At 43.6% G+C, this 288,358-nt stretch overlaps 7 protein-coding genes, 1 non-coding gene and 2 pseudogenes across 33 annotated transcripts; 4 read left to right on the top strand and 6 right to left on the bottom strand.

The window, feature by feature from the left end:
• The first annotated feature begins 951 nt into the window (after positions 1–951).
• Positions 952–2,519, top strand: LOC127236096 (T-complex protein 1 subunit gamma-like; annotated as a pseudogene).
• Positions 2,520–9,704: 7,185 nt separating this feature from the next.
• On the top strand, positions 9,705–20,382 carry Camk1 (calcium/calmodulin dependent protein kinase I). Its single transcript, XM_051203572.1, has 12 exons — positions 9,705–9,828; positions 11,697–11,811; positions 13,734–13,865; positions 14,856–14,930; positions 15,012–15,150; positions 16,428–16,554; positions 16,649–16,724; positions 17,535–17,647; positions 18,126–18,204; positions 18,302–18,389; positions 19,876–19,993; positions 20,107–20,382. Exons 2-12 carry the CDS (start codon positions 11,729–11,731, stop codon positions 20,199–20,201), a joined length of 1,125 nt encoding a protein of 374 aa, XP_051059529.1. The 5' UTR covers positions 9,705–9,828; positions 11,697–11,728; the 3' UTR covers positions 20,202–20,382.
• Ogg1 (8-oxoguanine DNA glycosylase) lies at positions 20,323–26,966 on the bottom strand. The gene is made up of 7 exons (XM_051203574.1): positions 26,765–26,966; positions 26,150–26,397; positions 25,347–25,526; positions 23,034–23,215; positions 21,024–21,174; positions 20,835–20,884; positions 20,323–20,653 (listed from the first exon to the last, which is right to left on the bottom strand). The coding sequence occupies exons 1-7, from the start codon at positions 26,899–26,901 to the stop codon at positions 20,564–20,566; spliced, it is 1,038 nt and encodes a 345-aa protein (XP_051059531.1). The 5' UTR covers positions 26,902–26,966; the 3' UTR covers positions 20,323–20,563.
• A 2,099-nt stretch (positions 26,967–29,065) lies between these two features.
• On the bottom strand, positions 29,066–46,647 carry Brpf1 (bromodomain and PHD finger containing 1). Of its 9 annotated transcripts, none has more exons than XM_051203795.1 (14): positions 46,283–46,643; positions 43,682–44,287; positions 39,076–40,035; positions 37,646–37,808; positions 37,138–37,269; positions 36,660–36,806; positions 35,637–35,946; positions 35,002–35,322; positions 34,403–34,687; positions 33,771–33,918; positions 32,167–32,303; positions 31,946–32,064; positions 31,464–31,618; positions 29,066–29,947 (listed from the first exon to the last, which is right to left on the bottom strand). In XM_051203795.1, exons 2-14 carry the CDS (start codon positions 44,275–44,277, stop codon positions 29,764–29,766), a joined length of 3,657 nt encoding a protein of 1,218 aa, XP_051059752.1. In that variant the 5' UTR covers positions 44,278–44,287; positions 46,283–46,643; the 3' UTR covers positions 29,066–29,763. The 9 variants fall into 9 exon arrangements, with proteins under 9 accessions (XP_051059752.1, XP_051059753.1, XP_051059754.1 ...); XM_051203796.1 differs by having other exon boundaries at positions 36,678–36,806; XM_051203797.1 differs by having other exon boundaries at positions 35,002–35,319; positions 36,678–36,806.
• Positions 46,648–49,746: 3,099 nt separating this feature from the next.
• Cpne9 (copine family member 9) lies at positions 49,747–71,498 on the bottom strand. The gene is made up of 20 exons (XM_051203713.1): positions 71,219–71,498; positions 70,662–70,702; positions 70,507–70,553; positions 70,301–70,404; positions 69,793–69,829; positions 69,301–69,377; positions 64,505–64,568; positions 64,288–64,391; positions 64,051–64,155; positions 62,486–62,527; positions 62,116–62,191; positions 61,979–62,032; positions 61,480–61,541; positions 61,145–61,191; positions 60,087–60,268; positions 59,695–59,822; positions 54,018–54,120; positions 52,998–53,055; positions 52,593–52,666; positions 49,747–49,989 (listed from the first exon to the last, which is right to left on the bottom strand). The coding sequence occupies exons 1-20, from the start codon at positions 71,494–71,496 to the stop codon at positions 49,804–49,806; spliced, it is 1,869 nt and encodes a 622-aa protein (XP_051059670.1). The 5' UTR covers positions 71,497–71,498; the 3' UTR covers positions 49,747–49,803.
• A 1,002-nt stretch (positions 71,499–72,500) lies between these two features.
• Mtmr14 (myotubularin related protein 14) lies at positions 72,501–114,789 on the bottom strand. Of its 4 annotated transcripts, XM_051203865.1 has the most exons (19): positions 114,520–114,787; positions 112,035–112,183; positions 104,198–104,306; positions 100,385–100,460; positions 99,992–100,052; positions 98,288–98,410; positions 97,087–97,160; positions 92,919–92,989; positions 92,252–92,326; positions 87,926–87,992; positions 87,311–87,396; positions 86,984–87,060; positions 86,693–86,729; positions 84,801–84,868; positions 83,951–84,009; positions 83,652–83,790; positions 82,810–82,989; positions 76,188–76,343; positions 72,501–73,089 (listed from the first exon to the last, which is right to left on the bottom strand). In XM_051203865.1, exons 1-19 carry the CDS (start codon positions 114,673–114,675, stop codon positions 72,906–72,908), a joined length of 1,947 nt encoding a protein of 648 aa, XP_051059822.1. In that variant the 5' UTR covers positions 114,676–114,787; the 3' UTR covers positions 72,501–72,905. The 4 variants fall into 4 exon arrangements, with proteins under 4 accessions (XP_051059822.1, XP_051059823.1, XP_051059825.1 ...); XM_051203866.1 differs by lacking the exon at positions 76,188–76,343 and having other exon boundaries at positions 114,520–114,788; XM_051203868.1 differs by lacking the exon at positions 112,035–112,183 and having other exon boundaries at positions 114,520–114,676.
• On the bottom strand, positions 94,884–94,954 carry LOC127236262 (small nucleolar RNA SNORD113/SNORD114 family). Its single transcript, XR_007835762.1, has one exon. It is a non-coding gene; the product is annotated as a small nucleolar RNA SNORD113/SNORD114 family (small nucleolar RNA).
• Positions 114,790–152,650: 37,861 nt separating the features above from the next.
• Positions 152,651–177,474, top strand: Lhfpl4 (LHFPL tetraspan subfamily member 4). Its single transcript, XM_051203732.1, has 4 exons — positions 152,651–152,831; positions 153,739–154,233; positions 173,484–173,720; positions 177,185–177,474. Exons 2-4 carry the CDS (start codon positions 153,828–153,830, stop codon positions 177,283–177,285), a joined length of 744 nt encoding a protein of 247 aa, XP_051059689.1. The 5' UTR covers positions 152,651–152,831; positions 153,739–153,827; the 3' UTR covers positions 177,286–177,474.
• A 24,281-nt stretch (positions 177,475–201,755) lies between these two features.
• Positions 201,756–281,530, bottom strand: Setd5 (SET domain containing 5). 15 transcript variants are annotated; one of them, XM_051203603.1, is made up of 25 exons: positions 249,670–249,814; positions 249,028–249,123; positions 248,649–248,873; positions 245,049–245,241; positions 244,672–244,777; positions 244,137–244,345; positions 243,740–243,798; positions 243,145–243,323; positions 242,181–242,219; positions 239,833–240,075; positions 239,151–239,299; positions 238,646–238,763; positions 237,846–237,955; positions 236,928–237,177; positions 236,235–236,318; positions 234,920–235,177; positions 233,386–233,706; positions 232,793–233,035; positions 226,013–226,142; positions 216,791–217,038; positions 210,793–211,263; positions 206,377–206,675; positions 204,969–205,102; positions 204,464–204,552; positions 201,756–203,875 (listed from the first exon to the last, which is right to left on the bottom strand). In XM_051203603.1, the coding sequence occupies exons 4-25, from the start codon at positions 245,138–245,140 to the stop codon at positions 203,267–203,269; spliced, it is 4,440 nt and encodes a 1,479-aa protein (XP_051059560.1). In that variant the 5' UTR covers positions 245,141–245,241; positions 248,649–248,873; positions 249,028–249,123; positions 249,670–249,814; the 3' UTR covers positions 201,756–203,266. The 15 variants fall into 15 exon arrangements, with proteins under 15 accessions (XP_051059560.1, XP_051059566.1, XP_051059572.1 ...); XM_051203609.1 differs by having other exon boundaries at positions 244,137–244,288; XM_051203615.1 differs by lacking the exon at positions 245,049–245,241 and adding an exon at positions 244,441–244,577.
• On the top strand, positions 257,892–258,414 carry LOC127236143 (60S ribosomal protein L11-like; annotated as a pseudogene).
• Positions 281,531–288,358: the final 6,828 nt, after the last annotated feature.

The following is a 288,358-nucleotide window of genomic DNA, read 5'->3' as shown; positions in this document are numbered from 1 at the left end:
TTTCAATGAAGGGCCCACTGGGAGTGATATACTTTGCACAAACCAGGTCATTTGCCCACTGTCACAAGCCTATACAGGCCAAGTGAAATGGTTCAGTGGGTAAAGGAGATTTTTTCCACTAAATCTGACAGCCCAAGTTTGATCCTTGGGACCCATATGGTGGCAGAAGAGAACGAACTCTCCCAGTTGACCTCCACAGAAGTGGGTTGTAGAGTTTGTGCACACTTGTGCACATACACACAAATAAATACATTTAAATTAGAACTTTAATTTTGCTGCCTCAACTTCACCATATTCCAGCTTCCCCTGCTGCAAGTGGCCAGAATCATTGTTAAAGAATCCAACAACCTAAAATCTGTAAAATATAATAGTAAGGAAGAGATAAAGTGGTTGTAGTTGGATCTAGAAAGACAGCTGATACAGAATTGCTTTCTTCATAAGTAAGGTTTATTGAGAGAAAGCCTTGAGATGGTTTGAATAGGACTGGCCCCCATAGGCTCATATAGTTGAATGCTTGGTCATCAGAGAGTGGCACCATTTGAGAATAATAAGGAGAATTAGGAGGTGTGGCCTTTTTGGAGTGGGTGTAGCCTTGTTGGAAGAAGTGTGTCATTGAGGCTGGCCTTTGAGATTTCAAAAGCCCAGGACAAGCCCGGTATCTCTCTTTGCCTAGGGATGTGGGCGTAGCTCTCAATTACTGCTTCAGTGTCCTCCTGCAAGCCACCATGCTCCCATGATGATGATAATGGACCTCTAAAACTCTAAGAAAGCCCTTTGTCAGAATTGCCCAGGTCATGGCGTCTCTTCTCAGCAATAGAACAGTGACTAAGACATTCCTCAAGGCTATGATTAGGCCCCAAGTTGGGAAAGAGAGAGCATTAGAAAGAAAATGGTATAATGCATCCAAATCTGCTTATCAGAGTCTTAAAAGGAAGAAGAGGTTCCCTCACCATGTTGCACTATCCAGTGCTCGTGCTCAGTCAGAATACAAAGTAGGGAAGAAAAATTCAATCCAGAAATAGCAATGCTGCTAAGACAATTGCAGACATAGCTCAGGCATGTTTGTAACCTAAATCTATGATAAAGATGCTTTTGGATCCAATGGGAGCCATCCAAATGATCTATGAAGGCAATGCCATTCTTCAAGAGATACAATTCTAGCATCCAGCAACCAACCCCATGATTGAAACTATCAGGACCCAGGATGAAGAGGTTAGAGATGGGACAGCATCAGTAATTATTCTTGCAGGAGAAATGCTGTCTGTGGCTTAGCACTTTCCAGAGTGCTCAGATGCACCCCACAGTGCTTAAGTCTCATGGCACTGGATGATATATATGGTCAGCACTCTGAAAATAAGTACCCCTGCTGATGTCAATAACTGTGATATGATACTGAATATCATCAGTAGGTTTGTACTATTACTATATCAGTCAGTGGTCCTCTTTGCCATGCAACATTGTCTTGGATGCTGTGAAGACCGTCCAGTTTGAAGACAATGCCTGAAAGGAAACTGATGTCAAGAAGCATCCAAGGGTGGAAAAGACACCTGGGAGCATCACTGAACACGTATGTGCTTTATGTGGGGTCATATTAACAAGGATATGACCCATCCATGAACACACCACTGTATCAAGGACAATCGAATTGTGCTACTGAATTCTCTGGAGTACAAGAAAGGAGAAAGCCTCTTGTGCGATTACACAAGAGGAGGACTTCACCCAAATCCTGCAAAGGGAAAAGAGTACATCCAGCAGTTGTGTGGGGATATTATCCAGCTGAAGCCCGATACAGTCATCACAGAAAAGGGCATCTCAGATTTAGCTCAGCACTACCTCATGTGGACAATGTCACAGACTTTCGTAAAGTCCAGAAAGCAGGCAATAATCACATTGCTCCAGCCTGTGGGACATGGATAGTCAGTCGACCAGAGGAACTGAGAGATGTTGGTACAGGGGTAGGCCTATTGGAAATCTCAAGAAGTTTGGAGAGGAGCACTTCATATTCATCACTGAGTGAGTGCAAAGACCCAAAGGCCTATACATTCTTCTTAGAGGAACCAACCAGGAGATACTCTCAGAAGTAGAGCCCAACCTACAGGATGCCATGCAAATATGTCACAACATTCTCCTGGATCCTCAGCTGCTGCCTGGTGGTGGAGATGGCTGTGGCCCATGCCTTGATAGAAAATTCTAAGGCCAGGTCTGATGTTGAACAATGGCCATGTAGAGCTGTGGTCCAGGCTTTAGAGGTCATTCCTTGTACCTTGAACCACAACTGAGGTCCAGTACCATTTGTCTACTTAGCTCCCTTCAGGCCATGCCTGCAGAGAGGAACTGTGAGACCTGGGGTGTGATGGTGAGACTGGTATCTCACCATCGGCTGTGAAGTTACAAACGTACGGAACAACAGTGAGACCCCAGTTCCGCTTCTGTGGATTGATGACATTGCCTCTGACCACATGAAGACATGTGATGCCTATAACCAGCAAAGCAGTACTGCAGATGCTGGCCAGCAGTGAGTGGCAAGCACTGACTGCAATGCACAGAACCAGCACTCTCTCCCTTCCAGAGCCAGAGTTCTAGGAATGCTGTAGATGGACAGCTTTGTTTGCAAAGGATCGGGTTGAAGGGCAGACCACAGTCTGTCCCATCTCAGTTTGCAAAAAGCTCTGACATGCATCCATCTCTTCTCTATTGTAAGTTTCCCATTTAGTTTGCTTCCAATGATTAAATCTAAGTCATTAAAGAAAAAAAAAAAGAAAGAAAGAAAAAGAGAAAAGAAAAGGAAAGAAAAGAAAAGAAAAGAAAGGGAAGAAGAAGCTTCCTTTCCAAATAAGTAGAGGGGCTGGAGAGATGACTCTGCAGTTAGGAATGCTTGTTGTTCTTGCAGAGGACCCAGGTTTGGTTCCTAGCACTGATATCAGGAGGCTCACAGCTACCTGTAACTCCAGTTCCAGGGGGCCCAAAACCCTCTTCTGACATCTGTGGGATTCTGTTAACATGTGATGGGAATATGTACATACATACATATGTACATACTTGCACACACACACAAATAAACATGAAAAATAGATAAGTTTTCGACTGGAGAAGAACATCAGGGAGAGTGAGAATAAAGTGGGGTTGCCACCATAAGACAACAGCAACTGTTCCAGCAGGTAAAGGCTCTCCTCTGTCTAAGATGAGGAACCTGGGGTTCAGAAAGGGGAAGGGCCAGATCAGATAGCTGACACCGAGTCAGTTTTGTAAGCTGGGTCCCAACTGTAAAGGCCCATTATGTACATCTGTCTCTGGGTCCTCTTGCAATAGCACATAACAAAATCAGGCATGAGGCTGGAGGGTCAGAAGGCAGGCACATCAGGAGGCCTGTGCTGGTCTTAGGACTGCTGAGGTCTGAGGAGACTGGAAATCTGAAGGGACCGTTGGTTCCCTGGGACAGGCAATTCCTGACACACTGAGACTAGCCACCAAAAAGGTAGCGGGGAACCCCCAAATATGGAGCATGACTAAAACACTGGATTCCAGAAAAGGAGAGATAATTTGAAACTTAGCTCTCTTAGAAAATTTGCTGTCGAGGAAATAAAAATTTGCCCTTCTATTTCATTCTTTTCTGGGGCTAAGGCATTTTGAGTCAGGGTCTTACTATGTAGTCCTGGCTACCAGGAATGCACTATGTAGCTGAGACTGACTTTGAACTTGTGGTGGACCTTCTGCCTCTGCCTCCAAGTGTTGCGATTATAGACATGAGCTACTATGTCCAGTTATTTATAAATTTTAAACAATAATCTAAACAATTTCAATTCAAATGTATATATCACACCTGTAACCCAGTATCCAGGAGGCTGGGTAGGATTATCAGTTCAAGCTAAAGGCTACTCTGTGCTAAACAGTTCTAGACATTCCAGAATAGACTGGGCTAGAGAGTGAAAATCTGTCTCAAAAAATCAAAAGAAAAAATCGTGTGTGTGTGGGGAACTCAGTGGGTAACAGTGCTTGATATGCAAGCCTGATGACATGAACTTGATCCCCAGATCCCATGGAAAGCCTCCACACTCAGGCTGTACACTTCCAACCACACAAACACACAACATAAATAATAATAATAACAATAATAATAATAATAATGCCAGACAGTGGTGGCACATGCCTTTAATCCTAGCACTTGGGAAGCAGAGGCAGATGGATCTCTGTGAGTTTGAGGCCAGTCTGGTCTACAGGATGACTTCCAGGACAGCCAGGGCTACACAAGGAAACCCTATCTTAAAAAAAACTAAAAAATAAAATAAAATAATAATAGAAATGAAAATATAATTGAACACTAGACTGGTATACTACACAGCCACAACTGTTTTGAGAAAAGGTTTGTATAGGCCGGCCTCAAATTCCTGACCCAGGGTGTAGAGACGGTCAGCAGTTAAGAGAGGGTACTGCTATGGAGGAATACTCTCAGCCTAGATACAGGGGGCAGGGCCTCAGTCCTGCCCCAAATGATGTGACAGACTTCAATGATGGCCCCATGGGAGGCCTCACCCTCTCTGAGGAGTAGATGGGGGTTAGGATGCGGAGATGAGGGGAGTAGATTGGAAGAGAGATAGGGAACTGGGATTGGTATGTAAAATAAGATTATTTTTAATCTAAATTAAAGAATTAATTTAAATATTAAAAAAGAAGGTACTGCTCTGTCACAAGATTCAAAACCAGTTCCCAGTGCCCATGTTGTGGCTCACCACTGTCCACCACTACAGCTCCAGGGTACCTGATGATCTGACCTCCACAGGCACCTACACTCATGTACACAGATGCATACACATATACATATTTTTTTCAGTTTTTTTTTTTTTTTTTTTTTGAGACATGGTTTCTCTGTGTAGTTTTGGCTGTCCTGGAACTCACTCTGTAGACCAGGCTGACCTCGGACTCACAGAGATCTGTCTGCCTCTGCCTCTCGAGTGCTGGGATTAAAGGTGTGCGCCACCTTCACCCAGCATACACATATACATAATTTACAAGTAATAAAAATAAATCTTTCTTAAAAACAAAACAAAACATCCTGACCCTCCTGCTTTGGCCTCCTGGGCGATGAGATTGTAAGCTGGTGGTACTACACCTAGTTTGGCATTGAGGGTTGAATCTAGGGCCCCACAGATACCAGGCAAGTACTCTACTACCGAGCCGTACCCCCGACCTCTGCTTACTTTTTATTTTGTGACAGGGTCTCACCAAGTTGCTCCAGTTAACTTTGAATTCACTTGCTACCCCAAGCTGTGATTTTCTATAGCCTCAGCTTCCCCAAGTAGCTGGAATTACAAAATTGTGCCACCAGACATGGATTAGCATAATTTTAAAAAATTATTTATTTTTTATTTCATGTGCCTGCATGTATGAGAGTGTTGGATACCCTGGAACTGGAGTTACAGACAGTTGTGACCTGCTGTGTGTGGGTGCTGGGAATTGAACTTGGGTCCTCTGGAGAAGCAGCCAGTGCTCTTAGCCACTGAGCATCTCTCCAGCCCATGGCTTAGCATTTTTTAGAAGAGATTTTTTTTAATTATAAAGTTAGTGTTACTCAGCAACAACAAAAAAGGCTGGGGAATACAGACACATAAACAAATGAAGAGAACTTTTTAAAGCTATCTTTAACATTTGTGGTGTTCTTTTCTACTCCACTGTGAATAAATTTGTGGTTTGCATGTTACTTTGAAGTTACCATACAACATGCCTGCTTAACCTCAAAAGGACGTATTCTTCTATAAATAGGTTATAGCGCCACCAATTACAAGCTGTGAATATTCCACCCAGAAACCATACCTAATAATTTTGCTGCCATAAAATATTTCTTGGGACTGAGGGATGGCTCAGTTAGTAAAGTGCCTGCTGCATAAGCATGAGGACCTTAGTTTGAATCTCTTTTGGGGGGCAGGGAGGGTGTTTCAAGACAGGGTTTTTCTGCAGCTTTGGATCCTGTCCTGGGACTCTCTCTGTAGATCAGGCTGGCCTGGAACTCAAAGAGATCCACCTGCCTTTGCCTCCCAAATGCTGGGATTAAAAGTGTCTGCCACCACTGCCCTGCTGAGTTTGGATCCCTAATACCTATGTAAAAGCTGGGCTCAGTAGTGTATGGCTGCTGAAGTTTGCTGGCCAGTCAGTTTAGGCAATTTGTGAGCTTTGGGCTCAGTGAGAGGGCCAGTCTCTCACTGACAGAAAACACCCATGGTTGATCTCCAGCCTCCACAGGTGTACACACACACACACACACACACACACACACACACACACACACACACCCTGAATAAATGATATTTAAAGTCCAGCTGTGAACAGCTATTAAGTAGCCTTTCATTTTTGCTGTATCCTTTTCTTACTAGTGAGACAGAAAATGCCCTGGGCATGCTCTACCTCATATATGTCCTTGATGACTTGTTAGGTTCTTGGTATGAGTTTTAGGTATTGTTTATATAATGAAAATATTAAACCATTGCTTTGTTTTTCTTTTGAGACTAGGTCTCATTTTGTAGCACAGGCTAGCCTTCAACTTGTGGCAATTCTCTCGTTTTAGCCCCCCAAATGCAAGGATTACAAGTGTGAACCACTATGTGTGGAGAGGCATTTTTTCTAGTCTGAAATCTGTTTTTCACTGTTAGTCATGATTTGGAGTGGAGTAAATTGCACTTTCCCCTCAACAACAAGAGTGAAAGAAGTTTCTCTATTTATTTATTTGTTTATTTACTTTTGCTTTTTTTGAGGCAGGGTTTCCCTGTATAGGCCCGTGTTCCTGGAACTCACAGAAAGCCATCTGCCTCTTCCTCCTGAGTGCTGGGATTAAAGGCATGCACCACCACTGCCCAGCCAAAAAGTTGTAAAAATTTCTCATAAATAAGCTGCTTGTCTATCTTTTCTTTGTGGTTTCTCCTATTTTCTCTAGTGTTAGAGAACCATTCATCCTTCTAATAAATTATTCTCCATTGGGTTAAAGAATTGACGGGAGAACTAGGTCGAGTCTGGGTGGTACACCATTCGTCTAATATGCACATGGCTCTGAATTCCAATGCCAGGAAAGGAGCAGGGTGGTGGGGAAGGAGAAGAAGAAAGGGAAGAAAATAATTGAAAGAAAAGAAAAAAGGACTCATCTTTCCCCCCAGGTTTTAGAACGGTGTCCCCTTTTTCCCTGCATATATTTGATTGTCCTTGGTGCTCACTGGAAGTAGCTGAGGCAGGAGTTAAGCTTATTCATGTGTATCCAAAACACTGGAAGAATAGGTACCAAAAACGTTACCCCAGTTATCTGTGGCTAACAGGAGCGAGACTGAAGTGGATTCCCTGTTCCTGCCTGCCCAGCACTCAGATTTCTTTTGGGCCCGTTATTTCTCTCCTGTGTATGGCTGAGTACCCACCATAGAATATTTGTCCAGTATGGTGTCTTATTCCCCTGGCAACATTCTGGAGGCGGAGGGTAGCTACATCACACAATTACACAGAGATATTCAGGGACTCAAGAGCCCTTCTCTGCTAGGTCCTGGAAATGGGGTCAGCATGGGAAGAGAAATCAAACAGGAGAGGAGAGACAGCAGCTCCATGAACTTAGCATCTCTAGTTCCAGTCTCAGATGCCCTGGAACTTGGTGGCTGTGCTTTGATCTGTGCTAGCTGTGATACATCAAGGTTTAAGGCTGTGACTGTAACATTAAGCAGGTAGAAGCAGAAGGTCAGTAGGTCAAGGTCATCTTTAGACTGCATAGCAAATCTGAGGTCAACCTGAGCTACACAAAACTCTGTTATCAACAAAATAAAAGCAGAGCTGGAGACATGGCTATGGTTAAGAGCACTTGCTACTCCTCTTGCAGAGGACTCAGGTTCAGTTCCCAGCACTGATGCAGAGAATAATGATCATATGTAACTAAAGTTCCAAGGTATATGATGCCCTCTTCTGGTTTCCAAGAGCTCTTGCATGAGCATGGTGCACATACACACTGGCAAACCCACACACATAGACATAAAAGAAAATAAATCTTAAAAAAAAAAAAGTTGTGCTAGACCTCTGTGGGACACCTTGTCACCCAGTGTGTTGTCACAGAGATAAACACAACTGTATTAACACTACATTCTAGCTCACTAGCATGTTGTTTGGGTGCTCAGAATAGAGGTTTGGGCCTGGGTCAGAAGTGGGTTAGGAATCTGAGATACTAAGACATGAGGGAAGAAAATACCCCTTAGCCTCTGACCCTGGTCAAATCAGGTCTTTCCTTTGAGCCCTGGTTTATACTGAATCTTGTTCTCATGTTTTACTTTGTTTTGTGTGTATGAGTGTGCAAGTCCGTGGAAATCAGGAGGATTCCTGCCTCACTCCCTTGAGACATTGTTGCTCCTGAAGCTAGCCTGGTAGCATGCTCTAGCATGCTTCCACACAGTTCTGGGATAACAGGAGCACACAGCCACCTCCAGCTTTTTACATGGGTTCTGGGGATTTGAACTCAGGCCGTGTGCTTGAGCAGCTTACCCACTGAGCCATCTCCACATCTTTGTTTTGTCCTTCCTCCATCCCTGTCCTTGAAGGAGACTCTCAGCAGCAGCTTGCTTAGAACATGTGACAACACACTTATCTCCGCCTCTGATGCACTACGGTTGTGTGAGCCACCATACCCAGCTTGTTCTGAACTACAGTATTCTAAGTACCACATACCCATTACACAGAGCTCTCAGGAAAATTTTGAGTCAGTTGTCAATAATTCCATATATCAGAGAAGAAACTGAGGCTCCAAAAGGTAGAGAATGGTAAGGGTGGTCAGACTCTGAAATCCTTCTAGCAGTCTTCCCTGGCCTGACTACTCCAGGACAAGGGATGGCCAAACGGGGAGAAGTAAAGGTCAAATCCAGGAGAGCCATTCCAGGTAGGTCAGGTTGGGAGCCAGTGCCTCCTTTGCCCTGCTCCAGGGCAGACCACCTTTAATCACTGCCAGTTGCTTCCCCCTCTAGCTTGAGCTCAATTTATTCCCAAAGAGCCTTGCTTAAACCAAGCCGGGTCAGGTCCCTTGGCTTGGAGCCTTGCAGCCTCAGGAGCAGATTTACTCCACCCTCTACAACCTGGCTCCCAGCCATGGGTCTGTCACATGGCACTGTGGTCCTCTTTGGCCTGCTTCCCTAAGGATCCAGATTTAACTCCACCTCCCCCTTCCCACCTCTCTTTCCTAGTCCCTTTGAGCAGAGTGCCTGCAAGTGTAAGGGATCAGAGCGGCTGTTTCTGCTGACTTGGGACTTCAGTTTACCTGGCTATCAAATGGGATAATGCAGCTCTTTCTCTCCCCAGCCTCTTACTTAGTCTTATGAACCTTCCATGGGCTTAGCTCCCTTTAACCACTAGAGGGTGGGGACAGAAAGGATAGAAGCCTAAGGACCCTAAGGGAGGTACCAGAACTGTTCTGAAAGCAACTCCATGCTCAAACTGGCCAGCCTCTGGCATTTCATAAATGGCGGTTCGAATACCGTTTGCCTCTGACCAACTGCTGATTTCAAGACATCTCTGAACCTCACTTGTCTCCGCTGACAAGAGTCCTGCTGAAGACCAAGGGGCAAGGAAACATGTTGCAGGAGCTGTAGTAGAACCATTTGGGGACCTTCTCCAGTCTGAGAGTGCGCGTCCCCTCAACTCCCAATCCCCAGGTCCTGTCCCTCAGGCTCCTCCTCCATTGACATCAGAGCCGCAGGCGGGCCGAGCCCCAGTCAAGCGCCAGCGACCGAGCAGGCAGGCTGACCAGGCACAGACGCGGTGGTGGGAGCTCTTCACCAGCCACCTCGGCCCTCGCAGCCAGCCAGCCCTGACGCGGGGCAGCCACAGGTACAGCTGGGGTCCGCCTTGCTCTGTGCCTCTCTGGGAGCCCCAGCCACAGCGTACTGAAGCCCAAGGGTGGGAGGGGCATCTGGCCCCTGGCCTGAATAGGGCTGGGCCTTTCTCACCTCTGTGCCAGGCCCATCAGGTGCTAGGTGACCTCCAGGGATGCTGCCTGGGTGTCAGAGCAGGGTGGGTTGGAGCGCTGCCTGTGCGCGTGTTTGTCGGAGCACGCTAGGCCGGATTGGAAGGGCGTGGGCATTTGGAAGTGTAGGTGGGGGAGGGTATGTGAGGGGTTCTCTGAAGCAGGCATGTGCTTCAGTTGAGTAAGGGTGTCTGGGAATTCATTTTTTGTTGCATATGGTGTTCAAGGATGGATACACACACACACACACACACACACACACACACACTGGTGTCTGACTTGCAGGGTGTCAGAGTTGGGGGAGATTTGGTTCTGTTCTGAGGGCATTTTAGAGTTAGGTAGAGGGTTATGGCTTGGTTTGCTGTGTAGGGCACTGGGCAGAGGAGCTGGAGTGTGTACATAGGACTGAAGTTGCTGAGTCTGATGCCACCTTGTTCATGTGTGCATGGAATCAGTATTGGAGGTAAGGGGTCTGAGTGAGGGGTGTTTGGATGAACTGGTAAGTGTGAGAGCAAGGGAGACTGTATATATGAACATGTATGTTGATGTCTGGGTAAATGCATATAATCAGGAACCGTGGTAAGTAGTGTGCTGGGTCTAGAAGGCAGGTATTTGGGCTCAAGATTCCTATAACTCCTGATGTGTCATTAGTGCTGGCCCTCAGGTGAGTTTGACTTTACTTCTTTAACTCACTGTTGGCTTTTCTTAGAAACCTTTGGTCCTGGGATGGATGGATGGCCAATGCTTGGGGAACAAGGTTCCATTCAACGAGTGGACAGTTCTGGTTAGGGTGCCTTCCTTTCATCTTTCCCAGAGGAAACCGAAGGAGGGCAGCTTCCCAGAGCTATGTGGCATGAGGGGCTCTATTTGGACTTACCCACTGTGATTCCTGGATGTGGAGAGATTGTTTTCTGAATGATCCCCAACAGAAGACAGCTTTTGACCTTAGCAAGCTTAGCTGGGACCATGGCTGGTGTCTCTTGGGCAATTCTGGACTCACCCTATCCATCTCCAACCTCAGTTTCCTACTTTTCACATGATACATGGGGAGAGACCCCATTCTCTCTTGTTGGATGAGACAGAAGTCTAGGGAAAGGTCCAGGATACATAAGGTCAGACCAGGAGGGGATGGGTGGGACCAGCTTTCAGGCTGCTGGGACAGACAGGAGTCAGGAGGGCTAGGCCTGGGGAGTTCCAGCTGTGGCTGATGTTGCCTTGGCAACAGTGAGAAAGAGCTATTTAAAAACGTGGCTGAGATATTGCTGGAAGCCCAGGCTGCCGGAAACCTGATTTGTGAGAGGCTAGGGTGGTGAGGAGGAGGGAAAGGAGACACCCAGACCTTCCCAGGATGAGACTGGGGCATCACTGCTTCTGGGCAGAGGGTTCCTCTGGGTGCTACTTCTAGCTGTGGTCTTATCAGCTGTCTCTCTCAAGGGGGAGGGTTTACTTGGGTGTTAAGGCAAAATGGAGAATGAAGAAGTGAAGGAATGCATGAATACTGAGAATTTTGCTGCTACGAGGAATGGTTTTTCTCTAGGCGTAAGAATTCTCAAAAAAAAAGAATTCTCAAACAAATTTGTTGAATGAACAAATGACTAGCGAAGACTAAACGGCTGTGTCAATGAGCACATCAAAGAATGAATGAACTCCTGTAGGCTGAACAGTCATGGGACATGCAATAGAGTCTCAGAGATGCTGGACCCTCTCAATCTCTCCCCCATTTCCCTTCCAGGAGCCCTGGCTGTGGCTGGAGGGCAGTGGGCCATGCCAGGGGCAGTGGAAGGCCCCAGGTGGAAACAGGCAGAAGACATTAGGGATATTTATGACTTCCGAGATGTTCTGGGCACGTGAGTCTCAGGATGGGGGTGGGGTGGTGGAGCTATGTCTGAGCTGGGGACAGAATTGGGAAGGGCTTCACTTTGGGGCCTGAGGGCTGGAGAGGCTGAGTCTGGGGTGCTGTTCCTCTGGTCAGTTGACCAGCAAGCACTTCCCTTTTCCAACAGTCTAGCTGTGACATGGTACAGACTAGTCCAGCGTTTTGTTTTTGGCTGACAGTGGGTAAGATGGGGCCTCTCCTATACAACCATAGACTCCTTAAGAAGAGAAAGAATTACAGATGAATCAAAGAGCCATTTGTCCAGCTTGCTGCCAAGAGTGGGTGTCTGGCTAACTGAGGCTGGGCATGGCTGTTTTTGATGATGGGAATCCAAATTTAGCTCAAACCAGGTTTCTTTCCTTTACAAGTTGGTCCCGGAGAGACAGACAGACACACAAAAGGGCAGGTATATGTATATTATCCCTTACTGGGTTTGTAGAGGCCGAGTAGTTTCTTCTGGATAGAGAACACTCCCTGAAGGAGACATGAGATCTGGGGGCTGACAAATAAGATGGGACAGGCTTGTGCTTGTCAGAAAGAATGGTAATTCAAGGCAGGGGAACAGTATGTGCAAAGGCTCAGAGGCCAGGTTACTGAACAGAGGCAGTCTGCTGGAGCTCAGAGGAGTTGAAGAAGCAAGAGATGGAAAGGGGCAGAGAATGCACAACTTTGACAACAGGCTAAGGAGGAAGAGACCATTTCACAGGACAGAGGAAGGCATTTAAGACTGCCCATAGGTGCTGGAGAGATGGCTCAGCAGTTAAGAGCACTAGCCACTCTTGCAGAGTACTAGGTTCAGTTCTCAGCACTGATGCTCACAAGCATCTGTAACTCCAGATCCATCCAGGGGCTCTGATGAGCTCTTCTGACCCTTGTGGGGCACCAGGTATACATGTGGTACAGACATACATGTAGGCAAAACTGTAACATAGAAATCTGTTTTTTTTGTTTTGTTTTGTTTTTTGAGACAGGGTTTCTCTATATTGCTTTGAAGTCTGTCCTGGAACTAGCTCTGTAGACCAGGCTGGCCTCGAACTCACAGAGACCCGTCTGCCTCTGCCTCCCGAGTGCTGGGATTAAAGGCATGTGCCACCACCACCCAGCTAATAAATCTGGGAAAAAAAATAAATAAAAAGACTAACTATAGTTTGGGGGCAAATTGGAGAGCCAAGAATGGAAAGCAGTTTGTGATCAGTCTCTAGTTGTTCTCAGTGACTGGAATGCTACAATGAGGGTTGATTTTGACTTAGAACTTTTTATTCTTCCAGGGAAAGCAAATAGATACAGAAACAATACCCTAGCAAATCCCCCTTGATCAGTGAGTGCCAGTATGAATAGATTTACTTGTTGCTATGAGTCTTGGATAAATCCCTGGCTCCTAAACTCACTGAGCATACAAATCACCCATGAACTTAGTTAAAATGCAGCATTTGACTTATGAAGTCTGTGGTGGATAAGACCTGAAATTCTTCATTTCAAAATATTTTCAGGTAACATAATTCTGAAGTTCTAAAGGGCATTGCATTACCCACAATTCAAACTGACTTTAACAGAAAAAAAGAATCAATCAATCACACACACAATCAAATGTCACAGGGGTAGAGTTCAGGCCCATTTGGCTCACCTGTTATCAGAAAAATTGTCAGCCTGGCTTCATTTTGAAACAGACTCTCCCAAAGATCCCTGCCATCCACTCCAGGGCTAGGAAACTGGCATGTATGTGACCAGCTATTGAGCCAAGGGACAGACAACTAAGTCTGGCTTATGTGACCACCTCTGGAGCCAGGGGGTAGATGAGTGCAGAAAGACACATAGGTGGTCCTGTAGGCTACAGGGGATGGAGGAGAGAGCAAGGGATTCTAGCTCCTCAACTTGCAAACCTCTATTTCACAGGGGTGCCTTCTCAGAGGTAATCCTGGCAGAGGACAAGAGGACACAGAAGCTGGTGGCCATCAAATGCATTGCCAAGAAGGCCCTGGAGGGCAAAGAGGGCAGCATGGAGAATGAGATCGCCGTCTTGCACAAGTGTGTGGGTCCTGCACTGACACACCCACCCTTGTTCCCCTGCTTTAGAAATCCTTTGACTTCTGGGCTTCACAGGATAAGAACTTATATTTGGCAGGGAGTGCTAACCTCCTAAATGAGACTGAAATGCCAGAGCTTGTTTATAGAGGATGAATCTGTTCATGGGGCCACAAGGTCAACCACCCACATAGCTCCCTACCTACCCAACCTTCCCCCATGCAGTAAAACAGACTATTTTGCTGACCCACTGACTAAATTAGCAACCAACTGTTATGTTCATGCTGACAGGTAACCTGTCATGCTGCAAAGTTTATAGCAAGCATTTGCTTCCAGTGCCTCCTATTTCCTAACTATCTGGACAGAGGAGATGGTTATTTCATTTCCTCTATTTGGGTGGGTGGGATAATGAGGCCAGCAAGGGCAAGAGACTTGCCCAAGTCTGCAGGAGAGTCAGGTTTTCCTTACCACCAAGGTCAAATGTCATTGGTTCATCTCTGGGGCACTGACTGTATGCAGATGCTGTCATACACATGTCATAACGTGCCTTGTTTGCCTTATGTCATGCGATTTTCACGTGACTTTTATAGATGAAGACATTCAGACTCAGAGAGGTGACATTCCATTCAACAAATATTGCAAGCAATTACTTTACATCTGGTGCTAGAATAGAGCTGAATTAGACATTCCCTATGCTTGAGTAAGTGACCTCTGGGTGAGAGAGGCTGGCAAAGGTGTAAACATGGGAAACTTAGAAGTCACATTCCCATCAGTTGCAAAAGTAAAATACTAGGTCCCTAAGTAGCATGTGGCAGAGGCAGGATCTGGGCCCAGGTCTGTCTGACATCAGACCCAGTGCTTATTTTTCTGTTAGTATTTTCTAGCATCAGCTTTTCCCCAGTGGGCTCCACAATCTTGGGTGTTCTGCCCCGGGTGCAAGTGCTGGGGAGTGTGCAAGCCATTCTGAGCTCTGAACCATCTCATTTCTCCTAGGATTAAGCACCCCAACATTGTAGCCCTGGATGACATCTATGAGAGTGGGGGCCACCTCTACCTCATCATGCAGCTGTGAGTGGCATGTCTGCCCATCCTTACTCCTCTCCCTGCTGCCCTACTCTCTTGGCCAGACTTTGCTGTTCCTTGCTGCAGGGTTTCAGGAGGGGAGCTCTTTGACCGCATCGTGGAGAAAGGATTCTACACAGAACGGGATGCCAGCCGCCTCATTTTCCAGGTGTTGGACGCTGTCAAGTACCTGCATGACCTGGGCATCGTGCATCGGGATCTCAAGGTGAGCTCCGAGGGGCTCACTAGAGAACTGCCAATCCTGCCTTGTCTGTCCTTGGGCATCTCTTGGCCCCTACTGGAGCCTCAGTTTCACATTTGCAAAATGAACTTCTTGTGACCCACTAAACCAACTCCCCTTATTTCAGATCAGAGAGGGACAAGAAATGTGGGCTGGGCTGTTATTTTACCTTAACAACACACATGTCCTTTTCTAATACTGGAACATCCTATTTGCTCTTTGTAGAGAAGGAGAGGAACAGTAAAGCTTCAGAGGAATGGATAGGGGCTTACACTGAAATACACTTCAGTCCAAGCCAAGTGGAGTGGTGCGAACACCTTTAATCCCAGCACTAGGGAGGCAGAAGCAGGCAGATCTGAGTTTGAGGCCAGCCTGTCTACACAGTGAATTCCAGGACTGCTAGGGCTACACAGAGAAACCCTGTCTCAAAAAACTGAAAACAAAACAAAAAACCCAACTGGATGAAAGAAAGGAAGGAAGAAGAGAAGAAAGAAAGAGAGAAAAGGAAGAAAAGAAAAACCCTCCAGTTCAGGATGGACGGGCTCTGGGTTATAACAGACTTTGGTCTGAAGACTAGCGATGCCCTAACTGGCTGCTGGGTCAAGCACTGCCTCTAAAGGCATTAATTTCCTCATCTGTAAAGTGGGCTTGTTCAGACTGGCCAGGCTGGTTATGTGGTATGGTTAAAATCAGTCAGGTACTTAATCAAGATCCATGTAGGAGATAAAAAAAAGTAAAATTTTTTGTGGTACTGGGAATTTCTGTAAGGCTTCTGAGGTCTATGAAAATCCTTCCCACAATCCCTTGGTCCTGTCCTTTTAAAAACTTGTGGCCTTCTAGAGAGAGAGAGATTGATAGTGTGTGTGTGTGTGTGTGTGTGTGTGTGTGTGTGTGTGTGTGTGTGATACCGCTTATTTACCTAGGGCCATACATATGGTACTAGGCAAGTGTTCTACCTATATATGCAACTGTACTCCACCCCCTAAAAGCCTCTTTTGTCTATCCCATTGCTTTTCCTAGCTAGGACTCAGGCTTCTGGTACTTGTTCTTGAGACAGGGTTTTGTGTGTATCAGGCTGGACTTTGCACTCAATATTAGCCAAGAACACACTGAACTCCTGATCCTCCTGCTTTTACCTCCCAAGTGTTGGGGCAGCAGGCACGCAAAACTGTGCCCACTAGCTAGCTTCTAATGGATTTAGCAGAAGCTGCGAGCCTCTGGCTACCCCTGACTTCCCCTTCTCTTCTTTCCTACCCTCCAAGCCAGAGAACCTGCTGTACTACAGCCTGGATGAAGACTCCAAAATCATGATCTCCGACTTTGGCCTCTCTAAGATGGAGGACCCAGGCAGTGTGCTCTCCACAGCCTGTGGGACTCCAGGATACGTGGGTGCGGAGAACCCTAGGTTGGGGCTGGGCATGAGGAAGGAGCCAGGAGATGCAGGATAGACATTTGTCACCACCATGTCCCCTTCCCTCCACAGCCCCCGAGGTCCTGGCCCAGAAGCCCTACAGCAAGGCGGTGGACTGCTGGTCCATAGGGGTCATTGCCTATATCCTGTAAGTGGGGGCATGGGCAGAGTGGCTTGTGATGAATTGTGTTCCCTGCTTTGTCCTCTCCTTCTATACAAATATGTACCAGCTAAATACTAACAGGCAGGGGTATGAAAAGATGGCTTAGTGGTTAAGAGTGCTCACTGCTTTTCCAGAGGACTCAGGTTCAATTCCCAGCACCCACTCGGTAGCTCACACCTGTCCATAACTCCAGTTCCAGGGGATCTAGTGCTTTGTTTGTCTCTGTAGGTACATACACATGGTGCATAGACTTACACGAAGGCAAAACACCTATATACAAACACACACACACACACACACACACACACACACACACACACAGACAAAATAACAACAACCTAACAGGCTTCATTCAAGAGATGCCATGTTTCCAGTACACTGTGGGAAGCACCGAGGATTTAGCAGAAAACAAACCAAACCATGTGACTGCCCTTAAGAGGTGACAGAGAGAATCTATAAAGTAGCATCACCTGGTAAAAATCAGTGAAGAAAAGTCAAACAGTAGGAGATGGAGAGAGATGTCATTTCAGATAGGCAAGGGCTCTTTGGGGAGGGGACATCTGAGTGGCTCTGAGTGAAGCAAAGTATCCAGACAATTTATGTGTGGGTAGAATGTCAAACACAAAGGTGCTTAGGATAGTAGGTTCAAAGGACAGGAGGCTAGACTGGCAGACGGAAGTGAGCAAGGCAAGGAAGAGAACTTCCTGTGGGTCCTGTCTGGTTCTTGGCACTGCTCCATCTCTAAGCCTACTGAAGTACATTTGAAGCTGACATGATAAATTTTTCTCTGCCCAGGCTCTGTGGCTACCCACCCTTCTATGATGAAAATGATGCCAAACTATTTGAACAGATTTTGAAGGCCGAGTATGAGTTTGACTCTCCTTACTGGGATGACATCTCTGACTCTGGTATCTGGGTCTTTTGCCTTCTTTGTCTGGGCTCCGCGCTAGGGTCTCCCCACTGTCTTTCTTCTGTCATATCTCCGAGCTCCAGGCTAGAAGCTGAGGTCATGTTTCACCTTGGGTCCCTTCTGCTTGATCCTTGATCTGACAGATCTATATGCATTCATTCAGTCTTCAAACATAGTAGTTACAAAAATACCTCCCCTAAGGCTGACTTCCCTGAGGCTTAAACAGCATAAATATTTCCATCTTCCATTTCATGCCACAGTTAGGAACTAGCTTGTGATGGCTGCAAATGGTTTACACACTAGTGTGAAGTGTACTGAGTGGATTCTTCTGTAAATATGTTCTCAAGAAAGGAGGGAACTAGAAGGCCTCATTGTCTTGCCTTGTTGCCTGCTGAGATCCGAGGGAGTGAGTGCTGCTTTGGGGGTATCCACAGGCACGGTCATGCTGTATCTTTGCTTTTGTCTTGGGGCTTCAGCCAAAGACTTCATACGGCACTTGATGGAGAAAGACCCAGAGAAGAGGTTCACCTGTGAGCAGGCCTTGCAGCACCCATGGTGAGAGCTCCCTCCAAATGGTGTGTGAGGGTGGGTTCTGGAGGCCCCAGGCTTGCCTTCAGCCTTACAAGCAAACCTCCATATACCCCCATCCTAGGATTGCAGGAGATACAGCTCTGGATAAGAATATCCACCAGTCAGTGAGCGAGCAGATCAAGAAGAACTTTGCCAAGAGCAAGTGGAAGGTCAGCATACACCTCTAACCCTGGTCCTCCCCACACTCAACTTGCACAGCACCCAGTACCAAGTGCATGCAGGACCTGCCCAGGGAGGTATTCCAAAGAATCTCTTTTTGTTCACTCAACAAAGGTCTTTTGACCTCTAAAGTCCAAAGAGGGTCCCTGAGTTCCATCTCTACAGAGACAGTCTACTCTCCAGAACTCATATGATACAGCCCATGGGACCCAAGAAGGGTCAGAAAGGTCTGTTGGTTGACCAGTAATTAACCAGACACAGAGAATTCCCTGACAGGGATGCAAAGAGGCCAGGGTAAGAGGGTGTGGCTAGTGCTAAGCCCTCTGGACTAACCTGGAGGAACTAAGGGAACTAATTGTTAAGAGCCCAGGCTGCAGAAGCTGGTAAAGGCTACTGGGATCCTTGAATGTTAAAGTGGGGCACCCAACTGTCGTAGAGGATGATCCCAGAAAGACAGAAAGCAGGAACTCATCCCGAAGAAAGATCTGCTTTCAGGATGCAGAGAAAGCAGGGATGAAGCCTGGGAGGCCCAATAGGGTGTGTCAGAGACGCAGCAGATAGTGGGGCTTGATTCAGAAGCTGCAAGAACAACACAGGATGACCGAAAGGAGGAGGCACATTCACAAGAAAACAAAGATGAGAGGCATACTAAGGGAGTGAGATGCTAAGGGCTGGCCCAACCTTCTGGCTGTGGACAATGTAGACAGTGGTACCATAACCATGATAATAATCCTAGGAGCAGAAACATGTCTTGAGGGGGTTTAGTTTTGGATATGGTCAACTTGAGAGACACATAGGACATCTAGGTGAACAAATTGAATATAAAATGAAAGAAACAAGTATGCAAATTACCTAACCTTTCTGCACTTCATACACCTTTAATCTCAGCACTTGTCAGTCAGAAGCAGGCAGACCTCTGTGAGTTCCAGGACAGCCAATGCCACATAGTCAGACCCTGTCTCAATCAAATGACCAGTGCTCACCGGCCTGGTGTGTAACATACATATGCCTGTAATCCCAACACTTTGGAGGCTGAGGCTGAGGCAAGGATATAGAGTAAGACTGTCTTTTTGTTTGTTTGTTTGTTTTTCGAGACAGGGTTTCTCTGTATTGTCCTAGAACTAGCTCTGTAGACCAGGCTGGCCTACAAGACTGTCTTTTTAAAAAGAGAAACAACGCAAAAGCACTGCCTCACAGAATTTTGTGAGGATTAAACGAATAACCATGAAACCTGCTCAGAGCTGGGCTTGACACCCAAGTGTCTGTTATAGGAATATGAATTCCTTTGTGCACATTTTACACACGTGCTTGCACGTAAGACTGAATATAATTTAGTGGCTTTACAGTTTTCTCAGGAGGACTTGGGAGTCACTACGGAAAGCGGGACTGGCAATGGCAGAATCGCTGCGGGGCTCCCCCTGCCGACCCTGAGCCCTTAGGCGCCTTCTCAGCAGTCCCCTTCCTCTCTTCCCACAGCAAGCTTTCAATGCCACAGCTGTGGTCCGGCACATGAGGAAGCTTCAGCTGGGCACCAGCCAGGAGGGGCAAGGACAGCCAGCCAGCCATGGGGAGCTGCTGACACCGACAGCTGGGGGTAAGAACCAGGGCCACGTGGAAGGGGTCAGGTGGTCCATGGAGACGCACAAGGCTGGGGTCCGAGCTGGAGCCTGATGCACAGCCGCAACCTTTGCTCTTTTCCCCACACAGGGCCAGCAGCTGGCTGTTGCTGCCGAGACTGCTGTGTGGAGCCAGGCTCGGAACTGCCCCCTGCACCACCCCGGAGCTCCAGGGCCATGGACTGAACACGGAAGTCAGAGTTTCTTTCATGGGAGGGGTTGGGGGCAGCCTGCCTCCTCCTCACCCCAGAACTGGGGAGTTTCTTACCCCAAACCTCCTCACCCTTCCCTCTCACTCTTCACTGCATTTTCCATACAAATGTTTCTATTTTATTGTTCTTCTTGTAATAAAGGGAAGATAAAACAAGAGCACTCCGTTTTCTCAAACAGCCCCCTTGCTCCTGCTATAAATCTGACTGCTTGATTTTGGGGTGCTGGCCATCTGAGGTGGGAGTGGTGAGTCTTCTTGACATGAAACTGGGTGGGGATAGAGAAGTGGAGAACAATGGGAAAGATACCAATGACATCATTTGTCCCCTGGGTCCTACCTAACCTTCTGGCCTCTTAGAGCCCTTCCTGCGCTTTGCTGGTGGCTCCCGAGCCTGGTTTGGTTGACGCAGATCAGCGCTGAACAGCACCTATGGGAAGAGGAATATGGAGTCTATGGGAGGAGCAGATGCTGAGGTCAGGGCTGGGGTCAATAGAGAATATTTGGGGGGAGGGTGGGAGTGGGAGTCATGAGAACAGGTGACTGAAGAGTCCAGGGGTCAAGCAGGGCTGAGGGAGAAGTCCTTTATGGTCTGAGCTAGGTATACTTACTGCTTGGGCCCAGCCAGCATAAGGTCCCCACAGATTCCGGAAAAATTTTCCTAAGTTAGAAGTGAGGAGGCTCCATTAATTGATCCTCATACCCTCCATCCTCAGATGGGAAGTGTGGGAGAGATGATTAAGACTGCAGAGATTTTTCCAACCTCAGCCCAACACCCCAGCACCACACATTCTCCTCACCCAGTTCTTTGTTGGCCAGGGGGCTCGGGCCCTTAGCCTGGGATGTGTTAGGATGCCAGCCGTAGTCACGCTGGGCGATCTGCCATACATGTACATCCACAGGCACAGCCTGGGGTTTGTCAAGGGCCATTAAGCAGATGCAGTCAGCCACCTTTGACAAAGAGAGAACTATTGTGAAGGAATGGCAGGATCTGGCCAGCATCCAAAGCCATCTGCTTCCTCCTTCCACTAAGGGAACACTGTTCTGCATTTTCAGTCAATATGCAGTAATTACCATTACTTCTAAAAATAGCTTCAGGAAGACGTGTTCCTGGGTGAACACCTGTGTAGGCCATACTATCATATAACCTGGGGAGAAGGTATGACCATACTCTTTTTAGAGACAAGAATACTCAACCAGGTGGTGGTGGTGCACACCTTTAATCCTAGCCCTTGGGAGGCAGAGGCAGGCAGCCTGGTCTATAGAGTGAGTTCTAGGACAGCCAGGGCTACACAGAAAAACACTGCCCCAAAAAAATAAAAAAAAAGAGGAAGAAAACTGGGGATTTGAAGGGTGTCTTGGCCAAAACCACAGAGCAGAAATTAGGCAGTGCCAAGGCTTAATGCCAGTCCATTAATTTCTTTTTTGTTGTTATTGAGACAGGGTTTCTCTGTGTAGCCCTAGCTGTCCTGGAACTTACTCTGTAGACTAGGCTGACCTTGAACTCAGAAATCTACCTGCCTCTGTCTTCCAAGTGCTGGGATTAAAAGTGTGTGACACCACTGCCTGGCTCCATTAAAAATTCTTTAAGTTTATGGAGCTAGAGGGATGGCTCAGCAGTTAAGAACACTGGTTGCCCTTCCATAAGACCCAGGTTCAATTCTTTATACCCACACGGTGGCTTACAACCATCTGTCCAAAAGATCTGACACTCTCTTCTGGTCTCCTCTAGCAAGTGGTAAACAAACATACATACAGGCAAAATACACATATACAGAATTTTTTTTTTTAATTTCAAAATTAAGTGAAAATCAATTTTAAAAATTGCACATATTTATCTATTCATGGGGCTGGGGTCAGAGGGAGTTCAGAGGCCAATTTGGGTGTTAGTGTTCTCCTTCTACCATGTGGGTCTCAGGGATTGAACTTAGGGTATCAGGCTTGGTGGCCAGAACCAAAATTTATTTTAGTTTTTAAAGACTTGTCTTTGTGTGTGTGTGTGTGTGTGTGTGTGATGTGTGTTCGGGTGCCCATGGGGACTAACAGAGGGCATCAGATCCCCTGGGACTGGAGTGGGAGATAGTGATTATACATCACCTGACATGGATGCCAGAAGTCAAACTTGGGTCCTCTGGAAGAGCAGCAAGTGCTCTTAATCTCTGGGCCATTTATCCAGCTCCTGAAAAATTCATTTTAAGCCACAGAGGAGTATAAAGAATAAATTCAGGATGGAGAGATGGCTCAAAGGTTAAGAGCACTGACTACTCTTCCAGAGGTCCTGAGTTCAATTCCCAGAAACCTATGGTGGCTCACAACCATCTGTAATGAGATCTGATTCCCTCTTCTGGTGGGCAGACAAACATGCAGACAGAACACAGTATACTGTAAATAAATCTTTAAAAAAAAGAATAAAGACAAATTATAAATTCCAATTGTCTGCTAGATAAATCTATTGGCATCAACAAAACATTCTGCAAGCACAGATAATTTCAAGAAAAAAAAAAAAAAAGAAAAGAAAATGAGAAACAGAAACATCTTTCCATTTGTATTCCTAAAAGTAAACAGTATTAACTTTCCTGTTCTTCCTCTGGAAATTTCTGCATCTATACAGTAGTGCACATAAATGCACTGACAATAAGGACCTTTCTAAGAATTTATCCAAAGGGCAGCCTCTTTTATACTCACTGCTTTTGTCTCTGATACAATGTATGCTAGTCCTTTGTCCCCAGGGTACTCAGGTCTGCCTTGTTTCCACCTCTCCTACTCCCAGTGTGGAGAAGAGGGAATGGCCTACATCTCCACAGCCTCACCTTGGTACCCACCCCTGGCAGGGTGCACAGGGCCTTGTGGGCCTCTTCATATGGGGCTTCTCGAAGTTGCTGCAGCCAAGCCAGCCCGCCTTGCTCTTCCAGGATGGTTTTGGCACTGGCACATACATAGCGGGCCCGGTACCCCAGGCCCAACTTTCTGAGGTGAGCCTCTACCTCCGGACCTGTAGGGGTAGAGAGGAAAGGAGGGGTCAGGTATCCTTGCTTTGTTCCTGTTCTCAGGCTAGTGTATAATATCCCCCACCCCAATGCTTTTCTAGGCACCTCTTCCTTATTTATTGTCCTCTAGGACAGTTGGATGTAAAAAGCATTAAGACCTGAGTTCTGGCCCCATAAATGCTTTCTTAGTACCTCCTCTGTGTTGGACTCTGAAGAAGGGGCTGAGGATTCCTGCTCTGGAGGAATCCCCAATTGAGCTCTTTAGTTTTATTCAAGAAGTGCTCACATTCATGGCCTAAAAACCCGATGCAGAAGTTTGAGGTGGCTCAGCAGGTAAATGCACTTGTGCATAAGCCTGATGACTTGAGTCTGATCCTCAGAGTCCACATAAAAATCCAGATGGAAAGGGTTACATCTGTAATCCCAGCTCTCCTAAGGTAAGCGGGGAGGCAGAGATAGGAGACTCTGCTGGATGCTCACAGGCCAGGCAGTGTGAATGTGCAGCTCAGTGGCAGAAACAAGAGACTGGCCTAGAAAGAACTGACTTCTGAAAAGTTGTTTCCTGATTTTCATGTGTGTACCTGCACTTGTACACATGTGCACTCACAAGTAAATTTATAAATAATGATAATGACAGCAAGGACTGTGTGTGTGTGTGTGTGTGTGTGTGTGTGTGTCATGCACTGACTGGCAAAGAACGCTGTGCTTGCTTAAGCGTCCCAGTGACAGTACCACTGTGCTGCCCATTTTACAGAGAGGTGCGAAGTAAGGGCTCAGAAGGGGTTAAGTGGGCTGGAGAGATGGCTCAGCAGTTAAGAGCACTTTTGCCCTTGCAGAACACCAGGCTTCAGTTCTTAGCATCCACATGCTGCCTGACACCCATCAGTAACTCTAGTTCTAGGGGAATCTGACACCTTTTACTGCCCTTTGTGGGCACCAGGCATGTGCACCATGTACATGTGAAGACATGCAGGGAAAACACTCATAAAATACATATTTAAAAAAATAAAAACAAAACAAAAAACTAAGAGAGATTGAGGAAAATACCTGACACTGATCTCTGACTTCCACAAACACAGGCATTCATGCACATGCACACATACATGTAAGCACTACTTACCTACTAACCCATCAACCCCCATCCCTCCAACACAAAGAAAAGGCATGGTGGAGATAGGATCTCTCACTCAGGTAGAGACGGGAGTGCCCATATTTTTAAAATGTAGTCCTTTTCAACACCTCACCTTCGATTTATTCTATAAATTTCATTCTATAAATAAGTTAAGCCAAGCTTAGATAGGTGAACAAATTCCTTGAAGACTTATGATTATTATTTTCTGAGACAGGGTTTCCCTATGTAGCCCTCACTGTTCTGGAACTCACTCTGTAGACCAGGCTGGTCTCGAACTCACAGAGATACCCACCTGCCTCTGCCGGGACTAAAGAAGGCATGTGCCACCACTGCCCAGTTGACTTACAATTCTTAAGCCTAGAGCAGAAACTTAAGACCCTTCTTAGCACCAAAAAATACCCCCGTTTGAGAATGTACCCAAGGCAGGCTCCTTGCTATTTAGTCCCTAAGCACTTCACCTAGCTTAGTCCTTCTATCTGTTAACCAATATACTTGCCTTAAAGGAAAAATAAGTAGGGTTCACTATAGTGACAGCAGCTTAAAATTTCTACTTATTTACTATGTGCCAACTACTGCTAAATGCAGGATGTATCTCCCTTTATTCAATCCTCATGATTCTGAAAGAATATGTAATATTGTTTTCCATTTTACAGATTCAGAACTGAAGCACACACATGATAAATAACATAAGTGTGAGAGCTAGGATTCAGATCTAGGCAGTATGTCTCATATCATATGCCTGTAACCCTAAGCTATTGAACACTGTACAGATGTTTCTCTAATGAGGTGTGAATATACTGGTCAATATCCAACTAGGGATGTGCTGATGTTTCTGGGATAAAATCTGAAGAATAGTTGTAACTGGAATTGATCAGACCAAGTATGGTGGTTCTGGATGGAGACAGTGTTTTGGATGGTGGGGACCTCTGAGACAGGAGCTGGTAGCTTGCGGAGAACAGAACAGGTCTTCCTATCCAAATGCTGAAGGGGGCCCACCTACTCACCAGCCAGGGCCTGAAGGCTGGGGAAGCCATGGTAAATGACATCATCAAGCTGAATGAGTCGAGGTCCAAAGGCCTGGCACAGCCGTTCTACCATGCCAGTGATTCGAGCGATGTTGTTATTGGAGGAACAGATGAAGGAGAAAAGGCATTCTGTGGGGTCTTGTCTTAGCAGCCTCACACCTAGAAATCAGAAATGCAAGGGGTAGGACACACACCTGTTTTAGGATTAGCTTCCTTGAATCCCTCCACATCAGACACTATATTTAGAGGCTCCAGGGAGACCCAGGAGAATGAGGGAGAGAAGTCATGCTAGGCCTCTCAGTCTTGTGGCATTTTGTGAGGTCTGAGTGACCATCCAATTCCACTGAGGAAAAAAAAGGCCACAATGCAGTCACAAAAGCAGGGCTCTGTGTCCATTTTCTTCCTACAGCCCCAAAGAACAAACGCTTTTTTTGTATATAATGACAGAATGATGTCATCTGCTCCAGGACACATAGCCAGGATTAGGCCCCATATCTTATCATTCACTGTGGTGATCAACATCATTATTATGACAATAGCAGCAATGTACTAAGTACTAGTCTAATTACTTAAAAAGTACATTTTATTTTTTATTATCATGTGTACATGAACGTGAGCATAATGAGTGCCATGGCTCCTGAGTGGAGGCTAGAGGATAACCTTTGGTAGTTGGTTCTCCATTAAACACAAGGTCATCAGGCTTGCATGACAAGCGTCTTTATCTGCCGAGCCATGGCAAACTAAGCTGTAACTTAACCACCATTCCTACCCCTTGCACTCACCTTGGAATTTCTGAGCCACTTTTTGGAAGTGGGAGTCCACGGAAGCCCAACGGCTATACAGCTGAGCCAGGCTGACATCCAGCTGAAAGTACTTGTGCAAGGCTTCCAGCTCCTCTAGCGTGGGCCTGCCGACCTGGCTCTTGTCTCCTCGGTACACAGTGCAATACAGCTGCTCCTCGGTCTGGGTCAGTGTCCATACTTGATCTGCCAGCACACCACTCCAGTGTGCAGGGCTCTGCTCCCTCCACCTGAGCATCCCGGTAGACAGCTCTAACACTCTTTCGCTCTTTAAGGTCCCTCCTGTCTTACAAATGTCCCACCCAAAAACTGACTTATAAGTTACAAAGTTTAAAAAAAAAAAAAAGGGACAGGGGATTGAACCTAGAGCACGCTTACTTTCCCTAGGCTTTCCCACTGAGTTTTACATGGTCCTCACAATTCTGCACACTCACTACACCTACTTCATAAAGGAGGTAGCAGGCTCACCACCGGTGCTTACACACCTCTCATCCATCATTCCCAACGTTCTTACTCCCATCATTCTTTGCATTCCTGGTGGGCATGCAGTGAGGGGTCAGCGTCCCAGCAAGGGTCCTTCCAAGCGCGGTCACTCACCGGAAAGACTGTCCAGAAGCTAAAACCAGGTCCAGGCGCAGCTCAGAGCGTGGGCACGGGATAGAAGCCCAGAGGGCCGGGTTGGAGGTTAGGGTGCGATGCTTCATGCTGCCAGGCAGATGAGAGCCGAATACCATTCGGATGGCTGTCTCCGGCACATCACGGTCGCGTCCACAAAGAACCCGACTTTCCGGAGCTCTAAGGCCTCCCTCGCGAGTGACCCTCCCCCTCAGGGTGTAGCACCTGGGATCCTAGACTCTGGGTCTGGTGACAGGGCGGTCCCAGTTTGATTTGAGTCTCCCTCTCTCCTGCAAGTCCTATTCTGCCCACTTTTTGTGGAGCAGGCCCCTCCTTTTCCTTCTGACATGACCCCGCCCCCAGAGCCTCAGGCGCATGCCTTCTCCTCCTGCGCGGCCGTCGAGAGTTTTGGAAAGTCGCGCCAGGGAGGTTCTTCCGGGTCTTAGCTCACTGTCACCGGAAGTAGATGTCAGCCCCGGCTTATGTGATCCTAGGGGTAGCCAATCCGAGGAGAAAGTGAGAGGCGCCAATGAGAACTCGGGTGTGGTGGAATGGGCGGGTCTGCCTGAGGAGTCTTAGCGGTTGGCTTGCGGGCCTCGCAGCTGGTGATTGGTCGCCCGCGGCCGGACTCTGCCATCTCATTGCCTTCGGTGTGATCTCAGGGTTTGCGACTTCTCGGTCTTGCCCGCTCTGGAGCCACTTCCTTGCAGGGCATGGTGGCACATTCACATCGTCCCGACACTCGGTAGGCAGAGGCGGGAGGATGGTCGCACGTTTGAAGCTGAAGTAGGCTGGGCTCATCTCAAGAAACAAACCCAAAGAACCTCATCCTCCCCTGCTCAAGCTTTCTCCACTGAGCCTCTTGAGGCAGTGAGTGAATCCCATAGAATTCTCTTTTCAGCGCTGACTCCCTCCACCTCCTGCCATGAGGCTCCGAATGCGCCATCTCGGCCTTCCTTCCAGACTTTAGAGGCCCAGCCAGCGGTCGCAGCTACCCTCTTCAATCTGGGCACGTTCCTTCAGTATACCCAATCTTCTGCCCACACGTCACGTAGAATAGGGTCTGTGTGTGGGCTTTCTTGGGGTTCACTGAATCCAAGTACCAATATGTGGCCCCCAGGCAGCCTAACGGACCTGAAAATTCAGTGGCCAGCATCCTATTGGTGGCTACCTTGACCCTAAACTGACTATATTACTTAGAACTTTATCAAAGATACTAAAAAATGCTGGGGGCTAGGACACATGAACTGGAGACATTAGTCTGACACACTAGGACATTCCCCACATAACAGATTTTTGGGGTTGTACCTAAATCATTGGACTACAGATTTGAGAGCAAGGTCTGCTGCTGGTTTATCTTTGTGTCTATGTATGGCAAGCCACAGCACACCTGCTAGTGCACATTAAACATCAACCTCATTTTTTTTTTTTTTTTTTTTTTTTTTGTCGTCTCAGTTCACTCTAAGTAGCTGCAAGGCCTCAGACAGCCATGTATTACTTTGGTTACCTCATCTATAGGCATGTCACCTTACAAGGAGGTGCCAGGCACTTAGAAGACATTCCCTTCAACAAGTGTTGAAAAAAATGCCGAGGCTGGATGTGTATGAACAGTCTTGTACAACTCTGTTTCCAATTAAGGTCTCAACTGTAGTGTTTGTAAGCTACAGTCCTAACAAAGGAGTTGAAACATGTGGAATCCACAAAGGAAGTCAGCAGTGAACTCATCTGTTAGCATGCTGGCCGAAGAGCCAGCTTTCCAGACAAATGGGCCTGAGTTTAAATCCTAGCTCTACAACTTGTTAATAGTAGGAACTTTGGCAAGTTAGTTCATTTTCCTAAATCTCAGTATCTGAGATAACCAACCTGTTATTAACCCACCCCATAATTACTGTGAAGATTACACAACAGTGAACCTAAGGTACTTCTTAATATGGGCCTGTCACTGTAGAGGTAACCGGTCTGTTATTAATTAGACCACTACATAGTTACTGAAGGGATTAGAAACAACTATGTATTTGTAGGTACTTAGGGCAGTGCCTGACACTCAGTGCATGGGAAATGGGAGCTTTCAGCTTTGTTGTTGAAACTTTTAAAAGACAGGTTTTTGTTATGTTACTCTGCCTGGCCTTGATCTCATGGCCAGGGATTATAAGACAGTGCCACCATACCCAGCTTGCTGATGTGCTGTCTTATGCCTAGCATGCACTGCATAGCAGTCAGCAAACCCTTGGGCACAAGTATGTCCCTTTGAATCCTTCTGCCCTGGTAGAAGGCAAGAAAAAAGAACTCTAAGTAGACTTTATTTTCTAAGAATCAATATATTTTCTTCCTTTGAAATAAATACAAACCAGTTTGAAAGGTAGGGGGATTCTATGGGAAAAGAAAGGAAATAGAGACAAGCTCCATTCTTTTTTTTTTTTTTTTCCTTTTTCTTTTTTTTAGTACCAAATGACTCTGGCGCGACCCGGAAACGCAGTTACAAATGAGAATAATTTAAATTCTCCAATAATTACAGTATTTACAACAGCAGGGGAGGGGTCACCTAGTGCCCCTCTTCCAGGCTAGACAGACATCAATTCCACTGCTAGGCTGGGATAATGCCGGCTTACCTTACCACCTGCAAGGGCCTCAGGCCTCTAGGCAGTTATTCCCCTGGCATAAGCAGGTAGGGGTGGTGGTATGGCCTGTTTTATGTAGTATTCTCACCATGGCCCACCATCCTGCCCTACAACACCATGAGGTCTTGAGCTCTTTTTGACCTGTGGGACCTCTCCTCTCCTTGCACTGAGTGGCCATGGGCCCTTGGAGTGTTTTGTACAGTCCAGCTGCACTCAGGGCAGGAGGGACCTCCCCTACCCAACTTCCCCTGAGACTGGCCCCAAGACCAGGAATTAATCAGTGCAGAGGGCGGCACCACTCCAGGACAGTGATCAAAGGGAAGGAGAGCGGTCACAGAGCACTGCAGTTGGGCTCTGACAATATCAGTCACTATCGCTGGTCTCGCTGCTCTGCTCACCCTGCACCTTGCTGCGGTGTTGCAGAGCTCTGTGATAGGCAATCTGCACTGACTTTCGAATGTTGGACTTGCGGCCCTCCAGCATCTTCTCTTTGTCTAGATCCTGGTTCACACCCAGAGGAACGAGTTTAGTTCTGGGAAGCCACTGCCTGTCAGACAAGGTAAAGAGATGACACATGGATTTCAGGGGGAACAAGTAGTAGCCCATCCACACTCCATGCATTTAGAAATGCCGGATTCTCAGTATCCTTGCTTTCAAGGAACCATGTAGTATATTGAGAATAGCCCAGTCAACAGTTATAGTAGGGGAAATAACTATCAGTTATACTAGGAGGAATAACTGATAATAGAAGCCTCAAGTAATAAAATTGATGCTATAAAAGGCTAACTAAAAGACTTACTTAGGAAATATTAAGTTATACTAGTAGAAGTTAGGTAAAGAGTTCTGCCCTAGATATGACTGGAAGGTGAATAGTGGACTAACCACGGGTGTTAGAAACTGTAGCAAAGAAACTTTTGTACCATTATGGCAGTCTAGGGTTGTTGAGAAAATGTTTCTGCTAATCACCAAGATTGACCTCCAATTAATCTGCACTCCCAGAACAAAAGGAGGCAATACTGATGTAAAACCAGCCATTAGGCCCATTCCCATGTCAAACAACATTCCTCTAAGGGTCATCTCAAGGTGGCAGTGCAAATGACAGCCATCATTAATGGCTAGTCTGCCATTAAATGAACCTCTTATCAGGGAAAGCATAATCCTGCCAAGTGGGCAAGATGACCCTGGGTTACAACTATTCAGAAAAGAACAACACTGGTGCACTTAATTATGACAATTTCTTTGCTGTATAAATCTCGCATCTGCCCAAGTGGCCAGACTTGCAGGCTCCTATCTTACAACCTGGGACCATTGAGATTTAAGATGACAGTGTATGTGGAATATATAGCCTAAGACCAATATAAGCTGGTTAAATGTTCTGTTTGAGGCTGGTTCCCTTTTGTGCATTAGCCAGAACCAGTTGCATGGTACTATTAAAGAGACATTCCTTTATTAATTTCTTAAGTATGAGGATTTCTCACCAGGAAGACAATTCTATAGCATAACCACAGGGTATTTTATAGGTACAAAAAGCCTTAAATAGGTACCCTGTCCCAGCTGTTTCAGGGAGACTATACACATTATCATTAACAAAAAAAATGGCTTTAAATCCCTGTTTCTCCTTTTTGTTTTTTTTTTTTGAGACATGTTTTCTCAGTGTAGTCCTGGCTGGCCCCAAACTCAGGGATCCACCTGCCTCTGCCTCATGAGTATAAAGCTGAAATGTTTATGCTTGCTTTTCCCCCCTGGTTACTATAGATGAAAAGGTGGGAAAAATAAAGTCTAGAAGACATCTGAGTGTGGGCAGGGAGCCACCCTAAATTTGCCAGTCACTGATGATCTTTTGTTTGTAGTTACAGCTGTTTGCCAGCTACTGCCCACTCAGCCCATCATACTCAAGATAAAATACCCTTTTTGCTTAGAGCTATTCTAAGTCTGTCCCCTCAACACCTTGTAATAACTTAATCTGTTGTGTCTCTTGGCAGCTTGCCCCACATCATCACAGTTGGCTGTGTTTATATCTATGGCTTTAGGTCACACCAAATCACCCCCCCCCCTTTCCTTACCAGGTTCGTTTGTTGTCAAAAAAGAGAACGAGGTAGAGGTGCTCTCGGGCTTCCTGTGTCATCTGTTCCCCAAGTTTTAGAACCTCCAGTGGTGGTACAGGGATGGGAACCCCATGGTGGAACATACCTTCTCGGGGCATCTTTGGATCAATGATCTGAGGGTATAATACAAGCCCATTTTGGTTTAGGTCAGTCTGTCCCCAAAGCTACCACTATCTAAGAATGTGAAGACTATAACTGAAGAATATGCTACTGAGACTGTAGTGTTGACCTTGTCATATTATTTCAGAGTCTAAAGGGCAAGAGAAGAGATAGGGAGAGGTGGGAAACTGACTGGGATCTCTCTGGGGTACTCAAGCTACATTTGTCTATCAGTCTACCTGCTAAGGAGCCCCGTGCTCTGTAGCTTGGCAGGGCTATGCTTATGAATACCAGTCCTAAGTTTGGAAAGTAAGGGGTAAGGAGAGAAACCATAGGCCTACCAGAGCTGGATATGATGGATAACCTCGGCATTTGGCCCACACAAGGTCCAGAGCATCCAATGGGGAGTCCTCATCCTCTGACAGCCAGCCAGCTCCTCGACCCAGACTCTTTCTTACCACTTCACAGGAATGGGAGAGAGGGGGCGGATCATCAGCTGGGGAGCTGGCAAGGCCTTGAAACTGGGTCCCCAGCACCCCTGACTTTGGGTGAGGGTACTTACTGCCGTGGCCCACGCCGCGGCCAGTGCCCACGGAGTAGGCCTCATTCTCAGTGCCTGAGGTATCTTCACTGCTGTCCTCTGGGAATGTGCCCCGAGAGAAGGAGGGCTTGCCCCGGCCTTGTTTTGAGGGTGTTGTGCTGTGGAAAAACAATTAGAATGAAATTCAGAGGGGGAAATGGGGAACTGCATGGCAGGGGTCCTCCTCCTTGTTACACACGCAAAATCTAGACTTTTGAGAAGTAGAGACTGTATGAAGTTTGCAACTCATACTTAGGGGTTAGGCTAGTAATCCAACTAATGTAGAGCTCCCATCAGTCACTGAGTAGAAAGCCTGCCTGTCCATAAACAATACCGACCAGAGCTGTCCAATCCTCTAGGAGAATAATTTATTGTTCTGAAGTACTTGAGATTGATCTTAGGGCCTCACACGAGCTAGACAAGTGTTCCACCAAGGAGCTACATCCCCAGTCCTTGAGACAGGGTACATATGTAGCCATGGCTAGACTGGAACTTACTCTATAGCCCAGGCTGACCTTGAGCTTGCAGCAATCCTACTTCAACCTCCCAAGTGCTGGAGTTACAGGTATGCACCACCATACCCAGCTGATCCTCTGATTTTTGTTTGTTTTTTGAGACAGGGTTTCTTTGTGTAGCCCTCACTGTCTTGGAACTTACTCTGTAGACTAGGTTGTCCCTAAACTCACAGAGATCCCCCTGCTTCTGCGTCCTGAGTGTTGGGATTAAAGGTGTAAGCTACTGCTGCCTGGCTTGACCCTCTGATTTTTTAAAATAATTTATTTATTTCATGTACATTGGTGTTTTGCCTACATGTATGTCTATGTGAGGGTGTCTAGTCCCCTGGAACTGATTTTTTAAAAAGAACTAAAAATTTTATTTTACTTTTAAATAAATTTAATCCTACTTCTCCTGGGCATTTTTTTTTTTTTTTTTTTTTTTTTAGTGTGAATTGTTATTTTGTCTCCATGTAAGTCTGTATAAGGATGCCAAATGCCCTGGAACTGGAGTTACAGACTATTGTGAGCTGTCATGTGGGTGCTGAGACTTGAACTCAGGTCCTCTGGAAGAGCAACCAGTTCTCTTAACCACTGAGCTGTCTCTCTGGCACACCCTACCCTCACCTCCATTTTTCATTTATTTTATCTGCAGGGGCATTTTGCCTGCATGTATGTCTATGTGCCATGTGTTTGCAGTGCCTGTGGAAACCAGAAGAAGGTATCAGAATCTCCTGGAACTGGAGCTACACTATGTGGGTGCTGGGAATTGGACCAGGGACCTACAGAAGAGTACCAGTACTCTTAACTGCTGAGCCATCTCTCCAGCATCTGTATTCAGCTATTAGAAACATCTTAGTGCCCAAAATAAAGTATGTCTGAAGGTCAAGGCACCAGTTTGCATTGCTCTATAAAGCATCAGCTTAACCTAATAGAATCCCTGTTCTGTCAGGGTAACTGATTATCTCATGTATTTTGTAGGGACACTGGATTTGAACTCCTTCCTTTGAACGAAAATGGCTGCCACTCAGCTTCCATGGGAGAACCTGGAAAGGCATCCTGAAGGTTGCATCCCATACTCAGGGCTAATACCTGGTCCGGTCTGAGGCGGCACTGCTGCTGCTGCTGCTGCTGGACTCAGAGTCTGAGCTGCTCCGGGGAAGGTTGCAGTCATTACGGTATACCAAGAAACTCTTCTTCACTGGCTGGTTCCCACTGCTGAAGCCATTGGCTGGTAAGTCTTGGAGGGAAGAGGAGGAGGGAAGAAACCAATTGGTCAGAAAGCTGTAGATCAAAGCTAGCATGGAGGCAAGGTGGAGTGAGTCTAGGTTCTCTTTCTGGGCTGAAAAAATCCTGCAACTTTGGCCAGCAAAGATAGCTCTGAGCAGTTCTACCATAGCGAGCCAAACCTCTGCACTGACCTTCACCTTTCCTTGGCCTAAAGACACAAAGGACTTAAAGGGCAAGAAGTTCCCCAAGGAAGGAGAGAAGAGAAAAGGTAAAGTGATACGGGGAGACGGGCTTGGATGGGAACCTGGCTGGGTCAGTATCTTTGGGCCTCAGTTTTCACAAGTGAAGGCTGAGGGGAGGGAATTTAAGGACTCCTAAGGGCCCTTCTAGCTGTCTTTTATAGGGAAATGAAGGGAGAGCTCAAAGTATGCTGGGAAGAATGGCTGCTCTGCTCACTCTCTTGGGGGCAGGGGCTGGGTGATGATGAGGCTCACCCATTGGGGGGTCTTCTGTGGACTTATCACTGTCGCTGTCTGAACTCGAACTGGGCCGGGGGCTCCTACCCCTCTTGCGCTGACGAAGGGAGCCCATGATGGGGAGCTGGGGGGGCCCCACAGGACTGCCTCCATGGCTGGGGGTCATCTGGCTCTCCCGGTTTTTGGGGGGCCGGCCCGGCCTCTTGGGCGGTCCAGCTGTCTTCGGGTTCTTTTTGGAGAACAGAACTGAGGTTCTCCTGCCCACCTCATGTGCGGGGGTTGAGGACATGTTGGGACCCAGGCCTGGAGCAGAGAAAGAGAGAAGGAGAGTTGGTGAGGGGCCTGACATGAAAAGGTAGATGTCCAGGATCACATTCTGGGAATATAGGATCATTACTCTGTCTACAATTGGGGAGATGATTTTGGGGTTAAGGATTTAGAACAACTCATACTAACAGCCAGAAAGGCAGCTATGAGGTTCCTGACTGGGAAATGAAGAAGAAAGTGCAGCTAGTTATGCAGGAAGGACCTCTACTTAGAGGACAGCAGGGCTGAGTATGTACTGCACAGCCAAAATCTAACTTGTTTTGGGGTCTTCCTTGCTATGGGGTTCAGACCTTTGCTTGTCTCCTGGCTGCTGCTCTCTTCTGCGGCACTGTCTGTCTGTCCATCCTTGTCACAGACTGCTGGGTGGGGTGTCAGATTGCCCCGGCTAGAGGGGCCATGACGCTCAGGCCCATCCCGGCCAGTCTCCCGCTGGTGAGCAAGCTTCCGCCGCAATGCCGTCATCTCTTTCTTGATCATTTTTGCACGCCGGGAACGGCCCACACTCTGCTTGCTGGCGTTGACTTCATCTAGCCGCTCCAGCAACAATTTCAGCTGCTCTTCCACTGGCAGGTGTTTCTGGTTTTCCATCAGGACAAGCCGTTCTTCCTCTGCTGCCAGGGAGAGTTGGGGGAGAAAGGTCAGGCTCAGGGCAGCCCATTGGGCCCCTTGAACCTGGGCAGGCAGCAGGAACCCATTCTTCCCATTGGCTTCTCCCAGGAAGCACTGCAAAATGGCAGCACTAGTATGTAGAATGGTGGCCCAGCTATCCATTCACCCTGTCTGGCTTCTTAGGGAGCATTCCTGGGGATAGCCTGCTGCTGCTCAGCTGCTTTCTGCCTGTACTGCCTGCTCCCAGGAAGGGACTTTTGGAAAGCTGTCCATCTCTGGCATTGGCCTCTATGCATGCAGATGACTCATCACCCACCATCTTCAGTGTGGTGTGGGGCCTCATCTCCAGCCAGGTTGTGAGGGATATGCATGCCCGTCTCAAAGTCAATGCCCATTTTTTCTGCCTGGCGCCGGGCTTGCCGGAGCACAGCACCACCCTGCTCACGGAGTCGCACCGCTGCCCTGTAGAAGATGGTGTCCTTGGCATTATACTTTAGGCAGTTGCTGACAATGAGGTTGAAGTCCTCCTCAAAATCATCAAAGTTCAAGTAGCGATAAGCCTCCAAGTTCTGCTTCATGGTGAAAAAATCCATGGGCTTTTTGATGTGATCTAGGTAGTCAGGTACCTGGGAGGGCAGGGTAAGTGTCTAAGTGGAGATTTGTTCTTATTCTCCCAAACCCTACTCTTTAACAGTCCTCCCACCCCTAAAATGCATCTAGCAACCTCCTCCCACCACAGTTAAGAGTCAGGCATATAGTACAAGGGAAGTTCTAATCCTGACTTTACTAGTCACAAGATGTGTAACCATAGTAGTCTCTCAACCTCTCCGGGCCTTATTTTCCTCTCCTGGAAAATGGTGATGAAAATGCAGGTAAATCTATTTCCTAGAACCATAGGCAGCTTTAAAATAAGGGAAAAAAAAAGTCATGAGAATTCTTTACAAATTGTACTGCCTTGTGTTCTTACTGATCATAAGGTTTGTGGCAAGGCTGCTGCCTTACATGTCTCATTTTATAGCTTTCAGAAAGAAAAGTGGCCCTGGGCTTCAGAGCTGGCTCTTTAGATTTTGAACCTTCTAAAGCTTCCACTGTAATCTTCCTGCCTGGGATTATTCATCTGGCAGACTCTGGGGAAGGAGTAAGGACAGCCTCCTATCCTGAGTTCTTGGGGTGCAATAAGGACAAGAATCCAGGTGATAGATGAGGCTCTAGTTCATCCTGCCCCAGAGTCACCAAACCCTTTATGTTTAGGTCCCCACCTAGTCCCTGGGCCAGACCTGCAGCAGGGGTCCAACTGGGAGAAGAGAAAGAAGTTGGAGTGAGGGGAAGGGATTCTTACTTCGTCCAATTCGGTTACCTCAGACAGAGGGACCGGCTCGCTGAAGATGTTGCCTGTGTCCTTCTCTTGGAGCTGCTCCAAGGTTTTTCGGAGGAGGATGAGGAAAGGGGTCAGCTGCATTTCCATAGCAATCTGCTGGATCTTGATCTGGCACATAAAAAGGCTGGATCAGCCAGGCCCTAGCCAGTCCCTCAGCAAAGGTCAAAGGAGATGGTCCCTGCTGGCTTAGGAACATGCTTTTTTCATCTAGCCCCATTGAAAGAAAGCTGTCTCTATCTACTTTGGTCCCCCTTCCTTGAACTCCTGGCCTGAGCTGCCTGGGTCAGAGGTTAGGATTCTGTGCAGTCTCCTTTGGTACTCAGCTTCCCACAGTCTTAAAAGCATACAGTGCTAGGACACTCGATGGTATTATGGGCTGGGAAGCCAGGGATACACACACACACACTACCTCCTCCAGGGCTGGCCCAGGAGCACTCACCGTCTCCCTTTTGAGTTTCTCTCGCTTTCGGATCAATTCCACCAGAAGTCTAGCTCGCTCCAGGTCATGCCGGAGCCGCTGCCAGGACTTGAGCTGTTCTTTGAGGGCCCAGTTCTTATCTTCAGAATCTCTCTGTAGAGATAAAAGGGGCATCAGATGGTGAGAGAGCCAGAGAAGAGTCTAGAAGAGGAGTGCAGGAAACCTAGGACAAGGGCAGGGCAAGTCAAGGAGGAAGCCCAGGAATTTATCAGTAGTACCTCCATCTACATGTTACCAGTGTCTAACACCAAGATAATGTTCAGTATATTTGTTGAATTAATGAGCACACAGGAACACTGCCTTCCCACCAACCTGGTAATATATAGATTTCATGTTGACCCTGCTTTGGGGGTTAATTTAAAGGTGAAAAAAACTTAAGCTCTTTGATGTTGGAGGCTATCACTACAAATTTTGGTCCTTGCCCTTTTGGTACTAGTTTCCACAGTCCACAGGGATTTGGACACAGTACCCCGACTTGATCACAGTTCCTCTGAGACTGAAGGTGTGTCTGCAGACGCCGGAGCAGTGGGACCCCATTCCGTGACTGTCGTTTCAGAGTCCAGTAGCTGTGTAGCCTCTGCATGAATTGGCTCTTCCTCTGGATGGTCAGGCGGTTGGTGATCTTACTGAGTCTGGAAATCAGGGAACAAAGTAAAAACCTGCTAGGTTCTGTGTGACTGCCAGGAAGAGTTCCTGAATCAGGACAAGTGGGGGCTATGATGCTCACCAGAAAGGTCTGGAAAACCAAACATAGTAAGTAGTTCACACCTATAATCCAAGCACTCAGGAGGTGGAGGCAAAAGGATCCAGAAGCTCAAGATAATCTTTGGCTCTATATGGAGTTCAAGCCCAGCCTACTACAAGAAATTCTATCTCAAAAAGAAGAGGAAGAGAAGTAGCTTGGAATTCTGGGTTTGAGACATAATTAACAGTGCCTTCAATGGCACAACACAGCAGAGAGAAAACCAAGCTTATATCACTAAGCAGAACAGCATCAGTCTGCCCCTAAGTCTGCTTAGTCACACAGCAGCCCAGGGCACAGTTAGACTCTGACCTCTCAGACTGAGCCTGTGGGGAAGATAATGTACCCCACCACCTGTTGGCCTCTTTGCTAAGATCAAGTGAAGATAAACTACAGGGACAGAAACTTATAGTGAAGTCAACCAGACAACACAAGACAGCTAAAAACAACTGACAATCAATTACAGCCTGACTGAGCAGCACTCCACAGGGCAGTCGCCAACAAGGGAAGGTGGCCCTCAGGGTCACAGACAACACTGCAGCATTTCTGTGCATAATCAAGTTGCACATATTATGTACTTATTTCTGTGCTGGGGACTGAACCCAGATCTCAATAGATGCTAAGCACATCTGACAACTGAGCTGTATCCTATCACCTTCACAACTTTCTGAGCCTTCTCCTCCCCACTTTTCACTGATTCTTTCATGGGAAGATCACTTTTCCTCAGTGGGTGTTTCATCTTAACAAACCACACCGTGAAAAAGAAGGGCAGCTTAAATACGTACTCCATCTTCTAGATAAAGGTTCAGAGTTTCTGGCACCTAATGCAAAAGTCAGGTGGTGACTTAAGATCACGCCCCAACCCCCCCCCCTACTCCCACCCCCAGAGAAAGGGTTTATCTCTGTAACAGTCCTAGCTGTCCTAGAACTCAATTTGTAGACCAGGCTGGCCTCAAACTCACTGAGATCTGTCCGCCTCTGCCTCCCAAATGCTGGGATTAAAGGCACGTGCCACCACCATCAGGTTTAGATGACCACTTTTTGACTTTCACTTCCAAGCAGCTCTGATATGAAGGCTTGCAGGCCACTCTAATTAGGCCCCACAGTCCCTCTGAGGGCTTCTCCTCTCCCCTTCCTGCCTACTGCTGCCCATGTACCTGTGTGGAGGAATGCAGGGCACAGACACCACAGGTGCTGCTGCCCGCTTCTCGGCCAAGATCTTCCGAGCTTTCTTCATCTTGATCCGGGACTTGGCCTTGGCCTTCTTAACCTTCTCTGAGCTCCAGCTCTTACCCTCATCTTCTTCTTCATCCTCTTCCTCCTCACCCTCACTGTGGGATAAGGCAGGCAGGCGGCGAGCAGAACCTGGGGGTGTGTGGATGTCACAGTAGGCTGTCTTACGGACACTAAAGGAGGTGCCATTGGCACCCGTCTCCCGCACAGGTTCCATCTTCATGTAAAGGCCAGCCTGCTGGGCACATGTCACATGGAAGGCTGTGTAGCAGTTGGCCTTGTGGCACTGGATGCAGGCTCCAGAGCCCCGCTGTTTACAAATGTAGCAGGTGAGCTTCCAGCGGGCTGGTGGGATGTGTTCAATGCTGTCAATAGGTTCTAGGAAGACTGTGTTGGCAAAGCAGACCTCAGGTATCCACAACGCACACACCACGTGGGCCCAGCGGCCATCATCCGTCTGCTTAAAGGCACCACCCTTATTGGGGCACAGAGCACAATCAACTGCACGGGAAGGTGATTGCAGGCAACGGCGGCACAGCCACTGGCCCTCAGGGATATAGGGGACACCGTAGCACTCCTGGTGCACAGCCAAGTTGCACATGTCACAGAAGAGGATGACATTGCTGTTCTGGCACTCTCCATCATTGCAGATACAGCATACAGCATCTTCATCCACTAGTGCATTGGGGTCACCTTTATTGTGACTCTCAAAGTAGGATTCCTTCTCCAACCGGTCCATTAGGTACTCAAAGATCTCTTGTGGGATAGGACTCACACCCTCAGTCTTCCGTCGCTCATTCATGATATCCAGCCAGATGTAGTCCTCCTCATCCATGTCATATTCCACTTCCTCATCCAGTTCCTCTGCAGACTTTTCGATGTACCTGAAGTACACACAGGTAGTTTGGCATCACATTGCTGCTATCTTTTCCCCTCAGACAAAGCATTGTGCTTGCCTCCAAGCACTCAGCCTCTGTCCATGTATGCATGTCTCATTCTAGCCTTACCTTAACCCCACAGTCATAGTTACTAGAATCATTTCTGTCTTGCAGAAAAGGAAACCTAAAGTGGGGGAAGTTAACTTCCTTAGCTTACTTGTAAGAAAGTGCCTAAAGCTTGATCATAAACACAGGCCTACCTCTCTAGTACTCATGTTGTAGGTATAGAGGCTTAGCTATACCTTCTAAAAGGCAAAATGTTGGAACAATGAGGGCTCATCATGGGAATATGGGGGATTGTACAGTCAGAGGAAGGCAGTTCTTTGGACAATATTGGCAAATGAATACAAGCTTGCTTTAGCAAAGCTGACAAGTACCAAAGACACCATGGACCTTCTTTCAGAAGGTGCTAGGGGTCTTTCAAGAGCTACATACTGCTTGTTTTCTGGACAGCCTTGAAAGACAATAATAGCCATGACTGACTGGGCATTTACTATGGGCAAGGCACCAGGCCAAATTACATCTATTCTCTATTACAGCTAGCAGATCAGTGTTCTTATCATGTTTATTTGTAGATGAAGAAAGTGAAGCTTTGAAAAAAAATTGTTAATAACCTATGACAGATAGGTTCAATCACTAGGGAGTGACAGAGCTGGCATCTAATCTCTGGCCCCAGCCTTTTCACAACCACTTTGGCACTTTCCAAGCTAGCAGGCCTAGAGCAGGGGCTGCTCCAGGTTGCTACAAAAAACACCCACCTGGCCCTGCCTTAGTCCACCTAGACTCCAGCATTACCAACTATAGAGTACAAGACAAGAACAGGACTTTGGCTCTTAACAGGACATCACCACTCTGCCCTGTATTAAAGCTTTACTGATAAAAGGATGAGGGCTATATTCAGTAAATGATAACTTTAAATGACATTGCAGTTGACAGAATGTTTGCCTACCTTGTACAAAGCCCTGGTTCAATCCCTGGCACCCCATAAAACCAGGTGTGATGGCATAACTGTAAATCCTAGCACTCAAGAAGTAGAAGAATCAAAAGCTCAATGCTACTACACAGTGAGTTGGATATATGAGGCCCTGTATTTAAGGGGGAGGGGGGACTAAGCAGCTAAATCATGTGGTACACCTCATGTTACAGCAGAATGTTAATTCCTCTCTCCACATGAAAAATGAATACAAGCAGGCCAGATGCACAGAAGCTCTGGGGCCATTTGCCTGTCTCTGTATGACAGTACGTAACCTTAAGCCTTAAGCTCTCTGAGCCTTAGTTTCCTTATCTATAGAGTGGCAATGCTAATATGACCCACCTGACATTGCTGTTGTAAACATGAAACGAGTTAATAAAAGGAAATGTTTAGAACAGTCCTTTGAATGGAGCAACTATTCAATAAATGTCAACTTTATTATTAGCTTTTGTATAGCCCTAACCCACTTTGCCTTGAATTATAGCTGTGTGTGCCTAACTCCTTCTCTAGACAGGCAGGGATCATGATTCACTATACAGAAATAGATCCTCAGTGTTGTTCAATTGAAAGGCATTTTGGGGGTAGCAAGGAGGAGAGAGACTAAAATGTGTGTAGGAGGCAGCTTTTTCCTTAGCCCTTTTCCTCTTACCCAAGGTGAGTTCAAACCATGCTCCTGGAATAAGGGTATGATCAGAGCCGGTGTGCCGTACCTGGATGGTCCTCGGGGTTGCACTAGCTCATTTATACTTCAGGTCTTGCCTGTTCCTCTGCCTTGACACATGACAGTATGTGATGGTACATAACACATTCCCACAGGCTTCCAGAGTACAGACTGTGGCACAGATAGGTGGGCTGTGTGTCATGTGTAATTCTTAGCACAACAGCTGACACACCACCCTCCCCCTCCCCCTCATGAAGTACACTGGAATTTGAGCAAGGGAAAATGATGTTATTTGAGTGACGATCTCAGACCTTCTCAAGTTTTTACAAAAGTTATTACCAAAATATGGGGAATTTTGCTAACTATGATACTTACAATAACATAACCCCCAACGGACTGCAATGCATTAGCTGAAAACTGCTCCTCTAGAGAAAAGAGCTGATCCCAGGAGAAAAGTGACTGTGTGGGGGGTGGAAGAGAAGGAGCTGAGTAAGTTGGGCTGGAATGCCTATGAGAACATATTATGCATGCCAAGAGCCACCAGCGGAGAGGAAGGCCCAAAGAGGGGCCTGTTGGGGAGAGGGGGGAAGAAGCATGGTAGTAAATTCTAAGAGAAAAGAGCAAAAAAACCAGAAAGGGGGGAGCTGAACAGATAAAAGGAGAGAAAGTAGTAAAACTTGGACAAGTGGGAGAAAAGATATCTATATCTATATGTATAGATATAGATATATAGTGTCACTGTATTCCCAGGTAGTTACTGCAATATCAAGTGGACTGCATCTTTAGGCAAAAGCCACTTTTTACATAAGAGCCTTTACAATAATGACAAATGAATAAACTGTTTCCTGGCTTTGGTAGCCAGGACTCCAAGGGAGTTTTACACTTGGTTTTGATAACATACTGAGTTCACTACCCCACATGCTGTACATTTTTTTCTCATGTTAACGAAATTAACTTTATTATGTCTGTGGCTTCAGGGCCAGCAAGACAGTTAAATGGGTAAAGGTACTTGCTACCAAATCCGATGACCTAAATCCTATCCGGGGACCTGGGACCTACATGGTAGAAGAGAACTGACTGCCACACGTAGTTGCTTCCACAGGTGCTATGATACAAGTGTATGTGCAGAAACACAAATAAATGTAAAAAGATGTGTGTGTGTGTGTTTTGTTAAACGATGTCTGCACCTTCAACAGGACCACTATGACTAGAAGGAATGGAATACAAAGAAAAAAAAAAAAATGAAATAAATAAAAGAACCATTGGAGAGATACTATGTCAACAATGGAAATGTCAATTACAAAGCTGTTAAAGAACAGGTAACACTAACAGAACAGTAGGGAAATTACGCCACAGATTTATCATCTGCATTTAGGGCCTTCTGAAGTCAATGTCTTCTGCCCTAGGGAAGAACACTGCACCTGTTGTGCAGATGAGGTTTCTAGAGCACCAGGCCATAGCCATGCAGTGAAAAGGTAAAGATTCAGAAATCAGAGCTGAAATGGTGAGTGCAGGGCTTTGAGCTGAGGGAACTTGGGTCTCAAGCTCAGTTCAGAGATGCCTAGCAAGTGACTTCAGACAGGCCTGGCACTCTGAAACGAGAACAATGACTGTTTGAGAGAGTTCTGAGAATAAAGAGGTGGCTATAGCTGGGTGCAATGTCAGAGAACATTCAGAAGGCAAGAGGTAGGTGTCAGTTCAAGGCCAGTCTGGGCTACATAATTAAGTTCCAGAACAGCCAGGACTGTTAAACAGATAAACCCTGTTTCAAAAAAACAAAAAACCCAAATAACTCCCCAGCAAAAACTAAAACCCCCTAACCAAGCCTTATTTAAATTAAAAAGGAAAGGAAAGATGGCTATAAAGCACTGAATGCAAGACCTAGCATGGACCTATGAGGCTAAAGCACAGTTCACACTCTCCTTGGCAGGGCTAGAGGTAGGAGGTGGTGGCCTTACCGGTAGTAGGAAGTGGGCCGGGGTGGTGCATCAGGGGTGTCTTGCTCCAGCTCACGATACACCACCTCTGGCAGTTTGGGAGCAGCACTGGCGGGTGCACTGTGGTGGTGGTGGTTGGAGTCCTTGCGCTTCTCCTTGTTCTTATGTTTGCCTGACTTAGGTGTAGCCGCGGGTGTCTCCGTGTTCTCCTTATTGCTGCCATTCTCTGGAGCCTCCTCAGGGGCCTCCTCATCCTCTGACACCACATCTAAGTTGTCAAAGATGCTGATTCGGTGGACACGGCCGTGCAGGTCCACCTCTACCATGCGCTGGGCCTGAGCATAACTCATCACCTCTCGGCCTGGTGACTGTGAGACTTCAGAGGGGCTGGGTGACTGCTTATTGGCTGGTCGTGACTGGCGCCCTTTCTTTTTGTGCTTGCGCAGTGGGGTCTGCTGTGGGGGTGGTGGGCTGTCGTGGTCATAGTGGTACAGGTGGTACTCAATACCACTGTAACTCTTGTAAACCTTGCGGCAGGTCTCCACAGGGCATTCATATGGTGGTTTAGTTGCCCGCAAGTTGTGGCAGAAGGTCTTCACATCAAAGTCCACCCCCATGCTGTCACATCTAGAATATACCAATCAGTTAGCAAATGCCTGACAAGAGCTTCCAGTCCCTTCACCATACAGCCTACTTTCTCCAGTCTTCCTTCTCACAAGGTCACCATGTCCTGGCCAGCCTCTCTTTAGAGCATCTGTAAGTGCCAGCTCCTTTACCAAGGTCTTGGCACAGGTCCTCTAAACTTATTGGCTATCCTGCCTACAACTTGATTTTTTTTTTTTTTTTTTTTTTTTTTTTAAGACAGGGTTTCTCTGTAGCTTTTGGAGCCTGTCCTGGAACTAGCTTTGTAGACCAGGCTGGCTTCAAACTCACAGAGATCCACCTGCCTCTCTGCCTCTGCCTCCCAAGTGCTGGGATTAAAGGCATGCTAAAATCTCACAAAGTAGAAGTGATCATACCAATGATATGACTGAAAGACTCCCACTCCTCCCCCAGCTTCTTAGGATAATATTCAAACTATCTAGGATAACATTCACGGGATTCCTTTCACTCTCTGGCCCTAGTCTTCCTTTCTAGATTCTTCTTAGTAGCTACAGTTGTCCACACACAGCAGCCTACTATTCCTTGAATGTTACAATCTCTCTAGGTACAAGGGCTCTCTATTAGGAGTGCTGATTGGTGGGCTCCTACAAATTCTTTAAAACCTAATTCAAATGACACCTTTACTATGACTTCTTTTCTCCCATGGAAAAACTGTTTCCACAGCATTCTCTTCTCACCTCCAGAGTGGCATTTTCCAGTTCTGTCTTCTCCCAATCTACTTAGAGATCTTCAGTAGAACCAGACCTATCTATTTCTAAACCCCCAGTTCCTAGCAAGCACTAGACTCTCAAGCCGTGGCAAATAAACGAAAAGCCTGTTGAATGAATAACTGACTGAGCAGACCACCAGATTGGAAGTTGAGGAAGATCAGACTAAGGATAAAAGTTTCGTATGTGTAAGCCTGAGTGGCCACTGGTTCAGTCCTAGATTCCAACAGAAACCACTGGACTGCTTGCATAGTCAGTGTATTGCTGAGGTCTTTATTGGGATCCTCACCCTGACCCATGTGAAAATCATCATCTACCCAGAGAAAACAGCATAGACTACCCTTATTTCCTCATTTACAGATTCATGCAACATTAATCCAGGGCCTACCAAGTGCCAGGCCCTAAGGGCACAAACAGGAACATGAAAATCTAGGCACTGAGTTCCAGAGTTCTCAAGGGCTAACCCCTCCCCCACCCCAATGTTTCTGGGTGAGTAGAGACAGCAGATGGCACCAAACCCCAGAGAGCCCAGCTTAGTCAGTCACTGCCCCAATTTCTCTCAGGATGAGTTTAACTAGAGTGCTTGGGTCCACCAATGCACACTGACTCTCAGTCTCTCCTCCTGAGGCTCAAACAAGATAGTGGGCGGCTCTAGTCCCTCTGTCGACAGCCTCTGACTTCCAAGCTACACGTTCAACTCCAACTCACTTCTATTTCCTACCTGCTGCTGCTGTGTGTGCCCTTTCAACACGAAACCAATTATAGTCACAAACAAGCTCAACTCTTTCCAAGCCGGGTCCCTGGTGAACGCTACCTCTCCGGCTTTGTTGGCCTGGTTCCCGAACTGGCACAGTGCCCCCAGGGACCTGGTGTCGGAGGCACAAAGGTGTGACCAGAACTTAGCTCTGAGAGCCCTGGGGCCCAGAGGTATGGAGGAAGCATCTACTCCCAGGAACTCTAGGAGCTGAAGGAAGTACGGGACAAGGGGGTGGGACCAGGGCCGCGGTGCCCGAGCACGGTCTCCCGGATGCTGCGCCGCTTCCTTTTTGTCAAAGTATAACAAGTCAAACAAGGGTTCCCTCCTGCCACTGGCCCAGGCAGCACCAAAGGACACACACTATTGCCGCGGACGCTCGCCGCGAACGAATGGTCTGTCAATTCTCCCCGCTCGAGGGGCCAGGAGGCGCCTAGAGCGCCTCGCCTGGGTGGCTCCTTCTCCACTGTACTGTCGCCGGACCCGGCCCGTACTCACCGGCCACCTCCAGTCCGGGCTCATCGCCGGGGGCGCCCGCCGGGGCTCCGACCCCGCGTGGGGAGGCCAGCGGGGAAAGACGGGCCGGGAGGGGGAAACCCGAACTCCGGGGCGGGGAGCTGGCCACCCCGGCTCCTGCCCCGCACGCTCTGGCCCGGCTTCCCGCGCTGACCCCTGCCGCTCCCGGTCCCGCCGGCGCCCCAGTGTCGCAATTCCGCAAGCACCCTCGCGTTTCCCGAGCTTTGGGGTCTTCTGGCCTGGCAACCCGATGACGCCGGGACAATAAGGGGGCTCCCGGAGGCGGCACAGGGACAGCGGCAGCGAGACCGTGGCGGCAAAGGCTGTGGCAGCGGCGGCAGCAGCAGCAGCGACGGCGACGGCGTCCGCCAGAGTAAACGCGGCCCCGTGGCGCTGCCTAGACGCACTTTCGCCACTGTTCCCCGCCGGTCCGCTGAGACGCGAGCGACCATCCTTTGGGACTGGAAAAGACGTCTGGACGCCGGATAGGTCCAGAGGAGTGCCTCCATGTTCTCGGGGAGTTTCTGGAGACTGCAGTCGCAGCGTGGAAAGCCGGGGGGTCCTCAGGCCGTTTGTGGCGAATCTGCGAACACGGACGGGCAGCGCGAGGCTGGGCTTGAGGAGCCCGCCCTTCTCCCCTCCCCCTCTGCCGCCGCCTCCTGCTCCCTCCCTCTCGCTGGTGCGGCTGCTGCGATAGGGACCTAGCCTTGGTCTCTGAGGAAGGCGACAGGGCGGGACGGGGCGGGAGCGCAGGGCGAGGCGGAGCTGGGGGCAGGGCTCGGAGTCCGAGGGACGCCACCGAAGCCGCAGGGGCCCGCAGTTATGGGCAGGGGCGGGGCGACGGGGGAAGAATAGGCCGGTTGGGCGGGGCTTGTGGCTAGGAGGCGGAGCCTCCGGAAAGCGGCGCCTTGATGCTACCCGGCGGCCGGAAGAGTGGGCCTGAGGGTCCCGAGAAAGAAAGGGAGGAGCTTTGGATAAACTTGGAAGGTGGAGCTGAATCAGGGATAAAGATACAACTAGGAAGGACCCTACAAAGCTGCTGGGAGAGGGCGGGACTTAGGGAAGCAAGGGGCGGGGCTGTAGACGTAATGTGGGACGGAAAAGCGACGGGGCGGAGGGAAGGCGGGGCTCAACGAGGGAACTGAGCTTGGGGAGGTTCCCAGTACATTACGGTAAAGCGGAGGGATTTAGATTGGCAGCGCTAGACAACTTGGTAACGGGTTGCTGATTGGAAGACCGTGTCAAAACATACAGCCCATTGACTATGACTGACACTTTCAGTATGAACGTGAGAAAGTTGCTGAATTCTTTGGGTTCCTTATTTGTAAACCCAGAGCTCGAAAATTCTGTCAGTTCGTAAGGGTTTCAGATAACTTGTACGTCAGGGTCATCATTGTTAAGCAGTGTTTGCAGTTTCGTCATTGAAGAGTATGAAAAAGTCTTTCAAGGTGTTAGACTTCCTGAAAACTAGTGCTATCTTCATGTAGACTTGGTATTCAGCACCCTAAAACTCACATCTTCATACATCATGCCCTTCCATCAACAAATGCCAATAAAACCGGCACTCCAGGAACTTGTTTCTTGTTTAAATCATGGGGTCTGGAGTAAAACCGGGATTTCTCTTAAAGAAATGGCTTAGTATATAGCTGAGTCTCATTTCCTTGCTGTCAAGTGGTAATGTATAGTATCTTTGCCCCGGGGTTATGTTAAGACTTAAAACAGATGAGATCTGCAAATCGTCTAACACAGACTAATGTAAAAGACTCATTCGCAAAGAAAATACTAGCTATTATACTCATCTAGAAAATTCAAAATCAGCTAGTAATCCCAGTATTCAAGAGGACTGTGGTCGGATTCCCTGGGCTGCCTATCAGTTCCAGATGAGGCTGAGCTGCACAGCAAGACTCTATTTAAACAACCAGAATAAATGAATAATAGAGTTACATAGATACCCCTAGACACCCCCCCCCATGTAACTAAGGGCTTTCCACACACAAGGCCAGGGATCAATCACTGGTCTCTGTCTTTTTTTAAGCTAAGGTTTCTTTGTGTAGAGTAGGCTGGCCTCAGTGTAAGCATTTTGGTGGCTTGGATGGGATGGGGATGGATTCTTGGCACTTGGGAATCACAGAATACTAAATATTACAGCTCACTGGGAGCCAAGGAATACCACAGGTCACAGTAAGCGTAGCAACTTACAGCCCTGCTGTAGGGAAAGGCTTCTCTGGTGTATCAGCTCTGCTTGAGCAGGGGAGGATTTCCCAGGCAAAGTTGTTACAGTTCAGCTCCAGTTCCCTGGAGAGTGGAGTGTAACAACTTCACTTTGCCAGCTCTGCTCAGGGTCGACTCTGCATCTCTGCTCCGGCAAAAGGTGGTCTCTCCCAAACCTCATTCAGTGGATTTATTGGGAGGGAAGAATCCAAGAGAATGGTTGCCTTCTGCCAGGGTGGCAGAGGACAGCTGGGTAGTCATAACAGTCACAAGCTCAATAGACACAGGGTTTATATAGGAGTTCTTAGCGGGCAGAGTTTTTCCAGGGTGAGGGATTGGTCAGATTTCAATCCCTGAGCTCAGAATTGCTAGATCTCTGCTCAGGAGTTGGTTGGTTTTCTGCACAGGTTTAGGGTCAGATTTGGCTCTGGTTTCAGGGCCAAAGTGTGTTTCTTTCACTGGTCCTGTTTAGCATTTTAGCTCTAATTTAGGACCAGGGTGTATTTCTGTCACTGGCTCTGATTCCAGGGACAAAGTGTGTTTCTTTGGCACTGGTTTCAGGGTCTGGGTGCATCTCTTTGGTTCTTGTTGCAGGGCTAAAGTGTGTTTCTTTGGCTCTGCTCAGGGTGTGCTTCTTTAATTGGTCCTTTCCCCTTACCCTCAGACTTAGAGATCTGCTTGCCTCAGCCTCCTGAGTGCTGGGACTAAAGATGTACACCACCACTTTTTCTTAAAATTTATTTTTGTTGTTGTTAAAGACAAGGTCTGAATAAACTGCCTACACTGGCCTTGGACTTGTGATTTCAGGCTTGTTACCACTAGGACTGCACAGTTGTCTTAAGGCCAGCTATTTTGGGGGCAAGGAACCCCTTTAAGAAACTGATGAATGCTATGGGTCTCTCCTGAGGAAAAAATATACAAGGACACACACACACACACACATTTTTTTTTTAACTATTTGAAATTTTATATAGAAGTGACTGGATCAGTGTGTTAGGATGGATGCTAACCTAGCTGAAGCTATCCTCCCTTTAGGTGAGGTCCAGGCTCTGGGTACCCTAGAGCTCTCTCTCCAACACCAATGAGACAGAGATAGAGTAAGATCTGATTTGTTATTGGCATGAGGCAGGTAGGTGGTGGTCATGCCAGGCCTTTCTGTAGTCAGGGGGGCAAAAAGCTTGTCAGCCAGCATGAATCAACTGAGATGGCTCTTCTGATGAGGTCCAGAACGCCTTTAGCTTCCAGTGGGTGGGCAGGTAAGCAGACCGCTAAGCACTGGATATGTGGAGTCCTCAGGGCTGTTCTGGGGCTGAGGTTGTGCTGGGGTTGGCAGGAGGTGGAGGCCGAGGCTGGATGTCTCTGGTCCGCATGTAGGACAACAGTTGCTCAGGGATCTCAGCTAGCACATCCTTGGCCAGTCGTGCCATGCTCAGCACCTGGTTCCCCGATCGGTCAACATAATCTCGGAATGGGACAAACTGGGACAGACAAGGAAGGACCTGTGGGCTCTGGCCAAGGCAGAGGTCAGCACTCAGGTTTCGCCTTTGATCCCTAACATCCTCTTCCAAGCACCACTCTTCTCCCTTGACATCCAACTGTTTTCTACATCTGTTTTCCTCATCCACTCCCTACCTTGGACCCCACTTTCTGTTCACCCTCAACTAATTTTAATTTGGCTTCACCCAGCACTGCTAATGCCATCAATAGCCTTATAATACTAAATCAGTGCAGTGGGTAGTAATTTTCATCTTCATCTTTGAGTCTCTTTAGCTTCATTACACTTGAATGCCATCTTTCTGGATACACCCCCACTTCTTCGTGTGGGGTGCTGGGGATTGAACCCAGGATCTTGTTTAGCAAAGGTCTCTACCATTGAACCACATCTTCAGCCCAAATCCCACTCCTGACACGACATTCCTTTCTTCTATTTTCTGGAAGCTGTAGTCTATCTCAACTCCCAGGTCTTCCTGTGCTGTGAACCCATTCATTCCCCTCCAGGATTTCTCTATGTAGCCCTGGCTATCATAAAGTAGTCCTAGCTACTCATTATGTAAACCAGGCTGGCCTTCAGAGAGATCTACCTGCCTTAGCCTCGAGAGTGCTGGGAAGGAGTGAGTGGGAAAGTGGGAGAGAGAATAAGTTGTTGGGATTGAAAGGGGAGGAGCAGTTTGTTTGGGAAAGGATGTTAATTAAAGGGGGGAGATGTGAAAAGGAGGAAGAAAAAGTACCCCCTGGAGCCCCATATTTACCTCTATCCTTGGTTTCTTATTTTGTTGTTTTGTTTCAAGATGGGATCTTACTGTGTATAACCCTCCTGCCTCAGACTCCTAACTAGCTAGGGCTGTAGCCACTGCCTAACTCTGACCCAGAACCACATATTTAGTTGCTAATACTACTTCTTTATTTGGTTATCACAGATACTCCAAGCCCAGTGTTACTAGATGAATATCAGATTTTCTTGCTCTACCTTTCCCCAACCTAGCCAGTGGGGCATCTCTCACTAGGAAACTATGACTCATTCTTGAAGTTGCCACTCAATTCCTTACCACTGTCTTAACAAGTCATCAAGTCTTATAACATGTTAAGTATCTTGTTTTGTTATTTTTTTTTTTTTTTGAGATAGCCTAGGCTGGCCTAGAACTCTCAGTCCTCCTGCCTTAGACTCTGAATACAGGTTGTGTGTGTGTGTGTGTGTGTGTGTGTGTGTGTGTGTGTGTGTGTGTGTGTGCGTGCACACACCCCCCTCTATGAACAGCTCTTAAACAATTTTTCTTTTTTTTTTTTCAGACAGGGTCTCATATAGGTCCCACACTGGCCTTGAACTCACTGTATAGCAAAATGGCCTTGAACTTTGAAAAATGATTTATTACTGTCATTATTATTGTGTGTATTCAATATGCATGTGTGAATACAGTCATGAGTGTGCACACTGCACATGTGGAGGGCAGAGGACAACTTTTAGAGTGGGTTCTCTCCTAACATGGGATCTCAGGAATCTAACTCACATCATCAGGCTTGCTCAGCAGGTACTTTTAATCCCCACCTCACTGGCCTGACCTTGAACTTCTTATCCTCCTGCCTCCACCCCGAATGCTGGAATTGCAGGCACATACTTGGTTTATGCAGTGCTGGAGATCAAACCCAAACCTCATGCTCAGTAGACAAGTACTCTATCAACTGCCTCCCAGCCTTTAAACATTGTTTGAATTGGCTACTTCTGACCATGACCACTGTTGTGTCTCCATGCATCCCCAGTCATCCTTGCTGCTTGCTAATGGATTCTTGACTTTTCCCTGGCCCTGCCACAGCACACCACAGGGCAGCAGCCAGAGAAATTCTTTTATAATGTAGTTTGAGCTGAGCATGGTGGCATACATCTATAATCTTAGCACTTAGGAGGCTGAAGCAGCAGGATTACCATGAATTCTAGGCTAACCAGGGCTACATGGAAAGTTCCATAGTGAGGTTCTGTTAAGAAATGAATAAATACTACACAGATGGAGACATAATTAAGAATGCATTCAGACCACAAACCTCAGATATTCACCATGTCGGACAATCCTGCCAGTCTGGTCTGAGCCTCTTGCAGGTCTTACATGCTCTTTGTCTGTGAAGCTGATACCTTCCCTGGGTTTCAACTCAGTGTCAACATCACAGCCTAACAGAAGCCTTCCCTGACAACTGTGGGCTTGTTGGGCTATCTGTGTAATACTGGTCATCTCCGCTAGAGGGCAAGAACTTGGCCCTTCTATACTGAACAACCTTCAGAATAGCTGCAACCTGCTTTATCTACCCAAAAGAACTGTTCAGAACCTGGTATAGTGTTGCAGTACTGTAAATCCAGCACTCTGGAGGCTGAGGAAGGAGGATCAGGAGCTCCAATCCAGCCTGTGCTACCTAACAATATCTTGTCTCACAAGTAAAACAACAACAACCAAACAAAAAAGGAACTTGCTCCGTGAATAAGGTTTGAAAGAGTGAAGGGAAAAAGGTAGTAACTGGGAAGGAGTAAGGGGAGTGGATTCTAAAAACACCTTTCCTTCTCCTTGTTTCTCTTTGCTTTCATTACTCTCAGGGCTACCTGAACGATGTCCCGCTCTGCATATCGTCCCCTGGAGGATACGCGTACGTCATCACCGTCCAGTTCTTCCATTGCTGTAGAATAGACAGGCAGGCATCCTTGGATGGGTCTCTCCAACTCCAGTTCATTCTGCCCTTCCCCATTAGAGCCCTTCAGAGTCCTCATGAGGAGACCTGATGCTTGCATTCCACAGTAGTGTGGAACTGTTACTATCCTTACTATACCTTCCTTCCTGCATGTCCCATGGGAAGGCAGAGGAAAGTGTTACACCATCAGCCATGGCTATGGAGAGGAAATATGTTTGACTTCATCAAGGTGCCAATCTGTGAGAAGGACCTGAGTGCCTAGATCCCTCCTGCTCTCCAGTTCCTAGTCCTACCCATGGACATACATCATCCTACTTACCCTCAAACATGGCAGGTCCGACGCCGACAATGATGATAGACATGGGCAGTGAGGAGGCCTGTGGGGAGAGGAATGGCTGAGTAAGCGGCTGTAATGGCAGTGGCTAGGGTGTCTCTGTGTGTCATAGCTCTGTAAGCACAGACACTGCTACTTATCTTGTTTGTTTATTTGAGACAAAAGCCTCACTTTTTACCCCCAGGCTAACCTTTAACATTTCCAGTATTATTTAAAAAAAAGGTTTTCTTGCCAGACATGGTGACATTCACCTATAATCTTAACATTCATGGGACTGAGGCAGGGGGGTTGCCACCACAAGTTCCAGACCACCATGGGTTAAATAATGAATAAATAATGAATTCTAGGCCAGTCTGAACTACAGTGTGAGACCCCATCTTAAAACAAAACAAAGAAACATTAATGACAGCAAAACAGCCATATTAGGCATGGTATATCATGCTTATTTTCCAAGACTCAGGAGGCAGAGGCAGGAGAATCAAGGTGATTTCAAGGGCTGGTCCTTTGCTACTTCCAGACCGGCTAAAGCTACATAGTCAGACCTTGACTCAAAAACAAACCCCAAAACAAAATCCCCTGTAAATCCAACAAACCAACAAACAAAAGTAGCAAGACATGGTGGCTCATACTTATAATTCTAGTACTTGGGAAGCTGAGGCAGAAAGATTGCCACTATTCAGGCCAGTCTAGGCTACATAGATGCTGTCACAAGACAATAAAATTAAAAGCAAATAAAAAATAAAGGCACCCCCTCACCCCAACAAAGGGCAGGCATACTTCCTGCTGATTATAAAAGACAATTTCTTAAGCTCAGGTTTCCTTGGTGGGTTCATCTGGCATCATGCTGGGACCTAGAGAGTCAAAGGCAAGTGTTTGTACCCCAACCAATAGGCATCTCTGAAACTGGCAGGTGAAGTAGTTAGGATACACATGGAATAAACATTTCAGCCCCTTCACTGTATGGACAGTGACCCCTCCCTGTCAGGCCTTCCTCTTCAGACTCACACTGACAATGGCCTCTTTGGTCTGTGTCATGTCGGAGATGACGCCATCAGTGATAATGAGCAGAACGTAGTACTGGGAACCATCCGAGATCTTGGCTGCAGCCCTACATGAAAGACCAAGGTCTATATGCAGTGGCCAGCCAGAGAGTTTCAAATGGTGGTCATTTACCTTTCTGACCCTGCTTCTACAGCCACCATCATATGAATAGTGGGCAAGACCCAGGGCTTCTGGATCCCACACTCTTTGGCAGACCTGACTGCTGCCCTTGCCTGCCATCTGTCCATTCTGTATATAATTTTAAGACAGAGACTCACTCTTGTAGCTGAAGCAGACACTGATCCTCCTGCCTGCTTCCATCCCTCAGGTGCTGGGTCACAGTAGTGGCCCACCACATGGATCAGCACCCCTTTCTTATCATCATCAGTGCTTGAACCCAGGACTTTTCATTCTGAAAAGGACTGCAGGTTATCTCCCATCTACCCACTTACTTTACCTGGCCTCCCATCTCAGTCTTATGTCCCAGGTGGACTGGATCGATCTGTGCTGCCCAATGCATTGGCCCTAGCCACATGTGACTATGAAGATTTAAATCAACTAAGTTAAACTAAACGTAACATTCCATTCTTCAGTCATTCTCGTTACCTTTAAGGGCTCCCTGTCCATATGTGGCTGGTGAAAACCATATTAGCAAGCATAGGTGTAGGCCATTTCTGTCACTGTAGGACATTTTCTTAGACAGTGCTGCTAGCTTACCCTGGTCTCAGAAGATTGAGAAAGGCATGGTGACAGTGCAAAGTTAGATGGTGTGCTGAGGTCCAGAGTGGGTGTGAGTCAGGCAGCCCCTGTGCATCCTGCATTCTGGCCTGTTCTCATCAGAGGTCTGGCCTAGTGCTATCTTTTAACACTTGTTCATTTCACAGATAGCCACTGTAAACTGCTTTGTGTGGCCACAGAGCTTGGTGCTGAGCATACACCCAGGAAGGGTTGCTGGATATGTATGTATGTATGGATGCATTTATGGATGGATGGATTGCTGTTTGAGGCAAGGTCTCACCATGTAGTCCCAGCTGGCCTAAAACTCTTATTTGTAGACCAGACTGTCTTTGAACTCACAAAGATCCACCTGCCTCTAAAGGCTCAGACCCACCCACCTTGCTATGTACTTAATAAACTCTCTCAAGTTTCAAATCAAAAGCCTGGCTACCATAGATCATTCTTAGGACTCCACAGAACAGTAACACTGTCTGGCTTAGAACAACCGAATGGCCCAGGCTGGTTCCTAAATTCTCAGCAATCCTACTGCCTTGGCCTCTTGGTTACTGGGATTACAAGTGTACACTACCTCACACCTACCTCACCCAGTTTATCCTTTTTTCTTTCTTTCTTTCTTTCTTTTTTTTTTTTTCTTCAAGACAGGGTTTCCTCTCTATAGCTTTGGCTGTCCTGGAACTCATTTGTAGAGCAAGGTGGCCTCAAACTCACAGAGGTCTGTCTGCCTTTGCCTCTTGAGTTCTGGGATTAAAGGTGTGCACCCCACCACCACCACCCAGATTATCCTATTTTTAAAACAAGGAAACTAAAGTTCAGAAACATTAAGAAGCAGTCCCCGGGGGCAAAGGAGCTGGTGTCTGCCTGCCTGCCCTTATCTGTCCTGGCCCTGCTCCTGTGCCCTGCTCCATGTGCCTCACCACCCAGCATCTCCCAAACTGTCACTCACCGGCTCTGGGCTTTCACATGCTGTGCATCAGCACTGCTGGGCTTGCCAGCCCCTCTCCTGATGAAGGCCAACTCACCCTGTAGACCCAGCTGAGCAGCCCTTCTGCTGTAACCCGTACTCCTAACCTCTAGGATGCAGCCCCATCCATTAAGAAGGGTATTCTGCTTTTCCAAGAGGTCCCTTGTACCCTGAGGATACCGAGGGGGGAACCCAAGGATGAATTGTCCTGTGTGTGTATGAAGCCAGGGGATTAAGTGCACTCAGCTCCTTTTTCAAAAACATAATTAGAGCAAACACAGACACAATGGGAGAAGAAGAGAAAGTTTGCGTGTGTTTGTAAGATGAAACACCAGACTTCAAAGCCCCTCCCGGTCTGAGTGCTTTCAGCGGTACCCTCCATCTCCCCCCAACACCCCTAGGGAATGCAATGTCTTACTTTTGCCACCAGGCAACTCGCTAGAAATTTCTGGGGAGCTTTGGCCTACAGAAGTGATGATTTATTTATATTTCTGTCTCCTGCACCAAGGCAGGAGCTCCCGAGGGCAAGGACTAAATCCGATTCATCTGTGAGTCCCCAGTGCCCCAGCAGAGAACTGAGCACACAGCGGCTGCCCTTTGAATAGTGGTAATGATAATAATAGGAACAGTAATAACTACTGTTACAGCACTTACCAAGGGCTAGCACTCTTGTGAGTGCTTAACGTATGCTAAGGAGTCCTCATAACATCCCTGCAATGTAAATATTCTTAGCATTCTCATTCTCGTTTTTACAGAGTGGTAAGGGAATTGGTTAAAGCCACAAAGCCAGTGTATGACTCTGTATGACAAATGTACTGGGCTAATAGCTCAATTGGTAGCTTGCCTAGCACACACTGGGCTGGGAGTTTGATCCCCAGAACCACATAAATTGAGTATAGTGGGGCACAACTATAATCCCAACACTGGGAAGGTCGGGAAGCAGAGGCAGGGGGATCAGAAGGTCTATGTTATCCTTGACTACATCACATTGAAGGCCAGTCTGGGATACATGAGACCCTGTCTCAGAGAGAGAGAGAGAGAGGGAGGGAGGGAGGGAGACAGAGAGGGAGAGACAGGAAGAAAAAGAGAGGGAGAGAGAGGGAGGGAGAGGGATGGAGAGAGAGAGGAGAAAGAGAACCCTGATGTATTAACTCTACTTCAGAATCTACATTTTTGATAGAATTACCCTTAAATGTTTACTAAATAAATCACTGACCAAATCAGTGTAGTTGCCCAAGATAACGTCTAAGAAGTCTGTTTCGTAACAATAACAAAAATTATCAGACTCCAAAATTAGTGATAAAAATTGATTGTGAAAATATTATATGTGATCTGGTTGTAACACATTCTGTCTTTTATTTCTCCTTTTTTTGTTTAAGAGGTTTTACTATGTAGTCCTAGCTAGCCCGGAATTCACTACGTAGATCAGATTGACTTCAAACTCGGAGATCTTCCTGCCTCTGCCTCCCAAGTGCTGGGATTAAAGGTGTGCACCACTATACCTTGCTTTTATTTAAAACGTTAATTTCCCTGTCCTTAAGATTTTCTATGGGAATATTGTTAGTTTTACAATTAAAGTAACTAATATCTTCATTATGTATCAGAAAGTAAACCAATCTTCTACAGGAAATGGGAAGTTTATGGACCTAAAAAATCTCTCAGAAAACCTTTCCTATGTATTTTTATTATTGTTTTGTTTTTGTTTTTGAGGTGGCGTCACCTGTAGCCCAGGTCATCCTTGAACTCATTTTGTAGCTTTGGAAGAACTGGAGCTTCTAGTTCTCCAGACTCTACTTCCCAAATGCTAGGATTACAGACATGTACCACCACACCTGCTTTATGGCGTGCTGAGGACTGAACCCAGGGCCTCATGCAAGCTAGGTAAGCCCTCTACAAACTAAGTACACCCACATCTTTCATTTAATGTCTTTACTACCATTCTTTGACTTTCAAGCTTCCTGAGACACTTTGTCTCTTTAAAGATTTATTTATTTTATTTATACGAGTGCTCTGTGTGCATGTATGCCTTTATGACAGAAGAGGGCATCAGATCTCATTATAGATGGTTGTGAGCGTGGTTGCTGGGAATTAAACTCAGCACCTTTGTAAGAGTAGCCAGTGATCTTAACTGCTGAGCCATCTCTCCAGCCCCCGTATCTAGATCTTTTATTCATCATGCAATGGTTAATTTGTTTTGTTTTTGAGACAGGATGGCCTTGAATTTGAGACCATGTTGCCTCAGCTCACAAGTATGGGAACTATAAGTGTGTGCCACCATTTCTGCCTTTACTTTTTGTTTGTTTTTCGAGACAGGGTTTCTCTGTATAACAGTCCTGGCTGTCCTAGAACCTGTTTTACAGATCAGGCTGGCCTTGAATTCACAGAGATCTGCCTGCTTCTGGCTTCTGCCTCCCGAGTGCTGGAATTATAGGTGTGTAACACCACCAGCTGTCGAATCTGAGTTTTCATTGCTTGTGTTTATTCTGAAATTTTAAACCTAGCACGTATTTTGTACTCTGTAGGTCAGATACGCTATTACCTCTTACATATAGCTAATTTTGGAGAGATGGCTCAGTAGTGGTTAAGAGCACTGGTTGCTCTCGCAGAGGTCCTGAGTTCAATTCCCAACAACCACATGGTGGCTCACAACCATCTGTAATGAGATCTTGTGCCCTCCTCTGGCCTGCAGGCATACACACAGGCAGAGCACTGTATACATAATAAATAAATAAATAAATAAATAAATAAATAAATAAGTTGTTTTAAAAAAATATTTTTTTTGCTACCTAACCTGGCAGCACTTGGAAGGCTGAAGTAGGTGATCACTTGGATATGGTGCTAGAGATCAGCCTTGGCTACATAGTGAGACCTTGTCTCAAACATAGACAAAAAGAAGGAAGATATCCAGGCGGTGGTGGCACATGCCTTTAATCCTAGCATTCAGAAGGCAGAGGCAGGTGGATCTGAGGCCAGCCTGGTCTATATAGTGAGTTTCAGGACAACCAGGAATCCTGTCTCAAAACAAAACAAAACAAAAACAAACTCAAAAAACAAAAAACAAACAAAAAGAGTCTGTGGTGTTTTGACTAGGACTGGCCCCCCTAGGCTCATATATTTGAATGTTTAGTCATCAGGGAGTAGCTCTATTTGAGAAGGATTTGAAGGATTAAAGGGTGTGGCCTTGTCAGAGGAAGCACGTTACTGGGGGTGGGCTTAGAGGCTTCAGAAGCCCATACCAGGGCAAGCATGTTTCTGTGTGTCTATGGATTGGGATGTAGAAGTCTCAGATACTTCTCCAGTACTATGTCCACCTGTGTGCTGCCATGATAAAAATGGACAGCCTCTAAAACTGTAAGCAAGTCCCCAGTTAAATGCTGTCTTTTTTAAAAGAACTTCCTTGGTAATGGTGTCTCTTCACAGCAGTGGAACAATGACTAAGACAGAGGCTAAGCCAGATGGCTTGGTAGTGTCACACCTGTAATCTCAAGCGTTTAGGAGGTAGAGGCAGGAAGATCGGGAATTCAAGGGCAGCCTTGCCAACATAGCAAGTTCCAGGACAGCCTGGCCTATGTGTGACCCTTTTTCAGAAATGAAAAGAAAAAGAAAACAAGCTGTTTAAGGTCACCTGGTTAGTGCCAGGCACACACCCATGTCTAGTGCAAAGCTGGTGCCATCATCGTTGTCCCATGTATTCTTCTCTCTCTTAGGCAAAGTCAAGGCCATCAAGGCCATCTTGTGGCCTGGGATGTGGTTCCCAGGCAGCAGCTGAAAGTGTTTCTTGACACTCTTTGTAAGAACAGGCAGAGTACTGTCTTGGTACCTGATCCTGGATCACTATACCCTGAACACTTCCCATTCCTCCTAAAACCCAAGTTTATTCAGAGTGGGTCTGCTTGTGTCTGAGTCCAGTCATTTCCCCCCTCACTGCCACCAGTCCCCTACCTGGCCACCTGGTTGATGACAGGAGCAAAGTATGTGGGGCCATAGAGCTGCACTGTGCGCAGACTCTGGAAGTAACTCTCCAGCACGCCTTCAATGCCTGCACAGTTGGGGTCCTCATCATTGTTGTTCTGCCAAAAAAAAAAAAAAAAAAAAAAAGAAAGAAAAAAAAGGAGGTTCAGCCAAGCTAAGGCCACACAGAGGACACGCAGGCGTCATGCTCTGATCCCAGCTCACTCCCACCCCTGGACCTTTCATGCTCTTCTCCACACTGCCCACCTTCCTGCCCTGTCACTGTCTCACAGCGCCTCCTTGGCTGTGCCTTTCACAAAACGTTAACAGAAGTGATCCATCAACTGAGGGGCACCGAGTGTAGGCTCTGGCCCATACTGTACCAGGGGGAACTGGTGAGAGATCCGCCCCTCTGGGGGCAGCTTGGCCCCAAAGCCATAGGCTGGGAAGAGCTTGTCACTGTCGTAGTCCTGAATGATCTCTCCCACTGCCTTGAGGGCCATGGCATAGGCGCTGAGCTGGTAGGGACTCATGTAGTGCAGCGAGGTAGGCTGCAGGGGATTCCCTGTAGAGATACAGGAGCTTAAACCTCACAGTCACCTGCTCATCCTTGTATGCATCCACCCACCAATCCATTTCTCTACCCCTACCCATGGGCTCCCTCATTCTATGTGTGACTCCATCATCCATCTGTTCAAACACCCCCTTCTTGAAACTCTCACTTGCTTCTGAGTGTCTTATACACTGCATTTCATGGTCACCTGTCTACCCACACATCCTCCATTGCATCTGCCAGGTGGCAAATTCAGTTTTCAACCCATTTATTCATTTCTATCCATCTACTTTTGTATCGTCTTGTCTATCAGCCAGCCTCCTGGGTACCTGTCATTTCTCTTCCTTTCCAACTTTATAATATTCCATCTAGTCAGCCATCCCTGTCCATTCCATTCTTTTTTTCATATGGATCCATTCCCCTGCCTGATTCTTCTAGCTAATGTACCAACTTAAAACAGCTGTTTGCCTGTACAGTCATGCACATACTTACATGCCCCTTAGTGCACTCATTCACCAGTCCTCCCCATCATTTATTCATCTATTTGTCCATTGTTTAATTATTCACGATGTATTAATTTATCCTTGTAAGTACCCACCCACCAATCCATTTATCCTTTCCTGATAAGCACATTTTCTCCCACCCCATCCATTTGCTCACTGACCAACTGAGCAATCTTTAACCTTATCTGACTAGATACCCATCATAGTCCCCCATTGCACCCAGTACTTTCCCTTCATCACTCCTGTACAAGTGCCATCCTGGCTTGAGTTTACATAAAGATAGACTTCTTGGGTAGTTAAAGTCTTATCCCAGGTAGGAATTTAGGCCAATCTTTAAAGAATCCCTTAGACTCTGCCCATCCCCACGACCTCACCCATGTCTCACCATTGGAAGCAGTGAAGTCAATAGCTACTGTGAAGTTCAACTGTGTCCTAGTGGAGAAGTAGATGGGCTGATTAGTGAGGGACCAATACCTATGACATCAGTGTTTCCCAAACACAGACTCACGTTAAACTGCAGACTGTCATCTAGGCCATCTGGGTGGAATGAACTAAGTACCAAGTACTGCAGCTGCTGCTGGTGCATGGATCACACTTTGGCAGCAGAATTAAATGGTTATTCTCATGATTAAGGTTTTGTATGTAGCTTAATGTAACATTCACTGGGCCCTGACCATTCCCAAGTGAGAAAGCTCACTGCTGGCTTGGCCCATGACTCACCCTCCCTTGATGTAATCCACAAAAGTGAACTCTGAGTCCACAGAGAAGGAAAGGAGCGTCACCTGCGGACACAAGAGCGGCTCTGCCACTTTTGCAAGCACAGCTGAGGTGGCAGAAGGGGGAACCTAGTAGAGCTTTGGAGAGAAGTGCATGATGGGACATGCATGCTTCCACTCCTGCTCACTTTCTCCCACCCCACCCAGACTCTGAAAGAATAAGGGAGAAGCTGTCAGGTGCATCCTGGGATTTCCAAAAGCATTTCAAATTTGGAAATGCAACTTAGGGTATTTTTTTTTTAATTCTGCAAAAGTGTAACAACAGGAAATTTTCCTGGATGAGAAAGAACAGGAGCAAAGAAAAAGTTCAATGGTATGACCTTGTCCTCAACATTACTGTCCTAGGTAACCTGTGCCCACCGCCTCATCCTACCCCCATCATCTGTCTTGCATGTCACCACTCATAGAAGATTTGGGGAGGAAAGAGTCTAGGGAATACTTACAGTCCCTGAGTTGGTATATTTCTTTTTCTTACATTTCTTCCGAGGGTTAAGTACCTAAGTAGAGGATGGTCACATTGACAATTATACCCAGCTGCCTAGGACGGAGCACCTGCAAAACATCAGGACCATGCCCTCACCTCATACACTGTAAACTGATTCTGGGCCTTGCTCAGCTCCCGGTAGCTGGTCGTGAACTCGCCGATGAAGTCATGGCTGCAATGAGGCCATGGGTGGGTAAGCAGCAGCTGCTGGTATCGAGCCAGAGCAGAATCCTAGAGCTTTTATTGCCTAAGCTCCTAATTTGGGCTACAGGGCAATAGGGTTGGGGCCAGATGGGGAAGAAAAAGATGGAAGACAGTGTACTAGAGAACTATCTAGCAAATCGGCTGTGTCTGTCTTCAGCCTTCTGGCTCCCAGAGCTGCTTTGAGGTTCCTAGTGAATGTACCACACGGTCTAGGAACTGCTCCAGTGAACACAGGAGAAAGCACATCAACTCATTCATCTACCTTCCATCTCGGTCCCAGTCATATACGTCGATCTTCACTGTTCTGAAACACACATGATAAATCCAGACATGGACTATGTGTACATGCCAAACCCTAGGGACACCCCAGCCACCTACCCATATTCTAGTCATCCCCCATCCATCTGTCTGTCCTTCTATCAGCTGCTCATTTTCAACCTTCCACCTTTTACTCAGCACACACACACACACACACACATACACACACACACACACACACACACACACACACACCTCACCACTCACCTTTGTTGCTATTATTGTTGTGGGAAACACACACACACACACACACACACACACACACACACACACACACACCATTTGAATCTCACTTTATTCCAGACAATGTTAGCACTTTCAGATTGTCTCATTTAATGTAACAGATATTCCCTATAAATACTGTTGTTCATGTTTTTGTATAAGAAAGTTACCATATACCCTCCCCCTACCCTTCACCCTGATTTAAGTAACTTGGCTAATAAGTGACTGAGCTGATATTTAAACCCAGATATCCTGTTTACAAAGACCTCAGCCTACCCTCCCTTTCTTTTTTCCTCTCCACCCCCCCATTTTTGGGAATGTTCTTCTTTCCTCCAACAGTCTTGATATATATATATATATCCTAGGCTGGTCTTAAACTCAAGATCTTTTGGCTTCAACCTCTTGAGTTCTGAGATTACAAACATGCATCACCACGCCTGAATCCAAAGACTTTGTCCCCTATCTCATATATCTGTTAAGTTCAGTCCATCAAACTATTGATGCAGCTATCTATTTACTCATATATATGCAATACAATTACCTATTAAGATATCTCTTTATTCACCCATCAAACTATACAGCCCACCATTTACCAACTCTGATACATACAAGCACAAATCTGTCTATTCATCTACTTAATTAAATATCCAACCATATTAACTGCTGTTATACATTTGCATAACCATCTATTCAGGTGCCCTTCAGGCCTTCCACCCACCAATCTTTGTCCCACCCACTCAGTAGTTCCTTTGGGTCAGCCACCTATTTTACACACATCCATCAACTGATTCATCCATTAATCACCTATTCATCCATTTAGGATTCATCTGTCTGGCCATCAATCCACTTGTCATTCTACCTGTCCTTTTCTATTCTACTTGATTTTTCATTCTGTATCTGTCTCTCTCCAGTCACTCATTAACTCTTACATACTCACATACTCACCTATCACATCTCCATTTATTAATTATCCATCTGCTGATATACCTACCAGTCTAATATTCTATTCATTTCTATGCTTTCATCAGTTCCTTCTCTACACACCCACCACCCCTTTATACACCCATTCACATACACATCCAGCCATTCAGTTTCCCCATAGTATCCAACCATTCCCAGTTCATCTGCCCATCTGACTATGTATTCTTATGTCTGTGCACTCATTTGTTCACCTGCTGTTTCATCTACTATTCCTCATTCTGGGGCCCAGGAACCTCATTCTTTTTTTCAGAGAGAGCCTCACTCATGTCCTGGCTCCCTGAAAGAGCAACTGATGTTGAACCAGACCTGTCATAGTCTCCATTGCACAGTGCCCGCACAGGGATGCTGAAAGGCTGCCAAACTGGGTTCAGAGTGTTTTTCACAACCTCTGTCTTGTGGCAGATGGTGAACCTGGAGGGAGGCAGGAGACTGGAAAATGCCTTGAAGTGGCACTGAGACCACTACTTATAAAGATCCCCAAGATTCTCCACTCATTAAGCATGGGCCACATTCCTAGCCTCGGTGTTGTATGGGGCGACTCACGTGCCATCCTCATTGCTCCTGTAGAACACAAGGAAAGGGTCTGACTTTCCAAAGAAGTCCTTTTTGTCCAGCTTGTTTGCGCACAGCTGCATGGTGGCAATATCCTGTGGATCAAAAGAGTGGCTGTTGAGACAACTAGCCCAGAGCCTTCAGAGGGTCCAGTGAAGGAGGCTGGGAATGAAGGAGTTTGTGGTCTTAGCACGTGGCCTTTACTGACCCTGCAGTTGCTGAGCTCTTCGGCGGTCAGCAGTATGGTCCCACACTTCTTGCCTGGCACACCCCTGGAAGCAGAAAAGGCCCTTTAGAGAGGAGGGAGGGTGGACAGCAAAGTTGAGGTGCTCAGTCTGGGCTTCTGTGGGCCAGGGTATTCAGTTTTCCGTTTGCTGACAATCCCCGAAGTGTGGCCCACTTCTATACTGAGTGGTCCTGGTGGGAAAAGGCTGCTTTGACTTGGGTGGTGTCTAAAGTGTGGAAGGAAGGTGCAAACTAGCCTGGGGGAGGCGGTATCACACTAACAGCAGTGTGACAAAGGCATGCAGTACATACACTCAGGGTGGATTTGGATTTTATTGTTTTCAGATTGCTTGACCCTGGCAAGTTACTCCTCCTTTAGGGCATTATTTCTCTCTATGAAATGGGAATGGTAAGCAGGCGTGAAGAGATCTGAACGAGCGAGTGCTGGGAGGCAAGTGATTTGTAAGTCTTGTACATGTGAAAGGTGCATTCTTCAAACAGCCTTGCCTGCCTATGCCAGGCCAGGCACTGTGCTAGATTGGGAGGGGTCAACGGGTACTCTGCAGATCTGCCAGATTCTGCCTTCAGGGAGCTTCTAGGGCAGCAGCCTGCTAGACGCTACAGACAAGTGCAGTGTGATGGACGGTTTCTGAATGAGGAGAGGAATTTCTGTTTACACCAAGAGGCAAAATCTTGCTGTTCCTTTTGAAGATGGGAGGGAAGATTCAGAAGGCCAAAGAAGGGGGATCAAAACATTGAGGCTAGTCCAGGCTGCCCAAGTGAGTCTCTGTCTCAATAAACAAAACATAGCTGGGCATGGAGGCCATGCCTGTAATTCCAGCACATGTGAAGTTGAGGCAGGAGGATTGCTGTGAGCCTATTGCCAGCCTGGGATACACAGTGAGTTCCAGATTAGCACAGGCTACATAGCAAGGCCATGCCTCAAAGCAAAAGACCAAAATGCAAGCAGTAACAACGGCGCCTCCACCCCCCAAACAACAAAGGACTTAAACAAAAATGAAAAAGACAAAGGAAGCTTCATTCTCTCCTGGCCCCAGAAGGGACATTTCCCTGTGCTGGTAGGGTGTAGCCAGGAATCCCCATTCCTGATTTGCCTTGGGTCTCTAGGCATTAACCTTGTTGATAGAGGTCTGTGATCATGAGTCCCAAAGGGCCTCAAAGTGTACAGGGGAAGCTAGTCCAGGTGGCCCCAGGGCTGGCAAGATGGGTTAGCGGGTAAAGGGATGAAGGTACTTGCTACCCAGCCTGGAAACCTGAATTTGTTTCCCAGGACATACCTGGTAGAAGGAGGGAATCAACCCTCTGACTTCTACATGTGTGCCTGCCTCCTAAGAATAAAAAAGGGAAGTCCTGGCTCTGACTTGATGTGTGACTTTCCTCCTCTTTAAAGTGAGAGCTTAGCTGGGCAGTCCCCACCTATAACACCAGTGCTCAGGAGGATAGGCCATCCAGAGCTACATAAAAACCTCATCTCAGAGGCTGGAGAGATGACTCAACAGTTAAGAGCACTGGATGCTCTCCCAGAGGACCTGGGTTCAATTCTCAGCACCCACAGCTCACATGGTAGCTCATAACTGTCTATGACTCTAGTTCCAGGGGATCTCACACACTCACATCAATGCACCTGAAATAAAATGAAAAATAAACAAACTTGTCTCATTAAAATAAATAAAAAGGCCAGCCTAGTCTACGGGTTGCAGGAAGACAGCCAGGGCTACACATAGAAACCTTGTCTCAAACAACAACAACAAAACTAAAATAATAAGTAAATAAAAAGAACTGCTTTTTGTTTGTTTGTTTGTTTGTTTTTCCAGACAGAGTTTCTCTGTATTGCTTTGGAGCCTGTCCTGGAACTTGATCTGTAGACCAGGCTTGCCTTTGCCTCCCGAGTACTGGGGTTAAAGGCATGAACCACCAATGTCTGGCTCAAAGAACTGCTTTTTTTAGTTAGTTTGTTTTTAAAGACAGGGTTTCTCTGTGTAGCCTTGGAAATCCTGGGAACTGCTCTGTAGATCAGGCTGGCCTTGAACTCAGTGATCCACCTGACTCTGCCTCCTGAATGCTGGGATTAAAGGTGTATGCTACTGCTACCACCTCCCAGCTAGCCTTTTTAGTTCCTTCAAATCCTGACCCTACAAGCTTTAACAGGAGGGTGTCCACTGCGGATGGTGCCATTGCCAAGCACAGTGAACCATCCGGCTGCTGACCCCATTGCCTTACATTCTCTCCACGCTCTCCTTGCCATCTTCACCCAGGGTGAACTGCAGTCTCCTTTCCTGACTCCTTTTCAGTTCCACTCTCACTTTAATATACTAATTTGCAGAACAGCAGCCCTGTTCAAACCCAACTTGGTCTGACCCTTACTGCACACACAGTAGAGCACAGCCACACAATCTAGCAAACCAACCTGCATTTCAAATACTTGGCCACAAACCACAGGTCCCTACCACTGCCTGGTAACTCATAGCCCCTCATGCCCCCTCTCTCTCCAGTTCTGCTACACATAACAGTCACTCCTCTCTCCTCAAAGCATCAGAGCCTCCAACCATCCCCTCAGCCAGTGACCTGGTTTCCCACTTGCTGACAAAACCAAAGCAACCAGAAGAGATGGTCCACCCACCGCCACGCTACCCTGCCACCAGCATCTTCACCCACATGGCTGAGCCTTCCTACAGCTGCTATAAATGAACTGTCATGTGACTCTTTACCCCTCTGCTAGCTACTACCCGCTCTCGGTCTTGTCTGCACATGGACACCACACCAGCTATGTTCCCTCTTCTTTTTCCTTGAGATTCTTTATGGCTAAGGATTTCTTGGAACTCACCTCAAAGTCATGGCAGTCCTCGTGTTCTCAAGTGCTAGGATTATAAGCATGAGCTACCACACCTGCCTGGTTTCCCCTTCTGTGTATTCATTCCATCAGCATCTCAGTGTCTACTGGCTCAGTCACATCAATTATAAACCTACATATTGATACAAGGCTGCTACAATGAAACCCATTACTATGCTAATTTAAAAACATAATTTAAAAAATTATAAATCTCCTTTTTTGTGAAAGGTTCTCAAGATGTAGCCCAGGCTGACCTTGAACTCCAAAACCTATCTATTTCTGACCCTAGGTCTGCCACATACTTTTCTCCCTTTGCAGGAAAAACTTCTTGAAATTTCTCTGGCTGCTATTTCCTTTCCCACCCTCTCCTCCACCTCTCTAGCCTCAACCTCCTTTTGTCAGAGCCAGCAGTGATATGAAGGTCATTTCTAATTCTCATTTTATTTGAGCTGCAGCAGCAGTATTAGGTGTGATTGGTCCCCTCTCCTCTACTTCCTCCTCTTCCTTCCTTTTATGGTGTTGGGATCAAACCCAGGGCCAGATATATACTAAGGATACAGTCTACCATCCAGTACCTTTCTTTTAAAAAAATGACTTTTTCTTGCAATGTGAGCAATGTGAGGGTAGGGAATCTGATCTTAGAACTTAGAATCTAATAGAACACATGAATTCATGCTGAATCACTCCCTCCAAACTGGCTATATTTTCTCCCTGTCTCTGACAAGGTTTTACTCTGTAGCAGAGGCTGGCCTGCAGCTCATTATGTTACCTAGGCAGGTCTCCAACTTGTAGCAACCTGCCTGCCTCAGCACCCTGAGTGCTGGGATTACAAGGGTGGGTCACCATGCATGGCAATATGTTCACTTTAAAACAAAAAAACAAAACCAAATAATTTCAATTGGTGGCACAATTTCCTCTTTCCTGCTGTTCAAGCAGAATGAAGGTCCTGGCCTCTTTTCAGTTGCCTCTCTCCTTTCCCATCTGTATTTAATAGGTTTTGGATCTGTTGGCTTCCCCTTCAGAGTACATCCATAATCTGACTAGTTCCCCATCAATTGATACTTCCTCCCTGGATCACAATGACAGCTTTCTGATTGGCCAGCTTTCTGATTGCCATCTGCTTCTGTCTTTGTCCACACAAGGTTCATTCTTAACCCACTGGTCAGCATAGTCAGATCATGGCACTACTCATGCTCAGAACTATACATAGATTCCCATCACAGAGTGAAAGCCACAAGGCCCTGACTGGGAACTCTCTAATCTACTGCCTCCTGCCCTGTCCCTCTCTTGGCTCCCCCGTCACTGGCCAGTTTGCCATGATGTGGGTTGATTAGGATTGTTTCCTCTATGTTTGCAAGGCTCACTCTTCACCTTCAGGCACTGCTCCAGGGTTACTAGCCTTCCAGTTGACCAAATGATTGCACATGGTACCTCTCTCTCCCACCCGATTTTCTACATTCCTTCTCTTGGACTCCTCCCTCCATATATCATTTACTATTTCTACTGTCTGTTTTGCACTGATTTCCACCTCCTCTCTCCAACTAGCTTGGCTCACTCTTACGTTAGCCCATTAAACAATGGGTGGCAGAGGCATGTCCAGAGGCATCTAGGGTGCTCAACCAGGGCAAGGCACTGGGCTGTGGCTAATGCATCGTCTAGTGAGTGGGTATGGTGACAAGACCTGAGCATTTGATCTTATTTTCCAGGAAGCTTCCTGGTGGAGTGGGGCTTGGAAGAAAGCTTTAAAGATTCAATCAGACTTTGAGATTGATTTGAGTGAGACTGGACTTTCTATAGCAGTAAAGGGAGCTAGGCAAAGCTCTGTTGGGATAGTCTCTGCAGCCCCTACAAACATTGCTAGCAGTCTTGCTGGGAGGCAGAACTCAAAGAGACCCTCCCTCCCCTGAACCCCTTTCCATCCAGCTCACGTAAGAGGTCGCTCCACACGGCTGCCCTGGCCTCCAATCACTTCTCCTAGGGCCAGGAACGCTTGTCCCAGGAAATCCTGTGCCAAGATAAGGAGTCAGCTAGTCGAGGAGGGGCAATGAGCCCCAAGAGCCCCAAGCCCACCCAGTGATGCTGCTGCTCTTGACCAAGAGAACTTTGAAATGCAGGTAGCAGAAGACCATTGCTAGAGCCACAGCCCAACACGTGTTCTGCTTCTTGATGATTTCCCAACCAAGTCTTCCAGGTGCAGCCCACTGCATCCTCACCTTCTGCAGGTCCCAGGAAGCAGGCAGGGAAGGAAGAATGGCAGTGAATAAGGCTGGGGCAGAACAGGGGAGGAGCTAGAGTTGGGGATTGGTGGGAGGCCAGGACCTAAGAAGGTCTGGTGGACAGGTGAGGGAGGCAGTTCAGGGGAAGTCCTTTGACAGGTTAGCCTAAGTATCCAGGCAACCTGCCAGCTGCTGTTGGCTTACCGGTTTGGAGATGTTGGCTTTGGAGTCGACGTTGTACCTGGGAAGAGAGTGGGACCGGTGTGGGGTGGGGCTGGGTGGAAGAAAGTCTGGAAGATGTTAGGTTCAGTCTTGGTTTAAAATTCAGTTCAATCAAATTCAGTCTGGGTCGTTTGGGACATGTGTGTCAGGGTCGAGAGGGTCATGCCTGGGGTAAGCCAAGGTGGAAGCTTGGTGGAATGGAGTCGCATGGGAGGGGGCTGGAAGCCAAGGCGGAGCTAAATTAAATGACAGGGTTGTAGGCAGGGCCAGGCTTGGGGAGGAACGGGATGGATCCTGCTTAAGGCGGAGCCGACCTGGGCCTGGGGGCGGGGTTAAGACCAGAGTGAAGCCCTTTGGAAAGGGTCCTGGGCCAGGGGGAGGAGTCAGGTAGGGAAGGTGAGGCTAGGGGGCGGGGCCAGGCAGAATTCCCGGCTGCTCCAGGTTGGGGGAGGAGGGGCAGTAGACCAAGACAGGATTCTAGGAGCCTCACACATCGAAGCGGAGATTTTGCTTTTCTTCAAAGAAATAGTCGAGGACGAATTTGCGCACGAAGTCTGGGTTCAGTGTGTTATCAATCACCTCCGTTCGTCCGAACTGGGCGGGGGGGGGGGGAGACGGACGGAGGATGAGCGCGGGCAGCCGGGCTGGAGGTTCCCGGGAGCGGCCCTGAGCTGGGCTGGGGGCGCTGGGACTCACCTCCCGCCACTCCTGGCTGGCCCGGCTCTGCGTGTGAAGCACCACCACTGCGGGTGGGGGCAGGGGAGGGGAGCTCGTCAGGTCAGCCCGCACCCCTCACCGCCCCACCCGTTTCTACACCCTGGGTTCCTTTTCCAGGCCCTGGAGCCGCTTACTGGGGTCCGACTTGGAGAAGGTGTCCAGGTCTAGCAGATTCCTAGAGAAAAGCAACAAACAGATGGACAGAGGGCTAAATCATTCTGCAGCCCACCGCCTTGACATAGCCCTAAACTGGGCACCCGGAAGATACATGGGGTTCAAATCGTAGTCCCTCCCTACTACTATCCCCAGTGAGTATTGGGGTCCACACTGTCAGCATTCGGGACAGCACCAGAAATCTCTGCCAATTGGCTCCATATGTTCTCATATTGTCTCCAAGGGCCCAAGAAGGCGGCTCGCCCCAGAACTTTGGCCTCTTGTGGCCCAGCTCTTAGGAATCCATGCAGCCCACCTTTCGAGCCAGTAGGCTTGAGCCCGCTTTTATAGGGTGGGGCTGCCCAGAGAGACCCCCCCCTTCATCCTGCCAGTGACTCCCGCCTTCAGCCTTGGTTCTCTGTTACCCGCTTCTGGTGGTCCCCTCTGTGATCTGGCCCCCCTACCCACACCGAGCCCGCAGCTGCACGGGGCTGGGGCATTGCCAGTAGTTAAGCCCTCCCTAGCGCGGCCCGCTCACCGGCACGACACAGTAATTTCAATCTTGGTGGCCGGGACGCTGCGCTCCGAGGCTCCGCCGAGAGACATGGCTGGTCCAGGGGCCAAAGCCGAGGGGGGTAAGGGGTGGGGCTGCAAGACCCCGGCCGCCTGAGTTAGGGGCCACCCATGTGCCAAGGCAGCGGTGCTCTCCAGCCCTGTGTGCGCTCCGCAGCTCGCGCCCTGACAGTGGCCACTGGCAGCAGCAGCTCCAGATGGCAGCACAGCCCCGCCCGGCCCTGCGGGCGGCCCCCGCCCCATTGGAGCAGTCTGGAGCTAGCTGGTTGACAACCTCACCCAGACCCCAACTCTGACCTACAATTCCTTTGGAGCCACCGCTGACTGGCTGAAATCCTCAGCACTATCCATGGTTCTGAAACATTTGGGGTGGCAGGTGGGAGTTGGTGGCCTCCAAATCTGGGGGGCCCTCAACTTCTTTCCCTCTTTCCAGCCCACCTTCGTCTCTGGATATGAAGCTACATTTTCCCCTTAATACTTGTGTGACCTTGAACAAGTTACTCAAATAGTGGTTAAGGCTCTAATAGCTACTGTGGTATTTTAAATAGATTTAGTGACCTCTGGGTATTTACACCAATGGCCTGTTAAATCAGGGCTCTGGGGACACAGTTCATTCAGCACTTGTCTCTTATCTACTGAATGCAAAGCCCTGGTTTCCATGCCCAGAACAAGTGTGAGGAGCAGCGAGTGGTGGAGAACTCTGAAACCCTTAGCTTGATGCCTTTGAAAGTTGACACTTATAAAACAGACCCCTCCCCCGCTGTGTCTTCTGCTGCCTCTGCTGCCCAGAAGCCTGTCTCTTTACTATTAATTAGCTCAGAGCTTCCATCCCAGGACCCTGCTGCTTCAGAACCCACTAAAGATGAAAGTCCACACCCTGAGCCAGGGAGGAGCCCCAGAACCTGCAGGGATGAGTAGTGGCTATCACCAAGCCCACTCAGGCCTGTTGACCCACCTCCCACACCTCAGTCTTATGAATCCATAAGCTTTATGGCTTTAGTTGACTCATGGGGCCTGGGAAATTGGCTTAGTGGTAGAGCATTTGGCATTGTCATACACAAGTTCTTGGTTTCTTTCCCCAGCACAGGGGAAAAAAAAAAAAAAAAAAAAAAAAAAAACAAACCCAGGTTTAGCTTTTCCTTCATCACAACTCCCAGTCTTACCCTTCATTCAGCACAAGAAAGGACAGTAAGGTTCTGAGCAGCTCCACAACAGTCACAACCAGATGAAATGCAAGACAAGAGCCATTCAAAAAGACCTTGATTTTATTTTGTGATTGGTGTGAAACTGCCTCATTTTCAGTGTGGGTGACTCTTCTTCCCAGGAAACAAAAATTGCAGAATGGGGTCTTTTATAACATTATGACCTCCATGAGGACCCAGGAAAATCCCACAGAGTTCTGAAAGTTGATAGGAATCCAAAGACCAGGGCTGGTGGGAGGCAGTGACGAGAGTGGTCACCAGCCAGAAGGCTGGGAGCTTTTTAGAAATCCCATCCTCAGGCCTGCTCAGGTTTGGGGCTGCCATGTGCTGACAGAGATGGAGGGTGTGGGATTTCCCCCTGCTCTCCAAGTGCCCCTTTGCTAGGGCATGGCTTGATTCCACCGAGGGCTCAACTGAAACAGCAGCAGGAAATGGCTGTGTGCGTCAACTTCACAAGGCGCTGGTGCTTGTGCCCCGGAGCCCAACACCACGGGCAAACTGTTCTAGCAGGCCCCCAATGGCACCAGAGGGACTGGGGGCTACTGCTCGAAGCCCTACTGTGCTGCTGTATGCAGCCAAGAAGGCAGAGCGCACCTCCTGTAGCCGTGTCTCCCGGTCACTCAGGGCTGTAAGTCTGTAGAGAAAGAGGTGGGAGGGAGGGAGTGGGAGGGAAGGATATATACATAATTTACATATATAAATGTATATATATATATAAATAAATACACACACATCTATATATGAATATATTACTGTAGGGCAGGATCTAATAACCTCATTCCACATGGCCTAGCCTTAAACTTCTAACTGCACAAAGTCAGCATGTGGCTTGTGGCCCAGACTCAACATATATTCTCTTACACAGTAATTAAATTTCAGCTCTCAGTCTACTCTCCACTGCAAAGCAACTTTTATTGGAGTACTGACTTTACTACTTTGTGCTTGGCAAACAGTCATCCTGGCGATGATAGGGAACGGGGAGCTGAGAAGTGGCATATTTGCTCCAACATCTGTTGGCTCCCACTCCCTCTACGAACAAAGCTGAGGCACAGGCCATGTGCCTGCCTGTAAGGAGATTCCCAAGATATAGCATTGGGCCTCAGCTGCTAGCAGGCTACAGCTTTCTTGTGGCTAGGGCTAGATACCCACTGGAAGGAGCTTTGGCCATGGGAAACCCAGTTGCTCTGAAGAGGCTAGGACCTCCCAGTGGAAAGCCTGGGCTCCAGCTGCACCTCAGTCCTGGAGCCTCCCCGGTAAACACCTGGAAAGGTGTTGCTGATTCTTTCCCCTTCCCTGTTAGGGTACTGATCACAGCAGACCAAAAGCCTCACCTCACTGTCTGGAATTAGAGGTCAAAAGGGGAACTAAATGCACACAACTCAGGCTTATCCATGTGTGAACTCCACATGGGGTTGTCTGACATCCTAGAGTCTGTAACAGAAGAGACTTGAGGGTATCATCTGGCATCACCCATCCTCTGGACTCATGGTCAGGTATATGCAGAGGGTTGGCTGAGGAATCTCTTCAAGGGCCACAGGCCCAGATGAATCCCCACAGCCCATCCACCATGGCATGAGGCTAACAGGGACCACTAACTCATCCCAACTTTATGCCCTCTAAAAGTCATCCTTGGAGAATCCTTCCCCTGGATTTTGTCAGAGGCAACAGCAATGTGCCCCCTTCCTAGTAAGCCCAGGTCCTAGGGAAACAGAAGTCTGGGAACAGAGGACAATCTTGAGGCCAATAGGGGTAAGACAGACAAGTCCTGGGGAAACAGGCTGGTGGGAGTTGTCTATGAGCAGCAGAGTGAAGCAGCAGGGGGCAAAGCAAAGTCAAAGCAATCCCACAGCAGCACAAGGAAAATGAGATGATGCCAATCCCTGCAACCCAGGAGCAACCCTGAGGTCTCTGGGGCACTGCGGGGAGACACATGTCCTTGAATCTTTCTAATAGGCTTTTCTCAGGCTGGAGGCCATGTGTGCCTCTCAGCTTGTTTTGCTTCACTGGAGAAAAGGATGTCTCTATCCATACAAGGAATAAGGGCTTTCTAGGGGTCTACATGTGTATTCACATGGCCCTCTACCTTCAGGCAGCAGAAGGGACAAAGACTAATCTGTTTAGAGACAAGAAAACCAACTGAGACAGGCTACTGGTGTATGTAAGATACACACAGGCAAGGTTTGTTTGTATGTGGGACAGCAACAGTCTCTCAACAGTAAGCTAACGGGCTTGGGAAAGACTTCAAGACTTGGAGAGCAAAGCAGCTAGGATGTAGACTGCTTCCTCCTAACAAAGTCCAAGTGTGTCTTTACAAGGAACAGATAGAGACTCCGGCTCAATCTTGGAGGCTCTGAGATCACAGAACCTGTTGTCCTTTGAGAACTTCCCAGACCTAGGGATAGGGGAGGGGAACTGGCTACCAGCTCAGAAACAGCATGAGGCTGTTTTTGGGTTTTAGGCTAGATGATCTGGGGCTGTGACTGCCTATTTCTGGGAGGTGAGGGATGCTGACAACAGGGTAGGGGGTGGTCCACGCTCTCTCTGGAGGAAGAACACTTCTTTACAAAAACATCTAAGGAATTTTTACTTTATCCTCCAAAAATGGGTTGGGGATGTGGCTTATTCGGTACAGTGCTTGCTTAGCATGGATGAATCGGAGTTCCATCCCCAGAACCACCACATAAATCAGGCTGGGGGCACACGTGTGTAATCTCAATATTTAGGAGGTAAATAAAGGCTAGATGATCTGAAGTACAGGTGACCTTTGGCTACTACTACAATTCTAGGCCAACCCGAGCTAGAGATCCTATCTCAAAAAACAATAATCTAAGATCCAGATTTGTATGTATTGAGGTCTAGTGGCCAGGGAGGCTGGACTAAGCAATGGCTTAGGAAGCCCTATGGTAAATCTGGCAGTCTGTCTAGTCCCTGTCTGATTCCAGGTGGACCCTTGTCCTTCCCTATTTCCAGAGTAACTTGACTCCATTCAGACAGCAAAGGGTTGAGTGTTGTAAACTGGATTCCAGTAGTGGTGACAGGCAGGGTTCCTAGCATTTCAAAGCCACCCCAACATGGTTGGTGGTGAAAAGTAAGGCTTACTGAAGGGCCTGTTGTATAGCTACGTCTGAGGAGCAGGCCTTACTACTCAGGACTTCGGAGTTCTCTCCTACTTGGCATCTACCAGCCACTAAAGCTGGCAAGGGGACATGTGGCTTCCCCAAAGAAGACATGTGATCTAGCTATCTAGTCCTTATTTTTGTGCTGAGGCAAAAGTGTAAGAGTGGGAGTACAAAGTAACTCTTGGTTCTGCTTAGATTACAGACCCAGGCTAACCCGGTGCCGTTTTGCTCTGGCCTTCTACACACACTTAGCTTCCTACCCTACTGTTCAGTTTTCAAAGGATTCTCATATCAGGCAAAGCCTCACACATAAATAGAATCCTCTACAGTTACAGTCCAGCTAGTTTTCCCTCAGGGTACACCTGACACATCTGTGGATGGGTTTTTGGAAGCCAAGAAGAGTGAACATGAAGTCTAATGCACTTCCTGAGCTGCCACAGGCATCCTTGACACCCTGGGGATCCAGAGGCTGCAGACAAATGGGGGAGGGGCAGAGACCCCAAGCTGCTCCCTCTGGCCAGTCTCTGCTTCACTCATGACCAGCACTCCTGACTGCTCTCCAGCTTTTCACATGGGCAGGGGAGTATCCTGCCTTCTCAAGCAAGACACTTACAGACAACTGTTAGGGAGCTCATCCGGGAAGCTGAAAGGGAGAGAGGAGTCTGTGTGCAGGACAGCCCGTTCCTGAATACTGCCACAGCCCGTTACCATCTGCCAGCTGCCAAAGTCTGTGGAGAGAGAGGATCCGGGCAGGGGATGGTCCACTGATCTGGGGCAGAAAGGAGAGAGAGGGGAGATGATGCAGTCAGTCACAAGCCTGACAGGGATGCCCTGAGGAAGGGTGGGCAACACAATGGCCCTGTGGCACGGCTGTAGGATTCTGACAGAGCAGTTGAAAGCCAACTATTTTCTCCAAAAGAGCCAAAAAGCGGTAACGAGTAACTGAGAAAAGGACTATGAGATATGCTGGGCTGTGAGGACAGTGCTTTGTGTAGATGCTGAAGCCAAAGATCAAAAGCTAAGCAGGGTCCTGGTGGCTGATGCAGGTAAGTACTACCACCTCAGCAGCAGCTGACAGATTAGGCTGAAGCCAGCCCCAAGGGCAATCACCCTCTCTTAGTGACATGCATCTGTGCAGCATGAAACCCAGGGCCATCGAGATCATATCAGAAGGGAGGGAGGGAGGCCAAGCCTTTTGGAAACTGGGGGGGGGGGTGACCTAGATGGAAGAGTGAACGATGGAGCCCAGAGGTTCCCTTCCAGGAGCCAGAGTTTGTATTTAAGAGCACCACAGAGAAAACTCATGGCTATGCCCAGAGGGGAGGGATGAATCAAGTCAGGCTGCAAATTGACAGCTTCATCACATCTCTTCTGACAAGGAGATTCGGGCATGGGGGAGAGAAGCTGTGCTGCTACCTCCTCCCTACTCAACAACTAAGCTCCCTCCTCTGTCCGGGACAGCAGCTGACCTGTGGGCGTCAGAGAGGCTGCAAGTCAGTCTCTGGCATCAAGCCTGGAACTCACTACATAGCCCAGGCTGGTCTCAAACTTGAGCAGTACACAACTGCCTTAGCCTCCCAAGTACTAGGATTGACTTTTTATTAAACTCAAGAATAATAGAAAGGCTCCCACAAGGATGCAGAAACAGGGCCAGAGTACAAACAGTGGTGGAGCCAGGAAGCAGGGGAAAATTCTCTACCCTAACCCACTTAGCTGCTGCCATCAGTGGATCCCGAGGCGACACCACCACCCACCACCAGTTGTTTGGCCAATCTGTAAGCACTGTGACCTACGTCCTACATAGAGCCAAGTTGGCCTTGAATTCATAGCCTCAGCTTCCCAAGTGCTAGGATAACAGTCATGAGCTACCATACCCAGACACAGGAGTCTTATTTTTAAATTACATTTATGTGTGTTTGTGTATGCATGCATACATGCTGTGAATTTCAGAAGACAACTTGTAGGCACTGGTTCTCTCCTACATGTGGGTCCTTGGGATTGAACTCAGATCATTAGGCATGACACCAAGTGCCTTTACTGGGTGAGCCCTATAAGAAGTTTTTAAAACTCAGATTTGACTACAGATTCATCCTGAGCTAGAAGCATACGTCCTGAGCTAGAAGCATACATCCTGAGCTAGAAGCATAGCACCTTGAGAGAAAGAAAAACAGATGGCTTTCCACATTAAAGCTGCTGTGAACTGGAATGCCTGCCAACACTGGGCCTTGTCATATTCATCACTTGGTGACCCTGGGCAAAGTGTGAGGTCTTCAGGGATGAAAACAGGACATGGTCTACTACCTGATAGAAGCCCCAATGGTGCATGAAGCCAGGCTTCCTCGTTTCTAGATAGAAAAATGTCAAGTCTGTGAATCACCAGCCTCCCAAGAGAAGCCTGCCCTGGGTGTTCTCCTGGCTGTGCTGGGCCTTCAGCCAGTGCAAACCCTCCAGAGACTCAGCCTGGCTCCTCAGTCTCCACAGCCCATCTGAAGAGTAGACTCTTGTCCATTTTTAGCAGCTTATGGGGAAACAGCTTCTAAGACTCAGAGAAGACATGGAGTAGGGGGAGAGCACCTGAGCAGAGGGAAGTGGGAAGGAGGAGGCATTTCTGGACCATGGAATGTCATCAAGTTTCTCAAGCCCCAAACCCGTTCCCAGGACGCTAGTCTAGGGAATCATAGCCAGTAGTTGGGTTTCAGCCTAGTTCCTCTTAAGCACTCTGGTCCCCTGGGGTAGTCAGTTCCCTTTGCTTCCCAGAGGCAACACCAGGCTAGAGTAGCTGTCAGGTGGATGAGGCAGCAGGGCTGGCAAGAGGGCATCCCCTCCTATGGAACAGAAAACAGTTTTTATTGAGCAACCACTCTTGAGAGACACTGAAATTTTTCAAGAATGAACATATGAGATCTTCCTACTCAAGGTTTAAGTCAAATAACAGGTTATATAAAATGACCATTTAGCTCTTACCTTTGAGAGACACTTAAAAATACTTGGATTAAAACAGGCTAGAGGGACAGCTAGAGACAACAGGTAAGTGTTCTCCTAGAGGGACCTATGCCTGCATATGAGAAGGAAGGAGAGCCCTCACCAGCTTTAGTGAGCTGCAGTCCAGTGTCCAGGACTCCCTACATAAGGGTCAACAAAGCTGCCAAAAAAGAAGTCTGAGTTCTGCCTCCTCTGTTCTCTTGCTCAAGCATCAGAAAGAACATGGCCGAGCAGTCCTCAGACTGGAGCTGTGGAGCTTGTCCTAGGCCTGGGGCCAAGAAGACATAAGCCTCTATACAGGATGGTGGCCTCCAGCTTACACTTTACTCCCTTAGCTGGCCCCAGCCCAGGCCCTGCTTCAATGGTTCCCAGTCTCCTATCTCCTGGAAGACATGTGCTTGAGGGCAGCTACAGCCATGGAGCTTCTAGCTACTACTTTCTGTACTAAGACACAAACAGCTACAAGGAGTTCTGGCTGAATCCAGGCAAGAATGGGTCTGAGTGAGGCACCAGGCCTGGCCTTTTACCAGCTGCCCAGTGCTCTGACATGGCTGGCAGATAAATGATTGGTAAGAGTAGTTCCTTAAAAACAGCTGCAGTTTCTGAACATTTGTAGGAAGAACAGATACCTATCATGGTAGCTATGATGGCTACCTTACTTCATTTCACCATTTCTCCCTTATTTACAGGGCTCAGGATCACTGTTCCTACTTAAGAGTAGGCTGAAAACTGAGCTCAGAGAGAGGGAAGTGATCTGCACCCCCCACCCCCCACCCCGGCCCCAAGTTGCATACCTGGGAAGGCCAAAGCTGTGACTGAAATCAGGTCTGGCCCAAGCCCATTCTAGCCAATTTTCCTTAAAAAACAAAAAGATTCCAGGTAGTGGTGGTGTACACCTTTAATCTCAGTGCTTAGGAGGCAGAGGTAGGAAGGATCTCTGTGAGTTCCAGGACAGCTAAAGCTGTTACACAGAAAAAAAACCAAATTCTGTCTGGGAGTGTAGGGCAGAGGACGGGGCTCAGCATGTAGCCCTGGCTAACCTGGAGTTAACTATTTACACTAGAGCTGACTTTAGACACAAGAGTTCTAGCTGCCTCTGCTTCCCAAGTACTGGGATTAAAGGTGTGTGCCACCACCACTTGCTGATTTTCCTTCTCATTATGAGTAGGGGAGAGCTCATGACTGGGCATATAACTTTCATTAGAGCAAAGCACAGACTCTTAAAAAGTGTGACTGGAAGAAGAGGCCTTCATGAGAACTTTCCATGTGAGAAATGAAAGCAAGGGTGAGTCTCAGGAGCTGCCAACAGCCACTTTGGCAAGATGATGAAAGGTGGCCCGAGGAGCAAGGCAGCTAGAAGGAAGCACAGGGATATAGGTTTGGGGCCCTGTAAGACTATACCTGAAGGCCGCCTGATGTTCTTCCTGTTACTTACATTTTAAAAGCATCTCAATCATGCTGCCATACAATTTTTGAAAGTACAGTTACCTGTCTGAAGTATCTGGATACAGATTAGAAAAATGAAAGCCATCAGCTGATAAGTGACTTTTTACATATGTGCATGTCACCCAGCAAGGTCTCCTGCATTCCTACATCAGCCCAAAGAGAAAGTCTTGGGGCTCCAAGTTTTCTCCTCCAGGTCTCAAGCTAGGACTAGCTATATCAGCACTCACATCAAGTCTGGAGCAGGACAGGAATCTATGTCCTGCAGAGAGCAGCCAGGCTTCTCTGCTATATAAAGAGCCTGGAACACAGCTCACAGCTTTATAATGAGCAGGTGGCAGTGCCTGGGGGAGCAGATAACTGGGCAGCAGAGGTTAGTTCCTGTATTGCTACTTAGCTATTCAACCAGGCTGCTGGGTATCTCTCAGGCAAGTTCATCTGCTCTGCAGGCAGCCTGGGATCAAGCTGGGCTCAGTGGGGTCACTATCCTTCTCAGTCATACACTATGCCAGAACCCCACCCCTCATTCCTAAAGGGACATGAGAACAAAGACTAAGGTCATGCTATGGTGGAACAGGTGACTTCCTAGTTAAGGCAGAAGTAGATGTGTACACTTAAGAATCAGTCCTGTGGCTGATTATATGGTAGCAGGGAAAAAAAAGCCAAAGTCACTGTCTTCCTAATGAGAAATGTGGACGCACAGCCTGGTAACATTAACACTCCACAGAACAACACTCCCCACTTACAGCCAAGCATCAGATTCTTCTTCTCACAGGGGTCTTGCTTTAAGAGAGGCAGGGTTAGAGAATGTGGAGCACGGGAAACCCAGCACACATCAGCAGTGACTTTGGCAGTCACAGATAACTTTCCTAAAGGGCTGCTTTCTACACAGATCTGCCTGTAGCACTGAAGACCTGATTGGCTACTGTTACCTAAGAGGCAGAGCAGCTAATGACAGGATCCCTCAGGCACTTTAAGATAAAAGAGACTAAATTAATTTTAATGTTAATGGAAATACATAATTAGAATGCTCCAAATCCGAATAGTGTAGTCTCTCAAAACCTCTGGCAGCAGACATCTGATTCAGAACTGTGTTGCCTGGCTAGCTGGGCCTGGCTCTGGGCAGGTGCTTTCAGAAGATACTGTTCACAGCAGCTGCCCCACACACTGTCTACCCAATCCCCACTTAGGTCCATGCTAGCCTTAGGCTGGCCTCAGGGTGGCCTCAGAGCTTTGAGGTTAAGAGGTGGATCCCCCAACAGTCCTCATCTCTCAGAGAAAGGACCTTTATTGGCCACCCTGGACCATTCAAGAAGTCCAAGTCACTCAAAAGTAAAAAGACAAAACAATAATGACAACAGACAACATCCGTAAGACTGAAGGAAACTATGACTGTGGCTGGGGAAGCAGAAGGGGATGATAAAAAGTGAGTGTGAGAAAAAGTGACAGGTCAGCATGGGAGTTGTTTACAATTGGGGCAAGGCTTAGATAGTAAATAGAACCAACCTTCTGGTTTCCTTCCCAGCTAACCAGCAGTACTACACAGAAAAGGGGGCAGGATCATGAATAAGAACCTTGGCCCAGACAGCAAGAGTTTCACAGTGCCTCTACAACACCAGAGTAGCCCTGAGGACAGCCAAGTGCGGATGAGGGGGGTCACAGCAACAGGCATACATGCCAGTCCCATATGCAGGATGTGAACAGGCATAGGCAATGTGGGCTTTCTGTCTGGCCCTGGCTCTGTTTAGTCACAGCCACTAAGTCTCCTACAGGCTACAGTCTTGGCTTAACAGAATCATCAGGATTTGCAGATGACACTGAGGTGGACCGCTCTCCTGTAGGTGTAGTGCACATGGGGGTCCTCTGCCCAGAGCAGATGACCATGCTTGTCAACCGCTCATTTGCTCTGTCTCCCAGAGGAGGATGCTTTTGCTCCTCTTACTCCACTGTCTCCTCTTGTCCAGAGTGTGAAGGAGGATACCACAAGTTTTAGCAAGTTTGCCTTTTAACTGACCTGACACCAAGGACATTACACAGCAAAGCTGGGCTCAGTCTAAGTGGGACTGCAGAGCTCATGATCATTCTGCTAATCTTTTAGGGATCTTTAGGCCCCACACTGTTCTGTTGTCTTCAGAAGGCCTAGGATTTAGACAGGAAAGCAATCAATGCACATGGTTTTTCCTTGGAATGTGAGATGGAAAAAACACCATCAGCTGGCAAGTGCTTTTCCTAAACATCAGACCATCTCTCCGTCAGAAGCCCTGTGAATACTCAGTTCTAACTTTACCCAGGAGGTACAGTGTGCTGGCCTCACCATGGGCACACATGTCCTAGCTGAGCTTATGCTTTTTCAGGTGTGATATAGAGTTGCTGTGGTTTTCCAGCCACACATCTGGGCTGGCTCCTTATCTATTTTAGCTTCTCTATCAACATGGACATGGAATGTAAGAGACATTATAAATCCAAAGTATCCAGACCCCATGGAGGCAGTCCTGACTCTGTCAGTCACATAACCACCATTCCATCTTCTGTTTAGCTATGTACTATACAGAGCTCCAGGAAGAGATTCCACAAGTTTTTACAAACCAGTGAAGGTTCTGTGCCCCAAAAACAACCAATCCTTCAAAGAGTGGGTCTGCTAAGCTATCCATTTCTTCCAGTTCCTATGGAGCTACTCATCAAGCACATGCCAAGGAATACCAGCCTAAAGATACCAGCTTAAATGTTAGACCCCCACTTCCAACCTTGCTATAATAGAGGAAGGCCAGCCACCTTCTCCAGCAGGCTCCTTATACCTTGGGGTTCCTCACCTGGGTTTGGGAACCTCAAGAGGACTGCTGCCCATCCTGAAAAAGTTGTCAGAATGGTTTGAGGATGAAGAGCTGGAAGACTTGGCTTCAGCCAGCCCATGGTGGGAAGGTAGGCGGTCCTCAGAGGGCTGTGGTCGGCTCCAGAGCATACTCTGTGGGGAGGATGAGTGACTCTTCCTCCTGTGGCAGAAGAGCAAGGCTGTCAGCTGAGCTCTGGAGCCACTCTGTCTATGGGGGAAATGTCATATACAGAAGGAACAAACACTTGGTCCTCTCCCAGGCTCAAGGCCACAGGCAGCAAAGGCTGGGATTTTAACAGAGAGGCTAAGGCATTCAAAATGCACCGGCCCATTAGTCTCAGAGGACATGCCAGGAAATTATTCTTAGTGTACGTTAACTGTTCCATTCCCTCACTTGCAAGTGCTATACAAACTCTGCCATGTGTCTAAGAGGGAAGACATTAAGGCCTTAGATCCTGTCATACTCTCAATGGGAGGACCCTCAAAACAGGTCCCTTAACCCTGTATGTAGCCACCACTTTTTGTTTCCTTCCTCTAAGCTAGTCCCCACTTCCTGGTACATTGTACTGGGTACTCTTCCTCATCTCACTGCTGCTTCTTGGTCCCGCTGGAGAACCAGCCCTTGATGCTCCTGGGCCACCATGCAGTGCCCCTCACCAACCAGATGGCTGGGCTCTGAGGCCCAGTACAGACAGCAGGGGATGAAGCTATGCTCTCAAAAGCCTTCTGTCAGAGCCCCCTTTGTTCCTAGGGCCTGGCTCCCTAGGGACTGGTGGCCTTGGGCCACAGCTGTGATTTTACTCTCTCAGTCTGGCCCCTCACCAAGCTGCCTGAGTTGGTGCTCCTGCCGGGGCAAGTTCCACAGACTCATAGGTGAAGCTCCCCACAGCTCCTGGTGAGTTCTCCAAGACCAGGGAGAAGTCGCTGCCTAGGCTGGTGGTGCTGCCTCGGTCTCTGCGTCCTGAAAGCAGCCAAAAGTCAGGGTGTTACCTTCCTCACTGCCAGTCTCCCACCTTTTCCACACACCACATGGCTGGGTGAATAAGCTTCTAGAACAGGTCCCCATGTGGTCTACACTTAAATAGCTATGGTGATGAAGCCTGTTAGGGGCCAGGACTCACTCAACATGCAGATATCTTCCAGAGTGATGCCTGCATCCCGAGTTGGCAAACTCTTCCTCCTAGAATGACAACCCCAAGCAGGAAATTTGAGCTGTAGCTGGAGTTTTCTGTCACCTCCTCTTGACTGCCCAGCCTGCAGAACTGTTACAACTCCTGGCACCTCATGGAACAGGTCCCACATACAGAGTCTGCCAAGTATCAAGCCCACTTCCGGGATCCATCAGCTTGGCTCTGCCTGTCACATGCACTAGACTTAGGTTAACAGGGTCTGCTTTTCCTTATTGTGGCCTAACAAGTGCCAAGTTTGGGCAGAAGACACGTCAATTCACAGGACCCAAGTTCTCACTGGAGTCACAGAGCAACTGCCAGACATACAAGACTCAGGCTGGAAGCAGGTATCTGCTTCACTATGCTGATGGATGACCAGGCTGGCTTTGAACCCAGATCTGCCTGCTAGATGCTGGGAGTAAATGGGTATAACATGCTGCCCAGCTGGGTATGATTCAATTTCTATGGGGTCATATTCTGAGTTTTTTCTTTATGATGCCAAAGATTGAATGGAGGGCCTGGAGCATGGTAGGCAGGCACTCTACTACTGAGGTATACATCCCCAGCACACTTGGCCTTCTACAGTGCCCAAGGACAATGAACATCAGCTCAAGGCAGTGAGGAGTGCAGAGTCCTGTCCATAGCCTTGTTACTTTCTACAGTATCACCAGCTTTTCATTAGAGACCATTCATTCCCTGTTCACTTAGTTCCCTCAGCATGCACATCTGCTCTAGTGGACAGGGCTGGGATAAATGTCCTACTGCAGAGGGGTGTCCATTGAGTGCCTTGTCCTCCACTTACCTCTGGGTCTTCAGACAGAACTCTTCGGAGGTGATATGCTTCAAAAAATTGAAGCAGAAGAAGAAAATCTGAAGGAAATGAGAAAAAGCACCATACAGTGAGAAGCTAGCCTTCCCCAGTGGAAAGATGGACACAGCAGAACATCCAGAAGCTGCTGCTGGCAGCTTTGGTTAATCCCTTTTTGGAGAATGGCCTGCTTTGGGGATCCCTGCTGGATCTTTGGGGGCTCAGCAGGGTTGGGCAGGTACTCCTGGGTCTGAGCTGGGGAAGGAAAGAATGTGCTTCTTGAGGGCACAGAGGTCCAATGTAGAGCTTTCAAATCTTCAGTTCAACACACATGTTCTTAGTCTTTACTAAGATGAGGTAACACCAGCTTCCTACTTCCACCTAAGAGCCCAAGGAGAGCTGTTGACAGGGAGGGACAGCTGAGAGGGAGAGTATCCTGGGCAAGGGGATTAATGGATAAGGCAGGACAGAAGAGGAATGCTATTCCATGGGGAGGGGGTAACACGATCTGATACAGGATCAGAACTTACATAGGGCAGCCATGGTCTGGATCAGAGCCTGCTGTGCTCAGGTGCTGGCTGTGAGGCCCTGGTCTTCCCAGCCAGTGCCCTAGTCCAAAGGCTTTAGTCTATTTAGCTTACACAACACACCAGGCCATACATCACACCAGTGATCCCCAAAGGTATAACCCATGTGACACTCAGGGAAACACCCACACATTCCCACAGGGCCCTGCAAGATTCCCTCAAAAGAAGGCAGAGGGTTGCTGAGATCTGGTCATTATGAAAACACTGAATTACATAAAATGACAGAGGTGTTCCATCAGACTCTTCAACCTTTAATGTGCTAATATATCCTGGGAACCTCAAAGACAGGGTCAAGAGGCATGTCACAGCTGTTTTTAGCTTGTTGCTTTACAGAGGTGTCTGTAGTTTGGGGAGGTAAAGCTCAGTCCTCCAGTCCCTCATATGCTGAGGGACTGAAGGTAGAACTGAACCCAGGCAGCTCAGCCTCATCTTTGACCTGATTCTCTGACAGGAGCATCTGGCCTGCTCTGGGGGAGGAGGGAGATGGAGTAGAGGACAGAATGTCCTAAAGCACTCCAAAATCTACAAAGAGGTCTTGCACAGATTTCAATGCCAAAGGCTATGCCTCTGGCAGAGTTCACAGGGCCTCCAAGGAATGGGTTTATAAACTCTGCAGCCCAGCATAAGTGCTCAGAAGAGATTTGGGGGATGAGTAGCTGGGGAAAAGAGCAACAAAAGAAAGCTGGAGATAAGATACCCAAGAAGGAAGCAAGCTCAGGAGCAGGAGGGAGAAAAGGATGCTTCTGGATGTTAGGGATGAGGGGACAGAGCCAACAATGTCCTGATAGGCATCTGGATCTCTGAATGAGGCACCAGGACACTCAAGGTTAAGCATGTACTCAAGGTCACCTAGGCAATAAAGCAGAACAAGTAGAGACATACTTACTCAAGCCCAACTTAAGATCTGATGCTGGGGAAACCATGACAAGCAGGCAAAGATTTGGAAAGGGCAGAGAGAACGGAGAAGGCAAATCAAAGGAGGCAGAGAAATCTGAGTACACAGAAGAGAGAAGGACAAAATGGACCTGGAGGCAACCTACAAAGGAGAAGCAGACAGGACCCTGGGCGTACAGAACACCTTGGGAAAAAGGGGATTCTGGGTGTGGCAGGATTGAAGATAGCAGCACTCCATGTTTCAGCCCTGAATATGGGGTCATAGAAGCACCCTGTATATTGGTTCCAGAGCCAAGTACAGAAAGAGTATTTAAAAAAAAAAAAAAAATCACATGTACAGCATGGCCATCAGAATGAGTGTCAGTCTGTCTTAAGGTGTGGTATAGGTCTATGAAGGGTACGTACCTCCTCTCCTTTGCTGAGCCGATCTACCAACATGTGCCTGAAAAAGAAGAGTGAGGAGTCAAAGTGTATAACACAGGGCTAAGGAAGGCTTGTGCACCAGACGCAGACCAAGTCTTTGGCACTAATGCATCAGATGAAGCCTGCCAACGTTTTTGATCTTTTCCAAAAGGAGCCATAGTTTTCTTATCTCTACACCCACCCCCCCCAAAAAAAAAAAAAAAAAAAAAAAAAAAGCCAAACCCACCCACCATGGACATATACCCCAAAGGCTTGTGTTCCTTGAAAACTCACCCAAAGAGGAACCAGTCATAGGCCACAGTCAGGTAGAGGATCTCAGCAGGCTTCAGGGATGTATGGATTAGCCCATCCTGGAGAGATCAAGTGTGGCAAGATCAGAAAGCTGCCTTCCTAGTACAGATCTCCTTGCCCCAGGAGCAGACACCACCATAGACTGGGTGACCACTTCTGCTGACCAAGAACATGGTTAAACATGACATCTGCTAAGTGTGCCCTCATTCCACAGTTTCTCTGCATCTTGGAGACAGTAATTAAGACACCAAAGGGTAGACTCCAATATGGTCTCTACATGTTCCCTGACCGTAGGACATTCATACTCACAGCCCATAAGGAAAGGCGTAGAAGGGAGATGAAGAGAGGGGTCCGATCCCAGCCTGAGATACAGTGTACCAGCAGCCCGCTGTCATCTATTGCAGAATAGAACACCAGATGAGAGAATCAGGGGTTGATGAAAGAGCCTTTAGCTCTGGTGCAGATGAGGCCTCCAGGCCAGCTTAGTGTCTCTTCCCCAGGGATCTATCTGAGGTTATTTCCTAATCTCATCCTAGATGCGGGGGGTGGGGGGGTGGGGGAGACACGACACGGGGGGACACCTTCTTGGTTTCAAACATCTCTTCTAGTTGAAGTTCTGTTTTTAACTGTATTTCTTATAATTGTGTTTGTGTGCACATGAGAGTGCATAGGCCAAGTTAAGAGAACAACTTATGGGAGTTGGTTCTATTCTCCCACTGTGGTCCTGGGCATCATGCCCAATTTATCAAGCTTGAACAGCAAAGTGCTTTTTCCCCACACAGACATCTCACTAGCCTTGACTAAAGTTCTCAGCAGACCCCTGGGAAGGAATCCAGCCTGAAAAGTCTCACTGATTCAGAGGATTCTCAGAGAGCTAATGCCACACTGACCAGTGTTTCACAGGCTTGGGACCCTGAAACTCACCATCACTGTTAACAATGGAAAGCAGCAGTTTCAGGTAGTTTTGTGTTTGTTGCACCAGGTCCCAACTCTGTTGGGCAAACAGAAAGATTGAGAAATAAATATTAACTAGGACTAGAAGGCAAGAGGAACATTGAGTTTGAGGACAATCTTGGCCACATACTGTAGTTTCACAAATCCCAAAACAAATACAAATGCCAGCTAGGGTGTCAGCACACACACTTCATTTAAGAAATGCCAGGTTCCATCCTAGCACCAAAAATCTAACAAAAACACTGCTAGGTATGACAATACACCCTTGTAATTCCAGCTTTAGGAGGCCTAGGCAGGGAGATCAGGCCAACCTCAAGGCTAACCTCAGCTAGGCCAGCCTGGTATATGAGACCCTATTGCAAACTAACAAATGGTGCCAAGCATGATCTTTGGCAGCAAGTATATAAGGTTCTTGGTCTTAAGCTAAAAGCCTCAAACCCCAAATAACCTGAGCACCAAGAGCTCACCCTGCATCCCTTATTCAGTGTGTTGGAGAGTAAGGAAGAAAGTCTCCAGCAGGTTCTCTTAAGCAACCACATGCTAGTGGCTTCTAAGTCCAGGGAGCCCAGGATGGATACTTTTTCCAAACAGTAAGAGTAATTTTTCAACTGCCACCACACCATGGAAACCGACACAAACACTATCTTCTCAATCACCGCTTCATTCACCTTTACTACTACTCACGGCATGCTCTTTTTAGGCATTATTTAACAGTGTGTGTGTGTGTGTGTGTGTGTGTGTGTGTGTGTGTGTGTGTGTGAGAGAGAGAGAGAGAGAGAGAGAGAGAGAGAGAGAGAGAGAGAGAGAGACACTTCTGGGGTAGAAGAGACAGCCCAGTGGTTAAGAGCACACTGCCTGCTCTTACAGAGGATCAGGGTTCAATTTCCTATACCCACATCTGTAACTGCAGTCCTGAAAGGGTTCCAGGGGGATCTGATATCTTCTTCTGGCCTCCATGGGTACTGCACATAAATGTCGCACAGACATGCATGCAGGCAAAACACCCACACACATTAAAAAACAAGAACAAGATGCATTCCTGCTATGGCTAATGTGTAAAAGGTCAGAGAACTTTGGGGGGCCAGTTTTCTTCCCCTTTGTATGGGTTTAGGGGATCAAACTCAGGTTGTCAAGCTTGGCAGCAACCACCTTTACCTACTAAGTCACATGGCTGCCCCCCCTTTACCATTCTAGTGATTGTCTTCCTATATTAGCCTAAGTTGGGCTGAAACTCACTATCTTTCTGCTTCTGTCTCTGAGCAGTGGGATAATACATATGTATCACCATCTCCTGGCCTCAATGTTTTTTGATAGATAATATAAACAGTATTTAGCAGATACTGGCTCATTAGGTGGGAGTCAGGAAATAAATGCTGCCAAGAATCTGTTCTAGCCAAATGAGAGGGTTAGACTAGGCACTTTGGAGCAGCCCACTCCCAACCTGAATTCCATGGAGGTGTCTGACCCAGTTCTGCAGAGCCTTTTTCCCTGGCTAGGGACAGCTTTTGCTCTCGTAGGACACAACTGCCTATCAGCGTTCTGGGCTGTGCAGAAAGGGTGGTGCATGCCAACGAGAGAGCACTTCCCGAGGGGGAGGGGAACACGGCACCTGTAATTGCAATGGTTTTCCCAGGATTTAAAGCACACTCATTTACCTGACCCTCCCATGCCCCCAGAGAGTTCTGACCCACTTTTAGCAGCTCCAGAGACCTGCTGCAGCATTGTGCTAATAAAGCCATTAGCAGCAGGAGCATGAGGGTCTCTTTACACAGTTGGCTCAAAGTGTCAGGAACCCTATTGCCAAGAGATTTCCTCTAAGCTGAGATTCTGCAGAGTGAGGAAAGGAGCCATCAGGAAACCTCAGGTTAGACTTGCTAATGAAGACAGCAGCAGCAAGGGGAGGGAGGGACCAAGGCCTGGGGCTCTGCAGAGCACCAAGCAGTGCAGATCTAAAGGAGACTTTGATCAGGAAGAGACAGTATGTTCCCAGGGCTGGGCCTGGTTATCCAAGGGGAGGACTGCACTGGGAAGGCCCAAAACCACACAGCTGAGCTGAGGGATGGGTCTAGCGCCACCAGACTCTAAGGTTTACAGGAGAATAACAAAAAATGTGAGACTACTGAATGTGAGTGGGCCAGGCAGTATACTAAAAACTTAGGTCCACCCCATGATCATCCCACATAGCAAAGTAAGTGAACAACAGTTGATAATCCAATGAAAACAATTAAAAGGGAATCTGGGACTCCAAAGTTAACATGCAGAGAGGGCAAAGTGCACCCCTGGCTGAGATGAGGAGTCTCAGTGAGACAAACTGGCTTGATTGATTCATTCAAGGAAGTGTTCCTTTGACATGTCTACCCTGCCATCAGCATGCTTGGAATCACACCAGTGTTGGTGCTCTGAAGTCAGCTAACCAGCAGTCTGCTTCCCACTGCCATAAACCCAGGGATCCTAATAAGGCCCAGAATAGGGCTGCCAACCCCACTTTCAGGGAAAGGAAAGGTCTACTCAAAGCAAAGGAGCCAAATTGCAGCATCTCCAACTACTCAGCAGAGCCCTTCCTCCCTTCCAGACATAGCCATAGCAAGACCAGCACACAGCCCCTCCTGTCATCCCTATTTGATGAGTAGTTCATATACAATTGGCACTTGCATAAGGAAAACAAGCGGCTCCAGAGAGAAGAGAAAAAGGGACACTTGGGGTAGAGGCCACTTGAGAGCTCTGTACACAAACTGAGAGTGTGCAGGCTCCCCTTAGCTATTTAACCTGTGAAACCATAGCCCAGGACATAGGACCTCATAAATCTACTCCAGCTCACAATCAAGAGCACTGACCACTTTCCCTCTCTAATGATCCTCTTATGGAAACATCTGACATTTCCCTCTTGCTTGTACCCAGAGAGTTGCAGGAGCATCTAAACTGTAATTAAGGCTATTCAGAGAGAAGCTAAATCCATACTGGCAGAATAAGTAGAGGCATTTGCCACCAAGCCTGATGATCTGAGTTCAATTCCTTGGGATCCACATGGCAGGAACTGGGATAAGACAAATCCAGTCCTTGCCTTTATAAACTTCCCTGGTATCACATAAGAGAACGGGGCCTCCAGTTGTCTATGAGGCAGGTCAAGTCTGAGAAAAGGAAACCTTAAGGCTGTGTGGGAGTTGTTCAATCCAGGACACAAGCAAAAATGGTAGGGAGGCAGAATGTTTTGATAATCACTGGCTTAGCTGTTCCCACATCTTTTTTCCCCACTGGGGTATGGGGTAGGTGGGTTTTGAGACAGGAACTAACACTAGTCCAGGCTAGCCTCAAACTTGCAATGATCCTTCCAAGTAAGGGATGACAGGCATGTACCTTAACACCTGGCTTTCTGTGCAGGAGGTGCGGAGGAGATACACAAGCCATGTGGGTCCTCTGCTTTGTCCTCATGGAGTTCACAGAAGCATATCTCTAAAACCAGTAACTACAGCTCAGTGGAAAATTCCATGATAGATACACCCAGGGGGTTAATGGGTAGGCAGATACAGGATTCCAATCATCAGGGATGGGGAGAGGAGGCAAGTCAGGAAAGCCTGAAGTGGACACAGAGCCAAATCCTGAAGGACAAGGTGTCAGCCAGGCAGGAGGAAGCTGAGAAGAGGGAAGGCAGGCAGGCAGGCAAAGAACAGGATGTGGGGAAGGTGGCAGCAGAGCTACTTGTCCTGTTTGAGGCAAGCGGCAAAGGAGACTCCCAGCAGCTGTCAGCTTGTGAGGGTTCAACAGTGTGGAAAGCCAGCTCTATCTTTAAGGTTTCTGCAGTCAAATGAGGTCAGGCAGCTCTGCACTTCCTCTAACAGAGCCCATTAAAAAGAAAAATGAAAAGCTGCTAAGCCCAGATGTGGAAGAGCAGGCTTCATGAGGTCCCCTGGAAACAGATCCCCCTGGTGGACACAAATCACTGAGTTACATTTGGAAGACTTTGACTCTCTGGGTCTAGAGCAAATAAGGAAAGCCATACATGAAAGTGTACACCTTTAATCCCAGCACTCAGGAGGTTCTCTGTGAGTTCAAGGCTGGCCTGATGGTCTACACAGTGAGTTCTAGATCAACTAGATCAACTTGGGCTATACAGTGAGACCTTGTCTAAAAAAAAAAAAAAAAAAAAAAATAGAGAGTTCAACAGACAAGCAATCAATTTCTTTGTCTGAGCTGTGGGATGTCAGAATACTACAACATTTGTACAAAGTCTCAAAGATTGGGCAACAGGGCCCCTTGGTTACACCATCCCTCATCCTGCCTGCATAATCAGGCCCTCACCTGATACTGGCTCCAGTCAATGTTCAGAGAGTGAGTCAGGAAGCCAGGGATGTTCAATGGGGCATCAACGTAGTCCTGAGAATAGAATGACACTGAGATGTAATTGGCCAGCAGATGTAGTTATGGTAACAATAGGTTCCAGCCATGAAGCTGTATCCACCACAGGTAGGCCAGCCCTCCACGGCACTTGTCTTCTCTGGGTCAGATGCCTAGGGTACTCTGGAACAGATAGCTTAAAAAGCAAAGTGACCAGGTCACTATAGCTGAATGGACTTTATCTGTCAGACACTGAAGTTTTTGAAGCTTCAAGAATCAAGGGCAAGCAATACTCAGCCTCTGGAAGCTCCCTGTGCATGATCTGCTGCTGGAAGAAACACTGCTTCCAGTCTTTACACAGAGTGGAAGAAAAGTAAGGTCCTTTCCTGACTTGGCTTTGAAGACTTTCCTTAATGGCCAGGCAGCCATGAAAAGGACAGAGGAAAGGGTGTGCGGTGAGACATTAACACATACATGCAAGCAGCAGAGGAAGTGGAAGAAAGTGAGACAAATGTAGGCAAGAATAAAACAGAAAAGCATAGCATTTTCCCAAAAAAAAAAAAAAAAAAAAAAAAAGACTAGCTCTTTGTGGCCTCGTGTTAGAAACACAGTTGAATATTGTTACTCATACCTGCTTCCAGTTAAATATGAGCCCTTCAGCCATGTAATCCCGATCCTTATATTCCTTGAAGAATTCACAGCCTGGAAAAGAAGACAAAGTTATGGTTGTCTTCAACACCCTGGCCACCTTTGAACCTAGGTGTTGAGAACTCGGGAGTCACAAGGTCACCAAGCTTTCCACACTGGTGGCTCTGGACAGTCTGGGGCTGACTGATATGGTGAGATCCAGAGCCAGAGCAAGCTCCAGGCATCACTCTACTTCCAGCTATACAAGGTCACAACTGTCTTTACACTATCTGTGTCCTGAACACTAGAGACACCTCTCTCACCACAAGTCCCTTTATCCTCAAGTTTCTTGTACCAATTCTGGCAGATAAAGGCAGTGCTCATACCAGGAGTCAGCTTTCTTGTAAAATTAAGGCATCTTCTTAGCAAATAAGGGTAGCAAATACAGGTTTCAGAGAGGGCTACATGTCCTTACTCCAGAGAGACATGACAGTGCCTGCAAGCTGACAAGCGTTCAATGGACACCACTACTGTCAACCCAGCAAGTTAAGGGTACTTTCTCCATCAAACTTCCTCAGAAACGACCAGCTTGAGGCCTCGGCAACATAGGGAGGAACTATGCAAGGAAGAAGCTTTAGAAGCAGTCTCAACTTCTAAGTACAGTTTTTACCCACACCAGTTGACACAGAATAAGTTGTGGGATGGCTATTTAGGCTGAAATGCAGTAATACATGTAAGACAGTTAGTTGCATAGCTGCTCAGGTACCTGTGACATTCAAGTGAAATACATTAACTGACTCCATACTACTCTTGTGACAGGAACTCTTAGTGCCAACCTCTTGACTAAGAAGTCAACCAGCTTTTTTTTTTTTTTTTTTTTTTTTTTTTAAAGCAGGTGTTTATGTAGCCCTGGATGTCCTGGAACTGGCTATACAGACCATCCTAGCCTTGAATTCACAGAGATCCATACCTGCCTCTACCTCCTAAGTACACCACCATGCCAGACTTGGTCAAACTCTTGTTCTGCAGTAGCATCCAGCTGCCTTGGTCAGAGATGAGGCTTGCCCTTGGGTTATGTATGACCTGCCTTTGTGGGGTGACTATATCCATTTTGCTGAGTGGGCTCCTGTGGCATCAAGTCACATGGGGGGTGGGGTGGGAGAATAGCTTCTTAAAGTTACTGAGTTCATCAGCTAATGAGTGTGCAGATTTTCACAGGCATGTGGCTTTGGTACACCAAGTCCAATGAGGGCCCTTAATTCTGTGAGAAACCAGAGGTGGAATACTCAGAACTCTATAGTATCTAGGCTTGCCTCAGGGCAAAAAAAGATGATCTTTGTGGAGAGAAAAATGGGGACCTACCTCATGTGCCCAACTTTGCTTTCATTTCATAATAATCCCCCAGCCTCAACACTGAGAAGTCAGGAGATAATCTTCAGCCATAATACTTCAGCCCATTTTAGGGTGCCTCACCAGGAGAAACAACAGTTGTAACTATCAGGCAGGGGCCTTGAGCTTATTAGCCTGTACTAAGAGGAGACATCAATTATCTCTTAGGGCACCGTGCTCTGCTTTCCCAAATCCAGACTTGCTAGATCAACTCCCAGGCTGAGTTATGATGAAGCCTATGACACATACACTATTTTTGTCAGAACTGACAAAACAGAGTTGGTACCGAGGGCCATGCCTGATGTCATTATTACAACAGGCTTCTGGACCTACTAGCAGGCAACATAGTTAAAGACAAAAGCAGGAGATAATGACCACTCACTCCAAAAGAAACAAATTAGTTTTGTGTGGGTGGAGTTTGGCCCCATTTTCATGCTCTGAAGAAGAGTTGGGAGCACTGCCCATCTCCAGTATATGTTAAAGTGATACAATCAATCCTTAGTGCCTGTATGAGCCTTGAAGTCCTCACAGCACCCAAGTGACAGTCCTTAAAGGTCAAAGGTATGGCCTTTTTTTTGGTGTGAAGTTCAGACTCCCAGACCTGTAGTCATGCTCCATGGATCATATATCACCTGTGTCATCACTGATCTAACACCACCTTTTTCTTTCTATAAAAGGTATGATTTTCAATAACTGATTTTGTTAAATGACACAGGCATGACAAAAAAACTCAACACAAGCATGTTAACTAAAAAGTGTTTCTCTCCTGTCTTACCTCCTTAATGGCTGTGTCTGGCTATTTTTTATTTTGGATTGTCCCTTGCACCCTCCTCCCAACTCATAAAACCATCAGATGAAGTACATAAAAATTTGGGGGAGAAATTCAGACCAATCTATTTTATGCCATCTTTCCTACTCAAATCTCTAAGTACCATTCCTTAACACAATTGGGAATATCAACTAAATTATTTCTCCTCACCTTCTATTAAGACAGGGTCTCACTATGTAGCTCTGGCTGGCCTGGAGTGGACAACACAGAAAAGGCTTGACCTTGAATGTATGGTGACCCTCTGCCTCCGCCTCCCACATGCTAGGATTCTAGCTGTTTGTACTGTGTGCTCCTGTTCACTGTACTGAGCACCATTCTATTATGAACTATACTGCTCTATGGATGGAAGTACAATCATTTACTTAATTCCCATTCTGTTTAATGAGACTATGCCCTTTATTTTGCTATTACAGGAAGATGTCACATCAAGTATTTTCAGCCCTAAGCCAGATGGACTGTGGCCCAATGAGACAGGTTAACAAAGGAGGTTAACATCTGAGGAATCAGTGGTAACTTGCCAAACTACATACAAAGAATCCCTGCACTACTGCTATTGCAATGACTCAATGGTACTAACACTTGTAGCATAACTACTTTCCCTAACTATGCCCTTTTTGGAACTTAGATAACAAGCATATGGATGCCTGATCCTCAGGAACCACATCGCATGACATGGAGTAGCTGAGGCTATAGCTCCCTAGTAGCCTCTCCTGGGAGGAGGATACTAGATCTGAAGGAGCTGCAGAGCCACAGATGGCTCTAGCACAGAACACAAGGGCATCGAGTGAGGAATGGATTTTTCTGGAACAAGAGACCTTTGCCAGTGTGTGGATCCAGAACTGTCAAGCCCAGTGGCATCTTCGTAACCTATATCAACCCAGAGTTGCTCTTAAGCAACAGAAGGTTTAAAGAGCCTTTCTGCCCACAAATTCCTTATTAGGACTGTAATTTACAGAGTCTATTAGGGATGGGTCTCTCACTTTATTCTGAAACAAGTGTCATTATTCTCATGTTATGAAGGATGAAAATGATGCTCAAAAAGGTTGAGGGGCTGGCTCAAGGGCACCTAGTGCCAAGGGCAAGGCACCAAACACAAAGCTGGCAGAAAAGAGTCATAGACTGTATGGAGGACACTGAGTATACCCGATCAAGAGTGGATCTGAAGACCACACAAGAAGTAAGCTGAACTTGCAATTCTATGAAAGGCTATTTCAGCCTTCTCTTTCTATTGGCTATGTGGATCTGAGACTAGGAAGTAAAGCCCAAGCCCAAACTGAAGGAAGAGGTCAATGAGAAGTGGGAGAGGTTAGGGAGGACAGTCCTTGATATGACTGACAAAGCCTGGCACTGTTGTTCAGTGACTAGGTAGGGGTGGTAGGGAACTAGAGTACCACATAGCTTCAGTTTCCAGTGTGAGAATACAGCCTGGCCACAGAGGATTGTGTGACAGAGATGCAAAGTGGCTCTATGGATACCAAAGTGCCCTGCAATATTGGGAGGTTCCTATACAATTACTGATGATACTTTTTGGTTTTCTGCCCCACAAACGACATTGTCTGGGGTAATACCCACCAGTAGTTCTCTGGACATACATGAGTCGATACACAGTATATGGGCCAAAGCAGCATGAATGATGGCTGTGTATGAACATGTCATTTCCTCTTACATGAATAGGCTATATGGATATGCAAGTTCTAGTCTTTTCTGAGTCCTGACATATGTGAGGGAAACTGAAGTTCAGAGAAGTAACTTTCTCAAGGCTCATGAATACCAAGACCAGGTTCCACCCCTGTAAACTACTCCCTGTACAAACATACAAGTCTTCAGGATCCTGCCTGACCCTCAAGCGTGGCTGCTGTGACCAGGGGCCCAAATGTCCATCCTGCCTGATACAGAATCTCCCAAACAGCTTCCAGGACACCCAAGCACAGCAAGCTTGACCCTGGTCTCCTACCTGGATATGGGATAGAGAGGAGAGTGAAGTCTGCATAGCGCTGGGCTTTGTCCACTTTCTCAGAGGAGGTTACACTATAAGACAGGGACATAATGTGTTATTGCATCCCAATATACACAAAAACAGACTGTTTTCCAAATGAATGTTACAGTTTCTTACAATTTTTTGCTAAAAAGCTGTCCTTCAGATTTAGGAATGACACCCTCAGCAGCAAACAATTAAGAACTCTTCCCTATCCCCACTTTAATAACTCAAATAAGAGATCTTTTTCACTCTAACAAAGCAGCAGGCCTCAGCCAGTACCCAGGATTTGAGGATAAACTTCCATATCATCAGCTCCATGGAGGCATGAGGCACATCCACTCTTGGTCCTGAGGGTGGGACAGAGCCGGACAGTAGGAAGGACTTCTCTACCTCCAAAGGCCACTCCTAAACATGGGAACATGTAGCTGAGAGTAGTTGCACACTTGTCATCCCAGGATTTGGGAGGCAGAGCCAGAAGGATCCTCACAAATTCAGGGCCAGTGTGGGCTACATAGCGAGTTCAAGGCCAGCCTGAGCCATATTTCAAGACCCTATCTCAAAAATACAAAGAGCAAAACAAAATAAAAACAAATAAAAAGCAAAATAAACCATATAAAATCCCCCACCAAACAAATAAAAAACAAAACAAAACAAAAAAACAAAAAACAAAACAAAACAAAACAAAAAACCAAACCAAACCAAAACAAACAAACAAACAAAAAAAACCCACCAGGCCAGGAAGATGGCTCAGCTGGTAAAGTACTTGCTATATCTGCATGAGGACTGGAGTTCAGATTCCCAGCACCTATGTAAAAAGCCAGAAGTGGCTGTAAACACCTGTAATCACAGTGATGTGAAAGAGACAGGATCTGTTGACTTTCTAGCCAACCAGGCCAGCTGATGGTGAGCTCCATACTTATTGAAAGACTGTCTTGAAAAAAATCAGGTGAAGAATGACTGGGGAACATATCCGATGTCAATCTTTGGCCTCCATGTGTACCAGCACATACGTGTGTATGAAGACACTGTTTCAGGACTGTTTCAAAATGCAGTGAGAGAGGCTGCACAGACAGCCTTCACACAAGCCCCCCATGCCAGAATGGCCATGAATAGGCCAGTCTTGCAAATTGTGAACACACGGTCTGAGCCTACTTCATGCCAGATGCCCTGTACTCACTTCATGCCAAACTTCACCTTCTTGTTCTCCACCATCAGGTCACAGATGTACTTGACTGACAGGTATCGAAGCAACCTGATATCATAGCCTCTCACCTTATCAAAAAGGTGTGTGTCACCACTTCTGAAATAAATAGCCAGAGAAAGCAGTTGAGATCCATGTTGACTCAGCAGTATGGGGTAAGGAGATATTTTAGGAAGTATGGACATAAACCTGTGTTCAATTCTCCAGAAGTCAAAAGGAGAGAGTAGAAAAGGTGACTTTCCAAGAGATTATCCCTATCTTGGGACATGTTTCAAAGAAGAACAATTTGCAGCCAGAGTGGGAAAGGGCTTTCTGCACTGCTTGACATTAAGCCAGAAGACTCAAGATAATCTCAGTTCTAAAAAGCATCGGGCTGTGGCTCAGACTCTTTAAGCTTCCATTAGAGTTCATCTCCACCTCCCTCTTTTCCTTCAATTTAGAACCATTTTTAGCCATATGCCTTTCAAAATTAACAGACTGAAATTCTTCAACAGATAAAGACTTTTTAGGGTGATTTGACCAATTGATTGTGAAATACTAGGTAAGTGAATTCCTTCTACTTACCAAGCCTTTGAAGCAAGGAGGAAAAAATATTCTCAGGCTACTTTCTGTTTAGCCATGCAGATATGGTAGCAGTAGAAATAGTAAACAGTCACTGAAATGTGTTTTTTAATGTCTGCTTCTTGGTCACTGTGAATAGTCAGCTGCCTCCCTGAGAAGTATGCTGTAGATGATCTGGCCAAGGCAGAAGTCACCTGACCTCAACCAAAGCCAAACATTCTTGAGCACAAGCCAGAGCTACTGCTTTCAAAGCCAACTGAAGAACTTGGGCATAGCTAAGTACCAGAGCCACAATTTGGGCAGCTGATCTTACTAGGGTGCTCATGTACATTCCAGCGATGCTGGATACCAGCTAAAGACTTTCCATGTGGTAGCAACCACACAAAGAAGATTTGTAGGCTTGTTCAGTTAAAAAAACATTTGAAAGGAGTAGAGTGTGAAGCAGCCCATTTTTTCTCTTTAAAGGAAATTCAGTGCTGCATGTTTGTAAGTCCTGGAGCTTGGGAAATGGTGACAGAACCAAGAGTTCAAGGTCACCCTTGGCTACAAAGGAAATTCAAAGCCAAATTGGACCTTGTCTCAAAATGCCAAAAAACAGCCAGACATTATGGTTTTATGAAACTATATCAAATGTTGCCCCCACCCCCAAACACACACACACAAAGGAGGAAAAAAGAAGGGTGTGTGTGATTCAAAATGCAACTGTGGGCTACTATGGCTACATGAGGTCTTTACCCCAGCCCCGTAATTCAGTGCTGGTGTGCTGTGTGACAACTGGCAGGTTACACTTAGCAGAACAGCTGCATACTGCCACTCTGAAGGGCTCTAAACAAAGATGGACATCTCTAGGGCTGACTTCAGACCAGCAGCACAGAAAGCCTGAGGTCATCATGTGCTATAATCCTGGCTGTAGACTGCTCATGTGCCCATTAGTGTTTTGATGAAGCTACTAGGAGGACTTCGACAGTGCTATTTTGAGGATATGGAGTTGGAAGACAGGGGCAAAGAGCCAATTCACTTATCCAGATTAGAGATGAATACCCACTGCCAGAAGAGCATGGCTGTCAACCAGAAACCCATCCCAACCCAAGCTCCTACCCACAGTGACCCCGCACTAACCGAAGAGCACAGTCGTCCTCTGTGACATCATCCACATCTGCCCAGGTATCATCTGTTCCCCCTGCCAGAGAAACCAGTCTGTCAGCACTAAGGCTGGTAGCAAAGACTCCACCCAGAGGTGTTTTTTTTACCAGCTTCCTTCCTTGCAGGGCCAAGTGCAGATAGCACCAAGCTGCCACTACCCCAAGTTCAGCCCTCATGTCTCTATCAGAACCACATGCCCATCTGTGTAGCAGTCTGCTTTTATGTTTGAAGTGAATCCCTGGTTTCTGCTGAGTGAAGTGCCCTGTTCTTGACCCTGCTTCATCACACCTTCTCATACTGCTGTGGCAGGAATAATCCCTTTCACTAGTTTTCCACTCTTATACCCACAAAAGGCTGTTCAATATTCACCTGAGAAAAAATAGTTGTATCCAGAGCGTCCATACAGCTCTCCCCATCCAGCCAGTGTGGCTGACCTGCAAATGTGCTGGAGACAAATAGCATTTTTGGGTCAGATGATTTCTGAAGCATGCAGAGCTTAAGGAATGCCTAGGGCTCCATACCAGCATTCAGACCACCAGTCAGTCTGAAGAATGCCTAGAATTTATTAGCCTACAGACTCTACAACAAAGGGTTCTCTCTCTCCCAGATTCCAGGTACCAGTGTTACTTTCAATGATAAGTAAAACTTGGAAGAGTATGTATGTGTGTGTGTGTGTGTGTGTGTGTGTATGTATGTATGTATGTATGTATGTATGTATGTAATCTATCTATCTGGTACTGGGCACAGTACTGACAAGTGACCATCTTCTCACTGAACTCTCATAAGGTAAGCATGGCCACTATTTCATGGATGAAGAAAGAAACTGGCCCAGTGAGGTTAAGGGATGTTAACAGTCATATAGCAAGGGTCAGGTTAGAACTGGTCCAGGATCACATACTTCCAAGGGCTTGTTACTTACTAATTTGGAACTTTTTAGCATAGAGGGCAACTTTTATACTGACAGAAGCAATTAAAAGAAATAATCTGGGATCTTAATTTTTAAAAAGAAATTATTGAAACAGTTTTGATGATATGTCGCTATAATCTCAGCACCATAAAGCAGAGGCAAGGACATCAGTCAGAAGTTCAAGGCCAGCCACAGTTACATAGTGGGACTGAGACCAGCCTGGGGTTCATGAGAGTATCAAATAAATAAATAAATAAACAATCCAAGGAAGTTCAATGTGGTGGCGCATGCCTTTAATACCAACACTTGGGAGGCAGAGGCAGGCAGATCTCTAGTTCAAAGTCAGTCTGGTCTATATACCAAGTTCTAGGACAGCCAGGGCTACAGAGAGATCCTGTCTCAAAAGTAACAAATCTCCAAACTATCAAGGAAATACAATAGCTATTAAAAGGGCTATGAGAGATGGAAGCCAGGACCTTGTACATGCTAGGATAGTGCTCTACTACTAACTAAATCTCTACCCCCTTACTTAAATATTTTTACTTTCTTTATCATGGAAGGATTCATTTTAGAGTTGGAATTCTAAAAACCAACCAACAGTGTTCTTCTTTAAAAAGACTATATTTGTACATTTGCACGAAGTGTTTGTGTGTGGGCACTCATGCCACAGTATGTATCAGAAGACAATTTGGTTTAGTAAGTTCTCTCCACCCACCTTTATGTGAGTTCTGAAGATCAAAACTCAGGTTGCCAGGCTTGTATAGTGGGCACCTTTACCCATTGAGCCATCTTGCTGGCCTATAAACTTCATTATTTAATTTTAAGACTATGTCTTTAAGTAGTGTGTTGAAATCCAGTAGTATTGGGGGGGGGGGGAATGGGAGCTGTTTAGAGACATAGAAGCAAGCCAACCTAGGAATGAAGGCTGGGAGAACTGCCTTACTGCATTAAGAGAAAAGAGAAGATGTAAGACGACAGAGCAAGTAAAGTTCATTTCTGAATGTGTGACACTATTTGACAGTATAAAGTGGGCTTCTGAAAGATTACAAAATACCGTCTAGTGTAGGGTCCTCATCTTCCCATGAGGTAACAGAAGTAAACAACTGGCTGCTGCAAGAAATAGGTGCAGGTAGGAGCCACTGGGTCAACTGTTTGGCTCTTGCTGGGGTTTAGAGCAGGCAAAACATAAAGCAGCTGTGTATCACCTGGGGCAAGCTGGGTGTGTGTGTTCCTAGAGATGTGGCTTCTTTTCATTTTCTGCTTTCCCCTGTACTTGCGCTCCAAGCCATCACCTTACTGTTTCCCAGGACCCTGCCAGTGGATCACTACTGCTTTTAGGGTAGCATCTTTCTTTATGCCAATTCTTATAGACTGCTTGTAGACTCTGTTACAGAAGCCCATGGAGAGGGCTGAATTTCCTGCTGGTCTAAGCAAAACGACTACAGTGAGGGCTACCTAATGCTTCCTGGGTCTAACAGCATCCAAAAAGCAGATTAAACTGTCAACTGTTAGGTGTAGTAGCATAGGCTTGAAATCTTTGATATAAAACTCCAAAGGTGAAGATTCCCAGAGGATGGCGGTTTAAGGCCAGTCTGGGCTACAAAGTGAGATTCTGTCTCAAAGTAAAATTACTTGGTAAAGTGCTTGTTGTGCAACCATGAGAACTTGAGTTTGGGTCCCGCAACATCCACATAAAGAGCCAGGTGTAGCAGTACACATCTATATAATCCTAGAGCTAGGAGGTAGAGACAACACATGGCTAGAGCTGACTGGCCAGGAAGCACCACTGAATGGGGCCACTCTAAGTTCATGAGAGATATTGGATCAAAAAAATAAGGTGGAAAGGGATTGAGAGAATGGCACCCAATTGTGTGCACACACAGGCCACACCTTCATAGATATTAAATGCCAAACTTGGTGGCTCAGGCATGTAGTCTGAGCACTTAGGAGGCTGAGGTAGGAGGACTGCTTTTAGTTTTCTTTTTGCTTTGTAGACCTCACAAGTGAGGGAATTTACTTCCTAGTATTTCACAATCCATTAACAGAATAGTCTTACTTGTTGAACAATTTCAACCTACCACATTCATAAGTCATGAGGCTAAGAATGGTCCTGGGGAAGAAGCAGGGGATGAGCTCTGATGGAAGAGTATCCCAGAACTCAGGAAGGATAAGGCAGAAGGAATGCTATCAAATTGAGAAGAGCCTGGGCTACTGAGCAATACACAATCTTAAAAAAAAAAAAAAATCAAGCCTGGCGTTGGTGGTGATGCACACCTTTAATCCCGGTGCTTGGGAGGCAGAGGCAGGCAGATCTTTTTGAGTTTGAGGCCAGCCTGCTCTACAAGAGTTAGTTCCAGATAGGCTCCAAAGCCACAGAGAAACTCTGCTTTGAAAAAACCAAAAAAAAAAAAAAAAAAAAAAAAAAACAGAATCAGGTATTTTTGTTATTCTGCTTGGTATTTCACAAGTGACAAAGCTAGCTAGCTCTTTGCTTCAGAGTTCAGAGCTGAAATTATGTCAATGCCCCCACACTGATGCATTCACAATCCACATCACAGGGCAGGATAAATGCATTTCTCATTCTTCTGTGTAAGACAAGGCTTATGGAGCCTGGCTGACTCTCAACTTGACTTCCTGACTCTACCTTCCAAGTATTAGGATTATAAGGGTGTACTGCCATGCCCGACTCCCTAGTTCTCTTACTGTATAAATTTGATCAAGTTACTAGCCACTCTGATCCAAAAGATAATAAGACAGGTAAATGAGTACACATTATGGAGCTACCTTGACAGTTCTGCTGAGCACATGAACTACAAGGTTCGGGATTTTTGTCAGCATTTCAGGAGATTATTCAAGTTCTGAGATAGTGCCTGGCCAAAGTATACATTCAATAAATACCTGGCTAATCACATGACTGAAAGAAGGAACAGACAGAATGTTATCGGATTTAATGTACTCTGTGAACAAATGGTACAGGCTTATAGAATAAACTGAGGCCACATGCAGGCAGTAAGTGCCAGGATCTGACACAGACAGTCTAGCTCTGTAGCATGGAGTAGGGAGGCTCTGGTGTTACATCCGTTCCCTACCAGAAAACCTTCCTTCAGTCAGAAATGATCTATTTGTCTGACCTGTTTCTCACAGTGCCAGGTGTCCAACAACAAACTATCATGACTTTGCCCGTTATAGAGAATAAAAAGGCTCTACAATTTTACTTGAAGTCAGTGAGTGACCCAAGACAGAGGACAGCAATTGAGTCTGTGGGTAGGCCTTACCTTGCCTTTGAACAGGATCACTGGGCAGACAAACCGTCCTCTGCATCTGGCCATCTTGCTTCGGTGGATGAGGTCTTGCAGCTTGCTCACCTGCACAGTGCTCTGGAACCTAACACACAGGCAGAAGAGGCAGATCAGCAGGGCTTCTGGATGGGCATTCATGCAGGAATATCTCTATTCACAAAGATGCAAAGGATGCCTACACATGTGGTAAGAGTCTCTGGAATTGTGTTTTTTGAGACAAGTTCTTACTACATAACTGAGGCAGACCTTGAATTCACTGTGTAGCTCAGGCTAGCCTTACACTATATAGCCTAAGCTAGCCTTGATTGTATAGCAAGCCCTTTAGCTCACTTTCCCAAGTGCTGTGATTACAAACATGCTCTACCATGCTAAGTTTTAGTTATTGAAAAAATTCAGCAAATACCATTATTTCTAAATGTCATATCATTGATATATTGAGTTTTTCAAAAGAAAAACTTAATTTTAACTATTAAAATCCAAGTCACTCTGATTTCAGAGCCTTTCCAGTAGAAAAAAGGCATGCAAAGGGCTGAGGCAAGAGGACTGGTATACGTTCAAAGCTGCTTGGGCTACATAGTGAGTTCAGGCCAGCCAGAGTCACATAAGATGTTGCTTCAAAACACAAACCCCTTCCCCAGCAAAAGCACACACAAAAAGTCCCCAATCAAAACCAAACAAATGGGGCTGGATATGGCTCAGCAGTTAAGAGTACTGGGTGCTCTACCAAAGGACCTGGGCTTAATTCCCAGCACCCACACAGCATGTCACAACTGTCTGTAACTCCAGTTTCAGGGGATGTGACATCCTCAAACAGACATATGCAGGCAAACCACCCATACACATAAATAAAATTGGTTAATTTAAAAACCCCCAAACAAATGAAACCACCCTAAAGGAAATTGGATCCAGCAAGCTACACCAGCACTAAATAACAATCCCCCCACCAAAACAAAGCAAAACAAAACAAAAAAAAAAAAAAAAAAAAAAAAAAAAACAGCACTGGCATGTGAGTACACAAGAGGATCTAGTCAGGCTACCTGGTGAGTGCCAGGCTAAGTTGAGAGACCCTGCCTCAAAATATAAGGTAGTATGTGAAATGGAAAGGCCTCTGTTCCACAGACACTTCCATGCACGCATAAACATTCACATATATACACCACACATGGAGAGAAACAAGAGGCAGAACAGAGCTATAGAGTAACCTCTCAGAAAGAAGGCAAGGGTCTTCCTTTTTTGGGGTCAGTCTTACCCGAGTCCAACCCAAAGACCCCATATACACAGGGAATGAGATAACTGGCTCCATACAGTTTGCCTGTGATCTGTATATACAGGTCACATCATATAAAAACATACAGTAGTAAATAAAATGTAAAAATATAGCTTTTGTGGTATGGCTTTTGCCTACCACATGTGAGGCCCTAGGTTCAATCCCCATAACCTAAAAATAAGGTAGGGCAGGAGAATGTGTAGCTAGTTTAATGATCATGAAAAACAAAAAGAGGATGGAGTGGAGCACTCCTATGGAACCCCTCTCAGTCTTGCTGGTTTTCTTACTTCCATTTAAATCAACATTTGCTCTACAAAAAAAGAACCAGAGAGGTTTAAGAAGACTAATATCTTTTTGGGAGGTCAAGTTTGCAGTATAATTATTGTTTCTTTAGTGAAGGAGGAACAATGGCAAGCTTTGGGAGGTTACGGTGCCTTTTTCAATCAAGTTCCCACAGACAGGTTGGCACTGACTCACCAGCAAATCCTGCAGCTGAGAAGTGGATGCTGCTGCTCTCCCTGACTCAGTTTCTCTGATGTGTAAAGACACTTAGTCCAAGACAAAGTGCATCACTAAATTCTAGGAATTATCAAGCAGAACACACAGCTCGGTTGCCAGAGCCCAGCTTCCCACCTACCTGGTCACCATATCTCCTCTCTGCCTAGTCAGTACTCTCTGCTGCACTGACCTCTCAGCTAGTTCAGAGCCCCCTCTGCACCTAATCCCACCATGTGGGAAGCAGAGGCAGGAGTTCAAAGTCAGCCTTAACTACCCTGAGTTACAGCCAGCCTGGGCTAAATTATGAGAGCCTATCTCAAAAAGAAACAGAAAAGCAGGGTGGTGAGAGATTGTTAGTGGTTAAAAATACTTACTGCACAGCTCGAGGGCTTAAGCTTGGATACTAACACTCTAACAAGCTGGGCATGATCTCATGTGCCACTAACACCAGTATCATTGGAAGCAGGATTGGAAAATGAGAACTTTTTCAGGGAAGAGACCTTTCTTCAAACAAATAAGACAGAGTACAACAGATGAACACATAACATTCTCTGGCCTTCACACTTGGGCACAGGTAATGCACCCCACCATCACACCCATATACTACACTCACAATTTTTTTTTTTTTTTTTTTTTTTTTTTTAGGTTAGAAAATCAGAACTGGACTTGGTAATGTATACTTGTAAACCTAGTACTTAGGAGGTAAAGGCAGGAGGGTCAGGAATTAAAAGTGATCTTGACTCTATGTATAATTCAAGTCCAGCCTAGCCTAGTCTATGTGGTATTCTGTCTTTTTGTATATCCAAACATACAAAAACCTTCATCTGATTCTCCCAGGTTAAGTTCTTGCATTCAGTAAATTCTCCCAAAAGCCAACACAGAAAACTGAAGCAAGAGTTCTGGGCCAGCCTTTGATACAATGTGTGAGACTCATAAAAGCATCCCACCAACACACATGCATCACAAACACAGAGACAGCACCAGCATTTACCTCTAAATTGATTGCTTTGTTGCTGCTATCAAGACAGAGTGTTACCATGTACCACAGGCTGTCCTCAGGCTCAAAATTCTGCCCCAGCCTCCCAGGGACTGGGATTATGCCTGAGTTCTTTATAGTGTAAGGACATTCAATTCCTGTTAGGCTAGATCATGGCCTGTCTGCCTGGCCACTAGTCAACCGGTTCCATTTCTGCTTTCTCACTAGTTCCTCTTTTTATCTCACTATCACTTGCCAGTGAATTTTAACTGTCTGGCATATGACCATACCTGAATGAACATTGTATGCTGACACATTCATGTCTACAATCAGGTGAAGTTTCCTTTGCTATTTGTTGCTGGAGACTGAACCCAAGGCCTGTCTCTGAGCTAAATCTCTAGTCCTCTCCTTTGGTATTACTTAATTGGTTTTTGTTTAACTTTTTTTTTTCTTCATGAATATCATTTGCTCACAAAACTATTTTCAAAGCATGGTTTGGTAATACATGCCTTGAGCCCAAGGCATGAAGACTGGGTGTATATGGGAACAACCAACCTACTTTAGGAATGTTGTACAGGTTTAGGAATACTTGTCAGAACTGATGTGGCAATGGTATTTTTTTTTTAATTGCTTTTGTGTGTTGCGTTTTTAAGCCCTTTTAAAAGATTATTTATGGGGGGGGGTTAGAGGGATGGAAAGAGTGACGATAAAGAATATGAACATGCAAGCATTCATCATGGTGTGTGGAGGTCAGAGGACAATTTTGAGGAGGTGGTTTGTGGTGATACTTTGTTTGAGATATATGATATATATATATATATCATATAACACACACACACACACACACACACACACACACACACACACAAAGTAAAGCTTGCTTGAAGATCAGAGTGCAAAGCTAGCCACAGCCATAGAGGCCAGGCAGTGGTGGTACACACCTTTAATCCCAGCACTAGGGAGGTGGAGACAGGAGGGATATGGCTGGGCAGAGAGAGGAATGTAAGGCAGGAAGAGACAAGAACTCATTGCAATCTGAGCAGTCTGCAATTCGGTGGATCGTCCCTTTGGTCTGAGCATTGGGAGAGGTGAAAACTCTCAAGTGGCTGGCTGCTTCGCTTCTCTGATCTTCAGCTTTAACCTCATATCTGTCTCTGGGTTTTTATATTTGTGCTACAGTCGTTCTCCAATACCTTGTTTTTGAAGGAGGTTCTTGTTATTTCTGCTTCTATGCTGTGTAACAGTTGCTGCTCAATTCTGTCTTCACTTCCTATCTTGCTATAGGAGCTCTAGGATTATAGACACTGAGTGCCCACATCTGGCTTTTTAACACAGGTTCAAAGGATGGAATTCAGGTTGTCAGGAGTGTAAAAGAAGTGCTTTTTTATCTGCTCAGGCCATCTTACACTATGCCCTAAACTGGTCTGAAACCCAAACAATCCTATCTCAACCTTCACAGTGATCCCAGCTAAATCCACAGTTTCATCCACTATTCCCTTCTACCTCACCTGTACTTTCCCCAAGAGCTCAGGTTCTTTGTAGACTGCCACTGCTTATTACACCCACCAAGCTTAAGGATGAGGATTTCATGAACGAGGCTTCATCTCTTGGATTCTTAGGGTCCACCATACAGAGGCAGCTCAGCAAACATTCAGAGGAAACCCTCTGGCCTTCCTGGACAGAGGATGGGCAGAACTGGGGAGGTTAACTAGACCAAGCCACTTCCTGAATCTAGTTATACCATGCTTAACTCAGTTTCATTAGTGTCACATTAATACTTAGGAAGCATGTAGTCCTATTTCTTGCTATCTAATTATATTCAAACTCTCTTCCCTTCAACAAATAGTCACTGCTAACTAAAAGTCACTTCAAGATAATGTAATGACCATGCAAAAAGTAAAAGCAACTACAAACTCTATACAGGGCACTCACACATTTGCTTGCAACCCCAGCTATGTAAGACAAGAGGATTCTGAGGTCAAGATCAGCCTGAACAACTTAGCCAAGATAGCATCTCAAAAGAAAAGGGGGGACTGGAGAGATGGATCAATGATTAAAAGCAAGTATGGCTCTTTCAGAGGACCCAAGTTCAGTTCTCAGCATCCACTCTAGGAAGTTCACAACCACTGGAAGCCCCAGCCCCAGCAGGGAACTGAATGTCTCTGGCCTTCATTGGCACCTGCACATCAGTGCATATACCGCCGCCCCCCCCCCAGACACAATTTAAAAAATTGTTCAAGGCCCTAGGTTTGAGCTGCACCACACACACACACAGTATGTACCACAACTAAATTCAATTAACTCTTCTAGGTATTCTTTTCCTGGAAAGTGAGACACACCCCCCACCCCCTGTGGACAAGGTGGCAGTAAAGAAAGGAAGGGCTCCTGGCTAAAGGGAAATTGCTTCTTTGGGCTCCAACTTTTTCCTAAGTAGAATGGGGGTGATACTATATTTTTCATAGGTGACTATAGGACTTAAATAAGCTGGTATGTGAAATCCTAACATATGACAGCCAGTAGGCAATCAAGAAATATCATCTCTCTTATCCTCTCAAGACAGGACTCATAGTCCAGACATCTTTCACACTTACCTTTTAGCCAAGATTGATGGGAGTCAGTTTTCTCCTACTACCATGTAGGTCCAGGGAATAAGACTCAGGTCCTCAGGCATAGCAGCAAGAGCTTTACCTAATGAACCATCTCACCAACCCTGACCCCTGACCTTGAACAGAATCTGATGCCCTTGCCTCCACCTCCACAGCCCTGGGATTACAAGCATGCACCACAATGGCCAGTTTATAGTGCTAGGGATTGAGCCCAGGGGCTTCATCTTTACTAAAAACAAGTACTCTAATAACTGAGCTATATCACCCCCCCCCCAAGAGTCTTCTCTGAGGCTAGAATGAATAAGCACTGAGCATGTTTCTTTCAGGACAACCAACCAATCATACCTGAGAGTTTATTAGAGAATGCTGAAATCTTGGTCCCACCTCTGTGGACGTGAACCAGATTGTGCAGTAAAAAGACCCCTTGGTGGTTCACTTAAAAAGTTGAGGTGTTTGAGCTAAGCTTAATATCTGAATGGTATCAGAGGACAGAGGTTAATTGCCAAATAGCACTGATAAGAGTAGGAAAGAGCAGAAGAAAAGTAAATAAATAAAAGAGCTGTTCAGAAACAGTAATTTGGGCAAGGCATGGTTGTAGATACTGCTAAGTCCACCACTTGGGTGATTTAAGCAGAAGGTTCATGAGTACAAAGCTAGTCTGGGTTATATAGATGACAATGTTGATAGGGAAGGATTCAGAGAAGGCATGTGTGAGAGACAGATACAGGCTTACTGATCAGCTTAAAAGACTATACAAGATAAATTTCCCTACCCCTGGAGGGGATGTTAGGAAGAGAAGAATTAAGGAAGGTAACAAAGCACAGCTAGAGATGCCCAGTGAGGGTGTGATGCCTGTTCTGGGCTCTTCACAGAAGAGTAGTATACTAATTTTTCAAGGGCATCAAGAGATGGGCGTTCTTCTAGATAGCCTTTCACATGTGAGGAAAACAAAGGCTTCACTCTTAAACTCTTGCTTGTAAACAATCTCTCCCCACATCTGGCTACAGAATATAAGGCATCCAGGGAGCTCTGAGAATGCAGAATGTGGAAACTCTGGTGTAGAAGGCCATCCTATAATCTGTACTCTTCATTTGTGGGCAGTTGTCACTGATGAAAAGTCCACAGTCCTTGGTAATGATCAAGATGCCACAATGAGTTAAGCATGGAAGCTCACACCTGTAATCTCAGCACTTGGGAGGCTGAGGCAGAGAAGTGAGATAAGCACCAGCTAGGACTACAACATGAAACCTGTCTCAAAGCAAACAAAGGCAATGGTGAGAAAAGGAGGAAGGGGCACAGGGAAAGAAGGATAAGGAGAGAGGAAGGGAAAGGCAGGGGAAAAGAAAGGAAAGAAAAAGCCCATTCAAAAGTTGTTCCTAAGAACTTTGGGGAAACATCACTCATCCTCCCAAATCCTGCTGCACAGGCTTTCTATCATGAAGTCATCTCAAACACACACAGGGAGGATTAACCACCCTCCAGTTTGTCTACAGCAGCACTTCTCAACACTTATCACACATAGGGATTATTTAGGCTTCTAGTATGCTGTGATTTTTGACCCACTGTGGCTCTAGAGCCCCAATGTCCATGCTTCTCCCAATGTCTTGGACAAATGGTCTTGCTTTGAACAACAGGAGTCAACCCATCACCCTTCACTAACAGAGCCAAGATAAACAGCAATCAGGGAACTTAGGTGAAGAAACTGGGAGCAAATATGGAGTCTCAGTGTTGTGCTAAAGAACTACTTCCTTTCCTGACTACCTAATGAGAGACTCCTGAAGCCGTTGCCTCAAATCTCTTCTGCTGTGAACTGTTAATCTTTGTAAAGCACTCAAGTCTGTAAGACCTTAGTGGACATGGTAGCTCTTATTTTTTAATTCTTACAACAAATACATCAGGCTTGTATTAGCACCATTTATTATCAAGGACTGTGCTAGCCACTTTTCTAGAATTTTCATTAGTCCTTGCAAGCCTTAATTATAAGACCAGGAATTACCAATGAAAAACTAAGGACAAAGAGGGTGAATAACCTGCTAGCAGTTAGGTGGTGGAGGCAAGAGAATCAGAAGTTAAAGATCATTCCTTTGACTACATAATTAGCTCATGACCAACTCAGGTTACATGATACTCTACTTCAATAAAATACAATCTTGATATGTCATCATTCCTTCTAACTACACCTTCTAAAAAGAAACAAAGATGGCACTGAGGTTGTCTCAAACAAGTGAAGTATTATGTCCATTGTCTTAGGTCAGTAAAGTCAAACAGGAGTGAAAGAAATCCAGGGTTATGACTCTACTTCTCGTGATATGTATGCTGCAGTACCCTGCCAATCAAACAAAAACTAATAAAGATGCCAGTAACTCAACACCACCTGGGAAAGTGAGCATGCTCTGCCCAGTTTCCTGACCCTGGTGATGAGCTAAGGCCTACCAGACATGCACACTATGGTCACAGGATGCTCACGTGTCTTTCTCTTTCTCAGAACTCTCATACTCCAGGTATACGATGTGGCGGGGGTAGTGGCCGCAGATATCACCATTCACATTTGGAATCACGCTGAAACAGTAGTCTCGGCCAAATAGCTCCAGACATCTCTTCTCAATGCGTTCAACCTGCATAGAGACGGAGACTTGAGCATGAAGAAGATTCTTGGGTTGTGAGGACAAGAGAATTAAATGGCCCATGACACAAAGAAGCCACTGAAAGTAACAAGTGTTATCATTCAGTGTTGGCAAGAATGATGCTAGGCCACAGGCCCTTCTATGTTCACTCACATTCCATGCTTCAGAAAGGTACCTAAACCCATCATTCACATTTCATAGACTGTGTGTAGTTGGCCCAGGTGGTGATGCATGTCTTTAGTCCCAGCACTTGGGAAGCAGAGGCAGGTGCATCTCTGAGTTCAAGGCCAACTGGTCTCCGAAGTGAGTTCAGGATAGCTAGAGCTACACAAAGAAACCTTGTCTTGAAAACAAAAACACAAGGACTATATGTAGTCAATACTGGAGAGAGTCTACCATTCATAAAATTAAGAATTCTTTCTAGATGTAGTGGCACAGCACTTGGAAGGCTGAAGCAGGAGGGTTGAGAGTTGAAGGCCAAGCTGGGCTACATAGTGAGACTTTGTCTCAAAAAACAAAGCAACAGTAACTCTTGCTTCAGGTTACTATAATAGCATTAATGCATGCTGTTTCTTTGACACCAAATCACATCCCCAAGTTAATATTTAAAGCTCTTGTCAGCCAGGAATGGTGAGTCACACATGGGATGCTGAGGCAGGAGGATGCCAAGTACAAAACCAGTCTCAACAACAACTACAAAATAAAGCAGCTCTAGTCATCAAAATAAAAGCTGCAAACAGCTGCCTCCTTCCATAGCATCTGCTTATAAAACTGAAGCCAAGGCTCCCCCTAAAATTACTTTTGTTCACAGTTCAGAGAAAAGCCAACTAGAAGGAAAGCTTACAACCTGTAACACATCAACTTTGCAAGACACCATGAGGCCCAGAATAGTATTAGAATCAGCTGTGTGAAAGTTAAGGTTCAGCTTGTAAAATTCTAATCTTTGGAGACATTAACAGGGAGGTGGGGTCTGTCAAAAATCACACACCTCCTGTAACCACTCAAAAGATTCTCCTTGAAGTCAGGTGTGATGACTCACACCTGTAAGCAGTACTTGGGCGGCCACGGCAGGAGAGTTGTTAATTCCAAGCCATCCAGGGATACATAATGTGAGGCCAAGCCAGGGAGGGCCACAGAGAAAGACCACATCTCAAAATAGACAAGGTTGGTGATGCATCTCAGCTGGTAGAGTGTTGTTCGGCATTCATAAAAACCTGTGTTCAATCTCCAGCATCACATAAACCAAGCATGAAGGTGTACACCTGTTAACTCCAGCTTTTGGGAAGTGGAGACCGGAGGATCAGAGTGCACAACTTGGTTTTCGATACATAGTGAATTTAAGACCTGTTTGAACAAACACACATTACAAATTCTAGGGTCTGACCACCTGAAATTGTGATTCAAGAGTATCTAAGACCAAGAAATCTTTGCGTTTAAGTAGTACACCAAATGATGCCAATTATAATCTGAAAGGTACTTGGCTATGTGGAGTGATCCCGGTCTTTCCTAGGTTACCTCCAAGACTAATAGAAGATGCCACCTACAGCATGTATCAGCCCCTAGGTAACCTCTGGAAGCCAAACCAGTTTATGGCCTAGGATAGACGAACTCCAATGAGTAAAAGTAATGCTAAAGCTGCCACACAGCAATGAGAAGGGGTAGGGTCTACCAGTGCTGATTTAAGTTTGCCTCAATCAGACCAGAAGCTTTCAAAGCCTGGTCATTAGAACAGAGGGAAGTTCCAGGGGTGGGGGACGACAGAGACTTCTTTCTGATAAAAGGAACAGAAAGGGAGTGTGGGTTGTCTTCTTGCTCTACAGGAAAGGGAAAGGAAGGGCCTATGTCACGCTGGCACCTTATAAGGAGGCGACACACTCGGCTGCTCTCCAGGCTCCATAAAGCCCCACTACTCCAGGCTTTTACTCTGATCTCTGGTCTAGGGGAATCTCTTCCCCATTTTTACTTCGATTTTAGAGTTTTTTAACTGTTGGCAACCCCTCCTAGGCTCATGAAGGGTAGCAATCTTCTCTATTTCCTACTAACCTTTGCACCTGGTCCGCAGTCCCGACCCTTGACCTCCAAAATCCCATGTCTAAAGCACCCCCCCCCAAAAAAAAAAAAAAAAAAAAAAACAAAAGAGCCTTGGTCCTCCCTCTTTGGTGTTAAGCCAGACCCTTACTCTCCGAGTCCATATCCTGGATAAGTTCCTCTCCCATGATTCCCCAGGGAGGTCCCCTTCCCGCTCTCCTCCCATCCCCAGCCGCAGTCTTCCCTGAGTTAACTCGGGCTCCGGACCAGTTCCAGGTCGCTGCACCTCTGGGGCTCACCTTAGAGCCGCTCGCCCCGCCGCCGTCCTTGGCCCGGTACTGAGTCCGAGAGAACTCCTCCAGCAGCTCCGCAAGCCCCGATTCCTGAGGCGGCGGGTTGCCCGAAGAGGCAGTGGACCCCGCCGAGGCGGAGGCGGCGTCCCGAGCGCCTGCCATGCCCAGCCTCGCGTCTCCTCAGGGCTCCTTCACCGGGCCCATGGCACCTGAGGCTCGGACTCCAGCTCTAAAAGCCTCCTGAACCGCCTCAGCCGCCGCCTTCTTCTTCCACTTCCGGCCCCGCCCCACCTCTCCGGATGTTTACTCCTGCCACGGCCAATCAGAGCCCAGGTTCGTGCCCGGCCCACAGGTTCCCCGGCCCACCCCTGACGCGGAGGGATCCAAGTGGTCTCACGGCGGGGGCCGCGCTCCGCCCAAGGGGTTTCCCCGGGGGAAGCCGGGCTAAACCATTGCGGCTGCCGGAGGGGGGACGGCGGGAACCACTGAAAGGAAGCGGGGGACACAGAAAAGAACCGGCAGAGGTCCGGCTTTGTGCTGGCAGCCAGAATAACAAAAGCTGCAAATAGATAAACAGTTTCAAACGACACTTGTCTTCCACTACTCTTCTAGACGTCCCTGAGAATATAGCGCGGTCTGTCATCATCCTATTTATTGAGGAAGGTATCTGAAAATTGTCTTACTCTTTTTTTTTTTTTTTCTTTAAAAAGATTGTCCAGCTCTTGCCAGTAGGTAAACGCCAGATGATGAGGCAGAAGGATCACGAGTTTGAGACCAGCCTGGACTACACCGTAAAAATATAAAGATATTTCAAATGTTTGCATAATAGAATTAGCCCCCTTCATAATAATAATAATAATAATAATAATAATAATAATAATAATAATAATAATAAGCCGGGAGTTGGTGGCGTAGTTCTTTAATCCCAGCACTCAGGAGGCAGTGGCAGGTTGATCTCTGAGTTTGATGCTGGCTTGGTCTACAGAGCGAGATCCAGGATAGGCTCCAAAGCAATACGGAGAAACCCTGTCTCGAAAAACAAAACAAAACAAACAAAAAAAGTAATAAAATCCTCATTTTCTTAGATTTGTAAGCAATCTAAGAGAAAGACAAATCACAACTCGGGCTGATTCCATTCGATTGAGACAGACCTATGGGCATATCTATGAGGCATTTTCTTGATTGCTAGTTGGTGGAGAAGGGCATAGCCTACTGTGGGAGGTGCCAGCCTTGTGCAGATAGTGCTCAGTTGTATAAGAAAGCAGGCTGAGTGAGGGGGGAGGGAGTTGGGAGAAAAAGAAGGGGAGAAGAGGAGGGGAGAGGTGGGCATGAGGGAGCAGGAAGATTGAGATAGGGAAAGAATAGAAGCGAACAAGAAAAGAGATGATAGAGGGAGCCATTATAGTATGATTTAAGAAGAAATCTGGCACTAGGGAAATGCCCAGAGATCTACAAGGATGAACCCAACTAACAATCTAAGCAATAGTGGAGAGGCTACCTTAAATCCCTTCCCCGATAATTGAGATTGACGACTACCTTATATGCCATCCTAGAGCCTTCATCTAGTAGCTGAAGGAAACAGAAGCAGACACCCACAGCTAAACACTAGCCAAACTCCTGGAATCCAGTTACAGAGAAGTAGGAGTGATGAGCAAAGGGGTCAAAACCAGGCTGGAGAAACTCACAGAGCTGGCCTGAACAAGGGGGAGCTCATGCACCCCAGTCTGATAGCTGGGAAACCAGCATAGGACCGACCCAGATTCCCTGAATGTGAGTGTCAGTTAGGAGGCCTGGGCAGCCTATGTGGCCTCTAGTAATGGATCAGTGTTTATCCCTAGTATACGAAAGGACTTTAGGAGCCCACCCCACATAGAGGGATACTCTCTCAGCCTAGACACATGGGGGAGGGTCTGAGCCCTGCCAAATGATATGGCAGATTTTGAAGACTCCCCATGGAAGGCTTTACCCTCCCTGGGGAGCAGAAAGGCTGGGGTTTGATTGGGATAGAGGAAGATGGGAGAGTGAGGGAACCGGGATTGACATGTAAAACAACCTTGTTTCAAATTTAAAGAAAAAAGAAAAAAGAAAGCAGGCAGAGCAAACCACAGGATATAAGGAGGTAAGCTGCATTCCTCCATGGCCTTTGGTTCAGTTCCTGCCTCCAGGTTCTTGCTTGAGTTCCTGTCCTAATGTCCCTTAATGGTGGACTGTGACATGGAAGTGTAAGCCTAATAAGTTTCCTTCTCAAGTTGTTTTTGATGAGAATTTTTTTTATCATAGACACTGAAAAACTAATTAGAACAATGTCTTTAAGATTTGTCTAGCTAGTCACAATGGCATACAACTGTGATTGCAGCCTTCAGACAGCTGAGGCAAAGGATAAATGAAAGTTCAAGACCAGATGAGCCACAGTGTAAGACTCAAAAAACCCTGTTGCTATGAGTTATTGTAGATATATTTGGTAAAAACATACTTATGTTAGGTATATTTTTGGTAGGCATAATATATATGCCATCTCATCAGCCCTACTTTTAGCAATTCTGATGAAAATGTAGTGATATCTTATTGGGCTTTAAAGAAAATCCATTCTCCCTCCCTCCTTCCCTCCCTTCTTCCATTTCATGGGGTCTCGTGTAGCTCAAGATGGTCTCAAACTCCATGCTAGCTGAGGATTACCTTAAACTCTCTGCTTCTACCTCTTGAGTAGATACCCACATGTACTCTATCTGGAACCTTTCATGGATCAAACCTGAGGCTTGGGATAATAGGCAAACATTCTCCTGACTGAGCTCCATCCAGTTTCTCTTTTCTTTTCATTTTGGAGACAGAATCTCACTATATTACCCAGACTGACCATAGTCTCTGGGGCTCTAGGAATCTCCCTATCTCAGTCCCTAGATAAGGACTGAATCTGACCCAAAATTAAGTTTATTCATTAAAATATAGAATACATAACCATGAATACACCCAGTTTAGTTGTACCTGTTAAGGACTGATGACAACATAAAATCCCCCCAAGATAATAAGCATTTACATCACCCCAGAAGACTCTCCCAATCATCTGCCAGTCTGTCTCACTCATCTCCACCCCCAGAGGGCCACTGATTTGCTTTCTGTCACTAGAAGTTCCTATAAATGGAATCAGACAACGTGTCCTCTCCTGCATCTGGCTTCTTGGGCAGAGTTAATTTTGGTTTTAATTTGCATATCCCTGATTAATGAAGCTGATCACCTTTTCCACATTTATTGCTGATTTGAATATTCTCTCTTGGGTGCTTGTAAACATCTTTGCCCATTTTTATTTCTTTCTCCTCCTCTTTCTCCCCACACCCCTCATTTTGTTTTGCTTCTTTGGGGATCCTGGGCATAGGCTCACTGTGCATCCCAGACTGGCCTGGAATTCACTATGTGGTTGAGGCTAGCATATTCCTATCACCCCAGCATTTAGGAGAGGCTGAGGCAAAAGGATTTAGAGTTACTGCCTGTCTGGAATACCCAGTGAGTTCTGGGCTAACATTCAGGGGCTTCTATGTCTAGTTCACCCACTGTTTTCTAAAATTGACTTTAAAATATTTTTGAAATAGAGGTCCCATGTATATCAGACTGGCATCAAACTCACTGTGTAACTGAGGATAACCTTGAACTCCTAGTCCTCTGGCCTCCACCACTACAGCTGTTATGCAATATTGGGGCTGGAACCCAGGACTTCCTGCAAGGTAGGAAAGCATTGTGCCAATGCACCTACATCCAGCCCCTGAAGTTTTGTACTTAATGCAAACTAGAAATAATTTCTTTTTTCCTTTTTGGACAAGTTGCTCCGCCATTCCTGTCCTCCTTTGGGCCTGGCCCAAAGCACTGGAGAAGCAGTGACCTTCAAGGCCTACAAGAGGGGAAACTCCAGGCATCTATTGAGTGCTAAATCCTGGGGCTGACAAGAAAGCCTAGGTCCTTTAGAGGTATGTCTGGCATGAACATGACTTAACACTAAAGTTAGAGAGGATGGTTTTGTGCTTAATAAACCTGTATCCAGAAAAGTCTTTATTGTTTTCTGTTATTGATTGAGAAGCCTGGTTTTATTCTGTAGCTCAGGTTGGCCTAAGCCTTGAGCTGATTCTACTGCCTTAGCCTCCTAAGACCAGGAATTACAGGTGTGAGACACCAATGTTTTTTCCTCTCAAAAAAAGGTTTTCAGCAGAAAGCTTAAACAAATGGAACAATAAAAACCCACAGGTGAGTATGATGGTATGCACCTGTAATCCCAGCATCCAAGAGGCTGAGGCAGAAAGATGGAGAGTTTCAGGGCACCTTGGCTACATGGCAAGCTACTATCTGGAAAACTAAAGGAAAAGGAAAGAAAAAAAATCCAAACAAGGTTCAAACTTGCATCCGATGCATCTCCAAAATTTCTAACTCTATTTCCAAAGTTTTCCTTGTCTTTCAGTTTTAGGTGTTTTTGTTTGGTTTGCCTCATTGTTTGTTTTGAGACAGAGTCTCCTGTTCTTCAGGTTAGACAGAACTCCCAAAGTAGCCAACAATGACCTTGAACTTCTGACCTGCCTGCCTCTGCCTCCTGAGTGTGCAATTGTAGGCATGACCATTATGTTTTTATGTGTTCTGGGGATCAAGCCCAGGATTCTGTGCATGCTAGGCAATCGCTTACTAAATGAGCTACATCCCTAACCTCTCCTCCCTTCCTTTCTCCCTCCCTTCCTTCCCTCCTTCCTTCCCTCCTTCCTTTCTTCCTTTCTTGCCTTCCTCCCTTCCTCTTTCTCTTCCCTCCCTTCCCTCCTTCCTTCCTTTTTTTTTTTTAAATTTCTGTGTGTATGTGACATTTGCATTGTGTGATGTTATTCTGTGTGTTTCTCTATCCTTTGCAGAGTCCATAAAGCAAATGTTTTCTCTAGAGAGGCAGCACAAGGGATGCTGACCTGGGCCAGGATTTTCCAAGTGTGAAGTATCTGCCCACTGTCTTACACTCCATTTCTGATGTTACTCACAAGACTCAGGTGCTCTTAGTTTGATTCAGCCCTTTTAAAGTTCTCTGTTATTAACTCGCTACTGCTAATACAAAAATCAAAATGGGACTGGCAGAATGTCTCGCCGTGTAACGTAGCTTGCTACCAAGCCTGATGATCTGAGTTTGATCCCCAGGACCCACATAGTAGGAGAGAACCCATTTCAACAAGTTGTCCTCTGATCTCCACATGCACCAGGGCACACACACTTAAATAAATTAACGGAAAATGTACTTTTTTTTTGAGACACTCTCACGGTGTCACTCCGGCTGTCCTTAAACTCACTATGTAGAACAGGATGGCCTCGAAGATCTGCCACAGAGATACACCTGTCTGTTTTCCCAGTGCTCAGATGAAAAGTTTGCACAACCATGCCTGAAAAAAAAATGTATTTTAAAAAGTCAAAATGGTTGCAGACTGGTGAACATAGTCTTGGAGACTTTCCTGGCAGGAGTAAACTGTCACAGAGACATCATCTGCAGAACTGAATTCACCGGAGAGAAGAATTTTCTAGAATCTTAAACTATTTTGCAAGAGTTGAGAAGAACTAGATTTTCCAGTTTGCCTCTTGACTTCATAATTCCAGTGAATTTATAAAATTTACAGCCACCTTGGTGGTCTCAGGGAAGAGGATCTCTGCAAACAACATGGCTAGTAAAGTAATGATCTGCATGAGACAAAAAGAAGTCTGGTTAACGTGACTAATAACTAGTGTTGGTTCAGACTTCAATAGCCTGACACTGTACAGTTTCTTTTAGGCATATTAAAGCACAGTACAATTTTGGAAAAGAGTTTCTTGGTGATAACTAATTCAATCCCGTGTTTGTACAGCAAAGCTTAAGGCATGACTACATTGAAACTCTTTGTAAAATACATGTGACCTCTTCCATAAAGATGGGTTCTATTGGCTGAGAAGCAAAGCTCAATGGTCTAGAGGGGATGACTGAGACAAACATAAGTATGTAGGAGTCGTGTGGGCCTGGCCATACAGATAGCCCAGAGATCACCAGGATATTATGCACATCCATCTTCAGCCACATCTATTTCCAAGAAACAGGTTATACATCTTTTGAAGAGACAACCCTGCGTGCTTATCTATAAGCATATGGATCTTGAGCCCTGTACACCTGGTGTGGGTCAGGTGCAGGATACTCTACATCTGGTGTGGGTCAGGTGAAGAATATGGGATTTGCCTCAGTTTACCCAACTGCCTCCAAAATGCAAGATGAAGCAGCTATTTCTTGTTATAAGACCCAAGATCACCTTCCTTTGGTGGGATTGCTGGTTCTGTGTGACCAAGCCTGCATTTTGCAAGATGCCAGATTTTCTGTACCTGTGTAAAACTATCTGCTTTTATCTGACCCTGTTTATGTTGTTTCACATGTTTATCAACTTCCCTCCCAACAGTTATTTTTTTTGCCAGGTTTTTGAGCTATACATTTTTCTCCACTCTGCCTCCCTCATCTCTTCCCTTCTACCCTCCTCTCATCACCCATGCTCCCAATTTACTCAGGAGATCTTGTTTTTTTTTTTTTTTTTTTTTCACTTCCTAGGTGGATTCATGTATGTCTCTCTTAGGCTGTTCTTGGTTACCTAGGTTCACTGCAATTGTGGCCTGTAGTCTGGTTGTCCTTTGCTTTATGTATAATATCCACTTATAAGTAAGTACATATTATATTTCTCTTTCTGTGTCTGGATTACTTCACTCAGGATGGCTTTTTCTAGTTCATCCATTGGCCTACAAATTTCAAGATGTCATTGTTTTTTACTGCTGAGTAGTACTCCATGTGTAAATGTACCATGTTTTCCTTATCCATTCTTCAGTTGAGGGACATCTAGGTTGATTCCAGGTTCTGGCTATTACAAATAATGCTGTTACAAACATGTCCTTGTGGTGTGAGTATGATCCTTTGGTTATATGCCCAAAGTAGTATTGCTGGGTCTTGAGGTAGATTGCTTTGCAATTTTCTGAGGAACTGCTGTACTGATTTCCAAAGCAGCTATATAAGTTTTCATGCCCACCAACAATGGAGGAGTGTTCCCCTTACTCCACATCCTCTTCAGCATAAACTGTCATCGGAGTTTTGATCTTGGTCATTCTGACAGGTGTAAGATGGTATCTCAGAGTTGTTTTGATTTGAATTTCTGTGATGACTAAGGATGTTGAGCATTTTTTAAAGTTTCTTTGGCAGTTTGACATTCCTCTGTTGAGTTTTTTTGCTTAGATCTGTACCCCATTTTTAAAATTGGATTATCTGGTCTTTTGATGTCTAGTTTCTTGAGTTCTTTGTACATTTTGGAGATCAGTCCTCTGCCAGATGTGGGGTTGACAAAGATCTTTTCCCATTCTGTAGACTGCATTTTATCTTGTTGACCATGTCCTTTGCTTTACAGAAGCTTTAAATTTCAGGAGGTCCCATTTATTCAAGTTACTGTCAGTGTCTGTACTACTGATGTTATATTTAGGAAGTGGTCTCCAGTACTAATATGTTCAAGGCTACTTCCCGCTTTCTCTTCTATAAGGTTCAGTGTGGCTGGATTTATGTTGAGGTCTTTGACCCGTTTGAACTTGAGTTTTGTGCCCAGTGATGGAGATGGATCTATTTCTATTCTTCTACATGTTGGCATCCAGTTATGCCTGCACCATTTGTTGAAGATGTGTTCTTTTTTCCATTTTATAATTTTAGCTTCTTTGTCAAAAATCAGGTGTTTATAGGTGTATGGACTGGTATCAGGGTCTTTTATACAATTCATTTGGTTCACCTGTCTGTTTTTATGCTGTTTTCATTACAGTAGCTCTATAATTTGAAGTCAGGTATGGTGATGACTTCAGAAGTTGTTTTTGGCTATCCTGAGTTTTATGTTTTTCCATATGAAGTTGAGTATTGTTCTTTCAAGATCTGTGAAGAATTTTGTTGGGTATTTCATTGAATCTGTAGATTGATTTGGAAAGATTGACGTTTTTACTATGTTAATCCTACCTATCCAAGAGCATGGGAGATCTTGATGTCTTCTTCAACTTCTTTCTTCGAAAACTTAAAGTTCTTGTCATACAGGTCTTTCACTTGTTTGGTTAGAGTTACCCCCAAGATATTTTATGTTATTTGTTGATATTGTAAAGGATGTTGTTTCTATGATTTCTTTCTCAGCCCATTTATCATCTATTTAAAGGAGGGCTACTGATTCTTTTTAGTTAATCTTTTATCTTTCTTACATTACTGAAGGTGTTACTTATGTATACTGTCATATCATTAACAAATAGTGAATTTGACTTCTTTTCCAATTTATATTCTCTTGATCTCCTTTTGTTGTCTTATTGCTCTAGCTAGAACTTTGAGTACTATAATGAATAGATATAGAAGAAGTGGACAGCCTGTGTTGTTCCTGATTTCAGTGGAATCACTTGAGATTTTCTCCATTTAGTTTGGTGTTGGCTGTTAGCTTGCTGTATATTGCCTTTATTATGTTTAGGTATATTCCTTGTATCCTCGCTCTTTTCAAGACCTTTATCATGCAGGGGAGTTGAATTTTGTTTTAAGGTTTTTTTTTTCAGTTTGTTTATATGGTGGATTACATTGATGAATTTTTGTATGTTGAACCACCCCTGCATCCCTGGGATGAAGCCTCTACTTGGTCTTGGTGGAAGATTTTTCTAATGTGTTCTTGGATTTGATTTGCCAGTATTTTATTGAGTTTTTTTTTCATCAATGTTCTTAGTTGTGTCTTTGTGTAGTTTTGTATCAGGGTAACTGGAGCCTCGTAAAAAGAGATTGACAATGCTTTTTCTATTGTTATCACGTGGAACAATTTGAGGTGTATTGGTATTAGCTCTTCTTTGAAATTTTGGTAGGATTCTGCATTGAAATCATCTGGCCCTGGGCTTTTTTAGGTTGGAGACTTTTAATGACTGTTTATATTTCCACAGGGATTATAGGTATATTTAATTTGTTTATCTGGTTTTGATTTAATTTTAGTAGTGGTACTTATCCAGAAAATTGTCCATTTCCTTTAGATTTTGTGGAGTACAGGTTTTCAAAGTATGACCTGAAGATTCTATGGATTTCCTCAGTGTCTATTGTTATGTTCCCCTTTTCATTTCTGGTTTTGTTAATTTGGATATATTCTCTCTACCTTTTGGTTAGTTTGGATAGCGGTTTGTCTATTTTGTTGATTTTTCTTGAAGAATGAACTCTTTATTTCATTGATTCTTTGTATTGTTTTCTTTGTTTCTATTTTATTGATTTCAGCTTCCAATTTGATTATTTCCAGCCATCCACTCCCACTGGGTGAGTTTACTTCTTTTTGTTCTAGATCTTTCAGTTGTTCTGTTAATTCGATAGTGTGGGATTTCTCTAGTTTCTTTATGTAGGCATTAGTGCTATGAACTTTCCTCTTATCACTGCTTTAATTGTGCCCCACCAATTTGGGTATGTTGTGCTGTTATTCTCATTGGATTTAGGTAGTCTTTAATTTCTTTCTTTATTTCTTCCTTGACCCAGTGGTGATTCAGTTGAGCATTGTTCAATTTCCATGAGTTTATGCAATTAGTGTTGTTATTGAATTCTAATTTTAAGCCATGGTGAACCAATAAGATACAGGGGGTTATTTTAAATTTTTTTTTATCTGTTGAGGTTTGCTTTGTTACTGAGTATGTGGTCAGTTTTAGAGAAGGTTCCATGGGGTGCTGAGAAGAAGATATAATATTTTGTGTTTGGGTGGAATATTCTATAGATGTCTGTTAGGCCCATTTGATTCATTACAGTCTGTTAGTTCCTTCATTTCTCTAAGTTTCTGTCTGGCAGACCTGTCCAGTGATGAGAGTGGAGTGTTGAAGTCTCCTACTATTAGTGTGTGAGGCTTGATGAGTGATTTAAGCTTTAGTAATGTTTCTTTTACAAATAAGGGTGCCCTTGTATTTGAGGCATAGATGTTCAGAATTGAGACTTCATCGTGATGGATTTTTCCTGTGATGAATATTAAATGACCTTCTTCATCTCTTTTGACTAGTTCTAGCTTGAAATCTATTTTGGTAGGTATGAGGGTAGCTACACTAGCTTGTTTATTAGATCTATTTGACTGGAAAATCTTTTCCCAATCCGCCAAGAGTTATTTTCAATTACGTATCTGTGTATGTCTCTGTGTGTACATGTGCACTTGAGTGCAGTGCACTTGAAGGCTGAAGAGGGTACTGGGTCCCCTGGAGCTGTCTTACAGATGGTTGGGAGGCCCTGATAGGGTGCTGGGAACCAAACTTAGGTCCTCTGCAAGAGCAATAAGTGCTATTAACTGCTAAGCCATCTCTCTAGTCCAATAACTGTCACTAATGCAATCTACCTCTGTATTAATGACTTTTTGAGAGATCTCAAAATTGTGACATTCTAATTATATCATGTTTGTACATTTACTAACAGGATTCAACTTTAAAGAAACACTTTGGGGCAGGGGTGGGAGGAGGCAATGAGATGGGTCGGTGGTAAAAGTGCTTGCAGGAAAGCCCGACTACCTGCATTTAATCATGAATCAGGGTACAGGCATGTATACACACACACACACTTAAAAACCCAACTCTTTATCAACTATTTGACCACCCTGAAATATTAGGATCATTAAGTCATGATTAAAAGTTTGACTTCTCTCCTCTTTATTTGCTAATTTTTGCAGTATAGCTGTCTTAGTTATTGCTCTTTTGCTGTGAAGAGACACTGTGATCAATGCAACTCTTATAAAAGAAGGCATTTAGTTGGGAGCTTGCTTACAGTTTCAGAGGGTGAATCCACTGACATGGCAGGCCTCAGACAGGCATGTCACCGGAGCGGTGACTGAGAGTTTTCATCTGAATATACAGGTAGCAGGCAGAGAGGGGGTGGGGAAGGGAGAGAAAGATGGCTCCTGGCTTTTGAAACTTCAAAGCCTACTTTCTCCTCAAGATCTACCCTCCTGATCCTTCCCAACTGTCCACCAACTGGGAACCAAGCATTAAATATTTGAGCCTTTGAGGCCCATTCTCATTCAAACCACCACAATAACCAAGGGAGGTTTGTTTTGTTTTGTTAAGACAGGATCTCAGTCTGTAGCCCAGACTGTCCTGGAACCTACTATGTAACTTAAAGTGGCTTTACTCCTACAGTGATCCCCCTGCTTTAGCTTTCTGAGTGCTGGGATTAAAGCCATGAGCCTCAACACCTGGTTAAGACGTTATTTATTTATTTATTTATTTATTTATTTATTTATTATTTCAGCGTCATGATAAATTGACAAATTTATCATGTCCTATTTAGTTCCAGCTGTAAACTTGACATGGCCTGGAGTCACCTGAGGATGTATCAACTGGGTGAATTCCCAGATTTGATTGGCATTTAGCAGTGTCTGGTGAGAGATGGACTTGACCGATGACTGATATGGCATGGCCTAGCCCAGTGTGGGGAGCTATGGAAACCTACTACTATAGGAAGAGTACATAGTTTAAATGGAGTCAACCTATAACAGGTGGATAATGCCTCCCTCAGACACAATTGGATATCAAATAAAATGTCCAGTGCCAAGTATGGGTTTCAAGTTATTGGTCTGTGGTGTCCCTTTGATTCTCCTCCAAGCATTATTGGCTATCAACATTGTTCTTAGTTGCTCTCCAGAATCTGATAACAAGACCTTGTTGTTGAAGACATCACACATCTGAGTCATAGGACATGGAAAAATAAGTCTAGCACCAACCTGGGAGCTTCATTGCTACTAACTAGCTTTCCTAGTTATGCTGGTTTGAATGATAGGGATTGGCACTATAAGGAGGTGTGGCATTGTTGGGACAGGTGTGGCCTTATTGGAGGAACTGTATCACTGGGGGGTGGGCTTTTGTTCAAGTCAGACTCAGTGTCACTCTCTTCCTGCTGCCTGCCAATCCAGATGTAGAACTCTAAGCTCCTTCTCCAGCACCACATCCTCCTGTGCACTGTCATGCTTTCTGACATGATGATATTGGATTAAACCTCTGAACAGGTAAGCCAGCTACAATGAAATGTTTTCTCTTATAAGAGTTGTCAGAGTCATGGTGCCTTCACATCAATGGAATTCCTAACTATGACAATAGTGCTGGCAAGTTCTACAGGGAGAGAAAAGTATTACCAGCTGCGAGTCCTGAAAGCTACAATGACTGGCCTGGCAAGATGTACCCACTGGTACAATAGTGGCAGGAATGTTATGGGAGTAACCAACCATGTTCTAATTGGAATTAAAGCTCACTGCGGAAGATGGGCCTCATGCATGGAACTGTTAATTGGACCAAAACCTCATGGCTGATTAGGTCATAGGCCTTATGGAAGAACTAGCACTATTATTTTGATAAATAAACAGTTATAAACTGCCCCCTATGTTCTTCCTATCTTTATACCCACAGATCAGTGTATCCCTTGCCCCTTCATCATAGAAGCCTATTTAAAAGAGTACCACAACCAGTCAATATTTAGAGCACTGAGGAGCACTCAGATCTAAATGTGGCACCTGTATCACATTTCCTCTTCCTGAGGTTCAGGGATCATGTAGGATTGGAAAGATTGTAAGAACCAGAGTGAATGGGATGTCTATAGTAAAACAGTATTTGCTGGACATGACAGCGTAGTTGTACACAAACTCATAATGACGGGGACTCTATACACAAGAGTTGCACAATATCAAGTCAGCCAAAATCCCAGCACAGATAGGAGAGGGGATCATGAAGTCTTATCCCTATCTGATGGTTACTGGGAGAGGGAGAGTCATTTTTCTTCAGGCATGTGGGCCTGAGAAGCATGATCCAGTAGATGGTTCCATATCCACGCACATACTGGTGTTATTATATTTTCTTTGTGTTCTGACAAAAAAAGCTTGCCTGAAGATCAGAGGGTGGAGCTAGCCACTAGTTGACCATAGAGGACTGGAGGTCTGTGCAGACAGGAGACAGGCAATGATATGGCTGGATGGAGAGAGGAAGTGACAAGGCTGGGTGTAGACAGGAGCTTGGCCCTTTTCTGTCTGAGTAGTGAGAGAGGTTAAGAGGTGACTGTGGCTGGTCCTTTACTTCTCTATCTTTCAGCTTTTACCCTGATATCTGACTCTGGGTTTTTATTATTAAGACTAATTAGGATCACGCTTCATACTGGCACCCTATATGAAGTTTGGAGGGAAAAGTGTAGGATAGGTGAGAAATTGGAAGGGCAGGAATGAGGACAAATTTAATCTGAACAATTTATGTGCATATATGAATATTAAATAAAGCAGTTCTTTATAAAAGAAACTAAAACAAACAGGAAAGTTTTGTTGGGTTCACAAATTCAGAACTCTCATCCTTGGTTGGTTGGCCCATTGCTTCTGGTCCTGTGGTAAGGCAATACGCCATGGTGGGAACACATAGCAGGAACCACCAACTCTGAACAGAAGCAGAGAAGAGAAAGACCAGTGGCCAATGGGCTCCTTTAAGAATGCACCATCAATGATGTAAGATATAGAGCTAGTTTCGCCTCTCTAAACTTTCTAGTAGCTTCTACTCCTGTAAGCTGAAGAACAATCTTGGGGCAGCCCTTGGGGGAAATGTACCCAAACCACAGCAAATAGAGATGTTCAGCTCCCCAAGGAGAGGGGTCAGAGCCAGCTGTTTTCTCCCCTTCCCTCCTCCTCACTCAAGCCAACACTACTCTTATTCTATGTTCCTGTCTTGTTGTTTCCCAAGTTCTTTAGTTTTTTTGTGTGTTTGTATTTTGATCTTGAGACAGGGTGTCAATGTGTAGTCCTGTCTGGCCTGAAACTTGCCATGTAGAGTAGGCTGGAATTCACAGAGAGCCACTAGCCTCTTCTCCCCCAATGCTAACATTTAATGGCCTGTGGCATCATGCTTAGCCTCTTTTGTTTGTTTTTTGAGACAAAGTCTCATACAGTAGCCCAGGCTGGCCTTCAACTTGAAACAGTCTTCCTTCCTCAGTCAAATGTGTGAAGCATATAGGTATGTCCCACAACATCTGGCATTAAAAAAAAAAGCTTTATACTTTTTAGATAAATAAACAAGTTTATTTATAGACAGTGTCACATGTATTCCAGGTGACTTCAACACATTATACTGCCAAGGATGGCCTTGAGCTTCTGATTCTTCTGTCTCCACCTTTGAAATGCTTGCTTATAGAAGTATGCCGCTATGCTGGGTTTTCCAACTGTTTGTTGTTTGACAGGGTCTTACTATACAGGTCATGCTAGCCTCGAACCTGTGATCTTTCTGCCACAGCCTCCGACAGCAGGGATTGCTAGTATGCTATCCTTCCACTGTTCTGGTTAATCTCAACTCTCAACTGGCTCAGGTTGAGAGGCTCCCAGATTAGGGAAGCACATCTCTGGGTGTGTCTCTTCTGGAGGAAGACTGCCCCGAGTGTAGGCTACACTGTGGACTGCTCTGGAACCCAGATGAACCAAAATGGGAATCGGAGTGAGGAAGCACAGGGCAGTGGACATTCAGAAAGCTGACCACCGTGAGACACCAGCTCCAGGAAGCAATGGGCTGAAACGTGCCTGTGGACCGAAATCTCTGAAAGTCAAAGTAAATCTTCCACTTTAAGTTGTTTTCTTGGGGCATTTTTGTCCCAGAGACAAAAGTCTGACAGTCACTAAAGTTAAGACCTTTACAATGTTGGTAGCAATGCCAGAGGCCTGGCAGCCAGTGTAAAGAACTTAGCTCACCTCTGAACAAACACATATGCAAAGCTAAGAGAAATAAGGATATCACAAAAGGGCCAAGATGGCTTGGCAGATAAAGGTACTTGCCACCAAGCCTGATGACTTGAATTTATCCCCAGGGACAATATGGTGGAAGGAGAGCTCTGATTCCTTAAAGTTGCCCTCTGGCCTCCCCACATGCTCAGTCACATACACAATCTACAATCATGTGCTCATACATCCATCAATAAACATTATGTTACAATAGCAAAATGATCTTGCAGAGAGTTACATGTACACTCTATTTATTTTTTCTCTGTGTAACCCTGGCTGTTCTGGATCTCACTCTGTAGACCAGGCTGGCCTCAACCTCATAGCTCTGGCTGTCTCTGCCTCCTGAGTACAGGAATCAAAGTCCTGTGCCACCGCTGCCCTGTGATGTGTCCAGCCCTTAGGAGTACAAATGGATAATGTGGGCCTGACCAGAGCCACTAGTGCTCCGCTCTTCCACTGCTGGGGACAAGATCTCATTGTGCAAGGGCCCATCACATTCCTGCTATCTAAGGGAAAGGATTTGGCAAGTTTATGTTAGAAATGCTGGTCTTGGATATAAACAGAGACACAACCCATGGAAACCCACTGTGAATGTTCCTGTCTTGAGGGCAGGAGAGATGGCTCAGTGGTGAATGGAGAGCACAGATCTCTCTTACAGAGATCCAGGTTTGGTTCCCAGAACCACCTGGTAGCTCACAAACACCTGTAACTCCCAGGCCAGGGGATCCAATGCCCTCTTCTGATCTCCCCTGACACTGGGCATGTACATAGTGCACATATTACATGTAGGTAAATACTCATACACATAAAAAAGTTAAAAACTGTGACTGTCCTCATTATTTAAATAGTTATTATATTTAAAAATTTTATTTTATGTGCATTGGTGTTTCAACAATGTGGGCCTGTATAGGGTATCTGATCCCCTGGAGTTACAGACAATTGTGAGCTGCTATGTGGGTGCGGGGATTGAACCCTGGTCCTCTGGAAGAGCAGCCAGTGCTCTTAACTTCTGAGCCTGCTCTCCAGCCCTTCTTTCTTACATTTTTATTTTTTTACTTTGTGTATGCATATATATATATATATATGTATATATGTCAGAAGATATTTGTTTTTCCACATATGGGTCCCAGGATGTCACTCCGTGTCATCAGGCTTGGTGTCAAGCACCTTTACCTGATGAGCTGTTTGCCCACACTAAGTATTTCCTTTTCTTTTTTTTTGAGACAGGGTCTCATGAAGCCAAAGATCGCCTTGATCTTCTGATCTCCCTTCCTCTACCTCCCAGGTGCTATTATTGGCTCATCCCACCACACCTAGCTTATGTGATCAAATGCATGGATTTGTATATGCCAGGCAAGCACTCCACTGACTGAGTTACATCTTCAGTTCATGGTTGTCTTTGGAGGTATAGATAAATATTTCTCTGGCATTAGCCATGAGAATGGACAGTTAAAGCTGGATGGTACATATCTGTAATCCCAGGAAGCAGGAGGATTGCTGAAATTTCAAGGCCAGCCTGGGTTACATACAGAGCTGGAGCCATATTGGGCTACATGGTGAGACCCTATCTTTAAAGAAAGAATGATCCTGTGTATTGGCGGAGGTCTGTAATGCCAGCACTTAGGAGGTGAAAGCAATGACAATCAGAAGTTCAAGTCCAACTTCAGCTACTGAGAGAGTTCTAGAAGTCAGTATGGTCTACTTCAGACCCTATCTCAAAAAATAACCCAACAGGCCGGGCAGTGGGGGCACACCTTTAATCCCAGTACTCAAGAGGCAGAGGCTGGTGGATCTCTGTGAGTTTGAGGCTAGCCTTGTCTACAAAGCTAGTTCCAGGACAGGCTCCAAAGCTACAACAGAGAAATCCTGTCTTGAAAAAACAAACAAACACCAAAAAGGTGGCTCTACAACGGGGAAAGCAGGCTCCATTGTCATCTCTGACTTTTTCATGTTGCCCTGCCTTCCTCCTCCTTCTCTTAACTTCCTTCTTCCTTCCTTCTTTCCCTCCTTACTCCTTCCCTCCCTTCTCCTTTCTTTTAAAACACTTTTAATCACATTACTTATTGTATGTGTATGTGCACATGTGTATGGATACAGTACAGTACATACAACCTATCACAGCACATGTGCAGAGGTCAAAGGGCAGCTTTGTGAAGCCAGTTCTCTCCTTCCACCTTTGTGTGGGCTCCAGGTTGCAGGGGTTGCAGGGATTGGGAGATGAGGACTTTCCTGGACGAGCCATCTCAACAGTTTCCTTCCTCCCCAGGTCGATTCTGTCAGATAGCGTGCCTGGTACCCACAGAGGCCCAAAGAGAGTGTTGGATATCCTGGATGGTTGTGAGCTTGCCATGCAGGTGCTGGGTCCTCTGAATGAACAGCCAGTGCTCTTAACTTCTGAGCCGTTTATCTAGCCTCTTCTCTTCCTATTCATTTTTGGTACATGGTTTCACTCTAAACTACATAAAACTCAATATGATGGCCTCAAATTCATAGCAATCCTCCTGACTCAGCCTCTCAAGTGCTAGGATTACAAGCATGGATCATCATGCCTGGCTACCACTTTGTCTACCAAGCATCTAGGTGTAAGTATTTTGTGCCAGCAACAGAAAACAGACTAACACATTTTCTCATTGGCTTTAAGCAGTCTGAGCACAGTTCAGCAAAGGCTGGCATTGCTGACAGTTTGTTAATGAGCTGCCTAATTAATAATAAACTATAGGTGGAAGGCTAATACACTTCAGGCATTCTGCAGGGACCAGAAGCCTGAACTATCCAGGGTTCAAGGTCCTCTGGGTTTTCAGCTCCAGGCTTAGAGGCTGGGCAATAAGTCTGAGGGAAAGGGATTCAGATGTGGGAATGCACGGGGCTTCTGGAATCTCCTCCACAGAAAATGTGACACAGAAGACTGAGCTCCCCAGGGGACATCTCTCTCAGGACAGTTGCCTCAACCAGAGAGGGAATTGAGTCTAGCCAGACTGGTTTATGTCTTCAATTTAATGTTGCTTAATGACATCCCCAATAGAGTGCAGTGCAGTTTCACTTGCACGGATAATAAGGACTCTGCTGGAGTACTTAACACTAAGCCCCACTCGGGTTATTCCTGACTTCAAGATGACTGTTTTAGACCCAAGTAAAGTCCAAGCAATTAGTTTCCTTACCTCTATAGATAACAGGGACAATCAAGTCATGGTAGCACACGCCTGAGATCCCAGTACTTGGGAGAGAGAAGCACAAACATCAAGGAGTTCAAGGTCATCCTTAACTACACAGTGGCTGCATGAGAAACTGTCTCAACAAAACCAACCAACAATAGGAGAAAGCTGAGACAGGGAGAAGAGGAAAGGGCATGGACCAGAGTCAGGCCTACCCTGGCTATGCTCGGCTTCCAGACAGTGGCCTTGAGCCTCCACCCACTCATTGGGAAAATGATGTTTTCACATCCCATCCAGCTGGGTCTTTGAAAGGATCAGTGGTGATAACGTATCACAAAGGCCCATACAAGCCTGGTGAGGAAAAGCATTTCCTTTGTTCTTTCCTTATGACACAAAATGATCATAAATAAGTTAGACTTTCTATATAGGTTTGCCTTCTCTCTAGACACATGATTGGAATGTTAATGAAGATGGCTGGGTAATTAGCTGTGTTTATTCTAAGAATAAAAGCCAAGCTGGGTGTAGGAGGCACACCTGTAAACTCAGCACTTGGGAGGCCAAGGCAGGAGGATTGCTGATGGCTAGAGGCTAGCCTGTCTATAGAGTCTGTGCCATTTGGTCAGCACAATAGATGATTCGTGATTTAACAGTTTTTCTCCTGGTTCACATTCACAGAAATGTTTGAAAATGTCTCTCAAATGCTGGGTTTTTTTTTTCCCCTGCCCCCAAACACAAGGTTTTAAGTAGCCCTGAACTGATCATCCTGCCTTCACCTGCCAAGGGCTAATGTTATAGGTATGTGCTACCACACTCAGCTTATTGCTGTTGTTTGGGGGGTGTCCTTTTTGAAACAGGTCCTCTCTGTGTAGTTCAGGCATTCCTAGAACTCCTATGTAGCCCAGGCTGGCACCCACCTCAAGGCAGCCCTCTTGCTGTACTTCCTGAGGGAAGGGATTACAAGTGTGAGCTACAACACATGGTTCTAAACGCTCAGTTCCGAGTCTCACCTGCCCTTTCTGTACCATTGAGAGAGTTCATCTCTTCAAGTAGAGACTGGGAAACACCCAGTCTCCTTCCTGGTGACTCTTGTAAATTTTAAAAAGGAAGGGCGTGGCTGCTCCTAGGTATGGTGGAGGAGAAAGTTTATTGTAGATAAAAGGGAGAGTATAGCCAAAGGCAGGGACATCTGGGAAACTCCAGAGTGGATGTGATCACTTGATCAGACTGAGCTGGGCCATGTGGGAAGAGGGGAGAAGGGAAGGAGAGGGAATAGAGGGAATACAGGTGCAGCTACCTAGAGGGCAAAGGTTAAAAAGGCGGGGCGGGGGGGTTACGGCGTTAACCAAATGGCTGGATTTTTTAGGGAAGAGCTTCTTAGTGGAGGGCAACCCAACCCCTGGCCTAGAGAGTTCAGGGTAGAGGGTGGGGTATGCTAGCTATACACTGTAACAGGAGGGGACTGAGGAATGCTGGGAGAACCTGGCAACCAGGTCCACTTTGATATGTTAAATAGGCACTTTAGACATTTGTCCCAGGGTTTGAGATTTAATGTCTTGAAGACTGGATATAACCAACCCTCAAGTCTGCAAAGAGACTTCTAGAAAAGGTTTCCTCCTTGGTAACAGAGCTCTGTGAGATCAAGCTCACCGTCCCCCCTCAGCCATCCCTTGACCACAATGATAAACTACACACATGGGGACTGAGGGGCAGGATGGGAGCTCTAGGGCAACTGGATTACAGTGTGAGAAACCAAATCCCCGCACCTTTGATGTCATTGTTGGCCCAGGCAGAGGTAAAGAGGGTCAGAATGCATCACATCCCAAAAGGATAAACATCCAACAAAGAAATAATATAAACCACTGTTCTAGGGCTAGGTGTGATGGTGCATGTCGGAAACCCGAAATGATCAGAAGTTCATGGTCAGCCAGAATGACATGAGACTTTGTCTTGAGAGACAAAACAAAAATTGTTCTAGACCTTATACCTGTAACCTCTGTTAGAGAAAACACACATGTTTCTGTAGACTACTTCTGTGATCTGAGGTGGGAAAGAGATCCAACTGAAGTTCATGAACAAAAATATTGGGTGCACATGGACAGACCTAACATATTAAAAGTAAGTGAATTTTTATTGAAAGAAGGAAAAAATTTCAAACCTGAAAGTATTTCTTTTTCTTTTGGGACCAGTTCTTGCTTTGTAGGCTAAGCTGCCTTCAAACTTCCTATCTTATTGCCTCTAGCAAAATGTCATGTGACCTCCACATTCATACTCTGGTATATTCGGCTATATATGCACACAAACACAAATAAATTTGAAAGTATATAAGCACATATATAACATATAATACACACACACATATATAAAACACAACGAATTGATGAATTCCAAGATCTGATCGAAGCATCTAGGATGCATCACAGCATGTGGAGTGAGAGGTTAGGAGGACACAAAGGGCTGAATGTGAATGTCCAGCAAACGTATAGGAGGAGTTCTAGGAAGGGAATCAATCAAAGGCCTGGGCACTGCAGTTGCATCTTGGATGCCCCCAGAGACCACGCTTTGAAAGCTTGGCCCCCAGCCTGTGTTGCTATTGGAGAGTAGTGGCACTTTAAGGCAATGGGACCTGAATATTCGTTACTTTGCTGTTGCTGTGATAAAAGGTCATGACCAAAAGCAACTATTGGAAGAAAGGATTTATTTTAGCATAAGTTTCCAGAGAGATGGAGTCCATCAGGGCAGGGAAGGCATGTATGCTTGGGACAGGAAGCTGGTTCACCTCATTCTCATCCACACACTGTGGGGTGGGAGAGCTGGAGGGGATGGACAGACAGACACACAGATACACAAAACACAGAGAGAGAGACAGAAATAGACAGAGTCAGAGCAGGACAGAAGTAGGATGAGTCAGTAAAGCCCACCCCACCCCAGTGACACTTCCTCCAACAAGGCTGCCCCACCTAAGGTTTCATAACCTCCCCTAGACAGCACCACCAGCTGAGGACGACATCTTCAAATATCTGAGTGTAGGGGGGGGCATTTCTCCTTCAAACTAGGAAAAGGAAGGTAGGTCATAGGTAGAATGCCCTTGACGGGGTATGGGAACAGAGTAATCATTGTCTCTAACTTTGTGGTCAGCAAGAAGTGATCTGCTCCCCCTGCCCACGCACACCATGATATTCCGTGCCACTAGGGGCCCAAAGCAGCAGGGCTAATGATCATGGCTTGTGAAATGAGCCAAAATAACCTCTTTTTTAAGAAAAAAAAAACAAAAAAACTTCCTCATCTCAGGAAGTTATAGTATTTTGTTATAGTAATGGAGAGAGCTAACAGCAGGAGAAAGAAAAGTCAAGAGAATCAACCATTTAAAGATCTCTGCTGAGGGCCAGCGCTTGGCACCAAACCTGGTGACTTGAGTTCCATCTGAGGAGCCCATGTACAGGTAAAAGGGGAGAACTGAAAGCTGGCCTGACTTTCACACATGTGCGCACGCACACGCGCACACACACACACACACACACACACACAAATGTAATAAAAAGTTTTAAATTGCCAACATCAAGTTTAGAGCAGGGAGCTGGGCATGTGACTCAGTTGATAGTACGAATCTAGGACAGATGAAGCAGTGAGTTGGTTTCCAGGACCTCAGAAGAAATGATGGACAGGAAAATCAGCCATCTGGATGAAAGCATCAGTGGCATGGAAGAATCAAGAAAATTGAGATTCTGAAAATAAACTGTATGACCACTTCAAGACACCCAAGAACAAAACACGTGTTCAAAGTCCAACATCACTTATAAAACTCTCAGGGCATTAGGAACACAAGAACATTCACAACAATATACTTGTCATTAAGAAAACACAACAAACAAAAATCCTGCCCAGTGGCTCAGGAGGCAGATATCTGAGTTCAAGGCCAGTCTGGTTTACAAAGTGAGTTCCAGGACAGCCAGAGCTACACAGAGGAACCCTGTCTCAAAAAGAAGAAGGAGGAGAAGGAGAAGGAGGAGGAGAAGGAAGAAAAGAGAGAGAATGAATGAAAGAAAGACGGAATAAAAATGAAACCTTACATCTAACTGACTTTTATGTGGTGTTAGGCATGTACATGCTAGGCATCTGTTCTACCAGTTCCATTACACATAATGGCAAAATACTGAAAAATTGAGCCAGATGTGATGTAATTCTAGCATTTGAGAGGCCAAGGCCAGAGGAAATAAGTTTGAGGCAAAGCTAAGCTATATAACCTGATCCTGTCTCAAAAACAAAATACCCTGGAAATTGCAGACATCTACTTTTTATCACTCTTATTCAACATTATAATGGAACATTTAAATATCTCTTCCAGGGCCAGCAAGATGGCTCATTAGGTAAAGAAGCTTGCTATATAATCCTGAGGACTTGAATTCAATTCCCAGAAGTCACATAAAGATGGAAGGCCAGAGCAGACTTTACAAGGTTGTCCTCTGACCTCCACATATGTGCTATGATATGCAAACCTATCTATATGCACACACACACACACACACACACACACACACACACACACACACACACACTTCTAATCCTTAACACTTGAGAGGCTGAGGTAAGAGGATATTGAGTATGAGGACTACCTGACAAATCCTTACCACAAATGAACAAAATAAAACAAATATTAGTAACAATAATTAAAAGACCCTACAACCTCTCCAAAATAAAAAGAAAGACCTCAAACTTGAAATAATATACCAAAAACCCTACTAGGTTTAATGAGTAATTTTATAAGGTCATAGCCAATTTAAGACAATTTACTTAATTACAATCAATGCACAACTGGAAATCACAATGCAAAATGCAGTACCACTTGCAATACTACAAAACAAAACCATGAAACTGATGTGAATCTAACATACACCAGCAAGACTGGTGTCCTTGTTGGGGTTTCTATTGCTGTAATGAAACACGATGACCAAAAAAGCAAGTTGGGGAGGAAAGGGTTTATTTTGCTTACACTTCCACATTGCTGTTCATCACTGAAGGAAGTCCGGACAGGCACATAAACTGGAAAGGAACCTGGAGGCAGGAGCTGGTGCAGAATCCATGGAGGATGCTGCTTACTGACTTGTTCCTCATGACTTAGCCTACTCTCTCATAGAACCTAGGACCACCAGCCCAGGGCTGGCATCACCCACCACAGGCTGGGCCCTCCCTCATTGATCACTAATTAAGAAAATGCCTTATAGCTGGACCACATGGAGGCATTTTCTCAACTGAGGCTCCTCCCTCTCTGATGACTCTGGCTTGTGTCAAGTTGACACAAAACCAGCCAGTACAGTCAGTGTCTGAAAGAAGAAGACACTGATGAACAATTATCAAAACAGAATAAGACAGACAGCAAACTGCACCATGCTTATGGGTTAGAAGACTATTGTCTTCAAACAATAAGGTATTGTTAAGGTAGGCAACCCCCACCCCAAGTTTGATCTATAGAGTCTGACAGGAGATTGGGGAGAAATTAATGAGTTGATTTCTAAGAATTATGAAGAAAAAGGAACTAGAGGGATCAAAATGGCTTTAAAAGTTTTCACATAAAAAAGTGTGTGTGTGTGTGTGAGTGAGAGAGAGAGAGTGTGTGTGTGTGTGTGAGAGAGAGAGAGAGATTTCTCTATAGCATCCATGGAGAAGTCAGAGGACACCTTTTGGGAGTTAGGTCTCTACATATGGCCCCTGGGGATTAATCTCAGGTTGGCAGGCTTAGCAGCACGAACCTTTACCCAGGCTCGAAAATTGAGTTTTAAAGGAAACAGATGTGGAGGAGTCAGGCTTCCTGATATCAAGTTTTACTGCAAAACCACACTGGTCAGAGAAGCATGACAAGGGATGGATAGAGGTAAACTAGTCGATCAGCACAAGTAAGGTGAGGCAGCACGTGGCTGTACTCCCAACACAGCACAAGCAGACCCAAAGAGGTCACGCCACCTTTGAGGCCAGCCTGGTCCACACACTGAGGCCACCCAGAGAGGACTACATTGTGAGAGTCTGTCACAAGCAAGCAAACAAACAAATTGATTAATGGAACAAAATAAGCTCCAGAGAAAGATTCAAAACACCAGACAAATTTGTTTCATTTGTTTAGTTTTGTTGCTTGTTTGTTTGTTGGTTGAGACATGGTCTCATTGTATAGTTCACACTGGCCTGGAACTCACTGCAGCCCCCAGGTTATTACAGTTGTATCTGAAGGTAATCCTCCTGCCTTAGCATCTTGAGATAATAGGTGTGAGCCAACATGCTCCACTACAGATTTATTTGTTTTTTCTATTTTGGGTATTTTTGAAACAGGATCTCATATAGCCCAGGCTGGACTCTAAATGTAGCTGAGAGTTACTGAATTCCTGGTCCTCCTTTTTCTTTTTCTTTCTTTCCTTTTTTTTTTTTTTTTTTTTTTTTTTGCTTCTTAAGTGCTGGGATTACAGGTATGAATCTTTTTATTTTGATCTAATTAATATATAACAAACGTTATGGAAGTAAAGTATACAATTTAATGGTTTTATGTTCACATAGTTGGGCAACCATCCCCAAATCTGAGGTTAGGATACTTCCAGCACTCCCAAAATAAGCTTTGTAGCCATTAGCAGTCTACTCCTCTGTCTGCGACTCCATTCCTGGGCAATGACTCATCCACTTTCTGTCCCTGTAGATTTTCTCATCTTGACACATCATTGATGCAGGATTATAGACTGCTGTCTTTTTGTGACTGGCTTCTATCACTTAGCTCATTGTTTTCTCAATCCATTCCCATCATAAGCATGCATTCACATTTTATTCCTTTTTATTCTGAATAATGTTCCCTTGAGTGTCTGTGTACACTGTATTTTATGGCTCTGATTACCAGTTGGTGACTATTTATTTCTTTTTTTCCACCTTGAATATATGATGAATTGTGCTGTATAAATTATTATACAAGTTTGGGGTTAACATTTTTTACTCAGTTGGCTGAGTGCTCGCTTCCCATTCCTGAGCCCTGGGTTTAATCTCCAGCACCAAATAAACTGGGCAGGGTGCTGCACTGTAATTCTAGCACACTGGGAGCTGGAGACAGGAAGGTCAGAATTCAAAATCTTCTTGAACTTCATCATAAGCGAAAATTGACTCAGTGTGTACTATAGAAGAAAGTATAGAAGAAAATTTTTTAACGTGGATCAGACAAAGTTTTCTTAAATATTGAGTCAGAATAGAACAAGTAAGGGGACACGAGAGGGAAAGAAGCCCTTCTCAGTGGGATTGAGTTTGCCTCCTGCTGACAGAGAATCAAGAAACTAAAACACAATTGAAAATTACAGAGGTTAAGGTCTGTTTTCCTGAAGACATCTCCAACAAGAACATTCAGAGCAGCGATTGAATTGTGCTTGCTTAGGGCCAGGATGCTGTGCCCTTGAGCTTTCCTGTGTTAGCCTTTTTCTCATCCCTAACAGTGTACCTGGTAAAACCACACACAACCTCACTACAGAGGGAAAGTCCCTCAATAGAAACATGTGAGCATTTGATTTTTACTTACTTTAAAATGACTTATAGGTTAATTTGTTTAATATTTAAACCTTGTTGAACAGTACACTCTCTTATCAATGTAAAGCCACAAAATCATAAATATGTACGTGTATATATGTTGTTCATTGTCAAGAAACCTTTGTGCAACTCTGTCTTGAGAAGGCCACACTCATGTCTTGGATTGGTATACTGTAATTTTCCTAAACATCTTTATCTCCATCTCTGTCTCTGTCTGTCTCTCTGCTTAGACCTAAAGCCTTCATTCTCCCTTATCTTAATGAACTCACTGACTGCTTCACTCTCATTCTTCCTAAAATTATTTTCAACGGCGTTGTCAAGGGTCTGGGCTTACCTGAATGAAGAGGCCCCTGAGAAGAAAGAGGACTCCGAGGCTGTTTGTGGCAAAGCTCGCAGCCATCACCGACAGATATCATACACTTTAAAAGGTATTCAGTAAAAGAAAAATATGTCAAATGGGACTTCATCCAAATCAAGAATGTTTGTTTTTCAAAAGACACTGTTAAGCAATAGAGTGGTTCATGATTTCATACTGCCTGTAATCTTCACACTCAGGAGACTGAGGCAGGAGGATCACAACTTTCAAGCCAGCCTGGGCTGTTTTGTGAAGCCCAGTCTCAAATGACAAATAGGGCCAGTAAGATGGCTCCTTGGGTGAAGGCATTTGCCACATAAATCTGATGATCTGGCTTCAACCTCAGGATTCCACATGGGAAAGAGAGACCTGAAAGTTATCCTCTGACCTTCATGAGTGTACCACAGCCCACACAGACCCTGATGATGATGATGACAGTCACTTAAAACAAAAACAACCAAAAAGGAAGATAAAAAGATTAGTCACAAATTGGAAGTGAGATTTTAAAAAGGTCTAATAAAGGGTATACACACATAAAACACAGAGCACCCCAATATTTCACAAGAAGGGATGCTGGTAAAGTAGAGCCCCGAGTTTGAGTACTGGCATCCATGTGTAAGAAACCCGGCATAGCTCCAACTAGGCTCCCTTAATATAGGTGACAATGGTGAGACTGGGACAACATATGAGGCCCCTGGCAGTGGAACCAAAATCTAACACTAATGCACAAACTGACTTAGTGGAGCCCATTCTATATGGAGAGATACCTTGCTCAGCCTAGGCATGGGGGAGTGTTGTGGGGGGTGGAGAGATGCCTTGGTCCTGTCTCAATGAGGTGATAGCGATGGAACAGAATTAGTAGACTTCCTAGGGGAGGATTTACACTCTCCAAGGAGCAGGTAGGAGATGGGAGAGGGGGTGAGAATGGGAGGAGAGGAGGGAGGGAGAACTGAGATTGGAATGTAAAAAATAAATTAATAAAAATATAAGCACACACACACACACACACACACACACACACACACACACACACACACAAAGAAGCCAGGCATGGCAGTGGCATGAACCCAGCTTGAGGGAGGGAGGCAGAGATAGATCCTTGGGGCTCCTTGGCTGTCCAGCCTAGACTCCCTCATGAGCCTCAGTTCCAGTGTCTCCATAAAAAAGGCATACAGCTCATAAGGGATGACACTGAAGTTTGGCTTCTCTCCTCTACATATACACAGAAAAGTGGGGTGGGGGGGAGAATTAGGCTAGGCATGGTAGTGTGGCTTTATCCAAGCACTTTGGAGGCAGAGGCAGGTGGATCTTTGTGATTTTGGGGCCTGCCTGTTCTACAAGGTAAGTTCCAGTTCAACAGTGAGATTTTTGTATCAAAAACAAACAAACAAACAAACAAATAAACAAAACAAAACAAAAGGGATCCCATCTCTAAGTTAAAACCATGGTGGGATAACCACTCAAAACCAAAAAGAAAAAATAAAAATAAACACTTTCTATTATATCCTGTAGTTCCAGCATTTGGGGAAGTGGAGGCTAGAGGATCAGGAGTTCAAGGTCATCCTCAGCTAAATAGAATGCTCAAAACTAGCCTGGGCTACATGAAACCTTGTCTTAAAACCCTTCATAAACCAACCAACTAACCAACCAATCAAACACTTCTCCCCATGGCTCACTGGTGTGCACACACACTGCACACACACACATACATACACCACACACATACACACACCACACACACCTACACACCACACACACATACACACCACACACACATACACACCACACACACACACCACACACACATACACACCACACAAACATACACCACACACACACATACACCACCACCACACACACACCACACACACATACACACACCACACACACCTACACACCACACACACATACACACACCACACATATTCACACACCACACACACATACACACCACACACACACACACCACACACACACACACATACATACACCACACATATTCACACACCACACACACATACACACCACACACACATACACACCACACACACATACACACCACACACACATACACACACCACACACACATACACACCACACACACACATACATGCACACAAAGAACCAGTGAAGATGAGGGGCAACTAGAATGTTGTTTCTGGTGGGGATACTGAATTGTGTATCAACTGACTGATAGACTGATTGATCAAGACAGGGTCATGTTATTAGCCAAGGTTCACCTCAAACTCACGATGTAGCCCAGGCTGGCCTCAAATCTGGCAGTCCTCCTACAGTGATATTTACAATAGCTTTATTGTCAAACTGGAGGCACTCCAAATGCCCCAAATGGCACAGGGAGAAAACGGATTCATCCATACTGTATACCACTTATCTGCTGTCAAAATGGACCAACCACTGAGATGATCAATAGTGTTGAATTGCAAACAGCTATTCCCAGTGACTCTAAAGAGTACATACTGGAATTTGCTAAGCATGTGACATTGTATAAAAGGGAAAATTGGGGCTGGAAGGATGTCTAGAGGTTAAGAGCACTTGCTGCTCTTCCGGAGGAGCCAGGTTCAATTCCCAGAACCCATGTGATGGCTCACAACTGTTGGCAACTGCAGTCTTAGGGGATGTGGCACCCACTTCTGACCTCTGTAGGCTCATGCACACATGTGATGCCTCCCCACAAGCACATATGTATACATATACATATTAAAAATAATAAATAGGGCTATAGAGATGGCTCAGCACTTGCCACCCAGTCTGGTGACCCGAATCCAACCTTAAGTCTCCACATGGTAAAGAGGACAGCACAGACTCCTGGGAGTTGTCTTCTGGCCCTCCACATGTGCCGCATGTTACATGCCCCTCCTACAAATAAATAAATGTAATAAAAAACAGAAGACAAGACACACCAGAGGGAGGAGGGACAAAAATGGCTGCATGGGCCTTGAAGTGGGGTAAAGATTCAATATGGAAAGGATAGCAAGGAATTCTGGGAGCAGTGGAGATGTTCTGTGTCTATGGTAGTGGTTACACAACTGTGTGTTTTTGTCAATACTGAACAACGTGTATTTTAGGTACCTAACTCTCAATAAACCTGACTTTATAATGCTTGGAGGACTTTAGATAGAAATGCAACTAAAAATACACAAGTGACCATAACAATGAAATGGAATAGTATGGTTCTAAACTAAACACTCCCCACTCCGTTTCTGTGTAGGTGGAGTACAGACAGCCTAGTTTATTTTAGCCATTCTGTTAGTGGTGCATGTTTAAAAATTAAGGATAAACAATCAAGGGTAGAGATAAAATACAGGCATCTTTTTCTTACCACCACAATCTGCTGTAGAGCTCAAAAACAGAAGGAGGCCAGGTTCTCATTGTCTCTGTTTTTGAGACAGGGTTTCATGTAGCCCAGGCTGGCCACAAATCCACTATATAGCAGAGGCTGGCCTTGAACTTCTGATCATCTTCCCAACAGTAGTGATTACAGTTGTGTTTGACCGTGTTGATTCCCATCTGTTTTGTTGGAGACAGATTCTTGCTTTATAGCCCAGGCTGTCTTGAGCCACCATGACAATTTCCTGGCTGGGTGTTGGTGGTGTACACCTTTAGTCCCAGCATTTGGGAGGCAGATGCAGGCAGATCTCTGAGTTCGAGGCCAGCCTGGTCTACAGAGTGAGTTCCAGGACAGGCTCCAAAGCAATACAGAGAAACCCCATCTTGAAAAACAAAAACAAACAAAAAAGCCCAGATAACCAATTTTCTAAAACACGAACAAAGTATAATTTGATATCAGTATATATACATGACAATTTTCGAGTGTTAAGATTGATTAACTTATTGACTAATTGATGTTTTGCAGACAAGATCTCCCATAGCCCAGGCTGTTGTAAAACTCACCATTTGTAGCTAAGGATGGTCCTGAACTCCAGATCTTCCCACCTCCACATCCCAAGTGATACTCATATTAAGATTTAAAAGGGTAAATTTATTTCTTAACTCAAAACAGTTTTGTAATGGCATAGGACAGACATTGAGATCAAAGAATATATGCCTTGAAGTTGGGATCCAGGGCCATACTAAGTGTTGTATAACCGGTTCCTCCTAGGGTTGAAACAGTCCATCATGCAGGAAGCTCTTTAAGCAGGAAGGTAGACAACACAAAATGGTTTCAGGAAGTACCTGAAACTGAACAGGTTTACTAGGCCCCTCCTTGCCAGAGTAAGCAATAAAAACTGGGAGTCCTCAAATAAAAGGATACTGCAAAGAAGACTCTCAGACAGGACAAGCTGCCAAGACAGCTCAGCCAGGCTGAGGTACAAAGAATACACTGAAACCCTAAGAGCTGCCTGGAGGAAGAGGTTTAGACCAACTGAGGTCTCTGGAAAGGACACTCTCCAGCATGTTGAGCTGCCTGCAGTGTGCTAAGGTTCCCAGCTTTGTGAGCTGTCTGTCACCCACTCTGGGGTGGACTTTGGTGATGCAGCTGTCTTTGCATTATTTCTGCTCCTGTAAGAAACCCCTTACCCGTATTCTTCTAAGTAACTCCTATTAAATTCATTGGTTCTCCATGTTGAACTTTGGTATACCTGTACTTTGTCTGTAGTGGCTTCCCTATTGGGGTGAGTAGATGTGTGCCTTGTGTCTCCTCAGGAAATGTTTTATCACACAACAAAATGCTAATTAATTACTCTACCTCCAAGTTACAACCCCATTCCTTTATAAGCTCTGTTTGTTTGTTTTTGAGGCAGGAGCTCACCATGCAGCCTTGGCTGGCCTGGAATTCACAATGTTTGCCAAGCCAACTTAACTCACAGAGATCCACCTGCCTCTGCCTACTGAGTGCTGGGATTAAAAGTGTGTGCTGCCACCACCACCTGGCTATTGCTTTTTTTTTTTTTAATGGAGGTTTTAAATTTAATCCAAGCACTTGGGAAACAGAGGCAGGTGAACCTCTGTGAGTTTGAGGCCAGCCTGGTCTTCAGAGGACAGCCAGGGCTAAGCGAAGAAGTCCTGTCTCTAAAAACCAAAAATAAATAAATAAATAAAAGTTTTTTTTTTTTATTTTCTTAGACTGTGTTGTTTTATCTAATCATCTTGAAATGGTATTTTTTTTGGCAGCACATATCCCAAGGCCTCACAAATGCTTAGCAGAGGTTCTGTCCCTGCGCTACTGTATCCCTGGCCTACTACTATACTTAATTTCCTCACTTCCTTTATTCCTCAGTGCTCTCAACTTCAGTAACTTTAGTTTTTATTGTGTGTGTGTGACTTCACAGGCCAGAAGATACCCTGGAGCTGGAAGTACAGCTAAGCTGCCCTATATGTGTGCTGGGAACTGAACTTTGATCGTCTGTGTTTTTACCTATGATGAAAAACAGTGACTAAAAAGCAGCTTGGGTAGGAAAGAGTTTATTGGCTTACATTGCCACATTACTGTTCATCAATGTGGTGGTTTGAATACGAATGGTCCCCATAAGCATATATATATATATATATTTGAATGCTTAGTTTCCATGGAGTGGCACCATTTCAAAGGATTAAAAGGGTTAGGTCTTGTTGGGGAAAGTGTGTCACTGAGGGTGGGTTTTAAGGTTTCAAAAGCCCATGACAGCTTCTCTCTCTCTCTCTCTCTCTCTCTCTCTCTCTCTCTCTCTCTCTCTCTCTCTGGATCAGCATGTAGTTCTCAGCCACTTCCAGTGCTTGTCTGCCTGCCATAATGCTCCCCACCATGATGATAATGACTAACCTCTGAAACTGTAAGCCAGCCCCAATTAAATGTTTTCTTTTATAAGAGTTGCCTTGGCTGTGGTGTCTCTTTACAGCAATAAATCATTGAAGGAAGTCAGGACAGGAACTCAAACAGGGCAGGAATCTGGAGGCAGGAGCTGATGTAGAGGCTGTCCAGGGGTGCCACTTACTGGCTTGCTTCCCATGGCATTCTCGGGCTGCTCTCTTACAGAACCCAGAACCACCAGCCCATGGATGACAACATCCACAATGGGCCAAGCCCTCCCACACCGATCACTAATTCCGAAAATGCCTTACAGGCTTTCCTATAGCCAGATCTCACAGAGGCATTTAATCTATTGAGACTCTCTCCTATCCAATGACTCTAGTGTGTGTCAAGTTGACCTAAACCCAGCCAGCACACTCTGCTACAGCAGCACATACTCTTAACCACAGATCCATCTTTCCTGCCTCTTGCTTATATATTTGATTTTGTAGATGTATGTAGTGGTTTAAATAATAATGACCCCCATAGGCTCATATGTTTGAATGCTTGGTCCCCAGTTAGTGGAACTGTTTGGGAAGGATTAGGAGGTGTGGCCTTGTTGGAGGAGGTGTGTCAGTGGAGGTATACTTTGAGGTTTCAAAAGCCCGTGCCAGGCCCAGTCTCTCTCTCTCTCTCTCTCTCTCTCTCTCTCTCTCTCTATATATCTATCTATCTATCTATATATATATATATATATGCCTGTTGTCTGAAGATCAGGATGTAAAGCTCTCAGTTACCATGCCTGTTTGCTTCCTGCCATGGTGATTATTGAACCCTCTAAACTGTAAGCAAGCCCACAATTAAATGTTCTTCACAGCAATAGAACAGTAACTAAGACAATGTATTAGGGTTCTTCAGAGGAACAGAGCTGATAGAATGAATCTATATTGAAGGGGGATTTATTAGATTGGCTTACTGTTTGGGTAGTTCATCAATGGCTGCCTTCACTAGAGAGACTGATGTTACAGTAGTTGTTCAGTCCATGAGGTTGGATGCTTTAGCAGTCCCAATCTGGTGTTGATGCTGGGGAGCCCCTGGTCTTCAGTTCACATCGGAAGGCTGAAGAAGCTGGGTTCTGATGTCACTGAAAGATGAAAGTGATGGTAGTAATGGTAACTCCGTAGCAATGAAAAAGCAAGTAGGCAAAAAGCAAACTCTTTTCTTCCTTTGACCTCATTGTATAAAGTTGGCACCAGAAGGTGCTGTCCATGTAGTATAGGTCCTGATCAAGCAAAGGCCTTTCCGGTTCCAATAACCAAGGCTAACAACCATAAGGGATGATCAAGCAGTCCCTCACCTCCTTTTATTCTCCCTCTCTTCTTTTTGTTTGTTTTGAGACAAATTATCACTCTGGCTCAGGCTGGCTTCAAACATAGCTATTCTCCTATCTCATTCTCACAAGTGCTGGGATCATTGGTCTGCATCACCATCCGAGGCAAGAAATTTTCAAGAATAATTTATAACATAGACTTTGCCAGTCACTTTCTGGGACTTTTTATTTGCCTGTGCATATTTATTTATTTCTGAGACAGGGTCTCACCATGTTCCAGAACTCAATGTAGACCTTAAACTGACATTAATGAATGTTGGGCAATGGTGGCACACACCTTTAATCCAGTGCTTAGGGGGCAGAGGCAGATGGGTCTCATGAGTTTGAGGCCAGCCTGGTCTACCAAGCAAGTTCCACAACAGCCTGAGCTGTTATACAGAAAAACCAAACTAAACAAACAAACAAACAAACAAAACCTCACAGAAAATCTACCTGCCTCTGCCTCCTGACTACTGGGATTAAAGGCATGCACCACCACATCCAGCTAGATTGAGTATCTTAAGCAGAAATCAACTTTCTTGCAGTTGTTTTTTTCCCTTGAGGTCTCTTTGCTTAGCCTGTTGATGGCTGCCATCTTATTGTGTCCTCATATGCTGCCTCATGGTCTAAGATGGTGATCTCAACCTGTGGGTTGTGACCTTTGCGGGGTCAAACTTCCCAGGGGTTGCCCAAGGTTACCAGAAAACACAATTATTTACATTATGATATGAAGCAAAATTACAATTATGAAGTAGCAGTGAGAATAATTATATGGTGTGGGGGGGGGTCACTGAAACCTTAGGGACTGTATTAAAGGGTCACAGCATTAGGAATGTTGAGAACCACTGGTCTGAGTACTGTGTGTGTCCTGACCTCTGGTAAGGACTCTAGTCATCCCACGGCAGCTCTCTTTACCTTGTCTCTTTAAGCCCTCTGTCTCCAAATGCAGTTGAATTGCGTGGGGTTGGGGTTCTAGTATAGGGATTGTAGTTTTTTGTTGTTGTCGTTTGTTCTTTTGTTTTGTCTTGTTTTTACTCTTTGGTGGTCCACCACTCAGCTCCCAAATAAATACTCGGAGACTCATTCTTTCTTATGAATGCCCAGCCTCTGCTTGACTTGTTTCTAGCCAGTTTTTCTTAACTTAAATTATCCCATGTACCTTTTGTCTCTGGGCTTTTATCTTTCTCTATTCTATGTCTTTCTTTGCATCTTACTCTGTTGCTGGCTGTGTGGCTGGATGACTAACTCATAGCATCCTCTCCTCCTTTTCTTGCTCCTTTCTTTCCTCTCTTTCTATTTCTATTTATTCTCGCTGCCTGACAGCTCACCTATTTCCCTCTCCTGCCTAGCTATTGGCCGTTCAGTCCTTTTATTAGACCAATCAGGTGTTTTAGACAGGCAAAGTAACACAATTTTACAGAGTTAAATAAATGCAACATAAAAGAATGCAGCAATCTTTGCATCATTAAACAAATGTTCTACAGCATAAATGAATGTAACACATTTTAAACTATATTCCACAACAAAGGACAGTGTAACCAACACAATTCAGCTCACCACAATATGTCAAGGGGTTATTGTAGAGATTAAATGGTACGGTACGTGCATAGCATCAGGGCATGTAGATGGTAACACAAGTCTAACTGCACTTAGGCAGGTTATAAATGTAACCTGGGGACCTTCTGTTTTAGGTACTCCATCAGCGCTGTCCTTTCTTTATGGTCTCTTGACTTGACTTGGGTTTTTCTAACCTCATTTCCTCTGTCTGTCTGTCTGTCTGTCTTGTGTGTGTGTGTGTGTGTGTGTGTGTGTGTGTGTGCACACTAGTGTACACATGACCATGAGCAGGCACAAGCATGTGGTGGTCAGAATTTTCTGTGGACTGTCTTCAGACTTTGCTGTTGACCTCACTAATTCTGCTTGACGGGTTGACCATCAAGCCCTAGGAACCCTCCAGGCCCCGCCACCTCCATCCAGCCCAGTGCATACACCAATAAGACTGGGGCTGTTGTTGTTGTTGCTTGTCTGTTTTTGTTTTTCAAACCATGGGTGCTGATCGCGGGTCCTCACACCTACTTGGCAAGCCCTTGACCAACTGAGCCATCCCTCCAATCTCCTCCTTTTATTTTTTATTTTTAATTTTTTGAATGTTTTATGTAGTCCAGCTTGGGGCTTCTTATGTAGCTCTGGATAAACTTGACCTCCTGATCCTCTGCCTTCATCTTCCAGTGCTGGGATTAAACACATGTACTCCACACTTAGTATGCACTTCTCTGCTGGAGGTGGAACCCGGGATCTCACGAACACCAGGAAAACATGACATTGAGCTACACCCTCAGCCTTATAAATAGTGAGGCTCTTGTCATGCTGCTCATGAACTTGTCATCCTCCTACCTCAGCCTCTGGAGCTGGAATGACAAGTGTGCATCACCATGTTCGGCATTTTGGTTCCCATTATTATTCCTTGTCTGGCCCCTTCCTAGTCCCAACAAGATGTTTTCCCTGTGAACGGATCTCACATTCCCCTTATGCAAGTGCTCTAAATTCTTTAAAATGGGGCCAAAACCTGTCTCCACTCCCGACAGAGCAGCAAGTGCATCTCCAAGGCTCCTGCTGTATCTCTTCTTTGGAGATGTCATTTATTATTAAACTTTAATGATAATCACTTATATTTATAGCTCTTTTTCCATTTACAAAGCTCTTTTCTATCCATTATCTCTTTTAATCCTCCCAGCATCTGTGAGGAGGAAGTATGTTTTTCTCAACTTCATAAATGAAGAAAATAAGACTCTCAAGAGTAGTATCAGAACTGGAGGAGCCGAGGCAGGAGAATTGCTACAATTGGAGGCCAGCCTGGGCTGCAGAGTAAAACCCTGACTAAAAACAACACCAACAACAAAAAGCCTGGGGAGGGGAGCACTGTAATCCTAGCATCTGTGAGGCGAGGCGGGAGGATCCAGATGAGTTCAACACAAACCTGAGCTACTTGTCTCAATCTTCCTCTCACGCCTCTCCTCCCCTGAAAATGAGCTGTTCGTCTCCTGAGCTGCACACATCATAGGTGGCAGAATTTAGCCTCAAATTCTGCACTTTTAGTTCTGATGTGTCAGAGTGGCTCATGTATTCGGACATCCTTCTGTTAAAAACAGACAACAAACGAAAGATGCTGAAGCTGGTCAACGCATGCCCACAGTGCCAGTGGAGGCAGAAGAATCAGAAGTTTGAAGTCATCCTCCTTACTCTGTGAGTCTGGGGCCAAGCTGGGTTACAGGAGACCCAGTTTCAGCACATAACCAGATCAATATATAAGCTCCTTGTATCTCTTTTGCAGGAATGTAGATGAATTATTTAAGACTATTTAGATCAGAAACAACAACAGAGAAATCGGCTTAAGCAGACACTGGCTTGATCACCCCAGGATCAAGCAAGAGCTGAGTGAGGAGGGCTCTATGGGGCCAATAGGGTCACAGGAGTCAGAAGGGGTGTGAACAGAACTTCACAGAGAGCTTCTGCTCTACAGAGGAAAACCAGTGGACCTTTTGATGTCCTTTTGTCCTAGACCACCTAACTTGGCTCAGCAGGCTAGGAAAAGAGCAGTTTATGACAAAGTGCTGACTGGAGTAAGGAAATTGTTTGGGAAACATCCAAATGGAAGCTGGAAGCATGCACAGCAAGATACCTGGAGATGCTATGAGACCAACCCTCCTGTCCTGCCCTTCCTACACCTCCCCTCTCCCTAGAGAACCTGGGAACACCGCCTGTCTATTTCATGTGTGCGATTGTCTCCCATGCCCCGAGCTGGAGTGCCACACTTCGGGGACCTCATCCCTGCTTATTAGATGGATGAGTAAGTTCATGAGTCAGGTTGACAAAGTATGTCAACTTTCTTCCTCAGCTCCTGTCCCCATCTGTAGAGTAAGATGTAAGGGAAGGAGATTTCTTGCCCTGTGCCTCCTGCTCATGATTCTGGGACCTCAGGATATTTGGCAGGTGGAAAGGAAGCCTTCTTCAAAGAGAGAGTAGAAACAAGTCAAATTCATGGCCCATACTCTGGCCCTGGGGAAGGTGAATTCACATGGACCTGAGGTCTCAAATTGTAAAATTTCATAGCACGTTCTCCCTTTACAATTTCCTGTTTCTTAAAGAGATGTTAAAAAGAAAAATAACCCCTCCCTGTCTATTACCACCATTTCTTAAAAGTTAGAATTTTAATCTGGGATGAAACTCTGTTGGTAGAATGCTCTCCTAGCATGTATGAAGCCCCAAGTTTGATCCACAGCACTGCACAAACCAAGTATGTTGGTGCATGCCTATAATCTCAGCACTTGGAGACGGAAGCAGGAGGATTATTGCAAGCTCACTCTAAGATACTGAGTTACACACACACACACACACACACACATATATATATACACACACACACACACACTGTCTCTCTCTCACACACATATCTTTAAAGTGGACATAATTTGTTCACTTTACAGATGGGGAAACAGGTTCAAAGAGCTCAAATTCAAGGTCACAATCAATGTTAGTTTGTCTGGGTTCCAAAGGCCCAACATCAGTGTCCTTGGAGGCTTTCTTTGCCCTAATCACCAGGCTTGACTTTGAGGATTTTTTGTTTAGTTCTTCATGATGTGCAAACATCATGGCATGCATGGTTTGGGCACTGGGGAGGGTGTAGAGAGGAAAAACCAAACTTCCCCATCCCGTTTCTCTCTTGTTTTTGGTACTCAGCCTGAGTCCTGCTCCCTGGCCAGACCTCCTTGTGTTGTGGGCCAAGGAATCCCCAAGGCTGGCTGGTATGGGGTGTTAACAGTTTAGGAGTTTCCCTCTCCCAGGGGGGTGTTGACAGTTTCCTAGGAAACTCTGGAAACCTTCACCGCCTCCAAGACGCAAAAGCGTGGAAGCAGAATGGAGAGACTAGAGATATTGTCATAGGTGGTAGGTGGTAAGCTGGAATCAAGAGATTGAGTTCAACGCCTATCAAATAATCCTCGTTCAGGGCCCTTCCCCCATTCCCCATTCCCACAAGCTTTGTGGGGAGCCAGAGCCCCTCAACTCAGGCTCGCAGAAGGGAGTCCCGGCAGTCGGGTCTGTGGTCGGGGTGGGAGTGGGGTGTGTGGTTCTGGCTGAGGGACTTTAGGGTCATCGTGCCTGACTTTCCCTCTGGCTGCCAAGACCTGGGGCGTCCCTCCCCCCTCTCTCGTTCCACTCTGCTCAGTTTTTTACGCCCGCGCGGGAGCGCGCCCCGGCTGCGCCGCGCCAGTGCACGGGAGCGCGCTCCTTGGCGCGGGAGCGCGCCCCGGGGAGAGCCCGAGCAAGATGGAGGCCGCGCAGAGGACGCCGCCTGGGCCGAGGCATCCACTGCCTGGAGCACCGAGCCCCGGCGCTTGAGCCCTGCCGGTCCCGGATCAGCGGCCCTGACCCGGCCCAGGTTGGTCCTCCCGCTTCCCTTCTCCGCAGCTGCAGCCTCTGCGCGCGTCCGGCCTGGGCGCAGGGTAGCCACCCCCCAAGCTTCGGCCCTACCGGGGCCCTGCCTCTCCCCCGCACCCCGGCACGGCCCCTGCCCGCTGCCCACCCCTCCAGGCCCAGACTGCTACCTGGCCTCGGGTCCCTTGTCCCCTTGGCCTGGAAAGCCACTGGCCCTGGCCCTGGCCCGCCAATCCTGGACTGCCCCCCCCCCCGCAGCCGACATTCAGCCCCGGGTTCTAAGGAGCACCCCCCACTCTCCAGTACGAGAGCAGACCCAGCACTGTCAGTCCCTGATTCCACACTAGCCTTATCCCGATTCCAGCACTTAGCCCTGGTTACAAATTTTTGTCCCCTAGCTGGCCCTAGTGTAACCTTCCTCATGCCCTCAGTACCAGCCCCTGACAACCTCTTCTCCCCTTCCTTATAGAGCTCTATCAGCATCCAGATCCCCTTGAGACACCCAGTCCCAAACCCGCTACCCCAATAACAGCTCCAATATGCCCTTCGCAGATCCCTCCATCAGGTGCCTGTTAATGCTCCGGTATTGATCTCCATCTTTCATTACATCTCCCCATGGCCCCCTCCTATCCAAGCACCAGTTCCCAAGCTCCCTCTCCAACTCCCCCACCAGCACTTTCTGGTATCTCCCTACTTCCAGCTCCCATATCCTCATCTCAGCCCCCCAACTTTCCCATGGCCCCTTTCCTAGGCCCCCAATAAGAAACCTTGGCTAGTATTTCAAGTCGCCGCCCCAACACTGTCATGACCCCCTCCTAGCTCCCCTGTCAGCCCCCAGGTCCCCAGCTCCGCCCCAGGCCCCGCCCTTGCGAGTTCCTTGACTCAGGGCTGCTTCTCGCGTGCGTCCCCAGCTCCCGCCCCGCAGCCCGGTGGTCCGGTGGTCCGTCCTGGGCCGGCGGCCCCCCACCAGCAGCTGCCGCCGGCCCCGCCCCCGGGCACCATGCTGCCCTCGCAGGAGGCCTCCAAGCTCTACCATGAGCACTACATGCGGAACTCGCGGGCCATCGGCGTGCTGTGGGCCATCTTCACCATCTGCTTCGCCATCATCAACGTGGTGGTCTTCATTCAGCCCTACTGGGTAGGAGACAGCGTGAGCACTCCCAAGCCTGGCTACTTCGGCCTCTTCCACTACTGCGTGGGCAGCGGGCTAGCGGGCCGCGAGCTCACCTGCCGGGGCTCTTTCACCGACTTCAGCACCATCCCGTCCAGCGCCTTCAAGGCGGCCGCCTTCTTCGTGTTGCTTTCCATGGTGCTGATTCTCGGCTGCATCACCTGCTTCGCTCTTTTCTTCTTCTGCAACACCGCCACTGTCTACAAGATCTGCGCCTGGATGCAGCTCTTGGCAGGTAGGGGAGGAGTGGGTGCGGGACCCTCGGCAAAGATGCTGGAGTCGGGAGCTCTTTCTTGGAAGAGTCAGAGCTAGATTCTTCTCTGTGTTGAGACACTCAGTGGTCAACCCTCAGCAGCTATTAGGGAGAACATTCAACAACCTTAGGGCAGGGACAAATCCTTGGAAATGGTATTTGAGTCTGTCTGCTTGAAAGCATAGGGGCTTGGTCAGCTGATGGGTTAGCGTTATGTTCGTGTTTCGGGGGTCTCTGTTAGCTGTCTTTTAGGAAAAAGATTCCTCCCCCCTGAATGAGAGCTTACTGTAAGTGTTGTCAATCTCTGTTATGATGGGGCAGGGCCGGGGGCATGAATTGGGGACTCAAGAACTGTGGCTTGAACCTTTAACTGGCTGGCATTATTGACTTTTTTGAGGTTTGGTTTCCTCATCTGTGAAATGGTGCAGAGAAGAAATGAGGGGGGCTTTGGTACATTTTAAAGTCCTGCCCTGAGAGGTGGGAGGCTATCTGTGGAAAGTTTGCAACATGAGCCTCTGGAGAAAAAGAATGTCCCCTTCACTATGACAGAAGGGTTCTGCGTTGAATTCAGTTTTGACGAGTTCCTTGAAGTCTCTGAACTGTTTGACTGGCACAGCCATCTTTCCCTAAGGAAAGGCCTTTTGGGAGAAAGATATGCTGAGACAGTTTCCCCTGATCCATTAGAGTCCTGTGTCCCCGCCCACTCTTCGATCTCAGTCACATTTTGAAAACTCAGCAACCTGGGCATTTGCCTAATTGCAGGAAAGGAGAAGAAAGTTGGGAGGGCAAAGAGGAGCCTAGGGATGGCAGGGTGGGGAAAGAAAATGGATGGAAGCCAGGGAAAGGTTTAGAGCCTCTCAGGGATGGGGAAGAAGAGGAGATTTGGTAACCGTGCATTAGAGATGGTACTTCACAGTAAGCTCTTTGGAATATTCAACAAGTGTTCAGCCCTTCAAAAGAGGCCCCCAAAGGAAAGGTGATAGCAACTTGCTGGCAATGCCACCTCAGGAAGCATAGTAGGGATTTGGCTCTGCAGTGTGGTGTGTATTCACTTGAGCCTTCCCATTGGAAAGAAATAACCATCTTTTCAAGGAGGAGTGTGAGTTTTCAAAACAGTTTGAAGTCACTCAAGGTCAAGTGTTAAAGTGACCAAATTAAGACTTGTCACTTGGGTGGAAGGCCAGGGTGAGGTCAAGGTCATGAAGCTAGTTTTACAAATGTAGAGAGGAATTCCTGCTCCTACTGGGAGATGTCTAATATCTGAAAAGGACTGGTTAGGGGAAGGTACTATGTACTCAGATATGGACATTCTTTTTTTTTTAAAGATGTGTTTTTGTTTTTACTTATGTGTATGTGTGTATATGGTAGAGATCATGGTGTGCACTCAAAGGCAGTTGACTGTGGAAGCCAGAAGATGGCATTGGATCCTCTGGAGTTGGTGTTACAGGTAGTTGTGAACTGTGAAGACTGGGAACTGAACTCTGTCCCTCTGTAGAAGCAGATAGCATCCTTAACCACTGAGTGGTCTTTCCAGTGCTCAGATGTAGAGACCCATCTTAATGTGACTCTTTAAGAACCTTGGAAAAGAACAGAGAAAGCAAAATGAAGGAAATGGGGATGCTGTTCCACCTTTTCCAATAGGGCCCAGAGATGACATGAGCATTTTCATTGCATTTTCCCTTGAAGGCAAGCTGGAAAGACTATGTGCTCAGCTTGAACCCCAATTCATCAACTTTAATTTGGAGTCTGCAGATGGGTTCCTGACCTCTTGACCCTCAAATTCTCTGTGATCCATATGGGATTTCATCTTGGGATTTGATGGACAATTCAACAGTGCAATCACTGAAATTTGGCAATCTTAGAGATCACCACCTTGAAATGTCCCCTTCATTTCTCTCTGTTTCAGAGAGGCAACTGACCACTGACATGTGAGAGACTTACTCAAAGTCACATCACTGACATGGGAGTAAACTCAGTCTATGGCCACTTTTTTTTTTTTTAATGACTCCTGGTTCAGCACATTTTTCTTTCCCTGAGAGCCAAGGGGGCAGTTGGCAGAGTTGATTGCATTTTGCTCAGAGATTTCTGAGTTCTCTAGATAAGTGACTGATTCTTATTGCTTAATAAAGGAGCACTAGGAAATGGGCCAATCATCAGTTAAACATGTCTCAGCCTACAGTCTTTTTACTTTTTAAAGACAGTAATTTGTTTGTTTGTGTGTGTGTGTGTGTGTGTGTGTGTGTGTATTCATGCATGTGCTTTCCACACACATTCATGTGTGTAATTATGCATGCATAGGGTTCTTTCCATCTCATGGAGCTTCAGATGGGAGCTGCATTTGTTAGGTTTGGTGGCAAGTGCTTTTATCCATTGAGCCACCTTTTCAGTTTTAATCTCAGTTTTCCCATCTGGGACTGAGGACTGTCACTTGGTTGGTTTGGAGTGTACTTTTCAGCCATAGAGCTCCTGTAGACAACTCTTTTGGAGACCACCCCACTCAAAAAGTGAGCTGTCAGTCATGCCCAGAGTGACAGTGCAGAAACAAAGCCTTGTTTGTCATATAGGAATTAGAGCACTTGTCACTTGATTCTTCTCTCTTTGGACAACACCCCCCTCCCAGAATTTTGAAGAACACCTTCTTATTGACAAAATACAGAGATATGAGATGTCTCTTCCTTCCTTTCTTCCTCTTTTTTTTTTTTTTCCCTGAGACAGGGTCTTACTTCTTAACCTAGACTATCCTGGAACTCACTATGTAAAACAGGCTGGCCTCAAACTCTCAGAGACCTGTCTGTCTTGACTTCCAAGTGCTTGGATTAAAGACATGAGTCACGATGGCCAGCTATATTTTGTTTTTATTTCTCACCTGTTATGTGATCATTCTGTGCTCAATGCTACAATGCTGGGGGTCACAGTCACTGTGAGACACCATGATTGAGGCAACTTATAAAAGAAAACACTTAACTGAGGGCTGGCTTACAGTTTCAGAGGTTAGTTCATTTTCATCATGGTGGCAGGCATGGTGCTGGAGAAGGAGTGAAAGCTACACCCTGATCCGTAGGCAGAGAGACAGAGACGGAGCCTGGCATGGGCTTTTGAAACTTCAAAGCCCATCCCCAATGACACTCTTCCCCCAACAAAGGCCTCACCTCCTAATTCTTCTAATCCTTTGAAACAGTGTCACTCTCTGGACTAAACATTCAAATGTATGAGCCTGTGGGGGTCATTCTTATTCAGACCACTAGAATGGGGTACACAGGCCATCCTTGACTGTATTAGTGTTGCATTGACAAATCAAAACTCAGACTTCCTCTTGGATTAGCTTGACTAAGATTAAGTCAAAATTAGAATTCTCCATGTCTTCTACCTGTGGTTACTGACCAGTCTATTGTCAGTTGTGTGTGTCTGATCTGTCTGTTCCTGTTGTTATTGCCTGTATCTGTCCTGTGTCTCAGTGTGTGCCTGAATCTGTGCCTGTGTGTGTCTTTCCCAAAGGACTTTGCACAGAAAACATGGTATGGGGAAGAAATGAGAAATTCTTTACAGAAATCTTAACAGGATTTTAGAAGGGAAGAAATTGCTTTACTGACCCTAGCTCATTCAACAGTGTAAGTAGCTGCTCAAGAATAGCATTCAACAGTGCAAGCACATCTAGTCAACCTGTATCCACAGGTGGCTTCCAATTATCATATAAGGTTGCCATCTACCTGTTGGCTGCTATCAGCAAATGATACATATATGCATGCATGCATGCATACATACATACAGTATTGTGGGTCAGGAGCACATAAACATACACAGTTTAAGATTAAAGTGATGTATTAGCTTAGGTTATAAAAGGTATTTGCACAGGAAATCCAAGACATAGTAAGGTTAGTTACATTGTTCTCTTAAAGGCAGTTTAACCATAAACCTAAGAACACAGTAGGACAGCAGGTTAAGTAGATAGTCTTAAATAATCTCAAGGAATATTATTAACTCAACTGCAAGGTCCGGAAAAATATTCAGCCCCATTGGAATCCAGAGATATTTTCCGAAAAATGTGTTACCATGTCTGACCCCAAGGATCTTAAGCCTATGGAATCAATCCCTGCTCTCAGGAAGCTTGCTGTCTACTTGGGTCATGATATTGGTCAGCAGCCTTGGAGCAATGGACAATATAAACTCAGCTCACACAATCATAAATAAAATGCAATAAAGAGCATGATTTGAAAATTGAGAATTTCTGGCTTCAGGGTGGACCTGGATGCTTAGGTGATGTCTGAGGCACCCACCTCTATCTCTTGGTTCTTCTGTGCTGGTTCATTTTAAGCCTACTCCTTCTTAAAGGTAAGAAACAATGCTACCAGCAGCTCTGACTTTACCTAGCTCAAGCTTAGCAATGACTGTGGAAAGTGAATGCCAACAGCCAGGCATGGTAGTACACATCTTTAATCCCAACACTTAAGAGGCAGAAGCAAAGGTAGTAGGATCTCTGTGCGTTCAAGGCCAGCCTGGCTACACAGTGAGTTCTAGGACAGCCAGGACTATATAGAGAAACCCTGTCTCAGAAAAGCAAAAACTAAACAAAAACAAAAAGAATTATGCCAGTAAAATTTCCAGAGCTGAATCCTATCAGCCCAACTTCTGCCAGGTTGATGCTTCCTCATGAATCATGGTGACTTTGTCTAAGACTCATATCTGTGCATCCTGCAACCAACACCACAATGACCAGTAATGAGAAAGGTGAGTCCCCGCAGAGACTGTAAAAGAGGGACCATGAGTAAGATGACCAAAGACATTATTCCCAACCCCTGGGGATTCTGGTGTGTGCTGAGCTGTAAATGGTATAGATACCAGGGCTGCAGTCAAGGCTGGTTGTGGCTTAGCCGGAAATCCAGGCTGGAGATGGATAGTGTTGGCAGGTGCGAGGTGTGGGCGAGTGCATTCTGAACAGAGAAGGCCGTGGATAGAGAGGCACATCTGACTTGAGTGTGAGCAAGAGGAGATTCAGGATGGACTGTGGAGACCCCAGAATGCTGGGCCGGGGACTTGGGACTTTAATCAGTGGACAACTAGAAGTTTTTGTGACTGTTAGAACTACTTTAAAAAATATGTTAGCTTTGAGTGGTGGCCCAGGACTGTAATCTCTGATCAAGGTCAGCCTGGTCTTCATTGTGAGTGGGAAGCCAATGTGGGCTATGTGAGATCATGTTTCAGAACAAAAAATATTAGCATATCCTGAGACATTACCCTACACTAGAGCATGTGCTAAAAAGCCATTTGTCCCAGGTCATAGACGTGCTGGGTCATGGAGCTGTTATTGTGACTCAGTCCTTCTACCTGAAGTCAGAGGACAACTTCATGGAGATGATTCTTCTTCTACCCTTGCATGGCTTCTGGAGACTGAATTCTGTTCAGGAGTTGGGAAAAGTGCTCTTCCCTACAGAGCAGTTTCACCGGCCCAGGTCTATACTAGATATTTTCATCCTGTTTGTGTTGTTCCACCCATTTTCTGTCACAATGACTTGTCCAATTTCATACTTTTGTACAGAGGGGGAGCTGAGTCTTGGTATGAGTCCAAGTGAATCCAGAACCTTCAGTTGCTGAACTGGAGCAAGGAAAATGAATCCGCAGGTGATGAGTTAGAGCTCCTTGTAGTACAGTGTTAGAAGTGGGGCTGAGAATAGTCACAGGAAAGAGGAGACCCAAGCCCAGGCCTGGCTGAGTAGGAGGGGAGCTACTGTGAGGTCTTAGTCCGGTGGGTGGCACATCCTAGTACCTGAGAGGCTCAGGCAAGAGGGTGATGAGTTGGAGGGCAGTTTGGGATACAATAGTGAAACCCTATCTAAACAAAAACAGAAGAATCAGAACTCTGTGACTGTCTGCCTGTCATGCACAAGGCCTTGAGTTCAACACCCCAGTGCCTCAGATTTAACAGAATAAAGGACTTAGGGGATACTTCCCATCTGGGTGGTCTTGGATAAGTGGATTTGTCTCCGAATCTGGTTCCTCATCTGCAAAACAGTTATGATTGTACCTGATTCCAAGGATGATAGAAATGTGTGAAATGATGACTCTCCCCCCCTTTCTCTTTTCTTCCTTCCTTCTTTCTTTCTTTCCTTCCTTCCTTCTTTTTTTTTCCAAGGCAGGGTTTCTCTGTATGGCTCTGGCTGTCCTGGAACTCGCTCTGTATACCAGGCTGGCCTCACACACATAGAGACCCACTTGCCTCTGCCTCCCAAGTGCTGGGATTAAAGACATGTGTCACCACTGCCCAGCCTTCTAAATTTTTTTTACTTTTTTGTTGGGGTGGGGGACTGTAGGGAGCAATGGTTTTTAATGTGGCTCCCAGTGTGCAGCAGGCACTTTTGACAGTCTGGGGAAAGCCATGTGTGGAGACTCTGATGCTGAGTTTGACCTCGCTGCAATGACCATGAGACCGACAGTAGAAGTGGATGAGATCGGCTTGCCTAACTCCCTCATTTTATGAATGAAGAAAGAGGCCCAGAGAGAACCAATAGATGAATGGTCACAGACATGGGAAACTAGGCCTCCCTTCCATCCCCAGAAAGAAGATGAGCCTGGGCCTGGTTCTGGTTCACCCAGTCATGAATGTGTGCACATGCCAAGCTTCACATGGTGTGCAGAGACGGCAGGGGAGGTGGAAGCAGAGTGCCAGCTAGTACCATGCGAGGGTAGCAGCTTCTAGCCATGTCTATCACTGGCGTCTCAGGCTTGTGATCGGAGGTCATAGGAGTTGCATAACAGAAACTCAAGGCATGCACTCATGTCCCTTATGGAATCCTTGGACTTTGGTTCAGGTTGTCTTTGGGAATGAATGATTTAATTATTTAGATAGGATCTTACTATGTTTGTATTTAACTTGTAGTGATCCTCCCGTCTCAGCCTCTCTAGTGGTGGGAATCCAGGCCCAATGTGACCAGATCTGGATAGGTTTTTAGTTTTCTCTATACAGTAAGATTTAGTTGTCTAGTTACATTGAATCTGTATTGATACATTAACATTTAGCAGTGTCTGGTTACATTGCTAGGACATCTAGTACATGGAAGGCATTCTCTCCTCTCTCTTTCTCCTCTCTCCCTTCCACTCTCTTCCCTGGCTTCCTTCATGTTTGTCTCCCTCCTATTCCCCCTCACTCTTTCACATTGACTGACCCTTTACTGAAGACTTCTTGTGTGCGTCACTGTGCTGGGCTCTGGGAATGCTGGGTAACAGATCTTGCTCAGCATCTAAGAGCCCGAAACAGGAAAGGGGTCTTGGAGCCTATCACACACACACATACACAAAGTGACTGGATCACAGAAGTGCCCTAAGGTGTCCAAAGAGAGTGTCCCACAGCTAAGGCAGAATACTCCTCATACACATAATGTACTAAATAAAGAGATAAAAACAATTATTTCATTCTAGAAAAGTTGGGTGATCATCACCCAGTGTTCCACACCACATGACCAGCCCCTTAGGAGCCTGCAGTCAGAGCTTGAGCTATTGTGGTTGCTCTGTCCCCCAACACGGGGGAGCTGTACCCCCATTCTATAAACCAAAATGAAATTTCCACCACAAATTATGCCCCCCCAGGACTTTCATCGACTGTTTGGAAAACTTAACACACTCACTTAGTGGAGAACCTGTACAGTAAGGTGGACACAAGGTCACATGCCCCTTCTTCTCACAATTTGTTTTTTCTGCCAGAGGCAACCATTTGTTGAGTGCCTTTTCTGGAGAATTCCATAAATGTACAAGCAAAGGCAAACTTAAAAAAAAAAAAGTATGTCTAGCAGGTATTAATTGCTGCTTAACAAATTACTCCACAAGACAGAAACAGAATTGGGGCCAGGTTAGGTGCCTCTGTGGGTAGTGGCTCTTGCTGCCACCAAGCTTGGGGACCTGAGTTCAAACCCAGGAAACCACAGAGAGGAAGGAGAGAAAGGATTCCCTCAAGTCATCCTCTGGTCCCATAACTTCCATGTGTATGGTGGCATGCACATCCCCTCTACCCCACTCCCAGTTAAATACATTTCTGGTCTCTGGGTCCCAGAAATCAGAGCAGAGTAGCTGGAGTGGGGTAGTTAGGGTAGTTGTACCTGAGCATCCTTTGTGATGTTATAAATACACAGTGAAATGAGAGAACCAATTCTTCAAGTTGTCCTCTGACTTCCACACATGTACTGTGTTGTAAGCACTACACACACATACACACACACACACACACACACACACACACACACACACACACACACTTGAAAAAACAACTAAACTATAGTCAACCCTTTATAGGCAGGGCGTAGTGGAGAACAACTTTACTTACAACACTCAAGAGACAAAGGCAAGTGGATCTCTGTAAATCAGGGGCTAGCCTGATTTACAGAATATGTAATATATAGTAAGACTCTCTTAAAATAAGTAAATAAGCCATCCTAGAGCCTTCACCCAGTAGCTGATGGAAGCAGAAGCAGTGATCTATATCTCAGCACTGAGCTGAACTCCTGGAACCCAGTTGTAGAGAAGATGGAGTGATGAACAAAGGGGTCAAAACCATGCTGGAGAAACCCACAGAAACAGCTGACTTGAGTAAGTAGGAGCTCATGGACCCCAGTCTGACAGCTGGGAACCAGCATTGGACAGAACCGGACCCTCTGAACGTGGGTGTCAGTTGGGAGACCAGGAAAGTCTATGAGACCTCTGGCAGTGGAACCAGTATTTATCCCTAGTGCACAAATGGACTTTGGGAACCCATTCCTTATGGAGGGATACTCTCTCAGACTAGATACATGGGGGAGGTCCTAGGTTCTGGCCCAAATGATGTGACAGACTTTGATGATCCCTCATGGGAAGCCTTATCCTCCCTGGGGAGTGAATAGGGGGTGAGATGGGGGATGGTGGGGGGTATGGGAGGGCAATAGGGAGATGGAACTGGGATCAGTATGTAAAATAAGATTCTTTTTAATTTAAATAAAAAGTAAGTAAGTAAATGCTAGCTCATTTTGATCAGAGTTACAGATTTTGTTCTGTCTTTATCTTTTGGCTTTGTCTGTAGATTCCTCCCAAGGTGAGATTTTTTTTTTGTTGTTGTTAACATAAGTGAAATGTTGATGCCTCCTTTCAGCTTCCAGGTTTAGTGTTATTATTAGAGAGGCCCTGAAGTATTTAAATTGCTCTGGGATTAAAGCAGTTGATAATGATAAATCACATGGAATAGGAAGAAAGGGACAAAGATGAAAGCAAAAAGCTTTCAGAAAATAATAACCCAGCCATGTAGTGGTGGTACACACTCTTAATCCCACCACTTGGGAGGCAGAGACAGGAGACCTGAGTTCGTGGCCAGCCTGCTCTACGGAATGAGTTCCAGGGCAGCCAAGGCTACACAGAGAAACCCTGTCTCAAAAATAAAAAAGGAAGGGAGGGAGAGAGGGAGGGAGGGAAGGAGGGAGGAAGGGAGGGAGGGAGGGAGAAAGAGAGGGAGGGGGGAAAAGAAGGAAGGAAGGAAGGAAACAGCACAGCCTTTGTCCACTGCTACCCCCATTCCATCCCAGCTCACATCTGATAGCTTCTCCTGTGCTTAAGTGACATAGTTTAAGTCTCGGGCCAGGAGGCTGTGCTCAACATATAGTAGGTGCCTAATAAGTACCTACTGCTTTGTTGTTGTTTTGTTTTTAGTTCTTTTCTTTCTTTCTTCCTTCCTTCCTTTCTTTCTTTCTTTCTTTCTTCCTTTCTTTCTTCCTTCCTTTCTTTCTTCCTTCCTTCCTTCCTTCCTTCCTTCCTTTCTTTCTTTCTTTCTGAAACAGCATCTTGCTATGACTGGACTGAAACTTGTGGCAATCCTCCTGTCTTAGCCTTTCAAGTGCTGGGAGTATAGGCATGAGCCACCACACACCCACAAGTGTCCTGTTGAGTGGATGAGTGAATGATGACATCTAAGTCCTCACTCTGCCACCCACTCCTTGAGGGAGCAGATACCTGGTCTGAATTCTGATTATATATCAATTACGAGTCCTTAGGGATCTCACATCATTTCTGAGCTTTCGTTCATATAAAATGGGCAGATTCATAGCATCTTAGTTGGCTTAGCACTGCAGAAACAGGATATTACATGGGTAAATTTGTAATGAACAGAAGTTTATTCATTTTGGCGTGTTAAGACAGACTTTTGCTATGTTGTCCAGTCTGGCCACAAATTCCTGGGCATCCTCCTGAGTTCTTGGATCATGAAGCATGAACTAAAATACCTAGTTATGTTTGTATATTTTTATTTGTTCATTTGTTTATTTATAGACAATCTCACGTAGCCTGGGCTGTCTTCAGACTCATTGTGTAGCTGAGGGTAGCTTTGGACTCATGCTTTTCCTGCTAGTGAAATTCCCTTCAAGTTCTAGGATTACAGGTCTGTGCTACCATGCCTGATTAACAAGAATTTCCCTCCTTCTGTTTTCCTGGAGATCATGGCTGTATCTCATAAGAAACCATTTTTGAAAAGATTTATTATAAATTCAGTATTCTGCCTGCATGTATGTCTGCATACCAGAAAGGGCACCAGATCTCATTATAGATGGTTGTGAGCTACCATGAGGTTGCTGGAAATTTAACTCAGGACCTTTAGAAGAGCATCCTGTGTTCTTAACCTCTGAGCAATCTCTCCAGCCCAAGAAACCATTTTTAAAATTGTGTATGTGGGGAAAAATGTGTATGGTGCTAGGGATTGATCCCAGAGTCTCACACATGTTAGGCAAGCATGCTCTACCACTGAGCTATGTGCCCAGCTGGTTAAGGATTCTTGAGGCTTAGAAGTACAAGGCTAAGGGGCTGGCATCTGGTAAGGGCTTGCTTGCTGCTCTATAACATGCAGAAGGCATTTCAGGGCTGGGAGCAGAAGGGAGTGAATTCCTCTATGGGGATCAACACCTGTGGTAAAGGCCTGAACACCTTTGAAAGGTCCCCCTGTCAACATTGCAGATCAATTTTGTAATCCATGGATCCTGGGGAAACATGTTTAAACTGTAACAAATAGTCAAGCACTCTGTGGAGCCATTGGAAGGTTGTTGTGGACACAGTGTGCTCACTGGCTAGGTAAATGCTGGTGATATTTTAATGATTGTTGTGTGACCATGGCAAGTCATTTTTGCCCCAAAAGCTCTGTCTGTGCTAGAAGAGGGAAGGGGAAGTGAAAGTTAGAAGGGGTTTGAAGGAGGAGCTTTGCAAGAACCTTAGGCATTCAGCCTTGGAGGTTGGGTCTTACTACAGGCCATGGCAATCACTTTTGGAAGTGGGAGTAAGCAGGGCCAGGCATAGGCTTAGGAGGATGGCTGCAGCATCGCAGGCATCCGTGGTTGGGAAGGTGCATTGTGTGGAGGCTTCCTGGGAGGCAGAGAGCTGAGGTGAATGTGAAAGTGGTTGTCCTGGCAAGATGCCAGGCTGCAGAAGCGGGAGGAGCCCATTTGGGAGACCACTGGGTTTGTTTGTGGGCGGAGGGTAAAGCAGGTGCCTCCTTGTGGGTGGCTGAGTCTCTGAAGTAGCATTCAGAGAGATGCAGCAGGAGGGCCATGTTTGTGGCGGAGGAGGATGAGCTCCTCTGGGGGGGAGGGTGTGCAAGAGGGAGAGCCCAATGATGGCTGGATGTTTAGGTCTGGAGTCACGGGAAAGGTCCGTTGTGGAGCCGAAGGTCTGTGCGAACAAAATTGCCCTGGGACAAGGAGAGGAAGAAGAAGAGGGACCATCTTGGGACACCATCCATCAAAGGACAGGCAGCAGAGAAGCCTGTAAAGGAGGCTAAGAGGAATTTGAGCAATAGAGGACAAGTAGCAAGTGAGAAGCTGAGGAAGATGCATAGAGGAAGACTGTGCCTGAAGGGAGGCGCCAGCATCACCTGGAATGTGGTGAGCACGGCCCAGGCTTTTCTGTCTCAGTGCTGGTGACTGAACCCTGGGCCAGTGGATGGACGGCAAGTATATCTTCCATCCTGGAGGCTTGTACTGCATGAACTCATCCTTCAAAACAAAGAAGAAAAGAAGCACAGTGGGCACAGTGACATTTGCCTGTCATCTCTGCTACTCCGAGGACTGAAATGGGAATATCATGACTTCAAAACAAGGAAAAACTGAGGAACTTTCTTTGTAGTAGCCCTGTCTTACAAAGAGCTGCGTGTGTGTGTGTGTGCGTGTGTGCGTGCGTGCGTGTGTGTGTGTGTGGTGTAAAAACTAAAGATAACTTTAAGCGTCATTTCTCAGGAGCTATCCATGTATTTTTTTTTGAGACCAGTTATCTCACTGGGACTAGGGGGGGATCTCCAATTAGCCTAGGCTAGCTCACCAGAGAGCCCCAGGAATCTGCCTATCTCCAGTTCTCCTGGAGCTTGGATTGCAAATACAACACTACCAGGCTTTGTTTGTTTTTTTGAGATAGGACTTCTCTGTGTATCCCTGCTTGTTCTGGAACTTGCTTTTGTAGACCAGGCTGGCCTTGAACTCAGAGATTAACGTTCCTCTGCCTCCTAAGTGCTGGGATTAAAGGCATGTGCCACCACTGCCTGGCTTAGGCTTTAAAAAAAAAGATTCATTTTTATTATTTTATTTATAAAATAAAAATAAGTGAACCTTTTGAAAAGAATCAGCGACAAGGGCAACACATGGGAAAGAATGGTAAACACAGTAGGGATGAGTCTAACAACATTGGCAATCATGCTGGGTGTCAATTAAAACCATCATTAGAATGGGTGAAAAACACATGACCACCTGTGTGGATTGTCTATGGAGAAACCCACTTCAACTATAAAGAAAGAATTATCAGTAAGTAGATGAAATGGGCTTGGTCTTGCATGTCTGTATTAACAACAGTTAGGAAGTAGAAGCAATGGAGTTAGGAGTTCAAGGCTACACTTGGCTACATAGTGAGTCTGAGGCTAGCCTGGGCTATATGTGACCCTGTTTTAAAACACAACAATGATGAAAAGAGAAGAAGTCCAACTGCCAGAAATCACTCAGAACATGACTGACTCAGCAATATCATTGGTCAGTTGATCCAGTAGCTGGCTGGAGGCTAGTGCAGTCAACAGCCACAGGATCCCGTTTTTCTCAAGCTCCCTGGAACACTAACCAGTGCTAGAGGTTGAACCTGGGGACTTGCACTTGTTAAGAAATTCTACCACTGAGCTATATGCTTAGTCTAAGAAAAAAAAATTTAAGCCAGTAATTTAAGCCTCTATGCCAAGAAACTAGAAACAGATTAGTAAATTGAATTAGTAATATATAGTGTCAAGGACACACTATAATTCATATAACAAGTTCCTTTGTAATAGATGTGTGCATACCTGTGTTAAAAATGACAGTGTGGTCAACCCATTGTATGCACCTTTTTCTGTACATTTCCAGGGGAGAGGTATGTATAGAAGTGGGAGGAAGAGAAAGGGTCAAAGAGAAAAAATTTCTAGCCTCTCTTGCAGCTAGATGTGGCTTCAAGAAAACAACTATATTGATTTAGGAGTAAGCACATTTGAAGGAGTGAACACTATATAAACAATGGGATGTCTCTACATTGCAGTTGATGTTGGTAACCACTCAGTCTATGTTGTGGCCTTGGGAAGTAGATGCCACCATTCTATGATTACAAAACTGAGGTTCAGAGAGGTGAAGGGACTTCTCCAGTGACATATAATTAAAAGTTTCCCTCTTACTATGTAAAAATGATAGTAAGTTAGAAAGATCATTGTTATATATGCCAGAACTAGTGTGTGTGTGTGTGTGTGTGTGTGTGTGTGTGTGTGTGTGCATGTGTGCACACGTGCCCACAGAGGCTAGAGGAAGGCATTCAATTCAGAGCTGGAGTTATAGACAGTTGTAAACATCCAATGTGGGCTCTGGGAACCAAACTCAGGTCCTCTGAAAAGGCAGCAAGCACTCTTAACTGCTGAGCCATCTCTCCAGCCCTCATTCTAGACTCTCAGGTAAAACAAATGTCCAAGAGTTAGGCAGCCCAGAACCAGCCCAGCAGCATCTGGAGTTGCTAGTGACCTTCACTGTCTGCTCCACCACTCCTAGAATGTGACCCTTATCTGAATGATTGCAACATCCCTTCCCCTTATGTTTCTATTCCATGCTTCAGGGTGGAGGAAAGCATGAAGAAAAAGGAACAAGAAGTATAGCCAAGGGGCTGGAGAGGAAGCTCAATGGCTAAGAGCACTGGCTGCTCTTGCAGAGGACCTGGGTTCAGTTCCCAGCACCCACATGGCAGCTCACAACCATCTGTAATTCCAGTTCCAGGGAATCTAATGGCCTCTTCTGACCTCTAAGGATATTGCATAGAATGGTGCACATACATACATGTAGGCAAAACATACATTTACATTAAAATAATTAATTAAAAGATTAAAGTGCACTTGGGAGGCAGAGGCAGGTGGATCTCTATGAGTTCGAGACCAGCCTGGACTACATAGCAAGCTCCAGGACAGCCAGTGCTACACAGAGAAAAAACAAATAAACAAAAATAATAATTTTAAATGAGTCTGTCCAAAGATAAGCATGAAGTCCCTATCTGGGCCTGAATGCAGGCTTCCCAGCTGTGTGTCATTCAAGAAGAGACTGAGTTCCTCCCAGCCTTAGTTCCCTTACCTCTAAGTGAGGGTGATGTTTTTGTTGACCTCATAGATTAAAAAAAAAAAAAAAACTATTATCGTGTGCACCCACGATGTGTACATGTGGACACACATGTCACAGACTTTGCAGGTCAGAGAGCAACTTTGTGGAGTCAGTTTCTTCTTCTTTTCTTCTCCTTCTCCACCTCCTTCTTCTTTTCTTCGTTGTTGTTTTGTTTTATGAGACAGGGTTCCTCTGTAGCGTTAGAGCCTGTCCTGGAGCTCACTCTGTAGGCCAGGATGATCTTGAACTTATAGAGATCCACCTGCCTCTGCCTCCCGAGTGCTGAGACTAAAGGCGTGCGCCACCACCGAGCTTCCTCTTCTGTCTTGGGTTCTGGGGATCAATCTTAGGTCATCAGGCACGCACAGTAAGTGCCTTTACCTGTGGAACCATCTCGAAGCCCCTTCATTTTTTTTTATAGGATTAAATGAGAGGTTGGAAAATATAGGAGTTTAGCAACTTTAGCATATAGTTAAATGCTCACTGCTATTTATTTACCTTTGGACACAGGTCTTGCTATGTCATCTAGGCTAGCCTCATATTCATAACCCTCCCTCATTGTCCCCAGTACTGGGATTATAAGTGTGGGCCCTCATACCAATATTCAATTGCTACTGTTAAAAACAGCTCATTATTACTATTTATTACTGTTGTTGTTATTGTTGTTACAGTACTGAGCACTGAACTCAGGGCCTTTTGCAAGCACTTTACCATTGAGCTATCCTCCATGCAGATATTCTCAATCTTAATTTGTCATAATGCCTCCTGGCTGCCTGCAGCACAAGATTCCAGTAGACTGTAGGGTCAATGAATGGGAGTACTGTATCCCAGGACCCCCATCTCTACACCAGTGGTTTTCAGTAAGCAATCATTGCTCTCGGGATGCTGGCCAATGTTTGGAGGGATTTTTAAAACAACAGTATGTATTTTTCCCTAAGGTCTGGTGGGTGGAAGCCAGGGATGAAGCTAAGCATCCAGGGTGGACAGGGCAGTCCCTGCCATGAAGTTTCTAGGCTGAAGGTAGAGAACTCTTGCGGTACACTCTGCCCTGCCCCTGGGGACAAGCCCAGGTCGAGAACTCTTATAGCATGCTGTATCCTGCACTTGGTTATCAGACTCTGAGGAGCTGGCATTTCAGCCAGCTCCTGACTTCCAGAAGAGACCACGGTCTCACCTTCATCCCACAGGTGGGTACGCCTGCATTGTCTCTGCCATGCCATCCCCAGAAGGTTGAGAGCCTTGGGTGAGGCTAACCTATTCCAGTCACTTCTCTTCCTCCAGACTCAAGAAAACCCATCTCAGCCTGGCCTCTCTCTCTCTCTCTCTCTCTCTCTCTCTCTCTCTCTCTCTCTCTCTCTCTCTCTCTCTCTCTCAAAAGATTTATTTATTATGTATACAATGTTCTGCCTGCATGTATGCCTGCAATCAGATCTCATTATAAATGGTTGTGAACCACCATATGGTTGCTGGGAATTGAACTCAGAACCTCTGGAAGAGCAGCCAGTGCTCTTAACTTCTGAGCCATCTCTCCAGCCCCTCAGCCTGGGCTTTTTCAAGTGGTTTAACTTCTTGTTCTCTCCCATTTCTTGAGAAGCCTCTGAGGCCTCAAAGCCACCATCTGATGCTCTCCCGAGCCAAGGAGGCAGGGAGGTTGTCTCAGCATCCTCCTGTTGCTCCTGATGCTCTGACCTCTGCTCCCAGTCTGTTTCCTTTGAGACAGCCCTTCACATATATGACAATCAGTGAGATGAGCTGATGTTATACTTCCCTTCATGATGAAGACAGACATCATGCCTGCCAGTGTCTATGACCTAGTGCTGCTGTGGGCCTGGTGTGTGGTCAAGGATCTCAGAAATGTATTTGTGAAGTATTCAAAAGGAGAGAAAGGACAGAGAGAGGTAGAGGGAGAGAGAGAAGGGTGAGGGAATGAGATAGAAGAAAAAAGAAGAAATAGAAAGGTCAAATGTTAACTAAAAGAAGGAAAGGAGAGTTGAAGCTCAGACTTGAGCACAATAGGGAGGAATGGGGGAGAAAGGGAAGGAAAAGATGGAGACAAAGGCAGAAGAAAAGAGGGAATTAGAGGGACTGGCTGAGAGAAATGAGAGAGAAGTGTGTGTGAGACAGAGACAGAGAGGGAGAGAGGGAGAGAAACAGAGAGAGGGGGAAGGGAGAGAGAGAGAGAGAGAGAGAGAGAGAGAGAGAGAGAGGAACTGGAAAGCATAGGGAAGAAAATCTCAGTGAGGTCTCAGTGCCCGCGTTGGGAAGGGGGAGGAAGCTGGAGCCCTGGGATACAGGAGCGGTTTCCATGGAGACGAGGATGCACCAGGAGCAAGCAAAAACAGACTACAGTGAGGCCAGCCACTCTGGCACCTAGGGAGAGGAGGGCTGGGAAGCAGCTGAAGGGATGGTGTGTACGTTTGTCCCCTGCCAGTTTCTAACCGCACCCCTGCCTTTTGCTGGAGTGGCTGAGCCCAAGGATGGAGAGACAAATCAAGGGCATGTAGGAAGACAGACATTAAAGTCTCCTCCCCTTCTTCCTTCTCTTTTTCCTCCTCTTATCCTCCTCCCTCCATATCAATGATAGAGCACCCAAGGGCTTAGTCCCATGCCTACGTTTTGGTTTCGACAATATCTAACACTAGAATTTGAATGCCATGGGGGGGGGGCTGAAGCCTTCATGGTTAAGCTCCAGCTCCCATTGCCTGCCCCACCCCCAACCCCAGTCTGTACTTGAGTCTCTATCTGTGTGCCAAACTGTATCTTCAGACTGTTTGATTCTCTAGCTTTCCTGGCTTGGTTCTGTCACAGAGCAGGACATTTCTCTTATGTCCATAGAGGTGGGAGGAGGGGTTACTGTCTTGGAGAGTGAAGGCAGCTCTAGTACAATGAGAGATTGATGACCATGTTGTTGGGGACATTACCTCAGACATGGAGATGGCTGTGGGATGGAATCCAAGTTACAGAACTCTGGGGAGGGAGGGGCCTGGAGCTTAGGAGGCGCTCCCTTGTAATGGGAAGGACTCTCAAAGCTCTTGTCCCTCCCACTGTGGGGACTGGATGGACCACATATTGTGACAGAACTGAGAACAGCCATACCTTGTCATCTAATATTGGGCCTGGAGGAGTCAAGGGTCACACAAGCTCTGTGCAAGCTGCAGACCCCTGGTGGAAATGAGCAGACCAAGTCTTCCCAGTTGCCCACTGAGCTTGAAGCCTCTGATTGGCCTGCTATGGGGCCTGTGCCACTCTCATAGTCAACCTAAGGAATTCCAAAGGAATTCAGGGAGATGATTGGTTCGACTTGCCCCACCCCTCCCAGACTAGGCTGGTGATTGGAGAGAGCTTGGTAGATTAACCCAAGTGGGTGGATTGGAGAGCTATTTAACAGGACCATCTTGACCCACCCTTTCTGCTTTTATCTGTCTCACCTCACCTGAAACCTATTACATTATTTCCTTATTTGTGTATTTATTTTTTTGCAGTGACTAGGGTTTGTGTTTTGTTTTGTTTTTGAGATGGTGTCATGTTGGCCAAACTGATTTTGTAACTGTGTAGCTAACGATGGCCCTGAGTTATTTTATTTTATGTGTATGAATGTTTTGCCTGCACGTATATTATGTGCACCACATGTGTGCAGTTCCTACAGAGGCCAGAAGAGGGTGTCAGATCTCCTGGAATCCATGTAATAGACTTGCTAACTGCCAAGTCGGTGCTGGGAGATGAACCCAGATGCTCTGCAAGAGCAGCCAGTGTTTGTTATGACTAATTTTGATATCAACTGCTAACATTCTATGGGAGTTACTTTGCAGAGCACTTTGAAGCTCCCTGCCATCTTTACAGTCATTTGATGATACTCTTAACCACCCCCCATTTTACAGATTTGGAAATAAGCACAAGATAAAGGAATTGGTGCTCACAAATCTTGCAGAGTTGGGCCAGCATTTGAGTTCTTAACACTGTACTGCAGCCCTCTTCTCTCCTACCCAAGCTCCAAGAGACACAGATCCAAGTGCCTCCCTGAGCTCTGCTCTAGTTCCCAGCACACAGTAGGCCCTCCGCAATGAATGGCCTGGTTGGCATCTCGCTAAATGTCTCGAAAGCACCATGGTCCTCATTCTACAGAAGGAACTAGCCAGGTACCTCACACCTCCCAGTCACAGCTGGAGGGAGAGAAACTATGGAAGACTCACTGTCACTCTTTGCTGTGTGCCTAGCATCTTTGAACGAATGCAAAGTGATTGTCAATGAACCACTGTTGAAGAAATAACAAAAAAAAAAAAAAAAAAAAAAAAAAAAGCCAAACCAAAGCCAAAATCTTAAAAACTAAAGTGATGAGGTTGGGTGACAATAAAAGGAACCAGAGGATGTCAGTGGTTGTAGTAAGGCTGGGTAAGGCAGGAGGGGTCGAGGGCCGCAGTTTCTGTTTCTTCAGGTCAATGTCTATCTCCCAATGATTAAAAAGTAGTTACCAAGGGTTCAGATTGCTAGATGGGGCTGGGGGAATTCTCAGGACTCAGCCCCACCCCCCTCCTCCATTCTAGGGAGTAATAATGCCTTCCTTCTCTTTCTTCCTGACCCGACTTCGGTGTGGGCCCGCTCCATGCCCAGCCCTGTGCCTCGTCTTGGGCTGCATGATCTTCCCTGATGGCTGGGATGCCGAGACTATCCGGGACATGTGCGGGGCCAAGACGGGGAAGTACTCCCTGGGGGACTGTTCAGTGCGCTGGGCGTACATTCTGGCCATCATCGGAATCCTCAATGCGCTCATCCTGTCTTTCCTTGCCTTCGTGCTGGGCAACCGGCAGACCGACCTGCTGCAGGAGGAGCTCAAACAGGAGAACAAAGGTAAGCGCCTATGCCTGAGGACAAGGAAGGCCTGGTTGGTGTAGTGGCAGGTCAATGTACACAGAATTCTAAAAGCGAAGCAAAAATTACACCCAGGGAGCTGGAGAGACGGCTTGGCTGTTAAGAGCATTGGCTGCTCTTCCAGAGGAGCTGGGCTGATTCCCACCCACATGAGGCCACATAATCGTCTTTAACTCCAGTTCCAGGGCATCCAATGCCCTCTTCTGGCCTCCTCTGGCACTGCACACATGGTGCACATACTCAAGCAAAAACACTAATACACTTAAAAAAAATTGAAACGATTTAAAAGGGTACACAGAGGAGCCATTAAGATGGCTCAACAGGCACTTGCTACCAAGCTTAATGACCTGAGTTTGATCCCCAGGAAGAGAACCCACATGGGGGGAGGAGAATCTGGAAAATTGTCCTCTAGCTTATACATACCCCCCACACACTCACAGCTGTGGAGTCAGGGAATAGAGGTGGCTGAAAACACAGAGGGAAAAAGCTCAGAAGTGACAGAGCATGGTGTTTATTAAGCCCTAAACCAAGCAAAACTAAGGAATGTATAGCTTAAACGAAATTTAAAAATGGAGATAGGGTCTAACTCTATACCAGGCTGACTTGAAACTAACAGCTCCTCCTGCCTCAGTCTCCTAAGTACTTGGATTGCAGGTGTGGGCCACCATTCCCAACGTGGTTTTTGTTGTTGTTTAGATAGAGACAGCATCACACATAGTTCAAGCTGGCCTTCCACTCAGTATATAACTAAGATAACTTTATTATTCCTGACTGTAATCTTCAAGTGTTCAGGTTACAGGCTTGTACCAACACACCAGGTTTAATATATATTTAAGTTATTATTTAGTATTAAAATATATTATTTAAAATAATGTATTATTAAACAAATGAAATATTAAGTATTGTATACAATATTTAATAATTCATTAACATTTAATATTTATGATATATTTTATATTTGTATAATACAATGCATTTGTGATATATTTAATAATGTATAAAACAATATATTCAGATTATAATAAATTTATTTATTAAAAACAAAGGAAGTGGTTAAAAGCCCTTGAAGTTCTTACAGAGCTCTTGAGTTTGTTTCCCAGCAGCCATGTTGGGCAGCTTATAACTGCTTGTGACTCCATCCCCTGAGGAGCCAAAGCTCCCTTCTGGCTGACGTGGTTATTTGTTTGAACACATGTGGCTTACACTAACACATGCATGCACATAAATACAAAACTAACAATAACCTTTAAAAAGGAATGATAAATACATAATGTAGGGGTGGTTATTGGATTGGGTCTGAAGGGGAGGAATCTGGACATGAGATCAGAGCTTGTAATATATGCAAATTACAACAGCTACAGTTTTGACATGAACTAGTGTTCATTCACAAATTATTACACTATGCTGCATAATTGGTATATTCCATATTGTCTATATCAATGACAGTAAACTACAATAAAGAAACAATTTAGGGCCATTGAGATGGACTGCTTTGAAGACTCATGACCTAAGTTTGATGTCCAGAACTGCACTCTGACCTCCACACGCCCTCACTTTCACACACAAACATAAATAATAAAATTCATTCAATTAAAAAAAGAAAAAAGAAAAAAGAAAAAAGAAAAAAGAAAAAAGAAATGGGCTGGAGAGATGGCTCAGTGGTTAAGATGGCTCAGTGGCTGGCTGTTCTTCCAAAGGACCCAGGTTCAATTCCCGGCACTCACATGATAGTTCACAACTGTCTGTAACTCCAGGGCATCTGGCATGTTCACACAGCTGTACATACAAGCAAAACTCAATGGTTCTCTTGAGGCTGGAGTAGGAGGATCATGAGTTCAAGGCCATCCTGAGCCACACACACAGGTGTAAGTGTCTTCTTGGGGTTTCCAGACGTGAAATATAATGACAGTGCCAGATAATCAAGGGCTGAAGCCAAGCAGGGTCTTCTGACCTGGTGTTTGCCTATCCCTAGTGCTAGAGAGATGTGACAGTGTGTGTGTGTGTGTGTGTGTGTGTGTGTGTGTGTATGGGCACACAGTCCTTAGACTGAGATCCACAGTAGTAGTTTCCACAGTCAGACCTATGTTGAGGTTTTCCACTCATTAGTGTTTTCTTGGAGTTTTGGCTCACCATACAATGGGATTAAATGAGGCAATGCATATAACCGTGTATCGACTCATCTGGCAGGAACCCATTGTTGTGCTTGGATTCTTGGCTGGTAAACACAGATTGTAATGGGAGCAGGCTAAGCCTAGAAATTACCTCGAGTTTCAGTTTCCCACACTTCATGCACAGGGTGATAAGAACAGATCCGACTCCCAGAACTGTCATGTGAGGGGAAAGTTTGTGCCTGCAAAGTGGCCAGCAGGAGCTGGCACTTGGCTCAAAGTCATCAGCTCTCACAGGCCTCTGCAGGCAGGCATTACCACCACTGTTTTACAGATGAGAATACAAGTCCCGTGGATGGGCGCAGAGAGCTGGGGAGCGTACCCAAAGCCCTCTAAATGCAGTCAGGACCTGAATGAAGGTTCAAGTCCAGAGCCAAAGCTCTTCCCCCACACTTACACGACCTGTCTCAGCCCAGCCAGGCCAGGACTTTCCTGTCCCCTTTTCATTACCGTAGGACACTCTGCTAATCTGACCTTTAAAACTCCAACAGATCCCTCCCAATGGGTCGGTTCTTCAGTCTTGGTTTGAGGTCAGAACCTGCCCCCCTGGTGGCCATTTCCAAAAGGGCAAGAACAAGCCTGTTTGTTGCCTCTCTGAAGCTCCCTGGGTATGGATGGATATAACCAGCAGTGAATGGTCCACCCAGTGTCTCTCTCCTGACTCCAGATGATTCTCTCACAAGTTCATTTACTTTAAAGACATGGCCTTGCAGGGTAGACTAGAATACCCTAGAACTCACTGTCCCCAAACCTGTGGCAAGCCACTACAACTCATCTTAAACATGGGAAGCCAATCATGGTGGTGTACACCTGTAATCTCCATAATCTGGAGGCAGAGGCAGGAGAATCAGGAAGTCAAGGCTAGCCTCTGCTACCTTGTAAGCTCAAAGGCAGTGTGAGCTATAAAAGACCCTGTCTTTAAAACTCCCCCCCCCCCAATGTTATGGAAAGTAATATGCTTCCTTCAATGTCAAACAATCTCCATCCTTCACTTGTGGGTAAAGGTGAACTTTATAGTTCAATTCTGAGCCAAAGTAAAAACAAAACGAAGCCACTACCATTTGCTATGTGCCAAGTGCTTGCATCTCCTTTGACCCTTCAAAGTGACCCTGTGAATTAGAAGGCTGAATGGTGTGTTCAAGGCTGGCCTGCCAGCCAACAACTTGGTTGTAGTCATTTCCTGCCCACTACTGTCTTGGGGGGTGGCTGAGGGGGCAGCTGTGACAGTCTCTAACATTCTCTCTCTCTCTCTCCCTCCCTCCCTCTCTTCCTTAGATTTTGTGGGTACTACAGTAAGTTCTGTGTTGCGGCCAGGAGGAGATGTCTCAGGATGGGGAGTCCTGCCATGCCCTGTTGCTCATACACAGGGACCTTGAAAGCCAGGATTGTAGCCCAGGAGTTGGCCCGACCTCAGCATATTCTGTCTGCTGCCCTCTCCTTCTTGTGGTCAAGCTCCAGACCCCAATCTCTGACAGACTGCACACAACTCCAGGCTTTGAAGAGAGGCGGGAGCTGGGTGGCAGCCTGGCAGAAGGCAGGGGCCCTGAGATCCCTCGAGAGCTTGTTTGTGGCCCTGCCTCCATTTGACCTAAGGGGGCCTGGGTCTCCCTCTCTGGTCCTTCAGTTTCCTTCTCTCCTGTGTAGACTAGCTGGAGGTCCCTGAGGGTCCCCAGGGGAAGGAGCTTTGCAGTGCAGGCTCCTCAGACCCCTTCAGTCTAGAAGGCTGCCTGCTGTGTTCTTGCCTCCCAGTCCTGGTCTCCTAAAGAGACCCTGCCCCAGGAGGGCCAGACTTTTTCCTACTTTCTTTTTATTTGCTGATGATGGTCCCACCACATCTGCCACAAAGCTCCAGGTGCCACCAGCCCCACCCACGGGGCCTCTTCTGACTCCCTCATTCAAGCCTGCACCCAGTTCTCAAAGGAATCTGAGCCGCGCTGAGGGGGAAAGGACAGGGTCTTCCTCCCCACTGCTGGTAGTCCCTCATCAGCACCGAGTCTGAGGGGAAGACACAGGCTCTGGAGGCTGTGGGAGGAGGCAGCTGACTGCAGCAGCCAGAGTTTGCCAGCTTCTCAGCCTGGGGCTGGCCCGGCCTCTTCTCTACCGGGATAACGCACCAGTGACTGGACCCTTGACTCTGGCCTGTTTTGTACAGCATAGACTTCTTGGGCCCATTGTCAGGGTTGGTGACTGTGGAGAAGGGGCTCAGAGGTGGAGTTAGGGGATGCCTATCTCCTTCTCCACTTCCCACACCTCGGACATCTGCCAAGGGCAGAGACTGTCTTGCGTCTTTGATACTTTTCTGCCTAACTTGAACTTGCAGGCCACCTCTGAACAGGGTACCCCTGTCCCCACCCCAGGCCCTGTTACCCTGTCCCTGACTCTTTCTTCTCCTCGCCCACTTCTCGCCTTGCGATACGCCCAAGGTCTGCAACCTTATGGGCAGTGCTTGGAGCTGAGGTGTGTGTGTGTGCGTGTGTGTGTGTGCGCGTGCGTGCGCGTGCGCATGTGTGTGCGTGTGTGTGCATGTGCGTGTGTGTGCGCGTGTTAGGGAGGGGCAGATGAGAAGATCTCTCTTCTTCTCCCAGCAGGGGGTTACTCCCTCCCCCTTAGCAGAGAGAAAATGAGGGAGATCCCAGGTGGTTTTTTTTTTTTTTTTTTTTTTTTTTTTTGACCAACCTTGGTTACCTTATACCTTATCTGGTGGCAGAGCCTTCTAGTCATGGACAAGCCTTCTGTCCCCAGTGGAGGGATGGCAGACTAGCTTCATCTAGTACAATGTTTCCTAGGATATGGCCTGCTGCCTGGTCCCTGTGTTGAGGAGTGTGTGCCCCTTTTAGGCTTCACAGGAGGCATATCAGTTCTGTGTGTCCCCTGTGGGCCTCAGCCAGAGTTGGAAGGGTGACTAGTCCACAGATTTGCTGTCCTTGTGTTCATTTTCATAGGCCTTGGAGCTGAGAGGATCCCTGAGCAAGACCCATGCCCAAGGCTGCCCCATCAGGACCTTAATTGGAGTCTGATGCTGGTTCCAGGAAGGATTCCTGCAATTTTCCAGACCCCATCTCTGCCTTTCCCCTCTTTCCTCCAGGACAGATACCCCCTCCCAAGATTTGGTCACTGCCCTTGTGTCCCCACACTAGTCCCTTCCTGGAGCCACAGCATTGGAGCTGTCTTCCTTGGCAGGCGGCCAAGGTACTGGGAATGGACTGGGGTGGAGGGTGGGGGCTTGTGTGAAGGAGGAGGGAGCAGGAGGCGGTTCCTCAGAGTCAAACCAGAGGGGAGAGGGGAGAGAGACATGGTGGGGGGTGGGGTGGGGGGGAGGAGCAGGGCCAGGAAGTAAAGATGAGAAGGGAGGCAGGCGTGATGAGGGAGGGACAGTGTTGCAGAGAGGAAGAGAGTTCAAGTGATGGAGTGAGGGGGAGCGAGAAAGGAAGGATTGGAGTGGGGCTGCCATGGTGTAGGGGGCAGTGGATGAAGAGGTACAGGAAGTGGGCAGTGGAGTTGTAATTTGCACTGAACAACGAGATGGAGAGAAGAGCGTGGGCAGGGGGAGAGGGAAGGAGAAATGCTGGGGAGGGGAGCTCAGAGTCTGTTCCCCTAAGGACAGCCCTGCCCAAGGGGACCCCTGTGCTTTGGTGAGCAGACTAGAATTGGAGGCCAAGTGCCTGGAGGTCTGTGGTCCAAGCTGCACGGTTCCTTTGTGGAGGGGATTGTGCGTGTGAGTGTGTGTGTGTGTGTGTGTGTGTGTGTGTGTGTGTAAGAGAGAGAGAGAGAGAGAGAGAGAGAGAGCAGGCCAGGGTGTGTTAGCAGCAGGGTAATACAGATGATGAGGAAGAAGGAAACTAATTCCTTTGGGAGTAGTCTAACATTGTTCCCATCCCCCCTCCAGCCAACCAGCTACTGCCCAGCATTTTGAGGTACATCATGGAGTTTCAGGTTGGTGGGATGAAGTCTGCAGGAGCCCAGGGTAGCATGGGGGAAGAAGAGGTAGTAGTGGAGACCAAATGGTGGTCTTGAAGATTTAGAAGAAGTACGGACAGGGAGAATGGATGCTTCATCCGAGAATGCAGGTGGGGTGCTGGCAGATCTGCTGGCGTTGACATGGTGCAGTTAGGGCAGGTGGGCAGGTGCAAGCCTTCGGAAGGGGATAGGCTAAGAAGATCAACATTTCTGTATCTGATCACCAACCAAGAGCTTCCTGGCTTTAGGTCTCTGAAAGCTCTCAGCCAGTTGTGACTGGAAGGTGGTGCTGGTGTTTTTTCATATCACTGACTTCCTTGCTCCTGGCAGAGAGTGGAGAAAGCAGCCATAACCTTGAGATGGCCCAATCTCTGGCCTAAAGCTTTGGTTAGGCCGGTCCTTGGGGCTGTGACAAGTAGAGCTCTCCCCTCAGGACCGAAGCATGGAGGAAAGCCTTTCCAAGGGCGTGAGGATGTGCGGGAAGATTGACACCGTTCTGGGGCCTGCAAGAGCCAAGATGAGAGCTTGCAGGTGGAGCTCTAGGGAAAGAGCCCAGGACTTTTAAAGTGTCCCACTTGAGCACAGAGGGGACTAGCCTTCTCCAGCCTCTGGTGTGTAAAGGGGAAACCCTCTTTTTGGAGGGGCGGGGCTCCTTCTGGTGTAAGAGGCTTCTGTGGGTTCTTGCCTGGCTCAGAGCTAGCTTTTGGGTGGGACTGGAGTTTTCCTGACAAGTGAGCAGGAAGAGCCAGCCCTCCCCCAGGACTCTGACAGCCCTCCAAGGACCTGTGCTGTGTGGTAGGATAGCTTGGTGTTGTCTACACCCCATTAGTAAGTTCTGTCTGAATGTGTCCTTGATGTTCATTGTCCGATTTGGTACCATTTCTTTTGGTCCTGACCCCTTCTGCTGCTGCTGGATTTGAGCTTCAGTGCAGGTGGAATGATGTTCAAATAAAGACACAGTTTATATCACCCATGCTGGCTGCTGCTCCTGAATCATGACCTGGGACGGGTGGGATATAACCCAAAGCTCACCATGACAGTTTCTGTTACCACAGCATTAAAAAAAAAAAAAAAAAAAAAAAAAAAAAAATGGGCCTGATGGTGCATGCCTATAATCTCAGCACTTGGAAGACTAAGGCAGGAGGATTGTAAAATCACAGTCACACAAGGTTACATAGAGAGATCTAGTCTCAAGAAAGAAAGAAGTCTGGGTATTTCCAGAGCATGGCCCATGGTGCTGGCAGAAGCCCAAGTCTTGTCTGCACTGTCACTTTCAGCCCTGGAGTCCTTCCTCAAGAGCCCATGAGGTCAGGCTGGGGGTGAAGGAATGGCTCAGCAGGGGTAGGCACAGGCTTCTCTTGTAGAAGACCTGGGTTCAGTTCCCAAGATCCATGTGCATTTACAACTTTTGTTCCAGGAGAGCTGATGCCCTCTTCTGGTCTCAGTGGATAATGCATGCATGTGATACTAGCACATATATACACAGAGGCAAAACACCCTTGCACATAAAATTAGAATAAAAAAGTTAAAAGCCAGACATGGTGTCATGAGCCTTTAATCCCAGCACTCAGGAGGAAGAGCCAGGGGAGTCTCTGTGGGTTTGGCACTAGCTTCGTCTATATAGCAAGTCCTAGACCAGCCAGGGCTATGTAGTGAGAACATGTCCAAAGAAAGAAAGGAAGGGAGGGAAGGAGAGGGGGAGGGAGGGAGGGAAAATGAAAGAAAGAAAGAGAAAGGAATGAAGAGAAAGAGAGGAGGGGAGGAAGGGAAAGGGAAAGGAGGGAGGAAGGGAATTAAAAAAAAAAAAAACGGAAAACCCAATAAATTAATTAAATACCTCTTTGTCCAAGGTGGCGTCTGATGCTCTAGTCATTTGGTCTATAAGCCATTTGAAGCTGCCTGGAAATGCCACAGAACTGAGTCACCTGGTACATATGGAGAGGCTGGAAAAATTAACTGAGCATGTTGCCAACCCAAATAAAACTGGGCTTCTGTGACAAGGGAAAGGAGACGGTGGCTGTGGCAACCTGTGCACACCCCTGGTAGCACAGCCTTCATTCTGCACTCAGGACTCCAACTACAGCAACTAAGGCTCTACCTTGGTTGTGTGCTTGTGGGGACTTAGAGAAGTCAGATTATCTTTCTAGAAAAACCCTTAGACAAAGGGGGCAAACAAACACCCACACTGAAGAGATGAAAAATACCAATGTTAACCACGCTGCAGGAAGTGGTAAGGTGAGGGGGAATGTGTGTAAGCTGTTAAGCACAGTGGATCACACATTCCAACAAGCACACATAACAAAATACAGTGGGATCTGCTAAATGCCAGGTATTTGTGGGTGTTCTTAGGGAAGGCACCTTGTATGGCTCCCGGTGGAATGAGTGGATTAGAGTGTTAACACGGGTCTGAAAAAGCTCAGACTTAAGGAGCAATTAATGCTTAATTATGGGGAGGCAGGTAGACCAGGATCTACTTGAGTAGGCCTGGTTGGCCTGGAACTCACTATGTGGACCAACCATGCTGGCCTAGAACTCAGAGATCTGCTTGCCCTTGCCTCTGCCTCTCAAGTACAGAAATTAAAGGTGTGCGCTACCACCCCTGGCAGGAGTTGTTTGTTTTTGAGATAAGGTCCTGGTGTGTAGCCAAGGCTAGATTGAGCTCAAAGCAACCTTCCTACCTCAGCTCCTAAGTGCTAGGATTATAGGTGCAGGCCAAGGTATTACTTACTTTGCCATTGCTGTGATAGCACAGTGGGATCCAGGTAACTTATAGAAGAAAGCGTGTGTCTCGGGCTTATGGTTCCAGAGGGTAGCGTTGGTGATGATGGGGCAGAAGTAGCAGGGGGCGGGAGTCCAGAGCAGTGTCTAGGGACTTAGATCTTGAGTTGCAAGCTGGACACAGAACACAGACATAATGGCATGGAGTTTTTTGAAGCTTTCATCGACCCCCTATATCTTCTCCAAACTGCCACCAACTGGGGATCACGTACTCAATCAAATACCTGAGACTAATAAGGGACATGTCACCCAAGCCACCACAGCTACCATGTCTTACTAACTTACTTACTAAGAAGTATCTTAAGCAGAGCTCACATTTCCAGGAGATTATTTTGGTTGTAATCATGACTGTATCAAAAAGAAATAGCTTGGGAGGCTAGAGAGAGGGCTCAGTGGTTAAGAGAACCGGCTGCCCTTTCAGAGGACCCAGGTTCAATTCCCAGTACACACACACACACACACACACACACACACACACACACACACACACACAGCTGCTCACAACCAGCCATCTGTAACTCCAGTTCTAGGGGATAGGACGCCCTCTGCTGGCCTCCAAGAGCATCAGACACATACATGCAGGCAAAACATACCCACAAAATAATAAATTAAAAAGTAAATTTAAAAATATTTTTAAAATAAAAAAATAGGGGTCAGAGAGTGGATCAACAGTTAAGAACAGTGGTTGCTCTTCCAGAGGACCTGGGTTCAATTCCTAGCACCCACAAGACATCTTACAACTGTCTGTAGGGGTCTGACAACCTCACCCAGACATACACAAAATACAAATGCACATAAAAATAAATGTTTTTGAAAAAAATGATAAGAAGTAAATTTTAAAAAAGAAAACAGGTTTTGACTTGAGAGATGGCTCTGTGGGAGAGGTACTTGTAGTCAAGTCTGGGGACCTGAGTTGGCTCCCTAGAACCGGCACAGTAGAAGGAGAGAGCCAAGTCCCCAAAGCTGTCATGCGACCTCCATGTGTGCACTGTGGCACATCCCCAATACACAAACAAACAGATAAATCGTTTGGAAATATAATTTCTGTATTGAATCTTTGGGATTTCACCCTAATTTGGATGCACCCTAATTCTGCTCACCCCCCCCCCCAGTCCCTCCATATAATCCCATCACCCCTGTGGAGCCCTCAAGAGAAAATTTTAAAGAATCAAACCAAAATAAGCAAGCAAACAAACAACAGATCAAACAAATAAAAGAACCTCTTTGATTCTCCATCTTTCCACTTTCCCAGCACCTCTTCTTTCATCCTGGTGGCCTTGGGAGCCACAGTGGGTCACGAGGTACACCCTTTCATCCAATCAGCTTTACCTGAAAATGTTCATTGCACTGAGTCACTGGTCGGATTCAAGGATGGAATACTTTACAACTTCACAACAGGGGCCGTGCTCATCTCTGCATTGCCTTAAGTGTAGTGCATGGGCTGCCAAAGCTACCATTTGAAACACAGTTTAAAGAGGAGACAGTCTGGACAAGAGGGAACTGCAAATACGGCCCAAATTGAGGACAGGGTGGTAGAGGAGAGGGAGGGCAGTCAATGCTTGGGACACTTGGTAACTGGTTTGGGGGTAAAAGATAGAGTGGCACTAAGAAATGTCAAGAGAATTTTATGATGAGCTCGTATGTGGGAGATTGAAAGATGTGGGTCATGGACAGCAGCACATAGGTTATAGTTGCAATCAGAAGTGTAGATGGGCCTGCCCAGTGTGACTACACCGTGTGAAGAGAGCGGCACCAGGGGAGGCTGGAAGACATTTGCTATAAAGGCCAGCCAGAGGCGAGAGGACAGAAGTCTGCCAGCTCTTGAGAGAACTTCAAGTGTGGCGCTATGGAAGTCAAGGATGAGGACAGAAGTCCAGCGTTAAGGGGTCGGAAAAAATGTGTTGTCTTGGTTTGGGAATGAGGAGGCCGCCGGTGAAGTTGGGGGGGAGTACTGGGAAACAGCCAAAGTGGGGTTTGTTCTGAGAAAGAGATGTTGGTGATGGAGAGGTTATCTATCTTCTGGCAGAGAGGGAGAATGAAGGGCTAGGGTTCCTTCAGGGCCTGCTGAGGAGACCCATGACCGGAAGAGGATGAGAACCTGTGTGTTACCCAGAGGAGGCAATGGAGTCTCAAAATGCATGCATTTCTCCAAGGCTCACAGCTGTGGCCAAGAGGAGAGTGTGGGAGAGAGGATTGCTCTGTAGGGGTAGGAGTCAGCCCAAAGTGCAGACGTGGGGGTAGAAAGGTGTCATTTGGGGCTAGGGTTGGCGCTCTGGCCTGTTGGAGTTCATTTTCTCAGTGAACCAAGAGGCTGAGGTGACAAGGAAGTTTGAAACGGATTCTGAAGGGGCTAAGCTTGAAAACAAGGCCTGACAGGTGGCCATGACTCCGCCACAGTCCTAATAGGAGGGGAGGTCAAGAAGGGAATATGCTTGTCCTGAAATCTAGGGTGGGTGTTGCAAAAGGAGAGCCTGGAAGGCCCACGGGTGGGGAAAATGGAAGGACCAAGGAACTGACATTCTGGGTAACGGGAGGGGGGCAGGAGATTGTGAGGATGGAACCCAGACTTTTACTTGAATATCCCCAGGAAGGCTTCGAGAGGAACCCTGGGTACATTGTTCCCTCAAATTTCGGGGAAACATGGCGTAAGTTGGAGTGGGAGGGCAAGGTCCATAAAGCAGTCCAACATGGTTGAGGCTGGTCAGAGAGTGAAATGGTGATGGCAGCGAAAAGCCCCCGAGCGGTGGTTCTCAATCCCCGCCCCCCAGTGCTGCAACCCTTCAATATAGTTCGCCATGGTGTGGCGACCCCAACCATAAAATTATTTTTGTTGCTACTTCATAACTGTAATTTTGCTACCGTTATGAATTGTAATATAAGTGCGTGTCTTCCGATGGTCTCAGGTGACCCCTGTGAAAGGGTTGAATGGCCCCCAAAAGGGTCTCAGCCCACAGGTTGAGAACCACTGGTTTAGGGGATATAGCAAAAGACCCAGAGCCTCTAGAGGGTGGAGATTTTAATCTGGACAAGATGCAATTGTCCAGAAGATTTTAGTGAGAACATTGACACACAAGATGAGAGGGAATAAGCAGTTATTTAAACAGCCTGCAAGAATGAGGCAGTGTGTGCCTGCAACCCCATCTCCACCTCCAAGGGAGGTAGAGGCAGCAGAGTCATGAGTTCAGGGTCATGATTGGCTAGTGAGGAAGAAGCCAGCCTCAGCTACATGAGACCCTGGAACACGAATAATAAAAACCCAGAGACAGATGTTGGGTTCAAACTGAAGATGAGAAAAGCAAAGCAGCCAGCCTCTGGCTCTTACCTCTACCTCAGGCTGAAATGGCAATCCTGGCTCCATGAATCCTCAGAGTACAATACAGACTGCACTGCTCTCCAGCAAGCCTCAGACTGCAATACCCTGAGTTGCTGTCTCCTCCTGCCTTATATTCCTCTCTCCATCCAGCTATATCACTCCTGTCTCTACCAACCTAGTGCTGGGATTAAAGGAGTGTGGTCCCAAGTGCCAAGATCTCCTTTGTGTGTGAGCTGTTTCAATTTCGTGTAGCTCAGTGTGGCCTTGAACTAACAGATCTGTCTGCCATGACTGCCTGGTTTTATGGCTGTGCCTAGCTTTGCATTTTGATCTCCAGTGGCTTTATTAAATCATAAATAATATACCCCCACAAGGCCCTGTCATTTTACACACACGCACACACACACACACACACACACACACACACACACACACACCATCTTTAATGGGAATGAGGTCCTAAAAAAGTCTTTCATTTGGTAATGGCCAATGGGTGAGATGAGGGATGAGGGAGTTTTGTCTGTAAAGGAAAAGGCTGTTCTGTGAGAAGGGGTGTGGGAGAAGTACCTGTGGATCAAGACTAGTGTTGGGAGCCGGGATGCCACAACACTCATTCATGCATTCTGGGAAGTCACTCCTTCGGTGAGACAGGTGAAGTAGGGCAGGATGATGCTGGCTGCTACACCTGGAGGAGCCTAGATGCACTTTTAGCTGGAGGCAGCCCAGATGCTGATTCAACCTGGGTGAGTTGGAATGTCTTCAAACTCATTTACTCACTCAACAAAGCACTCAGCGAATGTCTGCCCTGGCCAGGCACCCAGGCCCTAGGTGCACAGAAACACACTACTTGTGGATTTACCAACCATCTCCGGCCTGTTTCTAATGGTCTGTTTTTGTTTAAGCATTATAGAAACATAGCATGAAACAAACCCACAAGTTAATGAGTTATGAAACAGCCTTCAAAACATCATCACAGAGAGTCCTGCTAGATACCCCAGAAATCCTTCATGTGCTGAAGAGTAGCCTCCATTTTCTTCAGAGTAACTGCAGCTTGACATTCACTGTAGTTGCTTCCTAAATGTTTATGTTTTCTGTTTATGTTGCAAGTGAACCTCTCAAAAATATAGCCTTGCCCTTTTAAAAACGAACTATCTTCCTCTACATCTTTGGGATTAAGTAGCATTCACAGTGGAATTTGGCTGGCTTCCCTCTTGCAGGGTAATTTTTATGTTTTAAAAATATTTATGATGTGTGTATATATCTGTGAGTTTATGTGCACAAACGGTGTGCAAGAGTCCCAGGAGGCTGGAAGAGGGCATCAGATCCCCTGGGACTGTGAGCCACGATGTGGGTTCTGGGAACTGATCTTGGGTCCTTAGTAAGTGCTCTGAGTTGCTGAGCCATCTCTCTAGGGCTGGTTTATAGTTTTTGTTTGTTCGTTTGTTGTTTTTCACCAGGTATCATTATGTTGCTCTGGTGGCCTGGAGGTCTTTGTGCAGATCCAGTGTGAACTGGTTACCAGCCTCCTAATTGATGACAGGTGTTCAATACAGTGTGAGGATTCTCTTGGTGGGGGGTTGGATGTTGTCTTTTTTCTTTTTGGTTATTTCAAGCATATTTGTAGTCCAACCTGGATGCTTTGTCAGTCTCCGATATGTGTGTTTTATTTTTTAAAAAAATTTGTGTGTTTTGGTGTTTGGCTGCATGCATGTTTGTGTACAATGCGCATGCCTGGTGTCAGATCCCCTGGAACAGGAGTTATAGATGCTTGTGGACTGTCTATGGTTGCTGGGTCCTCTGGAAGAGCAGCCAGTGCTCTTAACTGCTGAGCCATCTCTCCAGCCTATTATTCACATTTTAATTACTTCTTCATAAATTTTTTTTTGGTCAAACCATTATATAAATTGTGTTGCCAGTATCTGTTGATGCTCATTGCTTAGATCTTTAGTTCATCAGAGGCTGCAAAGCAGTGAAGTTCCAATTCTGTCCTTCTAATTTATTTTGGGGAATATTTCCATAAAGGGAAGCTTACACATACTTCTAAGTGTTGAAATCTTCTTAAAAGCCCAGAAGATGACTATAGAAATTGCTCAGTGGTTAACTGCTCTTTCACTCCTCTTCCACAGGGGGTGATTTCAGTTCCCAGCTCCCACATGCCACCTCACAACGGTCTGGAACTACAGTTCCAGGGGATCGGATAGCCTCTTCTGGCCTCTGTGGCCTTCTGCATACACATGGTGCATATGCATAACTCAGGCTCACATGCATAAATAAAAAAATAAGTAAATTCTAAGAAATAAGGTGTGGTCTTTCTAGCATCTTCCAAAGTGAACAATTGCTTTGGTGTCATTATGAACACCTGGATTTAAACATGGTTAAGTGTTTATTTGGTTGTATATAAAACCCTAGTCATTGCTCGGGGCACCCCATCTTTGATGAGCAGACAGGCTCCTCTCTATGTTGGTGACTCTAATCTTTGATGTCCCTGGATTATTGGTGTGTTCCAGGGTAACCCCGCACATTTGTAATTGGCCATTTCTCTAAAATAACTGAAAACTGTTTCTGCACTGTGCCACTCATGAGGGTCAAGGAAATACTTGCTCTGTAGACAGACATGGGATTTCTCCCCAAAACAAGATTACTCAGTTAGTGCTGACACAAGCTCTGCCTAAATCCCTACATTATCATGCACATCTCCCTTTGCCCTATACCAAGAATCCTCCTTTCAATGACACTATTCTGTTTAGCTGCAGCTCATATGGTATTTACTTAATACTGCAGGTGAAAAACTTTCCTGCTATATCCATACTTAGTCTGCTGATTATTAGCAGTCCTGTGTGGCTGCAGTAATCACAGCAAATGAGATTTGAGTTACTATCTGCCAGACTCGACTTTGATGTCTCTCAGGAGTTTGGTCAGCAAATGCTCAAATAGGAATTGTTCATAGCAATAGAGTTCCTCAAGTTTTTCACAACTCCACTCTTCACTTTTTTTTTTTTTTTTTTTTTTTTTTGATACAGGGTCTCTCTATGTGGCCTACAATTCCCTATGTAGCCCAGGATGACTTGGGACTCATCATCCTCCTGCATTAGATTCCTAAGCACACCACCACACCCTGCCTAACTGGCACAAATTGATTATACTAGATGGAAAGTTTGGTTGGTATAAGTTATGTCATCAAACTGTGGCAATATTCCTGCTTTTGCTTCCCGAGGACTGGCCTTACAGGGATGGGTCATCATGTCCAGCTTTTCTTTTCCCTACGCCTTAAGTATTCTTGTCAAAAAGGCTGAAGGACCAGCAGAGGGTGTAGCTCAGTGAGTGGTAGAGGTTTGCCTAGCACACACATGCCTGGGTTTTGTTCCCAGCACCAAAAGAAAGAAACAACCAAACCCAAAGATATCCTACATCTTGGTGGGGGGGCTCAAAAAGTTGATATGGTCTAACTTTTATTCCATTGTAAAATGTGACAAGTATCTATAAACACACAGACACACACACACACACACACACACACACACACACACACACACACACACACACGCTGGCTACCTTTTCCCGTTTCTTTAAAATCCAATAATTTGGACCAATTAGATGGCACAGTGGGTAAATTTACCTGGGGCCAAGCCTGGTGACCTGAGTTTGATACCCAGGACCTACACTATGGAAGGAGAAAATCGATCCCACAAGTTGTTCTCAGACTTCCATACTGGGGCATGGCACACATGCACACTAAATAAAATATAACACAAAATAAATCCAACATCTTAATTAGAATATCTTTTTTGTGGTTTATTTTTGAGATACAAACTCAGTCTATCATTGTTAGGGGCTGCGAGAAGACCCACAAAAAGACCACTAGTCACGTATGCAATCATTTCCATGCATGCACGGGGTCAACCATTCAGCAAATGAGCTGACAGAAAGCTCACAGGCTCCTTTTAAGTAAGATTAGGGGAGTTCCAGGGAGGGGAAGTTAGTCTGGGGACTGATTGGTGGGTTTAGACATAAAGTTTATGGGTTACTATAGGATTGGTTGGTGGTTTAGTAGTTAAGGACTTCCCAGCAGCAGGGTGGAAGAAGCTATCTTTTGCAAGCTCAAGCTTGAATAAGGCTCACTGATTGGATCCCCCTAAGTTGTGGTCTTTCCAAGAACTGCTTGTTCAGTTCCAATAAAATGAAACAGGCCTGATCCCTGGCAGGGCTATTAGGAGCCTGTCATGGCACTGGTATGGTTCCTTGGCTCTTTCATAGTCTAGACTGATCTCACATTCACAGGGATCCTTCTGCACCAGACTTTGTAAGTGCTGGTGTAAGGCACTATATCTACCCCAGGATGTCTTGACATTGGTTATCTGGGGTTAAACTTATCATGTATGTGTTCTAGTTTGCTTTCTATTGCTGTGATAAACACCGTGACCAAAGGCAACTCAGGAAGAAAGGGTTTATTTCAGCTTACATTTTACAGCTCATCATCTGGAGAAGCCAGGGCAGGAATTGAAGCAGGAACCTGAAGGCAGGAACTCAAGCACAGACCATGGAGGAAAACTGCTTACTGGCTTAGCTTTCTTAAACATCTTAGGCCCAAGGGACCCTTAATCCTAGGACTCAGAGGCATATGGATCTCTGTGAGTTCAAGGCCACCCAGAGCCACCTGAAGGTAGATCAGTCTAAAAGAGAAACAGAGCTCATGCCTTTAATCCCAGCACTAGAGAAGTATGTAAAATAGGAGGCCAGTCAGTCTTGGGTAATTAGTCTTCAGCCGAATTGAGGACAGGAAGAGATTCAGTTTCCAGTCACAGGGAAGACAGGATCCCCATTTCAGCCTTGGTAGAGTAAGAGCTAGTGCCCAGCTGCTTTGCTTCTCTGATCTTCAATTTGAACCCCAATATATCTCTCTGGGTTTTTATTATTCATGCTAGAAACACAGTCTTCACATTCCTCCCCAATGCAAAGCCATTTCCAACAAACAGCATCCTACACAGAATACCCACTCTGACATTTCACTATTACATGGAGTTTACATTAGGACTCCATGTTGCACATACCATGAATTTTGAGAAGTATATAACACATACCTACTTGTGCACTCATCATACAGGATCATTGCACTTCCCTCAGACTCCCATCTGAGACTCCTGTCTCTCAGTTCCTCATCTTTTTATGTCCCATAGCCTTGCCTTTCCCAGAACATCATAGGCAGTATTGTACACTGTTCCTTTCAGATTAGCTTCTTTCACACGGTGAAATGTCTTTACGTGGCTTCTAACAGGTCATGTCTCCTCTCTTAACCTTGAGTTATGGTTGAGAAAATACATATTCAAAACATACAGTATTCTACACACATACATTTTAAGAATTAACACATACATTTTCATATTTTATTTTCTTTGTGGTGAAATCATTCCAGAATTACTCTCTAGAACAACTTCCAAGTCACCATTTGTACACTGGGTCTGGAGAACTTTCTAAGCTTTCACTTTCATACTCTCTGCTGAACATCAACACGTCATATTTTCTGATCCTGTGATCCTTCTATGACTTTTTTGTTTTTGTTTGTTTGTTTGTTTTTTCAACACAGGGTTTCTCTGTATTGCTTTGGAGCCTGTCCTGGAACTCACTCTTTGTTTCCTCTTGGCCATCTCACTTCCTGTCTGTCTGTATAGACCTCCTGACCTCTATGGGCAGCTAAGCTCCATCCTCTGGTCTTCAGACAAGCTTTATTTGTACAAGCAAGATATTGCCGCCACAGATGCTTTTCCATTGTTTGGTTTTAAGTTTATTTTGGATCGACAGTCCTTGATTAGATGCCCTCTGCAAATCTATTCTCCTACCCTGTGACTTGACAGTGTCTTTGGCAGAAAACATTTTAATTTTCATGAAGTCCATCTTGACAGTTGCTTTTTGTGGATCATGTCATTTTTGGATTTAAAAAGTCACTTTTGGACTTGTGAGATGGCTCAGTGGGTAGAGCACTTCCTGCCAGCTCCGATTGTCTGAGTTTGGTCCTAGGGAACATGGTGGATCTTCTGATCACACATGCACAGTGAAGATACATCTATCTTCATCTTCACAGTGCCAGCATCACAGGTGTGTGCCATTAGACCTAGCTGTCCTTCCTTTTGCAGATGAATGTCCAGTTTCTCTAGCACCATTTGTTGAAGAGATTGTCTCTTCTTCGGTGCTTTGTGTAACACAATGAATAAAAGACCCAGAGACTAATATTGGAATTTAAGCTTCAAGCTGAAGATCAGAAAAGCAAAGCTGCTGGTCAGTATCCAACCTCAGAATGAAAGGTGATCCTGGCTCCACCAAACCTCAGACTGTAACCTCTCCTCAGCATGGCTGGAAAATCCTGAGACTTCAATGTCTTCCTCTCCTCAGTGTGACTGGAAAATGAATGTCAATTCGGAGTCCTTGCTCCTGTCTTAAGTACCTCCCTAATGCTGGGATTAAAGGTGTGTGATCCCAAGTGCTGGGATCAAAGGCATGAGCTCTGTTACTCTTCACTCTTTTGTAGGCCATGGAGGCCTTGAACTAACAAAGACCAGTCTACCTCTTAATCCTGAGTGCTTGGATTAAAGGTGTGTGCCTGTGGGAAGCCACAGCCCCAAGGTGGTGACTGGCTGGATGCCAGGTAGTCCGAGTTTAGTTGTAAACAAGCCTTATTTGGAAGTGCTTGATGGATCTGGTGTGCTTCCTCCTTCTGTGACCTATCCGGGATCACCAGGTGGCATGAGCTGATTGGGCAGTGAGCACATCTTTAAGGGCTTGCTGGGGCTGGGAGGAGCAGAAGAAGATTGTTCAAGTTTCCTGAATAAACTGCTTAAAGAAGAGTCCGAGCTTTGCGTCTTCCTTGCTGGTCGAGGTGGTCGCGACATGTGCCACCATTGCTTGACCTCTATGGCTTGTGGCTGACGACTTTGCTTTCTGAATCCTCAGGCAAGCTTTAATAAATTGTGAATAATATATAACCACAGTTTTGCATCTTTTTGAAGGTAGGATGACCACACCCATGTAACTACCAGCCTGTGTTCTGTTCCAGTCATCAGTTTGCCAACAATGACAGCATCATCATGATTACTGACTGTAGCCTTCTTTCCAGGTGGTGAGATCAAGTTGTAGATGTCCAAAAATCACCTATTTCAAATTTAGATTGCATCAACTCTATAGATTAGAGAAACTGACATCTCCACAACACCCTGTTGTCCCACCACCTTACATGGAACATCTCATCTCTCCGCTTAGTTCTTTGATTTCTTGCTAGTACTTTATAATTCCCAATGGGCCATCTCCCCATTGGATTTCCACCTGCGTATTTTATTTTAGAAAAGAATGTAATTTAAATGCATGGGTAATATGCTCCAAGACTTTCAGTGAGTTCTTGAAACTGCAGATGACACTGGACACTACCCAGATGCATCTTCACTTAGGACAGCTTAACTTACTACTATAACTTCATAACATTATAAAAAAAAAAAACACCCATACAATTTTCCATTACTCAATTTCATGCAGCATTAAATTATACAAAGCATCCAACACTTTAGTTCCCTAACTCAGGGCCAACATAAATGTTCTGAGAAAGAAGGTAGTTTAGGGTAGTCTATGATGATCAGTTGGTTAAGGGTATTAAAAATATTTGACTTACACAATTTTCAACTTACATGAGTTTATGGGTCTGTAATCCCATTGTAAGTCACAGACTTACATATTTTGTTCCATTCATACCTATCTCTAATGTTTTGTTTTTATAATAGGCACAGAAAGAGAAGGACAAGGCCACAGGGTCTCTTAGCCATGTATACAATGCCTTTGTCATTTAGAATAATTTGTCATGCAGACGCCTAACAGGAAGTAAAATGGGACTCCCAAATTTCAATTTTAATTCTTACCATGCTGGCGAAGTCCCTCTGACTCCTGTTTCCTCAGGATTTCTCTAGTTCTATCTGTATCTCTACTATGTCACTGTGTTGTATTTTGTCTCCTGATTGCATAACATGTGACTTTGAACATTTCTTGTTATTTTGTCCTTCACCTTTATTTTATATGTATGGGTACTTTCCCTGAATCTATGTCTGTGTACCTCATGCTTGAGATACCTAAGGAGGCCAGAAGAGGATGTCAGAACCTCTGGGACTGGAGTTACAAAAAGTTGTATGCAGCATACTTTTTCTTTTAGGTCACCAACCAGCTCATGACACAGAGACTTACTAGTTCTTACTAGTTCTGAATGCTTGGCCTAGCTTAGGCTTGTTTCTGGCTAGCTCTTTTAACTTAAAATCAACCCGTTTCTCTTCATCTACTTTTTGTCTCAAGGGTTTACTTTTCTTTCCTTCTGTATATCTTACTTTCACTACTTCTTGTGTTTGGCTGGTGGCGGCCTAGCTTCTCGCTCTAGGTGTGTCTTCCTCTTTCTCCCTCATTCTCTTCAGCCTTTCTTCTCCTCTTGAGCTTGGATTTCTCCTCCTTATTCCCTCTGCCTGCCAGCCCTGATTATCTCTCTTCTGCCTAGCTATTGGCCAGTGCCTTAGGCAGGCAAGATGAAACAAATACAACACATCTTTTCATAATTGCACAAATACAGCACAAACAGATGTAACATATCTTTACATCATTAACCAAGGCAACAAAAACAATGTAACACATCTTTACACAGTCAAAGTAATAATCTACAGCATAAACAAATGTATCACATCTTTGCCCACTTAAAATGATATTCCATAACAGGTGTGTACCACGCTATAGGTACTGAGAATTGAACTGGGGACCCCTGGAGGAGAACCTTTCCAGGTCCTCCTTTGTATGGACATTAAGTTTATTTACACTTGGAGAAAGGAGGCATTATATCACAAGTCTTCCTCTCAAGTTTGAGGGTACTCTTTCTTGGTTTGTGTGTAAATTATTATTATTTTGTTGTTGTTGTTGTTTTGATACAGTATTTGTCTGTGTAACAGCCCTAGATGTCCTGGAACTTGCTTTGTAGACCAGGTTGGCCTGGAACTTACAAAGTGAGTTACTGCCCAGCTGTAAATTATTAAAAATATAGGCTGAAGCTGGGTGGTGGTGGTGCACACCTCTAATTCCAGCATTCAGGAAGTAGAGGCAGGGGATTTCTGTGAGGTCGAAGCCACCTTGGTCTATAAAGTGAGTTCCAGACAGCCAAAGCTGTTACACATAGAAACCCTGTCTCTGGATGGAGAGATGGCTCAGAGGTTAAGAGCACTGATGGCTCTTCCAGAGGTCCTGAGTTCAATTCCTAGCAACCATATGGTGGCTCACAACCATCTATCATGAGATTTGGTGTCCTCTTCTGGTCTGCAGGCAGACATGCAGACAGAACATTATATATGTAATAAAAAATAAATTTTAAAAATATAAAAAAAAAGAAACCCTGTCTCAAAAAGCCAAATTCCACCCCCCCCACACACACTGAAAATCAGAGTTGTTTAAATTTGGCATAGAAATTTCACATCAGATTGTTTCTCTCCTTAGGAAAAGATATCTCCTTAGATAAAACATTCTGGATTTTATGAGGCAATCCTAGTTGCACTAGTTTCTAAAATCCTTTATTTGATGGAGTTTCTGCCATCCACATCTCTACTTAACTTTTTCTTGGCTGGTTTGCAGAGCACTTTATCTCTACTCCTGTCTGCTTTAGTGGTAACTAGAAATGTCTAAGTTTGCTGTAAATTTGTCAAGTGTTCAGTTTTGCTGCAATAAATGCTATTAGGAGACAAAGTGGTCACAAATGTCATTTCAGATCTGCTACAAAGTAGCGCGAATGTAGGGGCAGGTAAAAACACAGGAACTACCTTTCTTTAGATGACCACTCCTCTCCTCCAAGTCTTCATTTCTTACTATGAGTTATGGAGGTTGTTGTCAGGGCTGTTTTGAGGCAAATGGTCACTCCATTAGGACAACTTTAAACTCTTCTATAGTTCAGTAGGGCAGAACTAATAGGAAAAGCAACAGTCAGGTGGTTTCTGTTAACAGTTTGGATTCATGGTATTTCTAATGGTTTCTACATTTTCCTGTGTAAGCAGTAAAATTGGGGTATTTCTAATTTTAATTTAAAAAATTGAGAAATGGGAATTCTCCTTACATGTTGCTAAATATAAATGATAACTGACGACACAGAAAAGAAGCCAGGCAAGTGTTAGGAATCTGTATAACTCCACCATGATGCTAGTTTATACTCTTAATACTGCTCAGCTTTGTGGCTGGAAAGTTGATGGCCCAGCAATCCCGCAAATGCTGGCTGCTCTTGAAGAAGACCTGGGTTCAATTCCCAGTACCCACATGGCACTTCACAGCTGTCTGTTGTGATATCTTGTTTGTACAAATAAAGCCTGTCTGAAGGTCAGAGAGAAGGAGCAAGCCATAGCCATACCTTACCTCCTTAGCATCTCAGCAGACAAAAGAGCGAGTTCCTGTTTCTGTCTGCTTATATCCTCTCTTTGCCCAGCTACCTCACTTCCTGTCTGTCTGTACAGACCTCCAGACCTCTGTGGTTAGCTAGTGGCAAGCTCCATTCTCTGACCTTTAGACAGGCTTTATTTATACAAGCAAGATATCAGCACAGTCTGTGACTCTAGTTCCAAGTGGTCTGGTGTCCTCTTTTGGTTTGCAGACATACACATGGTACACAGACCTGCAGACACACACACACACACACACACACACACACACACACGAGCACACACAACACTGAACTTCAACTCCCACAAGAAAATCAAAACATTCAGTAACATAGCCGGCACTTGATAACAGCAAGTACACTAATTCCTATTTTTCATACAGGAAGTGAGCTGTGAATCACAAAGACCATCCTTTATACCTGGCAGGAAACAGGTTTATTCACTATCAGAAGCCATGGAATGCACCTCAATACTTTGTCTCAGTTCTCATTTTCACCTTCCAGTGTCTGGCCTGACACTGTCAAAGTTACAATGAACACAAAACCATTTTGTGGTTTGTTGGGTCCCCCCCCCTTTTTTTTTGAGACAGGGTTTCTCTGTGTAACAGCTCTGGCTTTGTAGACCATTCAGGCAGGCCTTGAATTCAGAGTTCTGCCTGCCTTTGCCTCAAAATACTGGGATTAAAGGCATGCACCACCACACCCGCTAACAAACTTGTTTCTTCTTACCGGATGCAGAATTAGGTAGTAGATGGTGACAGGTTTTCTTTTTTAGATATTCCTAGGATATCCTCTCCAAAATACAGTAGGAATCATTACTGTCTTAGGGTTTCTATTGCTGTGAAGAGACACCACGACCATGGCAACACTTATAAAGGAAAACATTTAATTGGGGTTCAGTCCATTATCATCATGATGGGGCATGGTGGCAAGCAGGTAGACAGCCCACCTCCACAATGACACACTTCCTTCAACTAGACCACAAGTATTCCAGCAAGGCCACACCTCCTAAGCAGCCCTCCCTTTTGCTGCCTGGGGTACCAGTCTCAAAGGGAAATCCAGGAGGCCAGTTTATTGTGACTTTTTTATCTGAGGGGGTAAGGGGAAAGACACTCTTAACGATTTCCTTGTTTATTCTTCTGTATTCTCTATTATCTTGTCTTATCTCTATTCAGAAATGTCCTTCTTGTCTCTCTTGATCTTTTCCTTCTAACTCTTATCTTCATTCTTTCCCTTACAGCCTATATATCCCAGCAGAATCTTTCAGGCAATATAAAAATTACAATGTGGTTACATTCTCCTCAAATATTTTTTCTTGCTCATCTTGCTCCTTTTCATTATAAATCCTCATTAGTGTTAACATTATTATACATACTAGGCTGTTTGAGAGTTCCTCTGCCAAGACAATCCAAAACACTTCATTTTAGCCTCTTGGACAAGGGCAGAAAGCAGCCACATTCTTCATCAAAAATATCACAGGAACAATTTCTAGGCAACATACTAAAATTCTACTCTGAAACATCTTGAGCCAGTCCCCTAGAGTTCAAATCACACTTAGACCACTGTCTTCCATGCTCCTACTGGTATGGCCCATTAAGCAATGCTTAAAGCATTCCACTGCTTTCCTATCCCTGAAAGGGTTAAAAACCAAATAACTTCCCCCACCCCCCCAGAGTAGAGCAACTCCACCAGTTACCCAGTTCCACACCGTTCCAAGGAATTCACTTTTGGGAAAAGCAGAAAGGTCACAGTGCAACCCTGCCACCATAGAACGCTCCCTCCCCATGACAACCAATGAAAATATGTAAAGTAACAGGTTGCACTGCCAAAAAATACAAATTCCCCTAGCCCCCACGTCAATGAATCCAAAGGTCACCTACTCTTACCCAATCCTGAACAGCCAAGGCATGTACCACCCTGCTCTCCACTTTTTCCTTTCAAACCCCCTTGCAATTGAGGTCAGGAACCCCTTTCATGCAGCTGCTGTGCCAGTTTGCAAGACAGGCTTGTAACTTAATATTAAACCTTATTCATTTGCATCAGTGATTCGGCTCCTTGGTGGTCCTTTTGGGGTCTCACAAATTTGGCGTAACAGCCCAAATTCCTCTCAATAAAAGTTCAGACCTTTCACAGCAATATTCCAGGTCCAGTTACTAACTTTGTCTTAGGATTTCTATTGCTGTGAAGAGGCACCATGACCATGCCAACTCGAGACAGGGTTTCTCTGTGTAGCTTTGGGGCCTATGCTCTATAGACTAGGTTGGCCTCAGACTCAAGAGATTCACCTGCTGCCTCCTGAGTGTTGGGATTAAAGGTGTGTGCCACCATGCCTGGTTGACCATGGTAACTGTTATAAAGGAAAACATTAAATTGGGGTGGCTGGCTTACAGTTCAGAGGCTCAGTTCACTATCATGGTGGGGCAGGGTGGTGTGCAGGCAGACATAGTGCTGGAGAAGTAACTGAGAGACCTCCATGTTGTAGGCAACAAAAGTGGTCTGAGACACTAGGCATGGCTTGAGCATACAAGATCTCAAAGCCCACCTCCACACTGATATATTTCCTCCAAGACCACATCTACTCCAATAAACCACATTTCCTAATAGTGACACTCCCTTTGGGGGCCATTTTCTTTCAAACCACCACTTACCTTCTGAGTGCTTTACTTTAACAATATGATTACAATGTGTATTAGTTGGGGTTTCATTGCTGCAACAAAACACCATGACCAAAAAGCAAGTTGGGGAGGAAAGAGTTTATTTGACTCACATTTCCACATTGCTGCTTATCACTGAAGGAAGTCAGGAAGAACACAAACAGGACAGAATCCTGGAGGGAGGAGCTGATGCAGAGGCCATGGGAGGGATGCTGCTTACTGGCTTGTTCAACCTGCTCTTATAGAACCCAGGACCATTAGCCTAGGGATGGCATCACCCACCATGGGCTGGGTGATTGATCACTGAGGAAATGCCTTACAGCTGGATCTCATGGAGGCGTTTCCTCAACTGAGGCTCCTTCCTCTGATTATTCTAGGTTGTGTCAAATTGACACAAAACCAGCCAGTACACTGTGTTTGATACTTTATGCACTCAGCAAAACAGAGATACTGAGTAAACTTCTGCCAATCAAATCCATTGCCAAATTCTGCTGTGTAACTGCAAAACATTTGCTTTCAGCTACTTTTCGTCTCTAGCATTGCCATTTTAATTCAAGACTGCTGTATTAGTCAGGGTTCTCTAGAGTAACAACTTACATCATGAATCTCTTTATATAAAGGGAATTTATTAGAGTGACTTACAGGCTGCTGTCCAGCTAATCCAACAAAGGCTGGGTGTGAATAGAAGAAGCTCTAAGAATCCAGTAGTTGCTCAATTCACAAAACTGGATCTCAGTAGACACTGGAATCTTGAAGACGTAAGCTCTAATGCCAATGAAGGAATGGACTTGCTAGCAAGGCAAAGGCAAGCAGGCAAAGAACAGAAGCTTCCTTCTTCCATGTCGTTATATAAGCTCCCAGCAGAATGTGTGGCCCAAACAAAAGGTTTCCCAGCTCAAAAGATCAGGATTAAAGGAATGTCTTTCTACTTCAAAGATCTAGATTAAGTGGATCTTCCTACTTCAAATTAAGAAAACCCCTCACAGATATGCCTTCCATTTTCACATTTTAGTTAATCCCAGATGTAGTCAAATTGACAATCAAGAACAGCCATCACAACTGCCACTGCATTGTTTGCCTGAACAATTGTTAATGGCTGGAAACTGTTTTCTCAGTTTCCTTCAACAAGGTCAAGACCATCTTAAGAGTAATTTTAGGAAAACAGCAGCAGCTGGAAGTCTTGCAGATTTTCCACATTTCTTAGCATGTTCCAGGATGGCTAGGGATGTTACACAGAGAAACCCTGTCTCGAAAAACAAAAACACAAATCAAACCCTCCAAAAGACCTTTACATTTCAGGATCAAACTACTGCCCTCAGGCCAAATCTAACCTTCTTCCACCTATTTCTGCAGGTGCCTTTCCTGGAGTTGGGTCACATACTGTCTATAGCTGCTTTTATACAGTTCCAAAAAGCCGAGTAAGATAACAGATGGCATAGCTCACCCCATCTCCTCCATTTTATCACTAGATCTTCAGCTAACCCTTTTCCAGCTCCAGCTCAACCAAGCACTTTCAGCTTTGTCTATCAGGGCCTAAGCAGGGTACTGCCCTCAGGCAGATCTGGGCCATAGATTGGCTTTAGTCAGTCTCGCCTGGTGTTTACCGGCCTTGATACTTAGCATCTATGACAGTGCTGCCTCTTCTTCAGGCAGGCTCATTGGCAGGGGAGCATGGACTGCTTGTTTTCCTGAAGTGCCTGCCCTTCTAAGGCTATTTGGGGTGCTTCTGGAGTCAGTATCTTGGGGTGCTGAAATGCAGGTGAAAAGTGATGTGTCTGTTTGGGTCTCCAAAGCTGTTGCTGGGGTTTGGAAAGGGCAGGAATTTCCATTTTGGTGAAAACAGTACAACATAGTATTGAATACTAAAATTACACACCGGCTTATATCTCTCCTAGAACATAAGCTCTAGGAGACAAGAGACCCTGCTTTCTTCAGAATCATTTCCATTTGAATCAGTGCAATACACTTAGCACCACAAATGTCTGGTATTGCCTTTAGAGACACCAATGTCTAACTGCCAAGTAAATGACAGACACCAGGACACTGTTCCAAGTCAGCTTCCAAAGATGTGTTCCAATACCATAGATTTGCATTAACACTGGCCTGATATCAATCACTGATGGTCAGAGGAAGATGAATCAGGATTTCTGGCCTCACTATAGGCTAAAATCCACAAGGAGCAACTCTTCTGGACATGGGTCCATTTTGCACTTGGTCAGGTAAGGGAAAGTGAGCTTCCAGAACTGAACAAACACATTCTCAACATTGTGATGATTATGGTTAAGAATTTTATTATCAAAATTATTACATCTCTTGTGAAAGTTCAAATGTTACAGCAAGGTGTAAACACTCCACTTGAGGAAGAAGCAATGCTCCTTCCCTTCCAAGAGTCCCCCCTCCCCCCACCCTCCCCCCCAGAGGTCTGGTCTTGACAGCACCCTGCCCACACAGAGTGGCTGGGGTCTCTGCACGTGCCAGGCAGGGTGAGGGCCGCCTGCCCGCTGGCCTCTCCCCTTGGCAAAAAGTCAAGGGGAGAATGCAAACCCCAGCCCAAATGGAGAGACATTTACATACGTTTTATATAATATACAAAGAAACCGGCATCCCAGGCAACATGATTTCCACTCCCAATGCTCTCCCAGACTGATGGGTTTGTGGGGAAAACAACAAAAAGAAAAGTACTATGCTGAGCGTTCAGCATAAAAAACAAAAATCTAAAACCATAACAGAAAAATCTCCCCTCATTTGAGCAAACACCTGATTTCAATTTTGAGAAGTGAAATTTTGTAACAGTCACACACAAAGAGAGAAGACTGTGCATATGATAGTTGTAGGTCAGGGTAGAAAAGAAGGAGATGAAAGAGGCTGGGGATGGGAAGGAAAACAGATTAGAGGTAAGGAGGGAGACTCACAGTATATCTTGTCCAAAAGAAGTACGGTCCACTGCAGCACCAGGGATCACACTGTCACACTCACTACCCTACCATGGTTATAGCGGAATACAAAATTAGATAAATAAAAACACGCCAGGTATTACAGTAAACAAGTGAAAGAAATAAGCTGGCAACCATATGGAATTTAAAAAGATTGTGTACCCCACCTGGGCTGGCTCCAGGGCTCCTCCAGGGGTGTACAACAGGCACAATGCACTGATGGGGAGAAGCCAGTCTGCTCTTGTCTCTCAACCAGAACAGTGTTAGGGGTATGGGTGACTTGTTAACTCTCTGATCTGCCCACTCTCATATAAGCATCCCCCAAGGAAACGTGGGGCAGACCCCACACACAATCACAGCCCTGTCGGTGCCACTCTACAACCCTATCTGCCCCATTCTTACCCTGCAGTCATGAGTGCATGTTTCTCAGTCATGGAGGCAGTCCTACTCTTAGGACAGCAACTCCCGATTAACTGGGAATAGGAAAATTAAAATCGAAAGGTTCCCCAGACCACTGGATCCTTCCTAAAATGGCCCACTTCCTTCTCTACTCCACTCTTAGTGAGCCATGAAATGTGGTGGCAGTGGGATGCTAACAGCTGAGGCCCAATCCATCCCAAACCTGCCCCAATAACTACTACTAGATCCTTAGATAGCCAGGCAAGCCTCAGTCAGAGTAGGCGGCAAACATTCCTCTCTGCTCATCTCCTGGTGGCTTTAAGACAAAGGTAGGGAGCACTCCTGGTGGAAACATCTGCTTTTGGAATGGTTGTCTCACAGCAAACATTTACATACCTACCTTTTTTTTTTTTTTTTTTTTTTTTTTTAATTTTTTTAAATTAAGTGCATAAAACCCTAACAACTACTCAGATGGCTTGGGGCTTTGAGATTGGCTCTTTCCACTTTTTTCTTTTGAAAAGATTTTTTTTTTTTTTTTATTGAAAAAGATGTCCTTACTGCACAAGTGACTACAGGCTACAGGCAAGGATGGGAGACATAGGCTTCAACACAAGTCATTGCACTTAGAACCGTTACTAACCGAAACACCATTTGCTTGTTAACAATGTACCCTTAACAGCAGGGAGAAACTTCTTTATAGTCTCTGCTTCAGACAAGATTTACATCTTTCTCCAAGGCTGGAGGCCAGTCACGACCACAAGTCTTATTTCTTGCTGACCAGACCCATTCCTCTGGCACCTTGTACCCCTCTTCCCCAGCAATATGCTCGGCCTTGGTTCCAGAGGCAGCTGGAAGGAAGCAGCTATGGGCTCATCAAGTTCAGTTTGCCCATATCCAGAAGCCCTAGGAAAGTCCTGTCTGAGTCTTGACTCCTGACCCTTGCAGTGGCTGGAGTCTGTACTGGTGTACACCCCCACTCCCACGATGTGGGTAGTGCTGTGAATTGGAAACCGCAGATACCCTGGAGGCCTGGTAGGCAGCTGACTGCCCAGCACTGGGCAGACTGATAGTCCGTAAGTCTGATGGCAATGATGACCTAGAGTTCTGAGGAAAGGAGGTGGAACTCAGAGTTCCTGTGCTGGGCTGAGAAACCGAGTCTGAGGTTGGTGAGTCTGAAGTGCCCTGTGCGGTAGGGCTAGCAGCACTTGAAGAACAGCTCCTCCTCGGAAGATTGCTGCCAGTGCTGTTTCCAGAATGCGGCTGGCTGCTATAATACCCTGCAGTCCCCGTAAACGGGGCCAGCGAGTCTGTGGACACAGGGTGGGCAGGGCTGGGGTAGGAAGTGGAAGAGAGGGATGATTCTGAAGAACCATGAGAGGGGGGGTTTCCAGGTCTCAGTGCAGTAGTTCGATAACTGTATCCTGGAGATTGGGTGAGATGTCCTCTAAAGGGGGACGAACTCTGCTGAAGGAGGCTTTGTGATTCTGTCCGTGGACTGTCACACTGCAGCAGCTTCAACGAGTAGGGAGGAAAGCACAAGCAAGTTAACATAGTCCTGTCAACAGTGTGTAGTGTTTACAACATTCTACTTTCATTTTATTATTATTTTGGGTTTTTGAGACAGGGTTTCTCAGACTCACAGATCTGCCTGCCTCTGCCACCTAAGTGCTGGGATTGACCTGGATATAACAATTTATTTTTTCTTTCCATTAAAAAATAGTGTATGTGTATGTCCTACCACACTAATGTGGAAGTCATAGGACAACCAGAAGGAGTCCATTCTTTCCTTACACTGTATGGGCTCTGGGGATTAAACTTGGGTCATCAGGCTTGTGCCTGATTCTAAGTGCCTTTTACCCACTGAGCCAGCTTACTAGTCCCAGAAAAACTTTTTCTAAAGGACACAACAGCAGTCAAATGGCGGTCTCTGATTACCTCATTTGCTTTACTGAGATCCCTGAGGTAAGCAGACAATGGCTGACTTATAGGCTGCTGAGACACTATGTGATATTAACAGCTGACAATGTATCATGACTAGGTAAACAGCATCTAATAAACTAGGCACCCCTCTCCCTAGAGCTCAGCAGTCTCTTGACTTACCTGGTAGCTGTATCTGGAAGGGCTGTAAACAGTTGCTCCTTTAGAGAGTGCTGAGCTCAACGTCTCTGGGCCTTCTCCATCTGCAGGGTCTGGAAGGCATTACAAGAATCAACTTTGGCTTCTAAATAGGAAATAGTTACCATCCAGTCAAATCATCAATAGTATCAACACATGCTGCCCTCTGTGATAAAATGAGCGCAGCATGCCAGAAGGGCAAAGTAAGTGGTTAATTATGCGCTAAATATTAAATGCCTCATCTTATTCTTGTTTCCTCCTTTCTCTTCATCCTTCATAGAGGTGGAGCTCCGGAACTTTGGAGATGAGAGTTACAGAAAAGTATCCCTTGGAAAAAGAGCAGACAGAGAGCAAGCAATGCTAGATCTTATGAATATTGTAGCTCAGACAGCAAGACTGAGCTGGAAATTAGCACAGAGCAGACCCCAAGCATGTCAGAAAGGACTTGCTTTATTCCAGCATTTGTTGTGAACTGTAGACCTTGGCTCACCTGACTCTTTCTCTGTGATGTTACTCTCCCACGTGGGAGAGGGCTCTCCCTTCTGGGCTACTCTCACACTGCTTCGGAGAACCTTAGGGATGCTTCCTCCTTCCCGGAGTCGTTCAACTGATGTAGGAACCATCCTGAAAAGGTACCAGGATGTAAGTTTAAGTAACAGGAGTCTCAATCCAATAAAGATGGTACAGTAGAACCTCTCCTTTTTCTTCTTTCCAGACAGGTTTTCTCTGGATGTCCTGGTTTTGTAGACCAGGCTGAACTTGAACTTGAGATGCCTCTGCCTCAAAGGTGTGTGCCACCACTGCCTGGCTGGCCACAGCAGTCTCTGTGAAATTTTCTCCTCTGTGAAGCTATGTTCCTGACACATATACCGTAATTTAATATAGGATTCTTAGATTAATGAATATAATCTAAGAGACTGTCTCTCCTTCCCCAAGCTCATTTCAAGATCCCTACATTTGAGGGTCCCTGGAGCTTATTGGCCAGAGACTCTGGCTTAGCCAGTGAACTCCAAGTACAATCAGAGATCCTGTCTCATAAGACAAGGTGGGAAGTGATAGAGGCAGGCACCCAGTGTTGATCATGGGCCTCCAAATGTACCATGTCAATGTATCTTCCATCCCACCTCTCAAAAAAAAAAAAAAAAAGAATGAGCACAGTACCCCTAGGTGGGGTACTTTTATAATCCTAGCACCCAGGAAGCAAAGGCAGATGGATCAAAGAGTTCAAGTCCAGTTACAGCTAAGAGTGAGACCCTGCCTCAAAAAATTGCAAAGGAAAACAAAACCAACCTGTACCCCTATTTCATCCAATACCCAGAACTTGTCATTATTATTACTTACTTGGTTTTCTATGATGTCTCCTAAACCAGACAAGTCCTTTCAGAGTATCTCATCACTCTGTAAATGCTAGCTGCACAGGACAGATCCTGAATTAGAGGAACTTAGGAGTCAGCAAGATAAAGGTACTTGTTACCAAGTTTAAAGATCCAAGTTCAATCTCCAGAACCAACATAGTGGAAAGGAAGAACTGGGTATCCTCTGACTTCCACATGCATGTATGTACACTCTCATGACCACACACACACACACACACACACACACACACACACACACACACACACAATGTGTGTGCAACTTGAGTGGACAATTTATTTATCTTTAATATAAATTAAGACAAAGAGCCCTCTTAATAAAATCATTTATGGGTCTCCACAACTACACATTGCCCGATGAGACTCCAGGGTAAGGATGTGGCTTATACTAAGTAGCTGAACAAGGCAGACAGCAAATTGGCTGCCTGTCTTTATAAGTGCTCCTATACATTTTAGGTAAAAGTGGGAATGACTAAATACTTCCTACCTGAATTTCATTATAAAGCTAATTAGATATAAACTTACCACCTACTGCTGATGTTCTCTTGAGGTCTGCAGTGAGAGGAAGAAGTGCCCCTGGAATCTGATGGGCTTACTGCCTCCAAATGTGATGTAGAGGAATGAGATGGGGAGAATTTATTGTGAGGGGATGAGGGGGTTCGGGCTGAGGATCCCTGCACACCATGGGCAGCAGTGTCAGAAACAGAGTTACTGCTGCCCTGTCCAGCTCCTGCAGACTTGCTTTTGCTCTGTGAAGAGTCACTTCCCCCACCAGAATTCTCCTTGGCTTCTTGTTTCCGTTTACGGTACTCTAGCAAGGATACCTAGATAAGAAAAAGAAACTATCGTTAGTAACTTATTGGCAACAGGGAAGAGAGTCCTGGGTAAAGAGTAGCAAGCTATGCAAATGAAGCAGGCCCCAATTATGACCACCTTTATTGTATTTTAAAAACAGTATCTATGTGTGTACATCTATGTATGCTGAGTGCAGCTGCCTGAGTTGGAATACCCCTGGAGAGCCAGAATTACAGGCAGGTGTAAACCATCTGATGTGGATGTTAGAAACTGAACTCAGATCCTCTGGATGAGCAGTATGGACTCTTCACCAATAGAGGGTCTTTCCAGCTCCTCTACAACTACCTCTTTTAGGTATAAAGGTATGTCATCACTGCTACACATTCAAGCCACTCAGAAACAGGTGAGGAGGAAAAAAACATCCTAAGTGTCATTTTTGAAGAACAGTGCTTAAGTAGACTGTATCCTTTGAGTCTCTTTAGAGGAACCTGAGAGACTACTATCACCCTGGTCACCTATCAGTTAGGTCCAACAATGGGGGCATCTGTAAGAGGAGGGTGGAAAAATGGAATTCTTATGTACCTTGGATAAAACAGTTCTTCATTACCTAGAGCACCCATTCCATCAAAAAACAAACAAATCCACAATAAAGTACCACAAAGAGGAAAAAGCATTTCAGGGTTCTTCATTATACTCAAATTTTGACACCACATGAATTTGGAACTATCTGTATTATACACAAGGGAATTGAGGCATTAAAGCAAGAAAAAAACATTTTTTTTTTTTATTTATAGACTTTAGCAACCTATCTGTAACCTGGAAACTTTACCCAATCCTCAAACCACCTTCTAATCTTTACCCATTTTTCCCCTTGCTGTCAGTAACAGACCTGTCCACTGACTACTGTGTTCTATTGCTTACTGAACCTACTGAAGAATCTTGTTTCTTGACTAAGTTACAAATTATACTAAGGTATAGGTTAAGTTTACTGGGCTTTATTTTTTTCTTTTGTGTGTGTGTGTGTGCGTGTGTGTGTGCGTGTGTGTGCGTGTGTGTATTCAAGCACATGTGATGTATATATGGGGTTAGAGGACAACTTTTTGAGGTAGTTTGTCATATTTTTGCCCTTGCACTGCACAGTGGACTTCAGGCTGATTCTCTTATCTCTATTTTGCATCTTGTTATGAAGTGCTAAGGCTGGGATTATAGACTCGAGCTACTCTATTTGGTTTTGGTTTAAAAAATTAAATAATTTTTTTTGTGAATGAGTGTTTTGCCTGCATGTGTATCTGTGCATCATGTACATGGCTGATGCTGGCAGAGGCCAGAAGAGGGTGTTGGATCCCCCAGGACTGGAGTAACATCATTGTGAGTCTGCGGGTATTGGGAATTGAACTTCATTTTCTTAAAAAGCAGCTCTTAACTGCCAAGTCACCTCTCCAGGCTCTGGCTTTTTAAACGAAGGTTCCAGAGATCAAACTAAGGTTACCAGGGCTATATGGCTAGTACTTTTGCTTGCTAAACACATTTGCTGGAATGTATTTTATTTTTGAAGGGAAGAACAGTTTCCTTGGAGACAGTCTCATGTCATCTTGTATGGTCTCAAATTCCTGTCTCTCTACCTCCCAACTGCTTGGACAGATAACCTAGTATTTAGCTTTGCAAAAAATTTTTGGGTGAGCCAGGATCTATGTGGTCCAGGCAGGCTGCTACTTAGGATCTACCTACCTCAGTCTCCCACTGAGATAACAAAGATGTATGACACCGAATATAAGCATATTTAGCTTTAATTAAAAAACAAAGTCTTTCTGGCTATGACGACCTCCCTACAAGAACACGCCTTTCTCAAAGGATCTTCTCCATCCCTCTTCAGAAAAGGAAACACAAGAAAAAGCGCCTGGTGCAGAGTCCCAGTTCCTGCTTTATGAAAGCGAAATACCCAGGATCCTGTAAAATCACCCCGGTCTTCAGCTATGCACAAACGGTAGTCTCGTGTGTTGGCTGCTCCACTGTCCTGTTAGCCCACAGGTGGAAAAACGCGGCTGACAGGAGGATGCTCCTTCAGGAGGAAGCAGCACTGAACAGCACCTGATTCAAGCTGAGTGGGAACCACCCCAATAAACACATTTTAGATAAAAACCAACCAACCAACCAACCAACAACCAACCAACCAACCAACCAACCAACCAACCAACCAACCAACCAACCAACCAACCAATCAAAAAAACCAAACTAACAAAACAAAACCCCATCTACTTAGTCACTAATGTGTGTAGGTCAAAGGACAACCTGGGGAAATGGGTTCCCTCTTTCTACTATGTGTGTCTTGGGGACCACACTCTGGTTTGTCAAGCTTGGCAGCAAGTGCCTTTACCCACTGAGCCGTCTTACTGGCCTTTCCTTGGCTTTAAAATACTCTATTTTTAGCTGGGCATGGTGGCACATAACTTTAATCCCTAGCATTTGGGAAACGGAGGCAGGCGGATCTCTGTGAATTTGAGGATAGTCTGGTCTAAACCAACATAGAGAAACTCTGCCTTGAAAAATCAAAACAAAAACCACCCCCCACAAAACCCCAATTTCATTTACCCATATGTATGTTTTTTGTGGCTTCAGAGGGAAGAAGGGGATGTGGAATGCTTTGGAGTTGAGTTACGGACGCTGGTGAGATATTCCATGTAGGTGCTAGGTTCTGAACTTAAGGTCCTGTGACAGATTACTAAATGCGCTTACCTTCTGAGACATTTCTCCAGTAACCCATTCCTTGGCTTTTTTTGTTTGTTTGTTTTTTAAAGATTTGTTTATTATGTATACAGTGTTCTGTCTGCATGTATCTCTTCAGGCCAGAAGAGGGCACCAGATCTCATTTCAGCCACCATGTGGTTGCTGAGAATTGAACTCAGGACCTCTGGAAAACCAGCTAATGTTCTTAACCATTGAGTAATCTCTCCAGACCCATTCCTTGGCTGTTTATTGTTAACACTCAGTATAAAAATTTGGCACAGCACAGGTGCCCAATATATTTTAGAAATAGTTCTGAAGTAAACTTTAATTTCAATTACCTATATATGTAACAAATGAAACCAGCAATGCAAAGACATTTGTCATGTTACATAATTTTTTCACTAATTTATTTTAACTTTATATGCAATGCTGTCTTTGCCTTTGGGCATGCCTGTGTAAGGGTGCTGGATCCCCTGAATCTGGAGTCATAGAAAGTTGAAAGTTGCTATGTGGGCGCTGGGAATCGAACCTGGGTCCTCTGGAAGAACAGTCAGTCCTTTTAACCACTGAGCCATCCATCTAGTCCAATGTTATTATGTATTTTATAAATCAGTACTGATGCAGTTAATATTAAGCAGCTGTATACCACCTAACTCAGAAGCTGGGAACTCAAGTTGATTCCAGCCTCTGGCATAGAACTTCTCAATCCTCCTGCCTTAACTTCACAGATGGGAGCTGAGATTATAAATGTAAGCCACATCTGAGAAAATATATCTGATGGTCATAAAGCTGTGTCCCAAACTGAGTTTTGCAAGTAACACATCATTCAGTTTTCTTTCCAGTGTTCTAGCCTTTCAGTTGTACACAACAGCTGCTTAAAATGTGCTGTGTTTTAAAAGGCCAGTATGTTTTCAGCTTGGCAATCCCACTTCAACCTCCAGAATGCTAGGGTTATAGGTATGTGTCACTATGCCTGGCTGTATATTTGCTTTTTTTGTATTTAGGATACTGGAGATAGAAGGCCTTACTCAGCTGCAAAAGTACTCTTCTACTGATTATACTTCAGTCCTCCTGGCTATTCACAACACTTAACAGCTATAATAATACAGTCTACTTCTCAGGGCCTGAGAGATGCCAACACTGAAGACAACACAAGTTCAGTCCCAGGATTCACATGGTAGAAAGAGAAAACTGATTCCCACAAGTCATCTTCTGACTTCCACATATGTGTCATTGGCACGGCCATGCCTCCCACACCCCACATAAACCAAAGAAATAAATGTAATTAAATAAAAGATCTACTTTTCACAGATTACAACAATGAGTAGGACAAATGTTATGCACTGGACCTTGAAAATAAAAAGTTTTGAATTATCTGGTTAATATTCTTTAAAAGAGGCCATATGTAACATGACTACTTACTTTTTTCCTTTGTGGGGGATTCTGAGGAGCAGATGGGACTCCTTCACAGGCTCTTTCACCACCAGGTGACATGGATCCACGAGAGAGATCTTTCATAAAACCATGTTCATATCTGCTGGAAAAGCCTTCTGCAGGGGAACAATATCCTCCATCTAAATGTAAAGGCTTCCTGTCCCCCACCAAGGGGGACCCTCTATACAGTCCGTCCGCTCGAGGCATAGCGTTCAAAGGGGAGTAGGCGTACATCAAGTTGAACTCTGTCCTAAACGCCTGGTCTGAGTTTCTCAACAAGGTCTGAGGGCCATCTCCACTCCTGCTTGGGAAGCCAGCCTCTGAGGTTGGAGCAACAGGGGGATGAGAAGCCAGGTCAGGATGACTGCAGTTGAGTAGGGAAGGCCTATCAGCACAGCTGTGAGTGCTGGAGTCTGGGTATCCCACTTTTGTCAAATCCAGGTCTTTTCGGTGACAAAGCTGAAAGGATAAAAATCAACAGAGATATGGGGCATGGTAGAAAGAGAAAAGCCAATGAGCATAGAGGGACACAGGTGTCACAAGAAGAGGGATAGAAGCAGAAGAGACTGACTCACTAACATGTCCATTAAGCAAACAAGGCATCAACCCACCAGACTACTAAGGAATCTGTGTTTCTGCATGAGAACACTGGGGGAAGCTGGCACCAGGCAACTGGACAACCTGACTCCTGTCTGCTCATTCTTCATGAGACTGCTAGTGTCATGAGACTGCACACTTAGCAGTGTAGTCAGGGGCATTTCTCAGCCCCAAGCACAATACAGAAAGGTTTTAAATTGCTGGTTTTTAGTATTATACATTACTAAATTAGGATCAATAGAAGATGCAGAGGGAAGGTGCAGAAAAGTACAAGATAATGGAAAAGCCAAGTATGGCAATTACTGGTTCAGTAGGAGTGGCATAAAGATAGCAACCAACCTGTTCTTCATTAACTTACACCTTGAATTACATTTCTCAATTATGTCAGCTCAATTCTGTGTCCTCTGCTGTCTACCAACATATCAAAGAACTGCAATGATTACCACTGAAGAGCACCAGTGATAAAACCCACCTACTATTACTTATTCTTATCTCCTAACATCAATGTTTCCTCTACTAGGTCAACTGTCTACAAGAAAGTACCAGGAACCCAAATACCATGTCAAATATCAAATCCCTGCTATATAGGAATCTTTAATAACCAAGGTCAGAACAACCTATATTTCCCCAACAAGATGGACTCATACCACCCAAGAAATCAGCAGTAACTAGTAGAATACAATCTTATCAGTTTCTTAATGATCTACAGAAAATCCTACTGAAGTTGGTTAATTCTCAGGGAGTTGGACCCTAATTATTTTACTGAGTAGGATTATTCTAAAAGATACAGAGATTATAACTTTTTCTTTAAATGTAAAAAGGTACCATGTAGACTTATAGAGTTAATAATTATGACATTTGCCTAAAGTTTATAATAAAAGTTAACACTAAAATCTGAATTTAGGATCTTTACAGAAGAGTTTCCAAGAAAAAGCACTCAAAAGTACCCACGGATAGCCTGAGAGGTATCAATCACTTGTACAGCAACCATATTCCAGCCACGGCAGAACAGAGTGTGAGTTTAAGGTTTTTTGAATATTTACACCCAGTAAAGAGCACCAGAGAAAATGAAGGAAAACTGAGGAAAGTTGGATTTCCAAGGAAGCTATTCAACTATCACCCAAAGCACAAGGCAGAGCTGTCAGTCTAACCCCAATAATATGTTGATAGCACGAAGAATACTCGGACAGTGCCTACCAACTCCACTTTCCTGGTTAACAAGCAGACATTATTACTAGCAAACTCTGACAGCATATAAAATCTGTATTCTTTGGAGATTTTCTTCTTTAATGAAACTCTCCAGCTACTGCTTCCCCCAAATAACAACAACAAAACCAACCCCACAACATATACAGCTACTTAAATTTCCTTGGTGTATTTAAAGTTACAGAGAAGATCCACTCCACTTGCTGTGAATGAGTGGCTGTCCTCCAGCCTAGTGCCAACTCATTCAAATTCCCAACCCTCCCACACATTCAGGACTATGCTCATGCACTCATTCTCAGCCTCCATGTGTGATTGAGATAGTGCCATAACTACCTCAGGTGCCAGGGACTCAGGCCTATGTACAGGGGAACCCTCAGGGGGAGATATGTTCTAGGGAAAAAAAAAAAAAAAAATCATCTGGTTATGCATCTACTCCAAGTCAAGAAGCAAAACACAAGAGAAAGTAAAGGCAAGCATGGGTATTAGGCACAACTATTTTGGTGGTGGGGGTAGGTGTGGTTAAGAACTCATAGGAGAAATGTTAACTGTACAACTCATCTCCATGGACAAAATGATTTGCTAAATGCTTCCTGGTGTCTTGGAAAGCACTTTAAGAAAACTGGGTATAATGTTTCATGTTGTAAGTAAATACCTCAGGTAGAACTCAAGAAAGTTAGGTGAAATGTTACATTGTTAATTTTTTTTTTTTTTTAAAAGAGGACTTAGTGTCTCTTTTGGGGTGGAGAGAATACTCTACCCCTTATTCTTCCTAGAGGAACTCTGTTCCTTCACCTCATACCCCCTCTAATCATTATCTTACTTCAATTTCTTACTAGTTTCAGGCCTATCAGTTATCCAGGAGAATACCTAGGAACAAACACAAGAAGAAGATGGCCAGTTCCTCTTAGACTTGAGCATCTCTAGCAGTTAGAGCCCATTTATCTTAGGGGCTACAACAAAACAAAAAACAACAAAACCCACCACAAAAACCACACATCCACTAAAACAAAACCCACCACAAAACCACACACACACGCCCCCAAAATACTATGTATATATTTGTTCTGTGACCTACATAGGATACACAAGATAAAACATTTACCTGAGGCAGGACCTCTCTACACATGGGGACTAAAAAGTAAACTCTTGATGGATGTTATGAATGGCAACAGGAAAGTGATGATGGCAGCTATGACAAGGACTCAGGGTACCACAGGCTTGGGGGGGGGGGGTGTCTCAATATATAGATTATCAACAACTATGGCCCAGACAGCAGACATATGCCATGCCATAATAGGATATATGGAACTGTTTCAGCAAATCAAGGTTTGGATAGTGAAAGTTTTTCAGTGGGGAGGGCGCTAGAGCCTGTGTAAGATAGATTATAGATCTGAGAGCACATGAGAAGGGAAAGGCAAGGCTAAGTGGACATGTTCTCTCAAGTTGCTGTTACTCTTACCCTAGATTCTTTCCCTTTCTGAAAGCTCATTCTCTTTGACTGTGTACCTCATTCCCTTCGAACTAGATAATGTTCTGAATGTATGTTTCCTACTCAAAGTTTTTGCCTCTCCACTTCAAATTGGTTTTTATTTGTGACATCTTTCTGATATTTCAAACAAAACAAAGCTTTAAGATTCTATTTTTACATCATATGTTTGCCTGCCTGCATGTCTGTGTATCACATGTATGCAGAACCTGGAGCATCAGAAGAGGGCACTGCATCCCCAGGAAGTTACAGATCTGTGAAGAGCCACGTGGGAATTCAAAAATGGGTCTGCTGGAAGAAAAGCCAGAGCTCTTAACTATAGTCATTCTATCCTGTATTTTATTTTACTTTTTAAACTTTTAACAGAAAATTTTATTTCAACACTACTTCTTCCAAATAACAATTGTACATCAGAAGAACAATATAGAAATTTCATATTGCATCACCTTTCAATAAATTATTACTCTTTTAAACTAATGGTGCCTTCAAACTGCAGGGATTATAGATGTATGGCCTAGGCCCGACTCTCTGTGTCACAGTTCCAATGATAAAAGCTTGTAAACCAAACTTTCTGTACTCAAATACAGGAAAGACTGTTGCTATCAGAACGATGACAAAGATGGGCAGGATGAAGGGTGACACTGCCTTATTAAATAAGAACTTTATAATCATGCACCTGAAGTTTTGCTATTTAACATATTTTCTTTCCTTCCTTCCTGATAATCTTTTGAACAATTGCCTAATTTTTCTACTTTTTAAAAATATATTATGTATGGGTGCTAAATCTGCATGTTTGTCTGTGTACTATGGGCCTGTGAAAGCTAAAAAAGGGTATCAGATCCCTGGAACTGGAGTTAGAAGATTGTGAATTACATGTGGTTGCTGGTAATCAAAGCCCATTCTTCAGCAAGAACACCAAGTACTCTTAAGTGCTAAACCAGTTTTTTAGCCCCTAAAATATTTTAGCTTTTAAAAAACGTGTGAATGTGTATGTGTCTGCACATATTATTGCAGATGACAGAGGAAGACACAAGGGGAATTCTATACTTTGGGGCTGGAGTAATAGGTAGTTGTGACCCACCCAATTTGGGCGCTGACAATTCAACGAGCTCTTGAATGCTGAGCCGTGTCTTTAAATTCCATGTTTTCATGTTATGTCTGTGTAGTGAAGCCAGAGGTTCAACTTGGGGAGTTGTTTTTTACTTCTACCATGTGGATTGGAGGGGCTGAACTCAGATGGTCAGGCTTGGCATCAAGTGCCTTGACTGCTGTGCCAGGCTGCTTCCTGGTAGTTTAACTGTATACTTAGACTAAGATTCAACAAAACCCATGTTCTCTCTCTTAAAATATCTTGCATTTATATAGCATTTTATAGTTATTAAATGCATCAAGGGATAGGAAATGTGCTGTGTATAAACTTGCTTATTTTGGAAGAGTTCTAATTTCTATGATTTCACAATAATAATAATAAAACTTGCCATGATAAGGTGAAACTCTTCTTATTCCAGGGATACCTTATCATAAAATGCTTAACTGTTAAGCAGCCAAAGAAAAGTCTGAATTCTGATTTAATATCTATCTGGTTAAAAAGAATGACACAGGAGTATAATTTCCCTAGGAAAATTAATGTAACCAGGATGATGTTTTTTCACCAGAAAGGTTTGCTCTACAGTAAGTAAATACCAGACTGAGTTAGAATTAGAGAACACTGCTCTGCTTTCAGTTGCTAGGTCCTTTGCATTAGTCATAGAAAAATCTAGGTGTTTTTAATTCTTACACAGCCATAAAGGTTTCAACAAGAGTGGTCTGTTAGAAATTCAGCCTTTTCAAGATGATATCCAGAGATGTGAAAGTCAGACTTTTTAGTGGATTGATCAAGTCATCCCCCACCCTAGACTATTTATATAATTAAAACAACATGTAAAAGGTGAGTTTTAATATACATGGTTTATATTCACATCTTCCACTTGAACTTGAATACTAAAGTGATTTTAGGAACAGCTTAATACCTATATTTCTAATGTAACCAAACTATTAAATTAAAGCATGTTACTAGCCTCTTAAGTCTATCCCTCAGTCCTAACACATTATAACAAGGAGGGAAAGTATCTCTCAGTCATAACACATTATAACAAGGAGGGAAAGTATCTCTCAGTCCTAACACATTATAACAAGGAGGGAAAGTAACCTGGAGCCGAAAAACCGAAGCAAAACAGCAACAAGAATAACACCAAACACATTCACCATAAGCCATACCCCAAATATTTCTAATTCTTTGTTCCCTGAAGTGAGGCTATAGCAGAGCTACCAAAGAATCTGGGAAATACTTTAGAAGCCTAAACACACAGAGAGCCTGCAGTGTAGTCTGAGTACTCAGGCTTGGGAAGCTAATGGTAACACAGGCACCCCTTTTGACCAGTACATGATGAAGATCCTGCAAGTTTACTATCTAAAATTAAGGAGAATGAAGGACCAGATGCCAAAAGACAAGTGAATGGGACCTTGGCAGCATGGCTCCTATTTTGGTAAGAACAAGGGCTCCCAAGACAAGAGGCTAACACAGTGACCACAGGTTGCTGATTTTCTTAATGAGATGAAGACAGTTAAGAAAAATCTGAAATGATATTATATTTGAAATGAAGGGGTATAAATAATGATTTTCATATCAATCACTCCCAACAACCAAACCCTAATCACCTCAAACTGCAGAGGAGTGTTGGAGCGACTAGCAGTAGTAAGAGATGTGATTGGTGAGAACATGAGGCTGTATCCATTTCGACACTCCTCTTCTCCTGGGTGAGTCTGGCCAGGTGTGGACAGTTGGGGACTCTTTGAGCCTGAGCTGGAAGGGGGTGGTGTAACTGGAGACAGAGGCCGAAGCAACTTGGTGATATTCTGCTCCATCAGATAGCGAGACTTCCATTTCTTTAATGGGCTCAGTAAGTCTGTGAAACACAAAGCTTGGATGAGAGCTGAATCATATCTTACTGTAACGCAAAGGCACTGACCTCTAACCTGCATGGGTCCTAACTCTTCTTGTGATTCATCCCATTAAATGATCTCTCAAACCCCACACCAAAACATACTTCCAATCACTACAATGACTGTAACTTCTAAAGCATTCCATGTCCTAGAGAAATTCCACATGAAACTGAACAATTTTAACCATCAATGCCATGATGATTACTTAAACCACTCTCTACTTCTATACTACCACCCACTAGGTTGTCATACCCATATTCATCTTCTCTTATCTATCTGTGTACTTTTCCAGCAGCTCTTTCAGCAAACACTCTTGAGTAGGAGACACCCATGATCTTGGATCCATATCTAGATCCTAGTGTTCAAATGCTGAACAGTAAGAGCTAGAAATGGTCCTTATAAACATATCTCTATTATTAAAAGAAAACAACCCGACTCCTTATGATTAGACTACTATGTATTCTTAGATTCACTCAGAAAAGCAAGTTACTATACTAAGTATTTTAGTGACTGTGTTTTGTGTTTAATGTAGTGTAATTACTTGTTTTTAAGAGGACTTTCAGGACAAAACCTATCTCAGAGCGAAAATATTCTTTTATTCACTTATAGTTAAAAGATCATTTATCTAGTTACTGTGTACTACATGCAAAGTTAGGTGTATAAGAGCTATTATACATTTATTCTGTTTTCAAAGAGCTTAGAGAATACATGAAAAATATGTTTAACTTTATTGTCAGTATGATCAAGCTTTACTGTGACCCCACCACTTTTGAGGCAGAGACAGGATTGCCTCAAATTTTAGGTCAGCCTAGTCTACACAGCAAATTCTAGGCCAGCATGGGATACAAAATGAGCCTTTGAGATGATTTGACAAGTAACAAGGGAGCCCACATAAAGATGGAGAGAACAGACTCCAAAAAGTTATCTTCTGCACTCTACATGCATACCATGGTCCCTCAATAATGATGAAAACTAAAACAAATGTACACTCAAACACCCTTCAAAGTAGGTAAATTCAGATATAGTGTTAAAGGACAATAGTCCCAGCTACTCAGGTGGCCGAGGTAGAAACATTGCTTGAGCCTAAGAGTTGAAAGCTAGCCTAGGCCTGAACAACATTTTGAACTCCATTTTTTTCAGAAAACAAAAGAACATCATTATTTAAGCGTTTCTTCTATACCAGGCATTGTATGGTATGCTTGACATGAAAATTTAAGATGTCTATAAATCCTAGCATTATTGTTATTATCAGCACCCTGTATCAAAGATGAAGACCAAAAGAAAGACTAGACATTGTAGCACCCAGTCAATATTTCCCTACCCCATATGATGCTAAAGATCAAATTTGGGTCCTGGCATACCCTAGACAGGTACTTTTGCTAAACAGAGCTTCCACCTCTATCCATCCTGTCTGCAGTCTTAATAAAAGCATACTAAACTATAGCTCCATGGCTTGGTGGAACAATGACAATTATTCCAGGCCTTCAAGGCAAAGTTTGGATCATGATGCGTTTAGGAAGATTTCTCTGGTGATAATGGTATAGAACAATAATGGCGAAACCACTGGAGTTAACAGGGTAGCTAATACAAAGAGGTACAAGGCACTGAGTACGTTTAAATGGATAGGATACTTATAGTATGTGTTATTTTATCTTTCTTAATGTGTTTAGGTAATAAAACAAACAAGTAATGCAAGACAGTAACTTTTAAACACTTCTAAATACTTCAAACCCAATCTTTAAGAGCTCTACTAAGAGTTCAATAATGTGAACTATTGAAGACATTTTGTGGTGAAGATCATTGTAGGAAAGCCGGGTGGAACTGCCATAAAATTAATGAATGACTTATCTTTTTTTCTTTTATTTTTCGAGACAGGGTTTTCTGTGTAGCTTTGTAGACCAGGCTGACCTTGAAGTCAGAAATCTTCCTGCCTTTACCTCCCCAATCCTGGGATTAAAGGTGTGCACCACTACTGCTATCTATTTAATGATATCCACTGAACACTTAGAATGCTATCTATATTCAACAGGCAGACATTCTAATGACTGCTGGAATCGATAGGTCAGTAGTCTTTGCCCTCTGTTTTCCTATTTCTATATAGTTGTCAAATTCTCTCTCTCTCTCACACACACATACTTTTAAAACCTTGACCCAATACTTTCTAAGATTATGTAAACAAACATTTGTGCATTTAAATCCACATATGTAAGTTAAAATGATTTCCCTCATACTGAAAAAATTTTTGAGTCATTCTTTGGGGGGTAGTGTGGGGTTTTTGAAATAGGATCTTACTTTGAACTGACCTTTAAATGGCCATGTAGTTCAGGCTGGCTTCAAACTAGCATCGTTCTCCTGTCTTCCAAAAGCTGGGAATACAGGTATGTGCTACTATGTCTGATTTATGAATACCTTTTAAAAATGGGTATGTGACATTAATATTGCCAAAATTTAACCACTGCCAAGTATTTTCCTTTATTGCAATTATAAGTGTACTCCAATGGGAAAAAAAAAGTTACTCTCTACTTCTGTACTTATTATTTGTTAGGATAAATATAGGGCTTTGTTGTCTTTTTTTTTTTTTTTTTAAACAATGACTATGGGGCTGGGAGCTATGCAAGCTTGAGAATATGAGTTTGAATCCCTAAAACTAACATGAAAAGCCAGATATAGTGGCACTATTGCCTGTAATCCCAGCATGGGAGGTGGAGGTGAACCAGACTATTGGGGCTTGCTGGCCACCAGCCTAGCTGCAAGTTCAGTGAGATGATATTTAAAAGGAACAGTATGAACAGCTATAGAGCAGGACAGCTGACTGTCTCCTCTGGTCTTCACACATTCAAATATACTTACTACCTTTGTATTTATGCCTGTGTTAAATTATCTACCCATATTTAGCTTACATTGTATCAATATTCAGGTTCTTTTTTTTTTTTTTTTTTTTTAAAGAAGAGTTCTATAAATAAAGACACTGTCAAAATGTCACAAATATACCTTTTCAGTCTATTTGCTTTTAAAATGTGTTTATTGGGGCTGTAGAGATGGTAGTGCTTAAGAGCACTGACTACTCTTATCTTCTGCATGTTACAAATACACCTTTGCAATTATATCTCTAGCTACAAAAATGGCATCTCTTGGCCTATCACCTTTAGGCTTAGTTTTTCATTCCTATTTTGTTTTTAAAAAGTATTTTATTTCATGTGTAAATGTGTATGGATGCTATGTTGTGCACTTGGAAGTCAAAGGACAACTTGAGGAGCTGATTCTCTCTTACCATGTGCACCTTAGGGATCGAGCCCAAGTTGTTAGGCTTAGTAGCATGCCCCCCCCCCTTAAGGTCTTACAATATATAGCCCAGAAGCCCATAATTAAGTATGTTTATGTGTGTGTTTGAGAGCAGATCTCTGACTGTGGCCCAGCATGTAGTCCAGGCTGAGATGGAACTTACAGTTGGCAATTTTCCTGCCACAGTCTCATACGTGTTGGGATTATAGGCGTGAAGCACCATACTATCATGTTTTGAGGGCTCATCTGTACAATATGGAATTGATATTAACATACATTGCCCCAACCCTTTTTTGAAACGGGGTCTTGTAATGTAGAGGTTGGCCTCAAACTTTCCTTTCTCAACCTCTCCAGTGCCAGGATTCTAAGCACATACCACATCTGGCAATACTGATATTCTTGGAAATACTAGTATAATATTCTTGTCAACTGTAGTAATTAGACAACCATGTGCATAATATAAGAGAAAAACCTTTCAATTCAGTATTTTGTTTGGTGATACAACTAGCTGTAATTTGGGGAAGCACACTCACTAATGACAGTTCATGATCCTTTTCAGCTACTCAAGTTTTGATTTCCTCCTCATCATTCAGAGACTTGATTTCCAGTGTTCTCTCTTTTTTTCTGTGTACCTAGATGTCCTGGAACTTGCTCTATAGACCAGGCTGACCTCAAACTCACAGAGATCATTTGCTTCTACCTCTGGAGGCTGGGATTAAAGATGTGCACTACCACTGCATGGTTTCTTCTCTGCTTTTCATTACTATTGTGAATAGGGCCTACTTTTCTATTTGTCTATCTTAATGTTTTAAGAAAATGTTTACATACTGGTTTTGTATTTAGCCACTCAATAAATGCCTACTAGTTTTTCAGCTAAATTTCTTTGCTTTTCAGGTATTATTACTTGCATATGGCACGTCCTTCCCTTTTGGAACAGGTTTATAGCTAAAACTTCTAGAATATGTTAAGTAATAATAAATTAGTGGAGGTAACTTGATAATCCATATTTTGGGGGGAGGTTGTAGTGTGTAGCATATGTGTGCAATCCATTGTGTGGGTGTGTACACCTGCATGTAAAAGCAAGAAAATAATAGATGTCTAACTCTACTGCTTCTACCTTGTCCCTGAGACAGTCTCTCAGTGGACTTGAACCTTACTGTTTTGGTTAGGCTGGTTAGCCAGCAAGCCCTGGAAATCTGCCTGCTTCTGACTTCCAATGATAATTATAAGAAAACTCACCCATGCCTGGATTTTTTTATACGGGTGCTGGGAATTAAATTTAAACTTAGGTTCTTATGCTTGTACAGAATGTGTTCTTGCCCACTGAGCCATCTCCCCAGTTTTGATAGTTTACCCCTTCTACTCCTTTGAGACAGGGTTTCTCTGTGTAGGCCTAGTTGTTCTGGAACTTGCTCTGTAGAACAACAGGCTGGCCTCCAACCCCAGAGATCTGCTTGCCTCTGCCCTGAGTGTTATGATTAAAGGCATATACCACCATGCCCAACTTGATAGTTCATCTTAAAATTTAGTTTCCATAATAAATAGAGCTGGCAAATGTTTTTAGATAAATTCATTAAATAATCATAAACATGATATCAAATTTATGAGTGGCTATGTTACATCTCTTTTTACATTTCAAATGTTAAAATACAGTATCAAATCATTTTTATAATCCTAAGAGAATGGTCCTATATATCATCCTTTAAATCTTTTGCATATTCTAGGAGGTAAGTAAATACAATTCACAAGTGATATTATGCTTTCTTGTGGTGTTAGATCAGTTTGATAAACTAACCAAGGATAAACTATTTAAAAAATTGTGGTACCAGAGGTCAAACTAAAGGCTTTTCTTATGCTAGGCAAGTGATACGACTGGGCAACAACTTCAAACCAAGAATAAAAATTAAAATGTCCCATGAAAAGGGCTCAGAAAGTAAAGGCTTGCTGTTAAGACTGATTACTTGAGTTCACTTTTCAAGATTTACAAGGTAGAACTGATTCTTGCAAGACGTCCTCTGAAAACTTTAAGAGCATTAGTGCATGTGTGCATACAAGTATGCATGCACACACACAATAAAAATTTTTTATAATGTCAATAATAGCATACATTATTTCATCAAGATTATATAGGTGAACACAGATCAAATGACAAATTCTATTACTGTTTCATTAGTAGGAGTTTGGACTTTTAAAAAAATTTGCCTATGTAATTTTCCAACTGTTAGCAATTATGAGTATTTTTGTACATAAATATTTGCTGTCTATATCTTTACACAGTACCTAGAAACTAGTGAGTTTAGGATTATAAATATTTTTAAAGCATATGATAATTCCGAACAGACTGTATTTTGTTTGGTTGGTTGCTTTTTTGAGGCAGAGATTCTCCGTGTGGCCCTGGCTGTCCTAAAACTCAGAGACCCATCTGTTTCTGCCTCCTTGAGTACTGTGGGTTAAAGGTGTGGACAACCACTAGCTGGCTCTTAACAGACTGTTAGTTGGAATATTATTCTATCATTTTTACTGAAAATATTTTTATTACTATATTAATTCAAAGATAGCATGACAAAAGAAACCGTTGTATGTGTTGGTATATACCTCTCCCCAGCACTTAGGACACTAAGACAGAAGATGACAAGTTTGAGGCTATCCAGGATTACCTAGTTAGATCTTGTGTCAAAAAACAAAACAAAAAAATAAACAATTCCCCCAAACCCAAACAACCAACTAACCAACCAATAAATAAAGAATCCAAAAACAGTAAGAAAAAATATTCAAATGCACTTAGAATTTACACTGGCAAAGGATCCAATAATTGTACAACCTCTCAAGTAGTTGAAAACTATAAAGCAATTTTCACAGCCTAGTCTAGCTGTTCTGTTCCATATTCCCATTTTGCTCTTGCACATGTGCTGTGATAATTCAGCCATTAGTGTCACAGGGAAGCTAATTGTGTGTTTTCAGCATAGTACTTGATTACTATCTTTCCAAGTTTTATTTGAAAAGTTTTTGATTAACTTAGAATCAAATTTTGAACTGATGGTTCCTTGGAATTGATTGGTGTAGAAAGAATAGGATACACAGCATTTATTCTTTCCATTACTGAATATGGAATTTCCTTTATGCTCAAACTTAAAAAAGTATTTCTCAATAATGGTTTGCATCATATATCTAAGTAGGACCATTCCCAAGTTGTTTGAGGATGAAAAACACCTGTCTTCATTAATTTTCTTAGTATTTAAGTGGTATTTATTTCTAATCAAAGATTTTATTCAACTGTTATTAGTTCTGAACTTCTCAGTTATCATTAAGTTATTTCTAGGGACATACGTTATTTACAAGCGAATATCACATCTTTTCTCTGTGTCAATGGTAATACCTTATTTTATACAATTTTAGCTTTTAGCATCCTTTGACTTTTACTTTTGATAGCCTTACTATACAGACCAGGTTGTCCTTCAAAACAAGATGTTCTCACCAGTCTTGATTACTGTGATTACATATTAGGCACAACCACACCAGAGGAAGAATTTAGTTTTAATCTATGTAGTTCGTATTTGATAGGAAAGAGTATTCTGTGTAGAATGACAGCATTAATTTCTACTATGGGTCTGATACTACACCAAGCACTTTATACATTAAAATATTCAGTTTCTCATTAAGCGTCATAATGCAAGCATTGCTAGTCGCACTTTACAGATAATGGTCAGAAACATTCAGTACATCAAACAGTTTAAGGATAGAAAACTAACCCTCAAAGAGCTGTTTCATTTCTACTGTCTTCATGTACTTTCCTCAGTATTCTTGTAAACAAAACTTTTTAAACACAACAAACAAAATAAGTCTTCATGAATCACACACATTTTAGTGATAATAATGGATTGATTTCTTTATGTAATGCTTTTCTTCTGTTTATACTGATCCTTAAGGGCAAGGTGTGTTCTGACAATGTTTCTCATTGCTTGCTTGAGTGAAGGATAGAAATGCAATCAAGGCTGGTGACTAACAATGCTAATTCCATTCCACAGAGGACATGTAGTAACAAAGACAATTTCTCTCTAAGTAGTCTCTATTTTCCAAGATATACCTACCCAACATACCCACCAGTTAGGAGTCATTCAAACTTCAATCTAAAAGTTGACACAACTGAGGGAAATCTGCCTCAATTATTTTGTTTATTCAAAACTGAATCTGTACTGATTAAAATCTACACGAAAGTAGAATTTTAATATAAATATAATTACTAGTAAGATCTCCCCCCACCCCCCTTTTTGAGACAGGGTTTCTCTGTATTGCTTTGGAACCTGTCCTGGAACTAGCTCTGTAGACTAGGCTGGCCTCGAACTCACAGAGATCCGCCTGTCTCTGCTTCCAGAGTGCTTGGACTAAAGGCATGCATCACCAATGCCTGGCTACTAGTAAAATTATTCTAATTAAATTCAACTTTATAATAATCACTCAACAAGTCTACAAATAGTGGTTTAAATAAAGCAACGCGCGCGCGCGCACACACACACACACACACACACACACACACACACAAACAAAATATATCCCCAAATAAAAGAAAGCCCAAAGTATTATGGTGCTAGCTGTAGCCTTAACATGAGTTTTAGTAACTAATTTGTAGTTTTTTGTTTTCTGTTGAGTCACGGTATTGCTATGTAACCTCAGACTGGCCTTGAACTTGCAGCAATCCTTTTGTCTTATTTTGCCTCCTAAGTGGTGGGTATATCACCATACTTGGCTATGGTATATTTTGATTATATAATATTCAGAAAACTGATTTAGAAGTAAGCTTATGTAAATCAGAGAATGATTTATCTATTTGTTGGGGTCAGGGACTGAAACAAGGGCACCACAAAAGCTACAAGTACATGTTCTATCACTGAGTCTCACCCTCCCACCCCAAGGATCTACTAATTATGCTGATAATTAGTAGACCCCACAATTAGGCAGTATGTGAAGATAGTATCACAAGGGATGGTGATACACATCTGAATTTGAGTACTGGGGTGGATGAGATTGATACCAGCCTACACTCAACAGGGGGAAAAGGTAGCATAAATCAACGCACCAATGCTTTCACAGGTAGAAGCCTGCAATAAAACACCGTGAAAGACAATGGATCAGATCATTTTTTTTTTTTTTTTTTCATAGCCATCTGGCTCATGAGGGTTTAAAGCCATGTCATCTCAGGAATTTTATAGTTCTTGGGTGCAAGCCCTTTAAAAAAAAAAAAATCAATAACGATTCCTCATAATTTCATTATTTCCTGTCCCTTTAGCCAGATGCCACCCAACAAGCCACTTAACATTTCTATTTTTTCCCTGAACATTAGTGTTCCACCACTTTCTACTGCCTCCCCTTATATAAAATACAAATACAGATTTCCTAAACTTACTACTTTAAACGTATCTAACCTTTTTATAACCATTTCTGCTGTTATCTGTACACTGTCTAGTTCCTTCTTTGTCGTCCTGGGAAAACTGATCCCTGACTCGAGATCTTTCTCTTCCTCTGTAAAGACAGATGTAAAGTAACTATTTAGAGAACACACTATTTCTTTTTATATCAGAGTACCAATACTGAAATTTTTACTGTGAACCTCAAATGAAGGCTGTTTATGTCAAATTTAGAAAAAGATCAGATACATACCTGCATTGTCTTTACAGATACTAGAAGAATTACTATTCTCATTACTTTGGTATAGGTGCTGTGTTCTAGTCTCTTGGGGCACAGATGATGTCTGAGTCATTCCTTCTTCCAAAGCTTGCTTTATCCAGCGCTATAAAGGGGAGAAAACCCAGAGAATTTTAAAAAATAGTGCTAACTATTTAGGACATCTATTTTCAGTGCACTAACGTCATCATTACACACCAACTGATGAAAAATAAAATACAAATACATATACATTAATGGCTTTATGGTCAAGTGGTTTTAGACAGGATCCAATCAAGGATAGTTTTTGCTGTTCTTTCCTTTCTGTTTAGTCAAGATCACTTTTGAAATAATCTCATGCAGCCTAGGCTGGCCTCAAACTTGCTGTGTAGCTAAACATGACCTTGAATTATGATCCTCTGCTCCACCTTCCAAGCTAGACTATCAGGCTTCTATCACTATACCATATTTATGTGGTGCTAGGGACTGAGCCAAGGGAAGCATTCTACCAACCAAGTGACACTTCCAGCTCCCACAGTCAAGTTAGTTTTTTCTACCAAGCAAAACTGAAACAGTCTGGATTATATAATGTGATCCTATCAACCAATAAATCTTAGGATAGCATTACTGTTTAAAGATCGGCTGACACTTGATAAAGTATACTCTTTAGTAATAATGTATGTACAAGCTTCTTCCCCATCATAGTTTTGGAAGAGGTTAAAAAGTTACTTTTTTTTTTTAGTAGCTAATATGCAATCTGAAAGGATAAGAAAAAGTAAAGCCAAAAGAAAATTTGCAAAAAGTATTAAGGCAAAACTATATATCCTGTAGATCTGTAGAAAAGGAATTTTTTTTTTAAAAAGATACACAGTTGTAAGCTGCTCACCATTCTGTGGTTCTCCTGCCCTGACATAAGACAGATCCAATTTCAATAAGCATCAATTTCAGCTAGACTATTTCTTAATAGGAAAAGACTATTATAATTTTACACCTTTAGAGAACATATACCACAGTAAGTAAATATTCTCTTCAGCAGAGTAGTTCTAGAAGATCTGTAGTTGCTGGATTCTTAGAACATAAGACAATCCAGGGAAAAATCTTCTGTCACATACCTTTGTTGTTTATCAATTGGAAAACAAAACAGCAAACAGAGATGAGTGAATGGATATATTAAACAAACAAACAAACAAACAAACAAACAAAAAATCCAGAATCTCTTGAATTACATCAATATTCTAGGACATGACAAAGTATCTGAAAAGCTAAGATCAAGAGTGATATGCTCAGAGTCCCAACACACAGGCTATCCAGAAGTACAGTTCCTTAGAATGCAGGAGACCTCTGAAGACTAAAGCTTTTTCACAGGCAGGGAATTACTAGCCTGAGAATACATGGAAAAAAGAAATCCTTCCTTATAAATATACAGGGTTTTTATTTATATTATATACAAATTACTTCAAATTTATTTTTTCAGAGCAAATGACAAGAACTGAAATTTGAGATTCCTATATCCCCCATAATTAAAGAAAAAAAGTTATTAAAAAATATTTTCAATGCTGTAAGCCCATTTAAGAGTTTAGATTCTAGATATTAAGACTACAAAAATGGGAGCATAAAACCAGATGGAACATAGAGAAGATGTTTCTAGGTTTGCCTCTAAGGTTAAACACAACTACTGCCATCATAAAAAAGGAACACGACCATTTCTTAGTACCTCACAAGTTAACCACCCCATGGATTAGAGATTATTTTTAAACTCCTGTGTGGCCCAACTATACAAATTCTACTTAGAATTAAGTGAAGTCGGAAAAAAAATTCTATTTTCTATAAACAATACTGAAGTGAAAAGTTTTTTTTAGCAGGCCCAAAGATGGGTGAGACATGTTTGAAAAGGAGTAAGAACACTGAAGTAAATAAGTCATAGGATGTTAAGATCTAGGTTGAAACCTGCTCTGCCAATCACTAGAGATGCCTTACTTTGGGCAAATTTCAGAACCCACTACTAGTTCTGAGACAAAACTACTGGGTTGATAAACTGTAGCCAATTATCTCATTTCTACAAGTTATTAAACTGGTGAAATGAGATCAAATATGCAAAGAAACCTAATAGCATGATACTGGAAATATGCCAAATTTTCAACTTCTTTTCTCAATGTGATTGAAGTGACTGGATTTTTTTTTTTTTTTTTAAATATACCCATTCACTTATCCCTGCTTGTCCCCTCTCTGAATTTCAACAATATGTTTAAAGAAACAGATATACAATCCTTCAAGGGTATACAATAAAACAATATAAAACATAATTTCTAAAGAATCTAAGATACCAAATACCCTTTATATATGCCCAGATGGCTTTATGTAGAACAAAGATGGCCAATGATGTTAATCATAAGAAAACAAAGAATAAAAAATGACATTAATTTGTTTATTTTTGGGGGAACTAGACTCAATTGAATTTAGACACTCCTAGGACATTAATGTCCTCATGAATAATCTGAGTACAAACATAATGCTTTTAACTTAGGAGATCTATTGACTTTAACGATATATGAAGCAGGAGGTCTATGAGTAAGAATACATATTGTTCTATGTGTTAGAGATGGCTCAGTAGTATAGAGTACATAGTGCTTGCAGAGAATCTGGGTTTGTTTCCCAACACTCATATAGAGGTTAACAATCACCTGTAACTCCAATTCAAGGTGATCCAATACCTTCTGGCCTCCAGGCATGCATGCATGTGGTACGTGTACACATACATACACACACCATAAAAAAAAAAAAACCCAAAAAACAAAAAACACTTGTACACAAGAAAAAGCAGACTTCCATTTCTAGCTTTAAAAACATAGATTAGGGGCTGGAGAGATGGCTCTAGCTGTTCTTCCAGGTGTCCTGAGTTCAATTCCCAGCAACTACATGATGGCTCACAACGAATGACCCTTTTCTGAACTGCAGGGACACATGCAGGCAGAACACTATTTAGTTTACCCTGCCTAGAAAAAGATGTATGTTGCATAATATAACCTGGATTCAAGACTATTAAAGCGGTGATTTAAACTGAATTCAATGTAAACTTAAGTGTTTAGGGAGAAAGGAGGGTAAGATGGTTATATGATTCTGTTGCTTCCACCTCTCTCAAACACTATGGCGACAAATCTGTACCACCATCACTCCCAGTTTATGAGATGACTCAGACCACCTTTGTGAGTGCTATGCAAACACTCTTCCAACAGCCACATCACTGGCCAGAACAAATAATTTTAAAATTCAGTTTTAATGAAGCAGCCTTGCTATTATAGTCTCTTTATAAACAGTGATATGGGGCTGGGGATACAACTTGGTGGTAAAGTGCTTATCTAGCATGTAGAAGAACCATGGCTGGATACCTAATCCTGCTTTAAAAACAAAAACAAAACAAAACAAATGTCAGTGTTAAACCAAGCCAGTATTGTGGTTCATGCTTTTAATTCCAGCAGTCAAGAGGCAGAGGAAGGCAGATCTTTCTGAGTTCAAGATTCGCCTGGTCTACATAGAATTCAAGGACAGCCAGGATTATTTTGATACTGTCTTTAAAAGTAAATAAACAAATTCAAAACATAGACAGATAAAAAGAGTTCAAAGATGGCTGGTGAGAAGGTTCAGTGGGTAAAACTGTTGCAAATGCCCAATGACCTGAATTCAATATAAAGGTGGGAGCGTACCCCCACAGGAGCTCAAACAAATGGATTTTCTATTGAATAAGTCATAGTCTTAGGGCTGGAGAAATGGCTCAGAGGTTAAGAGCACTGGCTGCTCTTCCAGAGGTTCTGAGTTCAATTCCCAGCAACTGCAAGGTGGCTCACAACCATCTATAATGAAATCTGGCGCCCTCTTCTGGAATAAAGGAGTACATGCAGATGGAGCACACATACATAATAGTGTCTTTAAAAAAAGTCAGTCTACATTATTTATAGCAATCTTTATATTAATCTCTACTAAATTATCATCAACCTTCCTTAAAATAAAAACATACTTTTTTCTATGTGAGTGCCTGAATGTACATATATGTGTGTTTGTTGCATTAAGGCCAGAAGAGAGCATTAATATCTCCTGGAACTGGGGGGTGGGGGGGGGGAGAGTTACAGACAGTTGTGGATTAACACGTGGGTATTGGGAGTCTTCTACAAGAGCAACAAGTGCTCTTAACTGCTGAGCCATCTCTTCAAAGACCCTACCAACTCTTCTTAAACACTCGATGAAAATGCTTTAAAGACTGTATCTACATCCTAATTTTCTTTTTTAAAAAGTTGCTTTTCTTAGCATATATTAACTATATATAATAACAGGTCTCACAAGTTTTCCATATATGTACAGTGTATTTTGAACACACCCTTTCCATTCTCTTTCGTATTCCCTCCCACTTTTGCTGATCCTCCTTTTCTGTAACCAACCTAACTCTTATCTTCTTATTTATTTATTTTTCTTATTTAAAGGTAGTGAGCAGGGTTTCAGATTAGGGTAGTTTAGAGGAGCACCTATCAGTGCCTATTCCCACTGAAGAACACACTTGGCCACTAACTGAGTACACACAGGGTCTTTCTTTTTTAATTCTCAAGACTCCTCACAAGAGCCATGAAGACTCTGTTGTTCCTTAAAAACAAAAAAGTAAAAACAGGGAGGTGGCAGAGAATGCCTTTAATCCCAGCACTTGGGAGGCTGAGGAAGGTGGATCTCTGTGAGTTTGAGGCCTGCCTGATTTACAGAGCAAGTTCCAGGACAGCCTGGGCTGTTACACAGAGAAACCCTGTCTTGAAAAGTCAAAAAGTTAAAAATTTTTTTAAAAAGCCATTATTATTATTGTTGTTGTTGTGTATGGGTGCAGTTATGTCTATGTGGATGTTAGAGGAAAATGTTGTAGAATAGTTTTCTCTTTTCACTGTTACATGGGTTCGGGGGTGGGGGGTGGTTCGGGTTACTATGCTTTAATGCAAGTGTTTGCCCACTTAGCCATCACATCAGCTTCCTATTATTAATGGAGAATTGAGCAATGTAGGCAGACTGGATCTGTTTTGCCATTCTATACTTAGGAGTTCTATTACTCACTATATTCAGTAAATCATGTTTCATTTTTTTGCTATTGTTGTCTGTCTTCCCTTCTTTCTTAAGACAAGATTTTGCTATGTAGCTCATTCTGCCAATACAATAACCTTGTCTCAGCCTTCTGAATGATGGAACAATAAATAGGCAAGCACAACCACAGCTAGTGATCAATGGTTTGTACAATAAACCACTTCCCTTCTCAATCTCTTCAAGATCCAAGACAAGCTAGTTTATCTAAATCAATTTTCTAGAGACCCAACTCTTATAACCTAGACAAAACTCCTGTAGCAAACAGTTTTTCAAAAACTATTGCCATTTACAACACCAAGTTACTTATGTTATTGTATCATGCAAAATCCCATTAAGAAGAATCTTGTGGCCAAAACCTCTCAGAATTTCTTCTACATGGAAGTTTTTCCCACACAAAGCAAGTGACTGCAATACTTATATAGGTGTGTCATTAATGCTTTTGCAGTGTGTACTAAGCCACACTGCCTTTCCTTTATGCAGACTCCTGCTGCACTCCTTCCATATCTTATGATATTCTTTCTGGCTATTCCTTCATATTCTTGACCCAAGAAATAACTTATGTTCTTGGGTAAAGAGAAAATCTTTAGGTTTGGAGGAACTAGGGAGGACCTGTCTGGGATTGGAGACTTCATCACATCAAATAAGCTACATGCAACATCCTCATATATGTTATGCCAGTGGAGGAGAGCAATGGCAAACACTGAGAGAGGCAGCCTGAATCCAGATCTGAGTATTAGAGAAAAGGGTTTTCCAGAAAATAGAATTCTACTTAAAGGAAGAGTTAATGAACTGTGTCCTATGCTTCTGAAAAGCATTATATGTTTGAAGAAAAATCTCTTCCCAAATCACCTTTGTAAAATATGTGCAACTTGTGGGAATTAATAAGTCTGTCCCCAAAACAACTACTAAACACTACTGGTACTGGATCCAACTAGAGAGTCACAGAAAAGCAGACAGTCATTTATAGCATATTCCATATATTCTAGGGAACAAAAAGTCTAACTCATTGTTATCTGATCAAGTAACAGTAATTGTTAATAATGAGATAATTTTTCCTCTAAACTCCTTCAAGAAGTAATAGTAATTGATTAGTTAAAACCACACTATTGTTCATTTTTATGGAATCATCAGTGCTCTAAATATCTGGGGCCCAATATCACACAATAATCACAAAGGGCCATATTAACCAGAACCACAAAACCATTTACAAAATACACCCCTTTCATCAACTGCCTTGTGTTCTCACTCAGTAACTTGAAACGTTTCCGGGTAAGACAATATCAAAGTCACAAATTTGAGTACCAAAAATGCAGCACACATTCAAAGCTTAATCATTATGGTTTCTGATGCATCAATGTTCTTGTTTTAACAACTAATACAATATAAACTCACACAGTTGGGCTGGAGAGATGGCTCAGAGGTTAAGAGCACTAAGTGCTCTTCCAGAGGTCCTGAGTTCAATTCCCAGCACCCACATGGTGGCTCACAACCATTTGTAATGAGATCTTTGTGCTCTCTTCTGGAACGGAGGCAGAACAGTATATACATAACAAATAAATAAAACTAGACACTTAATATAAAACATGTCACAACTATATGCATCCTATATCATTAAAACACATTTTCATTCACAAGAAGGTGTGTATATACACACATGCACACACCTACCTTCTTACAGGAGCTGAATGTGCCATCAGGCAGAAGGGGCCTTCGACGCCTCTCAGGCATAAAGGGTGAGCCAAAGCGAATGTAGTGTTTGGGGGTGGTACAAATTAATGGGGAATGAATAAGACCCGGTAGCATGTTCAGAGTTGTTGCCAATACAGTTGGGTCAGTGGTGATACGTAAAGGACACTCAACAGGACATTCTTGCTTCTCTGCTTTGTCATTCAACCATTCTGTAACTAGGTACTAAGGTTAAAAAAAAAATATCACTAGTTAACAATGCATGTAACACCCATCAGAAGCAGTAGTGTAGTTCACAAAGACATACCTCATCTAAAAACTAGAACAGCAACCATCATGAGGATATAGGATATCTTTCCTTTATCCTCTCTGTGCTCACAAAGATCACTTTCAGTTATCAGTGATTTAAGTTCTATCTAAAATCAAGTGAACAAAAATAAGTAGGATGGTTTCAGCTTTCTTTTATCTGGAACATTTAACTTAATAATTCTAAGATTATTTCTTTTCTGGGGACTATTAAACCTCTTGTTTTACTAAGACACTCCTTGCTAGACTAGATTCATATTGTCACTTACCTTTTTGGTTTTGGGGTATTTAGCTGCAGCACGGATGACATGTGATCCAGTAGCTGATACAATAGTTGGGTCAGACCCAGTTAACTGTCTGTTCTCTCCTGAATTGTCTATATTTCCAGCTTCAGGAGGAGTTACTGAGTTGTTACTCCCTCCCTCATCCAAGGCAGCTTGTGAAAGCTCTGCCTGTTGTGCAATGGCCTGCTTCTGGCGTTTTAGTCTTTGGGCTGAACTGGTCCGGTACCGAGAAATTCGACTTTTCGGTCGGGGTCTAGAAGGCTTAGCTGGAGGTGGTTTGGGGATTGGTTTTTCTGCAGTTACATCCTGTAACAGTATCAGAGCCAAATTTTACTAGAAAGTTCTCTTCTCTTTTGCAGACAGAATGTCCCAGGTTACAATCCTCTTGCCTTAGATTCCGAAGTGATGGGATTAGACAAGCCACCTCTCACCCAGCATCAGAAATTCATACCTGTTTCTTATTTAGTTTACCTATTTAAAGCATTCTAAATGATAATAATGGTGAAAAAGAATTTATTGTCATTTAAAATATAATCTTTGGAGCTAGGAAGATGAATTAGCAACTAAGAGGTCTTCGCTCTTGCAGCAAAGACATGGTTCAGTTCCTAGCACCCACACAGTAGCCCACAACCTCCTCTAGCTCCAGCTTTAAGATGCCATCTTCTGGCCTCTGTGGGCACTAGGCAAACACATGTACACATACATACATGTAACCATTCACACACAAAACTACGAAAGCCTGAATTGGGCATGGTGTCACCTATCTTTAACCTCAGCACTTAGGAGGCAGAGGCAGGCAGATCTCTCAGTCTAGCCTACAAAGCAAGTTTCAAGCCAACCAGGGCTTTGTAGCAAGACCCTGTCACAAAATAAAAAAATGTAATCTTTAAGTGAAAAATTCTATAGTCTTACATCACTTAAATAGACTACAGACAAAGGTTTAGCTTAGTTAATTCTATTTCTAATTAAAAAAATATATAATAGTAAGTAAGCTAAAAGTAGCTACCTAATATAAAGTTTCTTAGTAGAAAAGGCAATTTTTGTTTATTTCCTACACTCAGCATTTTTGTTAAGCCTTAGTTATTGCTAGATCAGGGCCTAAGTTAGACTCAAATTCAAAATCACCCAACCTCAGATGCTGGGATTACATGTGTGTACCACTATACCAGGCCCTTATAGGGTGATATAGGCTTATCATGAGAAGCTCTTGAAAGGTCAGGCATGTAAGTGGGTTATTCAGAGTGTCCGTGAGGGAAATCCAATGATTTGCTTTCTTCCTTAGGGATGGAGACTCAGCTAGGTGAGATCTTCTGAATGCTCAGCATGCATTCTCATATTAAGCTACACCAAACCCAGTACCCAATTCTATGAACTCACCACCCTGCTTATCTGCCTTTGTCATTCCAATTTTGACTTCACCTAATACAGAGCCAAGTTGAAAATACTAACTTTTACCATTCTTTAGAATTGCTAAAAGTTTAGAAAAAGACACACAGACTGTAAGAGTTTTCCATCTTACCCCTGTGTGGGAAGACCTCCTTGTATTCACACCGATGCTCTGTGGGGCGCTTGGGATGGCAATATTTGAAACAGGGTTGCTAACTTCAGACTCAGGCGCTGCAGTTTTTGTCTCTTCTCCAATGGCTGTCTCTGAACTGCTGGTAGTAATCTCGATGTCTGAGTTGCTATGTTCCATAGGCTGATCCCGCCGTTTCTTTCTTTTTTCTAAATTTTCAAAAGCATGTATGATGGCTTCAACCTTCCTATCTTCCCGAGTCTATAAAAAAAAAAAAAGAAGAAATGTTCAACCAGAAGTAGCTGCAGCTATTTAGAAGTAACATTAGTGGAGCTTATCACAACTTATTCAGGTATTATTAAAGATAGCACATGCATCACTGAACTATAAGATAAAAATTTTAAATTCTTTTTTAAATATAGGAAACAGCTGTAAAATAATAAAGCAAATTCAAAAGGTAAAAAATTTAAAAATAGATGAGCTACCTTGTTATGTTTTAGTACATAAAACAACCACAACTAATTTCAGTCTTATTTTCAGAGCTCAAGAACAAAGCAAATTGTCATTATACTTTTTCTAAACACAAATAAACACAATTTACAAACTTATTTGATTCAACTGACAGAAAAAGTATCATCGCTTAGATATGAAATGTGCCCCAGAGGCTTGGAACTCAGGTGAATACCAATGAGAGGTTGTGGAAACCCCAGGAACTGGCACTTACTTACTTGGATGAAGTAAGCCACCAGGGGTATGCCTTGGAAGAGTATAATCTGTCTTTGGCCCCTTTATTTCCCTCTGTTCCCTGGTAGCAGCGAGGTAATCAATTTTTCTTTGCAATGGACTTCTGCTGTCATATTTCTGCTTGCTTCAAAAGCAACGAAGCCAGCAGACCTAACTGGAACCTGTGAAACTTAAACCCAAGAAAGCTGGGCCTCCTTTAAGCTTTTCTTAAGCATTTCTCTCATGGAGATAGAGGGCTAACAAAGTTGGTTTTCTCCCCATCCTCCCAGTAATTTGGGATTGAACTGAAGACCTTGTGTATGCGGTACAACTTTGCTGTCATCAGTTCTACTTGATTTTGGTTTTTAAATATAAAAACATAAAACAAGAAAATTTCTAATCCAACAAACTCTGGTCTTATTGCCAAGTTTTAGGAAAATTCAACTGTTAGAAGGAAATATCTTAAAAAACCATAAAACACCATGTTCGTGCCTGCATGTAAGAAAATAAATAAATAAAAAAAACTATAAGGAAACCTATTATGGTAAAATCTGAGTTAAGAGAAATGCAGAGACAGCTACTAGATGTTACTTACCCTCCTGCTTTGAGCGGGGTTCTCTTGGTCATCTGTAGCTTCTTCTTTTTCTTCTTCAGGCTTTTCTTCTGGATTGTCAACTTCCTTTAAGACAGAAGCACTATTAGATCATACTCAAGCAACATCAACCTACTTTATTCTGGCATCATTACTTCTCTACCTCTTCCTATGCTCTATGCTAGGAATAAGCCCCAGATCCTTATGCATGTGAAACAGAGTCAAAGGATGCTTTATCTTTCTTTGCACATATCTTGAGACATGGTCTTATTATACAGCCTAAGCTAGCCTCAAATTCATAATCATCCAGCCTCAGCCTTACAGATGCTAGGATTATATGTGTGTACCACTATACCAGGCCCTGAAAGGGTGGTTTTTTATATTATTATTATTGTTGTTGTTTCTTTTTAAGACACATCTCATGTGTTTTGTTTTGCTTTCCAAAACAGGGCTTCTCTGTGTAACAGCCCTGGCTGTCCTGGAATTCACAGAAATCCACCTGACTCTGACGCCCGAGTATTGATATTAAAGGCAATTGCCACCATGTCTCAGGGTTCTTAATGTTATAAATCGAAAAGAAAACTCAATTAAGTATATTCATGTTTATGTAAATAGCATTAAATGTTTTAGTACAACATCTCTAAAACAACACATGGCAACCTAAGTTCAGATATCCTCACTTGCCAGGGAGATTACCTCATGCTCATTGGAAACAGTTAATTTTTCTGGAACTTCTTGTGGTTGTGGGATATGATTCTCTTCTGGAGCCTCATTTTGTTGCTCCATTTCCAGCTCTTTCCGTCGTGCTTTTCTACGTCTGGTCTCTGCTCCAATGGTGGGAAAGCTAGGAGGGGGTGGGAGCGGCAATTCTGCAGCATTGGGATTTCTTTTCTGTATAGGGCAGTTCCGGTTTCCCTTGTGACATGCACAGTCCACTTTGTAATTACTGTGACCAAAAAAAAAAAAAAAAAAAAAAAAACAACACAAAAGTGACTCAATATTCTTGAAAACAGAACATTATAGCACATTATCCATTCACTTTATTAAAACAGTATAATAATTTTCAAGTTAGAATAGGTATGATACTTTCAATAAACATTCTGTTTTTCTGTATATCTCTACTTGTAGCCTATGTACAGAAGTGGAAAGAAAGCAAACCTCCACTAAATCAGCTTTTACTTATTTATCCACTTATTTATTTTTGAGGCAGGGTCTGGCTAGCATGGAACTCCCTATGTAGATCAGGGTAAGGGTAACCTGGAATTCACAAAGATCTACTTGTTTCTGCCGTCCATGTGCTGGGATTACAAAACTTCTAGGCAGAAAATACATTACTTGTGAAATAATAGGAAAAAAAAAAGGGGGGGGGGAGGGATTGAAAACAGACTTTTTTTTTTTTTTTTTTTTTTTTTTTGAGACAGGGTTTCTCTGTAGCTTTGGAGCCTGTCCTGGAACTCATGGTGTAGACCAGGCTGGCCTCGAACACAAAGAGATCTAGCTGCCTGTCTCTGCCTCTTGAGTGCTGGGATTAAAGAAATGCACCACCACCACCCAGCTCTGTTAAAATCTTAATTATGTCATTCATTCATGTTGGTAAAGTTTCTGATGTCTTACCAGTTACTATACTCATAATCAAATGCAATGGTGACTTCAGCATCCTTAGTAATAGCAGATACAGCATATATACACAGGTGAATCATCCCATCTGCAATCATGTGTCTCACCTGTGTGAACAAGGTATCATTAGGTTTGCCTTTAAGACCAAACTTTCCATAAATAGGAAAAGTGTGTGAGACAAAATTTCTGCCCATTTTGAGTAGTTTATTACTTAATTCCATTATTTCATTTGAAATATTATAAATTAATGAGTAGACAAAAATTCTTCAAAATAGAAAAGTCCAACATTAGAAATCAGGGTAAATTTGTTTTATATCTTAAAGATTATCTGCATTTTACTAGAGTTACAATTCTTTAGCCTGCAAACAAAGCTCTGTTGACCTTAGTGCACTTACTGTGAATGCATTGAATAAAGAATTTTAGAAACGTACAGAAATCCTCATAACACTGTTTTCCACAATCCTTAAGAGTGAAGACAAATGGCTTAGTTGGCTCTAATGACTACTACCACCACCTGGCCTCTTTTTTTTTCCAGTCCAATTTACAGACTTCTTATCTAGTTTGTCTTACTTCTTAGCAAATAATAACTTGCCTCTTCTCATTTCTGTTCTCTCTAAAGAAATGTCCTCATCCTATCTCCACATGGCACCACATTTCTGTTTCCCCCCCCCTCTGCATTTAAAGATCATACAACTAACAGCTACAGACCTTAATCTGTGTGAAGTTTTCAGACTGTTTCTTCAGTATACGTGTCCTTTGGTGGTCCATTGAAACATAAGTTGCTCAAGATTGCTTACCTCTGCATTTGGTGTACATGATCTTCTGATGAACCGAGCATCATTACCGAAAGTACGAGCATCCACACACATCTCTACACCATTGAATTTTGAGTAGAAGAGCACAAAGGGATATGGTCTAGGGATACAATTAAAATTCCTGTAATTCTCAACACAAACAAAAAGGCTACCCCATGACTACAAATGTGAATCATATGTTGACACAATAAGGAGGAGGCATTTGCAATGCCTAAGCTAGAAAACACCACAAACCTGCCTGCTTTTCATTAAAGAATAAATACAGAGCAAGGCATGCTAGGCTTGGAAAGGAGTGACCACCACTTCATATACTAAATATTTTACACATTTATTCATCCTTTTGTACCAACAGCAGACAGACATGAGTGTATTTGAATCATTAGCCTTTCCTCAGAAGCAGCCCATTAAGTAGAATGATTTTCAGAGCAATAATGACTGGTCAGCCAGAACATGCAAGCCCTCAGTACTCAATGAGTGACGTTCTTACTTTTTGAAGAAATGCCCATTGACCTCAAATTGTTGTCGTAACATGACTTTCCCACGATATTCTATTATAAGAGTGTCCAAAGCCAAATCTCTTGCAGCCCTTAGAATTTTCCGGTGCTTTTGAACACGAGTGACTCTCCCCAGCTGTAACTGAATGGAAATAAAGCATTAACATTTAAGAATACCAATAGCAATGTGGTAAACATTTTACAATGTTTTGTAACTGTTGAAAAGGCACCAATATTTTTATTTTCATCTATGTGTTATAGTTTGGAGATTAGAAAATTTTCATTTTGACATAGCTCAATTTTCCCAGGAAACATGCTCCAACTAGTGATCCCAGAAAAGGCAAGATCAAAAACAACAACAAAATAAAAAAACTTTTGAAAAACCCCCACCAATATCAGTAGAGCTATATCTACTACATGAGATTAGCTTCCTATAAATCTTTTATAATTCCAATGTAGGTTGCATTAGAAACTTCCATCTCCATTAAATAAAGACATTTCTAAAATATGTACCTAGACAGTTTAGTTACTGCAATCTGATTTTGGTCAAAGATGATCAGCAGGTAGGTAATTCATTTGTTATTCTGTAAAGAGCTCTAATTCCAATCTATTCTTGTTCTTTGGGTATTAAAAAACATTTCAATCTTCTAGTGTCTTTAATGCTCCAGTTCTTACCTGCATTTGGGAACCAATTACTGTATTATTACAGGCCAGTTCAGTCTTATTAATAGTGTCTAACATAGCAGGTTTGCCCACAAATTCCTTGTTAGAATGTAGATGTTGCTCAAGGGCATTCTGTACATCTGCACTGTACTGATTAGTGAAAGCTTCTTCATACTGATCAGTCCATAGTCTTATCCGATTTTCCCAGCCCTCAGTGGTGTTTTCATCTAAATTCTGTGTTTCAGAGGGAGAATTCTGTAGAGAACAAAGATCGAGTGAATTAATAAGAGACCATTCATAAATATGGGGGACAGGATAAGCAAGATACTTGTTTTCATTTGGCAGTTGGTATGCTGTAAGAGCAATCAGGGATCTGGATTTTGTTATCAATGAACTGTGAGGTCTTGGACAATTTCAAGTGAGAAAACTTGTCTGTCCACTAATAAAGCAAGAAATTAATCTATTCAGTATTTTTGCCCATTACTGATCTCATGACCACTGTAAAATACAAAATCATTTTCCTATCAAGATTTATATCAAATTTCTTAAATAATTCATAAAAAGGCAAAAAGGGTCTTGTTATAGTACATAAAATTTCAAAATGGATTACATTCTACATTCAGCTGTATAGCATTACAAATGGTTTGTTTTTATATTAGGAGAATGATTTTGTTTTTGGGTTACCTATTATTTTCATTATCAATACTAGTTCATAATCTTACCACCCACAGTAAAAATTACCATTTAGGAACATTACCAAACACACTTTGAATAATGTACTGTCATTCTATGTAATCTATCGTACGGAATTACTTATCCAAAGGTGTTGAAAAAACATTGGTTAACTTTATTGTTTTATTTTTAATATTTATTTTACTGGTGTGCAAGTGAGACAATATTCTAGAGGCGGTAAGAGGACAGCTTGTGGGAGTTAATTTTCTCGTTCTGCCATGAGAGTCCCAGGGATCAAAGTCAGGCTGTCAGGTTGGGCAGAAAGTGCTGTTCCAAATCTAATGGCTTGTCTTTGAGATTGAACAACCAAATGCTGTTTTCTATTCATTCTCGTAGCTCACACTTGGATATTTAGGAAATTTCTCATTAATTGGTTGGTTTAATAAACCAACTTTATAAAAAAATAGTTACAATGAAACCTTTTTTAAATTTAGATTTTAACACCTATGAGGCTATGCTGAAAGTGTAAACTAAGTGACAGTAGCGATTGGTGACTTTCTAAAGGCTTTGAAGGAGTTAGGTTTCAATAATTAGCTAATAGTAGGAAAAAAGCTCTACAGTTCAGGTCTACAGTTAGCCCCTAAATTTATGTAAGGTCCTTAGTGAATGGAATAAAATGAAATGAGCAGTTAAAATAAATTTGGCTACTTGTAGAGACCACTCTCATTAAAGAAAGAATGATTATAATGTGTCACAAAACACATCTCAGGTCTCTGAAGCTCTGTGGTTGTGAAAGTTGTCTCCTATTCACACAAGAGTCCAGACTTTCAAATTTCAGGTAAAAAGTCACTTGATATCACTGGTAACATAAATTGGTGCTCCAAATAAATACAAAGTAACCCCAATACGCTTATCCTAATTTAAGGAAACACTGTTGATGTAACAGCCAACTTAGGGGATATGAATACTTAACCAAACCACAAATTCAAACTAAAGATCTTGAACACTAAATCTTTGGGAGATATGAGATTATAAATGGACAGGGAGAAAAAGATACAAGAAAGTACAACCAAATCACTTTTCTGTTAACTTTTATAAACCAACCAGTACAACAAAGAACAAAATCAGTCGGTGTATTACTTTTCTATCCAACCGTACCTTTCTCTTCTCTCCTCTCTCTCACATACATCAAGCCACATAAGCCCCACTATTTGATAACTAGTATTACATAAATCTCTACCTAAGAGATATGCCAAAAAAAGTGCTAATTCAATAACAATTCATATTAACAATACCAATTTCCTGCTACGGTGTTATCCTAACAGCGATTCAAAGCCTACATAATGTCAGGTAAAGATTACAAAGAGAGCCTGGCTCATCAGCAGAAAAACCTCACTCCTCAGATTGAGTCCAATCACAGGAATATAAACGCAAGTCTCATTTTCTCTAAAAACTCTAATTTACCCCACAACCACAAAGGCAGCTAATGAGACAGAAATGTGAAAATATTTCATCAGATAGCCAAGAAAATCCACTCTGGAGAAAAGCTCTATGAAAACTGAATGGCAACAATTACAAACTCATAAAAAGCAGACTCCAAGATTCTCAGATCATCAATGTCAGGAAAGAAGTCTACCAAAATGCAAGACCAAGCATAAAATACAGCATCAGGGAAGGTTACCCCTTACCTTCATCCGCAAGGACTTCCGGGATCCCTCTCGAAATGCCTATCCCAAAGAGGAAAACAAGTATAACAAAACAAAACTTGGTACCAAGAATGACAGTTAAATCCATGAGATTAAAACTGAGGCACTAACCAGTACTCTATACTATCTATTTTCTCAGTGTAAGCAATACAATGGTATACCTCAAACTGTGATCAAGAAAAAGGACAGTTCAAAGGCTAATGAACACAAATATGAATTTCAATGCTTTGGTAGATCTAGACAACTAATAGGCAAGAGCACTCATCACTTAAATACTATACATATCCCTGACACTGAGCAGAAACTAATTACAATCCTTAAATTGCAGATTATCAGTTCTGAAATTAAGAAGGAAACAAAGACCAATTCCCTTTACAAAGGATGGGCAAGTGACCTGGGAGCAACTAAGTTGCTGTGATGGAAAAGAAAGAATAGAAAATACAAACAGGTTTCTCTGGAGACCTTTTATTTTTATTAAGAGCATAGGAAAGTGATCAAGACACTAAGGAAACCTAGACCATTCAAGAGATGTTTTCTGAGTTTTGGTGCTATTTTTTCTAGCTACAAGGACAAACAATCAACCTAATGACATGAGGCCAGCCAAGAAAAGAACTTCAGATTGCTTTGGGGCAGAAGTAGGAAGATGCTTTAAGGATAGTGGACGCCTAGATTGAGGCTGTAACTGATACAGGATTATACCAAGTAGAGGTAGAATTCCATACCTGGGATGGCAGTTGGAGCAGAAGAAACTGAGCCTATGGTGATGTTAAGGTAGGTTAGAAGAGAGTTTGGTCTGTTTGTACATAATATAGATCAGATGATTTTTGAGAAAAGAAGTGGCCAAACACTGGAATCAAATTTCATCAAAAAGTTTAAGTGTATTCTTGCTCAAAACTTTGAGCTATTTCAGACATACTTCTATTCAATGTATCTTTGTAATGCATACCTTGATCTTCTTCGTCTTTGGTGCTGCACGACCCTTTTCTGGACTCTTTTTCCGCTTCTTGGGTTTGGTTCTTCTAACAGTTAAGGTGATGCTTGTAGGTGTGTGCTGTGTTGCTGTGTACAACACAGTGGAAGGAGAAAGCTCCTCATCCCAGCTTTCTGTTGCACTGCTATCCCCACCTAAAAAAAAGATGATTTCAAAGTTCAGGTACTATATCAACTTCCTCCTTTCATGTGTACCATATCCAGTAAGTCGTCACTTCTACTATAACTCTACATCTACATAAATCAACATAGATCCCATGTTTCTTCTGAAAATAAGATTTTTTTGTTGTTGTTGCATTAAGTATAAGGTTTATTCTATATTCCATCTATTTTTCTTCTTCAAAGTAGTCTCTAGACTATTGTTTTTAACTATAAATGAATAACTTAAAGAAAAAGGAATTTATTTCTTTTGGTTACACACAAAATATTTTGACTAAAGCTATATATACAGTGGTTTTGTGGGGACTTTAAAGCTAGCTATGTATTATAGGAGATAATTTAAATCACAAGATATTTAATCAAAATGTGGGTTTAACCCACCTTCTGCTCACCTGATATGTTGTCCTGCTTCCGCCGATGAAGTCTAATAACCTTCCCCCTGCTCATTCCCCTAAAGAGGGAAAATAAACTTAAAGTAGTCCTTCCAGTAGCATGCAGCACATCACATCATACATGGGAGAAGTGTCTCTGCATACACTACCCCCTCCCTCCCACCTACCAAATGTTTCCAGGACATTAAATTTCATATCAAATTCAATAGCTTTAACATCAATTTCTCATTCCTTGTTGTCAGCAATTCTCACCTAGTGCAGAGAATTCGAGCCAAGGAGCACTAAGGAATCATCTACATTAACAAACACAAGAAAGAATACTTTGAGCTTTTCCCTACTAATAAGAAACCCTAATCCCAGCAACCCAGGTTTGCATTGAAATGGAACAGGATCTTACCTGCACTTGTCACAGTTGAGAAGGAAGCCATCCTGAGAAAGACCACAAGGACACCAGGTAGGAACAGTCTCTCCTTCAGAGTTCGGGCTGTCTCCACAGCGTTCCTCTACGGGCGACGGCAGGCCATTCAGGTCAGAACGAGGGATGATCGTCTGGACAGGGGGAGAAGCAGGAGGTGTCGGAGGAGGAGGGGCTCCGTAATTATGATCCTGAAAATAAGATTTTTTAAATCAACAGTGTCCAAACACTGGCCCCTCTCTCCCCTAAAGTATGGTACATATGGAAAGAAAGAAGAAAGTAGTACCCTTTGTTTTTTGGCTTCAACCAGGAAAGTGATAAAACAAAATGCCAAGGTCAACTGGGACATAAAAACAAGAACAATGATGCAGGGCTAGACGTCCGCTGGAGGCAGGGAAGTGCAAAAGGGGCAACTTCGTCATGCTGCATATAAACATTTCAAGAAAGTCACAATGTATAAGAATGGATTACAATCCAGGAAGATCACTGCTCTGGAGAGAAACAAGTGCATACTCACAGCATAAGGCAGTCCTCGACACCCATGCCTCTGAGTGGTCCCATAATTATGAGTGGAATACACGCTCTTCTCATTAACTGCTGGACTAGCCTCCACAGATTCAGGGCTGCACAAAGGCGAAAAGCAACGCATGATAGCATAACACCTACTCTTCCCTTAACTAATAGTTCACTTCCCATTCTAACCCCTTCTCTTTCCATAACCACCAGCCACTAGAATAAGAAAGAACTTAGTGAAAGTCTATTTAACATAACTAACCCTATAAATAATAGTGTTATTGAATGTGGATTTGTGTGTAACATGAAGCCAGTACAGGCAGATGTCTCAAGGCAGGCACCTGGGATACAAGGTGTCCCTAATGACAAACACAAACGTACCAGCAGAGCGGGGAGTTTCCCCTAGAGAAGCCACTCTGGGCTGGTTTAGACTCAGAACTATTCTTCTTAATTGGATCTCTTAATACTTCCATGAAACCTCACATGACATTTGCAGTGAGTGAGATGATCAAAGTGCCTTCTGCACTGCCCCAGGGACCAGGCCCTCTTCCATTCACTACCAAGACAGGATACCCTGAAGAAAGTACAGGCAAAAACAATGGCATCTTATATTTATCACACCTCTCATCTTGATGAACCCCCAAATACCTTTCACATATTAGAATTTCTCATCCACCAAGGACATGCAAGCATAGTCAAAGACACAATTGTTTAACAGCTGCATGATAATAACATGAAACTTCAAAATAATAAAATCTGAACTTGGAAGTTAGACTTGTTTTATGCTAAATAATAATTGTAGCTACCATTATGACTCACCTATTACCTGGGTCTACATGTATTAATTCGTTTAATATCTGTGATTATTAAACATGGTAAGCAGCATCTCCTTTTTATAGAGGGAAGTGAAGCTGAGGTGGTGAGATTATGTAATTTTTTTCTGAGTTCATTTGCTGATAGAGCCAGGATTTGAAACAAAGATGTCTGACTCCAAAGTCTTTTCATTTCCCATTATGCCTTGCTTGAAAGCAACTGTATTTGAGGGCCTTTACTAACCAGGCTCTTTGAGAAACCTGAGTTAGCTTTATTTTGTGTTGGCTCTGGGTGAGTAGAAAATAAACTGCCCAAGCACTTTTTTAAAATTATAGAACCAAATATATTCAAAGTAATAAATTTAACATAAGCTTTACCTGATAATAAAAAGGCATCCTTAGTGAAGGATAAAATGGGTTTTAGGGAAGGGTTAAATAGATTTTTGTCTGTTTACTTCAACTTTGTTACTTGGTTAGGTTTTGAAGAATAATTAAAGAATGTACTTGCATGACTTGACAAAAGTGAAAATAGATTATCTGTAATGTATATTAATCAGAACCAATTAGCAACTCCAAAGATCAGTATTAATGCAACTCCAGAGATTGAAGGGTTTTAGGGAATCAAATAATTCAGTTTGCTTCAAATAACCATCTTCCTGCTTCAAGATATACAAAATATGCAACTCTGAGCAGGAGTAAAGCGTGCAATTCAATGATAAGTGAGGGATAAAGTAAAATTCTGAGATATTATCAAACTCACCTAGTTTTATGCTCCACAACTGTAAGAAGGGGTCTTATTAATAACAGCAAAGGTCATTTCTAGGTGAGGAACTTAGACAGAGTAAAATATTCTCTGTTAGTGAAGTGCATGCACTTTAGTAATTGACAGGGTCTTCAAAATGGGAACTGGCAGTGGGGGTGACTGGGAGGGAAATATATCAAGAATGCAGGTCAGTATTCTTGAGAAAAGGATGATCTGAACATGGGTCACTGAGGCAACTGGCTCAGGATTAGGAAACAGGTAGAGTTTCCTAAATGAAACCAAAGGCAGACAAGCATTAATAAAATGAAGGTAGAATTTAGTTTCTATGATGGACAGTTAAAAGAAAGTAATGGATTTATACATTGTTATTGATTATGTATGTTACTAGATAAATAATTGAAAGGGTTGTACATATTTTTAGGTAGAAGATTTTATACCGTTAAACAAATGGGGTGAAATAAGACATTTTATTAGAAATGAATTTTTTTTTTGTGGGACAGGAAAAAAATAAAAGTTGCATGAAAAAAGATGGCCATGGAGATGGAGCTATGTTGGTTATATCTTACCCATCTCCAAACTGGGTAAATATGTACATATGCACTTCATGTGCAAGTCTAGGGAATAAAAATAAAACGTATAATGTGGAGGTTAACAGGCCACCCTACTGTACAGAAGCTTGTCATCAAGCACAGCATTTAAAGCATTGCTATGCATGTCTAATCTAAAATTTAAACAAATCTTTAATGAGGAAACTTTATAATATCTACACTGGTTAGGGATTAAACAATTACACATTGATATACACATTGATTTTTTTTTTTTTATTTTAAAATACAGATTAAAAATGTAGAGAATCAAGACCTGGGAATATAGCTCAGTGGTAAAGTGTTTGTGTTTGCTTATCTAGTCTGCTTGAGGATCTGGGTTCAAGCCTCAGGACCATAAAAAACAACACACACACACACACACACACACACACACACACACACACGTGCAGAGTATTAGGATTGCATGTCATTATTAAACAACCACTTTATGCAAATAATTATATCCTTTTTTCTTCTGTGATTAAAATGTTTTAACAGTTGAGCATACACAGAAAAACTGGGCTCACAACAGATACAGTCTATTGATTATGTTCAAACTATGTGCTACTATGACACATCTTAGAAAATAACTGAAATTTTGTCATATAAGCGATGCAAAGATCTTTTTTCGTTATATTATATCTAGAAGTTTTTCTATAAGTGTATGTGTGTGTACTGTAGGACCTAAACTGCTACAGAGTTAATAATTTCATGAGGCACGATAGGGACTTCTTTCTTGGTTAGATATGTTGCCTTTAATACCAAGTTTGCTTAGAACAATGCTTAGGCATGATGAAGAACACATATTATTAATAATTAATAGACTAGCATATAACCAAATGACATCAATGCCCTTTGTAAAACTGCTCAACAAGAAATGTGAAATTGGTTGTGACCATAAATAGTACCAGAACTTGGGACAGACTAAATTAAAGAGTTCAGGAAGTCTTAGGATATGGCACTACAGTCATAGTACAAACCAAACTGCTTTCATTCTTGCATTACTCCTGGATTCCCCAGTATATGTGTGTAGCTACTATTATACTTTGAGGGAAATACTAGTTCTAAGAATGATTGCTTTGGGTCTTTTCCTTATCTACCAATCCCAAACCTACTCATTTAACCTCTTTATTTCTCATAAATATTAATAAGGTCTATTTATATATCCTATGTTAATATTGCAACAGGTTATTATCTGACTAAGGCCTACAATTGAGTGGGCTATCCAATAACACAGGAAGACTTTTAAGTACTTTGTTTTGGGAAAGAGTTATACAATACAATTGAAGTCTCAACTAAACCTTGTTGGCATGCAAAATCCCAAAACAAAACAAGCAAACAAACAAAAAACACACAAAACCCAGAAAAACAAAACCCAAAGAACTAAACCAAACCCAACCCAAAACCCCCAAGCAGTAACAACAAAATACAAAACCCCTACTATAAAAACAAGTCTTTCCTATGCCCTCCCCACTCCCATTGTTATATGGGAAGAAGCTTAAAAAACAAACAAACAACAACAACAACAACAAAAAAATCTTTTAATTCCAGACTACCCCAGAATACCATATATATATAACTTCCTAGGGTAGTTTCATGTCTTCCTCTTTAAGGAACCCAATAAACAGTCAACAGTAGGCAGCTTTATGAAGAAAAATATACATGCTCTTTAATAATGTCCTCAATTTTAAAGAACCACTATGAACAAGGGACGCCATTCAACCCAGAATTCTGGAACAGTTGCTTTGCTTTGCTGAAGGGGAAAGAATTCCCAGGGACTGAAAATGGCAAGAGAAACGGGAATTAGAGCAACACCCACCTCACTCAAGAAGTGGCTGTGGGATCAAGAGTCTGAACTGGACCTGAACATATTCAAAACACCAGGATTTTTCCAGCCCAGACCCTAATCCCTGGTACTGCCTGGAATAGACTTGGCTTCTGGGGGTGTGCTGCCCCCTAGGCCCCTTGGGTCTCTTTCGCTGGACTTTCACATCCTGGTGTAGTGCCACTTCGTCTTGAAAGGTAGGGGGCTTCCACTTCCTTTCTGTAAGCAAGGAAGATTGGGTACAAGGGAGGTAAAAGGACAAGAGGGGGAATCTGTGAGCTGGGGCAATCTTGGACAACTTAAAAGAGAAGGGATACAAAAGGCTAAAAAATTTTAAACTGAATAATATATAAATTGTATAATGAAGGCCTACCTTCATTGTCATTTGGCATTTAAATTCTTCAAGAACTGAGTCTATTTTAGGGATTGGGCTTTGCGACAAATTCTGAATTCCTAATGCTGCTCTTAGCTGAAAAACAAGTTTGGTACCACTGACTTTGAAGGTCCTCTTTCTAGGCAACAAATATTATAAAAACAGATGATACAGCTCTCCATGTCTTCTACCCCAGAGTGAGCTGGTTAAGCAGAGTGCCCATATAGTTTCAGCCCCTTTACTCTAGAATAATGACAAGTACATAGGAAGAGGCCTTCAAAGAAAATCAGTTGGAAAGAAAACCTATCTCTCTTATCAGAATCGCTAACGCTTTAGAAGGAGGTGGTACACCTACTTCATTTCAATCTGTCCCACCCATAAAACAGGAAAATGTAACCACTGCTTTGCAACTTTGATTATATTTATTATTTACCCAGAAACACCTCCTTTAAAGTTTCTTTCCTCCCCCTTCTAATTCCTTTGTCCCTCCAACTTGGGGTGGGGGAAGGGCAAGCCTAATGTTTTCTGAAGTGGGATAGGTTTGAATTAAGAAAATATTACATATAGCTTATTAACTGCCCAGAAGAAATCCATCCTCACACAATCTTGAAGCAATCCTATTATTCAGGAAGTAGCACTTACTCTGATCCAGCAGCCATATCTGAGTAGGATGTATCTGGTGTGGTGACTCCCAGAGGGATTGCAATGCTCATGACGTCCAAGACAGCAGAATGTGGAAATCACGGGGTCCAATTAATGGAGACTGACCACTCAGAGAGTGGGGGTGAGCTGCACAGCCTCAGCCAACATGTTATGGACATGAGGAATCCTGCCACAGAAAAGGAAAAAAAAATAACCACTGACAAGAGTTCTTCAAATTTATCTTAAACCCTGTAGTGTTTTTCTACTGTTTTAATAAGCCTTCTGTGTGTTTGTAGAGTTATGCAGTACATTCATGTCAAGTGTGTAGGCTTGAGAGTATTCATGTATACATATGGAAACCACAGGAGGATTTTGGTTCTATGACTCTCAAATCTTATTCAGTATTTTGGCTGGCCAACAGGCTTGGTCTCTATTCCCACCAACACTGGTTAGTGGTATGTGAAGCCACATCTTCCTGTCTTTTACATGGATACTAGAGATTTGAACTCAGTTGCACAAATGATATTTATCCATTGAGTCATCTCTCTAGCCCCTTGAATAAGGTTTTAAAGAATAAACTAAGTTTTTTACTATGCACTCTAACTTAATAATGTTCTATAACTGAGGTTAGTAAAAAGTCATGCTTACTTTAAAACTTCTATTTTAATTATTTTCTTTTCTGCCAAGGGGAGTGGGGGGAAGCCTGCCTGGCCCACTAACAATCACATGTTCCTCTCTAATTGCCCAACAGAGTTTTCCAGTAGTCTAGGATATACCAAACAAGCTTTAAGATTCAGGACAGTTATCAGAAGTATCCTCGTTTACTCCTTAATAGTTCCATTTAAACTTTTCCCTGGGCAGTCAAGAAATGTAGCTTTACCAACACTCAGTTGTTCCTTCTAAAGTAAACCCAATAAAGATAAATCAGTTGTTTATATTTGATTAGATAGCCATTTCTATGCTTTGACTTGTTTTTAAAAAATACATTTATATATACATATGGGTGTTTTCCTTGTCATGTCTGTATACTAAATGCATGCAGTACCCGCACAGTCCAGAAGAGGGCACCGGATCCCCTCAGACTGGAGTTTCAGATTGTTGTGAGCTGCTATGTGGTGCTAGGTATTGTGAACCCAGGGTACTTTAGAAGAAGTACCAATGTTTTTAGCTGCTGAACCATCTCTCCAGCCCCTCTCTGACTTCTTTTAAATAGTCTTAACTAGTCTTGGAGAAGATATAATTATCCAAAAAACTGTATCTGGGCAGCAATATATACTGATAGATATGAATAAGCTAAACATGTGTGGGTGCAGAGGATATATAGAAACCTGTTACTTCCTGCTCAATTTTGCTGTGACTTAATAACTGCCTTTAAAAAGTATACATGAATACTTTTTCTCTCTGAAAGATAACATAAAAACTCTAAACATTTTATGACAAAGATTAGCGGATTTTTTTGCATTAAAAAAGCAACAAACAAACAAAAAACAATGAACATACTCTGATTTGGTAACCATAAGTTAGTATTATTTACAAAGAAATAATTTCATTGAATAGTAAGTAGGGGGAAAAACAATTAAGGAAGGCATCTGGAGGTAAAAAAGTAGAATCGGCATGACTCACATTAGTGGTTTCACATTAATGTAAAAAGAGCCACTAAAGCATCAAACAAGAAGTATTTTATGTGGGTGTTCAGAAGTCAATATAAAGTCAAATGCCTGGGCTAAAAATAAAAAGGGTCTCTTGACTGATACATTAATTTATGCTAAGACAGTGGAAAGGAAAAAAATTATCAGCCAGGCAGTGGTAACACATGCCTTTACTCCAAGCACTTAGGAGGCCAGACTGGTCTACAAGGTGAATCCTAGGACAGCCAGGACAATACAGAGAAACCCTGTCTCAAAAAAAAAAAAAAAAAAAAAAAAACCAAAAGTCAAATAATTATCAACACTAATTAAAATGAAAAGCATAAGATACAGAGATTTTAAAATAGTTATTGATTTGAGATGTGAATTTTATTTTTATAAATAACACAAGACTAATGTGGCTAAGAAAATCGATTCTGAGTGGTGAATCAGCCCAAGATTTAAGACTACCTATACTTTTGTACCATTAGTTTAGAAGACTACCACAGTTATAAACTAAAATGGTTTTCTGCAAGACCTGAGACTCTTCAAATAGGGTATGATAAAATAAACATCTTCATTCAACTCAGGGTGGCACTGTTAGACTGAAAATTGAAATCAAATAAAGTCAACTTTCCTATCTACTTGTCATATTTCATGATAGATGTGACTGGTCCTCTTGCTGTCTTTGGACCAACTTGCCAATAAATGCCCCACCCCAACAAGAATTCTCAAACAAACAAGCCAATGGGAAAATGACATAAAATTTGTAAATGACAAAACAAAGAGACCACCTATAAATAAACCCAAAGGGAATACTAAAGGGTAGATATTCCTTCTAATTTTAGCAGTTAGATAATTTCCATTAAGAAAAGCCTAGCAGTTGTTTGATCAGATAATCAGAGGTTCATCTCATGATAACCTCGGACTAGTCAAGGGATCCAAATCATGTGTTCTTTTTCAGAAAATGCTCAGAAAAGAAATGACTCATCTGTGTGGTTGTGGCAGATGCCTTTAATCCCAGCACTCGATAGGCGGAGGAAGGTAGATCTCTGTGAGTTTGAGGTTGGCCTGATCTACAGATTGAGTACTAGGGTAGGCTCCAAAGCTACACAAAGAAACCCTGTCTCTGGGCCAAACAAACAAACAAATGATAATGACTCAACATTATTAACTATCCTTGGCTCCTTTGCTATAGTCACCACTAACATGCAGTCATTAAAAAAATAAAATAAAATAAAATACCCATCTAACCACCCATCTATGCTGACAGCTAGCTGCCCCCCCCCGACAGTATAGCTTGAAAAAGATATAATACAAGGCAAAAATGTTAAAGTTAGTTCACCTCCTTTTAAGAAATGAGCAAATTAACTGTGGTCATGGTGGCAAACACTTTTAATCCCAGTACTTGGGAGGCAGAGGCAGGCAGATCTCTGTGAGTTTCATACCAATCTGGTCTACAAAGTGAGTTCCACTACAGCCAAGGCTACACAGAGAAATCCTGTTTCCAAAAAACAAACACAAATTCTGCATAACCTAATGAAATCCTAACCCAATGACTGGGTGTGGTGGCATACACCTGCAATCTCAGCATTCAATAGGCAGAAGAATCAAGAGGGGCCAGCTTGAACTACATAGTGAGACCTTGCCTTGAATGCAGTGGTGAGATGTTAGACCAGCTATTTGGACAACTGATACACACCTTTAAGAAAGGTTAAGAAATTAGCTACTTAATTTCTCTTCATAAAATTTTGCCTCTTATCTAGCTTTATATAACTATACTACTGCTACTGTTCTGATGAAGGCAACTGTAATAGGCCAGCTTGACCATATTGTTCTAAATTATGCTTCCATTAATAATGACGTTTCTTTTTTAAAATTTATTTATTCATGTCTATGGCTGTTTCAGCTGCATGTACACCTGCACACCAAAAGAGGGCATCAGATCCCAAAGGACCACAGTTATAAAAAGATGTAGGTTCTGGGAATTGAACTCAGGACTTCTGAAAGAGCAGCCAAAGCTCTTAACTGCTGAGCCATTTCCCCAGACCCCATGATGACGTTTCTTAATTCAAATTTTGATAATACGAATATTCTCTTTATACAGTCCCTTCCCTGAAATATGATGTGAAATGTAGCCACTTAAATGTTAATCAAAGAACTTTTCCTAGACCATATATACACAAATATTTATTTAACACTATCTTGCATAAGAATTCAGACATTTACTCTGGTTTATCAAGTTCATAGAGTAACTATTCATTTAATTTCATAGTTTGCCCTGAAAAGAGTGTAAGAACTCCCTAGACAGAAATAATTTCAAGATATCATTTATTTCATTACTTAGATTCTTACCACTAAAACATATTTTTACCCATTGCTATAGTTCCAGTGGCTAAATACTATGTCTGACACATCAAAAGAAAACATTTACTAATAGAACTCATCATGGTAATCAAGATCTGCATTTACTAAAATTCAAATACAACAACTGAAAAGATTTAGGGCAGTCACCTTTGAGGACCCCTCCCCAATTATCTGCCAGGAGCCCAGAAGACCAAGAAAAGGCTAAGACACAAATTAGTATATGCAGAAAAACTGTTGGGCTTACAAAGTGCAGACCTACAGATTAATGATAACTTTGTTTGCTGTACTGCCTTATTAATCACTTTACTTTCCATTTAGCACAAAGCCTAATCTTTTAACTTGCACACCCCACTGTGTACAAAATAAACTAAGGGCAGGAAGGAAATGGCCTTGATTTCCAAGGTGACAAGATACTGTATCATAGCCTGTATCTCTTCCCTTCAAATCAAAACTCTCCTGTTTCCCAAGGGATCCTCCTCAAAGGCTTTTTTTTCTCCTTCTTGGGGGGGGGGATTATTCTTCACCAACCATCACCAAACTTAGTAAGTAACTTTTCCTTTTTTTGAAAAGTCTCTCTGTAGCCCAAATCAGCCTTGAATATATCCTGCTGGCTCAACCTCCCAAATGGTATCATAAGCATATGCCACCACATCTGGCACAGACCTCTTTTCATCAAATACTGGATTTACTCTAGACAAGGGCCTAGCAAAAGCATATTAAACTATGACTCCTTTCTTCTCCCTTATTCCATTCTTGAAAATGGGTTGGGGTACGTTTGAGGGTGGGAGGGGGAAAGTTAATCAGTTCTAACTGTGGTCAAGTCCATCACTTTTCTGCATTCCCCAAAGGAAAACAAGTAACCTCTAAGATTTGGAGAAAAGAGAAAGGGATCAGTATTTCTTAAATGTCAGTGTTCTCTCCACAAAGTCAAATACAGTATTGTTCAGAATGAGCTCTCCATACCTGAAATATTAATAGGTCATAAATATGGAAAAAGAGCTGTTCTTGAGTCACCAACCATTAAAGGGCATACAACTTCATTTTTTTTTTTTTTTTTTTTGTGGATTTCCATTTCTTAAAAACCTGGAAAACTACTCTTTAGAAATATATTTTCAAAAGTATACTCAGAATTAAAAAGTGAAAAGTATGAAGGTGAGAGTAAAAGGAAGAAATAAAGTAAGCCAAGTCTTTAGCAGCAGCAAGTAAGAAAAGGGATAGAGGCAAAGTAAAAATGTAATCTCACCCTCCCATCAATTAACAACTCTATAAATATGGGATCCACAAACCCAGTCTGTCTTCCAGTACTAAGTAGTCTTTTGAGAGTCACCATTTACATGTAGTTTCTAGAGTTTTAAGAGATTTCATAAGAAATATTATCAGACAGGTGAGGCGGAAGCAGCTGGGTGAAAAGAGTCCAATAAACAGCCAATCCAATGAAAGAAACACAGAACAAGACTGCTTTAGCCATCCTGTGAAGAGGGCTGGCAGGAAGAGAAGTACAGCTTCAGAAAGAGCAGGCTTCAGACAGTCTCTGTACTGAGGCTGTAGACCTTGGCTACTCTCCCAGAGATGATGCAATCCTAATGAACAAGATCTGCTGCCAGACAAACAATTGTTAGCAGTCTTTGCAGACAGCAACTCAGCCAAGAAGTAAGCTCTGATCAGCTTTCCATAAGCCACCAGAATGTCAAATTTCTTCAATTTCAGTATCTGATAAAACGAAGGGAACATCCGGCCCACATACCCCACGCCTCCCCCCACTCAGAATGTTCCTTTGTCTTTCCCCCATTTTCTTTTTTGGATTTACAGTATCTACTACTCATGATTAAATGTAAAATGAAAGACCAAGAACATTTTTACTTTGATGAACAGAATTCTTTCAACATGTTAATGACAGTATGTTTATTATCGTTATCTTCCTCAGTCTCCTAAGAAAAACCTGGAACATAGTGGGCTCATGAAGTATGGAAACTGCTATGAAATCTGGTGTCCAATTATGAGATAAAAATTAAAAATAAATATTTAAATTAATCTAAGGCCAGAGAGGTGAATGTTATATTTCTGAAATTATATGGAACTCAGTATATAAAATAATGTCATCTAGTAGAAGTAAAAAAGATAATCTACTCTTGCTTAGGCCAACATGATAGTCAAACCATGTAATCTTTACAATGTTATTCACAATGCTCACTTTTCTAAGGGGCAGAATTATAGTATGACTTCAGATCTTACTAGAGTCAATGATTATAATCTATTAACTTATGACTCAAACTTAAATATATACTCAATGTAAAAATCATCCCCAGCATTGTCATCTTAGTCCCAATTTCTTTTTCAGTTTCATCACCAGATTTTTCATATAATATTGCTTCTTACACTGTTAAAGACCTTAGGTTAGTGAAATCAGCTAGCTAGAAGCCACAAACCAAATTTCCTTTTAAAACAACCCTCTTAAACTGGGAATAATATAAATTTGAACTCAAAACTCAAAACTAAGACATACCCTGAAATCATTATGTTCATCCCCATATCTACATGATTACGCACAGCTCTGAAAAATCTTTAGTAGGCTAATGAATACTTACTTACTTACTTAATGGGAGAAAAATTTAAAAAAGGGATTGGTTATGTAATTTGGTAGGGTACTTGTCTGGCACCACAAAGCCCTGGGTTCTATCCCTAGCCTGGCACAAACTTGGTGTGATGTTAGAGGGATTCAATCCCAGCACTTGGAGGTACTGGCAGAATTATCAGATATTCTATGTTATTCTGGGATACATATAGAAAAATTTAGGTCAACCTAAAATATATGAGACCCTATAGTTAAAAAAAAAAAAAAAAAAAAAAAAATCTCCAGAAAAAATTGCACCAAGGTTTGAAAAAAGAACTGGGAATTTTACAATTTAATCTCTTAATCTGGTTATCTAAAATGCTATAAATGTAAATTGAATTTTTTCTTAAATTAGTTTTTCTTATGACTATAAATTTTAAAAAAAGAATGGGGAAATTTTCTATTAGGATTTTCTACTAGGTTTGAAACAGGGGTTCTTTGTATAGCCTTGGCTAACCTAGAACTAGCTCTGTAGACCAGGCTGGCCTCAAACTCTGTCCCTCTGCCTCTGAGTGCTGGGATTAAAGGAGCATGCCACCAGCACCTGGTTTATAGTAGGACTTTTAAATGATGACTTTTACCCTCAACAATTCCTACTTTTGTTTTTAATCCTATACTTATTATTTTTTTAATCACATTACAGTTCAAAATGCAAGTTTTACCTATACAATCAGCTTTCTGCAGAACTCATATACTATTTGAATTTCTAGCCAAAGCTCATATATTGCAAACAGAAAAAAAATTACTAATACCATAACATTACTTTTTACCTTTGGAGGAAAGGATGATTATGAAAAAGGATTACACAAGGAGCCAGAAAATTTGTGATGTCACCCGCATTTTAGTTTGATGACTTCAGAAACATCGTTATTACACAGGTCTCTACAAGGTCTCAAAATGAAATATTCATTTTCTTTTTTCCTGTTTCAAATTTCTGTGAATCTTGGCATACTCTCAACTGGCTTGGCAATTTACATAATGTCTCAAGTCTGTCCAACAAAAAGAATACTGTCCAGCTGACTCTAAGATGCACAGGGAGAAGAATTTGCAGCAGTATGTTTACACAGCTTCATAGAGTTAGGTCAGAATCTATGAAGATAGAGGAACTACAATTAATAACCTGAATGTGGCTAAAAACAGCTTTTACTTTTCCCAAACTATATGTATTTCAATCCTGCTATGAAAAAGAAATGTGGAAAACATGACAAAGAAGTAAACAACCCCACATTAAAACCCCAACAAGAAGTACAGGCTGGGCATGGTGGTAAAAGCATTTATTTAATCTCAGTTCTTGGAAGGAGAGCTCTATGAGTTCCGTCAACCTGTGTTACACAGTAAGACCCTGTCTCAAAACAAAACCCAACACATAAACAGCAAAAGGGAGAAAAAGGATGCACATTATTTAAACTTCTAAGAATATTCAGAGATCTGGTGAGAAGTTAACCTACTTATAATGGCTATGATAGAGGCTGAGCTGTATGTAGTAAAAGAAAAGTAGGGAATGTAGTAGGGTAAGACCACACACCATGACAACAAACTAAATAATATTATCTTAAATTAGCTGGACTCTGTAAGAACTGTGTTCTAATATAGTCCAGAATATACTCTTGTTCTCTATCATGGTTCAAGATCAAGGTGAGAAGGAGAGCCCTATTTGAGAACTTCACATCCATAAGCTCTGTCTCAGTATCAGAGAAGAGTGGAGACAGACTAACCCTGACCACTGTTGGAGCGAGCAGCTCACAGACCAGACACCTGTACTTTCCAAAGATAGATACAACATTAGGTTCTTTGACATAAGGAGAAATGAAAAGATTGCTGTTCACTTAACAGTCCAACCAGTCAAGCAGAAGAAATCTTGGGAAAAGGGCTGAGGGTGCACAAGTATGAGTTATGGAAAAATAACTTCTCAGATATTGGAAAAATATTGAGATTCAAGAACACATTGAACTGGGCATCAAATATGACCTGAGCATTGGGATCTATGGCCTGGACATCTTGTGGTGCTTGGTAGGCCAGGTTTCAGTAACACAGAAAAGAATCACAGGACAGACTGTGTTGGGACCAAACAAAATTAGCAAAGAGGAAGCTATGTGCTAGTTCCAGATGAAGTATGATGGGATCGCCCTGCCCGGCAATTAAAATTTTATTCAAAAGGTCATTAAAATTCTTGGGGAAATGAAGAAAAAGTGAAAAAAGAAAATTTTAGGCTTCTAATAATCAAATAGAGATTTTATCCTCAAGGAATTTAGATTGAATTCTATACTCAAGATCTCTGAGCTGGGCAGAGTGGTGCATGTCTTTAAGCAGTCAGGAGGTAGAAGCAGGCAAAGAGCTCTATGAGTTCAGGACCAGTGTGGTCTACACAGCAGAGTTCCAAGTCAGTCACAGGCTGCATAGTGAGACCTCATCTCAAAAACCAAACCTAGTATCCAACCAACCAACCAACCAACCAACCAACCAACCAACCAAACAAACAAACAAACAAACAAAAAAGACTTCTGAGGAACAAACAAAAGACTTGCTGAGATTCTATCCTACTGTGTTCTTAACCATCAGATGATTTTTAAGAATTCTTTCATACCAGCAATGTTCTTCAGAAGGCAGAAGAATCTCACACTCATATATACTTGCCTCCTTTTAACAAATTCAGAACTTTTTTTAATTGTCAAAACCTGAAATATAGACAAGTTTATCTTTTCTAGATATTTATTTACATATACCAGGAGGCATTACAAACCCCATAATTGTACTGATTTAGACAAATTCTACTTCACAAAAATACAACTTTAGGACTTAAAATATTTTATGATTTTTTGTGTGTGAGCACAAATTCATATGTGTTTGCATGTCAGTGTATGATGAACATCTGAAGTTATCATCCTTGTTTAAGGCAGAGTCTTCTGTTCACTGTTGTGGTGTATATAGCTGGCCTGCATATTGCTAGGGACTTTCCTACCTCTGCCTTTCTATGGCTGAGTTAACAGGCCTGAGCTGTGCTGGACCTTGCATGGGTTCTGAAGAACCCGAAGTCAGCCCTCATGCTTGTAAGACAAGTACTTTTAACCACTGAGACATCTTCCAGCCTTAATTACTTTACAGACAAAAAACAGAATTCTAGAAAGATTAACTTATGGGACTAGGGATGTAGCTGAGTGGTACAGTGCTTGCCTAGCATTCAACAAGCCCTAGGTTAGATGATTAACAATGAAAGGGGGAAATTTTACTAACAAGAAAGTCACACATACAGCAGTAGAGTTCAAAAGAAAACTAAAATTTTAATGTGTAGCTTTTACTTATTAAAGCAACTAATCACTAACTACTTTGGATAGCAGTATCTAAATGAAAAGTATTTATCAAATAGCACTACATTAAACAAACCCAGAATAAAACTCCCAGGTCTTTGCAGTGAATTTATATTATGTGGATTAACCTTGGGTTTTATATTATGCATATTTTGCACTTTCCCTTTATTCACCATTGATTAACAGCAGCAGCAACAAAAATTAACTACTATAAACATAAAAGCTATTTGAAGATGTGACTTCCTACATGGTCTTATGTAGGCGGACCTCAAATTCCCATCCACCTGCTCCCTGCATGCTAACATTATAGATATGTGCAAAAACACCCAGAGTTTTATATGGTACTTGGAATCAAATCTAGGGGTTTGTGCATGGTAGGCAAGCACTCTTACCAGCTGAGCCACATCTTCAGCCCTGAAGACATGCCTTTTCTTTCTTTCTTCTTCCCCCCCCCCCTTTTTTTGAGACAGGATCATAATATGTAGCTCTAGCTGTCCCAGAACTCCTCAAACTCAGAGATCTTGCCACAACCTCCCAAATGCTGGATTTAAGGTGTGGCATCACTTCACCTGATACCTAAAGATGTTTAACTCTTTAGGCTTATCTATTGACAAGTACTGCATTTTCACAACCACATTAAAAAAAAAAAAAAAAAAACAACCCACCCCAAACCTTGTATTTCTTTCTGTAACAGCAGTCACAGTCAAATTCTGGGAAGAAAAACCAAAAACCAAAACCCAAACAAACAAACAAACAAACAAACAAAGTAACCCTCCCCTCTGATTAAATCAATCCACTACATTCACTACATTGCTTACCAGGGAGAGTTTATGCTATTTAGAGAAAATAAAGAAGTTTTTCTTAAGAAATAAAGGTAAATATGGCAGGAAGAGTTCTTAGAATACAGAAGTAATGAGCCTGATCATGCATATTCTATGATTCCTGACAAAGTAGCTAAGAATAAAACACTAAATAAACCTAAAGCTCAGTACTCTTGATGTGTACAAGAGGCTTCCTCACTGAAGTTGGCTGGCTCTATCAATAAAGATCCTTATAATTAACTTGTTACAAAGATGCTTACAAAAATATACAAACATAATCTAGGTGTGGCGGCACATGGCTGTAATCCCAGAGCATGAGGAGGCAAAGGCAGGTGAATTGCTTTGAGTTTAAGGTTAGTATACGCAGCAAGTTTCAGGCTGGCTAGGACCACACAGTGATAACCTATCTCAAAGAAACCCAACATTAGAAGAGCATTAAAAAAACAAACAAACCAAAACAACAAAAACCAGAATCTCTTAAAAGAAAAAAAAAAAAAAAAAAAAAAAAAGAAAGAAAAAAAAACAGATCCTCATAAAATAGAAAAGTAGCCAGGAAGTGGTGAGGCATGCCTTTAATCCCCGGCACTTGGGAGGCAGAGGCATATGAACCTCAGTGAGTTCGAGGCCAGCCTTTTCTACAAAGTTCCAGGACAGCCAGGACTGTTATACAGAGAAACCCTGTCTGGAAAGAAAAAGAAATAGCCTGACTGACTCTGTAAACTGGTTAATTTATCAAGACATACCTTTGTGTAAACGCATACTTATTCAATGATTGATATACCACAGCATACTTCTATTGATTCATTATAATTTAAATGAATCCTCTGAAAGTAGATGCTCATACTGCTCATTTCTGGTGTTCTGCAGTGCTGTACTAAACATTCATTTTCTTACTGAGAACTTCCTTCACACATATGCATACAAGTCCTTAGGACAAACTGTCCTAAGTGGAACTGCTAAGATAATATGAACATGTTTCATAGTCTTAATAAACCATCTTCCAGAAATTAGTCACTTTGCATTTCTATAGATATTGGTGAGACAGCTATGTTTGTTATTTAATCCCAGGATTATCTTACAGCAAGTTCCAAAAATAAGTTGTGTACATCATATCTGAGTGCAGATGCACCTTACTTAATGTAACTAATGATAATATATGAGGGGCCTACTTAACAATAAAGTTGTGGAAGGAATCAAGATCATCACTCTTCTACAAGGTTCAGATGAATAAACTTATGTAAGCCAACAACTACTAGACTGCTGAGTAATGTTCAGATGTGAATTACACAAGTGGTTACTTAAACTGTTTCAATGAATGGATCCCCTTAAATCACTGTAAACAGCAATCCTGTATGAGTTTCTTAAATTACTGGGAATGAGAATTTCTCGTATGGAAGAATGAACAGCATTCCTATATATTCTGTTTATCATCACATAAAAATGGGTAAAACATAGGAAACACTCCTAATCAAGGAAGGAGATAAAACTCATGTTGTGTTCTGTAAACTGTATCTGGAAAGATAACTAATTACATCATATCACGTTGACCAGCTGTTCTTGTTTTTATTGAGTGGTCTCTGTTTAATTTTGGGGTGTTTTGAGTGGTGACAGACTTCAGGCAAAGAAACTTATCCTGTGTTGGTTTGAAAGACAATGGCCCCCAAAAGGAGTGGCACTATTAGGAAGTATTATTGGAGGAAGTATACCACTGTGGAGGTGGGCTTTTAGGTCTCTTTTGCCCAAGCTTCCCTCAGTGTTGACTTCCTGTTGCCTGCAAGATGTATGTAATACTCTCAGCTCCTGCAATGGACCGACCCTCTGAAACTCTAAGCAAGCCACCTCAATTAAATGTTTTCCTTGTAAGAATTACAATGGTTATGGTGTCTTCACAGCAACAGAAACCCTAAGACTCCTGGTGGTGATAGTGCACACCTTTAATCCTAGCACTACGGAGGCAGACATAGGTGGATCTCTGTGAGTTCAAGACCAGCCTGGTCTCAGAGTGAGTTCCAGGACTGTCAAGGCTACACTATGAAAATCTGTCTCAAAAAGCCAAAATAAAAACCCCTAAGACAACCCCCCCCAAAACACTCAGTAACAATAGCCAAGTGTTAAAGAAAAAAAACCACACACACACACACACACACACACACACACACACAAAACAAAACATGCATTTTGGACAATTTCTGTGTTAAATATAAAGCCCAGAGAACTGACCTCCAGTTACCAGAAAACAGGCCAAAAGCACCATCAAAGCAAACTCTGCTATTACATTACCCACTGCCCAAATAAACCTTAACTGTTACAAAATTATCCTTACTTTGTAATTTAACAAGTAACAGTAATAGAAGGTAATAGCTACCTCAAAGAAACATGGATAAACAAACATTGGAGTAAGCTTTGCTTTAGCAAAAACTAACTTAAATTATTCACACAGTAAATTTTTAAGAAAAATGCAATTTTGGGATGGAAAGCATATTTATTTCTCTAGAAGACAATGAGAATGAGTGGTATTGGCTAATTAGTGGTTTGGTCTGACAGTTCCTTGATGGGGAATGCTGTGAATATATGTTTCTCTTATCGGTTGATGAATAAAGCTGTTTCAGCCAATGGACAGGCAGGATTTAGCCAGGTGAGAGATCCAAACAGGGACAGAGAAAGGTGGTAGGCAGAGTGAAGGAGATGTCATGTAGCTGCCAAAGAAGCAAGAGGTCTAGACCTCACCAGTAAGACAAGACTCAGATTAATAGAAATGGGCTAATAATTAAAAGAGCTAGCCAGTAAAAAGCCTGAACAAATAGGCCAAACAGTTTGTAATTGATATAAGCCTCTGTGTGTTTATTTGGGACTAAATGACTGCAGGACTGGGTAGGACAGAAACTTCCACTCACAGTTCATCCAAAGCATCAAAAGTATTTAGATTACAGGCTACAAATACTTTTTCAGAAGACCTTACTATGAAAAATGATTCTGAAGCTTTGACTTGGTTACTTATTTTTGATTCAATTTCAGTAAACATTTCACTGTATTTGGATTGTTTGTCTCAATACTTGAAAAAAATTAGCTTCAGGGCATTGGTTAAAATAATTACTTTTGCTACCATGAATTCCTATATGAAACATAACCACAACTGCAGCATTTTTGTAGTTATTCTATTGTCTCCCGAATCATTTGTTGTTTTTCTGGCTAGTGTCTGGTGGGTAAAGGTATGGTTTAGATGGGATATAAGTAGATTAGCCTATTTCCTTGAGAATTTGAGTATGAATGAGATAGTATTTTACAGCTTACATTGTTATGTATTCCTATGTGGTAAGCTATGTAAAATTAAGTTTATATTTTGTTATATTGTGTTAAATGTTTCCACTTATAATATTTATGCACATTATTTTTTACCATATTCTATGTATGTATACTTTTCTTGTGTTCAAGACATTTTGTATATTGATACAATTTGGGATATTTATCTTGCTGCCCTTTATAGTTCTACCTCTTGTCTTGACACTTATACTCTACCTCTATTTTAGGGATTTACATGTAGGTATATGTAAATAGTTATATTGTTTAAGTATTTGTTCCTGCTTTACTCAGGAAAGTTTTAATCAGTCTTTTTAGCTAAGTTCCCGAGTATTATAGATTATCTTCACTCACATTTCCTGTACCTATGAGATTAGTCAGATATAGATGCTTAATCTTCAATCCTTCATAGACAGACAGAACATGGCATTTAAATGTTTTAATATTAGTACTCCATTGACATGAGACACTGTTGCTCCTGACAGCACCGTGCATTTTCCCGAAAATATGTTGGACACTGTTGTTGCTCCTGCTGGAGTTCAATCTCGCCTCAGCTAATGGCCTGTTGGGCATAGAATTGCCCCCACCTTGACCACTGATTTGGACATGCAGTCCTATGTGCTTGCAGGAGACAAATATAGAAGACTGCTTGACCTTGCCAAGTCAGGGTAAGACAGCCATTCTATTTCCCTGCTGTTGTTGTGGTCTGTCAAGTTCTCTTGGCCTTAGCCAAATCTGGGTGTACCAACGTCGCTGTGAGACCTAGGGTGACTGTTCCTGTCCTTGCTGCACCGTTTTGGAAGTTGTCCATCCGCATTTCCTGTCTACTCTAGTATTGTTATTTTCCTTCTCAGGTCTTGATGAGGTTGAAGATTAAACTATCACAACTATTATTCTCTCTTCCTAGTTAGATATATTAGGTACTAGACTTACGTTTTCCAGCTTAGGACAACTCTATTGTAAACTCCATTATGCCCTCACCCTAGGACTAGATATGTAGGTCATTTTGTTCTCGATTTTCCTTTTCTTAGAGCACACTTGTTATTCACTGTTTTGTATATAGTTTTGTATTAAGCCTAAATCTTTTCTTTAGACTAAAAGGGGAATTGTAGTGAGGTAGTCCTTCTGTAGCACTGACCACGCCCATTGGGGGGGTGGAGCGATGGGCGGAGGTGACCTGAGGAAGGAAGTCGGAGGGGGCCAGGAAGGCGCTCTCTTTCTGGCATGACTCGGACAGGAGAGGATCGGGTTGAATTTCCTGGTGTTCATCTGTCTAGGTTGTAAGTTATTTCTCCCTGAATAAACATCTATTCGGCCTATTTGTTTATCCTGACCCTTATTTACCGCAATAAGTGTCTAAAACATAACAGGGAGTTAAGACAGAAAATACCTTAGAATTTCCATGCATCAGCTATTTTCTTTTCATTAAAACACCTTCTATTTATGAGTTTTTCTTGAAGAAAGTATTTTCAAACGAATGTTTTGCCACTACTTTGTAACCAACTTTAAAACTCAGATTTGATTTATTTTGCTGAATTTGAACATGATATGGTGGCTAAAGATGGCCTTGAACTCTTGGTTGTCCTGCCATTATTACCTCCCAAGTGAAGCTTCAGGACCACAACCTCCACATGGAACTCCAACTCACATCCACAGTGCACATGCACACATTCACAGAACAACAACAAAATACATGCTCCTGACTTCAACATATCTCTTATAAATCAACATTAATAACTAAAAAGCTAACTCCAGCTTTCTGAGAGGTGGGGGAAAAAAGATCCTTCTAAGTGTAAATATTGGCCAGTGTGGTGGTACATGCCTTCGATCTCAACACTCAAGTGGGCAGAGATAGGCAGATCTCCTGTAAGTTAAAGGCTGCCTAGGTCTACATAGAATTCTAGGACAGCCAGGGATATACAGAGAGACTCTGTCTCTAAATACAAAAAAAGTACAAAAATTATTTCTGATTAGAAAAACACTCCAAAACTATGTTATGGAAAACTAGCAATACTTTTGCATAGGATCCTTTTTTCACTGGTTAATTACCACTTGCCACAAAGAGTGACAAAATTAACATAATTCTTCCATAAAGTTAGGATTTCTAATTTTCAAGATTGTTTTTCACATTATAAATTCCAACTCTTAGAGGAAACAAACACGCTGGCTCTACCTTTGCATTAGTATAATAGTCAAACAACTTTAATTCCTGGATGTTAACTAGCTTGTTTTTCTACCAAGTTTCAAACACAACACAATTTTAGCTATGACTTGAGACTGGGGATACAGCTCTGTGGCAAAACAACTGCTAAGCACATGCAAGGCCCTGGATTTGACTATAGTACGATAAACAAATTAAACCAGAAGCTTCAAATTTCAGCTCGGTACCTACTACTCCTTTGTTAACAATTAGTTATTTTCATATAATAAACAGAATAATGAAAATCAGCTGCTATTTATAACATATGAACATAATCCTAAGTAAGGTTGATTCAGAGTTTAGAAAACCAATTACATACTCCTAAAAGTAATACCAACTTTCAAATTAAAAGCTAAGTTTTCCTGATTATTCTGTACCAGCCAGTTTCTAATCTCCATTTTCATGTATTACCTCATGTAATGTTTAGTAATGTTAGTAAAAGCTCCGATGAAGGCACTATATTATTAGGCAAAAGAATTAATAAAACTTGCCAAGAAACTTTCATTAAAAATTACAATCTGGGGCTGGAGATGGCTCAGCAGTTAAGGATACACAATGCTCTTGCAGAAGACCCAAGTTCAGTTCCTTGCACTGTTGTAGGGCAGCTCACAACCTAAAACTATACTTCTACAGGATCCTGTACATTCTTCTTGCCTTCTCAAGCACCCAAAAATGTGTGTGCCCATTTTGATAAAGACAGAACCAGAGCATGAATTAAAGTCTATAAAGTCTATCCAATTCCAGAGCTCCCATCTTTTTTTGTGGGAGCTAGGGGAAAGGCCACAAATCAATCTCAAAGTGTACTTCTTTCCTTTCTTTATAATTTGAATTTCTACACACAAATACATAATGCATATTCAACATATTCCTCACACTCTCATTTCCCCTTCAGATCCTTCACATTCTAATCACCATCCCTTTCTTACCTATTATGATTTAATAATGTTAGTCTACTTATTAGAACTTGATAGTGCTGAAGTATGAGACTGTAACTCACAGGAACAACAATTAAACATTTAACCAACTTAAAAACCTCTGAATTTATTTGGAATTGAAGTGATAACATAAAAAAGGCGCTTCTAAACAGCACCTGAATTCCAATGCTCATTGTGAACTGTTCAAGAAATGTCTACTGAGAAGCTATTAGAACAGCAGCTTCTCAAGTATATCTGAAACCAACAGAAGCAAACAATCTAGCATTTCAAGACATTTTTTAGTAGAAAAAAGAAGATTCCTACCTCGTTTAAGTTATACTAAGTCAAGAAATTTTGGCTCCTAAAAGATTTTCTGCGTTTATGGCATGAAACTGTTACTGAAAAATCTAAAAAGAGTTATTTATTTTTACATAAACTAACCTAATCTAAGTAATTACTTCTTACATTATAGCAGACGAATCCTGAGAAAATAACACCTTGAGGGCCAGCAAGATGGCTCACCAGAAAAAGGTGTTTTACTATAAACCCTATGATCCACAGAATGCATATGGCAAAGAAAACTGACTCATAAGTTGACTCCTAACTTCACGAATGCAGATGTGCATGCCTACCCATAAATAAGCGTAAATGCAAAAAACACTGTGATGTTCATAAAGAACAGGTAGAGTCTTGAGTATGAGACAGAAAGGACAGGGAAGAAGACATTGGGGATACAAGCAGGATATTTTTGACCATATGTAGCCTTGTAAACTTTATACAGTAACTAGTATTTTCACTTATTTGCCAAGAAGAAGGTAATCACTGAAAAAGAAATAAGACTTAACTTCACTGAGTATCAAAGCTGGTGTCACACCACACAGAGATTTTAAAATACTATAATTTAATTGACTGTCTCTGAAAAAAGTCTTTTTTTAAGAAAAAAAAAGAGGAAACAAAAGAAAACAAACCTCCCACCTTTTAGTAATCATATTGTTCTGCTAATCTAAAATTGGTTTAGTATACTGTGGCAAAAAGTAAAAAAAAAAAAAATGTGTTGATATCACTAGAAATTGGGAGATGGGCACAGAAAAAAAAAGAACAGTTTACATTCAGTATTCTTGTATTTCAAATTTACATTAAGTAAATACTAAATGAAGAAGGAAGAAAGACCTGAGTTCTAGCTAAGTTTGTGCTATATATCCCAGGACCCTGTCACAAAAGCAAAGCAAAACACTATTCCCCTCCTCCCATACACACATACCAGAAACTGTTTTGGGATTAAAAAAAAAAAAAAAAAAAAAAGGTAAAAATTATCCTAAAACATTTGGTCATACTAGAATTAGAAAGCAACAAAACAATTGAGGAAACTAAGAATGAATTTAAAGGATTTACTTAGCCAACAGCCAAAGGCAGTATATACATACAATCTGAATGTCAAAAATAGAAACAAGAGACCAACATATTAAACATATTCAAAACCATGAGCACAAAATAGTAATACTTCACTGATCACCTCCTGAGGTTGCTAAGTTACCAATCCATTATTTTGAAAACCAATAAATAGGGTTGATGAAAAACAAGTACTTATCTTGCCTTTTGTATTCAACTGTAATTTTGTCCAATAATAATGAGGGGGAGTATTTCAGCCCAAACAATATGAGGTGACAGAATACCACCATTTCAAAAGCACAAAGAAAGAATGGTTCTAGGCCCATGATTCCAAGCACAGCTGAAGGAGCTCAAGGGACACGTTGAGTTCTTCCTTTTTCTGACTATAGCCATATGAGCCATGAAAGTCCACTGTTTTCAGCTTATCACAACAAATTAAAGGCAGAAGCACTTTTGAAAAAGCAGCTGTCTTTTATTAAGATAGATACTAAAGACATTTGCAAAAAAAATGTAAAATAATGTCATTAAAAAAGAGTTTCTGTTCATTAAAAACTTCATGCCTTTAATCCTAGAACTTGGGAGACAGAAGCAGGTGGATCTCTTAGTTCAAGGCCAGCCTAGTCTACAGAGAAAACACTCATAAAAAAACAAATCCCAAAACCAACCAAAAAAAAAAAAAAAAAAAAAACCCACAAAAAACTCTACTAACCAACCATTTTTTAAAAAAAAAAAATTAGTAATTAAAAAATTTCAAGATTTATCTTATTTATGTGTATATGTGTGTATGCCCAAGGAGGCCAGAAGACAGTGTCTTGTGAGCCACCAGATATAACTTCCTAGAACTGAACGTGGGTTCGCTGGAAGAGCAGCATGTGCTCTGAATCACCACTAAGCCATCTCTCCAGAATTAATCTTGGTTTTAACTTCAAGTATTAAATCAGTGAAAAGAACTCACTTTTTTGGGAGGAACTTCAGTTTTTAACACTTTAAAGTTTGAGGGTGGCTGATGTAGGCCCCAAATACAAACAGCTGCATAATAACAGGCAAATACTAAGAAACTCAACAAAGTGCACAATATCATTATAAAGTATGCAACAAATCTACCTAATCACTTTTCTATATGAAATGTAGGTAGAAGGACATCTCACAGTAAAGTGTATTAAGACAACCTAGCCTTTAAAATTCAAAGATTAGAAAATTTATAAAAGCAATATTTTTAAAAACATACAAAGACACAAAAAACAGGGAGAGAAAACATACACTTAACCCAATCAAGTGCAACATATGGTCCTGACCTTAGAAAGTTATTTTCACCTATATGAGTGTTCTGACAGCATTTATGTGTCTGAATCACATGTGTGCCTGGTGACTATGGAGACCAGAAAAGGATGTCAGATCCTCTGGAAGTGAAGCTATAAAGGGTTGTGAGCTACCATCTGGAAGCTGGGAACCCAACCCAGGTCCTCTGCAAAAGCATCAAGTACTTTTAACTGCTGAGTCATCTCTCCAGTTCCATTTCAGCCCTTATCTTAACCATGTGGATCTGAGTAGGGTAAACTGGAAGAATCCTGGTATATACTAGGCACATGTTCTACTACTGAGCTAAATATACCAGAGATCCCCAAACAGTCTATTATTGTTGTTTTGGGGCAGGGTCTCACTGTGTAGACCTGGAACTCACTTTGTAAACTATAAATTAGGCTGGCCTTGAACTCACAGAGATCCACTGTCCTCTGTCTTCCAAGTGCTGGGATTAGGCATGCATCACCATGCCCAGCCCTAAACAGGGTATTTTAAACTAGCAATTTGATAAAACCAAAGGAAGTCCATTTTTCTGTTTTGTTATATTTAGACTTTTCATAATAAAGTTTTAAAATTAACCCAATCTCTAGCTACTTCTTGCCAAACTATTAGTGAAAATACATTTAAAAAAAAAAAAATGCTTACTAGGGGAGAATAAGTAATCAACACACAAAGTCTAGCACAGAATCAGAACTCTACAAAAAATCTGGTTTCTAGATATGAACTCAGAGTTTCCTCCTCATAAAAGCTTAAGAAAAATTATTTCAGGGCTAGGGTGTAGCTGTATAGAACACTTGTCTTTCCTGTAATTGTTCTCAAAAAAATTAATCAGCTGAGGGGATGGAGGGATGCCTCAGTGGTTAAGAGTACTGGCTGTTTTTCCAGAGGACCAGAGTTCAATTTCTAGAACCCAAATGGTGGTTCACAACCATTTATAAACAATACCAGAAGGTCTGATACTTTCTTTGGTCTCCACAGGTATCATGCATACACATGGTACAAACAGATGCAGACAAAACACCCATACACAGAAAATAAACACGATTTTTAAAAATTAGCCGAATCATTTGCACACCTATTTGCCACAGAAATGCATTACTATTATTACATATTTAGGAAAAACTAAGGCATTCCACCAAAAAATTACTTTACACCTCTCTTGGTTAGCACACTGCTATTTTGTATAAGATTTATTTTATTTTTAAATTGTATGCCCATGGAGACCAGAAGAGACTATCAGCTTCCCTAGAGCTTGTGTGTGCTAAAAGCCAAACATGGATCCTCTACAACTATGGTTCTCAGCCTATGGGTCGAGACTCCTGGGGGAGTATCAAAAAACCCTTTCACAGGGGCATTGCCTAAGACCACTGGAAAACACAGCTATTTACATTACAATTCATAACAGCAGCAAAATTACAGTTATAAGGAGCAATGGAAATAATCTTGTAGTTGGGAGTCACCACAATATAAGTAACTGTATTAAAGGGACGCAGCATTAGGAAGGGTGAGAACCATTCTAGAACCAAGTACTCTTAATTCCAAACTGTCTAGCTCTCATACTTGCTATTTTATAAAGCAGGGTACACCTACTTCTTGCTGCTCTGTATACTATGCAAGCTTCCAGCCAATCCTTTTCATACTAGCAGTTCATAATACATTATAAGAGGAAGGTTACACCTACCCAGAGCCACATTTCTCAAAAAATACTTGTCTTTCTAGGAATATCACACATGGTCTGGCTAGGTGCTACTGAAATCATGAACTGATACATTATGACTAACAATACTATAAAGCCCTATGACCTCTCTATGAGTGATTTGGCTCAGGCCAACTGAACCCAAAATTCCACAGTAAAAGTGTCTTGGAATTAGCTTTCTTCCTTTAATAATTTATTTAACTTTATTTTGCATGCATTGGTGTCCAAGTGTCAGATCCCCTGGAACTGGAGTTACAGACAGTTGTAAACTGCCATGTAGGTACTGGGAAGTGAACCCATATCCTCTGGAAGAACAGCCAATGCTCTTATGCATCAAGCCAACTCTCTAGCCAGGAATTAGCTTTCTTATTTGTTCTACCTGCTATATAGCAACAATAACTTCTGAGTACTATAGCTGATATTAGCAATATTTACTTGTTTTGATTCTTAGAAGGCATTTGAACTTCATTCTGCTTATTTACTGTGCAGTCAAAAAAGTAATTGTTTAACCTGTGATGATTTTATTTGGTTTTGAAGATTTTAAATACACACTTTCAATACAAGTAGCCCAAATACAAAAATCCCAACAATTTTATAAATTTTTAGCTTACTCTTTAAATGTGATTTGACATACATTATCAATCTCTCCTCATTTTGTATTTTTTTTGCTGGGCTATAAATTAAAGTCCTATTTGATACAAATAAAACTAAAGTTGTCTAGAAAGAACAGAAATATTTTAAAAGAGACTTCACTTTTAGACTTGCTCCTACTTTTTTTTCAGATTTGTTCTTTAAAAAGAAAAAAAAAAGGAATTCTAGCTAATATTTTTCAAGTTGTGAGCACAGAAACAAATTTACTTTCATGCACCACAGAATTGAGAAAATAAAATTAATGCATTCGTACAGCTATCTACACTCACTGTGTAGTCAATCTTACTGCCTTAAAAGCCCATTTGTTCTGTTTCAGTAAATTAAATCATTAGAATAAAAATAACATTTTGGATTTTTTTCCTAATTGTCCTTTTGGTCTTATATACAGATAGCACTCACAAGCACACAAGGTCCTGGGTTCAATTCTCAAAACTGCAAACAAATAAACAAACAAGCACTTTTAATATATCTCAAATATCACATTTATATCTCAATATTTTTGAAATATATATACTGTTTTTCCTCTAAAAACAAGCCAACTCTCAACAGTCCCTAAGTAAAGGAACTTTTAATATAAATTTACACAGAGCCAAACTAATAGCTAACATGTCCTTTGATGTTCTTCATAAGTAAAATCTTGCATGGATACCAAGAATCTTCAACTGACTGTTAAATGCAGATCACCCTCCTTTACAAAAGCCATAAAGGCACAAAACTACATGCCATGGTTGGTGGTAGGAAATAGAATTTTTCAATATGGGATAAAGATCAAAACAAGACAGGAATAAATTAAAAAAAAAAAAAAAAAAGTCATGCACATAGGGAAAGAAAACAACTCCCTAATACAAATTGACAATGAAGGCATAAAACAATGAAATCCCTGTGGGCTGACACTACATTATTAAATATGCTAGCACAATCCTGCAAAATCTAAACCAGATCATAATGTCTAAGAATTACAAAGTTTCCACACTTACTGTAACAGCAGCACACACACACACATTATTAAATTACCGGGGGGGGGGGGGGGGGGGAGGAAGGAATGGGATTGTCTAAGCCTTCACATTTCAGGAGTGAAGAGTGGGTGAAATCTCAATGCCAGAATACAACAATAAAAATGATAAAAATTAAATTTTCATTTTGAGTAGGGTTGGAGAAAGCTTAAAAGAACTCAGACATGAAAATTTTATATCCAAACAGGTATTTAATTAGGTAAAGAGGTCAAAAGATATAAAGGTTTAACTTTAAAAATCTTAATTCTAGTCATAAACCCAAGCTGTATAAATTGGTAATCTCCACTACAAGCTGCAAATACACAATGGATTTCACCTTATAATAGAGTGGCATCTGGTAGTGATATCTATGAATAGCCAATGAAATTATGTGCTTAGAACCCTTTCTGTAAGCTAAGAATCTGAAACAGATCTGAAAAGAGTGTCGGACATAAGTTATCTGTCACTAGACTTTTAAGCATTAGCTTTAGAACATTTAAACAAATCTACAACCTACCATAATATAAACTACAGCAGCCCATTCAATTCCCCTCTTTGTCCTAGTTTCTTTTTTTGCTGGGAAGAGGCGTAGTGGGATAATAATAGCAGGAAGTAAGGTGGAGCAGCTGCACAGCAAGATGAGGTGCTGTGTATGTGTGTTTCACCTCCATGTTGGCCTACCGCTGTTTCAGTCTTATGAAAATGAAATTAGCTGTTTGGGATGCCATTAAGTTATAAACAATACTGGGATCAAGATGTAGTTCCTTACTTTCTCACTTATGTCAGGATCTGCTTTGGGCCTCTAGTCAGATTCAGTTTAACAGAAGCAATAAAAGCTACATTTTTTTGGTATTTCTAATATTTCTGAAGGGAACTATAATGCTAGTAATAGCTGTTTAGTAGGGAGACTGAGGCTAGAACTATCTTCCTTTTAGTTCCACAAACCTATAGAAATAATCCATGTTAATTGACTGTAAAAAGAAATGACCATTTAAATTTCTACAGTAATATATAATATACACTTCACTAAAGTTAATATTAATACTGTTATTTTGCTGATGAGCAGCTTCTCACAGCAGTGATAGTGACATAAATTTACTTTCTTGTCTGGGCATGTGTGTGCATGCTATTCAGGCCAGAGGACAACTGTCATTTTATTTCTTAGGCACCCTCCTCCCAACACTCAGACAGGGTCTCTTACTGGCCTAAACTGGCAAGGCCAGACTGCTGAGTGAGCCCCAGAGATCTGCTCTGCCTGCCAGAGCTGGGATTACAAGCATCCATTACCCATCACACAGGGCTGTTTTACATGTGTTTGGGGAAAGTCCTCTTTTTACAAATACCTCATCAACTGAGCCTTCTCACAAGCCTCTCAAATTTCCCTTTAAAAATCAAAATAGTCTATGTGTTGTAACTGCCAAGACTGTCATGCTTAAAATATTATGTGGGCTCACATTTGTATTTCTTTAACAAAAGAGAAAAATGACACAAAACTTTATCAATGTATATTCCATACAACATTGTGGTTATGTTAGTTTAAAACCATGTCTTCTTTGCCAATCCCCCCCCCACACACACACACAAAAAAAATAAATCAGCATTCCAGTTTTCTTTATCTCATACAAGCAACAGATGTGCTCTTGGAAAAACAGTTTAAAGATTTCTAAAAATTAAATTCTCTTAAAACCAACTGTTCCATAGAAATGAACTATCATATACTACTTTATAAGGAGGAATCCTTTTGTAATCTAAATAACTAACTTGTGGATGTAATTTTTAAAAAGAACTCATGCATGTAACATTTGACATTTACTTTAAAAGTAGCTGAAATGATTCAATACAGATAGAACACTTTAATGACAATTTCAACAGGAATCTAAATTTGGCAGTATCTCATGGTTTTGCCTATAAGACATACAACTTACACACCTCTAACACCATAATTCTTACTAAGTAATAAGCTAGATGCAATCACTTTTTACTGAGCGCTAACCACAAACTAATAGGATTGAGCCTAAACTAAAATATGGGGGGAGCAGTAATCTCCGGAGCACATCAGACTGTGCAGGAAGTAGGAGGAAGACTGAAACAATAAGGCAGCTTTCCTTTTGTGTGTGTGTGTGGGGTTGTTGTTTACTTTTCTTTTTTGAGACAAGAGTCTTATTCTGTAGCTAAGGCTGGCATCATTCTTTGGCTGAGCCTCCTCACTCAGTTTCCTGAGTACAGGACATACATATGTGAGCTACAAGGCCATTATAAAAACCCTTTTTCAGTACACATTTTACATGATGGTGAACAAACACATGAATGATGGACTGTGCTTTTTCTCTTACTAAAATAAAATCAAAGTTAACAATATGTAATTACTGAACAAAGGAAAATACAGTATTTGACACCTTGTCGAATCTAAACCCAACTAAACATACTGCATGTTATTGAAATACAAATTTAATTCACACAGAATATGCCATTCCAATCCTTACTAAAATATGGCTAGCAGATGCTCTAGACCGGGTCCACTAAGGAGGCAACTTACATTTAGGAGGGCGGGGTACATAGAACTCACTTTAATTCACATAAAGCTTGAGGTTCTTGTTTTTTCTCTTGGAAGATAGGATAGAGTCTTCCCAGATTTCTAAAATATACAAATTTGGGCTTAAAAGTATATGCTTGGCATAAATTCAAGGCTTAAGTGGGAACTAAAAACAGTTTCTTTAATTGTAAACCAAAGTGAATAATCTCCTGGGGGAGGGGGGACCTCCTTTTGCTTTTCCTACCTCCTGCCCCTCCCCCACCGACACTGCTTCCCTGCTGTGCAAAGAGCCCTTTGTCCTGCCCCGCACTTATCTAGCTGTTTGGCCATATTGACAGGCCTACTGGAAGCATAATAAGGGAGTCAGTCTGACATAAGCAGCTGGCCATTTGAAACAAAAATCTTCCTTTTTTACTCACACCAAATCCTGCTGCAGAGGTCTGTGGCTCCTCCCATACTTCCACCTATTTCTCAAACAGAGCAGCAAGGAACTGGTATTTCCCTTTAATCCAGCAGCATAAATCAAAAACTTGATTTCCTAGCCAGAAATTTCTACAGGCCCTGATTTGTTTTGGATTATAACCTATAACATTAAGGATAAAAGGTTTTCAACTCTGGGTGTACACATATATGACTATCACTTCAATTTGCCATGAAAACTCTGGGAAGTCTCATACTACAAGACAGAAAAGACATGGAAGCAGAAGACTTAAGTTCCAAGCAAAACTGACCAATAATCTTAGGGTTTTGAAAATACCAAGGATTCAAAAAAGCCAAAAATTCATTTTCTTAACTTCATATCAAAGATACTTTAAGTAAGGCATTTCCCCAGTTACTTGGGGAAAAAAAAAATCAATATAGTGGGAACAGAGTGGGGCAGGATAGCATCTGAGACCCCTTACTCGGAAGGAACAGGCAGGTGCTGGAGCACACACATACACACACACACAGAGACAGACTGAACTTAGCACCACTGTCCCTTTAGTTAGCTCACAGTGCTGAATAAGAACACTCCCAAGTGATGCTTGCTAACAGAATCTCCAGTTAGTTACTGGTATCTCTACCCGATTTATAATTAAATACAGAATAGGACAAAGTATATATAGATTAAGTGAAAGAAAGGCTATTTATTCTCTCTACCTTTTGCAACATTCCCTGAATTCAAGCCACTAGAGAAAATAAACACAATACCAAGTGAAGGTCATGTCATTTAGCAGACATGTTAGAATCTCTGGAGTACTCTGGTACCTATAACACAGGAGCATTACTTTTCTGCCTGAAAGAACATTTTAAATCAAATTATAAATGACTACCAGTTGTATTATTATATACACATTTCCAATGACACTTTGCAGTTTAAGCTCAGCCTAGCTAGCTAGGCCTTTTAATTTCAAAATAAACTTATAAGTCACTAGAGTTTAGTTGGAAAGTTATAGTAAATTTTTTTTTACTTATTATCTAATTTCTCTTTGATATATACTCAACAATTACTGATTGGTATGGCCTAATGTTTCAAAGTCATTTCAATATGTAGATGATTTTATTTCCCCATCCAAAGGCAAAGTTAACATAGCCACCCGTGTCAAAAGGGTCAGAGTAATTTTGGAAAGTATGCAGGCTCCTAGATACTGAACAGTAACAGAAGATGTAAACAATTTTAAGTGTGCCAGTCGAAGTAATCCTTCTAAGAAAAAAGCCTCTTGATCCTCCAGAGTGACACTGAGACTACAACCAGTCCCCAAAACACCCAGAAAAAAAAGTAGTAGTCATTATTTTCTAAGGAAAGTTGCATATTAAGCTAAAAACACTTGCATTTTAGCTGTATTTTTGTACTATAAGTACATTAAATGGTATTGAGTAAATTCACACCTATGGGATATAGCATCTTACCTATGTAACAATAATTGTATTAAAACCACCTGAAACAAACATTAAGAGTTTTGTTTTATAGACCTGCTTTTAGCACTGGAAAAATATTATGAACCATATCTGTGAATGACAAAATGCTCACCAATGTTTCTTGGTTCATTGCCACAAGTGCTAGAGCCATCCTACAATTTATAGATGTTTGTGGGATTTAAATACATCGACACAAAATTGGACAACAGAATCTTGAAAGAACGGGCACAGTGCAATAATAATCTTAAGGAGAAAAAAACCCCAAAAAACTCATGGTTGCACATGCCAGGATGACGATTTAGTTTTAAATATTCCTGTCAGATAAACTATTGGGCTTAACTAGAGATCATCCTGGTTCTGTTTAGCTGGGGGCAGATACCAAAACTTAGATGGGATTCTTGCTGCCCTCTTACTATCCTGAACTAAACACACCCAATTTCATAATATTCCTTCTAGTTTTTCCTGTGTTTCTGATGGATTACTGTCAAGATACATCTTTGTTCAGTGGAAAGACTATAATCCAACACACAATCCAATTTACAGGTCAAACACCAGTGAAGATTAATACAGAAAATAAGAGCAAAAAATTAAATATTAATCCAAAAGTAGCTCTTTTCCGTTTAGGCTTCTAATTATAGTAAGATGTTTAGCATAACATCTATTCACAAAGGCAAAGATGGCCTAATATGGAGAGACATATACAAATCATAAGTGACTTAAGCAATTAAAAGATAGAGGTAAACATCAATTGTATTGTAAACACAAAACAAAGATCCTCCTCACCCTGTTCTTGTACTCAGGGAAATCTTTACTATTTTCGTCTTCAAAAGATTTAAAAAGATCAAAACACCAATGAACTTTTAGTCCCATGGAAGCATAAAACCTCAAAAAGCTTCCAACCCTTCCCCAAACAAAAACCCACTCTTTAACTTTGATCCAGTTTTCAGTTAGATTCATAAATGGATAGTTATGAATTGGTAATTCTGGTCTCTTAGATAACAAAAAGCAAAACCAGCTCAGCAGTGCATTATCCCAGGAAAGCAAGCAAGGTTTCTTTCCAGTCCTAAGCAGCCATCGCCTAAGTGCAGTTCCCTGCAGCCAACAGCATTAATGGACGCTGCACTGCTGTCCTTCCCTGGAGACAGCAGCCAGCACTACTCAAGCTTCTCACGTAGCAACCAGAGCTCCAGAGCCAGCAGCTGCTGCCGCCTTGTATACTCACTCCTGTGATCCAACACAGGAGCAACCTTCTCTTTACCCCACCCCCACTTCTTAACACACTTTTTTTTTTTTTTGGATCAGTGCTCCATGCTGGAAGAGCTGGAAGTATGTTTTTAGAAACAATCCTAAGGTCAGTTTTTAATTGAGATCATTGATTAGAAAAATCAACATGTACCAAATTCCAAATATTCGTTTTTAAATAAACCAGCAATTTAGGAACAAGCATTAAGCTGTGGTTTTTAGAAGGCCAATTTCCCAAACACTGAGCAATCAAATTTAAATTTACAGCTAAGAACAAGAGCCTTGGGTCATGTCCTACCAAAGGACATAATTCAACATTCTACACATGACAATCTGAAGAACCTTAAAGGCTCTAATCTTATAACTGGCCACAAATTTTGGCCAGAGAACTAATGATCCTCCTGAGAAAACTGGAAGAAAACCAAGAGGAAAAAATTCCTGTGCCCTCCAAGCTCAGAAATCTCTGATTATGTCAGTATTCTCTGCTTTAGTCCTAGGTCAGACTACACACATCTAAAACTATCCCTTATAGCTTTCCTCCTAGCGACCTTACACCATTACTAATATAAAATTGACCATCAAAAGCACTTTCCCCTCAATACATTGCACACAAACCTCCCTCTGAAAAAACTCGAAATAATCATCAGGATCTTTCTTCCCCAATCAAAAGTATAGGCTATTTAACATATGCCCAAGGAAGTAATGTAAACATGACCTTGGTCACAAATATGTCATCTAAAAACAGTTTATATGGTCAAAGTATGGAGGAAATTAGAGAACCTGAATTCTTTAAGTATTCTAAACACAGGAAAAATTGGAAAAAGAACCTCAGGCATAGACAAAACCCAGTAGAACCCACAGCTCTGGGCAAGAAATGAGTTGCTGGTGAACACATTACACAAGTAACATGAGAAAGCAGAAAATGCAGGTCATACACGCACCCCTGACCCAGACCAGTAGAGCGGGCTGCAGCATCAGTATACAGGAGAAAGAACCCTTATTCCCAAGAATGAAAAAGGAAAAGGCGCTCTATAGAATAAATTAGCATAGAAGGGGCTTTCCCAGCAGTTAAAACTTTCCCTCAGCGCGATTCACCTACTAAAACCAGGGCTTTTGCCCACCACCGTTCATCTCACATTGTAGTTAGCACGCATAAGGGAAGAGAATTCGTAAGGGGCACATTTTCCTCCCGTCTTTAAAGTCGTTCTTAAAAGATCGCTCTCCACGCCCTAGGCACGGAACACGACAAAATCTGGCTCAATTCCAGAATGGAACCCTACAAATTCAACAGGGATATCGCAGAGATACTGGGGCATACGCCACAGGGAGCCCAAGAATGTGAGGTGGGGGTGGTGAAGGTAATGTCTTTGGCATGGGAAAAACAGCAGCCATCTGAGATAGGGACTCGAGAACCAGAGGGAGGCATCCAGGAAGATTATGGAGGGGAGGACTGGGCCCCTAAGCGATGAGAGTTGTCACAAGGCCGCAAAAACAGGGGGTGGAGGTGGGGGCTCAGGGACAGGAGAAAAAAAAAAAGTATGCCTGTGTATTTTGAGAGCAGGGTTTCGAGAGGCCTCTCCTGAAAAAGGTCTAAACGTGGAGTAGGCAGTGCCCAGGAAAAAAGGGGAGACCAGAGTAGGGGGAGGGGAAGAGTTCTGACCCAGGGAAGACATTAAAAGGGTAGTGGGGTCGACTGGATTAAGAAGAGCCTTTCTCCCTGGGCAAGAGAGGTGCAATGGTGTGTAAGGGTAGCCGAGAAGATGGGAAGGGCAGCATCCTCCTGCTACCAGCCTTGGGAGGCCCAGGGCCGCGACCCCGAGGAGAAGGAACGCGGGCAGAGTGAGGTGACCCTTCTTCCCCCGGGGAGCGGTCGTGTGGTTCGGTGTCTCTTTTCTGTTGGACCCTTACCTTGACCCAGGCGCTGCCGGGGCCTGGGCCCGGGCTGCGGCGCACGGCACTCCCGGGAGGCAGCGAGACTCGAGTTAGGCCCAACGCGGCGCCACGGCGTTTCCTGGCCGGGAATGGCCCGTACCCGTGAGGTGGGGGTGGGGGGCAGAAAGGCGGAGCGAGCCCAAGGCGGGGAGGGGGAGGGCCAGGGGCGGAGGGGGGCCGGCACTACTGTGTTGGCGGACTGGCGGGACTAGGGCTGCGTGAGTCTCTGAGCGCAGGCGGGCGGCGGCCGCCCCTCCCCCGGCGGCGGCAGCGGCGGCGGCAGCGGCAGCTCACTCAGCCCGCTGCCCGAGCGGAAACGCCACTGACCGCACGGGGATTCCCAGTGCCGGCGCCAGGGGCACGCGGGACACGCCCCCTCCCGCCGCGCCATTGGCCTCTCCGCCCACCGGCCCACACTTATTGGCCAGCTCGCCGCCAATCAGCGGAGGCTGCCGGGGGCCGCCTAAAGAAGAGGCTGTGCTCTGGGGCTCCGGCTCCTCAGAGAGCCTCGGCTAGGTAGGGGATCGGGACTCTGGCGGGAGGGTGGCTCGGCGCGTTGGCGGGGACGGGCGGTGGCGGCGGGCCCTCGAGGATGGTGGGACCGCCTTGTGGGACAGCCGGGTACGATTCGTACGCCAGGGCCGAGCGAGCGGTGCTCAGGACTACGGTCCGCCCTGCAGCAACCGGAGGGGGAGGGAGAAGGGAGCGGAAAAATCTCCGCCGGACGCAGCCATGGCTCCCACGGGGGGGGCGGCGGAGCGCTTCCGGCTCACGTCTCACTGCTGATTGGCCGCTTCTCCTCCCGCCGCGTGTGAAAACACAAATGGCGTGTTTTGGTTGGAGTGAAGCGCCTGTCAGTTAGCGGGTGCTGGAGTGCGCAGCCGCTGGCTGGCTTGCTGTGCCCACTGGGTGGGGCGGGCGGTAGGTGGGGTGAGGAGAGCTGGACGGGCGGGCGCGGCCGGCCTCGGGCAGGGCGGGGGAGGGGAGGGGAGGGAGGGTCAGCGAAAGTGGCTGGCGCCCAGGCGGCCTCCCACCCTCCCCTTCCTCTGGGGGAGTCGGTTTACCCGCCGCCGGCCTGGCCTCGTCGCCTGATTGGCTCCCGGGGCCCAGAACACTGGCCCCTGCAATTGGCCCGCATTCATGCAAGTTCAGTCCGTACGCGGGCTGGCGGGGGCGGCAGGGAGGCGCTCGTAGGTTCCGGCCCTCCCCACGGCCCCGCGCCGCAGAGGCTGCTCCCGCGCCCCTGCGCAACGTGGCAGGAAGCGCGCGCTGGGGGGGCGGGGACCGGCAGGCGGTCGGAGCGGCGGGGCGGGGGCGAGCGTGGTTTCTCCTAGAGTTGTTGCCTCACGAGGGGCAGGAAGAGCCGGGCCTGCATCGCGCACTCTTGGGAGTGGAGGAAGGAGCGGGGACTCAGTCGGGCTGGTTTGGAGGCTGGTGGCTAGGAGCGTAGGCAGTAAAGGGACCCGCAGTGGAGTAGGCGGAGAGAAGGCCGCACCCTTCTCGGCAGGGGGAGGGGAGTGCCGCAATACCTTTCTGGGAGTTCTCTGCTGCCTCCTGTCTTCTAAAGACCGCCCCGGGCCTGGAAGGATCCCTTCCCCCTCTCCCCTCGTGATCTGCAAGTCGAGGCTTTCTGGGAGATGGGCGGGAGTCTTCTGGGCAGGCTTAAGGGCTAACCTGGTGCGTGGGCGTTGTCCTGCAGGGGAATTGAACTGGTGTAAAATTGGAGGGGTGAGACTTCCCACGGATTTTCGTTTGTGTTGGGAGGTGATTATAGGGGTAGAAGAGGGAAATGGGAGACTAGATGCTCACCTGGGATTTTGCGCAGCAAAACTACAGGTTATTATTTATACGCCTTGGAGTATTTTTCATCGAGTTAAAGACATGCTCTATCGCAAATTTAGAATACATAAACAGAATTTTAGCGTTTTCTACAGAGCCCCGTACTTCACTATGTCCCTCCGATCCCTCCTCAGCCCTACCGAAAGATGTATTAACACTGTCTTTTTAGTCCCCTTTTAATTTCTTGTACTGGCTCATCCAATCCCTAGACAGAGCACTGGCATTCTTCATCTCCTGATCTTAGAAGCCTGATGAGTCAGGAAACCAGATTAGTTACACCACAAATTGAGATTGTAGCTGGGTCCTTACCCTGCTGTTCTTTTATATCCGTAATACATTTTATTGACTGTTTGCCTTGATTTTCATTTTCTGTCCACTTCAGGAGCTTTACTACAATAGATTTATTGAGAGGCTAACCTAAAGTTCAACTTCTTTCGACTGCCATGGATGCCTGTCTCCTTTTTCACCATTAATAAACAGAGCTGTTCCTATTAATGACTTCCAGATGGCTATCTCCTCCAATATCACCTGGTATATGTTATGTTTTGCCAGGCTGATTGTATTATTAAAGGGTTCACGAATTGACATGAAATTTACTGACTCTTTAATATTTTACTTGATTCCATGAGTACAATACAGAAGACCGGTAATGGGGTAATGACAACTTTTTTTATTTCATTATTTCCTGCATACACAATTATCTCCTAAGTCACATGGGGTTACTGCTTACTCATATTTTGTCACTGTACACATCTGTAGAAGGTGATTTCTTTTGGAATGCAGGCTACTAAGGTTCAGATGTTGTCTCTCCTGGCCTAAGGTCTCTTGGCCTCTGGCTTGATTCATGTCACTCATGTTAGTGCTGGTTTAAATGTGTTTTTGCTGAGCTGTTTCCATACTGTCTTACTGAGTCCTGTTCTGCTAAGTTCCTATTATATTGCTTCATTTGTAGCCAGGTGTAAGTGTAGTAAGCAACATAAATATTTCTGAAACTTGGTCTTTAGGTTCAATGTTGTGTGGTATGGTTTATAAGAATACTATCCAGGAGGAGTTACTGCAGTGATGTGGAACTCAGTATTTGTATTGTTCTAGTATGGTAGTCAACAATCAAATTACTCTTTTAAGCGCTGGAAATGGTATCAATTTTTATTTGGAGTGTAACTGGATAGGGGAACCATAACTGCAAACTTGTGGGTTACAGAAGACTAATTTGGACTTTAAACAATAAAGAAACAAATATGCTTGTTTTTATTTTTGTGCTTCATCAATACTAAGTGAAAGCTAAATCTACAAACCATTACTTAACATGAAAGCAAGCACCAATTAATTTGGATTTCAAAAACTTAGGGCCAGAGTTTAGCTGGACAGTGAGTGATATTTTTCACCTTTGATCCCAGCACTGCAGAGGCAGGTAGATCTGAGTTCCAGGCCAGCTTGGGCTGCAGAGTGACACGGAAGACAGAGCTACACAGAAAAACACTTTCAAATAAAAATTTAGGAAGCTGAGATTTAGGAGCCACCCTAGGATTTGGCTGTCTCTACTGCTAGTCTGTGTCTGTCTGTCTCTCTTTCTCTCCTCTCTCTCTCACAGACTTTGGGCTTCCTTACTCTTTTAAAACCTTTCCACCATGTGGCTTCTTGTCTGCCATATGTCTAACTTCCCTTGCTGGTTTAAATAGCATGGCTTTTTACCTTCTAAGGGCAGCTGCTGAGATTTGCAGCCTGGTTTCTGGGGGGTGGAGTTGGGAATCCTTTTAAACTTTAAAATCGACTTTTAAATAAAAATTAAAAGATGGGGAGTGTAAGTAGTGTCATGAAGAGTGAGGTGGGACTAATATTAAGTGAGCCCCTGCACTCTAAAAGACTTAAGGCTTTGTTTTCTATTTCACATTTCTTAAAGTATGGTATGTTTAGGACCGGGATCTGAGCTTTAGTGTGACTGTTAGTAGACTGTTGCCTTTCCTAATCTCATGCCCATATAATTTAAATTCTGGACAGTCAAGGCCAGATTAAAATTCTGTTCTTACATGTTCGTTTGCTGGCAGTAAATATAAAAAAGATAGCTTTAAAGACTTTCCTGAGACACAGGGTCTCACTCAATATGTATCTCTGGCTGGCCTGCAACTCAATAGTTGTAGATCAGACTAGTCTGCTTGACTCCTGAGTATTGGGGTTAAAAGTGACCAGTGTGCCCCTGGCCTGAGCTGTTTTTCTTCCCTCTCAAAAAATAACCAAACAGTAACAAACCTTGAGTGACAGGGAAAAGCAAAATGCAGGTCAGATATTTTTAAAGGGAATATATTAAGGAGGCTTGAGTGATAATTAGTAAAGTGTTAGTGTTCTATGCAACCCACATTTAAAAAAAGAAAAAAAAAATAGGCATGCTCTAGCATGCCTGAGGTATCCATAGGACTTACAGGACACAAAAACTTAGTTACTTGGCAAGCTGCATGCTGGTGAGAGCTATCTCAAAAAACAAGGCAGAGAGCAACTAAGAAACTACAGTCAGGGTTTGATTTCACATCCTAATGTTTCTAATACTATGTTTCTCCTATCAAGTTGCCTTCCTCAAGGACATGGGGATTTCTTCAGTGAGTAAGCAGAGTTGGGAACCAAACAAATGTGGATTTGTGATTTGTGAAATTAAGTTTAAAATTGATAAAGTCCATGAAATATAGGACAAAGCTATTGTGGAAGAATCTAATACTTAACTGAGGTGTCTTATTGTCGTTTTCATGGAGGAAGCTGAGGCCTCCCTGCCTATACTCACAAGTGCTTCCTTGTGTTTCCTTGAACTAACCGCTGCAGCTATCCTGTTCTTATACTAGGCATGCCTTGGGCTGGTGGTTTAGATAAACTTAGTTTCTTGTCAGGTGGCACCATATGATTTCATATACTTATGGCAAAAACCTTGCTAAATATTAAACATTTGTGCTTAATGTGAAAGGTGAGGGTTTGTAGTTTTATTTTTAATTTTCAAATTTTGAGCTGGGTAAGGCCATTTTTACATGTCTTATGTTTGGTGTAACTATAATTATGATTTGCAACCCTTGGTCTAGTATATGACATCTGGGCATACAAAGGAAAAGACTAGTTTGACTCCTGAGAGCCCTAACTACTTTGCTGGGTCACAACTCTAAGACCTTGAAGGTTGAGACCTTGATTTTGTATAGTGTAATATAGTGTGTTCTAGTTTGTATATTGAAGGGCATACTTATCCAGAAGATATTCATGACTCCATTCTTGAGCGGAATAGTAAGCAGTAAGTGGCCTTTAGGCTTGAACTGGAGTTGTGTTTCTCTGATGTCCTAGGTTGATTTTTCCTACTTTTCTTAGTAATCACTGGCCTTGTTTTTTGTTTTGGGTTTTTTTTTTTTCCCTTTTCTTTTGGTTTGGTTTTTGTTTGTTTGTTTGTTTGTTTGTTTGTTTTTTGCCCTGGTATTTTTTCACCCTTTTCTGGGTGTTAGTTTGTTTAAAGAAATGTTTTAAGTTTGGATCTTCCTTTTGGCAACAGTAATATCTTTTCAGGTTATATTTACAAAAGTGCGTGTTTTGTTACCTAACTAATCCTACCTCTACTGGATGAATTTTGAATTCACTCAGACTTGATGATCTTTGACTCTTCACTAAAATCCCATATGAATACTACTCACCATAACAGGCCTTGGTAACAGCCAGTGTACAGTAGTGGAAACTAAAGCTCAGTGAGCCTTAGCAACTTCTCATGGATATACTAGCAGATAGGGGCCAGGGATAGGGATAAAAACTGGTCTAGTTTTTGGTATAACTACCAACTTTGTACTACCTTGCTCTGATTGAAATGTTTTAGAAAATCTAGATAAAGTGTACTATAAGGTGGTGGTAGACTTATAGAAACTTGAAAGCAGAGTAACTACCAGACTACTGGGTTTCTCTGTGGGAAGAATTCAAAAATTAGACCAAGTGTTGAGAGTGGTTTCAGAACATCTCAAGGAACCTTTCCTAAAATCCCCTATACCACATTTGGTCCCACTTGAATGTTATGGTTCTTAAAATCTAATTAAGAATAGTAATTGTGTAATTGTTTTTCCTTCTTTAGATTGTTCCTTAAGGACAAGACAGTTTAAGGCTGTATCCCTGCCACTTGAGCAGAACCAGGTCTTCGAGATCAACATACTTTTCCTAATCCCAAGATGTTGCCTTTTACATTCTCAGAAGCAAGCAGAGGCACATGATTCTCAATGATATCACTATGCTAAATACTGCTGTGAAGTTTGGATTTTTTTTTTTTAAGGTATAGAGTATGTTTTTTTTATGAATTAACTCCAGGTTGTGCCTTCCATTATCCATGCAGTGTGTCATGAAGTTATTTTAACAGTAGTAGCTTTGTACATGAGGATAAAGATATTTTACTGTCATAATGTTTTAAACATTTTCTCCAAAGTTCCAAATTTCCAATTAGAAAGATAGTTGTGACTTTATGAAAACATGCTTAGTTGTTAACACTAATGCCATTTGTGTTTTAAGGTGTTACATAAAATTGACATGGAAGAGTTGATCAAGAAACTTTTAGGAAGTGAAATGTCTACTGCCTTTGGAAATTATTTGACTTGGCATGTTTTTTGTAACACACTAACTTTGAATAGTGTTGGCACAAGCTATGTTGCAGAGTCCTTTTGAAAGGAGTCATTCCAATAAGTGTTGGATTGTTTTGAATACTACTGAATATTTTAAATGCAGACTTTTAGTCAGAAACTAGAAACTAAAAATCAAGAAGCTGAAGTATTTCAGAAGGAAACTATTTGCTCTGAGTATCAACCAGGTGAAAAGTGCTTGTAGTGGTTCTTTTGGGTACTATAGTAGCTTGTTATGTTAAAAGAGTTTTCCACATATTCAAACTCTAATCCATAATTCATATTGTATAGTATACATGACACTTTACAAATGGATGAAGCTACAAGCGTGGTTGGGCTTGTTTCTGTGCTTGTACTTCTGTGAAAACTTGGCAATAAACTTATGTCTTAAAATAGTCAAAGTGTGGAATGACTTTTTAATCTCATAGCTTATCTGGAACAACTACGTTGACATTTGTCCTAATGGGCTGCAGTGCCTTAGCACATACTGTTCATTGCCACTCATTTGTGGTATGGGGGGGGGGCAAACTTTGAGATACAAACCAGAATTGGGGAAAATTGTACATATGATAGAGTGCTTTCCAACTGGCCAATACCTATCCTCTAGCAATTAAATGCAGGAGCTATAAACCATCTGGGCCTCTTAACTCAGGCATCCAAAATTACAAACTTCTAGGTTAGTGTTCTCACTGAATCTACATCCCCAGCTCAGTCTTAAACAGAACTGACCACCCCCCTAAAAAAAAAATTCTATACTACAGTGTTTCAAAATTTTAAGAATGGGTGAGAATTATGTTTTAAATTTTGAGAAATGGCTTCTCTAGAAAGATGGACATGGTAAACAATGACTCCTAAAAGGCCTAGAAGACTGGTACTGGGTACACTGGACTGGCAAGTTTTAGTGGAGAAAGGTATGTTTATTGCTTTAAGTGGGTCACAGAAGACAAGAAGTTAAGAACTTGAGATGAAACTGAACTGGCATCTTTAATGGCTTCATCTTCACAACTGATAAAGCGAGAAGTTTACCCTGGCACAAAGAAAGGGTAACAATGGAGCTCAGACAACTGTAAGGAGGACCTGAGTTCAAATCCCACCACTATCACACTCACACTACCTATTAACACCAGCTTCTAGCCTCCAGAGGTACCTGCACACAAACACAATTTAAAAATAAGACTTTTACCTGGGGGGCAGAGGCCAGCCAAGGTGACAGAACCTTAACTTAGAGGAGAAAAAAAAATTCTGGTAGCTCACTTTTTATTCTAACTAGGTTAACAATTTACCAACCAGAGATAAAGGTGACATAGTGCCTACTGTATTTGCAGTGTCTTAAGTCTGATTTTTTTCATATGCAGTAGAATTAGATCTGTAATGAATCAAGCAAAAACCTGGTATATTACCTTAAGAACTTAGCATTAAAAAGTACTAGTTCATTTGTTCAGCAAATATTAAATACTCACT

The sequence above is a fragment of the Phodopus roborovskii genome, unplaced genomic scaffold (genome assembly GCF_943737965.1).
Source record: "Phodopus roborovskii unplaced genomic scaffold, PHOROB, whole genome shotgun sequence".
In the NCBI taxonomy this organism is placed as follows: Eukaryota; Metazoa; Chordata; class Mammalia; order Rodentia; family Cricetidae; genus Phodopus; species Phodopus roborovskii.
This window is presented reverse-complemented; position numbering and strand designations above follow the sequence as displayed.

Bases quoted from the DNA above. Each gene is read 5' to 3' on its own strand.
- Lhfpl4 (XM_051203732.1), top strand. From the start codon at position 153,828: ATGCTGCCCTCGCAGGAGGCCTCCAAGCTCTACCATGAGCACTACATG. The intron at 154,234-173,483 runs GTAGGGGAGGAG...CTCCATGCCCAG, and splicing joins CTGGATGCAGCTCTTGGCAG to CCCTGTGCCTCGTCTTGGGC. The intron at 173,721-177,184 runs GTAAGCGCCTAT...TCTCTTCCTTAG, and splicing joins GCTCAAACAGGAGAACAAAG to ATTTTGTGGGTACTACAGTA.
- Setd5 (XM_051203604.1), bottom strand. From the start codon at position 245,140: ATGGAAGTATTAAGAGATCCAATTAAGAAGAATAGTTCTGAGTCTAAA. The intron at 243,324-243,739 runs GTGAGCAGAAGG...TCTTTTTTTTAG, and splicing joins GAAGCAGGACAACATATCAG to GTGGGGATAGCAGTGCAACA. The intron at 211,264-216,790 runs GTGATTAGGGTT...TTATCCTTTCAG, and splicing joins ACACTCCTCTGCAGTTTGAG to CTTTGTCACCGAAAAGACCT.
- Mtmr14 (XM_051203865.1), bottom strand. From the start codon at position 114,675: ATGGCAGGCGCTCGGGACGCCGCCTCCGCCTCGGCGGGGTCCACTGCC. The intron at 100,053-100,384 runs GTGAATATTGAA...TTTCTCTGGCAG, and splicing joins ATACAACTATTTTTTCTCAG to GGGGAACAGATGATACCTGG. The intron at 73,090-76,187 runs GTAAGTGTCTTG...CTTTCTCTACAG, and splicing joins GAGCTCCCTAACAGTTGTCT to ACTTACAGCCCTGAGTGACC.
- Cpne9 (XM_051203713.1), bottom strand. From the start codon at position 71,496: ATGGGGCGGGGGCCGCCCGCAGGGCCGGGCGGGGCTGTGCTGCCATCT. The intron at 64,392-64,504 runs GTCAGTAAAGGC...TTTGATCCACAG, and splicing joins AAGAGCTCAGCAACTGCAGG to GATATTGCCACCATGCAGCT. The intron at 49,990-52,592 runs GTAGCCCTGAGA...TGTCTGTCCCAG, and splicing joins CAGAGCGGGACATCGTTCAG to TTTGTCCCATTCCGAGATTA.
- Brpf1 (XM_051203791.1), bottom strand. From the start codon at position 44,277: ATGGGGGTGGACTTTGATGTGAAGACCTTCTGCCACAACTTGCGGGCA. The intron at 37,809-39,075 runs GTACATGGGCAG...CCTGATTTCCAG, and splicing joins CCCTGCATTCCTCCACACAG to ACTCAGTAAGATCACCAACC. The intron at 36,807-37,137 runs GTGAGTGCTCCT...TTTATGTGCCAG, and splicing joins AGAAACTCAAAAGGGAGACG to ATCAAGATCCAGCAGATTGC.
- Camk1 (XM_051203572.1), top strand. From the start codon at position 11,729: ATGCCAGGGGCAGTGGAAGGCCCCAGGTGGAAACAGGCAGAAGACATT. The intron at 15,151-16,427 runs GTGAGCTCCGAG...CTACCCTCCAAG, and splicing joins TCGTGCATCGGGATCTCAAG to CCAGAGAACCTGCTGTACTA. The intron at 18,205-18,301 runs GTGAGAGCTCCC...CCCCCATCCTAG, and splicing joins CAGGCCTTGCAGCACCCATG to GATTGCAGGAGATACAGCTC.
- Ogg1 (XM_051203574.1), bottom strand. From the start codon at position 26,901: ATGGTATTCGGCTCTCATCTGCCTGGCAGCATGAAGCATCGCACCCTA. The intron at 26,398-26,764 runs GTGAGTGACCGC...CGGGATGCTCAG, and splicing joins GCTTCTGGACAGTCTTTCCG to GTGGAGGGAGCAGAGCCCTG. The intron at 21,175-23,033 runs GTGAGGCTGTGG...TCTTTGTCAAAG, and splicing joins TGCCAGGGGTGGGTACCAAG to GTGGCTGACTGCATCTGCTT.